Source organism: Dermacentor silvarum, chromosome 1 (genome assembly GCF_013339745.2).
Source record: "Dermacentor silvarum isolate Dsil-2018 chromosome 1, BIME_Dsil_1.4, whole genome shotgun sequence".
Taxonomy (NCBI): Eukaryota; Metazoa; Arthropoda; class Arachnida; order Ixodida; family Ixodidae; genus Dermacentor; species Dermacentor silvarum.
In genome coordinates, this window is record NC_051154.1 from 374098120 (window position 1) to 374386111 (window position 287992).

Here is a 287992-nt window from a genome sequence, read left to right on the forward strand (position 1 = left end):
GCTGCGTTTCACTTCTGCACGAGGTACGATTGCTCGCGCGAGCTGTGCCCTCAGTTCTTTGTTTTCACATTCTACTCGCCGCGTGTGTGCTTGCTGCTGTTTCATTTGTTGCTGCAATAGTTGGATTTGCCGTTGGAGTTCTTGTAGCTGTTCTTGGTATGCTTGGAGCTGCGTGTGTTGTGCACTATCATTTGTCTCCACTCGCGGTGGTGCATTCGCTTGTTGTGTGTGAGTGGGTGCGGCGATGCTATATTGGGAAGCCTCGCTGCCTACCTGACTTGAGGCGCTGTTGCTTCGCTCGCCGGCAGCCGCGGCCGGGGGTCGTGGTCTTTCCCCGTCCTTGATCTTGAACAGCATTTCGACCTCGACCTTGATCGCCATCTCTCAGAGGTGGGCAGCATTCCTGGTTCTGGACCGGGATCGCGAACGGCTCCTCCCTGCTCTGGGGCCTGGCAGCAACCGTCGTGGGCACTCCCTCACAGCGCTCGCGCCTGCACACAGCTGGCATTTGGGCGCGCAAGTGGGGCCGGACGGTGAGTTCTGCGCTCCGCATTCTCGGCAAGCTGCTTGGTCCGGGTTGGGGCAGACGTCCGTGCGGTGCCCCAGCTGTCCGCAGATTCTGCAGACCTGAACGGAGTGTTGATAGGGGTCCTCCATAAATGCGAACGTACAAGGGTACTTCTTTTCCCGCGAAGATGATCGCTGATGTGGACTTGTCCGTTGTTCTTGCATAGATGTATGTGGGGCCATCAGCGCTTAATACGTGCATTAGGTTCTCTTCCGATATTCCGGGGGGCACATCGTGGATTACTCTTTTAGCAGAATTGGATGGTGCCGTTAAGTATTCGGTAACCTCGTATGTTCCGGCTCCTAATTGCAGAGAAGTTATTTTCTTGAGCTGCATTGCGAAGTCTTCGTTTGACGTGCTCGCTGTAAGAATGTTTTGTGGCCAGTACGTGCACACTATGATCGAGTCGATGAATTCTTCTTGGTTTAGTTCGCAAGCTGCAAGCCCCAGTGCGATTTGTGCGATGGTCCACTTCGACCCGTTTAGTCCATCTCGAGGGTGGTAGACCATTTTAAAGTCGTTCCCCGGCCGTGGCGGAGGTGGGTACACGCGGCGTGCTGCGTTTTGAGGTTTGAAAGGAGGGGCTGATGTACTGGAATTTTCAGCGGCCGTGCGGCGCTTGCGGCGTTGTACCGTGAGCCAGTCGTTCGGGCCGTCGGTCTCGGACGACGAGAGCTCTTGCGGGTTCTCGCACTCCACGTTGCTTGCTCTGCAGGTAACAAAAGAAGGGTTTCCAAGATTCTTCCGCGCTAGGGTGGGCTTTGTCGGGCAGCCCGGCCTCTTGGGACGCTAGCTCTAAACACGGCTGGGTTTGGCGCAGGCGTTAACGCTCGTTAGGGTTAGTCTGGCGGCCACCAGTTCGTAACTTTCGATGAGAATAACTCCGCATAGAAATCGCAGTTTCGCCTACAGGCGAAGCATCAATTGCGATAGCAAATTAGTAGAGAACTATAAGGAGTAAGGATAGTAGTTTTATCCGCTGTATAAACTTGGACGCATTCGCTTACTAACTGAATTAACAAGCATGGTGTCAGCGCGCACAAGCAAACATGAATAGATAACAGTCGATGACCGCACACAACAGCTGTCAAAGCTCACGCCAGCAGCAGCGAGCGAAGCTTCGTGCGGTCTATCGCTTCAACGAAAACTGAGCGGCGAAAGCACAGCGCATACAAAGGTAGGAGCCATGTTGCAGATCGCTTTCAAGATACGGTGCGCGCGACAGCCCGGAGCCGCGCAAAGTACAACTAGGCAGTTGCTCGTAGAGCAGACAAGGTAAATATACCTGGTAGCGAAGCTTCCATACAAGCCCATGCGTTCAAAACATGGCGGCTTATCGGTGGTTCACGGGGCTTAGCGCGATCTGTGTGATGAGAGAACGCTTCCGGCGGAAGAAAAAATAATTTGACGTCATATCCGTTAAAGACAGAAGTGACGTCATTTTGTTCTCATGGGCGCGAAATTTGTTTTTGGAGGCCTGCCATTAGACCGGTATGTTCAAATACCCCGCCATTCGACTTGATGGGCGTTCCAAACTTTCTGTGCGGAAAGCTATGCATGAAAAGGTCAGCCGTACGGGTGTCGAAATCGCATCGCTGCACAGAAGATACTTTCTTTGGAGGCCGACGAATGCTTTGGGCTTAGATTGCGTAGAGTGTTCGTCCTTTCGTCGGACGTCAAGCCCGTCGGTCAGCGCTGTCGCACGAATACAACTAAAGTAAACAAGTGTCTCACGGTCGCAACTCACTACTTTTGACTGCCCAGGTTAAGAAACAATAAAACTACCGGCGTAACCTAATTCAGACAAACGTCGACATGCAACAACACAACATGTGAGGGGGGCGTATTGTAACAGGTGAAGTTTACGAGCGCGCCTTTCCAGGCACTCCAAGAGCTGCATTGCATTGCAAGTGATAGCGGCGTCAACGCCCGCCGCTATCGATGGGCGCCCTCACGGTGGGAGCTGAAAAAATGTATTTATTGATAATGAACAAGTAAAATAGAGTTGTATCTTCTTTTCTCGCCATGCATATACAAAATGGATTAGAAATTTTATTTGCCTTGAATAAATCTAACTGCGTCTCGCTTTCATAAAAAAAAAAACTTTTTTTTTCTTTCCCAGTGTTTATTCCCTCCAAACATAGTCGCGCTTCAAACGCTGCTCCCATAACCACCCTTGCTGATGTCGGTGAGAATTGGTTCTGAACCGCTTTTCGCCCGAAGCTTCGTGACCACTGTGGATCGGCCTTGGAGCAGAAGCCGCACCCCCTCCCTCCCACGCTGTCTTCCCGTTTTCCTCCTTTCGCCTGCGAGATTCCAGTTTCCCTTGCGTCCGATCGCAATATGCGCATTTGGTGCCGCAGCACAACGTCCTCCCCCCCCCCCCCCCAAGCCAACGATAGGGTGCGACTGTTTTCACAACAAATCCGTGCAGGGGCGGGGCCGCGCCTCGGTGACGTATCACCGTTTTCTTTTTTTTCCTGTCTGTTTGGCGGCGCGGTAGGTGTGCGGCGCCTCAGTTCAGATCAACTTATTCCACGTGAGCGAGAAGTTGGCGCGCGTATCATATTCGCGGTGTGCGTTGGTTTGTTTCGCTTGTGAAAACGCGGAATGAAACGATGAGCGAGCCTCCTGATCGACAGAATTTAATCGAAAAGTACCTATCATACTACGTGAGCGAGAAGTTGGCGCGCGAATCATATTCGCGGGGTGCGTTGTTTTGTTTCGCTTCTGAAAGCGCGGAATGCAACAATGAGCGTGCCTCCTGACTGACAGAAGGTGATCGAAAAGTACTTCCAAGGGTTACATGACCATGAAGATGGCTACTCCCCTGGCTACCTGAAGTCAGACGATGAGCTTAAGCTTTTTGATAGGTCCTTGGCTGCCGTCAAGGAGAGGTATGCTGTGCGGACATCAAGAGACCTGAACAAGCCGTCTAAATGTAAGGATGTATCGACTGCTTCGTAATGTTTTGCTCTGCGCGTAGATTTATCATTGAAAACGCAGTAGTAGTTTTAACCAGGGACTCAACCCGGCAGAAGACTTGTTTTCAGTTGCGGTTAGTGCGCAACACTAGACAATTGATTTATCTCGATTCGCGTTTTGGAAGATCGGGTTATCATTGTTCTAGTTACCGCCACATGACCCAACCCTCAGAAATTTTGATAAACGTAAAAATAACTGAGCGGGTATTTTTCGGTTTCAGTCATGATTAGAACCGCACATGCAAGCTAATTGTGACTTTAAAAATTGAGAAAGTCTGCCCCTGTGCTCTTTACATAAATGCTTCAGAGCTGCGCTTTATATACTCTATAGATACTGTAGGCTGGCCACAATCAGCATAACTTTGAAAGCCAGCTGAACAGGGTGCGAGTTCATGTGTATCAATCAAATGTCTGTTCCATTGAGAGGTTATATATCTGTTATAATTATCATTTCAGAATACATATGGCAGAAGAACAATGCACAAGACAACACAATCAAGTTGCCCGTGAGAAGCGGCTTTTTGTCACTATTACATGCAGCAAAATAAGACTTCATAAAGCATGACTATGGCTTGGGTGTCTCTTTGTGCATTGTAGAAGTAGTTGAGGTCGGCGAATCTAAATGTTTTCAAATATGAATTCAATAAAATAATATGCATAAAATATTCAATAGTCTTACGACGACACACATACCTGAAGTAGCAAAATTTATTTCCATAAAATAAGGTACCACACCTTAATTAACTAGTGCAAAAAGAGAGCTAAATATTGGGGACAAAGGATAAGTTTTAAATGCAAGACTACTAATTGTTATGTAAAAAATCGACATAATATTCTATCAACAACTTTAGAGCTTGGCTGCAAACAAGCTTTCCAAGAAAGAATGGCTGCTGAATGGCTAGTTTTCAATAACGTGCTATATATTGTTCCGAAGGAAACATCGAAGTTGTGGACAAAAAACAAGAAAAGCTGATGAGGGACCTACGTGTCGTAGACATATGTAAACTACTCGTGGCAAGGAAAACAGCACAGACTTGTCGCATAAAAGATCAGTCTGCTAGAGCAAGAAATGTGTGGTCACCTTTCGCGCCAAAAAAGCCCATAGGAAAACTTTGTTGCCAATATGACTGAAAGATACTTTCAACAACATGCTTGCCTTTGGGGGCGACATACACTTTTTCATATGCAAGTACCTCTCGCGTATTCATTGTTAAAGAAGTTCATATAATACAATGACACGAGAGCCTCCTCGGATCAGGAAGAAATAATAGTTGTGTGGTCATATATACATAATAGTTAGAATGACAAGGTATCGTTTTCCACATTGCGCAAGCACTCATGAAAGACAAGAATGCTAGAAACAGCATAACGCTTCTGCACAACCATAACTGATTATGTCAATGAGATTTCCATTTCATGTGGCAAAGTATTTCACAAGGTGGACAGGATGTGACATCTGTGATTCAGAGATACGTCGTATTGTACAACTGATCATTTTGGGAATAAAGAAATAACAAGCATTGATTCCCAGTATGTAACCATGCCACTTCTATCTTAAAAAGGACTATCACTTATACGTCAAGCTTGCACCGGGCACACTTGCACTGAGCATCATGTTCATGTGACCATACATGTGCACCATACATGTGCACCATAGAAGTGGTGGCATGGAGCAGAGATAGAACACCCGGCCTCTAATCTGAAGGTCGTAAGTTCGAATCCTCCTCCAGTTCACTACATTTTCAGGCATGGAGTGGCACCTGGCACCGGCAAAAAATATCGCCGAGAGATAGTGGGGTTATACTAGTCCAGCTACGTGCAACCAAATTAGGAAGGCCCACTAAGCTTCAACAAAGTCACCTCCTCACCAGAACAGGAATTGGCCTCCCTGGTGCAGTATTTGGCTACTGCCTCCCTCATGATTCCTACAATTAATACATGGCCCTCTGTCCCCAGCAACTGCGGAGCACCTGACCAAGGTGGCGGAAAGACCTGCGACGCGGCAGAGTGTGCTAAGAATCTCTGGGTCCGTACAGGCCGCCACTGAAAACTGAGCCTGACAACATTCAACACGCGCACCCTATCGAGTGAGGCTAGCTTATCAGGGCTATTTGAAGGATTATCAGGTGTTGGCCTGGAAAATTATTGGCCTTAGTGAGGTTAAAAGAACTGTTGAGGCTTATACAGTGCTGACTAACAGCCACGTCTTCTTCTACAGAGGTCTTCCAGATAAGACAGAATGCTGAGTAGGAATTCTATAGTCCATAAGGACATAGCGGGCAACGTTCATGAATTCTACAGCATTAATGAGCAGTCGTCGTAATAAAGCTGAATGGGAGGTATGGAAGGAAGGCAGTATAAGCCTACGCCCTACCCTCCAGTCACGACGATGAAAAAATAGAACAGTTTTATGAAGATGTTGAATTAGCAATGAGAAAGGTGGAAACAATGTATACTGTAGTCATGGGCGACTTCAATGCAAAAGTGGGGAAAAACAGGCTGGTGTGCAAGCAATTCGCAACTACAGTATCGGTTCTAGGAACACTAGAGGAGAGATGTTGGTAGTATTTGCGGAAAGGAATAGGCTCCGAATAATGAATATATTTTTCAGGAAGCGCAGCAACAGGAAGTGGAGCTGTAAAAGTTCTAATGGAGAAACAAGGATTGAAATAGATTTCATACTCTCTGCCGATCCCAGCTTAGTGCAGGATGTAAAAGCTTTAGGTAGGGTAAAGTGCAGTGGCCATAGGTGTTAGTCAGGTCTAGGATTTCTCTCAATTTGAAGAGAGAATAAATAAAATTTACGGCTCGAGAGCAGTCTTTAACAGTAATTGTTTTGTTTTGGCTGTCATGACACGAGTTCAACGAGCATGTGAAATACACGAGTACATGATCAGAAATGCTAGGTTCAATGGAGACAGCAAAATTTTCAATGGATCGACTTACAAAAACAAGATCAGGAACCGTTTCCGATGTGCCGTAAATGCGTGTCGGATGTTTGACAACCTGTTGCAAGTTACGACAAAGCATAATATTGCGTAGGTAGTTCACGTGCAAGTTAGAGTCAGTGAAGGAAGATACATTCTCCCAATCAATGTGTGGGAGATTAAAATCGCCTATGAGCAGCACATTATCACTTGTAAACGATGCGATATGTTCCCAGAGATCGCAAAGGAATTGCGCAGGTGAGTCAGGGGCTCGATAAACGGCAAACAATAAAAATGTCTTACCCCAGCAAGAAATTTTCAATGTAACAGCTTCTAGGTTACTGGCTTCTAGGTTACTGGCAAGAGAACAGCACGTATATTTTTTAAATCAAAATTGCTACCCCACCTCCCCTCGATGACCTATCACGACCATAGGCCTGATAAGACGGGGGAAAAACAACTGTGTCATCAATAACGTCATGCAGCCACGTTTCGGTTAACACAACCACATGGGGATTGTAACTCAAGATAACCGATTCAAGTTTCTCCGATTTGTTAACAATGCTGCGAGCATTAATGTTTAGAATCCGTAGTTCTTTAGCTGCAACCGTAGTGCGTCAGTCATTCATTGAAGTACCTTGATTACCTCTAATTTGCGTTCTCGAGTTTTCTTATTCATCCCAAACGAAGAACTTATCCACTCGCAGTTTGCCATTTATTAAGCTGACTTTCTTTCCTTGCTCCTTCTCAGCTTTTGCGCTGTTCCATAGAAGCCTTCGCTTATTCAGAATACTTCGTGAATAGTCATTCTGGAGTGTTATTCTGGTGCCTTTTAATTTGTAAGCGTTTTTGAACACAACTTTCTTTTCATTAAAATCCTGGAAATAAACTATGACCGGTCTTTCTTTTCCCGGCCTTCCAAGGCGATGGATTCTACCAACGGATTTGCACTGAATCCCAAGCTTTGCAACAAAAGTTTCGTCGAGAACTTTATTCTTTAGGACCGATTCTGTCTCCTTCGGATCTTCAGGAATACCAAAGACCACCATGTTTGAGTGCCTACTCCTATCTTCTAGGTCAGCTAATTTTGCTTCCAAAGATTTTACTGTTCGTTCAAGGTCGTCGACACGCGAACCTTTTTTTTTCCAACTCTGCAAACCTAGTTCCAAGATCAGCCACGAGTTTTTCCATGTTAGTCTGTTGTTTCCTTAGCGCTGTTACATCCGTTACCAGTTTATTTTGGCCTGCCAATAGCTGTTGAGCATGGATTCAATGGAAGAGTTACTGTCGTCAGAGGGGCCGGGATTTAACTCAACGTCCCCGCACAGCATGAGCAAGCCCACACAACAAACATTTTTGACAACAGAGATGCACTGTTGGGGGCACGGCAAGAACACAAGACCACGATAATCGCTCTTAATAGTGCTATAATAACTACTAACCTGCATGAAGCAGAAGAATGGCTTATAAATCCACATGCTTGTTGATGGTCCGCCGTGCCCACTGAAAGTGCGCGGCTGGGGTCAATGCTTTTTGAGGTAGCGCGCCGACGTCACGTGACGACCAGGTGACTCCTCTGATGGAGTATCTTGAAGCAGCAAAGGGGCGTCGTCATGAAGGCAGTGATGCGGCACCATCGGCACCGGCGAAACACTTGTGATCCGGGGGAACATTTGACAGCTCGAGAGAGAGAGAGAAACAACTTTATTTAAATTAAGACCGTGCTTGGTCACTGTGGGTTTGACAGCTCGACAGATACGGCTGGTGCGGCCCCGCGCTGGCAACTGCATGTAGTTGCAGAATTGATGCCGCCAGACCAATATTGTACACCTGCATGAAGCAGAAGAATGGCTTATAAATCCACATGCTTGTTGATGGTCCGCCGTGCCCACTTATGCTCCATCGCGTGCACACGCTCGCACACAGCGTTTCAGAGACCGCATCCGCACAGCCCCCCTGTGACAACGCTAAAAGGCACCCAACGCTTTTCTTTTGGAGCAAGGCAACACCTATTTAGATGCACTGGGGAGCGAGGCGAGTTTGCTAGGGAGACCGCGCATGCGCAGACTCTGGCACTACTTTTTCACCGGCACGCTCCGCCGGCGAAAGGCCACCGGTCTGGCATTCCGAGTTACTTTGTGGGCACATATATTCATAGAGTGAATGCACGCATATATCAATGCCGTGCGCTTTAAGCGTTCGCGTTGGCGTTCTAGCTCCAATTAACTTCGTGTATATATCATAGAATTTCTATGCGGAGGGTATATATATATATATATATATATATATATATATATATATATATATTTATATATATTCACTCTATGAAAGGTCGTCTGTTACGCTCAAGCGGTGTAGGCGGCGCCACGGTCGAGAAAGGAGCGCGAAACAGAAACGAGGAGGAGGGAAGGCAGAGGAGGAGAGTGTCGCTACTTTCTATATAGAGGGGCTTTAGGCCAGCCGAGCTAAGGCGCAAAATGGCGCGCACGAAAAAGTAAAACACAAGCAAAACGCAAGATCCGCTCGTTTCCAAGGGCAACGGCAGGGAGACTAATTACCGTGCAGGAAAACGGGCGCAAGACCGTCTGCCTCGGAGGGGACTCGCGAGGGGCGAGGAAGAGGCGAGGAGGTAGCGCGCCGGCGGCAGAGTACAAAGAGTGGCGGTACTTTAAAGGGAAACTAAAGAGAAACCGGAAGTTGAGCTTAAATGGTAGATTATCCTTTCACGACCACTGTCATACCGTTCTTACTGCAAACAAAGCTTTAATTAGCGAGAAAAAAAAGAGAAAAACTGAAGGATAGGTGCTGACGCCCCTTCGTATTTCCCGCACTACAGGTTTGTGAAGTCAAAGATCACAAACGCAGACCGGTCGCGATTGGTCGAGAGCGATTTATCGCTGTTAATAAAACCCAAAATTAAATACACCTTAAACCTACATAAACCGCTATTGCCAACTTTTTAAACCGTTTCAAGCCATGAAGTACAAGTCTAGCGCAAAATTAAATAAATAAGAAAAAATGACATGGCGCTACATCCGGTCGAGATAGTTTCGTAGTTTCCTCCATGCATCATCGCGCGCGCCTGTTCCGCTCTACAGTGTTGCAGTGTTTGGTTGCGTGTTGCGTAGCTCGAAAAACGTTGACTTCGCGGGAAACAGCCAGAAAATGCCTCGTGTGTGTAGTATTGAGGGCTGTATAAACGGCCCAAGGGCGCTTGCTCAGGGACAGCGGCAGTGTTGACCCGATTGTGTCCTTTCATGTGGTGCCGCGCGATGAGACCCGGCGTTCGCAATGGCTCAGTGCTCTGCCGATGATAAAAGGACAAAAGAGTCAGAGAAACCGATGGTGTGCTCTCTGCATTTCTCGCCCTCGGATTATGCATATAATCCTGCCCTCGCAAAGTATATTGGCGTGCCCCAGAGGCCAGTCCTTTCTCGAGCAGCTGTTCCCTCAATGCGGCCTTCATCAAAACCCCTAAGCAGCAAACTGGCGGCTAGGTGAGTGCTGAATGTCATCAAATAAAGCCACGAAAAAACCATACCGAGTACGCGCACAACTTTCTACGCTTGTTCTGTCGGGAACATCGTCGCCTCGCGGACCGGACGCCTCGCCCCGTCGACGAAAACGAGGCTCTGCTTTCCACCGGCACGGCCCGTGGCTGACCGCCATCGCACGCGGAAACACCTACCGCTCGAGCACAGAGGATAATTTCGCGCTCCGTTTCACTGAATATCGCTGAAATGCAGTCCTGCTTCCCTGGCGAGCTCTTTGTTGCAAGGTTCAGCGGCAGCAACGGTATCCATCGCGGCGAACGCAAACGCAGCGGCCATGCAGCCATGATGCAGCAGCGCCTCGGCCGTTTAAGCAAGCGGTGAAAAGCGGAGAGCAATGAAATCTGTGACGAGACTGCTTCAGCGCCAAATCTGGGCTGAGAGAAATTGAGGAAGAGATATTTGGGTCTTTGCTTACGAATTTCTACGCTAATAATACATATTTTTGCACCCAACAAAAACTGCATGTATTCCTGAAGGTCCGTCCCTCTTTTATTCCCGCTGAACTTCCTGTTTCTCTTTAGTGTCCCTTTAAAATTATCAAGGGGCTTTACGGCGACCGCGACGAGCCGAGTTGCTGGGGAACCGAGGTATAGTGAACCAGAATGTCTTCGAGTGGCGCGACCGCCTCCGCTGGAGAGGGCCTCGAGGGGAAGAAAGACGCGGCGGCGTTGTAGTCGGCCGCACTTGAAAGCGCGTCAGTTTCGGGCCGTCGCGCTGTTAGGACAACCACTTCGTCCGGCGTTTTCGGCGGGTGAAGTTGCGCTTGTGCGTGTCGTAGTTGTGGAATCGTCTGGTATATAGAGACATAGCCGCAATACTTCACATTTCGCCGTGGTATTCGTTGCAGTTTACCTGGCTTATTATCGACACTGTTTTTTATACGAACTTGCAAAGCGTAAAATGAGTATTTCCGAACGCTTACCGCACTTTTCGAGAGCGGCTGAGCTGGATAGCCAACTGCAATATGGAGGGTGTCCGAACTATCATGCACCAAGATTTAAACATATGCGGATGCCATGTAGCGGGACAGAACCAATGTAATGTTGTTTGCCGTCGCCAGGAGATACCCAGATTATTTTTAGGGGCGAAGCTCCTTAGGGTGTGGGTCTGTCCCTCCTCTGTACTATGTAGTAGTAGTAGGTAGCCACGTGTACTTTTATGGAAAAAAATTGCGAAAGTTGTGTCCTAACGCGTTTGTGCTAGCGCGTTACGGCCCGTGTAAGAAGCTGGTGTAAGGCGCTGTGGCCTCTCCGCCTTACCCCTGTATTCATAAACTCTCCTCGACTTGAACTTGACTTGCCACCGCCTTGGTGGCTGCATTTTTCGTGGTCAACCAGTAGCTCATAATCAGGCTAATTCGCATTGAAAACTCTGTAATAATAATAATAATACAATTACAACGCGTCAAGACGGGACGTGCGCGGGAACGAGGTGTATTCTTTTTTACGTGGTGTAACCGCGGAGATAATTGTCATTTGATCTCCATGTGTCCCGTCTAATTGGATGGCCGTTTCATGAGTTCCGCAAACATGTTTGTTCGTTTTGAAGGTCCATTTCGTTTACGCCATTAATTTAGTTAAGTTGATGTTAGAGATAAGCCTAGCAATGAGCTTGATTTTTTTTCTTGTGATTCCTTCCGCGCGAATTTACCCTACCCTTTTTACGGCCTATGATCCCGGCGGAGCTCCGCTCCGACTACTAAGCGCTAAAAGGAACGACATGTGAAGGGAATTGTTAAATTATTCCGTCCCAATACCGAAAAAGTAGCGGTTGCATACACCGGGTGAAAGAATGTTCACATAGCAAAGTGATGTCATCGAATGCAGAGCCGGCCACAAGCTATTTCAGAGTATGCAGCTCACAAACAGGTTACATTCTCTATTGGTTTTGCCGACAAACCCTATAATTGTGCTTAGCTATGGGTTAGTCCAGGGCAGATACATCGGTTGTGAAGTAATTATGTGTTTATTCTGTGCTCCAGAAAATTTCGGTAGGGGGTCAAAAAGTATTTATGAAATAGCATGTGAACATTTATGTACTGGTTATACTATAGTGCTACTAACTCTTCTGATTTAGAGAATATGTGTCAACTGTGTCTTCTCTGCACAGACGAAAACCTCAAAATTAGCAGGAGATGGAGAAATCTGAGAGACACTTTTGCAAAAAAGCTGAGAGACTCAAGAAAGAAGAGTGGTGCGGCCGCTGGAGAGCCCACGTCCACATGGAAGCATTTTGACGATAAGCTTTTTCTGCGAGACATTCTGGAGCCCCGACCGTATGTAAACAAATATTTACTGAAAGCATTATCTTTAATGCATTATGGTTCTAAACAAGACAGGGGGTCACATGAACATAAATTGAAGCAGTGAACAGTAGGCATACCTGCAGTTTCAAAATCAATGAAGTTTATTTTCATTCTGTAAAAGATACAGGAAGACATGACATGAAAATACGGACATGAAAAAGGAAAGGAACAAACAAGGGCAGGAAGGCAGCAGTGCGCATTTTTCTTTGCCCTGAGCACACTTTTTTTGCGATACATGCAAATTTATTTAGTTATTCACGTCTCGGCAGACCACATTATGAGCAGCAAGCTCAGCTACCCCTGTATTGAGAAATGCATCTTTAAGCACATGCTTGACTTGATCTAAATGACACCTGGCATGAACGTGCCCAAGACGCTCATTGCATTTTCTTTGGAAAGTTCACAACAGCTATCATTTAGAGCAAGTCGACCATGGTATTCAAGTTAAGTTGCATTTGTGAATATGAGGGTATAAAGCAATAGTGTTTTGAGATCAGTGGCATTGCCTTTGCCAATTTAGGCTGCTTCAGGAAGTTTTCAAGAAAAACTTGCTTGGTGAAAGCAAGTCCTCTGCATCATCATCTGCCTATTTTTATGCCCACTGCAGGACGAAGGCCTCTCCCAGCGATCTTCAATTGTCAGTCTTGCACTAGATAATTCCAACTTGCACCTGCTAGCTGAGAGCTAGCAGGTGCAAGTTGGAATCCATATAGCAGTGCAATGGCCTGCCCAGCTAAATTCTTTCTCCTAATGTCAACTAGAATATCGGCTATCCTTGTTTGCTCTCTGATCAAAGCACTCTCTTAAAGTTACATATAACGTTTTTCATTCCATGGAACTTTGCACAGTCAACTTGTTCTCGAGCTTCTTTTGTTAACCTCAACATTTCTACCCCATGTGTTAGCACCAGTAGAATGCAATGATTGTACACTTTTCTTTTTTAACAACAGCGGTAATCTCTACCATATGTACTCAAGCACGTTTATTATTCTGTAAATTTCATTTTCATGATTAGAGTCCCCTGTGAGTAACACTTTCTCGGTTTAATGTCCTCAATCATTTGTTGCAATTCATCTACAGTGTTGCTGAACAGGACAGTGTCATCTACAAACCAAAAGTTGTCAAGAGTTTCGCCACTGATCCTCACTCATAAGCCCTCCCAGTCTAATAGCTTGAATATTTCCTCTACGCCTGCAGTGAATGTCATTGGATTGTCTCCTTGCTTGACCCTTATCGGTAATTTTCCAGTTTTGTTGTGCAGGAACAAGGTAGCTATAGAATCTTTAGATATATTCAAAGATATTGTTACGGAAGGATAGGAGGAAAGAAAAGAAGAAGAAGATCGAGAGACACTGGCTGCTTCGTGTTGTTGCTGGTCAGCTATCTTGACCGCACTAACTCTACTTGTGTATATATTGTAAATACATCCAGCCTATACTCCCAACATCCCCGTAACATATTGGTGGAGCTGCTGGGTACCAAGGCTGGAAACGGAGCTCCGCAGTGGACGTCGCATCACCGTCCATACTTTGACTGACGGTGAGCACGCGGGTTCAACGTCGTTGCCGCCTTCAACGTCAACGTCACCGTCGCCAGCTGCGTCGTCGTCCCCATCGGTTGTGGTTGTACAAGCCAAGGATCCCGGAACTTTCTGTGGGACCGATGGCGCCGACGTTGAAGAGTGGCTGGCTATGTACGAACGCGTGAGTGGAGTCAACAGATGGGATCCTACGCTTATGCTAGCTAACGTGTTGTTGTACCTAAGAGTCACGGCAAAGGTGTGGTACGAAAACCACGAAGAGGAGCTGACCAGCTGGCACCAATGCAAAGAGAAGTTAAAAGAGTTGTTTGGCCAACCAGCCGGCCGTAAAATTGCCGCAAAGCAGGAACTCGCCTCCCGTGCCCAAACCCCCACAGAGTCCTATGTTTCGTATATCCAGGACGTGCTGGCGCTTTGTCGTAAAGCCGATCACGCCATGACTGAAGCTGAGAAGGTCGGGCACGTGCTGAAGGGAATCGCTGACGACGCCTTGAATCTGCTCATGTGCAAAGGCTGTTCTTCAGTTGGTGCTATCATAAAAGAGTGCCGACAATCGAGCAGGCCAAAAGCCGCCGCGTCCTGCAACCATTCGCCAGACTTCCAAATACTGCCGCAACGTCGACGTGTGAAGATCATCCCACACAGCAGCATGCGTCTCCATCAGAGGACGTGGTGCGAATCGTCCGACGTGAACTGGAAGCGATGGCGCCCGCAGCTTTCTGTTCGCGTCGCCTTGACGCTACCCCTCTTTCAGTTCCCCTCGTTCAAGCCATCGTTCGTCAGGAACTTCAAAGCATGGGTTTACATTCTGTCTGTGCTGTCACCAACCCCAGAGCCAACGAACGCCCTTCTACTCTGTATGATCCACCGCGACGCTTCCCTCCGCGTTATCGCAACCCGACTGAGTGGAGAACTGCGGACGACCAGCCGATATGTTTCACCTGTCGCCGTATTGGTCATGTCGCCCGATACTGTCGCAACTCGTGGCCCTCAACACCTCGCACGCCGACCAACCTGAACCATTTTTATGGAAATTCTCGCCGTGTTTCGCCCTTCGCCGAGTCTAACAGTGCCGACAACTCTGCCAGGAACACGTGGTACAATCGCTCACCATCGCCTCGCGGACACCAGTCTCGTTCACCACAAACACGTCGGCCATCTTCCCGTTCGCCTTTCGTCCCCTGTGGCTTTCGACCGCGTTCTTTCGGAAAACTAAGCACTGCAGCCCTCGGAGGTGGTGCTGCATTGACAACTACTGCAGCAAATCCTCTGTCTGTGCCCACAAAAAGAAGTATAATTGACGTTAAAGTAGACGGCGTACCTGTCAAAGCACTCGTCGACACTGGAGCCCACATATCTGTCATGAGTGCTAGCCTACGTAGACGTTTAAAGAAGGTCCTCACCCCAGCAACTGCACAAGTGCTTCGTGTAGCCGACGGTGGCGTGCTGGTTGTTCTCGTAATGTGTACTGTGCGTTTAAGTATAGCCGGCCGCCCTACTTCTGTTCTCTTTGCTGTCATCGACAACTGCCCTCACGACGTTATCCTTGGGTTGGACTATTTATCCAACCATTATGCTCTCATCGACTGCGCAACCGGCGTCCTTCAGTTGGAACTGCCTCAACTCGCCGATGCTCCAAGCACCGCGCCACCGCGCCTGTGCTCGCTTCAAGATGTGCGTCTGTCACCCGAGGCAGTCACTTACGTCGCTTTGACCGCACAGCCACAGGTTCCTGACGGTGACTATGTGCTTCGCCCCATCGTCGACGTGCTTTTGAACCGAAACGTTGCTGTTCCGCATACGCTGATCACGGTTACGAATAATGACGTCGTTCTCCCGCTTCTGAACTTCAGCCTGTGCCCTCAAGTGCTTCCGGCCGGCATGTTCTTGGCCAGCATTTCTAGTACGTCCAAATTTGACATTGAAAGTATGGATGCCGAGAGTGGATTATTAGCACCAATTGCAGATCACAGCTCTGGTTCTTTCACGGATGACTTCGCCAAAATGATTGCACCTGACCTCACATCTGCTCAGGCTAAGGACCTCCGTCTCCTGCTAGAATCGTACAGTGACATATTTGATTTCGGCGACCGCCCTTTCGGCCAAACATCTGTTGTTCACCACCGTATAAACACTGGAGACATGAATCCTATTCGTCGGCGTCCCTATCGCGTATCACATGCTGAACGTAGAGTAATCCAATCAGAAGTGGACAAAATGCTCCGGAAAGGGGTCATCGAGCCATCAGCCAGTCCTTGGGCTTCGCCAGTCGTCCTTGTAAAGAAAAAGGATGGTACCTGGCGTTTTTGCGTCGACTATCGCCATTTAAACAAGATCACGCGAAAAGACGTCTACCCATTACCACGCATCGATGACGCCTTGGACTGCTTACACGGAGCTACATACTTCTCGTCCATTGATCTTCGATCCGGCTACTGGCAGATTTCTGTTGATGAAGTTGGCCGGGAGAAGACTGCCTTCATAACACCTGATGGTTTATATCAGTTCAAAGTAATGCCCTTTGGCCTATGCAATGCTCCTGCGAGATTTGAACGAATGATGGACTCTCTTCTGCGAGGCTACAAATGGACCACCTGTCTTTGTTATCTTGACGACGTTATTGTTTTTTCTCCCACGTTCGGCAGCCACCTTACGCGACTCGTTGCAATTCTTGCGGTCTTCCGAAAAGCCGGCCTTCAGCTGAACTCAACGAAACGTCAATTCGGGCGCCGTCAGATTACCGTGTTGGGACATCTCGTTAACGCAACTGGTGTGCAACCAGATCCGGATAAAGTTCGCGCCGTTCGCAGTTTCCCTGTGCCTCGTTCTGCTTCTGACGTGCGCTGCTTCGTCGGCCAGTGTTCTTACTTTCGGCGTTTCGTCAAAAACTTCGCCGATGTTGCTCGCCCTTTGACAGATCTTCTCAAGAAGAATACGCCTTTCTCATGGGGCCCGGAGCAGGCTCACGCGTTCGCCGCTCTCATCGGTTTTCTGACCACCCCTCCCATACTTGCCCACTTTGATCCATCTGCACCGACCGAAGTCCACACTGACGCCAGCGGCCACGACATCGGTGCTGTTCTCGCCCAGCAGCAGAATGGTACTGAGTGCGTGATAGCTTACGCCAGCCGCCTGCTGTCACCATCTGAGAGGAATTACTCCATCACCGAGCGTGAGTGCTTGGCTTTAGTGTGGGCTGTCGCCAAGTTCCGGCCATATTTGTACGGCCGCACGTTTTCGGTCATTACAGACCATCATGCCCTCTGCTGGCTGTCTCCCCTCCGGGACCCGACAGGACGACTTGGTCGCTGGGCTTTGCGGCCCCAGGAATTTTCTTTTATTGTCATCTACAAGTCTGGACGTCTGCACAAGGACGCTGACTGCCTCTCTCGTCATCCCGTGGATCCTCCTGATCCTGTTGCACATGATCCGGAGACCTGCGTGTTGGCTTTCACTAACATGTGCGACATGCGCGCTGAACAACATCGCGACGAGTCCTTGCAGGCCATCATCGCCGGAGTGCAATCTGGCAGCACCGACGGCCCGTGCCGCATGTTCGTGCTGCACGACGGCATCCTCTACCGCCGCAATATCAACCCTGAGGGCCCTGAGTTTCTCCTTGTCCTTCCTCGTCATCTACGATCCGTCGTTCTCGAGCAACTTCACGATGCACCAACGGCGGGACACCTTGGAGTTTTGCGCACATACGACCGCGTACGACGCCGGTTCTTCTGGCTGGGACTCTACTGCTCTGTGCGTCGTTATGTCGCAACTTGCGAATTGTGTCAGCGCCGGAAAAAACCTCCCCTGCCACCTGTCGGACGACTCCATCCAATTGAAGTTCCCACTGAGCCTTTCTATCGCGTAGGCCTTGACCTGCTTGGTCCTTTTCCGACGACGACTCGAGGGAATAAGTGGATCGCCGTTGCTACCGATTACGCGACACGCTACGCGATAACCAAGGCGTTGCCGACTAGTTGCGCAACTGACGTCGCAGATTTTCTCCTCCATGACGTCATCCTCCACCACGGTGCACCTCGACAGTTACTAACCGACCGCGGCCGCTCGTTCTTGTCCCGAGTTGTTGACGACCTCCTCCACTCTTGTGCCACAGAGCATAAGCTGTCCACCGCCTACCACCCACAAACGAACGGTCTTACGGAACGTCTCAACCGAACACTAAAGAGATGATGTCGATGTACGTCTCCAATGATCACCGCGACTGGGACGCCACGCTGGCCTACGTGACATTCGCGTATAACTCGTCCAGACATGACACCGCAGGATATTCACCCTTTTATCTTTTGTATGGTCGCGACCCCACATTGCCATTTGACACCATCCTACCTTCTGTGCCACGTGTTACAACTGAGTACGCTCGTGAAGTCATCGATCGCGCTCACATGGCGCGTCAAGTCGCCCGACCTAGTCTATTGGCATCGCAGGATCTACAAAAAGAGCGGTACGATCGCCGCCATCGCGACGTTAAGTTCGCCCCAGGTGCTTGGGTGCTCCTCTGGTCACCATGTCGTCATGTCGGTCTCTCCCACAAGCTTCTCTCTGGCTACACAGGGCCTTATGAAGTCCTACGTCAGGTTAACGACGTCAATTATGAGATCTCGCCGTTACAGTTTGATACGTCCTCAAGTCCGACGCCAGTTGACATCGTGCACGTTTCGCGGTTGAAGCCACAGTTCGCTCGCAGTTCTTCGCCTGACATGCGCCCAGACAGCGCTTCAGCACCCGGGGGTCCTGTTACGAAAGGATAGGAGGAAAGAAAAGAAGAAGATCGAGAGACACTGGCTGCTTCGTGTTGTTGCTGGTCAGCTATCTTGACCGCACTAACTCTACTTATGTATATATTGTAAATTCATCCAGCCTATACTTCCCAACATCCCCGTAACAATATTCATGTATGCCTCCTGTGCTCCTTGATTACGCAATGCTTCCATATAGTGCCTTACATTGCCACAAAATGGCAGTACAGGTACCATCACAATTTCGTCATTGATTGCATCTTTATAAGTTCAACAGAATTGGCAGGTATGTGTAGGGAAACAAGTGAGTCAACATTTCGACAGTTGGGCTTGTCTACATCATGGCAGCAAGTTGAGCTATAGCCCTGGTGAAGACAAGTCCGCTTGTCAAAAAGGCATTATGTATCAAACACTTGTGGAGTATAAGCAAAATTTCCAAACCAACAAAGTGAAATTTAAAGTGTGTTCTTTTGCAGAACGACAACGAACATGGACATCTTTGGGGATGATTCCGCGGAAGAAATCGTGAGCCAATATTCCGAGAGTCCATCGGAAATACTTCTGCTCATGGTTCAAGGACATCACACAGACACGACACACACAAACATTATTAGTTCTCTCCCTTCTACCTCTAGTGGTCTTTCAGGCTCCGTATATCATTCTTCCTCTCCACGATCTTTTCCACCTTTGCCTTCTCCACGAAATGTCTCTACTGCCTTTTCACTCAACACAGCCACCTCTTCCCTCGAAAAGACACCAAAGACAAAACGCAAGGAAGACAGCACAGACAGACTTCTCGAAAACATTAACAATGAGCTACACGTACCTATGTCGAACAATGAACACTTTTTATTGTCACTGAAGGATCAGTTGGATAAGGTGCCAGAGAACCTTTTAGGATTATGCAAAAACCACATACCGGACATTTTGAACCATTACGAAGCTGGAATTGTACCCACGAGCTTGGTGCCATTAAAGCCACCTCAAGGCGAGGAGATTATCTAGGCGGCAAATGTTGTGTTCATTTATTGTTGCTTGTTGCCTGTGTTATTTATTTGGTCTATTTAAATAAAGGCTCCCTGTATTATGCATCAACCTGCATTTGTATGTGAAGTAAAGAAAAATGTCGCAGTTTCGCCCGAAAGGCGAAGCATCAATTGCGATAGCAAATTAGTAGAGAGCTATTCGGAGTAGGGATAGTAGTTTTATCGGCTGCAAAAACTTGGACACATTCGCTTACTAACTGAATTAACAAGCGTGGTGTCAGCGCGCACAAGCAAACATGAGTAGATCACACTCAATGACCGCCGACGACTGTCAAAACGCTGGCAGCAAGGGAAGGTTCGTGCGGTCTATCGCTTCAACGGAAACTGAGCGGCGAATGCACAGCGCGTACAAAGGTCAGAGCCGTGTGGAGATTGCTTTTAAGAGACGGTGCGGGCGACCGCCACAGTCGGGCAAAGTACAAGTTCGGGCAAGAGGCGGCTTGCGTGGCCGGCCACTTCACGCGAGCGGAGACATGGGCGCAACCATCACCATCGCGTTTTTTTCGGAGGCGTCCGCGCTGCCACTGACCCCACGGCACAGCACATCAGCACAGGTACGACGTCTTCCTGTTCACTGGAATCAAAATCTGTGGCTGTTGCCTGAATGCGAAACCAATTTACACAGTGCCAGTGAAGTGCGTGCGAACTGCGTAGATTCCTAGAGTTTTCGCTGAAAACGATAATCTCCGGGATTGTGACTTGCGGGTCGCGTTCAGCCAGGCATGCCGATGTGAACATCGGTCGCTTTTTGGTCGCGAATCGCAAGTGGTCGCGCGACCTCAAGTCGCCGGTGTGATTGAGCCTTTAGTGTACCGTCGCTCACAATCCTGACTGAACAGGAGTGTTCACACATAGAAATCTGATTTTGATTGCATGTGTCCATGACAGGGAAAAAAGTGGTTTTGCGGTCTCTTGTGCTGGTGCATGCACTTGGTACGAACCTTGCGGATTTCCGTACATAATAAAGTCAGTTGATAGTTCAGCATCGTCCTGTGCACTTCTTGTTTCTGTGCATGAGTCTAATTCACTGTTTAATTCTCTGTTCAATATGTACCCACTCGCCCAGCACTTAGCCTTGTATAAAGATTGTAAAGTGAAAAGGACAACTAGCTCACATAATAAAAGGTGTGCTGAGCACTTCGGCAAAAGCACAGCTAGCTTGCACTATTTTGAGGCATATGACCATGAGGTCGAACTGTCTTTTTCTTAAATGCAACTAGAGCTTGAACATTGGAAGCTGTTGCCTGTAACAAATTTAACAGGTATACCAACTGGCATGTACATCAGCTGCAGTCTGCTCCAATGTGCTCTGCATGTGACTCGGACAGCCAGTCGTGCCGTTGATACGCCCACTCGGAAAGAAAGGGCTATATCCTGCATGACGTCACCAGATGAAAGGTATCTGCAACCGGGGTGAGAATGGCAGGTTTGAAAGCTTGTTGCAGATGTAAAGGGGGTTTATTTGGGTCGTAGAGCGGCAGCGAGAAACGCAGCACCAGCAGGTAGGGCGTAGCCAGAGAGCGAACTGGGTACGAGCCGCACAATGGCAACGGGGCTGTTCAGCGTGCCGATCTTCTTCGTCACAATCACCCCCCGGTATGGAAGAGTAGCCATCCTGGCGACCTAGGGAGAGTGCAGTGGATCGTAGTACGGCTTGAGCCGGTCAATGTGTACAGTCTCTCGCCCGCGACGACGGAGATCGGAAGATGGCGACACGGGTTCAACCACGTAATTAACGGGTGATGTTTGCGCAACCACGCGGTAGGGCCCGTGGTACTTGGGAAGGAGCTTCGACGAAAGACCAGGAGCAGCAATAGGCGGGATCCAAACCCACACGAGGGAGTCGATGGCGAAAGGGTGAGGAGGTGGTTTGAGGTCATGACGCTGTTTTTGGCGACACTGTTGAGCAGACGTCAACGAACGGCCAAGTTGTCGGCATTTCTCGGCGTGCTGAGTGACCGTAGCAACAGGTGAGCAATCGGCAGGGTCCGGCCGGTACGGGAGAACCGTATCAATGGTGCTGGAGGGCTGGCGGCCGTAAAGCAGAAAGAATGGTGAGAACCCGGTAGTGGCTTGGGAGGCAGTGTTATATGCGTATGTGACAAAGGGAAGTACAGCATCCCAGTTGGAATGGTCTGACGCCACATACATTGATAGCATGTCACCAAGAGTTCTGTTGAATCGTTCAGTTAAGCCATTCGTCCGTGGGTGATAAGCGGTAGTTGTGTGGTGAACAATTTGGCATTCCGATAGGAGTGACTGCAACACGCCCGAGAGGAAAACGCGACCCCGACAGCTCAAAAGTTCACGAGGTACGCCATGGCGGAGAACAAAGTTGTGTAGAATGAACGAGGCGACGTCTTTTGCTGATGCGGCAGGTAAGGCGGCGGTTTCAGCATATCGTGTCAAATGATCTACGGCGACGACAATCCATCGGTTTCCAGCGCCAGTAGATGGAAGAGGCCCGTATAAATCAATTCCGACACGGTCAAATGGGTGAGCTGGGCAGGGAAGTGGCTGGAGAGGTGCGAGACACACTTGCGTCGCTGGCAGGCAATGCAGGAGCGCACGTATTTGCGGATGAAGGTGTACATGCCGCGCCAATAGTAGCGTAGGCGAAGCCGTGTGTAGGTCTTCGACACTCCGCCGTGACCACACTGGGGGTCGGAGTGAAAAGCGGCGCATAAATCGTTTCGAAGGTGGCGGGGCACGACTAAGAGCCATGTGCGGCCGTCATTGTGGTAGTTGCGGCGGTATAAAAGTCCGTTGCGGATGGCGAAATGCTGAGCCTGTCGGCGTAACGCTCGAGTTGGCGAAGCCGCCGGAGGTTTGGACAAAATGTCGAATATCGTGACGATCCATGGGTCTTTTCGTTGCTCCGAGGCCATGTCCATGATGTCAAGTGGGAAGATATCATGACTGTCGGTAGGAGTACTGGCGTCTGAAGTAACTGGGAAGCGCGAGAGGGCATCGGCGTCAGAGTATCTCCGTCCAGAGCGATAGACGACACGGATATCGTATTCCTGGAGGCGGAGGGCCCAATGAGCGAGGCGACCCGACGGGTCTTTGAGGTTAGATAACCAGCAAAGAGCGTGATGATCCGTCACCACGTCAAAGGGTCGACCGTAGAGATATGGGCGAAATTTTTGAAGTGCCCATACGATGGCCAAGTACTCTTTTTCGGTGACTGTGTAATTGACGTCAGGTTTTGTAAGGGCACGACTGGCATAAGCGACCACGTATTCGGCATTAGTGTTCTTAAGTTGTGCGAGCACGGCACCAAGGCCTACACCACTGGCGTTAGTGTGAAGTTCTGTAGGTACGCTTGGGTCAAAATGGCGCAAGATTGGCGGAGACGTAAGTAGGCTGCGAAGAGTGGTAAACGCTTCCTCAGAGGCTTCCGACCAATTAGAAAGTGCATTGACGCCTTGGAGAAGTTGGTTGAGGGGTGCAATCACAGTAGCGAAATTGCGAACGAATCGTCGAAAATAGGAGCATAGTCCAATGAAGCTGCGTAGTGTTTTCAAGTTAGTGGGCTTCGGGAATTCGGATACGGCACGAAGTTTAGCAAGGTCGGGAAGAATGCCTTCTTTGGAGACAACGTGGCCTAGTATAGTCAGTTTTCTAGCTGCAAATAGGCACTTCTTCAAGTTAAGCTGGAGACCAGCATTCCGGAGACAGGTCAAAACTTGATGTAAACGGCGAAGATGGGTCGGAAAATCTGGAGAAAACACGACAACGTCATCGAGGTAGCAGAGACAAGTATGCCACTTCAGGCCGCGCAGGATGCCGTCCATCATTCGTTCAAAGGTGGCGGGTGCGTTGCAGAGACCAAACGGCATGACAGTGAATTGGTACAAGCCATCTGGTGTTACAAACGCGGTTTTTGGACAGTCAGCGTCAGCCATGGGCACCTGCCAGTAGCCAGAGCGGAGATCTGAGGAAAAGAAGTCCGCTCCTTGTAAACAGTCAAGTGCGTCGTCTATACGTGGCAACGAGTATACATCCTTTCGAGTAATCTTGTTAAGCCTTCGATAATCAACGCAAAATTGTATGGTGCCATCTTTTTTCTTAACTAGGACGACTAGTGATGCCCAGGGACTACTAGAAGGCTGGATGACACGGCGTTTGAGCATATCGTTCACCTGGTCATCGATAAAGCGTCTTTCGCTCGCCGATACTCGGTAGGGACGCTGCCTAATGGGTGCATGGCTTCCGGTGTCGATAGTGTGCGAAACAGTCGTTGTGCGGCGGGTGGCTGCGCGTTGTTTGCGTAGTTCATCGAAGCTTTGGCAGAGACTGACGAGTTCTGACACTGCTGCTGGGTTTTTCGCCAGCAGCATCTGGAAGGCGTCGTCTTCAATGCCCTTTAAGATGTGCCTGATCTTCTCGGCATCAGCCATTGCGGCGTCAACGCGGTTACAGAGGTCGACAACATCTTCTATGTAACTGGTAAATGTCTCCCCGCTCTGTTGTGCACGACCACGCAGACGTTGCTCGGCGCGAAGCTTGCGAACGGCGGGGCGCCCGAATACCTCCGTTACGCTAGCTTTGAAGGCCGCCCACGTCGTGAGATCACGTTCGTGGTTTCGGAGCCACACGCTGGCGACACCGCTCAAGTAAAACGATACGTATTTCCGCTTTTGGGTGTCGTCCCAGTGGTTGTGGGTGCTCACCCGGTCGTATTCAGCGAGCCAGTCTTCTACGTCATGATCTTCTGTACCACTGAAGATGGGTGGGTCGCGTTGACGTAACGGGCCAGGGCAGACCAAGGTAGGCACCGAGGCAGCGGGTTGTGGTGGTCCTTCTTCCGGCATAATGAAGACAGGCTGTAGTGTCCGCGGTTGCGAAGTTCCAGATTTCCGGTCGTACCCCAGCACCTCCACCACTTGTAATGGGGGTTTATTTGGGTCGTAGAGCGGCAGCGAGAAACGCAGCACCAGCATGTAGGGCGTAGCCAGAGACCGAACTGGGTACGAGCCACACGATGGCAACGGGGCTGTTCAGCGTGCCGATCTTCTTCCTCACACAGACAATTTCAAAATTGTTCGTTACTGATTAAGAACAACATATACAATAAGCCTTTTAAAAATGCTCATAATTCTTGACCAGTGGTATCCTGGCTCCTTTTCAATATAACAGTCTCTTTAATAACAGCTTGACATGTGCACATATTGCAGTGTTGTACTGAATGCGAGCCAGCTCCTGTTGGTAGAGGCCACTCGTGCTCTTTCAGGTGCTCATGCATACAGTGGCCAGTTTGTTCCATGGATGCCTTGTGACCTGTGAAGGGAATTTTATAAACTACAAAAACAGTACACTTTACAAACTTGCAATGTTTCTTTTCGCAATCTGGTCTCTCTTAATCCTTTGTGATACACGGCTGCAGAACCTTGACACCTAAAATCTAGAAGAGACTCTAATGACACCATGCAAGCATTCCAGAAATTATGGCTTTATGTCAGTTTCTGTCTTCATTCCCAGTCAGTGCCCATCTTGCCCCCGTTAGTTTGTGCTGCACATAGAGCAATAACAATGAACATACACCAACTAGCCCAATTAATCACTCTGATGCTTCATACAATTGTGTCGCGCAACCAAAGAGATGACATGCATGCGCGCCTGTCCTTACTGCTTCTGTCATGTTCTGCACAACACAGAATTTTTCTTATTAGTACATTTTGTATGATTTGCACTCAATCTGTCCATGATAATTCCTCTCGGCAGGCTCCTTCCCCAGACCTCCTTGATGACATATTGTCAGACTCCTATCGTCAGACTCCTATGGAGTCTGACGAAACCTAAGGAGCATGCCGAGAGGAATTAGGAGTCTGACGAAACGTAAGGAGTATGCCGTACAAAACATATCTATTACGTCAGACTCCCTAGGTGTCTGACGAAATAGATATGTTCGTTGAGAGTAGTGCCTTGTCCTGTCTCCTATCACTGTCATCCTGTTTGCAGTACAATTTATTACTCATAGCCACCAACTAACCGTCAACATATTCTGTTTTTATTTTTGTTTCATTGTATTACATGCAAATAGAGGCCCTAATAATTAAACTGAATCAACACTGCAGTGGTCAAAAGTGACATAAAACTTCGAGCATACAATGCAACACCTTACACAAACGTGGTATACATTACCTTAGTGTCATGGCCAGTCGCTCAGCAGGGCATATCTGCTCTCTGATGACATGCTTTCTCTCAAGGTCTTCGCGCAAGAGGCTTAGAAGGAAGTGAAATTGATGTGGCGTCTTACGGCAGCACTTTTTAAAGTACTCTACGTCTCCCTTACGCATTCTTTGCATCTGAGGAAGAGATGCGCATTAATTTCGTTTCTCTTTAGAGATTGCAGCAAGTTGTCTTAACAAACAGCACACCATTTCAAGTGATGGCTTTAGCTAGGGAGGTGCAGTGCAACTACATGGAAATGTAAATACGTTTTTTTATACATACACAGCACGGAACTTTACGAGGTCTGTTGCACGAAATAAAAAATTTTGTAAATGTTGGAATCAGGTTTTTTACTTAGGTCATCAATTTATTTAACAAATATTCCAAAAAATTGCAAAGAAGCACTACAGTACCAAGATTTGAACTTTAACTTAGTAGCAAATAAAGATATAAAAGTATTAAATACATGTGAAGAGAAACCTTAAATGCGCAAAGGTGATGTATTAAACACCACTCTCAAATTTACCAGTAATTTATAGGCCTTTTGAAAAACCTTCATAAGCATTGAAAGAGCCTTGCGTAAACTGTACACAGCTTACAGAGCTCCGACATCCGTTTTCGGTGCAGCGTTACGGATTCGTAAACTTCGTGTTTAACTGTTTTTAGACATGCCAATTTGTGGTAATTTTTCTTAGTATGAGGCCCTACATCAAAATTGTGCTTTCCGTAACTTCATCTTCAAACGCAACTTCAGTCGAATCGGTCCAACGGTTGTTTGACGACAGCATTTCTGCATGTTAAATGTATCTTGGTACGGAAATCCAAGTTGGTGCAGTGCTAGCATCCTTAATGTCAAGGTAACATCCTGGATTGTAAAATTACACTTGTCAGGCATGCAGCAATGATGGCACTTAACTATTCCATCAGTATCGCGTTGCCTAAATTATTCATTATCTCTAACTGTAATGCCGAAAAATTGCGGTTGCCTAATCCTGCTTTTACGATTATAGTAACTGAAGAGAACGCTACTCACCGTCGTAAAATACTCGCTTTCGGTGTGCCGTTCTCTCCATGACGGTCGCACCCACCACTTCCGCTTCTCTCTCCGTTTCTTCTGAATCAGGAGAACCTTCATTTTAAGTAGGAGCTGTCTTCTGCGGCGGTCGAGGTGCAGCATTGCGGGAATACGCATAGCACGCTGAACACACGACCAACACAACTTGCCAAACTAGGCCAATTCTAGCCACCCTAGTTGGGGGTACTGTAAACTTGGAATATAAGGTGGAGGCGGGCGGGTGAAGGGTACGTATTTGTTTGTAGCAGACGGAGGGTGGTAGCCTGCGCCCGGCTGAACTTGGGGTGAGGTGGGGGGAAGGTTCGGCGACTAAGGTAAAATGCCTTAACGAGATCGTTATAAGTAGTCAGATTGTCCCTGGTGTCCAACTCGTCTCCAGTGTCTCCGGCGCGGTTGACTAGGCCTCGTGCAATGGAGTGGGTGACCTCGTTGAGGTTGGGGAGGTGTGGGTGGACAGGGCCCGCGTGGGCCGGGATCTATGTCAGGGAGATCATGCTTTCTTTAGAGTGTGGTGCCTGGCGTAGGATACGAAGAGCTTGAGGAGAAATACGGCCTTAACTGAAGTTGCTGAAGTTAGCGAGAGTCACACACGATGGTGTGACAGGTGGGATCTATAGTGGTCAGGGCGATGGCCACTTTTTCAGTCGTTTCGGCAGTGGGGGTAGTGACGCTGGAGACGTGGTGTAGGACTCCATCGCGTGTGGCGACGGCCACAAATCGTGTGCCATGGGAATATTGGGCTGCATCAACAAATGTAACAGCAGGCTCATGAGCAAGGGCTTTTATGATAGCTCCGGCCCGAGCTTTACGCCGGGCCCTGTCATATTCAGGATGCCTATTTCTAGGGATAGGGTCTGTGTGGATCCAGCTACGGATGTCAGTCGGAATCGATTGTTTGGGGCCCTGTTGCATACGGTAAGTGAAGCCAAGCGTAGATAGAGAGCGTTGTTGTGCTTCAATGAGTTCGGCAAGGGTGTTGTGAACTCCTAGTTCGTTGAAGAGTTCAGTACTGGTGTAATGCGGGAGGCCAAGTGCTTGCTTGTAGACCCCTCGTATGAGGGTGTCGAGCTTATTTTGCTCAGCCCGGTACCAGTTGAGGTACACAGCAACGTAAATAATGTGGCATATGATAAATGACTGCACGAGGCGGAGAAGACTTTCTTCTTTGAGTCCCCCTCGTCGGTTGGAGATGCGTTTAAAAAGGCGTAGGGTGTTTTGAGATTGGGCGCAGATCTTGTTGAGAGCCAAGGCATTGGAGCCGTTGGTAGAGATGGTGAGACCGAGGACCCGGATACTAGGGACATGTGGTATAAGACTGCCATCTTGAAGGCGTAGGGTGATAGAGTCACAGGGTCGGTGATCAGATTGGTGTTTGGGAGGGCGTCCCCGCTGAATGGGCTTGTAGAGAAGAAGCTCCGATTTAGCCGGCGAACAGTGCAGTCCGGTTCCTTGGTGATAGGCTTCAACCGTGTCAATCGCCGTTTGGAGGGCTGACTCCACTTGACCATCAGTGCCTCGGTACGCTCAGATGGTGATGTCATCGGCGTAGATGGTATGGTTGATATTGTCGACACGTTGTAGATGCTGGGCAAGGCCAATTATGACTAAGATAAAAAGCATGGGAGAGATCACTGAACGTTGCGGGGTGCCTTTGCTGCCAATGCGAAGCTGGTCTGATCGTAAATCCCCGGCCGAGAGGGTGGCCGTGCGATTGCAGAGGAAGTCACGGATGTAATTGCAGGATCGCTCTCCCAGGTGGAGGTGGGAGACCTGGTCAAGGATAGCTTCACGGGAAATGCTGTCAAAGGCTTGAGTGAGGTCGAGTCCGAGGATGGCTTTCGTGTTACGGGAACTGTCGTTTAGTACTTGATGTTTGAGCTGCAACATAGCGTCTTGAGTAGAAAGGTGAGGGGGAAATCCAATGATGGTGTGGGGATAGATAGAGTTGGCTTCGAGGTGTGTGTTGATGCGTGCTAAGAAGGTGTGTTCCATCACTTTGCTTACGCATGAAGTGAGGGAGATGGGCCTTAGGTTGTTGAGGCTAGATGGTTTGCCAGGCCTTGGGATTAGGATAACGTTGGCAGTCTTCCAGACAGCTGGGATGGCGCCATTGCGCCAGCAGTCGTTGATGTAGTCAGTTAGATGGGACACGGATTCGTCATCCAGATTGCGAAGGGTTTTGTTAGTGACACAGTCTGGGCCTGGAGCAGAACGACGGTTAAGCTTGCGAAGAGCAGCATGTATTTCAGATACGCTGAAATCGGCGTCTAGTGTAGGGTAGGGATTACTGATGTAATTTCTGTGTGGACTTACTTGTCCCCTGGAGATATATCTGGTGCAGAGGTAGTCAAGCACTCGTTGTGGACCTTGCTTAAGGCTCTCCGTATCAAGGAGTTTCTGCGGACGATCCTGTTGGGCAGTGCGGGTGTTAGTATTGCCAAGCAGGTGTCTGAGGAGTTTCCACGGAGATGGGCGATGAAGTTGTCCATCCACCGTGTTACACAGCTCAGTCCACTGTTGCCGGCTGAGGGTTTGAAAATGCTCCTCGATGGCTGTATTGAGTTTAGAGATCTTACTTCTGAGGGCACGGTTTAGGCGCTGCCCCTTCCATCGAGCTAGGATGGAGGCCTTAGCCTCCAGAAGATGGGCGAGGCGGCTATCCATGCGTTCAACTGGGCCTTCTGTAGTTACCACCCAAGTAGCCGTTTGAACGTCAGTGCGTAACGCTTGCATTCAGGTGTTGATGTCGGCAATGCCTTTTGCTGAGGCAGCACCAATGCGTATCTTACGAAAAGAATCCCAGTCGGTAATGCCGAATTCTTTAGTGGGGGCAGGGGTGGCAGCGAGTTGGGGTAAAGATATAGCAAGGATATAATGGCCACTGCCCAGGTCTTGCTGTATATTGGTCCATTGTGCATGGTTGATATGTATTGGATGAAGGTGAGGTCGGAGGTAGAGTCCCGGGTTGAGGAGGTACCTAGGCGTGTGGGAAAGGAGGGATCCATGATAAGGGTGAGGCCTAAGTCGTGGTAATCTTGCAAGAGAGTTCGAGCTGCAGCTTCCGTGCAAACGTAACCCCAGCCTGCATGGGCAAGGTTGAAATCGCCGCTGATGAGGAGGGGGTGCGTTCTAGCTACGTGAAGAGCCTTCTTAAAGATGGTGAGGAAGCGACACTTTGCTTTGTCCTTGGGGCTATTGTAAAAGTTCAGAAGGAAGGTGCATTCTTTCCGTTTACGATTGGGAATTAATTCGAGGAACAGGTGTTCGATATGAAGACTATGCAGATCATGTTGAATAACAGGGATACGACTCCGTACTAGGGTGGAGACCCGGCGAAGAAGGTGGGTGGTATGGAAGGTTTGATAACCAGGGAGCGTACGTGGTGGGAGCGTTATTGGTTTCTTGAAGTAGGATAGCATCCGGGCGGCGGGTATGTTGGCCTAGGTATTGATTAAGTACCGGCTGTTTCTGGTGAAAGCCTCGGCCGTTCCCGCTGCCAAATGAGGGTGTCTCGATTAGTGTGAGCCATCTTGAGAGATGGTGGATGTCGCCATAGGCGTCCCGGAAGGGTCGCAGACGGGGGCGGATTGGCTAGGAGGCGCGAGAATATGATGAGAATTGAGGCTAGGCGGCGCGTGCCCGATTTAAAGGGTTCAGCCTGATCCATCCATCCATCCGTAAAAGAGTGGAGCAGACGGCGTACTGCGTAGCGCTGCGCGCGCCCGACGAATCTCGCTCGTGCTACTTTGTGCGCACCAGTTCCGAGTATTAAGTGGTTTTTTTTTTCTTTTTTTTCTGAGCTGCTGCACTAACATATGGCACACTCTAATCATGCAGCTTGTTCTTCTCGGATGCCCGTGAAAGCATGCGCGTCGAGAGGGGACGGAGTGAGACGTGGCGCGCACCAACGAGAAACGATTTGATGACGCGGTTCGACACGGCACAAGAGCACCTGATTTAGAAGGAAAAGAAGACGACGACGTTTCAACGCAAACGTGGTTTCCTTGGGTTCCTTGGAAATTGCTCGACAGCAACGAAAATCTCGCCCTTATCCGGATACGAAGCTTCTCGGAAGCCTATGGGGATCTGCGGACTCTGGTGAGGATTCTCCTTTGCCTTGTCCTACTGATCATGCTGGTCTAATAGGCTCAAAACACGCACGGCTGGCGCTTAGGCCTAGCGCGGCCGCGCCGCTGCGCTCACCAGACGAAGAAGTGTTTGTGCCAGATGTGAGCTTCTCATCTGTACCTTCCACTGGACTGCTGCGCGTGACAACATCTGTGCCAACTGTGCAGCAGCAGTGTGCAACCGATAGCTCGAAGACACAAGATGCAACACCGAAGGACATTCCACTTCGTGATGTGAATGTGAACCTATCCGCAATCGTGCCGACGGACACTGGTGACCCTATGGACGTGCAGCCCTCTGGCGGTTCAACGAATGCAGCCAAGCGAGGTCCCCCAGTCAACGTGCTTCAACAAGACGCCATCGCATCGGAGCAACCGGCAAAAAAGGTAAGGGCCACCCCAGACAATTCCTCCACGCCCTCCCCTACGCACGCTCCCTCTCAGTCTTACCCTACGCCTACCCCTTCTGAATCCTATCGAGTTCATATACGTCCCCTTTCATGCTACGACATAACTTCAGTAGCCACAAAATATGTCCAAAGGGTCATCGACCAACTGGATACAAAGGGTTCGCAGCATATAAATCTACCAACTCGATCACTGTGCACTTGGCATCTCTCAGTGATGTGCAGAAAATGTGCACTTTAACATCTATCCCACTGTCAGGAGATCAGCACCAACCTGTGCAGTGCTACTTTGCATCAGGCCCTAATATACAGAGGTGAGTTGTTTATGGCATTGACCCGGAAGACACCCCTGAGATAATATGTCATGAATTGACGTCCACGACACACAGGGTGCTCGCAGCTAGATTCATGGGCAAAAGCCGTACTTGCTTAGTGACGGTACAGGGCCCCCAATGTATTCCAGAACGGTTTCACTACTATGGTTGTATATTGCGACCTAAACCCTACCTCCCTCGGGCAATATTCTGCTACCGCTGCTTTAAACGTGAACACATGCAGGCATTTTGCCCACAGCGTACTATTGACCCCGAAAAGCTCACACCAGAAGGCCAACCACGATATCGATGTGGCTTATGTAAATCTGATGAGCACGATATGACAAGCACAAGTTGTCCGACTAAACAGAAGGCCACAGCACGGATACGAAAGGCTATACGAAAAACGAGTATAGTAACAACTCACAATCGTTATGAGGTTCTTGCAGAAGAGCCAGAGATGCTCATGGCAGTAGAAGCAGAAGCCCCAGAAACACAACTGTATTCTTGTGCTCTTAAACGTGGCAAGCGGTCGCAGACAAAGAAACAGAAATTACCGGAACCTCTGCATCAGTCGGATGATGACCATGATGACATTGACGCTCGGATAGACGCACTGGCCAGAGAGATTGAGCGACTACGCAAACACAAAGAATTGGTAATTCTGCGGCGTCAGAAAACAGGACCAACACGTAACGCATCAACCAGCGCGAATGCCACTGTTACGCCTGGATCCCGTCCGGCACAACAGGTCAACCAAGCTGTTTGGACGGCATCAACCAGTGCGAATGCCACTGTCAAGCCTGGATCCCGTCCGGCACAACAGGTCAACCAAGCTGTTTGGACAGCAGTTTTAGATCAACTTGCTCAACTAACGTTGCTCATTCAGGATTGCCTGCATCATGGCTAATTCTCTGCAGCAGCTGTCACAGGATGGAATTCTACAGTGGAATTGTCGGGGCCTAAGCTCCAAGTTAGGAGAAATTAAAACCAAGCTTCAATATAGTAAGCTACATGTATGGGCACTGCTTATTCAAGAGCATAATAAGCTGTGCTCCCTGTCCAATTTTAATGGGTATCATAACCCATCCATTAGAGATAGACGTGCTACTACAATGGCTTCAGCTCCCGGAAAAGCTGCAGTGTATGTATCATCGCATATTGCTCACGTAGTGATTGATCTGGAGCCATGGTGCAGTGTTAATCAAGAAGTTGTCGGTGTCCTGGCACGACCAGTGAAGACTCCTGTCATTCTAGTGTCATTCTACGCCAGACCACAGCGCACACGTTTGAACTTGGGGTGGATAGCCCATCTACGGTCTACGTACCCGGGAATTCCTATTCTCGTGGGTGGAGACTTTAATGCTCCACATGCAGAATGGGGGTACAAGTACAACTCCCGAAGAGGATGTCAAGTTAAAAACGTCATGAGCGATGCCACTTTTACACTGTTGAACCGTCCCGCTGTGCCTACCTGTGCTGTACCCGCAGTATCTAGAACACACGCTCCAGACCTCACGTGGTGGTTGGGCCCAGGAATGCCGCAGTGGCGGGTGGAACCAGATACCTGGGGCAGTGATCATATGCCAATAATGATTGGTTTGCGTAGAACGTGCATAAAGAAGATTCGACGACGAGTAACAGTCCCGCATTGGGATAAGTTTCGGGAATCTTCGATTGATAAAGTACCCTCAGAGCCCTCGGAAATTCTTCCTGCTTTGCAACAACTGCTCCGGAGTAACACCACTGTAACCACAGTTGACGAGGAACAACCTCAACCGGACCTCGCTCTTTTGCAACTTTGGGCAAAGCGACGTCAGGCAGAAGTGTATGCGTCGAGGAATCCCGATGTACCAGGTAGCCGTGCACGTGCTAACCATATAGCGGCGAAGGCGCGTCGGCACGAAAAGCAGCTTTCTCGACGACGATGGTATGAGTGGTGCGAGAATCTTGGATCGGGCATTGGAAACAGAGCACTTTGGCGTACGTTTCGGTCAATGGAACGCGGTCATAAGCAACCTGACCCTGCAGCGAGCGTTAGGTTAGCGATGCAAAGTTCGCCACATGAATTTGCATAACACGCTGCTAGAGCGTTTTTCCCGAAGTACGATCACGCGTCAGCTATAAACTGCCCCGAAATCGATGAGTCTGATGAATCCGAAATATCCAGCCCTTTCATCATGGCCGAATAGCGGCGATTGAAACTTCGAAGAAACGAACATCTGGACCCGATCGTATTCCTTATGAGGTTTTCAAGAACATGGAAGGAGCAGCTCTCGACGCACTTCTTCAGGCTATTAATAAAGTATGGGAGACTGGAAACGTTCCACCTGACTGGAAGCATTCAATTGTTGTCCCGATTCCGAAACCAGGAAAGTCTCCAAATAACCTGCAGTCTTTACGCCCAATTTCACTAACCTCAACTGTCTGCAAGCTCGCTGAAAAGATGCTGGCCACACGTGTTTCCTGGTGGCTTGAACGCCATGACAAATATCATCCTGCTCAAATTGGCTTCCGTTCTTACTTGGAAACTGAAGACGGTCTTTCTATCCTATCAGACGATGTTTTACAGATTTCACCACACAGTCACGCTGTGCGCACGGTAGTAGCAACAGACATAACGAAAGCTTATGACAATATAGACCATGAAATCATTATTGCCAACCTCATCGACCTGGGACTTCCACCGCGGGTCATAAGATTTATCTACTCATTTCTTCATAAACGCACATTTGCGATTAGAGTAGATGGAAGGCAAGAAGGGTATTTCACATCGAACAGAGGAGTCCCACAAGGTTCGGTTTTAGCTCCTCTTCTCTTCAACGTTGCTCTAATGCCTCTAGCCTGGCAACTACACCAGATTCCAGACGTGAAGTTTTTAATCTATGCGGATGACGTCACTTTGTGGTCCGTGCATGAAGATGTATCTCGACAAGCTCAACAGCTTCAGGAAGCCCTTGATGTTCTGCACAACTACGCTCGGAAAGCAGGGTTGGACATTTCCGCCCAAAAATCAAGCAATGTTGTGGTGGCCAATAAGAAAGGACGCACAAGAATCACGCAGCACCCCTTTACATTTAAACTCGGCGCAGTGACAATCCCTGAGATTTCTGAGGTCCGCATACTGGGTCTCGATATTCACCAGTCCGGCAGTGGTGCACACTGGCTCCGTAAAATCCGACAGACTTCGACAAAAACCCTTCACCTTATTCGTCGCATTGCAGCAAAAGCAGCTGGAGCTCGTACTGACGTAGCTCGACGGCTGGTACGTGCAGTCTTGCAGCCAAGAATTTTATATCAAGCACAATTTCAAAGGCTAACTTTGGCACAGTTGGCACAGTTAGAGACGATTAATCGCGATGCTATGCGCACAATCACAGCACTACCACGCATCACTCCGATACCAACCTTACAGGAACATGCCCAGCTCAACACAATTGCACAGCTAATTTTGCAACGTGAAAAAGCACGTGAAATAAAAAAGCAACTTGTTCCGGCTGTCGCTGCGTTGCATGCTCATTTTCAACGCGGCTCTCGGATTGACCATCAGTCCTATCCAATGCCTCCCTGGGAATTCACCAGCATCACAACTAATAAGCCAACAAAGTTACGACGCAGCGATACAACAGGTATTATTGACGACCACAATATCATCGATGCGTCATGCGCTAACACCTGCAAAGTCTATACGGATGCTGCTATTCTCCCAGACGGCGGGAGGACATCATTCCTTAGTACTACGCATAATTTGATCAGCGGCCACCAGCGCTATTTATCTACGGAATCCAGCGCTCTAGTAATGGAACTTCAAGCCATCCACGACGCAGTGCAAGATGCGACATCTAAGCTGCCTACCATCAAACAACTAGATATCTTCACTGATTCTTTAGCGGCTATTCAGGAACTGAAGAAGGTTGACAAGGCGATGGAAATCTGCGAGACAATACACACTATGAGTAGAAGAACAGCTACTTGCGTGAAGGTACACTGGATTCAAGGCCATGCAGCGAACCCTCACAACATTGCTGCTGACCAGCAGGCACATTGCCCTCCTAATCCAGACCTTCCGTCTATTCCCCTCCCACCTCAACCCCTTAACTCGCTCCGAGCCCGTAAAAATTTTCTCCGGCAGGACACACGCGCTCTTATCCCCCCGTGTGTCTGCTCCCTCCCCCTTCACCTTACTAGGGCGGAGGAAGTTGTGCTTAGGAGGCTTCGGGCCGGGGTGGCCCTTACACCGGCTGTGATCTCAAGGTGGAACTGGTCGCATTTACCACTGGGTGCTACGTGTCCGTACTGCTCCGTCCCTGTGATGGAAGCAGATACATACCACCTAATATGGACATGTACTGGTTTACAATCGGAACGCTCGCGTCTCCTACTGCAAGCCGGCCTCCGCTACAGTGTGACAACCAGCTATGACCGCTGGATACATGATAACAGATTCCACAAAACACTGCTTCAATTCATACACAACACAGGCCTCACAGCACACATATAATACACATATACACGTCAAGAATTATGCCTTAACGGCAAGTCTTTATCGCAATAAAAAAAAAAAAACCTGATTTAGAAGCGAAAGTATATCAGAGAGCTACACATTCATTCAGATCGTGTTAGGCTCCTCCTTTCAGGTGCAGAAATGTCAGGACACGCATCTTTCTTTACATTCCGCAATGTAAACACTTAGCCAAGGGTTGAATGCACCACCTTTTTTTTTTCTTTGCGGAAACATGTTCCGCTGAAAAGAACTTATCAATAGTGGAAATGAAAGCATATATTATAGCTTATGCATTATAGTTACAGCTACAGAGAAATTAACCAAACTTTTATGTCAGGAAAAAGCTTTATTCCAGACTCTCTATTCAGAACGTTTCGAGATAGCAACTTAGCATTAATTTTAATTCCAATGTACTTTAGTGTCATGCCGTTTCCCTCATGACAATTATGAATCGCTGCAACTAATTCAAACCATGCTTTTAATGTTTATTCCCATGGTGAAATGCTTGCCTGCTCCTTTGCAGAAACATGTATTTAGACCCGTTGCATGCCACTGGTCTCAAATTTGTGTGTACATTTTCTCTGCACACAGGAAAAATGAATTTAAAAAAATCCAGAGCCCTTCCACTATTGTGATGATGGAAGCCAGCGAAGCTGTGACTAAGGTGGGTCTGCTGTAGTGAATATTGCTATAGTGAATTTATATATTATCATTATTTATTAACTTGCTACGGGGAAAAGACGTAAGCAATATATTTACAGGATATTTACAATAACTGTAGCGTCTGACAAGATGATAGTTGTTGGTGTCGCCTAGCTCGCGAAATTAAGAGCATCGTCTTCTTTGGAGTAATCGTACACGTCTTCATCAGTCAGTCACAATATTGAGCGTCTTCGGCATGTTCGTCAAAGAGCAAGGACACCGGTGTCTTGTTTTCGCCCGGCGCGATGGCCAAGTAGTGCGTTTGCTGCGTCAAGTCCGCCCGCGACGCCGACGAGATTTCTCCCGCTCCTCTCGACGGCTCATGCCCACATATCCAACGCAGGTATGAGCCAGACGTGATTTCTTTCTTAGCTTCCTTCTTTCTTTCGTGCTCTTTCTTTCTTTCTTTATTGTCCCTGGCTCACACCCGCATATCCAATGCGGGTATGCGCCACACGTGATTTTATTATCGTTAATCATATTCATGACGTAACTGACGAGCATGTGATGTTATTGATGTCATGACCTATGAGTCATTTTACTCATCCGTTTTGACACCTGTGAGAGCAGTATTCCGGGCAAGTTGGTAATCCATTACTCAAGTATTACTTGAGTAATGGATGTAATGTAATGGAGTAATGGAATACAAGTATTACTTGTATCCATTACTCAATAATACTTGAGTAATTGACACCTGTGTTAAGGCACAATTGGGAGGAAACCGCCACGCACATGGAGCCGAAATGCTGATGATGCTAGTTTTCTTTTCTTCTTTTTTTTTTTTGTTTTTACACGCGGACACTGGGGTAACTAGCCCTTAATAGCTTCGCTGTAAAACACATGCATGCAGGAACAAGTTTATTTGAACTTTGCAGAACTTTCCAAGAGAAGTTTACTTTATTCTCTTGGAGTTGCCTGTTAGATCTCGGTATTGCGCGAGCCCACTTTTGAAACACGTCTTTGCACGCCGGTGCCGGGAACAATGACACTTTTTCGGCGGATGACCGGTACTCAGAATTGCACTCAGGAACGAAGCACCAGCGTTCAGTTTTCTTCTTCGTTTTAGAGTGTTACTACAGCTCACAAATGCATGACCCACGTAAAATAAAAATCCCGTAACCGATAAAAAACGACGCAGCAGCAACCCCGTGATGCCACCGCGTTATCCTACGGGGAATCTGCGACGGCCGTGGCGGCACAGCCCCGATGGATGGATGGATGGATGGATGAGGCTGAACCCTTTAAACCGGGCGGTGGCATACGCCACCTAGCCATGACTATTAACATATTTTGTACATTGTGGTGGGTGAAATTTCACCCCTGCCTTGATTTTATCCACCAATCAGATAACCTCTGTTTGGTTATTTCTACCCGCTTAAAGTCTATTTTGCCTTCACTGTCCCTAAACCCCAATGCTTTGAAAAAATCAGCCCCGTTGCCTTGCACTGTAGGGTTAAGCCCTTTACAGAAAAGTATGAGGTGTTCAGCGGTTTCCTCTTCTTCTCCACACGCACAGCACAACGTGTCTATACCTTGGCACTTGACTCGGTACATCTTAGTCCGCAATACTCCCGTCCTGGCTTCAAACAACAAAGAGCTTTCCCTAGAATTATCGTAGATATTTTCTTTGGCAATTTCTTGCTTGAAAGTTCGGTATGTTCTCAGTGCTGATTTCGTCTGCATCCCTGTTTTCCACAGACCCCTCTCTGTTTCCTTAACCTTTTTCTTAACCGCTGTTTCCTGGTTTGCACCCCTCCTGCAGTCCAAATATTTGATTGACAGTTTTCTGGTCAGCTTCCTCCATTTTCTATCAACATTCCTCATGTACAAATAACTGAAAACTTTCCTTGCGCACCGCTTTTCTGCCATTTCTCTCAATCGCTCCTCAAATTCTATCTTGCTGCTGGCTTCCCTGCCCTCGAATGACGTCCATCCCATGTCACCCTGTACCCCCTGATTTGGTGTATTTCCGTGTGCTCCCAGAGCCAGTCTACCTACCCCTCGCTGCTTAACTTCCAACCTTGCTCGAACCTCTGATCTCATGCACAGGACCTCATTGCCGAAAGTCAAACTAGGGACCATCACCCCTTTCCAAATCCCTCTCACCACTTTGTACCTATTGTAATTCCACAGTGCCCTATTTTTCATCACAGCTGCATTTCTGCTACCTTTAGCCGTCACATATTTTTCATGTTCCGTTAGGTACTCAGCCCCATTGTTTATCCACACTCCAAGATATTTGTACTTATCCACCACCTCCAGCGTAACTTCCTGTATCCTATGCTCGCTGCCCTGATTATCATTAAAAGTCATGACTGCCGATTTTTCTTTACTAAACTTCAAACCTAAGCTATCTCCCTCTTTACCACAGATGTCCATTAATCTCTGCAAGTCTTCCTTGCTGTCAGCAATAAGTACAATGTCATCCGCATACATCAGTCCTGGTAATGACTGTTTAATCCATTCTCCTTGCTTGAAATAGGAAAGGTTGAAAGGTTGATTGGAAAGGTTGATTTTTTCTCTAATCCTTGTAAATATAGCAAGAACAACAGAGGTGACAGAGGGCACCCCTGCCTAAGCCCCTGCTGTATCTCTATAGGCCCAGATACCTTGTTTTCCCATTTTATACGCACCTTGTTACTTTTATAGATATCTTTTAAAAGATTTCTTACTCCATCTTCCACCTCTAGAGTGCCCAGTATGTCCCACAAATCCTTTTGGATTACACTGTCATAGGCTCCCTTGATATCCAGAAATGCAAGCCATAGGGGCCTGTGTTCCTTTTCTGCAATTTCAATACACTGTGTCAATGAGAACAGATTATCTTCTAACCTTCTTTGTTTTCGGAACCCATTTTGTAGTTCCCCCAGCACCTCCTCGCTCTCCACCCATGCCTGCAGTCTGTCCTTTATAATCTGCATCACCACCCTGTAAACCACTGACGTCACTGTTATGGGACGGTAGTTGTTTATGTCGGCTTTGTCCCCCTTTCCCTTATATATCATGCTCATCCTGCTCAGTCTCCACCCGTCGGGGGCTTTACCGTCCATTATCATTTTGCTCACTGCCTCTCTTAATGCTATCTTAGATTTTGGGCGCAATGTCTTTATCAACATAATTGGGATGCCATCAGGACCTGTCGACGTGCTACTAGGAACCCTCTTCTCTGCACTTTCCCACTCGCTTTGTGCCAGTGGAGCCACTGCACTGACTAGTCCATCCTCACCTGATTGAGCACATGCTATGTTTCGTTCTTTAAATTTTTCTGTCATCATTGTTCTTATATGTTCCATTGCCTCATCTCCCTCTAGTCGAACACCTTGAGCTGTAACTATAAACCTCTGCTCTAGGCTAGTCTTATTACTCAAGGAGTTGAGATGTTTCCAAAATTTCTTCGCTGCTTTTCTATCCTTTTTGTTTACTTCTGACAACCATTGGCTCCCCTTTCTTCTGATCTTCTCATTGATCAAATTGGATGCTTCCCTTCTACAATTTAAGAAGTTATTCCATTTTCTGCCTACATCAGCTTCTGGTTCACCCCTCTGCTTTGAATATCTGTGTTCCCTGGATGCTTCCTGACGTTTCTCTATGGCCTTCTTAACCTCCTCATCCCACCAGCTCTTGGGTTTACGTCTTCTGTTCCCTTTTGTCCTGACTCGTACATTAGTAAGCTCTAGCTCAAATAGTCCTGTTAAATTTGCATACGTCCCTTCTGTTTTTGTATCCTCTGAAATTACTTCCTCAATTTGCTGGGTTGCTATTTCAAGCTGCTTTTCCGAGTAAAATATCCCACCTGGTTGTTCATCTTGCCTCCTACCTACTTTCATTTCCCTTCTAAAACTCACCTTAATACGTTTGTGATCACTACCTAGACTTCTGGAGCCATATTCATCTATGCTCATTACATTTAGCCTATCGTGCATCCTAAATGACATTAGTGCATAATATATCGTCGACTGCAGGCTCCCTACCTCCCATGTTATGTGCCCTTCACACTTCTCAGTACTGTTGCATACAACTAAGTCATGCATTTCACACATATCCAGCATCATGTTGCCTGTTGAGTCTGTGTACCTGTCCATGTCTTCTATGTGTGCGTTCATATCTCCTAGTATAATAATCTCGCACCCTTCTCCTAGCTCATTAATGTCACTTGATATGCATTCCAGCATTTTTTTTTTGTTTTCCTCTTTGGCATTTGCTCCTGTCGACAGGTATACAAAGCCAAGGAGTGTCTGCTCTCCTGCAACTTTCCCTTTTAGCCATAAATGCTCCTTGCATTCCTGTTTGACCCTTTGCCAGTTCATACTTTTATGAATGAATGCACCAATTCCACCCCCTTTTCTGCTGCCCTCTGTTCTATTGCAATATTCCCATGCATAGTCAGGATTACAGGGAAGTTGCTCCATGTCCCTAAGATGTGTCTCCACAAACCCGTATACCATCAGCTTTTCTTGCCTTAGTTGCTCGTCTATCTCCTCCCACTTCAGCCTATTCCTGCCACCTTGCATGTTAATGTACCCTATGTCAGAATGACCTTGCCCCTGGTGCTTACGTCTATTTCTTCTACCGATTCTACGTTTCTTGAATCTTGGAGCCTCTCTGGGTCCGTCTTCGTCTACACTGGTGGTCTTAGGGCTCTGGGTCCCCCCCCCCAAAAAAAAAGCCGTAGCTTGGCGCCTTATCCTACTACCTACGCTCCCACCCGTGGCACCACTGTAGTGAATGCCATCCTGTGTAAAAGGGTGGAAGCCAGACTCGTACACTTCCCGGTTTACCTCCATTATGCCGTACCCATGTGGTCTGCTCAGACCCCTAATGACCCGGTTAGCCTCAAGCACCCTCCATTCCATCCCGCTAGCCTCGCCCCGGACATGTGGGATTGTGCATATGGTTACATGCACATTCGCAGAGGTTTCTCTGAGTTTACGCAACCCAACCTCTAACTGTCCGTTTAGGTTCTGGCTCCTTCCCTTCAGCACATCGTTGAGACCAGCATGGATAACGACCAGATGTTCATGCTCGAGGTTGTCCGATACCACCTTCTGAGCTTTTGCCATTGCGTCAACCATGCACTTCCCTGACTGGGCCTCCACCCTCACCCGCCCGTCTGCCTTCACTGTTGTAAGGACGCCCTCCTTAACCCTAGCTACGTTGGAGTCCCCCACCACTAGGACCCTTCGCTCTACACGTTTGCCTCCCGCCTGCGATTGTCGTCCTCCAGTTCGCGCTAGCTGGTTCTCCACCCGCCGTGCGCCACTGACACGTGACGATGTGCTCCCCGCCGTTCGTCCCTTCCCACCCGAAGCCTGCCGCACTACCTCGCTGTAGAGTTGTGGAACCGCCATGTTGCCGCCGGCTCTCGCCTGCTGTTCAACGGCCCCTAGGCGTCCCTCCCTGCTCTCATGGCATGCCTCTGCCTGAGTCTCCGCGCTGTCCCCGCCGCCTGAGCTGACCCGGGATTACGCACCGCCTGTACCATTAGCGCCTCCACCCGCTCTTCCAGCACGGCCCGCTTTTCCCGTTCTTCTTGTAGCTCGCCAGCTATTCGCTTTACCAGGACGGCCTCGGTCCCCTCCCTGTGAAGCAACTCGCCGATCCGAGTTTCGAGCTCAATTCGCCGCTCTCGCTCCACCTTCAGCTCCCCTTTGAGCTCTTCCACACTGGCTGCCCATTCCCCTTCCATCCGCCGCACAGCTCCCTTAAATCCTTCACACGACCTGCACGCGAAGCTAGCCTCCTCAGCGTCGGCTAAACTGGCGAAGTGCGTCTCGTCCAAATAACATCAACGTTTGCACTCCTCGCACTGCACCAGCTCGTCATCACCCCTGTCCTTCCTAGCCTGCCGCACCATTGTCCACCCGTCCACCTAACGAGAAAGCCCAATAAAATACCTGAACAAAGCCCCACGGTAAGCCGTACGGCAAACTCGCTGTCCGGCTACCTCCGCTAGCTTCCTTAACGCGGTTTAAAACTGCCGCTTTACACTGCTTTCACCATGCAACACGTGCGCCACAACCCGCTTCCAAAAAAAAAAAAAGATTAAACTATTCGCTACCTACTAACGTCCTACCAAACTAACCAAGAAACTAAAAAAGCATGAAAAATAATATATATAGATAGCTCGGGTACCCTAACACTTCTATCAACCAAATAAGAATAAACAAAAATTGAACTTATTCACTGCTCCTGCTACGCTGAGCTCCACTCGGCCACGACCGTCCTGTTCGGCTTCACTCGAGAGAGTCGAGTGAAGTCACGCCGCCTGCAGCAGCGCCCCTAGCGGCAGCGGCGCACCGAGGGACGCGCGAGACTAAATACCGACCACAACATCGCCCAAAGTTAGCGGTATAGAAAACATTATGCTGGCAACTCTGGGCTGCTCCCCAAAACTAGCTCTTTCATGTACCCAGAATGGAGGCCGAAATTTCCTAGTCAAGTCGACCAGTTGAACAGGCGAAGTGAAACTCGCTGTGCATTTTTTTTCGCTGCTGTCCATATGATTAACGATGGACCCGCCAATGCGCATTGTTCTGTTTATAATATATTCTGTGTTTGTTTGTTTTAGCCAGGATTGGCGTTATTTCGCGAGCGCTCACATGAATTCACCCGTAGATTGTTAAGACTGTCAACAACTTCATCTTCAGCGATGCCTTATGTCGTGTGTGGCATGTGCGATCATTTCGATGAATCGTCTTGGTGGCGACGATTGTTGACCCTTTTTGTGTATGTAAGTGGTCGATTGTGCGTAATAAGGAATCGGTTAGTCGCATTAACCTGTATGTGTGTTTATTTGACCAGAAATTTAGTTCGCTCCGCCGTAATGTTTCAGGCTCTTTCTATGTTCTCAAATTGCGCAATCTGTTCACATCTGTGCGCCCACTAACCTCATGATTCCAAAAAGTCACGTTAGAAACATGATCTTTCCGTTTTCTTGAACCAGTAAGCTGTTGCCGGTTAGAGCTACGGGAAGTCCGCGTGGCAGGTCGAAAAAGTAAGGCGACTGTTGCAATGCACCTGTAGATCGTGAGCGCGTTTGTCAACGCAGATTATAGGCTGACTTTATTTGAACTTGTAAATCGATAAGTCGCGCAGTGTGTGCTGCTATGAGATTCAGAATATGCAAAGGCACAAACGGAACCGAGATCGAGTTTTCTCAGACGTGCAAATGTTTTACAATAATCGGTTCAGGTCAGCCTGCTAGCTGGAACCATGCAGTGCTGATGACATGCTGATTGCAAAATAAACTGCACCACCATAAGCTTAGCAACTTCCTTGCGGAATAGATAGCATTACATTTGCTAAATGTTTTGAGCATCGACAAGAGCGAACGACCTACAGAACGCTGATTTACGCACAGCAAGATATGTCAAGGACGGGTGGGCTGGACCAGGGAAGCTAAGAAACCGCCACAACAAACAGGTGGGAGGGCAGGTAGGTGAATGGCTTTGAAGTCCACGCAGAAACAAATATAGGAATGCTAGGCGCCGCCACGCCATTCAAAAATCAGGTGAATGTTGAAGAGTGCGACCGTGACTAACGTAACAGAAAATAATTTTAAGAATGGGGGGGGACCGTATAAAAGGCGTCAAGAACGATTCGAGAGAGCGTCTCGTCACTGCCCGATCGCTCAGCACCAGACGGCCGTGGCCAGTCGCCTAGCTGAGGCTCACCTACCCTGTCGTTACACGTGCTAACTTAGATTTCTCATAAATAAATGCAACATAGTTTCATTTCTCTTCAGAATAAGCTGCAAGTGTAAACCTTGCGCCCACGTTCATCTCCTGCGTGCACACACGTTGAAATCTGGCGTACGCACGTACGAGGAGGGGGAGGCGATAAGAAGGCGAGCGCGCATGCAGTCGCGTGACTTCACTAGGGACATCTCCGACTCGCAAATCTAGGCAACCGCTCAAGACGAGATCTGACAACACTGGTGTGTTCTGGTGGGGATTTAGTTGGTCCCCCGAGGGGACCCTGTCTGGCAAGGGAAACGCGCCGCACTTTTCACACCTCCCAATTCTAGCCACCCTAGCCAAACTACAGTGCCTAGTACATACTGGCTAGTGTGCCGAGGGCGGACTTGGAGAAGGCCCCGACGCTAATGATTTGCGGCGGCGCCCGCTTGGCTGCGCTGCTGTGCGAGTGGGTGCATCTGCGTTCAATCCGCGCGCTCCCCAAGCGCTGCGAGGCTTTCAGTAAGCCGAGCAGCGCGAAGGAAACTTTTACTTTTTCCTTACATTTGGAGCGTTCTTTACAAAACGCTTTATTCGATAAGAACTACGTGATTTCCTTCACAGTGCACGCATTTTGCAATACCAAATTAAACATTAAAAATAAACTATGGGGTTTTACGTGCCAAAACCACAATCTGATAATGAGGCACGCCGTAGTGGGGGACTCCGGAAATTTGGACCACCTGGGGTTCTTTAGCGTGCACCTAAATCTAAGTACACGGGTGTTTTCGCATTTCGCCCCCATCGAAATGCGGTTTCAATACCAAATATAGATCACTTTGTGACGCTCCCGCCCGCAAGAAACTCAACTTGTCAGTAACCACCCAACCGATTATTTTTATTTACTTTGCTTTTGAGAGCAAGAAATATCGCAGAAAGTCCAAGAACCGCTACCACATAGCCTTCATTCGACCAGACTTGAAGTGAAAACAAAGAATGACAACAATGCCAAGCAATAACCTAACACTAAAGCAACGTCTGACATTCTGAAGAGCCTTGTTACGCTGGCAATCAGAAGTTGAAATCGAAAAAAAATATGGCAGTGAAATTTAAAGCGACACCCTCGATTTGTATTAAATAAACATTGATATTTGAAAATGCCTCTAAAGGGCTGTCTTTGTTGAAGACAAATAATGAACAACTTAATGAAAATTCTACTTATTACAGCAATAAAAAAAACTACACAGAACTTATATTAGCTTTTCAAAAACTGTTATAATGACATAGCTTAATGTAATAATAATGCCGTTTCAAATTTTAGGGCACCTGTTGTGCTTACAATGAACGCACAACATTAGAAACTAACATTTTCTTATATCTGCTACTTTAAATTGTTTCTCATGAAGGGCTTAACTCCCAATACTACAACCACAATTTATCATACCTCAACCGATCGCAAGAGCTCCCTCATAATTCAACTAACCCACTTACAAGATAGCTCAGTGAGATGTTAAGAACTGAAGCACTGTATTCAACGCAGCACGTAAAGGCTGGTATGCCCAAAGCATGCAACCGGTTTCTCATTTTGCATCCTAAATAAACAAGCTACTTCTAACAAAGCTGTATTTTACACCACTGCTTAGGGGCTCTATACCAAAGAGTCGGGCCAGTGGTAAGTGTATGAATTAGATATAGGGATATGTGGAAACTATAAAAATTATTAAAAATATGAAAACAAGAATCAGGGCAAGTTTGCATTTACTGCAGACATCAAACATAAATTACTTTATTTGCAGAACATTGAACACAATAATACAACAAATCAGGTACTACAGAAAGGGGTCAAACCAGAATTATACACACTTCGCGCTACTGGCAGCGGCGCAACTTAAGGCATTTTTGTCGCTGCCTTTGACCTTTTCTTTCCTTGTTCAGGCCCTTAACAAAAAATCTGAACCTTAACAAGACATAGAATTTGACCACTTCGGACAAATTTTCTTTTTCATGGCTAGAGCAGCCAAGCTGCGGCAGTGAGATCGAGAAAACTCTCTTCATGCAGAATGTTCTTGCTAAAGAAGACGGTGAATTCGTCCTTGATTAGCTTAACTGCAGTGGAGAGGGCGGAACTAGGATAAACAGGCCCCCCATTGTCAAAATGAGCGGTAAAGTGAGAGCTCTCATCCATGTTTGCATCATTTGGTGTCACACAAAGGCAAGATGCGCACTGTGGGCATGCATTTTTTGCGATTGTTTTTCTCGCCACATAGCCGGCAGCATAGTAGAGCAAGGCAGCGTTACTTTTCCTTTCTACGTACCCGGCATGCTCAATGGCCTCCTCAACTTCATCAACCTTTCCATGGTCAAATAACTCATCAATAATGTTCAAAAGTGGTAGTGCCCCGATGCTAGGCCGTGATGTAGGTGCTTCGCTCAACAGTGCTTTGATAACATCCGGTGAGCAGTTTGTTCCTCTCGGTGGCTTTGCCAGGTTATAAAACGACATTAAGTTAACAGTTACCAGAAACTGTGACACGGTAGGGTGGTCATTACAACCGGATGACTGCCTTATAATGCCGAAAACATTTTCCAATTCGTCTTGACTTAACGCGACGTGAAGAGGTAATTGTACCCTACAGTGGAGCTAAGATAAGATAGCAAGTCTAACGTACTTCTGATCGTAATCCTTAGCCGACAAGCCATGTTGTCAGTGAGAAATCCGCCCCCAGCTGGTTCCGCGTGCCGCTCGCATGCGCTTAGGTAATCTAAGAAATCTGCTAGGAACATTTCGTCTGCATTAGACTTCAGAGCCTTTTGGCTCGTCCTTGAGGTCATTGTGCGGATAAGCCGGTTCATTCGCTTGATGAATTCCTCTGTTGGTTGCACATTTGTGTACATGGAATGTATACGTTTCCTGTGCACATAGAGTCCTTTGATCACCTGATCACCAAAAAGTTGGAACGCTAAATCTACTCTCATTTTATCAAAAGAATTCGGCTTCAGATGTGCAGTCGTTATGTTGGGCATAGCTTTCAGTGTAACATTGTCACGGTCCGACTCCCAGGCTGTCTCGATAATACCACTGTGAACGTGGCCAGACGGGGTCAGGTAACCCTTGGACACAAATCCATTCCGCACATTTTTCAAAAGGTGTGGAAAGTCTGAGCCGAAGAAAAGTTGTATTTTAGGGTCCACAGGGTGCTTCGTACTGCTTCTCAGATGATAATCAGACCCTGTTAAAAACATATTTTGTACATTAGTTAAGTATGAAATGATGCGAGAACGGAAGTTTTTAAAAGCCAGCAACACATACTTAAAGTTATGTAGGTGAAGCCTAGATAGTGTCTGAGTGTAATAGAGTAGCACATTTTTTATATTTACAACTGCGACAGGATATCAAGCTTTAAGCTTTCGAATATATTAGTAGGAAAACAGAAAATACCCACTTTAGTATGATGAATATCCATTGCCGCCTACATTTTAAGAAGTTCCAATTATACAATAAATGAAGAGAACTTGTTAGACAACTATATGTGGAAATTTCAAGCAACTAAAATTTTGCTTTTAGGATGTTCATTATGCCTACACACAGGCTGACAGTATTAGTAAATGAGCAAAATTAATAATTTGCTCACCATGTATGCCAAAGATCCGCCACATGCTTCTGTACCATCTTGCGCCGTCACAAGTCACGGAGTCGACATACAAGCCTGCTTGTTCAGCCAGGACGGTGCATTCGACTATAATTTTTGCCAGCGTGGCTGCTTTTACATTGCCTTTCGAGGCAAAAATGCCAAGTATTTGTGTCCAGCTCCCTGAAAAATGGACGGGACCAATGATAGTGTGAGATAACCATGTTGTTGATGCCATGAGTTTGACAGCAGACTCTGCTAAAACAACTTACCGGTGTAGGGTTGAAACAGCACAACCATCCCGTGGTCTGCAAGCACACCCTTGTGGTCACTGGCCGTGTGATCCCCAAGATCCACGAAGCCTTCAATGTTACCTGAATTGTTATAAAAAGCATCATTACACATCATGCGGAACGTAAGCTGTCATAATGCATCAAATAAAATGCAGTCTTACTTGATCTGAATTGTAGAAATAATGTAAGGCTACAAGAATGACTTGTTGAATCACATTGAGATGTTCCGAGAGTTTAATCTCGTCCACAAGCAGGCCCCCATGGCGGCTGAAGGTGTCCATGCTTTTGGTATTTTCGCTTAAAGCCGCAACAACCTTGGTGTTCAGACCAAAACCACCCTTGAATCGTTGCAGATACTTCTGCAAGCAACTTCGCCCAGGCAGAATCATAATGCTTTGCTTCCGAAGGTGCTCGTAGAGCTTTGGGCTCCGCATTCTCATTAGCAAACATTCGACAATCCACTCATCATCATAAGTCATGCCTGTAACATAATAGCCACCGGAACACGCGCTGATGTGTTATCACTAACAGATTGCATATGCGGCGTGTTACGTCATCACTAGGTTGCTATAAAAGAGTGCGTAGGAAATAAAGGGCAGTGTTTTTCCACCTTATCAAGCCTGCTGTTTCGCTTCGGCTGCTCCCCGCGAGTTGGCTATGACAGTGGCGACGAGGATGAAAGTGTGATCTGCTGGTGCTGCCTGGAAATTACCCTGTTGAGGCTGTGTTCTCTACCGTATATCAGTTGAGAATGCCTGGAGTCGGCAAGCTTGAGCCGTTCGACGTGGGAACAACCAGCTGGGATGAGTATCAAGAGCGGGTAGAACAATTTTTCATAGCCAACGACGTTGAAGATGGAAAAAAAGCGAGCAGTACTTCTCACCTGTTTGGGACCTGCCACGTATTCATTACTGCGGAACCTGCTGTCACCGTCGAAGCCGTCAGAAACAAGCCTGTCAACGATCCTTGACGAACTGAAGAAGCATTTTTCGCCGAGACCATCGGAAGTGATTGCAACGTTCAAGTTTAATTCAAGAATACGTCATTCTGGTGAAACGGCTGCGGATTTTTTCGCTAGCCTGAACAAACTTGCTGACGATTGTGCTTTCGGCACGTTCCGAGACAGAATGCTTCGTGACCGCATTGTGGCAGGGATCAACGACGAGACAACGCAGCGACGACTGTTGGAGTCACCAGATTTGAACCTTGATACCGCAAAGAAGACAGTTATCGCGATGGAAGCGGCGAACAACGATTGTCGCGCGCTGTCAACGGCCATGCCAATGACTGTTGCGCCGACGAATGCCGTGTCACGTGATACAGGAAAGCAGAAGCATAAACCTGTTTCATGTTTCCACTGCGGAGGCGAGCATCTGGCGACGCAATGTCGACATGCAAGTAGCGTCTGTCACAAGTGTCGAAGCAAGGGGCACCTGGCGCGAGTATGCAAGGGCAAGGCAGTTACAGTTACGAGAGCAAGCGGTTCAGCGTTTTTGTCCCGGAAGCATCAGTCAATCCATACCGTAGACGACGAAGAAAGCCGCTCTGAGACACCGGCACCGCAAGTCTACTAATTGTGGCAATTGCGCGCACCGGCTCACGACGGTAGCCCGTACCGGGTTGAGGTCTCCGTGAATGGAACTTCCCTCATTATGGAACTCGACACAGGAGCAAGTGTGTCTGTCGTGTCGGAAGAGACCTTTCACCGCACATTTCCGTCATGTCGCCTGGAACCGTCAAGCGTCATGCTGAAAGGTTACACCGGTGAGCTGTCCCCGGTGCAAGGCGTGTTCACCGACTTAAGTGTGCGATCAGCCTGCCTGCCACTGTACGACTAGGAAACCATGAGTGCCGGGACGTGTTGTACGTCGTCCCAGGACACTGCCCGTTCCTGATGGGACGTGGCTGGATGAAAGGCCTCGTAATTGAACTGCGCAATGTGATGGACGTTAAGGCTATCGCGTCGGTTGAGGGACTCGTCGCTGAGTATGCGAGCGTTTTCGACGACGCCTTGGGAACATTCAAGGGAGTGTCCGCGAAAATAACAATCGAAGACAACGTGAAGCCGAGGTTCTTCAAGGCTCGTCCTGTTCCGTTCGCAATGATCGACCGCGTCAACGAGGAACTGATGCGCATGGAACGAGTTGGAGTGCTGCGTAGAGCACTGCACGGGCCGATTTTTGCGGCCCGGGCCCGGCCCGGGCCCGTTTTTACATTGGGCGGCCCGCCCGAGCCCGATCAAAACTTTTATGGCGAGACCCGGGCCCGGCCCGGGCCCGGAAATAATCTACGTTACCCGCCCGGCCCGGCCCGCCACCCCTTTACCTTAAGCCCGAGCCCGGCCCGAGCCCGACCCGAGCCCGACTCGAAACCGGCCCGAAGCCGGCCCGAACCCGGCCCGAGACCGAAAAATACATGTTTTTCAGAGTTGAGAAGCCCGAGAATAACTCGCAGAAAGCCCGAGCCCGGCCCGGGCCCGCGTCAAAAAACCCGAGCCCGGCCCGGGGCAAAAAGCACACGCCGTGCCCGAGCCCGGCCCGAGCCCGTGAAAAAACTCCTCTACCCGGCCCGGCCCGTGGGCCGGGCCGGGCCCGGGCTTGCGGGTAAGCCCGAGCCCGTGCAGTGCTCTAGTGCTGCGTCCAGTTAAGACTTCGGAATGGGCTGCGCCTATCGTGCCTATCTTGAAGCGAAGTGGCCAGATTTGGATATGTGGCGACTTCAAGGTCACTGTTAATCTCGTGACAGTGCCTGAAAAGTACCCGATACCACGCGTTGAAGACCTGTTTAGCCGTCTTAGCGGTGGCGAGAAGTTCAGCAAGTTGGACTTGAAGGATGCGTATTTGCAAGTTCAACTGGACGAGGCATCCCGCAAGCTGGTGACAACACACCAAAAGGACTATACCAATACACGCGTTTGCCTTTTGGCGTCACATCTGCTCCTTCAATTTTCCAGCGGGAGATGGAAAACCTGCTACAAGGGCTCAGACACGTTGTGGTGTATTTCGACGACGTTCTTGTGACTGGACGCGACGACCAGGACCATCTAACAAACGTGGGCCTAGTCCTAAGCCGACTGAAGCAAGCTGGGCTTAAATTGAAGCTTGATAAGTGTATCTTCCTGGAACGGCAAGTTCAATACCTGGGTCACGTTGTGACGGCTGCGGGGTTTCAACCCAACCCTGAAAAGGTAGAGGCTGTGCTGAAGGCCCCTAGACCCAAAGCTGTCAAGGCATTACAGAGTTACCTAGGCCTAGTCAACTTTTACCGCAGGTTTCTGCCGGGGCTGTCTAGTGTGTTGCATCCCTTGAACGAGCTGCTTGTGGCCAAGGTGCCTTGGAAGTGGCGTGAGGACCACGAACGTGCTTTCCAAAAGAGCAAGGAGCTACTTGTTTCAGCAGCAGTGCTGGCGCATTATGACCCCAAGAAGCCCGTGGTTCTCGTATGCGATGCGTCACCGTACGGCGTTGGCGCCGTTCTGGCCCATAGGGAAGACTCGGGGGCTGAACGACCAATCGCATTTGCATCACGAAGTCTCGCGCCAGCCGAGCGTAACTACAGTCATCTGGACAAGGAGGCTCTTGCGCTCATGTTTGGCGTAACCAAGTTCCGACAATACCTCTGGGGACGCGAGTTCGAGGCTATTACGGACCATATACCATTACTGGGCTTGCTGGCTCCGGACAAGCGCGTGCCTGAGATGTGTTCACCGCGTATCATGCGTTGGGCGCTGATGCTTGGAGCATATAACTACAAGCTCATGTACCGGCCGGGAGCAAGCATTGTCAACGCGGATGGTTTGAGTCGCCTACCACTACCAGTGTACGCTCAACCTGTGGAGAGGTCAGCGGAAGTTTTCATGCTGGAGGCTGCTTATCCTCGGGTACTGCGGTCGACTGTAGTCGCGGAAGCTACGTCCAAGGACTCAACCTTAGCGAAGCTACGAGATGCCTTATGGTCTGGAGCTGAGCTACGTGACCCCGAGTTCAGGTTCTACGCAGATCGAAAACTTCAGATGAGCGTGCAAGAAAACTATACTTCTCGGGTCGCGGGTGATCATCCCAAGTGCATTGCAGCAAGAAGTGTTGCGACTCCTTCATGAGGGGCACCCTGGAATGACCAAGATGAAGGCTATCGCCAGGAGTCACGTCTGGTGGTCCTCGTTGGACGAGGACATTACTGCTGCAGTTCACCAGTGTCAGGTCTGCCAAGAACACCAGAGGGTTGCGCGGCCAGTAGCGATGATGCCATGGCCGTTTCCGGACAGACCATGGTCTCGCCTTCATATTGACTTCGCTGGACCTTTGAAGAACCGCTACTTGCTGGTCGTTATCGATGCATTTTCAAAGTGGATAGAGGCCATGCCTATATCTACACCATCGGCAGAGGCAACTATCTCGTGCCTGAGGGTTATGTTTGCCACTCACGGATTGCCAGATGTAGTGGTGTCTGACAACGGACCAGCATTCGTGAGTGAGGAATTCAGAAGCTTCCTGCATCGAAATGGCATCAAACAAGTACTGACACCTCCATACCATCCAGCGTCAAACGGGGCTGCAGAACGGGCAGTTCAGTGCATCAAGTCAAAGCTAAAGAAATCGACTGAATGGAGTTTTACATGCCAACTTGCTCGTGTTCTTTTCAATTACAGGATTACTCCCCACGAAACTACCGGGTACTCGCCAGCGGAGCTGATCATGGGCCGTAAGTTAAAGACTGCTCTAACGTTGCTGCATCCAGACATGAGAGCTAATGTCTTGCTGAAGCAGCTCAAGCAGAAGATTGTCCATGATGGTGGAGCTCGAACCACGCCGCCCGCAAGACTCGGAGACTACATCTACGCACGGAATTTCCGTTCGGGTCCAACCTGGATGCCAGCAAGAGTGACTGACAGAGCCACCGATAACGTCGCTGAAGTCGTTTTGTCAGACGGTAGGTGTTGGCGGCGCCATCAAGAACACCTGCAACCGAACTTCGCCCCATTTAGTGCGCCTCCTTGGACTGCCGCCTGCGCGACAGACTTCTTCACCGCCGCCAGGGTTACCGCCTGTGCAACAAGCTTCGTCAACCACGGAGTACGTGCCGGAACGGGCGGGTGTGCAACCGGCTGTGCAACTAGTTCCGCTACCCAGCAAGTGTGAGTCCGAGCAACCGAATCCCGTTGCTGAGCCGTGTCTTGAAACATGCAGCGAAAGTGGAACAGTAACACGCGATCTGGTTGTCTACTACCCATGACAGTACGCCAATGCTGCGAAGAAGCACGAGGGCAAAAAAAAAAAACAGTTGTGCGTTTCTGACCACGAAGGAGACGCTAAACTTTCGTTGTTTTTCTGCTTTTGTTTGTTGGTGGGGAGGAGTGTAACATAATAACCACCGGAACACGCGCTGATGTGTTATCACTAACAGACTGCATATGCGGCGCGTGTTACGTCATCACTAGGTTGCTATAAAAGATGAGTGCGTAGGAAATAAAGGGCAGTGTTTTTCCACGGTATCAAGCTTGCTGTTTCGCTTCGGCTGCTCCCCGCGAGTTGGCTATGACAATGCCTTTAAGAAATTTTCGTATTGCAGCCAGGAAACAAGTTCTCACAGCTAGCTGCTGCTTCTTCGGGAGTGACTGTATTTTTGCCTCAAGAGCTTCTTCGCTCAATGCATTGTTTTGCTCCTTCATTTCAGTCACCTGCTGCTGAACATTAGCCAGGCTTTTCTTCGTCCTTCTCAAAGCACGAGAAATATTCTTGCACTTTTTTTTGTCATTGCAAGGATCACTTGTCGTTTTTCTTCTGTACATGCTGTTCTGCGAGAGCTTTCGTAAATATTTGCAGTGGAAGCATGAGTTTCCTTAGACATCGGTGGTCAGCAAGCATTTCTCTGCAAAGTACATACTTCTGTATGAAGTGTGCTTGCCTGCAACAGGTATCATGCCACATCCATTACAAAGGTCAGGCAGAGAAACTTCTTTGATCAATGCCTCTGCCTAATGGCGGGCTGTGAACACACGCTTTTCCTTTTCCCTTCCTCGGAAGTGAATTGTGGCAATTACAGAACCGTGCTCACGCAACGGTTTCCCAAGAGGAGTCGCCATTCTTTCTATGAATAGCTTAGAGAAGTCACCGGCTTCAGTCTCGCAACAGGCATAACTTAAAGTGTCATTTGATGCAGCAGGCAACTTTATCCATGTCACCGGAATCAGAACTCCATCGAACGGGTGCTGAACATCGCTTGGGCACGGCGACTGCGGTATGACTTCACCGTCACACATTGATCTTGTAGCAAGGCATGGCTGCTCGGAATCAGAACGCTTCTGGAGTTCCTCCGATGCACCTCCACGTGCGACGCAATGAGAGTCAACCCGCGTGTCGTCATCGTCGACTGCAGAGCACAACTCGGGATCCGCCAGCTCGACATTTCTCTTGCGTTGTTTAGGCGCCGGTCCTTGGTCGCAAAGATTTCGCACCTTCCTTTTCAACGTCTTCTTAGGCAAAGATGCGTTGGGTAATATTCGAATACTGTAGGAACAGTATCGGGCTTCAGACGTGGCTTCTCTCGGGCGAGTTCGTTCACGACACCGTTCGCCGTAATCTGAAAAGATCGTTCGATGCAGTCCTTCTCAAAATGTCTTTCGCACACGATAGCCTTCGGCGTCAGCCTTCTGTCTGCCCTCTTGATCCTACTTTCCCATTCAGCAAGCTGTGCTGTGTCCGCCAGTGCGGTGAACAAAGACACCTTTTCTTCGTTCGAGCGATAACCGCTTCGGCACAACGGCACAAAACACGTCCTTTCTTTGCCTTGCCGCTTAGCCTTTAACACCTCGGGATGTTGCTGCTCACATTTAACATCTTCTAAATTTACAATCCAAGAGACGATGCCTGTCAAACATTGATTTCACACGTATGACATTACCTAAGCAATCGGGCGAGGCTTCGGCAGCAATGGGGCGACAGGTGCTTGGCGTCTTCCATGCACCCACACGGCACGCAGCGTCCCTTACTGCCCCTGCGCGCAGTCATCGCGGGCGGGGCCACCCTCTCCCGTACGGAATGCGCGCGCTCCGCACACTAGCCAGTATATTCTAGGCACTATAGCTACAGTGTACTAAAAGTATTGGGTAGTGGCAGTAGCGCACCCAGGATCTCTGCCAGGGGGGGTGACAGTTTGCCCATACCATCTAAACAGCACTAATTTCGATTTCTTCACGTGAAATTGTCAATAAAATGCTCTTTTTGCGAGTGTGCAGACGATTGCGCGTCTTGCATCTTAGTTGCAGTACTCAAATGCGTAAGGAAAGAAAAGGGGTTAAACAAAAACGGGGGGTTAAGTCGGCCTCAGGGGGGGGTTCCAACCCCCGAATCCCCCCCCGTCGGTGCGCCACTGGGTAGTGGGTTCAGGAGAGGGCGCGCGCCATACGTTGGAGTGAAGCGGCGAGTGTTGACAGGTCCCGGATGTATGCGGTGGCGCTGCGGTAGCGTAGGCTGTAAGGTCGGCACTCCCAGCATGGCGGCAGTGTGTTGCTTTTGCTTTGTTTGCGTCGCTGTGCTGTGCTGCTGTGCTCTCTGACCTCGCTTGCCGAAAGAAGCATCCCCTGTAAAAGGGGTACGACAGATGCAATGCCTGGCCGCAGACGTCAACGTCATTGCTTCGCTCCCGGGTCCAAGACTGGATACCAATGGACGAAAGGCGAGCAGCCGTCACTGTTCGCGGTTCCGAAGGATGAAAATCTACGAAAACAATGAGAACGGAACCTACACCGAAAGGACAAAGCATTAGACGAAACCTGCTCAGTCTGTGAGTTGCATTTCGAACCGTCATGTATTACAAGAGACTTTGTGCACATCATAAATGGCGAAGAGGTCCGTATCCCTCGAGGAAAGCCGGAATTGCTGCCCAACGCAGTGCCAACTTTGCTTCCGAACACGCTGAGCTATCTATCCAAGAAAAAGCCGCTTCAGAGGCCCCCGAGGAAAAGAAAAAGCGCAAGTATTTGCCCCGTTGAAGAGAAACGACCTTTAAGTTGCGATTTTGCGTGTGACCAGGAAGCGAGCGTGTCGACGGCCACGCCAGACTCTCGAGCAGACAGCGAAACGTCTGTACAGGACGATTTTGCGAAGCTGGATGTTCCTTCGGTATACTGGAGCTGCCACCGCATGCCTGATCACAATGGGACCGTTTATTGCAAGTTAAAAATAGGAGAAAATCGAAATGTAGAGTCGGAGAGGGTGGTGGTGCTTTCGCAGGACGACGGGCCTGGTGTCGCATATAGCGCGCACCTATGCGGCCACTTGGTCGAAGCAGGACGCATCGCCAGCTGTGAAGAAGGAAACCTACTACTTGAAAAGCTGGACTCATATCGCCTCTGCAGAGGTGCATTGCAAACTAGTGTGATACCAAAAAACAGCCTGACAAAAGGACTCGAAGCTCAGGTGACAGTCCACGAGGGCACATACTTTAGTAAACGGTGTGCCGGAAAGGAGCCATCAGTTGGTATGTATCTTTCCTACACTATATTATTATTATTATGGCAGTGTTGCTTCGAAATTAGGCACAGTGCTATGCATGTATAATTCTTTAGGAACGCCAACGCTGTGGTCAATTCTTCTTGCTCTATTTTACTATACTTTGCAGGACAAGCATGCCTGTGCTGCCGTTACCTCAGAAAGGTCCTTCTGACACGTTGCTCATGGCTGAGACGATCAGCTGGCAAGAAACCGCTGCATACAGCACAGAAGCTGCGTTATGCACGACAAAGAAACCGGAGGATGTCATCACGAGTGAGTAATCTGAACGATCAGCTGAGCAAGATGCAAAAGGAAAATGCCCTTAAGCCAGAGGAAGTACTTGTGGCAGAGATTTCAGCCCTTGACCCTAAACAACAAGAATGTGTACGGCAATGTTTCTCAGCAGCAAAAAAGAAGAGCAGCAAGGGAAACGTATACAGCAAGACTTGGATACTAGAGTGTATCTTCATGAAAATGAAGAGTGCGAAATTATACGAACATCTCCGAAAGCATAATATTATATCCCTGCCAAGCAAGAGTACCCTGAAGCGCTATTTGAGAACGTACAAAGGCACATTTGGGTTCAGCCACAAGGTGCTCAACCAACTAAAGCAAAAACACAGCACATGAGTAGCTTCGAGCTACATGGTGGCCTTTTGGTTGATGAAATTAAATTGTCCGAGCACCTACATGTTACAGCTTCTGGCCGTATTGAGGGATTCGTTGACATGGGCCCTTTTACAGCTGACGGACAGGACGTTCCTTGTGACCATGGGATGGTCATAATGTTTGTGCCGTTTGCTGGCAAATGGACGCATGTAATTGGTGCTTTTGCCACTAGTGGCAATGCCAAGGCTGAAGTGGTTGCTAAAATACTCATAGAAACCACAATACTTGCCGAAACCAGTGGCCTTGTGGTTGATTTCATTACGTGTGACGGCGCATCATGGAATCGCCGCATGTGGAACATATTGGGAGTCGGTGTCAAGAATGGGAAGATTACGTGCAGCCGACAACACCCTGTTGATCCGTCTAGGCAGCTGTATTTCTTATCAGACTTCCCCCATTGAAGTGTCTAAGAAATTCTCTTCTGAAAGGTCCACTGAACACTCCAGGTGGCATGGTAAGTGTCCAACCGTGACAAAGTGCACTTGTGGCATAAACCTTAAAAAGGCTATAGTGTACTCTGACATTTTTCGCAGCCCAAGTTTTCCTTGTAATAGACTAATCAATATGTTTTGCACTATTGTAACATTTGAGGTTTCTATCGAACCTGTGAGACGGGCCTTCAAGCTCGACTCAAGCCATCTTACTCTGAAGGCAATGCCTGGCCTGACATATGCGGACTTGCAACCAAACGTGTTTGAGGAAATGAGGGTGACACTCGCATTCCAACTCTTTGGGAACCGTGTCATCAATGGCCTACACTTCTACAAGGAGAAGTTGGAATCGTCATGGGGCGACATTGATCCAACAATTGCGTTCTTCAGGTACGCAAAAGGTTAAAAAAATGTCACAGTTTCGCCCTAAGGGCGAAGCAATGAATGCGATAGCAACACAGCAATGTCATACGAAGTAAGGTGAGCGGCTTTGTTAGCAATATGAATTGTAGTGAACGTGACCTTAGTAAGTAAGCAGGTGTGCTGCGGCATCGGTAGAGCGACATGAAGAGAGACTCGATGACCACGACAAGGCGCGTGTAGCACGAAGTATAGTCTTACGAGATAAACACACATGAAATATCAGTTTGCACACAGTTCACTCGACGACCACGAGAACCGGCTTGTGATCGCTAAAGTAGGTCGGAAATGTCACGCAGTGCACTCGGGATGGGATGCCCTTTCCGAACACAAGATCTAAACAGGTGTTGTTGCGCGTAGTAGGCTGTGTGACGTCCGACAAGAGGCGAAGTCCAAGTTCGGCATCAAGGAACGCGAGAAGCCACTCGTTTTCACGGCGAAGCACATTGACGTTGAAGTCTCCAGTGATGATGACCGGTGCATTCTCAAGGCACACCGCACAGAAGTTACGGAGAAAGAAGTCGGTGACGTCGGACCGCGAGGTTCCTGGTGATAGGTAGCAAGCTGCGACGATGAAGCCCTGTGATGTTTGAATGGCACACGCATCGCCACAACTCATCTGGGGCAGCGTGTTGAGTTGGTAGGGAACGTTTCGCGGTGAAAGCGTGGTTCCTCCGAAGTGCTCGTACACGGCAACTCCAGCAGCTCGGCGCTCGTGTCGCTTTGCGAGGGTAACGCACTTGTAACCGGGCAATTCGACGGCACTGTCCGTCCACGTTTCCGACAAGCACAGTACTGGTACCTCGCGAACGACATGGTCGTGCGACACATCGAAGGCGTGTGCAGGCAAGGAGCGCACGTTGATGTTGCATATCGCTAATCTATGCGGTGAGTGGAGGACGGCAAAGCACTCGGCGGCGATCGTGTTGAGCTTATGGTTTTGTAAGCGACGAAATTCGTCCGACAAGGCCCGATCCGGGTTTTCTCTGCAGTGATAGAAGGTGAAGTCATCCTCTGCGTTGGTCAAGTAGAGTCCGTGCAGAGTGGTGGCTCGACTCAACGCAACGTAAACTAGTTTCTGGGGATGGCGCTTGTGGTAATCGTACACCACCTCGCTGTACGTTCCGCCCTGCGACTTATGTATCGTGACAGCGCTCGCTTGCATCACGGGGAACTGCTTGCGACGACAGGACACACCCGTTCTTCTGTCCAAAGTCACAGTGGCGGTGCGCAGCTCTATCGGGACGGAATCGACAGGTACGACAGAACCAGCAACTTGACGAATCGGGTTGGCCTTCAGGCGAGCAATGTTGCCAGTTGCTCGGCAGTGAAAGTGGAGCCAAACACGTTTTGCGTGGCCCATTTCGTCGAACTGCACGTGGTTGAGGTGACCCACCGCCCCATTAACCAAGCCGTCGGACACGTCAATGTTTAGGGTAAGCATGTAGGGCTTTCCTAAGCATAGCACGAGTTTTCGAGGGAGGTTACCAACCTCAGCTGTGGTAAGTGAGTGTAGCCGACGCTTTGCGCTCTCACACTCAGCATCGGTGCGGTAGCCGATGATGGAGTCGTCGGCATTAGCCTCGTGAATATCGTGAACGTCTTGGACGGCGTCGTGCGTGTTGTACGCCTCGGCATCCTTGTTGGAGTAGAATAGCCGGACGGCGTGAGGACAGCGGGAGTTTGCGTCCTGTTTGGAAACGAAGCGGGCCTGAAACATGTCGATTTCTTCCTTCTCGAGTGCATGACCATCACCGATCTTTGAGAGTGCGGCGGAGAATATGGCGTCGCTCTGCCGGACGACTTGCACAAGCGGGAAGTAGGAGAGGTGATGCCAAGTGACGTGGGTGTTGAAGATGTTGTTGCGTGTTTTGCTGCGTTTGTACACCTCGCTGGAGCGTACAGGGGGCAGCTGGCGCAAGTCACCGCACATTATGAAGTCCAAACCGCCGAAAGGGTCGTTGTAGTTGCCAGTGATCTGTCGCAGGCGGTCGTCGACACGTGCGAGAGTGTCGCTGCTCATCATGCTGCATTCGTCCACAATGACGCACTTGACGTTTGTGAACGCTGTACGGAAGGAGTTGAGGTCTCCGTCGCGCAAGCCCCCGTCGGCACGCATACTGAGCTTGAAGGCGGCGTGTACAGTGAGCCCACCGATGGCGACCGCTGCCTTGCCTGTTGTGGCGCACGCGACGTACGCGTTGTGCGTGCAAGTGGAGGCGGTGTTAGTGTAGCGGTTGTAGGCATCCATAATTAGGCGTAGAACGAAGGTCTTGCCGCAACCGGCAACACCAGTCAAGAAGATTCTTAGTGGGTCAGAAGTCGGTGTGGTTAGGCGGTGGATCACCTCGCGAACAACTTCTAACTGTTCCTTGTTGGCGAGACGCATCATTTCCCTGTAGGCGTCCCCGGTCATGACATCCTGACGCGTGCAGACGGCGGCGCAACGACCTTTTGGCGCTACGGAGTTAGCATCAGGTGGTCCGAGCAAATCTTCGTCGTCGTTTTGGTCGACCAAAGGAACGTGGTGTGGGTCAGTGGCAGTGTGTAGTTCGCTACTACGGGCGTCGTCGGTTCACATTTGGAGGCATATGTGGCGCAGCTGGTGAATGTCGAACTTACTGTCGTACTCAGATCTTTTGAGCAGCAAGGCGTCCATGTTCTCAGCGTACATGTGCTCAAAAGCATTGCCATCCAAAATGTCTACTTCCCGGCGGAAAGGAAGGAACAGTGTGACTGCTTCCCGCATGTAGTTGAGTGATTCGTCGATGGAGTAGCAGCGGTAACGAATGACGGCTGGGTCGCGGCGCTTTTGGTAGGTGTGCAAGTTGTAATGCGCCACAAAGTCTGCCAAGCACACGTCTTGCAAAATGTCTGGGTGGTCTTCATATCTGCGCAACACCCCAAATTTCCATACATCCGTTGACGCGGCGTCGAGACCGGCTGCTTCCATCTGCGCGCGCGTTTTGCGAACGCGCGTGCGCTCTTCCGGTAGGCATGTGGCAATGTAGGTGATTCGTCTACTGGACTCGGACATCTCCTGTCGGAGGAGTGTCCACGCAGCTTCCTGAGCACTCATCTCAACAGCCTTGAGCATCTTAACGCCGAGTAACCGAAGAGCCTGGCCATAAGGAATGTTTGGAGTGTCTGCCAAAATGTCCGACACGGCTTTGTGCAGGTTTGAAACCCCGCGATTGGACTTATTTACGTATTCCACTACATAAGCAGCACACGAGTAGGCGTCAAGGATGATCTGAAGGTCCATGTTTGAGTCGAGCATGGAGGCGACCCACGGATTGAATACGTTGATCCACTTTTGCTGCACTGTTCGCTGTATAAACAAGGTCGGGCGCGTCACGCCAGCGCGGAGCACGGAGACGTATTCTTCCTCGGTAGTGACTGCATGGTGCTCGAGGAATTGGCCGATGCTGTCGTAGTGCGTGCTTTCAAGAGCGGCGTGCATCTGCAAGAAGCGTTCCTTGAGTGCGACGCGCCGCGTGGCTTCGGCATCGTCTTGTGTGGGCGGATAGGGAAGTAGCACCATGGTGTTGTCAGTGGGCCAGAAAGGAGCGCCAAAACGGCAACGAGAGTTTCCGCGCTTGTAGCAGGTGTGTGTGTGTTGGTGCACTTGAGTGCGCAGGCGGGGCAACACAGAGGTATCGAGGGACACGAGGTGCGTTGCGAGGCGGATCGTTTCTGGCATGTCGGAGGAGACGGTTTCGCACGGTGCGTTGTCCAACCAAAGTAAGATGTGAGCGTGCGGACTACCTCGGTGCTGGAATTCAATGCGCTTGAAGTAGTCCACGACGCGGTAAGGTTTGAAAGGCGAGTGAGTGCGGCTACACAGGACATTTAGAATGACGCTCACGAGCTTGTTAAAGTAAATGGCGCACACCACGGGGTCACTGTTGACGAGCTGAGCACGGTATATGGATGTCATTTCCGACACGTGCACTTCTAAGGTGGGATCTTGCTGGCGCAACCGCTCAAGCAGAGCGAGTAATCGAGGCCAATGCATCTCTGAGGCTGACAGGGTGAGGAACGCAGTCGGCTTGCCAAGCTGGCGTATCATAGCGAAGACATCTTTCTTTCGCTGCTGCCAGTAGTGGACCGTGTTGGGAACGCCCTTCATAAAGGCCATGTCTTGGTCAATGGTATCCTGTATGAAGTGTTCGTCTTCAAGCATTTGGCGTGTAATTTTGTCGGTGTCGTCGTTGACGCGAAATGTGACGGCCAGGCCGCGACTGACTCTAAATCGGAGCACTTTCATTGCCATGAACAGGATGTGGTGAGGCGAAACACCGCGACGGTCTTTGCGACGTATCTCACTGGTGGCATATGTAAAGGGCGTGGGATGAGCTTCTGCCTTTACGCGCCGGGGCTCCCCAAGGTATATCTGAGGGAAGGACAACTCTTCTGCTCTTTCATCGTACAGTATGCTCAGTGGTTGTCTGTGTTCACCAGGAGCTATGGCCAGGTAGCGCTCTTCGTCCCACACCACGGACTGTTCGAATGCGTTAAGCGCCACGCATGCATCCACTGGATTGTGCACGTCGGGACACTGGGGTATAGTTTCGACGGAATCTTCGAGCAGTTGAAATGCGTCGTCGTCGGGAAGAGCGTCTAAAGAGGAGGCGTCAAGAGTAATAGCAAAGTACCTGTACAACGTACTCCGACACAAGACGTCAAGCCAAGGTTTCAAGTGAGATTTTTTCACCACGCCAGAGAGGTATGATGTCTTGTTGAGAATCCTGCGTTTAATGTGGACATTGATGGCATGGTCTTCGTGAATGTTTCGCGGCAACGATTTAACCATGGTGTCCACTTCAACAGGTACGTTAACGACGGGCCCCACAATGCCATACTGTCCTCCGCCGTTCATGAGGCGACGAATTTGCATGAATGGTAGACGGGGTGCAATCAAACGCTCACTCACCAAGTTCAGTGGAGGTAGCCCAGCGGGAATGACCGGGTAAACGTAACCGTTACTTCGAGAGAGGGCCGGTATGGTACTCCTTTGCAGTGCGCCGCGGCATGTTGAGCACAACACAAAGGAATGCACGTCTTCGTCTGGAAACTCGGCTGCGAGCAGGGGCACGTGATGAACTCGGACAGGCGAGAGGTCAGCTTTAAACCAAAGCCGATCGCAAACATCACACGCATATCCGAATGGATTATTGAAGAACTGTCTTTCAAAATGCGCGGTAGCCGCCGCCAAATGTGTCTGTGGGCAGGAGGTGGTCACTTGTGGCAAGCGACGCTGTCGCCTAGTGTCGGCTTCGTGTTCTCTCACCGCTGCATCGTCACGGCGGGCACGATGCGAGGCCGCTTCCTGCTGCCGTACTGCAGGGTCTTGCCGGCGTTGTCGGTTCGAGTCGGCTTCGTGTTCCCGCACTGCGGCATCCTCACGGCGGGCACGATGCGCGTCCGCTTCGTGTTCCAGAACTGCAGGGTCTTGTCGGCGTTGCCGCCTCGCGTCGGCTTCACGTTCCCGCACTGCGACATCCTCACGGCGGGCACGATGCGCATCCGCTTCGTGTTCCAGAACTGCAGGGTCTTGTCGGTATTGCCGCCTCGCGTCGGCCTCACGTTCCCTCACTGCGGCATCCTCACGGCGGGCACGATGCGCGTCCGCTTCGTGTTCCAGAACTGCAGGGTCTTGTCGGCGTTGCCGCTTCGCGTCGGCTTCACGTTCCCGCACTGCGACATCCTCACGGCGGGCACGATGCGCATCCGCTTCGTGTTCCAGAACTGCAGGGTCTTGTCGGCGTTGCCGTCTCGCGTCGGCCTCACGTTCCCTCACTGCGGCATCCTCACGGCGGGCTCGATGCGCATCCGCTTCGTGTTCCAGAACTGCAGGGTCTTGTCGGCGTTGCCGCCTCGCGTAGGCCTCACGTTCCCTCACTGCGGCATCCTCACGGCGGGCACGATGCGCGTCCGCTTCGTGTTCCAGAACTGCAGGGTCTTGTCGGCGTTGCCGCCTCGCGTCGGCCTCACGTTCCCTCACTGCGGCATCCTCACGGCGGGCACGATGCGCATCCGCTTCGTGTTCCAGAACTGCAGGGTCTTGTCGGCGTTGCCGCCTCGCGTCGGCCTCACGTTCCCGCACTGCGGCATCCTCACGGCGAGCACGATGCGCATCCGCTTCGTGTTCCAGAACTGCTCGGTCTTGTCGGCGTTGCCGCCTCGCGTCGGCTTCACGTTCCCGCACTGCGGCATCCTCACGGCGGGCACGATGCGCGTCCGCTTCGTGCTCCCGAACTGCATGGTCCTGCCGACGTTGTCGCCTCGCCTCGGCCTCATGTTCCCGCAGGGTCGCGTCTTGGCGCCTCCGGCGCTGAGCTGCAGCGTGCGCCGCACGCGCAGCAGCACGTTGTTCCTGCGTCTGGGCACGTACGCGAGCCCGCCTTGCTTCAGCGCGAGAAGAGTTCCGTTGGAGCTGTTCGGCCGCTGTTCTGACGATACGCGGAGGCATGATAGTGCGAAGCAGCACGTGAAGGACGCGCTGCTACGCTGCAGAAACACCGGCCACCCGGCAGCTAGCGATGGGGCTAGTACGAGTGGAGAAACGCTGGCGCAGGCGGGCAGGGTCTGCATAGAGGACCTTCACTCCGCGCCGGTGACGAGCATGCGGTGGCGCTGCAACGAAATGCAGCAGCACCAGCAACGCACAGAACTGTTGTCGACGCCGTCGGCATTTTGCCCGCGTTCGCACTGAACGCGCGCGGCGTTTTTATATAAATACGCATTTAGTGCGGCAGCTAAACGTCGCCTCCCCTCTCTCTCTCTCCCTCCCGTCCCCCCACAGCCTTTTGCACGACGGAAAAAGTCGCGTTTGCTCTCTATATATGGAAAGGAGGAAAGAGACGCTTAATTCTGCAGCCTTTCAGGGAGCACGGCGCAGAACGCACGTTTGCTCTTCGACGTGCGTTCGCTCCCTGTGAAATCGCGCGTCCCTCGCGCCCTTTCACGCGCATATACAGCGTCCGGAGCGCGGCGACGATTTCATCGTTGTTGACGTCATACGGAACCTCACGGCGACGGCGACGGCGACGGCGACGCCGACGGCGACGGCGACGCCGACGGCAGAAATCTGCTTTGGAGTGTCCATATAATTGCTATCGCAATAAAAATATTCCGCCTCCATTCCACCCTGTGAAACTGGATGTACTATAGCGAAGCTGTTAAACAAGCGCCAGCACCACAACTGACGTTAGGCAACCAACACCACAACTGCTGGTGTAATACTTTTATTACAATCTGTACGGCGTAGTTGGTTGCCGTGGGTCGTTACAGCACGTTTGTCTTTGTTTCTTTGTGTAATGTCTACATTAAAATCACCAACTATAGTATTTCATGATGATAAATGCATACAAGTACTTCCACTCCTGCCCCTTTTGCTTCTTTGATGCTGAATTGCAACGACATAACCTGGTCCTATGTGTGCAATAACGTTCATTTTTGCTGTTTCAGAACTGTCAACTGCCTCATTAGGACAATGACGTCCCGCTTCACAGCACAAGCATTGCGTCCAGGCTCCCGCAGTGTGCAGAGAATTAAGGACTTCCTTCAGCATCTGTCGCACTGGGAGAAGCATGCACATGGAGCAGGGGGATGCTTGAGTGTGTCAACGGCAGACGGTCTCAGGGTCACACTTACTGCCACCCTTGCTCTATTGGACCACCTCGGCACACAAGGCTTCAAGTATTTAATGACGTCTCGCTTAAGCCAGGATCCTTTAGAGAACTTTTTCGGCATTGTAAGACAATCCTGTGGATCAAACAACCACCCGACGCCCACTCAGTTTTTGATTGTTGTGAATTGTCTCTCATTTTACAATTTGGCCAACTCAATAAGCTCAGGCAACGCTGACACTAAAGAGGCAGTCAGTTCCTTGCTCAATGCTTGTGATGCTCACACTGCAGAAACTGACATTGATAAACTCATCGAGTCAGGTAAACTGTCATTGGCAGAACGCAAGCTACATCGTATTTCTTTTGAACAGAGTGGCTACATCATAGAAAAGAGTGATGACCGGCTCATCCACTACATGGCAGGTTATGTAGCACGCAAATTTATTGCTCGCAATGACTGTGTAGAATGCAAAAACTTGCTTCTACAAGGACCCAATGAGATAGCCGAAGACGATATGTTCACTGCTATTTGTGACAAAGGAGGGTTGCTTTACCCGTCACGTGTGCTTTTCTTAACAGTAAGAAAGTTGGAGAATATGTTCACTACTTTCTTCAGCCAGGAAAAGCGGTGTAGCAACAGCACAGTAGATGTCATGCTGTTGGGCAACTATCAGATTTCATATGGTGTAGGTTGCAGCGAGCACTCGCAAGTGCTTACTACCAGCATTGTGAAATTTTATGTCCTGACAAGGCTTCACTATTATGTCAAAGGATTTAATGACTCACGGGAAGCGCATAGGAAAAAGAACTTTCATGCAAAGATGAGTAAGTGCTCAATGCTGTAGCAACAGAATAGAATGATGTACATTTCAGAATGGGTAACATCTTTATAGCTTCAAATAAAGAATTGTTGTGTTCTCGAAAGTTTTCTTTTTTTTGCATTCAGCCATGTTTAGAAAGCATGCAGACGCCCATTTTTTTTCCACGCCAGCGCTTTGGCTTCTTCTGAGGGCAGAGAAATTTGTTAAAGCGTTAACAGCTCAATGCATCAAGGGAGCTCAATATAAATATATGACGGCACGAGAACCGGGAGGCAACTATAAGGTCGCATCGCCAGGCCTTTGCGAACCTTGAAGAATCGTTAGTTACAAGGAATGATAAAAATGGTTTATTCAGAAAGAGGAACATAACGATGTAGCTTAACCTAATACTTCTCCGGTGGTTTCTAACAAATCCTGACCACACCTTTCGACAAAATTACAGAACATGGTTGAAGCTTTAAAATTGTCACGTTTTCGATAACCAGTTATCAGTAACGGAACGATATAAAAACAAAGCTGAAATAGGATCGTTTCTGTTTGTTCGTGGTACGCCCCAGTAATAAATTACATGTACCGACGCCGCGAGTCCATGCTGGGCCGCTTTCGAAAATCAACTGTTTCATGTTGGCCGCTTGGCAGTCTCAGCGTTTCCTGCATTAGATGGTGGTCGTTCAAAAGCAAGTAAGCCCGGCAATTCCTGTGGGCGGCGGCAATTACTTACGAGACATGCACTGAGATACAGAGCGACGATTCCAGGCCGCGATGCAACGCGTACCGCGAGTTTCATACAGCCCATGCTCTGCTGGCGCCACCTCGCGCCGTCAATGTAAGAAGCCTTCCTTGCGGGCGCTCCCTGAACCCACTACCCCATACTTCTAATACACTGTACTATAGCTAGGTTCTAGTACACTGTACTACAGTGTACTAGAAGGGGGCAGTGGGCTTACTCAGCCGCTCCTCTGACGCAGTCAGCGTCGCATCCAAGAGGTGGCGCCACTGGCAACTTCAATGGAAGCCTTGCTTGCAGAAGCTTTGATTTTCCTTGCGTTTCTGGCGGTTCAGTTCGAAGCAGTTCACACTCTTATTTGTTTTTAGTTTTGGCGTACTTGACAGTCTTTACATATCTTTAGCAAGCACTATATTTGTTTAGGCCACATGATATTTGCCATATTAGAACCTTGTGGAAAAGGAAGACGGCAACTCTTGGGCAATTTTCTGCCTATCCTAACTCTTAGACCTTTTGTGCAAAGAGCTCGTCGCTGATGGATGTTGCTTATGCGGAAGGCGCCTTCGAATTTTTCGAATTATCAGGCAATCGTAAAAAAAATTTGAAAACGGTTTCATGCCGTGTCGACCTAATGTAAAATTTTGTCAGACAGAAAACAGTGCGTGCATACTTCCCAGCTGGGCTAAAAAAAAAATCTGGCATGCTAACCAGGTTTGTGCCTTTGCTTAGCCAAAATGAATATGTATATATGGCTTAAATATTTCATTGTTCCACTTTAGTTGTTCCATGCTTCACAGTAGCCTTCTGCGTTTATTATTAACCATCATTACGCCGGCACACATTTGTTAAATCAAACAGGTTTGTTTTTTCCATAAAGAAATGGAGGGAGGCCTGAACAAAAAGTGAAAACTAATTCACGTGACAAAGGCTCCGGCCTATGCTCATTTACAGTTATATAAGGGTAAGCAAAATGAAGTTAACAGGGCTGTTGCTGACACAATACTTTTATTTGCAAGAAGTACAGCAAGCCATTTTTTCATGCACTTCAACTCAAGTGCAATGGTTCAACTTCAGTTGCTTGGCCCTCTGCCGCTTTCCTGCCTTGTCACAGGTAATTCGTTTCACATAAGAATGCAGACGTGTGACAATGTAAAAACTAATTATTTTAGCTGTGAGGCTAAGAGCGTGCACATTGCAGCCAACTTCTAGGGAAAGCTTACTCTTAACAACTTCCAGCATATCCATAACGCTGTCAGAGTGTAGCTCACTCTGAGAGAAGCCTTCTGTGAAAAGATCCTCTAGAATTTTCACAAAGCCGTACAGCTGACTGGAGGGATAATGGAGAGGCCTCCTTGGTCACAGAAGTTTGTTAGCCGGGCAAGTTGAAAACTTTCGCCTGGTGGCGTCATAGTGAGCAGCTTTCTGCATTCTTGGCATTTTGTGCTGGAAAGGACAATACACTTCCGCGCAACATAGCCCGCAATGTGGTAAGTGAGCCTCGAGTCGCTTCTGGCCACGTGCTGGTTATGGTCGTTTGAAACCCGCAGGCCCGTGCAATGCTGGGGTACCACGTTTGTGTGGCCTCTGTGGCAGTAGCGCCAGCAGCAGTTTGACTGCACTCATTTCTGTGACCTGATGCTTCGAGAGAGTCAACTTCCAGTAAGGAGGCCAGTGTACCTTCTTCGCAGTTTCCTTCACTAACTGACCTAACTAGACCATAAAAAGAAAAACAATTCACAGTGATCAGGAACTACGTTGGAGTTGAGCACAAAACGTGGCTCGTAATGGAGCTCGCATACTGCGCTCGTGTCGTCCAGGGGAGGTTCTATGGAGATTCTTTTCCCGCTCTTTCCGCCTATTTTTATTCTTCGGGACGCCAAACAAGGACAATTTCGGCCCATCCTTCACATAAACATAGCCTGTTTGGCACCCAGGCGCGTAACAGTGGTTTTGTCGATGCCGCGGCATGGCTCAGTTACTGCAAGGCATACTAATCTCGTGCAGGTTATGTGCGAAAAAAACACTGAAGGAAAAAAAACCACGCGACTACGTCCACAGAAAAAAACAACGCAGCTGAGCAACTCCAACTAATATGATCGGGCACTTGGCGGGCACTAGGCAGCTGCGCCACAGAACACCCATACGGCTGCGCCGTCGCACCCACGTTCCATTGAAACCGACGCCAGCGCCGCCGCTCGGGCTATTGGAGAAGCTCATATTTGTGACATTCGTGGAGCCACCGCATCGCATAGCCTCCGCCAGAGAGTAAGCCCACTGCCCCCTTCTAGTACACTGTAACTGTACTATAGCCAAACAACAGGGTTTCCGCGCGCTGCGAGTAGACCACAGTTGCCCGCACTTTTATGTGAATTCGTCCAACTTTAGGACATAGTTATGTTGGACTCACAAACTATTCTTTATTGTGGATAACCATGGCAAAACGGATCATCGTTCACAAAAAGAAGCCATCCATATTGTTTTCAACTAGCAAAACAACCGTGTATCAGTCTTTTTTTTTTTTTTGACGTCAATACGATGAGCACCAAAACTGGTCAAGCAACCATGAAAGAGTAACAATGTGGGCGGAGCATCAGCGAATCACGCGCCGCACGCTCGTTCGTACCATGTGTCCCGAATCGTCGTATGCGGCAAGTCGTACTGCTGCGCGTCGTACGACGGATCGCGTGCAAAATCGCATCATGTGTCTCGCGCTTTAGCATCAATGCGCGCGCTTGTTTATTCGGCTTTTTGAAGCGTGGTATGGGTATTTAACCCTTGTGAAACTGTCATGACGAAAGTACGCTTCCGATAGAACGTCGTGACTTTCTTTTTTTGAGGACGCTTCGATAAATACAAGCGCAAGCGCTCCGAAAAATGAGTGCCAAGCAGAGGCTGAGCTGTTTGCCTCTACGTCGCCATTTGGGTTGTCGTAACGCGGAGGTGTATTGGGCGCATATAAGCTGCGTAAAGTATAAACGAGAATTTGGTTCATAATCCTGGCTCTTAAAAGGCTCAGAGACGGTAACCGAGAAGAAATGTGATAGTTTACTTAAAGCGAATTAGCCAAATTGAGTGGGCCAAAAGCCTTTGTACGAATGCCACTGTGCAAAATTCGTGCCGTGTTTGCGAAACAGCCAACATAGAACTTTACACACGCACCTGTGTTCCGTCACTATGAAACGACTTGAAATTGCATTCCATCACCTCTTGGAGTACCCTAAGTCTCTAAAAAAAAAGGGCTGATTGCTTACACGGAAACTTCTAAGACTATGGCACTTGATGATTAACTTAGACTTCAAGATGTCAAGTTTATCAGAATTGAGGGAGATTATCAGAAGCACGTGCCTTGTACTTTATGAGCATGCGCGAATAATACATGCCAGATATGTAACTTCGCCTCCATGCGTATGGCTTTTTACTTCACGACGGCTGCCAAGATATCATGAGCGGTTGTTAATTGACTTATATTTATACTTTCGCTTAAACAACTCAAGTTCATATGCCTATATATATGCAGGAAAGAAGATAATTGTTTGGTTTAATTCAACAAATGAATACTTATTCACGCTTTTTCGCACGATGAAAATCGCTGCCAGTATTTCCTATCTGACGGCACTGAAAAACAGAATGATCTCGGCGGCACCGAAGGTTGCGGACCGGACCGATGGGTGGTTAGAAAAAAAGTACCACCTTAACTACAAAGTATTTCTCCTTGGCGCGCACACACAGACACGCGCACACACGTACTCACATACATGCACACGCGTACATACACACATGCATACACGCACACACACATATATATACACGCACGCATACACCGTTACAGAATGGGAGTTACAGCTATTAACTCATAAATTACATACATTTGAAAACAAATGCACGCGCGAGAACACAAAAAAAACTTTGTCACTGCACGAAGAGTCAACAAAAAAGTTAAGCGACTCACTTGAAAAAAAAAAACTAAACAAACTATATGCACAGTTATAGGTGCTCTGTATTGACTGAACAAAGAGTCCGGCTGTGCAAAGAGCATTAAAATTGCCACGCAACTTCAGCTACGAATAAAAGGAAAGCTGTAAGATTCACCTCGCAAAGAACGACGTGCTTAGAAGGCGCAAAATCCTTCCTTCCGATGTTATGGCCACGGAACCAGCCAACGACATTCCGAATTCCGATCTCCTCGGGAAATAGAAAATAATGCTAGCCCTTTCTCTGACCTGCTGCTGCATTGAAACACGCTGCAGCAAGGCATTTCCACAGAGAACGAAGCTCAGATCCTTACGGAAAGACGGGAAAACATGTAAACGCACGTTCGGAGCGGCAGGGCGACCACCACTTGGACAGCGCATGGCGGGCGGGAGAAACTGAAGGCGCGCGAAAGCAAGTTTCGCGCCGTTTTCGTGACGTCAGGGTCACCTGACGGCAGTGGCGCACCGACGGGAGGGAGGGGGGCGGTTTCGGGGGTTGTAACCCCCCCCCCCCTGAGGCCGACCTAACCCCCCCCCCCCTTTTGTTTAACCCCTTTTCTTTCCTTGCGCATTTGAGTACTGCAACTAAGATGCAAGACGCGCAATCGTCTGCACACTCGCAAAAAGCGCATTTTTTGACAATTTCTAGTGAAGAAATTGAAAATAGTGCTGTTTAGATGGTATTGGCAAACTATCACCCCCCCCCCCCCCCCCCGGCAGAGATCCTGGGTGCGCTCCTGCCTGACGGGGTAGTATCGCGCGTCGTAGCCAGTCAGCGTGGCGGATGCGCTGCCTCCGCGAAAGAGGGGGAGAAAAAGAGGAGGTTAACCGCGCCGGCGAGGGTGTTGCGGCGTAGGTCACAGCGTGTTGCTACTTCTAACATCAAGGGGCTTTACGGCAACCGCGACGCAAGTTTATTAACTCCATGGAGGAAGGAAAAAAAACTAGGAGGGAGCGTCACGTGACAATCTTGAAGCCTAGTCCACGGTGTAAGAATAGGTTAGGTGAGGGAACGGCGCGGAGGCGGCGCTTCGTGGGGAGAGGCGAATGAAGTTCTGGTTAGGAGACCGCTCGAGAGGTGGCGCTCGTGACTAACGCCCGCTAAAGTCCCTTGATGTAGGAAAGTACCGCCACTCTTTGTACTTTGCCGCCGGCGCGCGACCTCCTCGCCTCCTCCTCGCCCCTCGCGAGTCCCCTCCGCGACAGACGGCCTTGGGCGCGTTTTCCTGCACGATGATTGGTCTCCCTGCCGTTGCGCTTGGAAACGAGCGGAGCTTGCGTTTTGCTTGTGTTTTGCTTTTTCGCTCGCGACATTTTGCGCCTCAGCTCGGCTGGCTCGGCGTATAGAGAACGTCGCGCGCTAACATTGCACGCTGTTTCGAGCACTGTCTGCTGGCGCTATGCCGTGCTGCTGCGCATATAACTGCAGCAAGAAGCGTGATGATGGCTATGCAGTTTTTACGATACCGCAAGGAAAGCGTGATGGCTTGCGCAAGAAGCAGTGGCTGCATAACATTGGCCGGAAGAACCTTGTCCCAACAAGGAACAGTGTTGTTTGCGAGGTAAAGCGCCTTTCTTATTGCTCGTATCAAAGCATCCCCTAATGCTGCATTTTTTCAATTCTTCGCGTTTCAATTCAATTCAATTCAAACGCGTTTCAACTCGCGTTTTTGCTGCGGCATAAAAATACGTTGCAAGTATTTGTGCAACAAGTACGTTGCATAAAAATGGGGTTCTCAGAATGCTGAATATTCTGCTGGGACTCCATCACCTCGCACGTCGTCAACTCTTATTCAATCGGAAATGCAGCACTATAGATTCTGCTTTCCACTGAACAGACATACCCGAAGATACAGCCTCTCGATCGCACTTTTCGTGATTGTTAGGATCCGTTGCCTGTTTTACTGAAAATCGATATAGCAGCTTGTAGAGGAGCTATTTACAGCTTACTTCGATGTGTGTGTCAGACACAAATACAATGAATGCAGGGCCCCCCAAAAATGGTGGCAAGTATACCCGTGGTATTGCAGGTGATGAGCGCAAGCTAGTCCACATTTTAAGGCGACACCCTTAGTTGGATATGTTTCAAGGTGAGCGTTTGAGGTACAGAAAGTAACGTGACCTAATGAAGGCCAGAAGCGAGTCAAATCATGTCCAGCCGTGTTATAATAAATTATTAATGATTAGCAAAGTAAATTCATGACTGATTAACGATTGTATTAAGGTGTTTAAAGTTGATTAAGGGGGATTAAGGTTAAATAAGGAGGGCTAGGGTCGATTAAAGAGGATTAAGCTGGATTAGGGTGGTTTAGGGTGGATCAAGATATAATAAGGAGGATTAGGGTGGATTAACGTTGAATAATGTGGATTAAGGACGATTAGGGTGCATTGAGGTGGATTAAGTTCTATCAAGGTGTATTAAGGAGGGCTAGAGTGGGTTAAGGTCGAATAAGGTGCGTGAAGGTGGATTAGTGTGGATTGAGGTGAATTACAGTAGATTTTACAAGACTCGCATTCGAGTCTCTTAGGCGATAGCTAAGGACACCTGGTGATCTTTTTCAGTTCTTCAATTTGCTTTGAACTGGGCTGCCATGCATGCGTGAGTGGGTGACGATTATTATGTGGTTGTCTCACGGATACAGGCAATGTGCAGGTCAACTTTCGGCCGCACTGATACTGCTTTATCATGTATTAAACGGTGTAGGTTTGTGCCATGGCGTAATGTTACTACTGTTGTTTTCTTGGGCATGTCTTTTTCTCAGCTGCCATCCGTACTGCATGGCATATTTGTACACTAGCATTGTTTCTCATTCTGAATATTATATGATACTCTTCTACGTTATCTGTATCTTGTCAAATAACGTTTTTTGTGCATGCACGAAAATAAAGCATCTTACTGACCATTCTTTTTGTTTTTTTGTGTGATAAATGTTTTTCTGATGTCTAATCAAAATCACAATTTTAACTATCCTACTACATAATTTAACGGTATGTTGGTGTGAACTATCAAAATACCTTTTCCAGAGGCGTATATATTGCCTAAAAATACAGAATGCCTTCTCCCATATGTATACCGAGTATTTTTTAAGCTTCATTGACACCGACGCCTAAAGAATAATCTGTAAATACCTTTCCTCAGCTTCTGTTATTGTGGGTGATGAGTGGCTGCCGGCACCGCTTCATCGCACTGAAATTGTGCAATCGTCCTATTCAATGCAGAAACCACAGCGCAAAAGCTACTTTGACATTGAGACGAACACATGGACGAACGATGCTCTCGCCAGTAATTCATTATAAGAAGGCACACTGAATATAATACCTGCGGTGCACATGCGTGCACATACAAGAAAAAACTGCCAAACATAGAGCGATCTGCCACAAGCAACACTAGATCAGATGCAAAAAGTAAAGCAGCGTATCATCTGGCAGAAAAAATAACTGGAGTATAGAACTCGCCTCAAAGCTCCTTTTACATCAGTGTATGTCATTCATACGGCTTTGAGATGAAACCAACCTCATCATAAACGTTGCCTTCAGCATTCTCCATGCTGTTATCACCATTTTTCAAAATATTCTACGCCACTGGGGCGCGCAACTGGCCCAAAATAATGCGCCTCCATCGAATTCTGCAGCCCGTCCGCGGGAGCCAGGCGCAATAGCGTGCCGTGCGCAGCGCGCGCAGCCGGCGGGCGAGGAGAATTGAGGAGGAAAGCGCGCGCGCGGAGGAGAGTGTCGCTACTTTCAAGATCAAGGGGCTTTAACGCCCGCTAAAGCCCCTTGATGTTAGAAAGTAGCGACACTCTCCCCCGCGCGCGCGCTTTCCTCCTCAATTCTCCTCGGATTTCTCCCCCTTACCGGGCCGGCGCGGCGCTGAACCCTCCAGTGGCTCGCTGCAGCCGCATTAGAATCAATGCACGCGCTTGTTTATTCGGCCCTTTGAAGCGTTGTATGGGAATTTATCCCTTGTGAAACTGTCATGACGAAAGTAGGCTTCCGATAGAACGTCGTGCCATTTTTTTAGGACGCTTCGATAAATACAAGCGGAAGCGCTCCGAAAAAATGAGTACCAAGCAGTGGCTGAGCTGTTTACCGCTACGTCGCCACTTGGGTTGTCCGTAACGCGGAGGTGTATTGGGTGCATACAATATAAGCAGCGTAGAGTATAAACGAGAATTTGGTTCACAATCTTCGCTCTTAAAAGGCTCAGAGAAGGTGACCAAGAAGAAATGTGATAGTTTACTTAAAGTGAATTCGCCAAAGTGAGTGGGCCAAAAGCCTTTGTACCAATGCCACTGTGCGAAATACGTGCTGTGTTTGCGAAACAGCCAACATAGAACTTTACACACTAGACTATATTCCGTCACTATGAAACGACGAGAAATTACATTCCATCACCTCTGGGAGTAACCTAAGTCTCTCTCTCTCTAAAAAAAAAGGCTGATTGCTTACACGGAAACTGCTAAGACTGGCACTTGATAATTAACTTACAGACTTCAAGATGTCAAGTTTATCAGAATTGAGGGAGATTATCAGAAGCGCGTGGCTTGTACTTAATGAGCATGCGCGAATAATACATAATACCACTTATCTACCTATATATTGCGGTTCATGCCTTCGCAACATAAAGTACATAAAAAAATGCTCGCAGTATTGAAACTTTGCAAAGATACAATAAGCACGCAATAAGAGTAAAATAGTTCCTTGGCTTCACAAGTATCAGGCGCAAGGATCACACGCACACACACACGCGCGCGCGCACACACACATACATGCACACGCACACACGCACGCACATACACAAACACGCACACACTCACGCACACAACTACAAAATATGAGTTACAGGCATTAACTCACAAATTACATACATTTGAAAACTAACTCACGCGCGAAAACACAAAAAGCTTTGTCACGGGTCGAAGAGTCAACGAAAATTTCAGCCGACTCACTTTAAAAAAAAAGTAAAAGCACAGTTATCGGTGCTCTGTATTAAACTGAACGAAGAGTCCGGCTATGCGAAGAGCATTAAAATCTTCATGCAACTTCATCCACAAATATGAGGAAAGCTGCAACATTCACCTCGCAAAGAACGGCGTGCTTGGAAGGGGCGAAATCCCTTCTCCCGATGTTATGAAGCCACTGCTTCCGACTCACGACATTCCGTTCACCTGGGGGGATATAAAATAAGGCTTGCCCTTTCTCTGGCCTGCTGCTGCATTGAAACGCGCAGCAGTAAGGCATTTTCACGGAGAACGAATCTCACATTCCTACGAAAGGATGGAAAAACTTGGGAAACACACGTTCGGAGCGGCAGGGCGACCACCACGCGAGCGGGAGAAACTAAAGGCGCGCGAAAGCAAGTTTCGCGCCGTTTTCGTGACGTCAGGGTCACCTGACGGGGTAGTGTCGAGCGCCGCAGCCATTCAGCGTGGCGGATGCGCTGCCTCCGCGAAAGAGGGGGAGAAAAAGAGGAGGTTGACCGCGCCGGCGAGGGTGTTGCGGCGTAGATCAAAGCGTGTCGCTACTTTCTAACATCAAGGGGTTGTAATGCCCGCTCCATTCGAGCCCACCCTTGCCGCTGCGCCTGCTTTTCCGATCGCGCACACGTGCTTGCCTTTATTCTATGTGTTTGCGCTTCGATGTTTTTCGTTGTTCCACCTACTGGTGTGCTTCGCGATGGGAAAGTGCTTTGTACCGTACTGCAACACGGGTTATAAGTCGTGTAAAGAGAAGTTATCACTTTTTACGCCGCCGCACGACCAGGCCAGGCTTGACGCATGGAGACGGGCGATCCCTCGCAAAGACCGCGTTCTCCAACGGACAGACCGTGTTTGTGAAAAACATTTCGCTCCGCACTTTATATTAAAAACGTGGTCCGCAGCTATTGATGGCCGCGTTCTGATGTCGGACAACAGGAGAGCGGGACTTGCCAAAGATGCTCTGCCAACTATCTTCGAAGGAGCGCCGAGTTATTTATCAAAGAAGGTCAAGAGTCCTCGCAAGCAAACAAAGCGGCAGGCATGCCGTGCAGCTTCCTCCGCGTGTGCACGCGGGACCAGCAGTGGAGGTACCGGGCTTCAAACCCTGCCAGAAACAGCTACAGCTCAGAATGCAGACGGCGAAGTCAACGAGTGCAGTGATGTTTTCGAGGCAAGTGACCCCTGCAGTTCGTCACCATTCGAGGAAATATTCTACACAGCTTCAACTCTGTGCCTTCCGACACCATCCTGGGCGGTACATCGCATCGATGCGGAAGGGTTCCGTGACCTCGTGTTCCACGACGCCTCTCTGCTGCGTACAAGTGACGGTGCATGTGTGTTTTTTAATAGAAAATCTGTGCATCTGAAAAGTGACATGGCTGTGCAAGTCTACATATTCGGCAAGCCGGTTGAATGCAGTGCTGTAGGCATAAATAATTTTGCTGTGTCGACAACCCAAGTTGAGGATGTTCTAAAAACCGTTGACAGCTTACACATTTGTAGTGGTGGACCTAGTCTGAAGGACTTTCCTTATGTAGCCCCTGAATGTGCTTTTGTTGACTGCCAGAGTAAATGGAGGCATAAAAGATGTCCACTGCTGTTACCTGGGGGAGATATATGTCGTGCATGCAGTAGTCTCTCTGATACTCTCAGAATCCATGCCGACCGGCAAGCTGCTCGAGCAAGACAGCGGCAACCGCTGAAGCGCATCAGGCTGTCTGTGTCACCGGCCAAAAAACAGAAGGTTGACGCCTTGCGTCGTGCAAGGGCTGTCTTGCAAAAGTCACAGGCACGGCTACTGAAGCGCAATAAGCTGATAACGAAACAGCTTGAAGACAGCAAAGATGAAATTATGAAATTGCAAGAGGAGGATGTCAAAACCAAACTGGAAAGTCTTAACATCCCACCGATGCAGCTCCTTCTTGTGCAGGAATGTATATCCGCAGCTAAATGCACAACAAAGAATAATAGGCGCTATACAGATGACTGGCTACTCCTATGCCTCTTGCTAAACATCAGGAGCTCCACTACTTACTCATTCTTGCGAAGTAATAACATATTGCCCTTGCCATGCACATCCACCATAAGAAAGTACATTAACATGGTCGGGCTTAAATGTGGTTTTGATGAGAATTTTTTTAAAGCTCTCAAGATTAAACTTGCAAAGAAGACGCCCTTTCAGCGCAGAGGGATGCTGATTCTAGATGAAATACAGGTCAGGAAAGAGATGGCTGTTAACTCGAAGACCATGACATATGCTGGTCTTGTTGACTATGGAGACCAAGGTGGGCAAAGCAATGAGCTGGCAGACCATGGCCTAGTGTTTGCCTTTGCACCTTTTGCTGACAGTTATTTCATGGTTTCGTCGCCAAGAACAGTAATTTTGTAGAGAATATTCAGCTCGTAGTAACTCGGCTTGTGAGTGCAAAGTTCAAACATCATGTTGCAAAGTTCAAACACTCCCCATGTTGAGGCTAAATATCATTTTTTTTTCAGAAGATATGGTTGACATATTTTAAACAACAGGTAAATGATAGTTGAGATGAAATAACACAGTTTTACTTTAAATTACAGGAGTGAACATCATTTTCATTCATTTATTAGTAGTACCCTGAAGGCCTGGAGGCATTACAGAGGGGGAATTACATTACATTATGTATGTGTTACGGCTATCTCTGATATTTTTGTGTTAAACATGCACTGCAAAGTTACTACAGCTCCATTTCCCCCGAGATTCAATTAGCTGTATGGGTATTTTACAACCACACTTAGATCAAAGATAGTTTTCTACACAAGGGGATGCGGTGTGTAGGGAAAGCATGCACAGATCATGCGAGGTCTTTTGCATGACTCTGAAAAGGTTGTGTAAATGCATTCCACAGCAAATGTTATTGTTGGACCTTAAAAATATCTGGTGGGTTATTCTTTAACTGCAGACGCTTGCAAAGGACGATGCCACAGCAATGAGTCAACCTTAAAGTGAAGCAGCTACATCCACGGGAACATAACAGCATCAAGTTGAGCCAGTAAGTTGATGCACAGCTGTATGCAGCCATAATGCATGTTTCCAGTTTGATCATACCTTTTTCATGACTGTGGTAGATGTCCCCCACCATTCCTGAAGTGAAATATGCTTTTTTTATATTCAGGCAAGTCTCTCTCAAGCCACAATAGATATGGACATCTCTGAGGGCTTGTCTGATTGATGTGCTAGCAGAGGGTACTGCTACATCTGCTAGCGCGTCCTTGACTGATTCAGACATCGCTGATGAGCCTTCCGAAATCCAACATGTCCTGGCATGTTTGATTGTCGTAATGATCACAGAGCTTGCTTAAGACATTTTCTCACATGTGTGCGTTGGTTCATTCATGTTCTGATCTGCTTTGCAAAAATCTGGTGTTTCCCTTTAATATATATTTTGGATTTCACCTTTAAAGCAATTATTTAAGTTTCAAAAATGCATATGAGACTGTCATATAGCTTTCTGTAAGATGTTTTCGACAGATTTAAAAGATCTATTAGTAATGCTCAGAATGAAGAGAAAGATAGAACTGTTCAACCTATGATTGGCTACATTACAGCCCATTTTTCACACAGGTGACAAGCATACTTCGTTCAAATTTCGTTGTTAACACTGGCAAAAGCAAGTGCTAATGAATGAAAGCCATATATGCTACATCATAACCTCATTTTAGTCAATCTAAGATAAGTGCAAGATAAGGAAAATAAACCAAACTGCAGCAAAGCAGTGTTATGTAAGATGAAAAACCACTTTTTTTCAGTAAAGTTGGAATAAGCAAAACACACTCCTTCTCTGAATTATACTTCAGCCATGTCCTCTCATTACACACATAATTAACACCCTTGCTAGGCTCCATTATTTACAACAGTAATAAAATTTATAACATGCCAACAGTGCTGGTAAGCTTTATCAAAATTTTTGGGACAGTAGATAAAAAATACAGTATATAGTCACAGCCACTGATCTCCCTAACAACGTCCTGCTTGCTGGTCATTATTGTGCTTAAATTTTAAATGAAGCCAATGGTGTCGCTATTAGTCCCGGGTTTTAGCTTCAACTGTGCATCTGGTGTTTCATTTGCACGGTCAGCAATTTCAAGTTATGTTGCAGTAAGCAGTCCCTCCTCGTTGCACTTGGTGTATTTTGTCCAGTCTCTCAGTCCCAGGCCTTCCAGGACTCTCAAAGGTGAAGCTTCTGCAGCACTGCCTACACACAACCCAGCGACACCTCGAACAGCAAGGCATACTATGGTAAGGATAATACTCGACCACTACAATTTTTACATACTTGTTTCCTTAGGTAGCTGCAAGTGGAGTGGCATATATTTTCATGGCAACTGTTTAATAGCTCAAGCATAATAAATGTCACTCAGTGAACTGCACTTGGACACTAACATTTATGATCATGGCAACCATCTAATTAAATACTGAAACATTCATATTCGTCCGCAGTGGTATGAGTTTCCTCAGGGTTTGCATTAAACACCAATTATTGGCCAATAATCCTTTTTCAATTTTTCTTTTCCATTCCAATGACACAATAACTAGAAGACCAACAGGTTTTTCACAATTTTCTATGCTCTTTATATGTTCGATCGGTCACAATGAGCCGTGATTTAAGAGCTCAGTATATTTTGCCCACTCAAACTAAAAGGCTTCTGTAAAACATCTCTCATTGAACTATGCTACACTGGCCTCTTCTGTGTTAGTTGTTTTGTACTTCTACCTTTCCTGCCTGGGCCCAGATGCGCCTGCAGTATTTAGCAAATAAATAAACAAATAAAATAAGTGGCACTAGCAAGCTCGTGTGGATGTCAGTTTTATGCCCTCACAGTTTTTAAGTTCACAAAAGTGTAAACGGAAACCGTCGTGAGCAATGTAATGACCTAAAATTAAGCATTATATTCTTCATAGCTTGCACAAGAGTGTATGCCACAATAATTAAGTACTTTGTTCTGCGTACGTGCTTTGTGTCATGTTGGTCGCTCATGCACCTGTTACAGTGCGTGATATTTTGCAGCCACAGCCAGCAGAAGACGCACCTGAAAAGGCCTTTCTGAGGCATGAAGTATGGCGTTACACAATTACAAACTGCGACCAAGAAGATGAAGACTCTACGGCAATCCCATCAACAGCTTTCTCAAAAGGTTGCTCATCTCGAAAATGTCATAGAAGATTTATCTGACAATCGCATTCTAGGAAATGAGGATGTCGCCATATTGCAGAGTCTTGGTGGGGCAAAAAAATACTTGCTCATGCGTCAACTGCCACATTAGTCTGGTGCCAGCAATGTCACCCGCTTACTCGCCAGAGCTCAGGCCATTTGCACTGACTTGGCATTTTTATTCCCCTAGAGCATACAGATATGTACGAGCTGTTTTCAACACATGCCTCCCGCATCCAAAGACACTGTGTAAATGATATAAATCGATTGATAGGGCTGCTGACTTTTCAAAAGAGGCAATGACTGCATTGGCTATCAAGGCAAATCACGGCTCTCCACATTATGCAATCTGGTTGTGGATGAGATGGCCATTTAAAGTAGTGTGGGATGGGAAAATCTTCCATGGATATGTTGACATGGGCATTGATGTCAATGATGACAGCTTTCCAGTTGCGTAAGATGCATTCGTTTTAATGCTTGTTGGAATCAATGGCAGATGGAAGCTGCCGATTGGCTACTTTCTAGTGCATGGCCTTGGTGGTGAGCAGAGGCGCAATTTGGTGCTGCTAGCTTCACTCACAAAAAGGTGCACACATTGTGAGTTTGACCTGCGATGGTGCTGCAGCGAATTTGTCATTGCTGCACAGCCTTGGCTGCAAGATGGACCTGACTGAGCTGGATGCTTCTTTTTCACATCCAGTGACAAAAAAAAGCTTTTCTTTGCCATGTTGGATCCCTGTCACATGTTGAAACTACTGCGGCACACCCTGTTTGATAAAAAGGCTATTGTGATACGAACAAACAGTTCATATTGTTGAAACACATTGATGAGCTGCATGAAATCCAGTACACAGAGGGCCTACATTTGGCAAACAAACTTAGACAAGCACATATTACCTGGAAAAACCAGCCCATGAAGGTCTCATTGTTGGCTCAAACGTTTAGTCAATCGGTAGCAGATGCTCTTAGTGACTGCAGAGCTCAAAAAAATTCAAAATTTTCAAATTCCTTGCCAACAGAAGAGTTTATCAGACATGTCAACAACGCATTTGACATTTTAAATTCAAGACATCCAAGGCAAGAAGAATAGAAAGGACCACTGTGTCCTGAAAATGTGGCTCCTGTCACTGCGTATGTCAAATAACTTATGGCCTACTTTTGCTAACTTAGGGAGTCTGCAGCTGGTAAACTAATGACAGGGACCAACCAAAAGACAGGCTTCATTCGCTTTGTGGTGTGCTTAGACAACCGTCTATACAACCACTTGGTTACAGAAAATGGCCTATTGGCATATCTTCCGACTTCCAAGCTCAGTTAGGACCACCTTGAGTTACTTTCTTGCTGCAATAAAATCATTTGGGGGCTGCAATGACAACCCAACAGCAAAGCAGTTTGCAGAAGCATTGAAGCGTCTGATAGTTCGTAATGAGGTCAAGGACATTGATGGCGGAAATTGCTTTCTATTGGAACGCATCGAAATTCTCTTTGTACGCTCCTCTGAAAAAACCATACTCCATCGATGTAATTAACCTCACTGCCCCTCAGAGAAGCCCTGGAGCCAGTGAACCACTCACAGAAGCAATTTTACAGGATCATGGTTACTCTGCTGACCCAGGCAGGGTGTCTGAGCTTGAGTGCCTGCGGCTCGCAGTACTGGAAGAATTGCTACACAAGTTTTCTCGTGGGTGAATTATGTTCATGATGGCCCACACAATTAATTCCTTTATCCATCAACTTCAGCTGTCCCACCAGGTTTTATGTTAAGGTATTTGTTTTTTGAGTTACTTTGTAAAGTGCATATATTGTTCAAGAGCATTGTATGCAGATGTCAAACTTTTATAGAGGGAAAATGTGATACCTTATTGTAAATTCTGCAAGTACATGTTTGTTGTCTTGCTGAATGCTGTAGCTTGAATCGCCTACATGCAAATTATGCTTAAACAATTGTTCTGTTCAGCCCAAGCTAAACAGTGTGGACAATGATGGTAGGTTAGCTGGCCTACCTTTCACTAGAGCAAACTGTGTGATGACATGGACATGCTCTGAATGCTCTCAATGGATTATGTGTGAGCTAGGTATACGCTTGAGGATGACAATGTTTTTTTTAATGCTTATCCTGTATGTCTTTTACCTGACCTTTGTGGAAATTTGCCACTGCCACCTGGAATACCGTTGGTGTTACTATTTAAATAATTTAATGTGCTCACTCTGTTCACTTGCTTTACAATAGCCCTTTATGATGCCAGATTCACTGTAACCACAAACATTTGGTGTATACCACTCAATGAGTGTTTTAAATACCGTGAAATATTCATTCATTTGAGGTTCACAATGTAATAGAGCCATCGCGTCCTAATTTTGCGGTGTGTTAGCTCAGCTTCGACGGTGCTAAGTTTTTTGTAGGTATGTGATACAACATAAGCTTTGTTGTACATTTTACTTGCAGCAAAATGCATTGTATTTTAATGTTGACATACTTTGTGGGTCTGACCTCACATCAATTGTTTCAACTTTGACTTTGTGAACTACCATTCTTTTTTTAATTTCTGCATATGTATTGCTTACTTTTCTGACAAGCACAATCACCGAAGCCTTTCACCGATAATTGTGAGTACAGCGCAGATATAAATATTATACAATTATAGCCCTGTATTGAAGGCGTTGCATACAAGGCATTGTAAGCAAAACTGCAGCTACATTGAAGGACAGCTGATCCCATTGAGCAGTTTTATTAAAGGTATGAATACCACGTGTGATATAGTTTACTTTGTATAACATTATTATACAAATGCCCTGTGGCATACAAGTATGCTAATACTGATACCGAAGAGCAGTGGCACAATAAGTTTTCCGACTTGCTGTTTATAATTTTCTTTTGTGTATTATCTTTGCAATGTACTTCATTTAAATTATAAATGTGGCTTCCTTCTGTATTTGTGTGAGATCTTCTGGCTTCTATAGGTGCAATAAACACTGAATAAAGAATGAAACAATTACTGCTGTCATAAAAATGTGCTTTCCATAGTACAAGTAAACCAGCAACACAATGGATCCACAAGTGCAAATGAATGCTGCCATTTTTACCTTGCCGCTATGTATTAAGTTTTCATGCCGTTTCACACTAGCAGAGGAAGAAGCGTCCCCCTGGCAGTGTTTGATTCTAGGACTTAATTATGCTGTGGGGCTATACTCGCATTCGGAAACAGCTGAATAAACTCTAGATAATGCACAAATTGCGTCCATTTGCTTTATTATATAACGAAAATGGATCCCCGAGGCACGTCCCAACAGTGTCGTCGCACCACACAATCTTGCAAAATAGTACACGTAAATCTGAATAAACGGCGATCACTTCGGCATTTAGAATGCAAGCTAATGCTATTTATTTCTCTCAAAATGAAACACGCCCACCAGAGCCTTTTATTAAGCGAAAATGCGACAAAAAAGTGTCCTTCAAAACATCTCATTTCTTCCTAGGTGCAAGACAGCGTGACAAAAATTGTTTCTCTCAAAATAAAACACGCACGCCAGCCTTTTATTAAGCGAAAATGCGACAAAAAAAAAGTGTCCCTCAAAACATCGCGTTTCTTTCTAGGTGCAAGACAGCTGGACGAAAAATTAGCAAGATAATACGCACCACAGCTTAAGGTGCACAACAGCTGATTTGAGGAAACTTGCAGTACGTAGGAAAAATAGACCACACTCGGGCGTCTGGACGGGTGTCGAGCCGCGAGTGCTGGCCACTCCTCTAACCGCGGTGGTAAGCGCAAGTGACGCCTTGAAAATTTTCTGTCTTCATAAGTCAGACACCCCAGTCTTGGTCCACGTTTCAAGGCATCGCATTTGAAGCGAAGAACGACGCGCGCAGTAGCAGAAAACCACCACCCGCATACGGGCCTCCAAGCCTGTGACGACAGGCGCCACTAAAAGTTACCACGTACCAAACAATCACGAATGTTCCGGCAACCTTGTGGGCCTATTCCGCCCCAGAAGGCACCGCGCACAGGGCCCCTGAGAGAGGGAGGGGTGGCTTCAGAGGAGGTTGGCTTGCCGAGGCTAGTGGAATCACGTGATGCTCCCTCCTAGTATTTTTTACCTCCACGATTAACTCTATGCCGCGACGAGCCGAGTTGCTGGAGAATCGAGGGCCGCGGTGTGATGTTACAGCGGGGCCACGGCTCAGAGTGCAGCGACGGTGAAAAGGCGAAAACCTGCCGTAATATAGCTATCGCTACAAAAGTCATTCGCACTGCCAGTCTGCGCGTGGCCGCAACGTAGCAGCGTGCTGCGTAGCCATACCGCGACAAGCCCTTTCAGCGCCGCAACAATTTTTAGCACTCTTGGCTCCTCCGCTGTGCAGCTTCCAGCGCACTGGCAGAAACGAAAATAGAAAGCCGCGTATTGGTGCGAAAACTCCCTATAGTTGTAGGATTAGAAAATATTTACGGCACGAGATTCCCAGAGTCAACGTCCTATAATAGTGAAGCCATTCTATGCTTAGTTTGAAACGTTTCAGGGTCCCTTTAAATTTCGTGCGCCGCAAAGCACTCGCGTGAACGCACGTACACATTTGTCGCGCCACCTTTCTTGCGTCAGCCGTGCGTGTAACGCTACGGTTATTGCTGAAGTATATGAACCGATGAAGCCCGAGAACACGTCTTGACTTCGTCGTTTTGCCTACCGCTTTCTTGAAAGTGAGGTGACCGTTATAAATGTAATCAAAAAGATTGCGGCAAAGACTGCGAAAGGCGGAGGTAGCGATACGCATACGCTTTACCCGAAAATGTTCCACACATCGCACGAATCTTTGCACGTAAACATTTTATTGTTTATGTACAAAGACAAAGCAAGAAAAAAGAAAACGATGTCTCCAATACAGCCTTCATTTCCGTGCAGGAACGGGAGATAAACAAAAGTAAAAATGAGTTACTCTCCGTTTTTTTTTCTAGACAGCAATAATGGAGCTGGCTGTGGCTAGCCAAAAATAGCACGATGTTTCTCTTTTCTCCCCAGCCCAGCTACCGTCTCCCCATACCCTTCTTGCTTCAATGGGAATGCCTGATAAATGTCATTTTCTCGACGGACCGTTATTTTTCTGTGCAGAAGAGCACGACATGACACACGGTGCTTCGGCCTTCCACAGGGCGAATGAAAGATGACAAGTTGGATAACCTGCGAGGGTAGTGAAAACTGACGAAAGAAGTCCCTCCTCAGTCGCTCTCCGGTAGCGGCGGGGCGTCAGTTGGCAGCGGCGGCGGCAGCGGCGGGGCATCGCCCTTCTTGCGCGACGGCGGGCTGTTCGCCCGCGCCGGGGACCGCGAGTTGCCGTCGTCCGACCAGTTGCGGATGATGGCCGCCTTGTTGATGCGCTGTGTACTGGTGCTGGCTCCGCCTTCGGCCGCCGCCAGTTCATCCTTCTCTTGGTCCCGCTGCGCCGCCGCCTCCCGCAGCTTCTTCAACTCCTCGGCGTCGGGCGCGCGACTCACGATGGGGTTGCGGCGCTTCCACGGCGGGCAGAAGGATCGATCCTGCGCACGGTGTAAGAATAAGCATGACAGGTGCTGACACTCTCACCACAACACGCACAAAAGCGCCGCCCGCTCGCCTCCAGATTATGTTCCGTGCGCAGGATCGATCCAGAAGGATCGATCCTACGCACGGTGTAAGAATAAGCATGACAGGTGCTGACACTCTCACCACAACACGCACAAAAGCGCCGCCCGCTCGCCTCCAGATTATGTTCGGCTCAGTTACAGCTCAGTCGGCGCCGTCGTATAGACCGTTTCTGCATGGGCGCCGCCATTGCCTAGGTAGTGGCGCCATCTATAGGCAGTGGGCATGCTGGCTTGGGCGAACGCCCGTGTTGTATGCTGTGGTATACGCTCGGCCGCAGTTTCTGGTGGATTTAGTCACTCTCCCGCGGTCTATTTAGCATGCAATGGCGTCTTCTATGTGGGGAACGGTCCTGTAAGGCATAGTGAAGGAATTTAAGTCTCAAATAATTAGGCGGCTGGAGTTTCTGCTGGCGTTAGGGCGGACGGAGACACCCAGCACGAGGTGTGCGCGTTTGAGTTTACAATCAGCCTCGAATATCAGTTAAGTGTTTCTGAAAATTAGATTCACAAATGTTACCTTACTGCAGCATTCTCAACACTGTAATTATAAGCTCTGGTTTAGCTGCAACGAGTAGTCACGAAACATTTGACGATCCTAATAACGCTGGTACGGTTCTGCTGGCGAATAAGTAGTGCTGTTTACTTTGATAAGCGTTCAAGTTGTTATCTGTAGATACATCGGGCGACTGCCTTGTTTGTTGGGCAAGGTTTCCGCCCACAAATAATATGGTTTGGTTAATAATAACCGCTTACCGTACAGTGTGAATCACTCTTTTCGAGTGGTCAAACGACCAGCTGCAGACAGCGCGAGCGTACTAAATGCTGTGTTATAGATCTGTTGGTTCTATATAGCGTATGGTGCAAGCATGCGGCACGACCATGAGAAGTCTTATTGCGTCGTTATCCCATGTTCTGTTTTATTTTACCGCAGAAGGAGGACATATGAACTTTTTTTTTTCAGTCTCAAAAGTTCAGTCATCTATGACGCATTCACCGATCTTACGGAAATTGTGTCCTTGCAAATAGCTGTTGGATTCTCTTTATGCGATCCCCTTTGTATATTGTGCCTTAGAGGGCAAAAAAGGCAATGCCGATCGAAGCAGGAAGCTTGTGTGTATCGTGTTGGTTTGCTAATCGCAGTGCTCGCTGTGTTGGGCAAAGCCTTCGGCCTCTTGCAGGAGGCTAACGTACACACAGTGATTTGAAGTCAACTAGACTTAAAATGCGTGAGAACATTGCCGGCAGCTGATGCAAATGTTTTACAACAAGTCTTCGTCGAGTGAAAACTGATACATCCAACATAGTTCACAACACATACACACCCTGCGGCTGATGACGCGCGTCACATTTTTGCACACCCAAGAGAAATTTCCAGATACTGTAGCTACTGCTGCACCTAAAGGCTACAGAGTGGTTGTTCGACGACCTCGCAAGAACTGACATCCCGTAAATTGCACTCAGAACTAGCTAAAACACCTCCAAATCGTTCCGCAGCGAGCGACCGGCAACACATTCAAGCCGCGCCGCGCCGGCTCGCACAAGCCAGTGAGGAGGAAAGGCTCGTCGCGCCCTTTCCTCCTCGCCCAATGAAAAGGTCTATTCAAGCCGCGCCGCGCCGGCCCGCACCAGCCAGAGAGGAGGAAAGGCTTGTCAACGAGCCTTTCCTCCTCTCTGGCTTGTGCGAGCCGGTCTATATACCTTTTCATCGGTCGAGGAGGAAAGGGCGCGCGACGAGCCTTTCCTCCTCTCTGGCTTGTGCGAGCCGGCGCGGCGCGCCTTGAATGTGTTGCCGGTCGCTCGCTGCGGAACGATTTGGAGGTGTTTTAGCCAGTTCTGAGAGCAATTTACGGGATGTCAGTTCTTACGAGGTCGTCGAACAATCACTGTGTAGCCTTTAGGTGCAGAAGTAGCTACAGTATCTGGAAATTTCTCTTGGATGTGCAAAAATGCGACGCGCATCATCAGCCGCGGTGTGTGTATGTGTTGTGAACTATGTTGGATGTATCGGTTTTCACTCGACGAAGACGTGTTATAAAACATTTGCATCAGCCACCGACAACGTTCTCACAAATATTAAGTCTAGTAGACTTCAAATCACTGTCTACGTTAGCCTCCTGCAAGAGGCCGAAGGCTTTGCTTAACAAAGCGATCACTGCGGTTGGCAAACCAACATGATACACGCGAGCTTCGTGCTTCGATCGGCATTGCCTTTTTGCCCTGTAAGGCACAATGGACAAAGGGGATCGCATAAAGAGAATCCAACAGCTATTTGTAAGGACACAATTGCCGTAAGATGGGTGAATGCGTCGTTGACACGGTGTATGATGACTCAACTTACAAGACTGAAAAAAAAAAAAGAGTTCACATGTCCTCCTTTTGCGGCAAAATAAAACAGAACATGGGATAACGACGCAATAAGACTTCGCATGGTCGTGCCGCATGCTTGGACCACTTGGACCATGCGCTATATACAACAAAAAGATCTATAACACAGCATTTAGTACTGCCTCGGACGCCCCCGAAGTCTGCAGCTGGTCGTTCGACCACTCGACAAGTGTGATTCACACTGTACGGTAAGCGGTTATTAGTAAACAAACTATTTTATTTGTGGGCGGCATCCTTGCCCAACAAACAAGGCAGTCGCCCAATGCATCTACAGATAACTTGAACGCTTGTAAAGTAAACAGCACAACTTATTCGCCAGCAGAATGGTACCCACATTGTTAGGATCGTAAATGTTTCGTAACTACTCGTTGCAGCTAAACTAGAGCTTAGAATTACAGTGCTGAGAATGCTGCAGTAAGGTAAGATTTGTGAAACTAATTTTCAGAAATAGCTACCTGATATTCGAGGCTGATTGTAAGCTCAAACAAACGCACACACCTCGCGCTGGGTGTCTCCGTCCGCCCTAACGCCAGCAGAAACTCCAGCCGCTTAATTACTTCAAACTTAAATTCCTTCACTAGGCCTCACAGGACCGTTCCCCACATAGAAGACACCATTGCATGCTAAATAGACTGCGGGAGAGTGAATAAATCCACCAGAAACTGCCACCGAGCGTATACCACAGCATACAACATGAGCGTTCGCCCAAGCCAGCATGCCAACTGCCCATAGATGACGACACTGCCTACGCAATGGCGGCGCCCATGAAAAAACGGTCTATAGGGCGCTGCGGAATGCGGTCCCAGCCTCGGCGGCAAGGCGCGTGCTGCCGCTGCTTCGTCTTCCTGCTTGCATGTGCGGCCGCGCTGTTTTGAAGGCACGCTGTTTGTTCGTGTGCATTTCACAAGCTTGTGCTTGGGTATTGTCGCCACAAGCCCTCGACAAAGGTGGCAGCGGCCTTCTGAGGGGCGTTTGAAATGGCTAGAAAGTGCTTCGTTGCGAATTGCAATTCTGGATACCGGACTTGTGCGGAGCGTGTGCCTTTATTCAAAGCGCCGTCCGACAGCGGTCGTCTAGAGCAGTGGTGCCTTGCAAATCTGAGGGCAGACCGAACTCTAATGCCTACCGACCACGTCTGCGCCAATCATTTTTCAGAGGATCTGATATCGACGGCATATTACGCGGAGCTCGATAAAAAGGTTCTCACCTTATTTCCGAACTGTCCAAAGAAACTCACACGGTAAAATAAACCTCGAAAGCCACTGCGAAAGAGAACATCCTGTGTGCCACAGCAGTTTGTGCAAATTTTGCTGCATGTACAAGATATATATTGGGTGGCTTAACTATCATGCACCAAGATTTAAAAATGTGCAAATGTCACGTAGCTGTACAGAACCAAGGTAATGTTGTCTGCCGTGGCTTGCGGATACTCAGATTATTTTTTTGCATTCCACGTAATTACATAATTATTTTCATAACTGATTAATCAACTTTTCGAATGCTATAATTGTATAAAATGTGTGAACGAGGGAATTGTACAGCAACATGGAAAACTCCCGATACAGCTTTCTGTTGCTCAATACGTGATACGAGCGTGAAAGAAACCCGCGAATGCACGCAAAATTGCCGCGCGATTGGCTGCTCGAGGCACTTTGCGTGTATTCGTGGGCTTTTTTCATGCTCAGAAAAACACTTCTACGTAGCGCGTAATGAGCAATAGAAAGCTGTGTCGGGAGTCTTTCATGTTGGTCTACAATTTTCTCATTGACACTTGTAATCTAATTATAATATTTTAGAAGTTGATTAATTGATTAAGACTACTTATGTAATTAGGCGGAATGTAAAAAAATTATCTGATTATCTCTAAGGGACGGCAACATTACTATGGTTCTGTCCAGCTACGTGACATTTGCAATTTTTAAATCTTTGTGCACCCTGTATAAAACTGCTGTTTTCTGTGCATATGTGTGCCTGATTTTCAAATTTGTTCCATCCTGGCTACTGAATTTTCTTTTTTTACAAAGCGTGTGTGGTGTATAGTAGACACTTGCATGTTTTTATTCAACATTTTTTTTCCATTGTGGGAGTGTATGAGAGCATAAGCTTCTATTAAAATTATGGAGCTGCTTAACGCACAATCTTTTTTCGTATTGTGCCTTTGCAAAAAAAAATGTATATGGAATTATTGTGTATATGGAATTATATGGAATTATTGTGTAAGTGTATTTGTGGACAGGCTGTAGCATGCATTGTCAAACACGCTTACATTGGCATATTCTCATATGCAATTTAAGAAAAAAGAAAGTCCCCTCCTTTCTTTAAATCTTGCAAGAGCCACTCAGTCCTCAATGAACGAAACCAACTGAGTAATATACATGGTCTATGTTAAGTGGAATTGAAATAAAAAAGGCATTTGCTCAGGTTTTCATCAGTAAATTGTATTAGTGATGCTGTAATCCAAGTTGAGACGCCTGCCTTCGTCTCGCCTAATAAATTCCGATTTGAAAGAGTTTTTACATAGCTGATGTGCATTCTCATCTTAAGTTCTGGCCATGAACTGCCACTTTGTGCTAGCGAGTTGCATATCGCAAGCTTGCGCCATTTCATTTCTTAAGTTATATCACGGCCAGACTGAATTCGCGCAACGGCACTTGAACGGTTTTCTGAGTGTGAATGGAAGTAGCGATAAGCATGAAATTCAACATTTTCCGGTGCAGTCACTATTTTCTTCTGATCGAGGGGTAGCACGTGGGTTAACACTGTTTATTTTTTTATGCTTGGGTGAACGGCTAGACCGGACGAAACAAATTGTGCGCGCAAGCGTAACTTGAGTGGGCTTTGAGTGCTGCCCGATCGATCCGTGTTCAAGTCATTCACGCTCTGCACAAGGAACCTCCATGTTAGCGAAGCATTAAGCCTGGTATACTTATCCTTTAATCTGAAATAACGGATTTCCTTCGAGATTTGAGTTTTACTCACTCCGCTATGAACGAAAATTAAGGGGAAGCGGAGCAATGTCAAAGCGCCGGCACCGCTAAGCTGGGACCGCTGACCGCGGCGCCATCTATCTCGCAGCAGAGCTACTCGCTGCGCCCGCGCGCTGCCGAACATAATGTGGACGCTCGCGCGCGCGCAATGTCAACACCTAAATGTTCTTACACCGTGATCCTGCGGCGTCTCGGAGTCGGAGCGCCGGTCGCGGCTGTAGCTGCTGCGCTGGTAGCTGCCGCCTCCGCTGTTGTAGTAGGAGCGCGGCGATGTCCGGTTGTTGTAGTAGGGCCGGAACGGACGGCGCCCTCCGCGGCCGCCCCGGAAGTACCGGGTGTTCTGGTAGCCGCCGTGGTAGTTGTTGTAGCGGCGGTTGTAGAAGTTGCCCTTGTAGTATCCACCCCGGTTGTTGTTGTAGCAGTAGTAGGGCCGGTAACCTCCGCGCCGCATGGGCGAGTGGTGCCGGTGCGAGCCGTCCGTGTCCGAGCTGTAACTGCGGCTGCGGCGGCGGCGGCCGTCGCGCGAGTCCTCCGACGAGTACCGGCGGTGGCGCGAGTCGTCGCGCGAGCTGTCCGAGCTCCGGCTGCCGCGGCTGCTACGGCGGCGGCCCCGGGACGCCACACTCGATCGATCCGTCGAGTAGTCGTCCGAGTGGTCGGCGCTGCGCCGGCTGCTGCGGCGCCTCCGCACGGGCGACTTGGACCAGCCCGAGGAAGAGTAGCTGTCAGAGTCGGCGCGCGAGCGGCGGCGCAGCTTGTGCTTGCGGTGGCCCTCGTCGTCGTCGTCCTTGGGGCTGCTCTCACGGCTACTCGAGCGGTCCTTCTTGCGCTTGGCCGGCTCCGAGTCCGAGTGGATGGAGCCTTCCTCGTGGCTGGATGCCGCTGCCTTGTCATCGGTGCCCCGCGACGGCTGCTGCTGCGGCGCGTCCTCACGGTGCTCGATCGAGCTCACCGAACCTTCCTCGTGGCTGTCGCCCGCGTGCGTCAGCGGCTTCTTCACAGCCTTCCACTTAAACTCGATGCCCTTGCGCTGAGCTGCCGGCTGCGGCTCTGTGCTTTTCACCGCAGAAACGATGCGTGGCGCCGACTGCGCCGGCTCGGCCGACGGGGCTCTCGCCGACTCAGATGAGCGGTCCTTACGCTCGTAGTATGCCGTGCTCGCAGCGGCCGACTTGGCGTCGACGTTGAACAGGCGCAGTGCCTGTATCTTCTGGTTGGACTTCATCAGGAAGGTCACATTGGGCGACAGCTCGTCGTGGTCATCGACGCGGCTCCCCTTCATTATCTCCACCTCGTCTTCGTCCTCGTAGAGGTGCGCCAGTTTCTTCGACAACAGCGACAGGGAGCTGCGTTGCCTGCACATAAAAGACTCAATTGAAAGACTTGAAACATTACGGAATGGCGGAGCGCAAACAGCGGAGTTTCAGACCAAATCCAATACGAATCCAACAGAGCACCAGACCAAACAATAATGAACTGCCGTTATCACCAAGATTGATTTTCAAATCCTATAGTATCTTCGTTGTACGGTAGCAACTAGGGGTGTGCGAACAGCAAATACAGAAGATTTCAAATGAATGAGGATATCAAATTCACATATCAGAAAATTTAACTCAAGGTTAATGCCTACAAATTTTGTTGCACATGCTTGGAAGTCTGCTGTCATGCTGTGACAAGAATATTGCAATCACTAGCTTGGACATCTAGACGTGCAGTTTGGACTACTCTTAGTAAAAAAAAAAACGCCACTCCTACTAGGATGGGGTTTGGTGACCACAAAAGGATGCAAAAACGAAAGACAGCCTGACCAGAAGGCACGTGCTGCCATGAACTCACATCTCAAGGCGAAATTATAGTCCCTTCATAGCTTTTTCTGGTCACGAAACTCCCGCCTCAGTTTGATTTCGAGCGAGCGCCTGCCGCTAGAGGTGCCATAGTAAAAGAAAGGCCACCTAGCCGAGCTGGTATTTTTTTTCTTTCTCTGGTCGCGTTGCGGCCGAAAGCCCAGCTTCTTTTCGATTTTAGTTACATTCTATTTTGTCGTAGCAGTTACAGTATCCAAACTTGACCATCTGCGAGTGTTTTCTAGTCGAAATCAAGGCGCGTACAAAAAGTAAGCAATCTAAAAGTCAGCTGGTGGCTCCGTGTGTCAGCAGACGACGCACATAGAATTCTTCTGAGAAATCTGTTGTTAGGTGGCCCAACCGGTTTCGATTAAAAACTTTTAAGCGACTTTTATGTGCTGTACAAAGAATAAGACATGATCGGCGTGGCGTTGCCAGTAAACGACAACCTGAGCTTAAGGTCGTGTGCTGTTACTCGAGCCATTCAGGCAATTGTGACAGATTCTAATCGCACGTAACATAAAATGTTCTAGGACGTCATAATTAGATTGCAACAGGTACATCGGCAGATCGTAGCCGTGAATGAAACGCTTGCTTGAAGGAAAGTATTGTCATTTTCATGTATTGCAAGCTCTGCTAGTTTTCGTGCGTATTATTCCAAATGTGCGACGAAGTTTTCAAACGAGATTTTCATTGTCAATATACCCTTATACAAACCCCAAACGGATTAACATGCCCGACTGACTCAGCACTGCGCTTATTCATTTCTAACTCGCACGAGCAGAGTGACGAGGATTGACGGTCCGTTGCACTCAGTACCATACCTCCTTGGCGAACTGCGACGCATAATAGTATTTGAATCGCGAGCTTTCTTTGAAGCAAATATAACCGTTCTAGCTCGCAAAAACGCTAATGAGAAATAACATTTAATTTTCGCTTTCACTTCAGGACCTCAATAAAGTTTACTATCTACCTACCAACCTACTCAGCACTGCTATAGTGTAGAGCTCGAAAACGATCTGAAAGTTGTATTAACACAGAAAACTGACATGTTTTTTTCCCATTGCATTAAGTTCTCAATGTCCCATTTATCAAGGCTGGAAGCCTACTTTGCTTCAGAAAACAAAATTACTTCTGTGGCATGGCCCTTTTGTAGGCCGCACAGCGCTGAGGTAGCAACCTTAAGCAAATGTTAGAATTATCAATAGCTGTTGCTATCAGCATGCGAAATGCATAGGCAAGAACTAAGAGGTTATGCGAATAATTTGCCGTCTATATATAAATATCAACACATGCACACACAGTGCAATCATAGTTACAGGACAAATATTTTGTTGTTTAAACCAGAACAAAGTTTTTATATGTGCTTATGTTCTCATGGAGGTAGTAATAGGCACCGATTTTATTTGCAATATATACACACACACACAGGCCGCCAATACACACACACACAGGCCGCCGAAAACACGAGGCATGGCAGTAGGCCTGACGCGCGGCGTGTCCCTCGGCAACGATACGGCGTCACCGTTTATCGTGAAATCGTCCGTATGGATAATGTCCGAAGTTCTTCCAATTCTCAAAGTGCTCACGAACACTCGGCATGCAAAATAGCGATACCTCTTCGGTAGTGCCTTTGTAGCCGGAACGGCACCCCGGCACACAACACCTTAACGGCATCATCAAGCGAACGTTGCGCTTCAATTGTAGAATACCAGAGTTTGGATCTTTCCTAAAAATCAATCACAAGTATAAAGTAGGCGTCCAAACTTTCAGCCCACGCCGGCCGCATCTGCAGTCTCTCCGGGTTTAGCACGAAGAAAGGTGGCCTCTCAGCTGCGGTGGCGCCGCAGCGCGGCTGCTTCATGCAACATATCAAGCATCCATAGAGTGACGGCGGAGTTTCATGACCAGAAAAAGTATTGAGGGACTATGGCGAAATTAATCTATAACCCGCACCCAGACTATATGGTCAAATTTATTGATTTTTTATGCTGGTTATATGTGCAAGAATACGGTACTAATTGCAACGCTAACCAACGCTAAGCGAAACCAAGCGGCGGAGTCCGCATCACCGTAGACATCAGCGGAAATCGTACGTGAATGACAGCAATGATGAAACGATTCGTGCCTATTTGCACCTTTATTGCGTTTACCACCGCGCATAACAACGTGTTGGCCGCCATATTTCATGGTCGCCATCCATGATCGCGTCGATAGCTGCCGCTGTTTCTTCCGCAGCGGTTGCGGAAAAAAGTAGTTTTTTTTACTCAATATGCACGTCGGCCGCGTGCCTAAAAAGCTGCATAGTGGCCATTCATAATTGCACAGATAGCGACCACGATTTCATCTGCAGTTGTTACAGTGAATTGTAGTTTCGTTCTTGGTGCATGCGTCGGCCGCGTGCCTTAAGTACCGCAAAGTCGCCATTCATAATCGCGTCGATAGCGGCCGCGGTTGCGACAAACAGTTGTTTCGGTTTGACTCGGTGCAAAGCTGTCGAGGATGAAGAGCACCGGTGACATCGCGATGGACGTGCGATCTGTTGGCGGTCAGCTTACTGGCGAAAAAATAATCGGGATGTGCACGCGGTAGCGCAAAGCGTGTCGCAAATGATGGCGCGCCCGCGGCCATGCTGCGAAGAAAGTCGCTAGGCCTTGATCGCCGCTGCTAGAGCCAACTGTCACAAGATGACGAGAATTGCATTTTTCACACTATTTTCGTGCAAAATAGCAAAAGGATTTGGTCATACATTACACTAATAAAATCGTGCTGACGTAGTAAGCATTTGCTTACTGTTTCCTGGATACCCTTATAATTCGGCATTTGGTTAATTAGGACATTTTTTTCGGTCCCCTCAAACTCGAATTAACTAGGTTTTACTGTAATAGGTATGTGATATAGACTATTCGAACTATTCGGTACGAAATTATTCGACCAAATCACTATTCGCTTCGAACCTTAAATTCACTATTTGCCCATCCCTACATTTGATACATCGAATGCAGTGGTGAATGGGAGTTCAATTTATGCAGTACATTACCATACTATTGCATGGGATTTCCCAGGGATTTTACAACTGTTCCAATATAGACAATAATTCAATATGGTAAGAGGGAAATACAAAAAACCAGAATATAGGTTGTGTTTCCCAGAAATTTAACAAGACTTTAAGTGCTCCTCATCTTATATAGTGGTGTGACATTTCAGTAGTTGCATAGCCACTATGGGTGTAACTACTGTACCAGGGTACAAAATTAGCATGTCTCTGCTTGACTTGAGTGCTGCATTTGAAAACGATGCGATAGAATACACGAAAGCAAACAGGAGCATGGCGGCACTGCCCCATCTGGTTTTTGCAAACAGAAAGTGAAACAATACAACTGTAAGCTTTCTTGAAAACTTGGTTTTGATACCGTTACGCTGTTCATACTGAATTGGAAAACAATGAGGCAGAATTGCTGCTTCAGTGTTTTGAAAGTGAGCATTGTGCAAGAGTTGTTACGATAACAGCCGAGTTAATTCATTGCTAAGGTGGTTCAGTCTCTTCACAAAAGAAAAAGGCATGATTTTTTGCCGCAGGCATAGCATCTGCAAAAGCAGATGAGCTTTTAGAGATTTGTAACAAGAGTGCAATGAAAGAACAACTATCTGCTGGGCAAATCGGTGTTAAAGGAAGGGAGGAGGGGTGGAAAGAGGATTCTAATGCACAAGCTATCTGGCAAGACAGTGCACATTATGTTCACGTAACTGGCAGTTCAACTGTTGAATTGTTTATTTAAATGTTTTGAATATTTGCACACTGCTATACACAAGCTTCAAATTTAAGTTATATTTATATATTTCAAGCCACTAAGTGTAGTTCTCTAGAGTACTCAAATTTATCACCATAAAGCCAGCACATAATTTAACACTTTATTTTATCATAGAAGAGCAAAGAAGCTGCAATACACTAGATTTCCGTTAATTCGATCCCAATCGGAGCTTATAGTACATTCGTATAGGACATACGACATTATTTCGATCCTGAAATTAGCCTTTGCAAGATAATTCAAACTTGACTGGTCATCAAACAAGCGCTCGGCCCCAATGGTGAATGCAGTGGTGATGGCAATGGCAGCGGCAGCAGTCGCAGCGACGCTTAGGCTACAGCATCATCTCCTATCCAAGATGCCTATTTCTGGCCTGCCTAAGCTCACAATGAATTATTACAATAATTACCCGATTCCACTGGCTGCTTTTGTTCTTTTCCCATGAAAATTCCTTACAAAATTGCTTGGGAATGTAGTCTAATATAAACTATAGTAGGGTACAACTTAAGAAGGCAGGAGAGGCCCCACCCTGGTGACCGAAGCATAGCAGCCTCTGTGACTAAAGAAATAGTCCCGCTGACATGACACGGCCCAGTTGGAAGCGCAGGCTACCATGTTCTCAGTCAGCGGGGTCAGCAGCCGTCTGGCTCGTGACGTCAGTCTAGAGTGTACCAACTTCTAAAGTTGTACCAAAACCGAAACCCCGCTTGCAACAGCCTACAGTCAGAACCAGTCTAGTCAGCGTCATCGCCATTGCCCATCACAAGATGGCGACCATGGATGGCAACAGAGCAAGTTCATGCATAATGTGACGGCGACGATGCTCCGCTTTCAGTCTGATTACGAAAGCACAATCAAACAAGTTATTCTACATGTTAAGCTAGCAGTAACAAGTCACATCAAGTGTTCTCATGCATTGCAGGACAAAGCACAGTCAACAACCGCTTTTTCAGACATGCCCAATAATTTGTACGCCTTTGTGACACCGCCACGTAATCCATAGAGCCAATGTACGAGGCCGTCTGGAACTTCAGGTGTTAAAAACCTTTGCCGTCAGATTTTCTTAACTTTCTGGTTTGACTGCAGGTCCAAAACCACATTAACCGAAGCAACCACCACAGCCATTTTGATTATCTTGCAGACTCAAATCAGCACTCACATGTCAATTCGCTGCGAACTGTAGACACTGCAGCAATGCTAGGCCTAGTTGCTTTGATGTTCACTTCCAAGCTTCCTGCTGTTCGGTTCCGTGTTTTTCATTGAAAGGATTTGCTACAGTCAGCAATGGTGGTGACTCAGGTTTGACATCCTTGCTGATGCACAGCAAGCATGGAAAGGGTCATAGGTGCTTAGACATACTCGCTAAAGGGCTGCAGAAAAAAAGAGTACCTCTTCCTCTCTACAATCACCTTTCTCTCTGAAGGGTCACGCGCTGCATAATGCCGGTTCCCAAAAGTCAGCTTTGTCCCAATACAGCAGTATTACAAGATCAAATATACCAAGCGTGGAAAGGGGGCCACTGTCACGGGACACACTATCTATTCCTACAGTACAATTTACTACCAAGCTAGTCTGTGTGACAGCAGAACAAATGCATTGATCGCATTTCAAAGGAGAGGCAGACTCTCAAAATGGCCAGAAAATTTGCTAAGGGCGTTGCAAGTGAAAATGAGCACAGTAGAACTAACGCAGCAGCCTTTGTCGCCTCAGCAGGGGGTGAAGAAAGCACCACAGCAGGCTCGTCCTTCCAGTAGCATTCTGAAGCTGTGCCACCAGGAGCAGTGCTGCCAATGGCGGCTCGAGCAACTTCTTTAGGGGGAGGGCTGGTGTTGGCACGGTGGCCATCGTGTGACTTTCGCTTTTTCTTGGAGCCACGGTGCCGCTCAGCTTTGCTTTCCTGCAATGACACAGCACCCGAATTCAAGGTATTAAATTCATTTCAACTACTGCACATACCTTTACTGCAATATTTGGTCAAGAACAAAACTGATGCTTTTCAAGTGCAAGTAACAAAGACTGGTGATACAGTCGAAACCCACGGTAATGAAATCCCGATGCAACGAAATTCTCGCCACAACAAAATATTTCCGGATCCCCGGTAAACACCCATAAGAGTCAATGCATTTCCTATCTCACGACAACGAAACATTTTCTACAGCAATCCCTCATTAACGAAATTTTCTGAAACGACAGTCCACAAATAATCTACTCACGTAACACTAATTGTGTCCAGAAACTGCTCAAAAGCATTCGTTGTGCGCTTAAATTGCATGAACTACCGCCACAGTAAACTTGCGTGGCCGCCACCATTACTGCTTGCAATAAAAAAGAGCCTCGCGACACCTGGTGACTGCGCAGTGTCCAGGCCAAAAATGCAATTACTGTAGAACCCAGCTGTTACGTCGTTTTCGGCCGATCCCGGTATAGCTCCCATAGAACTCAATCCATTGGTAATCGCGCTGTTGTGTCGCAACTGTGGGACTGTTCCCACATCATGCGTTGCGAACTGATACCCCACGCCGGACCGAGCGGCCATTTTGACTTTTCATGTCGCTTGGCTTGGTGGCTTGACAATGGGATTAGCCGCCCAAAGTGCCGGGGGCGACACCAATGACGTATTTTTGGTTTCTGCCAGAAAAGCATGGCCTTCAAGATCCATATTTGCTATCCCAAGATGGTGTCTAACGCGTTGTGGCCCTAAAATTGGTTTTGGGGCATAGATGTTCCGTATAAAGTCCAAGGGCAATAACGCTGTCGCGTTGCGCTTATGTGCAAGTGAAAGCGTGCGAGGGGAGCCAACCACCGTGGCTAAATCTCGTGTGTGCAAGAAAACGGGGAGGAAGCGAGCCTATTTCGGCTGCGCTTGAAGCATCATCGAGGGAGCGAGGGGGGAGGGGAGGAGTAGCGGGTGACCATAGAGAAAGAAATTCAAGAGGGGACACTCAGCAAAAACTGGCAACAGGAAACACGTCACCATACTTCACGCTATAGTATTGATGCCGAACGTTAGCTGCCCCGAGCATCGAAAAAAACAAAATGTAACTAAGTTAACAGACATCGATTTATTTTTTAATTTCCTTGCTGTGAAAACAAACATTTTGTGTATAAATAAACTTATACCTTGCGATTATTTTTTTGCCTTACCTAGCGAAAGGCGAGTGACGCGCCATATGCATGCGTCATCTGCCAGACACTCCCCTAAAGCGAGCGATGGCAGCTGCGTGCGCGTGAGCGCTCGCCCGCGGCGACCAGGGTTGCCAGGTTTGGCAATTTCTCACCAAATTGGCTACTTTTAGAAGCTCCTGGCGACCAAAAATCATGCTTGGCGACTTGGCTACTTTCTGGCTATTTTTGGCGGTGGTAATTGGTATATGTGGAGTCTGAAACACACTCCCCCCGACGGCCCCTTCCAAATGACGGCTCCAAATGCCAGATTTTGAAGACCATGCTTTTTTATCTTGCACTCTCAGGAAGCAAATTCAGGAGCTGAAAATGCTTCATAGCCGCCATTTGGTCAGTGGGCCTCCTCGACTTGTCTTGGGCTATTTAAGACTGCTGAGATCCTTCATATGCAACGGTTGTTGCTGAAATGAACGCCTCGGGCAGTCCGGGACTGTCATGGATGGATAATTGAACAGGACCAAGCATCTTCCTCTAAATAACAGGAATTAACCAATTTTAAAGGCAATGCTTTTCCACCCTTCATAGGATAAAAGCAATAGGTGATGTGCTAATATCACCTGCAGCGACGGTGACCTCGAGAACCTCAAAGACCATGATTGTTGGCACCAGAAACGACTACAACAACCGAAAACACGTCATGGCAACCAAAACATTACAGGTCCCAATGTCTATGTGACTATGCGACTGTGTACCAGGGAGAGTAGAACGTGTGTGACATCATACAGTTCGCATAAGAACCGTTTTGTCATAGTGGTGCAAGAATGTCGTAGAGTCATAGTGGTGCAAGAATGGCGTGCAGCAAAGCAAGTTTATTGTACTGAAACTGGTGACACCGCTTCGGCTATGAGAAAGCACGCAATTGTGCGGCAGAAATTATAGAATGTTAGCTGGCGATAATGGTGAATTATGATAAAATAATGTGTGATAACATTTGTTTTGTTTAGTTATTTTTGTTTGCCATCAGTGCTGCAGGAAACTACAGGTCTTTCTCGAATTTTTCTTCTTTATTTTCACGTCAAAAATGCCAATTGTTGGTTTGCTGCACTGTGAATACTTTTTTGGCTACTAATTAAAGCTTTTGCCGCAGTTGGCAACTTTTTTGGCTACTTTTCGTAATTTCTCAGCTACTTTTTCTCTCGAAGACCTGGCAACCCTGGTGGCGACCAGTCTGTCTACCTTTCTTTAAATGCAGCCTGGTTTCTTGGGCTCCCGGTGTATTCTTGCATTCCTTCTGCACTGGGACAAGACACCACTGCACTATTGGACAACGGCAAGGTGGGAAATTGTTTCACAGTCTACGACGCAATTAGGCTTACGGCACGGGACCGAGACTTCGCAAAAAACAGCTCGGCCGTCCTGGCGCAGTTAGCTTGAGTTAATGAATCATGCTGGGTCATGTTCGCCACGCTTCCTAGGAGATTATTGTAACTTATTTTGGTTTTGAGGCACACTGGCCACACAGGGCACTGTGATGCAGTTTGCGAGAACCAACTCGGCTGTGGTGCGTAGTCTAGTGCATCTCGCTAGAAGTTTGTGCCACTTTCTCAAAAAAGGAACGAAAAGTAATTTCGTTCCTTTTTGGGATACTTTTGAGGCACGCTGGCCGCACAGCACGCTGTGCAATAAGCAGCTCGGCCATGGTGACAAAATTAGTCTGGTGTGTAATGAATCTTAGAGGGACAAGTTTGTGACGTTTTTTGTGGCCCTGCAACAACATATACCTTCTTTCAGTACTCACACCTGTCGAAAACGCGATGGACAATTGCCAAGAGTGAAAACATGGGAGTGTGTTGCTGACGCCGTCAGACAGCGCAAGAGACAACGCCGAGCAACATATGAGAAAGTTGTAATTCAAAAATTCCACCGTCTAAAGAACTGAAAACAGGCTTTGCACCCAGCTTGAGTGCGAGTAGGACGCATTCTGCAAACGTCTAGCATGGTCCGGCTGGGAGCCTCTGTTGCATCCGTCTCTGTGTATGTAGCGTACCGAAACGTCGCCCGAGGCCAATTTTGGAAACGCGAAGTCGCCCGTGTATTTGTGCTGCTAAAGTGCAGGAAATATTGCCTGAAAATGGGAGAATGCTTGGAAATTAGATGTTTTCATATTTTATGGTATTCTTTGGGATGAGTCGGGTACTTTCTACGCCATGTATGTAAAAGTGAATTGCTTTTGTTTGTAATGCCGCCCATTCACCACTTTTGCATGTTTTGCCTCTAAACGCAGTATTCCTATGTCTAAATACCAAAATGACACATGCTTGTAAGTGTAACATACTTGTAATTTACTGTTTTTCAGCTGATGCCGTCTGGTGGAGCTTCATATGGGAACTACTGCTTACCTGGGGTCACAACGTTGGATGAACGCACAAAAAGCACGGAACGAGCTTTTTATGTAGAGCATGGGTTCTCAATGTGGTTTCCGCAGGCCCCTGCTCGGGGTTCCGCGAGCCACTGATAAATTTTCCGTGGTCCCGCGCTCACCAAGTGGCTAAAACGGCGAAAACGAGGTGCGCTCGATCCACAGAACCTCCTTTACTCATGCCCGAGTGTCAAAAAGCACATCACAGCACGTAACGGCAACGCGCGAACTGCGCAATAAAATCGCAAGCAGCTTGTAGCCACCCAACCTCTCAAAACGGGCAGCGCGCCTAAGCTTTCGCACTCACAACCCGGGGGCCGTAATTTACCAACATGCGCATTTCTCCCATTTGTAGATAGCGTAGGTGCCGATTGCATGCGCACTGACGTATTCGTTGGACGAATAAAAAAATTAACAAAAAAATGCGCGGAGCATCGCAAATAAGCACTGCAGAAGAGCAAGAATGGCGCTAGCCTCCGACCGAAACGAAGCGGCGCAGTCCGAATCGCCATGGTCCTCAGCGGTAATCGTGCGCGGCACGTGATTGACAGCAACGCCGGAGCGTTTCGTGCCTTATTGTGCCCTTAAAAGACTATTCTTGCATTTATCGCTGCGCGTAACACCGCGTTGGTGGCATGCCGCGTGCCTTCATAAGTGCGTAGTTGCCATCCATGATCGCGTCGATAACCACAGCAGTTTCGTCCGCAGCGGTTGCGGCAAACAGTAGTTTCGTTTTCACTCGGTGTGCGCGTCGGCTGCACCTTCACAACTGCGTAGTCGCCAACCATGGTAACGTCGATAGCGAGCGCGGCTTCGTCCGCACTTCTTGCAGTGAACGGTAGTTTCGTTTTGACTTGGTGCGTACGTCGGCCGCCTGCCTTCTGAACACCGCAAGGTCGCCGTCCATGATCGCGTCAATAGCGGCCCCGGTTTCGTCCGCAGCGGTTGCGGCAAGCTGTAGTTTTGCTTTGACTCAGTGCAAAGCTGTCGAAGATTAAGAGCCCCGGCTACATCCCGATGGACGGACAATTTGTTGGCGAGCAGTTGACTGGCGAAAAAATAAACGGGATGTATGCGCGCGAGGCCTTCGCCGCTGCTAGCGCTAATCAGTCATGAGATGAGAGTTGCAGCTTCCGCACTGGTCTTGTGCAAATATAAACAGGATTTGCTGTTATATTTGCGTGTTGACGTAGTTAAACATCTGTTTATTGTTTTCTTGATACCCTCAATAATTCGACATTCGGTTAATTAGGACATTTTAATTCGGTTATTTCGGGGGGGAGGGGGTTCCTTGGCGCTTCATGGAGCTTAGCAGGGTTCCCTGGAACGAACATGCTTGAGAACCCCTGATATAGAGCAAAATAAATATTTCCTCATTTCACAAGGGGTCTCACATCTACTTTGTGAAACTGCACGTTGCACAGATTCAATGGGACTTGACAAGATTGTTCGCAATCATTTTTACTAAATAATAAACTGATGCCGCACGAAGACTGGGCGCAGTCGAGCAAACAAAAAAAAGGGGGGGCGCAGCCGGCGCGCCAGCTAGCGTTTAAAATGCACGCGCCCAAAACCGAAAACGCCAGTGATTGAAGCTGACCGCTTGGCGCGCTGCAGTAAATTTGGCCGCTGGGCTTTGTGGGAGTGTCTCCTCTTGTTGAATTCCTTTCTCTATGGGGTGGCGTTGTACTGTGGCCGCTCTTGAATCAACTGCGCAACAGTGCAATCCGTATCTTGAAAGCGATCTGCGTGTTGGGGGCAGAGTCTAGGCAGTGTAGGTGCGTCGGCGGCTCATAGCTTTGTGCGTGCTGTGTGTTCTCGGCGCTCAGTTTGTGTTGAAGTGATAGACAACAGCACGAAGGTCACTTTGCTCACTGTTGGAGTGGCGCTTCCCCACGCCAGCGTTTGATAGCGCGTGCCCATGCTCATTGAGTGTGATGTGTTCATGTTTGCCTGTAGGCGCTGAGACCATGCTTGTTAATATAGTTATTAAGCAAATGTTTACAAGTTTACACGGGCGACAAAACTACTATCCTTACTTTGTATAGCCATCGACTAATTTGCTATCGCAATCGATGCCTTCGACGTAATTCGTTCGTTTTTCAGTGAAGTGAGCACGATGACGTTGTGGCAATTGACCACTTTTTGCAGTGCGAATCAAGAGCAGTAAAATTGCTGGAAGGCTCGGCAAATTAAGCTGACTGACTATTGGAAATAAAATCTTTTTTTCCAAGCCCATTGCATCCTTTCTGCCTCATTTTCGCGCTAACGAAATTCCTGCAAAAGCGCAATTTTTTGCTTTCCCCAGAGATTTCGTTAGTGCGGGTTTCGACTGTATGGCCACCATCAGAACTGCATTGGCATGAACACAACAAGTATTTAGGCTGGAAGCAAGTGGGACACGAGGTCAACCTAAGGGTAAAGGTAAATAATAGGGAAAAGCCAAGTAAAATAAAATCAATGACCAGAGCTTGGAAATGGGATACAAAACGATCTCAACACAATGTTACAAGATGATCTCGAGCAAGACCAGTACACAGGTTGTACACAAGAAGAAGAGCCCCAACACAAACCTTGCGGTCCTTGCGAGATCTTCTTGAGCGGTGGTGCCTGCAACTGTGACGTTTGTAACCGCTGGATGAGGAACGTCCTGATGAGGAAGTTGATGACCAGGACGATGAAGAGGAACTACGATGGCGGCGCCGTTTCTTGTGCCTGCATGAGAAAATAGACTTATGCCTAAAATGGAAGCATTTCCATAAAATTAACACTTTTTGAACACAGAAGCAGCCAGAAAAAAAGGAGGTGCACCAGAATGGTACTTTCAAGACATTCAGAGCTCGTCTTCTATATGAAAGATGAGCTGAGCTCATCAAGCAAGTACTTGTAGAAAACAAATTATGAACAAAACTCCTCCGGCACTGTTGTATTTTTCCTGCAGCCCTGAGAATGATTTCAGCTCCTCCATTACTGCAGTAAAACCTCGCTTATTCGACCCTCGTTTATTCGGAAAATCGGATAATTCGCACTTGTCCTCTGGATCTGGCCGGCATATGCATTATTCAATGCACTCACTCTTTCGGAGGTATTTGGCCGCACATCGGTTAATTCGGACAACTTTCGGAGCTCGGTGAGCGAGGAACGCCGCAAATGTGCGCAGCAAAAGTGCAAGAACAGTGCTAGCATTTTTGTAATGAAGCAGCGGAGTCTGGATTGCCATAGTCATCGGAAATCGCCGGAATGCCTCATGCCTATCTGTGATTTTAAAGCCTTTATTCTTGCATTTACCGCCGTGCATAACATTGCATTGGCCGCGGGCTTTCATAATTGCATAGTCGTCATTCATGATCGCGTCGACAGGGGCCGCGGTTTCTTCCGCAGCGATTGCGGCAAACAGCAGTTTCGTTTTGACTCGGTATGCGCATTGGCCGCGTGCCTAAAAAACTGCATGGTAGCCATCCATGATCGAATCAATAGGGACCACAGTTTTTGTCTGCAGTTGTTGCAGCGAACGGTAGTTTTGTTCTGAATCAGTGCGTGCGTCGGCCGCGTGCCTTGAGCACCACTAAGTCGCCGTTCATAATCGCATCGATAGTGGCAAACAGTTGTTTCGTTTTGACTCTGTGCAAAGCTGTCGAGGATCAAGAGCACCGGTTACATCAAGATGGACGGCCGATCTGTTGGCGATAAGCTCACTGGGGAAAACATGATCGGGATGTGCGCGTGGTAGTGCAAAGCGTGTCGCAAATAAAGGCGCGCACCACGGCCGTGCTGCGAAGGAAGTCACGAGGCCTCGATCGCCACTGCGAAAGCCAATGGGTCACAAGATAACTTCAGCTTCCACTCTGCTTTTGTGCAAAATAGCAATAGGATTTGCTCATTCGTTCACTAAATAAAAGAGTGTTGACATGTTGACATAGAAAGTATTTGCTAGTTTTCTGGATATCCTGATAATTCGTCATTCGGTTAATTTGGACATTTCTTGCGGTCCCATGAAATCCAAATTAACGAGGTTTTACTATGTGCTAATTCTAAACTACACCAGTTGGCACAAGAAAGCTGCTGAAAAGTAAGGTTGCAAGCATATTTTTGCTTTGTTGTGTGGTCAGCCATCCATTTCAAAACAACATCTCCTGTGGAATGAGTGAACGCTTCGAGTCATGTTGAACAGAATGGAAAGCATAGCGATTTGGAGAGCTCAGTTTATCTGAGAATTATATTGCGATACAGTGTGTTGAGCCAAAACTTGTATATGAAAGCCAAAATGTGCAGTGTAAAATTTTCTTTTTCTGATAAATTTTACTTTTAGAAAGTTTTCACTTGGTTTCGCTTTTTACGATCAACAGGATCATTTGCACATTTAAAAAAATTGGGTCTTTTTGCAGGTTGTCTTTTGGTCTCCTTTTGTAACCGTTTGGTGCAGTATGGCTAACGCTTGCTACGCAGAAATAATTAACGTGCTGTGCAAGATGTACAAGAAAAGTAAGAGAGGACAGGACAGAGCACAGAGTCCTGTCCTCTTTTTCTTTCCTGGTGCATATTACGCAGTACATTATTAATTCAAATATGAACCAACTAGTACACCAGAAAGTATTATTGCTATGCATTTCTGCAGCATAGCATAGTAGTTGAAAGAGCACTCACTTTTTCTCCACTTCATCCTTGAGCAGAAGGTGCAGCTTCTCCCGAGTGTCCTTTGTGGGCTTACTAATCTCCCCTTGAAGTTCAGCAAGCAGCGACGCCTGGCTTGACAGTGACCGGGTGTCTTGGGGCACTAAAAGCTCCTGTGCAGACAAGGAGCATGCCATTTCTAAACACTGTAGTGCAGTCTGAAGGCTGCAGTACTCAATCCACTCAGCCTTGCCTACAGCAAAATGCACATACTAAATGCTAATACAGTAGATCAGAGATCTAGCGAACTCAAAAAGGATTGCAATAAAGTTCGATATATGAATAATTCAAAATATAAAATATGCCTACCTGACACTTATCTGAGATCTCCGTACGTCTGGGGCAATTTCCAGAGACAGTGATAAGCGGGAACATACCGATTTGCTTCTCCAAGGCCACCTTGAACGCACAAAAGTTTACGAAACTTTTTTCACATGAACATTGCAAATCGGTCACGCAGAATGGTCTCCGCAACACTAAGCCTAAAAGCTCGCGTTGCCTGGACACGCGACCATGGTGCACTGCACGCGCATCGACATGCTTGTAGTGCATTTTTATTCAAGATAAGGTAGAAATGCACACACCGTAGAAGCAAACTAGCCACTACAGATACGCGCTGTGCTGCCATATGCTCACTCGTACTGTCAATAGTGCGTGAACGTGCCGGTCGCGTGGTCATTACAATACGCCATATTGACCACACTTTCTGTGAAATGCGGAGGTGGCGTGCAGTGGTTTTGTTAATTTTAAACTGCAATAGAAAGATCCGTCCAAGTAGAGGTTGGGGTCAGATTCATTTTTGGCAGCTCGCAGAATCCTTAAATGGTGTGTGCGGAAAGCCTTTATCTACAAGAAGACAAATCCAGCGGCCCAGCATCTCAGTTCAGCCTCCCATGCCCAGAGCCACCGAGACTAAACATCAGATGTTATCCACACTTTTTTGTGGAATGCATAACAAACCAGGAGGCCTTTTGTGTTCTTGAAGCACAATGGCGATCTGCTCTTGCTGATAATGAACGACTGCAGTTTGCACAAGCCATTCATATATGCCCAGCAAGCAAAACAGAGCACCCTGCCCATCGGATTCAACCTCAGTTTGACAATATCTGCCAAAACAGTGCCGTTTCAAATTTATTTGCATTAAATATTTCTGACAACGCAAGTGTTCGCATCTCTGTTAGGAGGAGTGCACTTGCAGGGACGCAGCATGGTGCAGCAAACAATATGTAGAATGTGGCGGTGAATGGGAGTTCAATGCACGCATAGTACATCACTATACTTCAGCATGGGATTTACAAGGGAATTTTACAACTGTTAATACAGACAATAATGTGATATAACTGAGTTCGATATATCCAGGATTGACTGTAGTCTATACTGGTTTAGCAGTTCTCTTTAGTGTCCGTCTAAATCTTAATCGGCAGTCTAATGCAAGTGTGAGCAAGTTTCCTGCTGTAGACATTGTTGATGACCTTGAGAGAATGTGAATACGTACAGCCTCCTTGCGTTCCTTGACTTCCATGGCGCTGAGGGCTTGCCTGGCACCTGTGTTGCTCAGGTTCACTTTCAATGCCTTCTTGTATGTCTTGACTGCTCCTTCCAAGTCAGCCCTCGCCTCGTAGCTGCACACACCAGGAGTCCGTCTTTAGCAAGCATGCAGCAGCAGTGGGTCTCCCCACATACCCAATCTGCCAAAGCTTACCATTTTTTGATTGACTGATTGTTTGACTGACTCATGTTTAACAACTCATGTAAAACTACGCACAGGCTGTGACAAGTATTGGAGAGGGGGCACCCTATATCTAATTTTGGATCACAAATAATGTGCACCTAATGCTCAGCACACAGGTGGATCACTATTTTTACATTCCACCTCCATCAGAATGTTGCAGCGGCAGCAGCGAAGCCAAAGTGCGACCTCAAGTTTGGCAGCAAAATGCCATAGCCACTAAGAGTGGAGGGGCCACACATAAACCTTTTCTGCTTGGTAGAATTGCAACATTTTGAAACAGGGAATGGACAAATTCAAAGAAAACTTCTGAAGTGAATTAAGCGAGAACTGTGTTAAGTTTATCAAGCATAACTATTACATCCAATGAAGTATTATATGCCAGCAGTACAAACTGCATACCATAGCTGGAATGCTACCAGTGAGTGACGAAAGCACAATGGTAGTTACAAATAAATGGTAAAGATACAGGGGAAGCAATTAACACTAGCCTAGTAGCACACAAGCCAATTAATTGGGGCAATAAATTGCACGTTGTGCCACTACTTACATTACTTGCAGTGCTTTTTAGGTGGGAGTTTTAGGCGGCAAGTTCCGGAATGAAGGCGCCATTATTTTGATTGGAATGTATTGTTTAAGAGGCACGTTTACATCTGCATACATTCCTTTTATTGCTTGAGTTTTGAGGTTTCGGAATCTACAAATCTACTTTTGTAACATTCCATCGCTTGGTGATCCTTAGAATTACATGTTGCAGGCATTGAAAGGTTAAAGCTATGTTGTTTCTCTGAACACCTTTGCTGTTATTTATAAACGTGTAGCCCTTTCATCCATGTGCATTATTTATGCATCATTTCCCGCATGTTACACATCTCAAAGTTAACAAACTCGATGAGAAGAATGAACGGCGCACTTCTGTCGTCTGTGCTGACCGTCCGCCATTATTAGCTACCTCATTTATATCGCGCTGTTGGTTTGCCGTTCGCTTCGCCGCCTGCGCGCCGCACGCTTATATTTGTAGGATCTGTGCATGGGCAAGAATTTGAAGCCCCAAACTGTGCCATTCGTACATGGATGGGCTTATGAGGCCAACGCGGGCTCTCAAAAAAAAAGCGTGAATTCGATTTATACGACAGTATAATGTGTGAGTATTAGTTTTTCCCTGTTTTCCCTCTTTTGCGCATTCATGTTCAGCGCGGAATGATGAGCGTGCTACAATCTTTGCACAGCCTCGGGATTCTTCCATCGACGTTCTTGTGCATGATCATTTGTAGAAGGCATGCTGCCCATCGCTATACTTTTAACTATAAAGAAAACCCCGCACAAAATGCGTCCATGCTGTTGTGACTTCAGCCACCTAGGTGCTGCCAACCACCGCGAACGTGGATAAGATTATAATTACCTGAGGGTGCCTGCGATCTACGTCACTCTGCAAGAAACTAATTAAGGTCTACAGATCGCTGTAGTTAGAAGCGCCTGCTGGAATATCTTATTGACGGCATCATCATGAGCCTGTACTTGGCAAAATCAATGAAGGCAAGTTACTTCCCATGTGGCAGTGAAAGCTTTCTCATGTCATTATGCTTTGAATTGCTCCGTTAACAGACGACCTGCTTCTCACACAAGTTCATCCTTGTGTGCACGGTTTTTCTCTCTCTGTGTGTGTGTGTGTGTGTGTGAAACAAATGCTGGTGAATCACAAATTAGGTCTTCACTGCTTTCCGTGAGTTTTGGTTTCCTAGTTGGCAAGTACTCCCTCACAGTGAAGGGCATATCTTCTTTCGTGAAACACAAGCAGCCCAAGCATGCGGCTATCTTCCGTGCTTACTGTGTGTTTGGGCTACCCATGTTAGAAAGTTAGGGCAATAAGTGCAGCTGCTGGACACGAGCCAGTTGATCCAAATGAGCTTTGGCCTAACATCTTAATATGTTTAGACGAGATGACCAGAGGCAGTGCATGGGCCCAGGGAAAGGAAAACGAAATGACAAACAATATGTCATCTTGGCTTTTTATTTTAATGCGCTAGCAATACTAGTGCCAAAGTGGAAAAAAGTGTGCGTGTATGTGTATGCAATTTTCTCGCATTTGCCAATAAATTGCTACCTAACTTTTTTTGTCTAATCCTTGCGTTGCTCCCTATCATGAATCCATTTCCCCCTCCGGAAAGGAGGCATCCATGTTCTGGAAATGATTTTGATTTATCCTGTTTTTAGGGCTCGCCACAGACACTGACCTTTGTCCGATAGGAGTCTGTGTGCGTGCATTATCACTTTTGATAAATGGTGAAAACCTGGTTGCGCGTAATTGCTTTTTTCGCAGCGTAACTCTGTGCGGCAACCGACAATTGCACCGGTTGGCATGGTCGCAACATGACCAGTACCATCAGATCAACAATGCAGCATCGGACAGCTCACTGTAGCAGTGCTAGCAGGCAGGTACCTAGCAATGGCAGACACGTTTGCTGAACGAACCAGAAATGACGCACATGTCAATTATGTAGTTTATTGGCGTATACTGCAGTCCTTTTATACAGCTATAGCAAGACTGGGAACAATTAATTAGCATACAGGCAAGTTAACATGAACAATAGAAGAAAAAAATACAAGTAAAGCAGTCTACATAGTCAAAAAGTACTCTTTTACGGCGCCTAATAACTCATTATTTCACAAGGATTGATTAGTACAGGATAATTCCGGTGTTGTATTGGACATGGAAAAAAGGTACTTGAACGTTTTATGAGCAAAAATCGGTATCTTCTAAGCATGGAAATTATGAGTAGAATTTTCTTTAGCAAGTGTAATATGATTACAGTCGCAAGAGCCTGAGACAGCATTGAAGTGCAGAAACTGTAGAGATTCACTATGATAATGCAGCAGGAGTGTTTCGAGGTTCAGTGGCTGTGACACTAATTATGGCAGATGAAGCGAATGGATTTTCTTGCCATGATTCAAGTAAACTTATTTCACACTGTTTGTAAGGGTACCAAACGATGGAGGTGTATTCAAGAACATGGAAATTTAATTTGTAATGGAAGAACAGCTTAGTATGATGTGGGGATTTAGTTAAAAGTGCGGCGCAAGAAATCTAGTTTTTAAAGTGTTTTCTTCTTTACATGTACAGTGTGGTTAGACTGAGAATAATTTTTTCAGAAATAACTTCAAATACTTATATTGAAACACTCGTGCTGGTTTAATGACATTGAAAGAAAAACAAGAAATGAACGAGTGACGTCTGTTAGTAAATGACAGAACTGTTTTACTGCAATTAATAATAACAGAGCAACATAACCGGGTGATGTGACATCACTTATGACCTGCAGTGGTTCTCTTCTAATATTAACAAATAAATTAGGCCTACCTAATACTACTAATCTTTATTTTTTGCGCAAGGGCTCTCGATACTCCCAAACGTTCCACTCAAGTATGAGAACCTGTGCTATATCCAGGGGCGTGCCTTCACTAAACATGGTAAGTGACAACATAGTGAAAGAAACGATTATTAATGTCCACTCAATTCTAGCAATGCTGTGCACACATGTTGAGGCTTGATGTCTGATATTATGATGCAGAGCATGAGGTTATAGTACTCGAGCTTGGCAATAGGGGCATATTTCGATACGAGTAGAATGAAAATTCACTTTTGAATAGTGTTTATCTGCAGATCAAGAGCATAAAGCTTTATAATGCCTTCTCTTAGACCTGTTAGGGTTAGGGATGGTACAACTGTGTCATGTTTAAGCATAGGTAACATTACTGCAAAATATATTGCAGAAGTCTATGGTGTAGCCAATTTTCTAGCTACAACCTTCTCTGAATTTCATTCTTTATGCTTCACCACAGTCCGTTTTGTGGCCAGTAATGAGGTTGACGCAGTCCCGTCACAAGTAAATGTCATTTATAAGGAGGTTTTTATACATCTTGATTGCATCAAGTATTTTATAAGTTTTCTGTATTCGCAGTCATAAGTTGAAAGACTACTTGCCTCGTTAATTCCAACACAGACAGTATAATCAGTTGATAAAAATTAAACATTTGCTAAATCAGTAACAGCAAATAACATGATATTTTAGCAAATGTGAGGAAGTAAAATGGGCCCAAGGAAGGTGACATGCTCAGTCAGTAATGGCACTGAAGTACTCTATAATTAAATTATAGCTGAAAGCCATACCCTCATAATATATAGTGTACTGTTGCTTTGTTTTGCGACTTGTACTTTTTATTTTCTTTGGTAACATAAGCAGGTATTGCAGCTATTTACAGCATCTTTTATTGCGTAATTTAAATTTTGCTGTCAATAATTCAGCAACAAAATTTGATGTTGCAGTGGTATTTTATTGTGCGCCTGGGTAGAGACAATATTCTGCTGAAAAAAGAAACATTCCAATTTAGAGTTGTAATAGCCACTACTAATACATTAGGCACATAGACACTCCAAGTTTATCAGTATAACAATTAAATGTTTTTTTGTAACTTACTATGCAGGCACATACCTGCATGCAAGGGAGAAGGCGCGTGAGAGTAAGGACACAGATTCTGTGCACTCTACAGTTGTGGAAATGGCCAGAGGGAAACGCCGCCACCCAAACAGCCATCAAAATGAAACTCCGGAGTGCTAAAATTCCAGGTAGCAGCTATTTCATATTATTACTGTTTTATGAAATTTCAAGCGTGGGCACATGTGACATAAGTAATGAATCTCACAATGTGAAATTAGAGTATTGGATCATATAGACATTTGAAAAAAATTAGCACTGGGTCTGTTTAATTTAACATGTTTATAACTTATAGCCTGAAATACTCTTTTTTCATCCAGCCAAGTAATTTCAGCAACAGTGCATGCTAGAAATTCTGTGCAGCTCAAAGCAGTTTCCTTGTTTGTCAACTACCAGTATGTCAAGACTCTGCATTAGATGGCTCATTTATCTCTTGCAATTTTTTCCCTAGATTAGTACCGCACATTCATGTGCAGTAGTGAATCTTTAAAAGTTCGTTACACCATTGTAGTTTTTTAAAATTCTATAAAACCCTATTTCTTGCTACAAGCTTTAATAGTAAGATGATGTAATTTGTTAACAAGTGCTTGAAAGTGTTATTGCGGGCAGGGTTTCAAACAGGCAACTCATAGGTGTCTAACACTTTAATGTTACTGTAACTGCTTGAAACAGCTTTGCTGCAAATGGTTGCGATTCCTCAAGGTTGCACTTGTCGACTGTTATTTTTTTGGAATGGCAAAATATTTGCCCAGTCTGAAATATGCAGCATTTCTTGACATTGCCAAGTGCTCAATATGTTTATAGATGGACTGGTGGTGCAGGTATATGCTCAAGCCTTCACCATTTCTGAATTAGCAATGACGTCTGCGTAGTGACTAGAGCTTTCAATTTCCCATAGGAAATAAAATTGGGGTGGTGTAACAATGCTATGTCAGTGCAGCTGGGCCTTTGCAGTGCTGCATTTACCTAATCCATGGTGCAATTCAAGAAAGACATTGCATATTTCAGACTGAACAAATATTTTGCGATTCCTTAAAAAATGACAGCAGACGAGTGCAATCCTGAGGAATCACAACTATTTGCAACAAAGCTGTTTCAGGCAGTTATAGTAACATTAAAATGTTACACGCCTATGAATTGCCTGTTTACCTGAAATACATTCTGTATTCCTTTCTTTGACTGCTAAGTGGTAACTATGCAACTTTTGAGCAAGCTGCTGTCATCTACCAATCACCTACTACTCATGACAACAGCCTCCTGAAAACTTGCAAAATAAGTGACACTTCCACTGGTTGGTGATTTGTACATGTAACACCTTCAGTAAGATTTAAAATATCTCTTCAAGGAAAACAAAGTACAGAATTTCACTTGTGACCTGTCAATGTTAGAACCAGGTTAATAAAAGTGTAATGCATGAAAATTGCACACTGGAACTAGTATATTATTGCAGTGTTTATTGCCAAGTCATATTGAAAAACCAAAACGTTCAGTAAGAGAAGTTTGCTACAATTAACATGCACTTTCCACATGCCTACTGTTTTTATATTAAGGGGACCTGCTGAAGGAGCTAGCCCAGCAGCCTGTTTTCATAAACAAGGAGCCCACAAGAATTTTAGTGCCTTCAGTACGCCAAAAAGCCAAGGTGAAATTTGAAATGGAGAGAGGAGGGAATATGTTAGGCATCGTGGAGAGGCAGACGCATCATACCTGAGAAAACGCTTGGAGAACATTGGAAGTCAAGACTTATTTGCTTTGCATACTCTTTGACTACCACTGTGTGCACCTAGATCTGCTTGTGCGAGGAAGGGGGTGGTGGTGTATTTTTTGTTCATTTGATGTTCAAGTCATCATCTGCATTCACCGAAGACTACAGTGCATGAAACTCAAGTGAGCAGAGCTTCAACTTCTGTGTACCGTGTCTCAAGTGACTGAAAAAACTAACATTGTCGGCTTTTTCTAAGTGTGCTTCCACATTAAAAAAATGAGACTGAGGACCACTGTAAAGGCCGGAGTACATGGAGCGAATAACCGGCGTCTGAGCGACGAACTTCGTCGGGCGGCGAACGTCCGACGGCCGGCGTCAAGAAATTTGCCGTCCGCAGCCGATCTGCCTGTCCAGACATTTTTCGTCGGGCGAACGCCGCCGCCGGAAGCGTCTAGCGCGCAGCGGTGGACGACAGCCAATCGGGAGGCACTAGTTCTGGTCGCAATGCATGCTGGTGTTTCGCGCGCGCGCGCCTTTTCGTGTCATCTGCAATCGCGTTGGCGTTGCCGTGTCTGCATGTCTCTGCACCGATTGAATAGTTCCCAGTATGATCTCTCGGGAATCGCATTGTATTTGTACACCCCATATCCGCTGATCTGCGGGGAAACAGACAAGCAGTGCAAGCTCTCTAGAACAACCTTCAACAGAAATCTTCTGATCTCAGAGGCTGCATGCTGTCATCATGCATATCTCCCGACTTCCCCGATAGATGGCGCTGGCATCGGATATTTCTTTCGTTAGGCTTGAGCCGTTCGAAACAAGAAGCGATCTCGAAAACTACTCAAGGTTATCCATAATACTCTGTCGTCGAAGCGCCCTGAGACTAAGCGAAAGCCGTTTACGCAGTCATTTGCTACCAACGAAGTGAATTCTACAAGGACAACGCCAAATTCAGTTCGAAGCGGGCGGCCGGGACCACCGCCAACACGGCGGCCAACGCGCGGCAGCGTTCACCGGATGTATCGCGCCACAGCGAACATCCTGCGTCGTGTCGCCGCGTCGTTACTTGACGCGTGAAGTTCGTCGAGAAAGTTCGCTCCCTGTATCCCGGGCTTAAAGCTGAGAAAACTGTCGTGTGTTAATTGCAGTGAATGGTGTTGACCATTTGTGAGCCTGGACACCTCTCAGGACTAGTGAAGGCACGAGTACTAGACTTTTTTTTTTCTTTTTGGTGAAGGTGCATCTAGAAACAATGAAAACTGTTAACATAATATCATTTTTTTAAACTGCACGATCAGGGAAGTTCACTTGTCATGCCTAGCCTTTTTGTTGTAGAACATGCAATTCTGTTTTTAGTTGTAAATAAGCTTTAATTGTTGCAGTTATTGTTTCAGCAATGTGCTGAACTGGTGTAGTTGGTGCGTCTTTGTAAGGGAATTGAACAGTGCTATCGAAGAGACGAGGTTCGCCTGTCTCAACTTCGTGCGGTCTGCAGCTAGGTCCAATTCTGTTCCGAGTTATTTCCGTGTAATTACTCGTCCAATGTTGTACAAGTTTCCACTTGTGTTTCCCCACTAAAGTGAAAGCGACTTCTGATGTTTTTCACACGAGACTTATAGTGCAATTTATTATTTTGCATAACTTATTGATGTGTTCATTGCTTATTGGTGACATTTAGTTTTATTGCTTGTATATGGCTGCTTCTTGCCCACATTTAGTTTGTGGGGCTTTTCTTGCACACATGAGTACCTAATTTCAAACTGTTCTATGCAAGATTATTATTGTGATTGTGTTCAAAATGTCAACTTATTCCTACAATCAACATGTATGTAGTCTTTCTTTAGGGAATCTATATTTACGCATTTTAATTTGCTTTTGAAGCGTTTCATACTGTTTGTTGTGAACTATTTGTGCATTTTGATTTAGTGGTGAGCACTTTGATTTTATACTGTTCAGTAAATTGCAGATGGTTTGCAAGTGCCTTATCAAAAACGGCTGTTTATGCTGATTGTCTGGCTTACTGTGCGTTCAACCAGCATGCAATATCCACCAGGTCACGTGGATTTGTGATTAACTTTAGTAGGCTGTGAACTTCACATGCAATATCTGCCAACAATTCCACATCACTACTGTTCTTGTCTTGTGGTCGTCCTTCTTATAATAAAAATCTTGTTGCTGTATGTGTTTCATGCATTGCACAAGAGCAAACCTGCCGACCACTGGCTGGCGAAACGTTACAGGGAAGAGGGTAAGGAACGAAAAGGGGGGGGGGGAGGGAAACAAAAGAGCAAATGGCTATCAAAATCCACATTGTCAAATGATTCAATCCATATTTTAAAAAGCTTAAAATGGTCTTACAAAATCCCCCTACAAGAGAGGATTTTTCTAACCTACTTTAAGCAGGATTCTAGAACTTTTTGACATAGTCATATCCGCCGGACATTAGCAACGATATACGACTATTTATCACCTTCTAAACGGACTGCATGGATTTTTTTGTGTACCTTTCAGATGCTCATTTCGTCTTGTCGAATCGGTATGGAAGCAGATTTCTATCGCTTTTGTGCTAGCTGGGTAGTGAAAATCGTGTCTCAGATGAAGATGCGCACCGCCGCTGCGCTGCGAAGGATGTCGGGAGGCCTTTGCTGCTGCTAGCTCTAATCAGTCATGAGATGACAAGAATTCCAGCTTCCACACGCTCTTGTGCAAAATAGAAACAAGATTTGCTGATTCATTGAGGAAATAAAAGCTTGTTGACGTAGTAAGCATTCACTTACTGTTTTCTTGATACCCTGAATAATTTGACATTCGGTTAATTAGGACATTTTAATTCGATTCATATGAGGGGGGAGGGGTTTCTTGGCGCTTCATAGAGCTTAGCAGGGTTCCCTGGAACGAATATGCTTGAGAACCTCTGCCCTAAACAACTCCACCATTGTAAAGCGTCAGGGCACTAGTTGCAATAGCAACCGCCAATTGGAAGGTACCTCTCAGCGTGCTGGTGTACTGAGCCAATAGGAGGGCCACGTGCATCGCGAGCTTCGTCAGACCGGTCCCCGATTGTTTTACATTTGCGCTTTTTTTATGTGGCCATCGTCAGTGAGGATGTAAGGAAAAGGCAGAACTTTGAGCTTTCGAACGATACCAAGATGGCGGTGCTCAGCGGTGGGAAATACGAGAGAAAGCTCCGTGAACTCCACTATGTGTGCACGATTTTGAGCTCCTTTCTTGCTGTCCGCGCTGACAAAATATTTTTTTTCAGACACTTGAGGTGCGTTTTTGGGCAAATCGTTTTCATACGAATTAGATTAGGCATTATAGATACCGAAACAAGTACCCAAAAATTTATTCTTTTCGCTATTTTCATTTTTTAAGACACGTGTCCCCCTTAAGATTCTGCATGTTCAGAAATAGTCACCATACAGTAATAAATCTGTTATAAAGTGAAAGGTGTGTTGCCAAGTAATGCAGACTAATTTTAGCTGCACATGAATTTCATTTTTCACACTATATTTTTACTGATGGAACCTTGGAAAGGCTGAGCTAACAATGAACATACCATGTTTAATCAATTCTGAAACACTTTATTCCCCAGAAAAATGTACAAATAGGACATGCACATTAGATATGAGTTTGAAACCAAAACTACAATAGTGACAAGCTATCATCATTAGCATTAAACATTTCTGCAGTACAATCCAATCCACACATTGATGTAGCTGTGGGAACTGCTGTAGCATTCTGCCTGCTATGTCAAGCTGCCATGGTCTACAAGCCATTTGAGAAATACCGTACCTCAAATTCCATTGAAGGTGACATTTTTTTAGCTGTTGGTAGTCATAAGGTGGCCTCTGACTGCGATGAAGAGTGATGTCCATTTCCACAATAGACTGGATATAATAAATTCTTCATGTCCAACTGAGAATGAATCACCATCACTCTCACCGTGAAGAATAAAAGGCATTGCATTTATAATTTCTCGAGGTATGAAAATCAGGTGCCCAATACAATTAAGTAAATATGCTAAGAATACTATGGTAAGAATGAGACCAACTGAGGCTGATTAGTACAGTACCTATGTCATGGCACATTTGGCTTAAAAAATAGTTAGGTGCCATTTATGATAATGTGAAGGGAATATTTTTCAGCGTATCAGCAGTCAATTGAGAGGTGAACCTAACCAATATCACAACCAAACATAACTTCAAAGGACACAAATACTTCAAAATGGGTAAGAAAACCTGTACTCACTAGTGTCCGAGGGCAAACAGGGTCTCGGACATGTACTTGCGGGCATTGGGATGGTTTGGATTCAAAGTCAAAGCCTGCTCGAAGTCTTCCAGGGCACATCGCAACTTGCTGTTATTCGCAAACCTGGGGAACCAAACAACCCGACAAAAACTATGCATCAGTGTGGAGCACAGCACAACAGCCTCTCCATGACCATACTTGAATGAGATGTGCTTTTCATTTACATTTTTCTAAACTCATGGTTCAGTATCCACATGCAAAAATATTTCCATCAGTAATTCATAACATCTAAAACAGTGCTTGGTCATTAGTTAGATTCCCAGCACTTTATTGAAGGTTTCGGAGCAGAAACTTTCAGTAGCATCATAGTTTTGAATCGCACACAGAGCCATCACACAGGCCCCCTGATCGCGATGAAACCTGATATGGATTAAAGTTTTCGGTCGCGATCAAAGGTGGTTATGAGATCTATTCCCTGAAGCTGAAAGCCACAAAAGTTGGGCACCTTCTGCATAATGAATAGACTATGAGACCTGTTCTTAGCAGTAAAGAGTAAAACCCGGCAAACTGTCAATCTCCTTTCAGCAATGACAAAAGAGACTGATTTGGCTTACAACCAGCCATTCAGAGACAGTGCATTCAGTGGTTACAGACTGGTAACAATGGCAGACATGACAAAAATGGAAACAGAAATATAAACTAGTCGCTGACAAATTTTTCAGAGACCAAAAATTCGAACTTCTTGGATATTCTGAACTTCATAAATGCACCGTCAGCGTTCCCATAGAGCTAATGCATTTTCCCAACTAATTTTTCAGACGAAATTAGGCCCCAAAGTTCTATTTTCCGGACTAAATCGCTCTTTGCAAGGCACGCTACCCGATCTTGGAAGCCGCCATGTTGGATTTTCAGTTAGCTTGGCCAGGCTTGGCTTCCAGTGGCCCACTCTATAGCCTCCAAGATTGAGACTGCTGTGGTTGCTTAGTGGCTATGGTGTTGGCCTTTGCTAAGCACGAGGTCTCGAGATCAAATCCCGGCCACGGCGGCCGCATTTCGATGGGGGCGAAATGCAAAAACACCTGTGTACTTTGATTTAGGTGCACATTAAGGAACCCCAGGTGGTCTAAATTATTCGGGAGTCTCCCACTACGGCGTGCCTCATAATCAGATCGTGGTTTTGGGACGTAACACCCCATAATTTAAAAAAAATTAGATTGGGAGGCACCCACTATACATAAATAGAGTGCGCGCCACTCTCCCATCTTGGAGGCCATACCCCCTTTTCCTTAGCTGACAAAATGCTCCAAGGAACGGCACTTTTTTTTCTTTCTTTTCTCAGTCAGCGCTATTGTCATAATCATTTTGCAAGTTTCGGTTGCTATTTTGCACATAGTGTGTGTGCCTCGGCACCTTGGAGATGTCGCATCTTTGTGTGTTTGTGCGGCTTCATATTTGTGACGGGCGCCACGTCTGTGCCTTCGCAAGAGCCAAGTGGTGCAAAGTAATGGGGCTCGCTTCTTCGATCTTCATGGCAATCTCTGTTAACAGTGACGCTCTAGTCAACCGAGTTTTTCGGACAATTTATCGGATCCCGCGAGGTCCGGAAAATCGGTCGGCAACTGTGTATAAAACTTAATTTACAGCTTCATCGCTGTTGAGCAGCATTTTGTTGGTGTTGATGAACCATATTACATGATCCACCTCTCCATTAATTGCATTTAACCTCAACATTTATTAAACGACTTTGCAACTTTTGTGGTGACCCACAGCCCGAGTAAACAATGCCAATTTTTTTCAGCTATATTCACTTCTGTTTGTTGCTTTCGCAATGAAAGTGTCATGTCATTGCCATAAGCAAGCTAGGAAAAGAAAATCGAAAACTAAGAGCTGAGCACAGCCACGGACAGCAAACTAAACAAGAATGTGTTCCATCGCCACCTTGCAATGGTCGTGATACAGTCGAACCTGTTTATAACGAACTTTATAGTTAAAAATGAAAAGTGGTCGTTACATCAGTAGTTCGTTATAATGGACTCACCCTTAAAAATGCTCCAAAATTAACCGCACTGAAGCTGGCATCAGCAGTTACATTTCGGCAGCACTATGGCCCGAAAACCAGATTTTCAGTATCATTTTTGTTCCCAGTGTGTTCCCGCACCTAGCTACAAACTTCCACTAGAAACACCCATCAAAAAGAACGTGATGCGGCGTCGTGTAGCTCTTTAAAAACGGTGCCTGGTTCCGATCACCTGTCATTTTGAACCTGCAAGTTCAGCGTCCATTTTTTATTCAAGAGCTTATGATATATTGTAATACCAGCGAGACATGACTGCATTCTGCACACGTGAGCAAAGCGTTTTAGTCAGCCGGAAGGGTAAACTCCGGAAACTACTGTGGCATGCCACCATTCTTCGAATGTCTCGGACATTGTGTCTCGGCATTACAATTTCGCATCAGCCACACAAAAGCCGTAAAATTACGTCATCTATGTCGGTTTGGGCGAGGAAAAAAAAGAAACATGGCCAAAAGGTAAAACGTAACTGCAAATCGTTATCAGCAATCAGCAACGCGTAAACAAGGCGCCGCCGAACTGTGATTTCCTGCTAACGGCGTAGTAACCACCGATGCTTTGCAACATTGCATGGCGGAAGCGCATGCTGCAGCGTTTTCATTGAGGAGGGTCACGTAGGGCTGCGTCGACAGGAACACATGAGCGGCCGTTGTTTCCATGGTAGAAAGACGTAGATGGTCATTCCAAATTATTGAAATAGGCATAATGCACATGATGCCGCACGGACAACTATGCAAAAACGAGAGTGACACTGTCTTGGCATCCGATATTGCACCCTGCACCAGCAATGCCCCGCGTCATGCTGTTTATGCTGTATGCAGCGTGCTTCCGCCCTGAAGGCATGCCTTGAAAACACGTGACCTTCTTCACAGCTTCCAAAATCTGCGTGAAGTGGTCACTCACTCATTTCGAAGGTCGCATCATCGTCGCAGTTGGACTGGAGCAGTTTGGTGGCGCTTCCGTGCTTTGGCACTTCGCGTCTGCCCTCTTTTTAGCATAACCATGTTCAAAGTCTTTGTCGTAGCAGTACGTTGATTAAAAACACATTCGTCATATCTGGAAGCAGTTTTCATAGGGAGGGTAAAAAAAAAGCTGTCAGCCCTTCCGCTGAAGCGAAAATGGAAGACCAGCGAAGCTGTACTATGGTGGGAATTATGTATTTCCAATTATGACCATTAAGATGCGATGGTGTAATTGGTTATTTGAGCTATTAAAGAATGAGAAATATATATGATCCGGTGGTTTTCATTTATTCAGTGACCACAGGGACCATGGCCTTATGATCGCTACGGTACACTGCCATAGGGTCTATGGCAAAGGTTCGCACATTCTTCATAAACACGTCACGAATGCCGCACGCGTTCGCTGTGAATGCGGGCAAAACGCCTCTGCCTGTCGACAACAGTTGTGCGCGTTGTTTGTGTGACCGCACACAACCGCTCTCAAAACGCTGGCTACGTGACAGAACGGCTAAATGCCATTGTCGACACTGGTAGGGGAGAGGCTGGCAGGGCTGGGCGCATGCGCCGCAGTGGGATAACGGGAACGCACACGCACAGTCTAGGGTGCCTCAATGCCCTCCTCGCCCACCGCTCCCCTTCCACTGGGAAGTCGCGTTTGCTCTCCGCCGTGCGTTCGCTCCCCGTGAAAGTGCGCGAGGGATGCGCGCTTTCACTCCCACATAAGTCGCGTTTGCTCTCCACTGTGCGTTCACTCCCTGTGAAAGGGCACGTCCCTCGCCCTCGCACGCTTTCACTCGCAAATACAGCATACGGCCAATGAGAGTTTTTTTTCTATTGCTGGACACAACCATTGAAGAGTGAGCCCTTAACAGCTTCGCTGTAAAATCGATATTGCACTGAAATGTGGTCATTATAACCAATTTCTCTCTATCTTTCTTTCTCTTTTTTTCGTTCTCTTTCTCTCTTTTTTGTCCCTGGTATGTGCCATTGAGCTTGGACCCTTTCTGCACTATCACCAGGATTGGCCCACTTTTCAGCGTGACACCACCACCACCATCGCTGCCGACACTTGTGAACATTTGAAGCTTCGCTTAAAAAGTGTGTTCATTACGCGAGTGTATACGGCAATTCACATTAGCAGAGTAGGTGAGGGCAGCGGTGCAATCGGAGATGGTTGTTGGGAGTGCGCATTCAGTGTCGCCCTGCACGGGTTGACCTAGGCCACACCCAGCGAAATTGAATGCGCGCTCCGAACAACGACCTTGATCGCACCCCAGCAGTGCACTGCACGCAACTTTTTCTGCCAAACGTGGAAAGTACACATGCACTTCGCGAGTGGTTCCCTTTCATTTTTGTTTTTTTCTGACAATGTGACACGACGTTCCGGTGCTAGTTGAAACATGCAGCGACTGTTTGACAACCTTTTGGTATTTTGACGGTAGCCTCCAGTTTCGAATACTATTACGATTTCGGATCTTACAGACTTCGGATAAAACGGCCATTTTTTGTCGAATTATTAAGGTCCGTTGTAACGACAGTCGAATGTCTGTGTGTGTTCACGTGTCCATGCGCGCGCAGCGAAAATCGGCCCTTTCATTGCAACGCGGTGCCTGTTGCCGCATGGAACCGAACCCTTGCTAGTTTTGTGCATTGTGTTGCCTACAAAGTTCACGCCGTCAGTGCCGGGTTGCTTGCTGTACTGTACAAGCGAGTTTCCCGTGGAGTATTCGTACCTGCTCCGCTCCTTACAGTGTGCACGGATACAGCAAGGATCTTGAGTCAACGCGGGAATAGCGACGTGCTTTCATTACTGCAAACAATGGGCACTTCGTGTCTCCACGAGATTTTACTGTATATAAAACACGCCGCACTGCAACCAGCAGCAAAAATATTCTTCAGTGCCCACCACCAAGCACTGGGCATGTGTTTGGATCTCGTCTGCGCAACTGGATCGGACTGGATTGGATGACGATGTCCAAGCTGCAAGTTGCCAACGCGGCTTTTGTTTCCCGCTACAACTAGCATAACCGAGAAATTTCGCGGCTGGTCGGACATTTTGGCGCAGCGTAGCGCAATTTCAACACATATCACGGTTTTGGCACAGCTCAGCGCAAAAATCTGAAATTCTATCAAAATGGTGCAATTGGCGCAGCTGTTGCACCCCTGAAGGTGCACGTTTGAATCGGGTAAATGCATTAATCGCAAATGTGGCTGCTGATGAGCAGCCACTGGGCATGAGCAGCCAGTGTGATGAATACTCACAGAGCACCCCGTGCCACCAGGGCATCCACGTTCTTGGGGTCAATCTGGAGGGCCTTGTTGAGGCAGGCAAACGCCTCACTGTGGTTGCCAGCCTTGAAGTGCCTCACTCCATCTTTCAGGCTGCAGTTGGCAGAAGTGCATCACTCCATCTTTCAGTTGGCCGAAGGCAAGCACGTGCAACAATGAGCAAGCAAAGACCCAGGAAAACAGACGGCAGTAGCAACATTGCAACAATGACCACCCCCCTGGTTAAAGAGACTGCAGATGCAGGAGTGATGGAGAACTGCCACACATTTTCTGAAGCTAGTTAACTTAGCTAGTGGACTTGCAATTCGCACATACAACATTTGAACACCTACATGCAAACTATTGCTTTCTTACTACTATCTTTTGCTTCTTGCTGCCATTGCTCTAAAGCATTTTTTCACAAAGTGCATGAACCATATTGCTCACAGGTATGTATTTGCTTTTACTAAGACCCTTTCTTTCACTGCATTCACATATTTCCTTATGGCATATGTGTCCTTATCATGTTCATTATTTGTTTTTGCTAACTGTATACGGGTGAATACACTGATCTGTTTGTGTACGCACCACAAGAAGTCTATTATTAGTGTGCTTACTGCAGGATCATTTCCTGTACTTAATGTGGTGTGCTACGTTATCCCATATGTACGTAACATTACACTTCAAAAAACAGCATTCCACAAATACCTGGTCCTATCTCAAGAGTGATGGGCTTTACTTGCTTTAATTCAAATATTGACAAGCCTCCTCTCATTTTGTGCTGCAAACTCTCTCCCAATAGTTTTTCTTAATTCTTTGTGCATTCCAGAACTTGTACAGCTCAGCCAAGTGAGCCACGTCAATTTTCGCTTAAGCTGCCTCCAAATTCAACTGAAAAATTTTAAATTGCCTGTGGGGATGGCGATATGCCAGCAAGCCTCTTTGAACAGATTATTAATCATGAACATTTCAACTACTGTGCAAATAACAATAGCAATCACTGTTGTATCAGTTTGAGAGGAATTTTAGCAATGATCTTCTATTTCAGAAGCTTTAAGTGCTCCTGCAAAAAAAAAATTTTATGCCTTAAAATGTGGGTTACAGAGGTACTAAAGTTTTCAGGGAGGTAAGCACTTTCAAAACAAAAAAGCACTTGACAATAATTTTTCAATTTAGGAAATTTTGCATACACTAGTGACTGTCGAAATTATAGAAAGTGTAGAAGTGTGCACAAAACACAAAACATGTAATATGCAAACGCTCGAGTCAACACAGGTTAACCATAGTGTTATGGCATTAGTAAACCTTCTTTGAGAGCTTAGACTGGCTATCCTGTTGGAACTTGCATTTACCATGATTATCCTCCCAGAATAAACGAAGAGATGCACAGAGATTTATGGGTGCGCAAAAATTAGCCTGTCCTAGTTTCCTTATCAGTTCGCCACTCTACTTACGAGTTACGACAATACTTATAATTCTTGTAGCCCATCCCCTGTGGTTTTAGAATAGCACTGAGCCGCTGCAGACATGGTGCTTGATTGATTGCAAAGTGAGAGGAGGAGGAACAGGCTGATAAGGAAGCCGATGGGAGAAAACCCAGCCAGTCACCCAAGCATCAACCACGGGGAACCAGTAGCACAGACGCACACAAATCTGGTGCAGAGACTAAGCAGTGGCCAAAGGTAACAGTGCCAAGGCATTACCTGGCCAGAATATTGCCGGGCATGAGGGCCCTACCAGCAAAGAGAGTGAAACTTACAAGCTGTTTACGTCACATCTATGGAGGTTAAAATGAAATGAAAAATTAATGCTTGTAGGCTTGAGACATATTCCATTAGCAACAAGAAAAAAGCCCCACCATCACTTGAATCCTTATAAAGCTCTGCAGTGAAGCCCACACATAACTTTAATATGACAACTGCTTGAGCGGTTCGTAAAATCGAACAACAGATATGTACATGTGCAAATTGGTAATGCCAAGCACATGGCCATCCAATAAATTATTTTGAATCATACAAGAATCAGTCCCTGCCCTGGATAACTAGCATACATCCACAAAATGCATGCACATGCCCCATGCACGCACATGCCAAGTCTTAACCGTCAAGTTTCTTTCTGTAAAGATTAATATTACTGTTCAGAAGGAATGATTTGCCCAGGGGGAGATTCTTGCATCACAGTGGAAGCTTTGTTCCTCCTCCTCGTCCCATAAATGCAAGGTCGCTGCTCAGAAGACAACTATAAGCAATGGCACAGCCAATGTGTTTCTCAGAGCCCTACGAATTGCTCGCATTTAGAAAAATGACTTTTGCCCACACCCTGCATCAGCACACCATAGTGAAAAGCGTAATGCTCTACGTCACACGATGTATGTTTTTATGAGAACACAGGCACTTCACGTGACTTCACAGTGCTCAACAAGTGTGTCTTAGGTCAATATGTTGAGTTGTGCTATGGTAACTCGAGCTTTCACAGTTGGTCTATGCACTAGTAATGCTCAATAGCATCCTAAATGCAAGTCACTCAACCTAAGAGACTATTGTTTGTTCAGATAGAAACACTGGTGTGCGTGTTTATGGGTGCACATTTTTGCTACGAAGTGCTCTTGAAAAAGCAGATCCTGTGAGTCAAGATACTAAATGTTAAGGAGAAAATTAGGACACAGCAGTGGGACTGTAGGTTCCCTAACAACTTAAACATCAGATTGCCAAGTGTGCAAGAACCTCAAACAAATAGTCGAGGCTGCCCAGGATTTTGTTTAGAAATTCTGTAGCCTGTTAGAACCACATGTGCCAACATCTTGCATTGTTGCTATACGTACCTTTCGTTTTGTTCCAGTTTCTCCTTTCGTTTTTTGCAGAGTAATGCCAGCAAGTTAGGCAGATAAATGTCAAAGAAGATGGACACTAAACTACACGAGAAGTGTATGTGTTACTCTTAGGAATGAGGACTACAGAAGCACAGGTCACTCTGTGCCAATGATGTAGGCATGCATTATATCGCTGCAGAATCACTACAGGGGCTGTGTTCTTGAAGTTTATCACTTTTGGGGATAATTTCATTTTTGCATGACATGGCATCTGGCCTAACATCTCACTGAAGTGGCAGGCATTCTGCCCGCTGGCTTGGCCAATGCACTTGTGCTGATCTACCTAAAGTATTGCTCCAGAATAATTGATGGAAGCCAAGCTGACACCTTGTAGAATTTTAAAATTAAAACTTGATATGCTGTGCTAGACACATAAAGACATCAGTATTTCCAACAGCTAGTGATGATCAAGCCAATTGCAGGAGTGACAACACAATTACAGCTCAACAGTATAAAGAATAAATTAAGAAAATTAAATATGTGGTGATGTGTTTGCTGAACCAAACTGTACAGGCTGTTCCACACTTAGGGGAAATCTCGGTGCGCGTGGCATTGTGATGCAGCCAGCGCTGCAACTATGCACCATCAGCAGCTGGCGCGTGTGCAGATGATTCAGGAGTGTAGTTTTGAACCGCATCGTCTGCTACGGCCACTCTTGCTTGCTGCATTGCTGGCCAGTGCGCGGATATCATTGTTAGTGCAGGAACTGGGCCGATAATCTGCACTAAACATTGTGCGACGCCAACCTCTCAGCCTTTATTTGTGATAATGGGGTGCTACAAGCAGAATTTGACAGTATACCTTGTTCGCTCTCTCGAAACGCCGTGGTGCTTCGTGCGTTCATGAATATTTCTTCACTGTGTGTGCACCGCAGTACGCTGGGACGAGGAAGACACGACAATTAGCACGCAATGTGCGTTGTCTTTGACTTTAAATAAAAAAAGCACTCAACAGTAAGAGTTGTGCTGCTGCGCTGGCTTAACACAATAAAACAAATGGGAACAAATTCAGGAATGTTTTAGGTGAGGACAAAGCCTGAACGTGTCTCTTTACGACGACATTTCACAACCACAAGACTCGCTAGCCAGCTCCGAAATGTGCCCGTGACGCATCCAACTTAGTACCTTGTCATGTCACCAGCGGCAGCGATGAAGGCGTTCATTCTGGACGGCAGTGAGGCGTACAGTGATTCGATGAGCGATGTATTCACTCTCAGGGCGTCCCGCTCGCTGAAGATGGCGGACCACAACCGATCCTCGGACAGCCCGTGTATAGGATGGCACGCCAGCGACATTTTCATAAAGCCCCAGAGATTTTCGATTAAATTCAGGTTCGGGGATTGAGGCGGCCATTCCATGACAGTCACACCGTGCTCTTCAAGAAGTTCTCTCACTACACGAGCAGTGTGGATTGGTGACCTGTCGTGTTGGAAGGTGTAGTCGCCTTCCGGGAATGGGCCGTCAAGAATGTACAAAATCAGTACGTTTATAATCGCCCCATACCTCTCAGCGGTGAACTTGCCTTGAAGGCAGATGAGTGGGCCCAGACCATCTTTGCTAATGCATGCCCACACACTCACACCAGCGCGCCTGCTGGCGGTGACTCGCTGCACGTACCGCGGCATGTAGCTGGGACAAAGAAACAAGCATATGCTGAGTTTCGATATTTTACATTAGGTAATGATATTTTCTAAAAAAAAAAACACCAGGCCTGCGCGAGACACTCAGCACAGTCAGCGAAAGCTGGAGGAGTGCCCTTTCTAGACCCTGTTACAAACTCTCTTTGGACAGCTACCAATACAGTTGCTAAGTGCCCACTACGTCAAAAATCATAACATTTCGAAGTGAAGATGTACCCGCTATGATATTGTCACTACGCGTCTGGAAGGCAATATGTGCGCTTTGCTGATACTGCGGCTTACAAAGAAGAATTATGGCTGAGCTTTTTTAATGCTTGGGAAGCTTTAAACCCACGTTCCAAACTTAAAACTCCACTATTGACCGGAATAAGTTCTCTCATCTTGGTGGAGTGACTGAATTTATTAAGCAAATAGGTTAGCCTAATATAGTAGCATTATTTCATTCTTAAGTGAAGAAATACTTCAAAAGTTAATTATTGGTCTCCCCAAAGCATAAAAACTTAGGCTGAACCCGCGCGTGAGGTAAGCCAATCTAAATATTACGAACTAATATTTTAATAGTATGGATGAACAACGTACAACTGATTCTGCAGAATAAGTTACCGTGTTCCTGCAGGGCGCCAAACTTGTTCTCGCTGGTCGCCAGTGGTAGTGAAGGTGCACTCATAGCTGAATACAGCGTTCTGCCATTGCTCCACCATCCAGCTTTCGTGTAGTTGCGCGAAATCGAGCCGCTTTGCTTTGTTTGTGGCCCTAAGCAAAGATTTTTGGGCAGCGGCTCTACTCCTTAGGCCGGCTTCATTGAGTCGCCGCCTCAAAGTAGACCTTGAAGCCCTCAGCTGCAGGCTTTGTCTAAGTTCTTGAAGCGACGCGCGGTGGGCAACCACAGTAGCCGCAACAATCGACAAATCTTAATTATCCTTTGTGGCTCTTGGCGGACTTCCGCGTGGCGCATCCTTGACTTGACCTTCTTTCTTGTAAGCCTGTAGAATCCTGTTGACCGCTTTGACGGACCTTCCTGCCATCTCTGCTATGCTTTTTTGAGTGTAGTTTTTACAACACAGTTCAATAATCTTAAGTCGCTTTTTCTGGTATACGGGACATGGTAAACCAGGCAAACAACACAGTATTGCTCTCTTCAGACAAGAAAAAAATGGAAAAACGTACGGCAGACGAGCCCCAGTTTTATTCAGCTCAATCTGGATCTTGTGATGCCACGCCCCCATCGTCAACGAATGGGACATGCTGCGGCAGAACACATCGCTGACACCATGCATTCACTGCCATCTAGAATGAGCGCTATCATCGCTACCGCTAGGGAGATGAACTTAGAAGCGTCACGAGTGCATTTCGGCGCCGGGAGCGAGTCCTTTCTGTTGTAATAAAATATCGTTGAGAATAAGCACGTTCAGGTGGTTGTTCTAACCTAAATCATTCCTGAATTCATTCCCATTCGTAACCCACTCAGCTGCTCGGCAGTCACCACTGAGTGTTTTGTTTTATTTAAAGTCAAATAAAGACCACGCACGGTGCATGCTCATTATCGTGTCTTCCTCATCCAAGCTTACTGCGGCGCGCACACACTGAAGAAACATTCGTGAACGCACACAGTACCACGATGTTTCGATAGAGCAAACAAGGTATGTTGTCAAATACTGTTTCTAGTGCCCCATTATCACGAATAAAGACTGAGAGGTTGGTGTTGCACAACGTTTAGTGCAGACAAGCGTTGAAAGTTGGAAAATTGGGTACGGGAACATCTGAAAAAACTGCGCAGCAAGACGGGACACGAAGAAAGAAAGCACGTGCGAGTTTGTCGTTCCTTGTTTCTTGGTGTCCCATCTTGCGGCGCAGATTTTTCTGAAAATGATTAGTGCAGAGTATCGGCCCAGTTCCCGCATTAACAATGATATCCGTGCGCTGGCCGACAATGCGGCACGCGCGCTGCCGTAGCAGATGACGCGGTTCAACTCTACACCCTTGAAGCGTCTGTGCACGTGCGAGCTGCTATGCTGCCCGCGCGTGATTGCAGCGATAGTCGCATCGCGATGCCAGGCGCTCCGAGATTTCCCCTAAGTATGAAACAGCCTGTACGTTGTGTCATACCACTGTCTCGTACTAAGGTCCTGAGAAGTGTTGTGATGTTACTGCTACTATTATATGTGGGCTTTTGCTACAGTCTGCGGAAAAAATTACCAATTAAACAAGGCATACACGCACCTCTTGTAGGCCCCTGTGGATGACTGGGCCTTCCGCAGAGCAGTTGCATAGTCTTCTTTGGGGTATTCTTTCCTGCAACAGCACCAGAAATGTATGCTTTAGGAACAGCCAACCAAGGTTATGCTAGAAAAATGGAGCATCTGAAAGTTACAGGCTCCACAAAGAGTACAGAATGCGTTTTTACAGCAACATTCCAATGCCTAAGTCGAGGTATTACCAAACCTGGTCAAAAGAAACAATACTATCCTATACCAATGCTAATTCAAGAATATTACATGAGTAACAAATTTAGCACCTCTTGTAGGCCCCTGTAGTAACAAATTTAGTAGTAACAAATTTAGCAGCAATGGTGGCAACACGTTGTCATTCTGTGTTCAAGCAAAGCACACACAATTCTTGTTGCAATGACGAGCAGCGTCCACTTATACAGAAGCGTGAAGATGCTAGCAATGGCAATTATTACAGGTGTATTCCAGTATCTCTTCTATTTAAAAAAAAATTTTTAAACAAGTAATACAGTTCAAGAGGCTGTTTTATGACATTCCCAAAAGTTGCCTTCACCGGTACTGCTGATGTCCTCCAGTGTTTGCCTACACAAATTCTACTGCCCTCGCACAGCTCATGGAGTGTGCCATTTAGTAATTAAGCCCTGCAAACATTTCATTGCTTCATAACCTATGCTTTCTTTTGATAATAACCGATTATGTACGTGACCAGAAAATTTCAGGGTGCATCATACAGTGAAAGCTCGATATAATGAAGTCGGTAATACAATATCGGCAATTAGCTTTGTTATATATCAATATTACATTATTTTGAAATTCCACCTTTTATGCAAATATGTAGTTGCCAAAGGCTTTTTCTTGCACAGAAGGGGCTGCAAAAAATTTTCCGAATGATTGGCCAAATGAAAAAAGCAAATTTGAATCAAGCAAAAAAAATCATTTTGTTGAATTTTATAGTTGGCGACAAAAGAAGTGGTTTCATGCAGTGTTGACGCTATCTTCACATAGGTGGTACGAAACAATGCCAGCCACGCTTTCACGTCCACTCTGCCACCACGGCTGATAGTGTCGAGCACAGTGGGTCAACCCTATCATAAATAGCACTGGTAGCAGGGAGCGAATGCTTCATTTGCCTCTCGCTTCAATGTGCCAGTGAAACCAAACACGAGGAAATACAGCGCACATGATGCCACGCCATCTTGGCATGCCCAGTCATTGCACATGTGGCAGATTAGTTCTAAAACAAGACGCGCAGGCTGCGAATGTGCTCAGCCACGCGCAGCCATGGTCACGTTAGAAAAAGGAGATGCGCACCAAACCTGCCCCCCACTTCCTCACCCCTCCCCTCCCACGCATTTTATTGTGTTACCATGAGCTCACTTCCCCCTGCTTGCATGGGAAGATGGCATTCACCAAGCCACCATCCTTCTTGGCTCACCCTCACACACTTTCTCTTGCACCCAAACAAGCAGCCACTTGAAATTCAACCATGTGACCATCAGCATCCACGGAAGTTTCCTTTTATTGCCTCAATATTCCTTTGCGGCGGCAGTGAAATTTAGTTATGTGTATGAACACGCTTTGCTATACTGAGGTTCTAAATACATGATGTTCTATGGACAATAACTTATAAGGTTAATACTTCATTATATAGATAATTTCATTATATTGTCACGAGCGGCGATCCTGTGGTGTGCACATGCTCTCCTGAACGATTGCTGCAGCGTTGTGCGCCTTACCCTGTAAATATATCCATTGTATATATATTCTCCCCATAACATCTTTGGTGGAGATGCGGGGTACGCTCGCTACAACACCGGGAACTGGATCTTCACAGCGGACGGCGCGTTGCTGCCACCACAATGACTAACCAAGCGACCCAGTGTGAGCAAGACCTGTCACCGGTCATTCTCTTGCACCCTCGTGATCCCGGGACATTCAACGGCACAAGCGGCGTGGACGTCAATGCATGGCTGGCAATGTATGAGCGCGTCAGCCGCACTAACAAGTGGGACCCGACCATAATGCTGGCAAATCTCATCTTCTATTTGCGGGGCACTGCGCTACTCTGGTTCAAGACGCATGAGGCAGATCTGATGAGTTGGGACGTCTGTAAGCAGAAATTACGCGATCTATTTGGGAGACCTATCGCACGACAACTAACGGCCAAGCAGGGGCTCGCAATTCGTGCTCTGGGGCGCGATCTTGTTCGCGTTCCAAAATGGAACGGAGGCGGTCCGTTCCATCGAGCCGCACACGATTGGTCAATTTGAACCGTGACAATCAAATTGACCAATCGTGTGCGGCTCTATGGAACAGACTGCCTCCGTTCCATTTTGGAACGCGTACAAGATCGCACCCCAGACGTCCACGGGGCCGTACATCTCGTATACTCAGGACCTGTTGTCTCTGTGCAACAAGGTCGACAAGGACATGCCTGAAGTGGAGAAAGTGGGCCATGTACTGAAAAGCATAGCCGATGACGCATTCAATCTGCTACTGTGTAAGAACTGCTCAACGGTGGAGTCAGTCATCGCTGAATGTCGTCGTTTTGAGCTGGCCAAAAGTCAACGTATCACTCACCGCTTCGACCGACTTCCCAATACGGCTGCCACGTCCTCCTGCGAAGGTTTAGCCATGCTTCGGCAAGCGCAAGCTCCTGAAAACGTCACCAGGATCGTCCGTCGAGAACTCGAGGCCATGGCACCCGTTACCCCTCATGACGGAATGCAAAGCAACAACCTGGCTCTGATTTCGCTAATTCAGGCCGTTGTTCACCAAGAGGTCACAAATATGGGCATTTTACCCACCTTTGATAACGGTCATGCTGCTACCAACCCGGTCGCCCCTGTCGTCGCCCCTGTCGTCGCTGCTGCAAGACCGAACACGACCTTCAGGCCACGTGATCAAAATCCAGCCGATTGGCGCACGCATGATGACCGGCCCATCTGCTTCACGTGCTCTAGGATTGGACACATCGCCCACCATTGCCGCAGCCGCTGGCCCACGTCCTATCGACTAAACACTTACAATCGCCTGGACCGTGCACCATATGCCCCATCGTTCCATCCTGAGGCCTCAAGTGCCGAACGTCCTCCTAGGGAAAACCGGATCAGCCGCTCACCATCGCCCCAGCGCCGTCAGTCCCGCTCACCCCAACCTCGCCGCTCTCGGTCTCCCTTTGGCTGCCTCTCGGAAAACTAGCAAGTGCAGCCCCCGAAGGTGACGCTGCAGTTACGACCCGGCCTGAAAATCCTCTGATTGTCCCTTATACCCGATGCAACCTTCTTGAAGTTCTGGTTGATGGTGTGGCAGTTACCGCTCTTGTTGATACCAGCGCACAAATTTCTGTAATGAGCTCGAGCCTCCGGCGCCGCCTCCAGAAAGTCCTGACGCCCGCGACTTCACCTACCGTCCGAGTAGCAGACGGAAGTACACCTGCCGTACTTGGAATGTGCACTGCACGCATCACTATTTCTGGTCGCCACACATCTGTTCTTTTTGCTGTTCTAGAACAGTGCCCCCATGACCTCATCTTGGGAATCGACTTTCTGTCCACACACGCTGCCCTTATCGACTGCTCCGCGGGCCTTCTCCAGCTAGAACTTCCTTCGTGACCCGACAACGTCGATGCCGGCCCACCCCGCCTACGCTCCGTCGAGTTTCTTCAACTACCTCCGCAAGCCGCAATATACGTCCAGCTTTCAGCCTTTCCGCCCCTACCCGACAGCGACTAGGTTGCCTGCCCTATTCCTGAGGTCGCCATGACACGCAACGTCACGCTCCCCTATACGGTGGTGACAGTTACAAACAATGGCACCGCCTTTCCCATCCTCAATTTTGGCTACTCGACGCAAGTTCTTCCTTGCGGCACATCACTCGCTCATCTGACCCCATTGGCCAGCCACACGGTTTCTGCCCTGACCACAGAACCTCCACCGGATTTTTCACCGCCGTCATCGCAGTCAGGTTCGTCCTGCGACCACTTCGCCCGCATGATATCAGGAGACCTCGCTCCGGCACAGTCCGCTGCCCTTCGCCACGTGCTGGTTTCCTACCAGGATATCTTTGACTTTGGCGACCGTCCTTTGGGCCAGACTTCCGTCGTCACCCATCGCATTCATACTGGCGATGCGAGTCCTATTCACCGACGGCCTTACCGTGTGTCAGCTCCGGAGCGTGCTGTCATCCAACAGGAAGTGGAGAAAATGCTGGGCAAAGGCATAATTGAACCCTCATGCAGTCCTTGGGCCTCTCCTGTCGTACTTGTGAAAAAGAAGGACAATAGCTGGAGATTCTGTGTAGACTACCGCCACCTCAACCAGATTACCAAGAAGGATGTGTATCCTCTCCTGCATATTGATGACGCACTGGAGTGCTTGCACGGCGCCAGATATTTCTCTTCCATCGACCTGCGCTCAGGATACTGGCAAATCGCTGTGGACGACCAAGACCACGAGAAGACCGCCTTTGTGACTCCTGATGGCCTCTATCAATTTAAAGTGATGCCTTTTGGCCTATGCAACGCCCCTGCTACTTTCGAGCGCATGATGGACTCTCTTCTTTGAGGCATCAAGTGGTCCATATGCCTTTGCTACCTGGACGATGTTATCGTTTCTTCGACTACGTTTGAAAACCATCTCACTCGCCTGTCCACCGTCCTTGATGTTTTTCGCCGTGCTCGTCTTCAGCTTAACTCGTTGAAATGTCGCTTTGGGCACCGTCAAATCTGCGTACTCGGCCACCTTGTTGACACTGCAGGTGTGCAGCAAGACCCTGACAAAGTCCACACGGTTAGTCAGTTCCCTACTCCACGGTTGGCCAAGGATGTCCGCAGTTTTCTTGGCCTGTGCTCGTACTTCCATCGTTTTGTCCAGAACTTAGCGGAAGTGGCCCGCCCTCTAACTGGCCTACTCAAGAAGGACGTCGTTTTCACTTGGGGTCATGACCAAGCGGATGCCTTTTCATCGCTCGTTGCCATCCTAATGAACCCACCTGTCCTAGCACATTTCGACCCGTCAGCCAGCACGGACGTTCGTACCGAGGCCAGTGGCCACGGTATAGGCGCCATCTTTGCACAACAGCAGCACGGCCTCCACTGCGTGGTCGCCTATGCAAGCCGCCTTCTGTCGCCTTCGGAGCAAAATTACTCCATCACAGAAAGCGAGTGCTTAGCACTCGTCTGGGCCATCGCAAAATTCTGTTCGTACCTGTATGGCAGGCACTTTTCTGTTATTACAGACCACCATGCGCTTTGCTGGTTTTCCTCGCTCAAAGATCCCACTGGTCACCTTGGCCATTGGGCACTCCGCTTGCAAGAGTACTCATTTTCTGTTTTCTACACATCTGGACGGCTTCACCAAGACGCTGACTGCTTGTCACGATACCCGGTCGATCCCCCTGATACACTAGAAGATGAACCTGACACCTTTGTTCTGGCCATTACAGACTTCGTCCACATAGCTGACGAACAGCACCGCGACTTATCTTTGCGGCCTATTATAGACAGTGTCAACTCACCACACCCTGACCCTTCCCTACGGATGTTTGTGCTCCACAATGACACCTTACACCGCTACAATGCCCGGCCTGACGGCGCTGAGCTCTTGCTTGTTGTTCCCATGCATCTTCACTCTACTGTTTTGCGCCAGCTTCACGATGCACCGACGGCCGGACACCTAGGCATGTCACGCACGTATCAATATGAAATGTTTAACTGTATTGCAAGCAGATAGTCAGGAAGAAGCAGTCAAATTGAGATTACAGCCACGAATGCTCTCGCACCTCATTCAGCGACGTCAGCATTCCTGGCTAAAAATCGCACCCACTCTCCAAGACTCGAGAGTCAAAACACATTACTTAGCCTTGTTGTCTGAGGGTACTGCAGTTAGTCAGAAAACGGCTCCTTCTTATGTATGCAATAGTCACCAGTAACACTTGCCCAAAAATATTCATGCCTACAAAGAGTTCAACATCACCACAAACATTGCATGTCTGAAATTTTATGTCAGTAGGCGTCAGTAATGGGTGAGACAGCCTCCTGTGGCTAAACAGCATTGCTGAAGCACCACTCACATATGCAAAGCCTTGGTAAGAGATGCCTGCCTCCAAGACGGGATGCCCAATGCTGAACAGAGATGGCTAGCAGTGGTTGGGTTGTTGAAACCGATGGTTCTCTCAAGGACTTCCTGATATGAGCAGCCATGAGTGCTTATCAGCCGCCTGCATGCAAGAAAATAAAGTGCATCACAAAGTCTACATGCAGACACCTCAAAGTGATTGTTGCTGCTAACAGGAGAACAGCTGGCCAAAATGCTGCTCAAACTCACTTGTGGTGGGAAGGGATCTCTTCCTCGGTAACCAAGCCCTGGAAAATGTTAAGGGAGAACTTAGAAATAAAAGAATACACAAGAATTTTGTTCAATAACTCTGTAAACAATTAGAATGCGAAAGCCTTAAAAAAGCTTTTCCACATCGAGCCATTACACCAAGTTTCACTACTACATGATTCTTTCTTCAAATGTTTCAAGCCAAGATCTGCTAGCTCAACAGCTCCTTAAAATCTCAGATTACTAGCCACTAACCAGCCATTCAGAAACTAGTGGTTATATGTGTGGCTGATGACTAAATTGGTATGTAGTAAAGAGGAATGACCGGCGCTGCAGCCACATCGCCAGTCGTCTGGGAGGCGCGAGCTCGAGATTGCCTGAGCTGCTCTGGTTGAGACACGCTGCCTGCTGTTCTCTTGTCCTGTATTCATATTAGATTCTGGTGGAGGTGCTGCGGCTTTCCCCAACCTGGAATTACGCACCTGAACTCTGCCGTCCGTCATGCCCGACGACCCCCAGCCCGACATACCCATTGGTTACTCCAGCCATCGTATGTGCCGGTGCCCAGCGTCAGCGGGATCCTGACATCTTCAGCGGCACCGATGAGAAAGCCATTGAAGATTGGCTGGAATCGTATGAACGCGCCAGCAACACCAACAAATAAGATGATTCCTTCAAGCAAGCCAACGTGATATTCTATTTATTGGGCGTCGCCAAGCTCTGGTTCAAAAACCAGGAAGCCGATCTCCGCACGTGGGCTAGCTTCAAAACCAGCATCACATACGTTTTCAGCCGCCCTGGCGTGCGCAAACTTTGCGCGGAACAACGCCTACGAAGCCGATCCCAGCAAACTGGTGAAACGTTCACCAGCTACCATAGAGGACATCGTCGACCTCTGCCGGCGTGTCAACCCGGCGATGGCGGAGGCGGACAAGGAACGCCACATCATGAAGGGCATTTCCGACGATGCCTTTCATATGCTGCTGTCCAAAAACCCAGGCACTGTTTCTCAGGTCATTGAGCTTTGCCAGAGTTTCGACGAGCTCTGCAGACAGCGTCTTCTCACGCGGCGCCCACCTGTGTCCGACGAAACCCTCGCGAGCATGACTGCGGCTCCTGAGATGGACTCCCTGCTTGGCCAGATAAAGGAGTTTGTCCGTGCTGAGGTCGCTCGTCAGCTTTCGCTGCTGTCCTCAACCACACCACCACCCTCGCCTTTGCCGGCCAATCTTTGCCAGGTCATCCACGAGCAAGTTTGCGCCGCTCTCCCTTCTGCCCGTGAGACTCCGCCGGTGCCGACTCCCGTTGCTTTTTCCGAGGTGACTGCACCTCTCAGCTACGCAGAGGCTCTCGCGCGGCCACCACCTCAGGCCTTTGTGCCATGCCCATCAGCCGTGCCACTGCGTCCAGCTCCTCAGTTCGTTCAGCCGCGGTACCCACACAGCAGTGGACAATGGCGCACTCCTGACAACTGGCCAGTATGCTTTGCGTGTGGTCTCCCTGGCCATATTGCACAATTTTGCCGTCGCCATGCACCATCCTACCGCCGCAGCTTCGACACCGAACCATACGTTTCCCCATACCCGTCCATCCTCCGCGTCTCAGAACCCTGGCCCGATGTCTTCCTACTCCGACCACCGCCCTCTTGTTGACGCCATTTGCCAGCGCCTCGACGCCACTTACTTTCGCCGATGCGTCGTCGTCCTTCTATGCCTGAACGGGAAAACTAATCGCCGCAGTTCCAGAGGCAAGAACTGAGTCACCCACGAACAGACCAAGGCCTCTCCCTTCTCCGACTAATGTTCTTGATGTGCATGTGGACGGCGTCACTGCACTTGCTCTCGTTGACACTGGTGCCACAGTTTTAGTTATTAGTGCCCATCTTTGCCATTCGCTCAGAAAGGTTACGACGCCCCTGACAAATGTATCACTTCGTACTGCAAGCGCCGACCGCATCACACCTGCAGCTGCGTGTACTGCTCACGTTTTGATCAACGGCCTCCTCTACATCATCGAATTTTTGGTGCTGTGTTCTTGTTCGCATGATCTTATTTTGGGCTGGGACTTCCTTTCCACTAATAAGGCCGTCATCGACTGTTCTCGTGCTGCAGTGGAATTTCAAACGCTGTGTCATGCCCCACTCCTTGACGCTCGTGAACCTGAAGATAAAGTATTTGTTGCTGAAGACGTTACAATTCCACCGCGCTCATCTGCCCTTGCCACGGTGTCATGCAACATTGTTGATGGTGCCAGTGCCCTTTTTACGCCATCTGCAATTTTCGCTTGTCGCAAATGTTCCCTGCTGCCTTTCGCTCTTTTGGACATTCATGCCGGTGTCAGCAGACTGCTCGTCGCCACCCGATTGTCCTGTCCTCTCACTTTGCTTCGTAGGGAGTGCGTTGGCCACGTCCAGTGTGTCGACCCTGCTGCCATTATTGACATGCCAACTGGTTCCATCACCACTCATGAGGTCGCCGGAGTGACCTGTAACCCCGCGCAGGAGCCAACTTCGCCCGATGTTTTACATGGCTTCATCGCCGACACGTTGACTGCTTCCCAACGCAACTAGCTTCTACGCCTTCTCGACAAGTTCCGTTCATCTTTCGACTGCCAGCATGTTCCCTTGGGCCGCACGTCAACTGTTTGTCATCGCATCGACACGGGTACCAGTGCGCCACTACGACAAAGACCATACCGTGTATCCGCGACAGAGCGCTGTGTTATCGATGATCAAGTAGCTGACATGCTCACGCGCGGCGTCATTCAGCCTTCGGATAGCCCCTGGGCATCTCCCGTTGTTCTTGTTAAGAAGAAGGATGGATCGATGCGATTCTGTCGATTACCGTCGTCTTAACAAAATAACTCGTAAAGATGTTTACCCTCTTCCAAGAATTGATGACCCCCTTGACTGTCTCCAAGGTGCGGAGTTCTTCTCTTCCATCGACTTACGAGGCAGCTATTGACAAGTCCCTATGGCACCCGAAGACCAACCTAAAACGGCCTTTGTAACACCAGATGGCCTATATGAATTTCTTGTTATGCCTTTCAGGCTTTGCAACGGCCCCGCAACATTTGAACATATGAGGGACAACCTTTTGCATGGTCTCAAGTGGAAAACGTGCCTGTGGTTATTTTTTCGCCCGATTTTCCCACCCATCTCTGTAGGCTGGAGGAAGTGTTACAGTGCCTAACTTCCGCCGGCCTTCAGCTCAACCTGAAGAAATGCCACTTAGGCGCAAGTCAGCTCACCATCCTTGGCCATGTAGTGTTTAAAGACGGTATTCTTCCTGGCACCATCAAGCTCCATGCAGTTGCTGATTTTCCAAAACCTTCCTCCGTAAGAGAACTTCGCAGCTTCTTTGGCCTGTGTTCTTACTTTCGCCGCTTCATTCGGAATTTTGCATCCATCACTGCTCCCTTGAATAACCTTCTACGGAGCAACTTGAACGATTACGCCTGGTCACCCGCTTGTGACGATGCCTTCCAAGATTTGCGTCATCTACTGACCTCGTCACCTATACTGCGTCACTTCGACCCGACAGCTTCGACCGAAGTACACACCGACACCAGCGGTGTCGGACTCGGCGCTGTGCTCGTGCAGCGCAAATCTGGATTCGACGAGTACGTCATTGCATACGCAAGCCGCACCCTCACCAAAGCCGAGAAGAATTATGACCTTTACGGAGAAGGAATGTTTGGCCATAATCTGGGCACTTGGTAAATTTCGACCCTACCTATAGGCCGCCCCTTCGACGTGATTACAGATCACCATGCACTTTGCTGGCTGTCCACGTTGAAGGACCCCTCTGGTCGATTAGCTCGCTGGGCTTTGCAGTTGCAAGATTTCGACGTGCGCATTGTCTACAGGTCTGGCCGCCGCCACACTGATGCCGACGCGCTTTCCTGTTCACCCGTGTCAACCGAAAGCGATGCCTGCCTCTCTGCCATTGACGAAGTGCTTTTATTCCCAGCAGGCTGCGACATGGCTTCGGAGCAACGCAAGGATGCCTGGATTAGAGCTCTTATCCGCTTCCTTTCAAACCCTTCGATTGTTCCTCCACCTTCTCGAGCTTTGCGCCGTCAAGCATCTCACTTCGAAATTCGGGATGGACTTCTCTATCGCCAGAATTATGTCTCTGACGTCCGCAAGTGGTTGCTGGTCATACCTTGACATCTTCGTGGTGCAACATGTTCTGCCTTCCATACAGACCCGCAGTGTACACATGCGGGTGTCTTCAAGACGTACACCCGGCTTTGCTCCAGGTTTTATTGGTGTGGCATGTACACCTTTATGTGCAAGTACATTCGGTCGTGCCCTCAGTGCCAACGCCGCAACATTCCTGCTCAGCATGTCTCTGGTCCACTCCAGCGAATCCCGTGTCCGGCCAGGCCCTTCGATCGCATTGGCATTGACCTGTATGGACCCCTGCCGAGCACGGCTTCCGGAAACTGCTGGATAGTCGTCGCCATCGACCATTTGACGAGATACGCAGAAACAGCCGCTCTGCCTGCAGCCACCGCTCGTGAAATAGCATCCTTCCTGCTGAAAAACTTTATTCTCTGTCACGGTGCACCTCGCGAACTTTTGAGTGATAGAGGACGTGTCTTCCTTTCTGAAGTCATGAACGTGCTCCTTGCTGAATGTCGCATCATTCATCGCACCACCACCACCTACCATCCTCAAACTAATGGTCTGATGGAAAGATTTAACCGCACACTTGGCGACATGCTCTGATTGGCGACACTGATTAGGACCTCATTTTGCCATTCATCACGTTCGCCTAGAACACTGCACCACAGGCGACCACAAACTTCTCCCCATTCTTCCTCTTGTATGGCCATGAACCTTCGACTACCCTCGACACCATTCTTCCATACAGACCCGACTCCTCCGAATGTACGCCCATCTCTGCAGCTGCCCGCCGTGCCGAGGAATGCCATCAGCTCGCCCATTCCTTTACAGCCATCGACCAAAGGCAACAAAAATATCGACGTGACGATGATCACCCGCATTGTCACTTTCTTCCGGACTCCCTTGTGTGGCTTTTGGTTCCTGCCATTCCTGCTGGACTCTCATCCAAGCTTGTTTCCAAATATCAAGGACCCTACCGTGTTGTTGTACAGACATCGCCTGTGAACTATATATATTGTAGAGCCTGTCATGCCACCTACGGACCAACGCTGTCGTGGGCGTGAAATTGTCCACATACAACGCCTGAAGCCGTACTACGACCCAATGATTCTGTGTTCACCATGAGTCGCCAGGATGGCTCCTTTTTGGATGGGAGGCGATTGTAGTGAAGAGGAATGACCAGCGCTGCAGCCACATAGCCAGTCGTCCGGGAGGCGTGAGCTCGAGATTGCCTGAGCTGCTCTGGTTGAGACACGCTGCCTGCTGTTCTCTTGTCCTGTATTCATATTAGAATTACTTTATTAAAGAAATGAAGGAGGAAGAAAAGGTGATTAACTGTATTAGCTAGTTGTCAATAAAGGTGCTTAACAGCCATCTCACTACTGAATGTGAAACAAAAAGAGGAAGCAAGAATCAGCACCAGAACTTGAAGAGTGGAATAGTGGCATGCCAAAGACTACAGACGTAAAGCTCTACAAGCTCTAGAAGCCTCACTTGTGAGCAACAAAACAGCAACTATCAACAGCCCCAATACTATCCGCCGATTTGTCCAGATCCATCTACATACTGACAAACAGATGGATCACTATTTTTATAGCAAACAGGCTTTTTACATGTTGTGTCATGTCCAATTTCTTTGAGAGAAGCATAATCTAGTTTATACACAGACCACACAACATAAATGTGTTACACAGAAGTGTTCTTACCAGCTTCAAGTGTCGCTGGTGTGCTGGAAGTTTATCTGGCTCCATGCACAGAATGATGCGCTCAGGATCAGAAGAGCAGGTGGTCACAACAGCTAAAAGCAAAGGAGTCGAGCCAAGATTGGTCAGTGCAAGTTCATTTCCAAAAGCACACCAGTGCGGTGCTCTAGCAACATGCCTCACCTCTAACAAGGTCCTTGACTTGAAGCACATCATATGGGCTCACATGAGCTGAGAATGTGGGCACCCGATTCCAAGGGCAGAAAGCCTAGGAGAACAAAAGGGGAACGATACCCATTAGACAACTAAACTCCGACAAAAGCTGGCTGTATGTAATTCCTGCTGAAAGCTCAAGGGCAGTAGCTCATTTTTATTCACTTTTTTTTCCGGGCACTAGAACACTTTAGAAGATGCACTAAACACTGTAAGAGTGAGAAGTCTGCATAAATTTGAATAGGCTTTTATCTTTTTTTTAAAGCTATGGCAGTACTTATACCAAAGCAAGCAATTTAAATAAAGCAGCAACTGCTCCTGGAGATAGGGCACATTAAAGCCCAATTACAGTTCTCCGTGCACTTGTGTGCGACATACTTGAAACAGCTGCTGGCTGTGCACAAATGGCACAGCCGTGCACCTGACACACAAAGTAGGGAAAAAAATAATAGATGCAAATCAAGCAGGAGTCCCTCGGCAAGGAAGACCCTCGGCAAGGATCTTCTCCTGCCCTCAGGTGCACATTTTCATGGGCAAGGGGAGAGGCACTGAAGGGCTAGTACACTTTTCCCAAGCTCTTAGGGCATGTGTCTTGCAGAAAGAGGAGGAGGAAGATGCTCGCCAGAAGCAGAGACACATTAGAGTTGTTGGGCTGTAGATGTGGCGTAACATGACAGTCCTTCCACTTTTCTCTCTCACACTCTCTTTAACCAACACAAGACCTCAAAGGAAGAGCATTCTGTTTTTTTCACTCGCTCACATAGCCAGTCTTGCTGCTGTGCCCTAGAAACAGCGTCAAGAGGACACACACTGGAGACAACGGAAACAATCATCAACAAGCGGGCATAGAGCGCTGGGTGGGGGGGTACACGCACACACTGCACAGAAACTTTGACAAACACCCTGGAAGTACATATGTGCGCTTTATTTTTGTTTTCTTTCGCATTGCCATCTCAGTTTTTTGTCTCACGAGGAAGAATACCAGAATGGGCCCTTTTTACAGGCATTCAAATCTCGTGACATCTACCACTCTCTTGGTGTGTTACCTATGATGAAAGTCTTCCCCTCCCTAGATGAGAAAAGCAGAATTATTAATAAAGGGAAGACTGCAGAAAGAAATGAAATGGAAAACCAGGACACCGAATGAAAATATGCTAACAGTTGCAGTGCTGTAACATTTAAGCTAGCACTAAGCACTGATGTGATCAAGTGTGGTAGCTCGGACTGGAGTCAACATTCTGACAAGGAGGCTCGCCTCACGTCCTCTTGCCGTAATGGTGGCTCCAACTCTAGACTCTCCCTTGTTCAACCACTGTTAATCAGGTCAAGTTTCCATATTCTTGTGAACACTAGGCTCTCTGGTATGCGAAAGAAAATAGTTTGGCACAGAGCTCATGAACAGCAAAGCGCAAGTGCACAATGTGCGTTATGTCAGCCAATAACCCCTGGTGCTATCAGCTGTAGTACAAAATTGTACTGCCAGTAAGCAGCGCACTTTCTTTTTGTTGGCCTGTGCCCACCTTAGGAAGCACATGAATAGCAGCTTTTGCTCACAGTGCTATACTGGATGGCAGAGCACTCATAAGCTGTCTGGACTTTTTACATGTATTGCAGTGATGCTACTGGCCCACTCCATTTCGGAGCAACTTTTGAAGCAGCCCAAAATATGTTTCAGAGCAGTAAAATGGACTTTCGGAGCAGGTTTATGAAAGCGATAGCAAACTAAAGCAGTAAGTGGTCACTGGTTCATAAATCCAATCGAAACACTAAAAAACATTTATGCTGTGCAATCGCCACGCCAATAAAAGTGGGGGCAATAAATTGAATAGCGGATATTTGTTCATGGCTGCGATGTCCATGCCGATGTGTGCGTTATGTTAAAAAAATCGAGCGCGACACCATACAGCGTCTGAAACTTCTGTCACTGTTTTATATTGGTCATACAGGAGTGGGAAGTCTGGCTTGGCACCAGCGCGATCGCTCGCTACCGCCTGAAAAGCAAGGCTGTCCCGTCGCCTAAGCAACCCGCACGCATCAGGATGGAAGGTATTGAATATAGACAGCAATCCACAGAAGAAACAGCAGTACGATCCCTTGACTCGGTCCATCGCGAAGCTAATGCAGCCGCTAGTCCACGCAATGCCACCTTTAGATGGTGCGGTAAAACAGCGCTTGAAAGCATCGTTCCATTTTCAAAAACCCAAGCAACCCTTTCGGCGCAGAGTGGGCGCAGATTTCTCATATTTTGCTCAAATGTAGCAGGATGTAGCAGAGTTAGTCAATCGGCGCAGTTCAGCGCAACTGGCACATCGATAGCATCACTGGTACTGGTTAGTTCAAGTGCCCTGATATCACGCCAGTGAGTGCAAAAGCTGCCATTTATGTCAACAACCAGCACCAGGCGTTTGTAGCACACATTCATACGGCTGGCTATGCAGTGGTGCTATTGGCCATGCACTTGCACACTGGTATTAATAGAGCTCTGCACATGTGTTCGCCATAAAGCAGGGGTTCTCAAACTTTCTGGCCTTGTGGAACCCCACCAGCCTTCCCAGAGCTATGTGAAACCCCTCTCCCTCTTTTAACCAATGCTTTTATAGACGAATTTGCTGTAATTGCACAATGAATTAACCAAATGGCTACACACAGTATACAGTTAACTTACGTTAATGTGACCCTATGGGACCAACAAAGTTTGTCATTATCGGGCGAGTCGAGTTAAAGAAGAGACCAAAAAAAACATCACACACCGCTCATCAATTTCCAACTCAAGCATGTTCCCGAATCGAACGCAACCCAATCTTTCAGCAAGAAAAAGATAACATGCCTCCCATTATAAGAAAAAGAGTAAACCAGCTAACTTTATCTTCACAGAATTGAAAATTGTTTACTTAATGTTCACCGTCACTACTCTAAGACATCGCTTTATCACCATCTATGAAGAGGCACAACATGTACTCTGTGTGGTCCATAGCGTGTTTGATATTCTGCATTTATCAAACGACTCCGCAACAAATGAAAACAGGATGGTGGTCCTCACAGACCAAGACTAACCGCTTTACTAGTTTGTCCTACGACGCATGCAGTTCTCTGAAGCACCAAGCACATGTGACGTGACTTGTTGCCATTAGCTTAACAAGTAAAATAACTTGTCAGTTGAATGTGCTTTCAAAATCAGACTGAAAGTGGTATGTCATCGTCATCATGCTATGCGAGAAGTCATACTGTAGGCATGCATGGTCAACATGTAGCCATGGCAATGGAACTGACTAGGCTTGCTCTGACAGTGGGCTGTTGCAAATGAAGTTTTGGTTTTGGTCTCATACAAGATTGCACCACCCAAATTTTCTTGGGGGAAAAAGGCGTGCGTTATAAACACTAATAATTCACTGTCAGTTACCATTTTCACTTTAAATTGTTCCTGGGGCAGGCCGAAAATGGGTGTTTTCAACAGGAGATGATGGAAAAAGTTGAACACATTTACGGTATATTAAGTGCCACAAATACGGAACAGACTCTGCCGCTGCGGTCACCATTGGGGTAGGGCACGTGTGTGAGAGCTTTGGTCAGGACCAAATTAACCGGAGTCGAATTACCTGAAATCTACTGTATGTAGAAAAGCGAACAAGAAGTGCATAAATTACTGGATCATTCAACCAGAGTAATCAGTGTGTGGTGCTAAACCACTTATTATAATCAGCCCCAGGATGCCGAAAAAGCCCCTCCATAGATGTTTCTGCTTTTAGGTTGCCTATTATGCATTTGAGCCTACATTACATCATACTTGCACTCGGGAACTGCATTAAGGGAGGACCCTGCACTTCAAAAAAAATCTTTTTTACTTCTACATTTGGTTTGAGGTTTCATTATTTCCCTATCAACTTCAATTCATCTATTCAAGCAACAGATCAAACAAAGAACTGCTGTTTCCTTGAATAATTATCAAAGCGATGTGTCATTGAAAGTGTGACGTCACAGCGTGATGTACAGGTGCCCCAGAAAGTAAACGAAGTGCGCGAGCGGTGGCTGAACTGCATCTCCATGCGCTAGCAGTGGCAACGCGCGCAAAAGTAATCTGTGGTAGCCGTGCGATGCATATTTCACCATTGCCTCATCGACGGCTCAGGCGAGGAAGAACTTATTCTTATGCGCGCCACTAGGTGAGCTCTTTATGCTTGTAACAATCATTTATCGGCGGCAAGTAGCAATTGCCAGAAGCATTTGCTTCCTGCACGTGTGCTGAGTGTCTTTGCCAAGCTTTGTTTTTATAGGAAGAAAAGATTGCCTTGTCGATTTTTTTGTAGACATCTATTTTTGTACTCCTCGAATAAAAAGTACTAATTGGTCGTATGCGGTGGTAGTTTATTGGGCTTAGAAATCGCCGAACTGCAGCACAACCACCAAGTTTGTTCCTGGCGGCAGGGTAACAATGGCGATCGTCACGTGCCTCGAGAAACAAAGCTTGGCCAGTGGCGATAGTCACGTGTGCAGGAAGCAAGAAATTCTGAGAAGAGCTGCTTCATTGATAAATGGTTGCTGCCAGTGCAAAAAGCTCCCCTAGCGTCGACCATTAGAACCAGAGCACTTTTGCCGGAGCCGTCGATGAGGCAGTGGCCAAATGTGTATCTAACGTCACCACAGATTATTTTTGCGCAGGTTCTCTATCACGTGCTGCCGACGCTAGCGTACACAGATGCAGTTCAGCCACCGCTCATGTGCCATTTACCTTCTGGGGCACCTGTACGCAGCGCACTTGTGATATAGACATCACTCTCTGAATGGAAGCATGGCACTCGCGAGGAGAAGGGCAAACGGCATTTGGTTTGAAATTTCAGCTTTTTCTGCGGCACGTAGCGATGTAATACTTAGCAGACACGATCGTTAGTGCGCACTGTATGTAATGCGCTTGTCAGCCAAAAATGGCCAGACCTGGTGAGGGGCCCTTTACAAAATTCACATTTTTTCACTACTTACTTGGAGATGAAATATTTTGCAAAACTATATATGGTGCAATAAAGATTGACATACAAAAATGATGCAGAACCAACAAAAAGAGTGTAGAACAGCAAAAACAGTGTTCCAAGCCAATTTTATATCAAGTGTGAGCATGGTGAACTTTTAAAGTAAGAACCCATAGAACCCATCCCACTTGCAGAACCTAAAATGCCGTTCCTAGAAACACAGTTTGAGAACCCCTGCCATAAAGTGTCTATGCAACTGGGACTGAGCTAAATTGAAAGAGTGCATAGCTCAAGCATGGAAATTAAGCCCTGCTGTTCAATATTGTGTAATGCGATGTGCAAAATTAACTTAATGTCACCTGCTATTTAAGAATACTTATTGGTCGCTATCTGCCAGTGAACACACGCAACAGGCTAAGACTGAATGCAACAGAACAAGAACAAAGAAGCAATTCAATCCTTCCGAATGTGCACAAATAGCTTAATGGTTTCGTTCGCACACTTATTTCAATCTTGCTTCCTTGAGTTTTATAACTCTCATAAGTTGACAATGTTCTTTGGGAGGGAGGGGAAGCATCTAGCAGCGCATGCAACAGCATCCGGCCAATGACATCTGGACCAAGTTAATTTATTGCCAGGATGTCTTCCAATCATCCACTGCATGCATGCACTTTTGTAAATGTTTCCTGATCCCTCTGTTTCTTGCTATAGCACTTGTAGTGAACTTGAAGATATTATTATATGTATATAAAATTTGATACAAGTCACTTTAGCCCTTGTGTGCTAGTGCCTTTCTTGTACCAATATTCTCTAACTACATTACATTCAATGGTGCAAAAGAGAGCAATTTTGCATATTCTGCCTTTTGGGTATCACTCTAAGGAGGACTTTTGAGTGTATGGTGCGTGACGATTATTCAAGCAAATTTAGTGCGCTGAAGGAAAGTGGCGATTAGGAATGTATTTTACTTGGCAAAGACTAACAGCGGTGAAGTGAAGTTTATTTTCCCTTTCGTACAAAGGAGGGAGCCGGGGATAAAGGCTGGAATGCCTGACGAAGGCCTCAGCTCCCCTGTACAGTCTGACATCAGAATACACAAACACAAAACTGAAAATATAATAGAAATGCAAAATAACCTGCACTTGCAAGTGTCACATGATGAAGTTAATTAAACATACAACAGTAAACATGGTGTTATACAAAAGATCAGAATCAATAAGATAATTCTTTGTTTCCTTTTTAAACACTTTGAATGAAACATCAAAATCAACATTTGTCGACACTTTATTATTAGCCGCAGTTACTTGATAACATAATTTTTGTTTGCCATAGATGCGTCTTGGGGACCCGGTGGATTTGTTTTCGAAAGTAGTATGCTTCATTAGACAAAGTATTGTTATGGGTGTGTAATTTGTTGGATTTAATATACTGCAGCAAACGGAAAAGGTAGACTTGGCTCGCTTTAAGCAAACAACAGCGACGCGGAAAAATCTTTTGGTCCGCCATAGCAACCACGAATGCACCGCAACGTTCTCCTTTGAAGTACTAGTAGTTTCTGATAGATAGTGGTCGTAGTTGTTCCCCATACTAGAATACAATAGGTTAACTTAGAATATACAAGCGCATAATACATTTGCAATCTCAACCACATGGGTACCAGATTAGCTACTTTGTAAAGACTGCCAACACTTTTACTTACTTCAGATGCTAATTTTGATACATGTGTGTTCCAGGAAAGGTTCTGGTGGAAGCAGACACCGAGAAATTTTATACAATCAACCTCCTGTATTATTGCACGTTCAAATTGAATGTTGACCTTATAGAAATTAGCAGTATTAATTGGCCTTGTACAAAAAGAGGAATAAACGCGGGCAGGCGAGCACTGCAAATAGAAGAAGTTGGAACAATGAGCTCTCTGTCTGGTTTCTTCGTGTCTCATTAGTTTTCCTACATTTTCGTGCCAAAAACCTCCATGTGGCCTCGTTACCTTCATCGCACGTCTTCAAGGACCTTCTACACTACCGCTTCGCACTGCGGGTGGCGAGGACTGACTAGATAACGCATCGTTCGTGATCGGCGTGGAGACCAGACATCTATCAAAAGCTAGTCCGATGGATCGCCTAAGACCAAGCGATCGGCTTGACGAGCACAGAATACGAAGATTCTGCAGGAAGCTCGGTTGCTGCTTACAGATGCTACCGTGGACAAGCCCAAGCTTTCAGGTATTTTTGACCATCTGTCTGCTAGCAACAACGAACTCTCGAAAGTTAACGATGCACTCGAAGAGCACATTGCCGACGATGAGCTCGAAGCAGAATACGTAACTGCTGCAGAATATAACGATCAAGCTATCAGCATGCTTGCCGAGATTCGTTGCAAGATCGACGCTTTGGAACGCGCGGACAGTACAGCGAAGACTGCTTCTCAGAATCCAAGCCCGACAGTTCTTCACACTATGCCCAGAATTGGCCCGAGGCTACCGAATCTTGGTATGCCAACATTTCAAAGGCGACATTCACAAATGGGCAGCTTTCTGGGAGCAGTTCGAGCAGACTGTTCATCTCAACAATGCTATATCGACCACGACCAAGTTTTTCTATTTACGGCATTATCTTGTCTGGGAAGCAGCAGCGGCCATTGCCGGTTTACTGACTTCTGAAGCTTGCTACGCAGATGCCATAGAACTTCTCAAAGATCGTAAAAGGATAGTGCAGCACCAACTGACAGCGCTTCACCATCTACCTCATGTAAAGTCCGGAAGCGACGTACGCGGCCTCAGGCAGCTGTATGATTCCGCGCAACTGCATATCCGCTGTCTGACTGCACTAAACGTACCCACTGTCAGTTTCTCTGCAATGCTGATTGATAATTTACAGAAGGCATTGCTATACGAGATTGTTCTTGCATATACGCGAGGAAAGCGGAGTCGGACTAAGACAACCTGAGTCTGATACGAACGTCTCAGAGCCAGCACTAGCAGCTGCAACATCGGAAGCGGAGTTAAAAGAGCTGCTCATGTTCACACGTGTTGAGGTAGAAAGCAGAGAGCAGTGCAACACATCGCTGCAACAATTTGTCGATAACTGTGCTGAGAGAACTCGAGGCAGCAGCACCGCTTCCATACTGCACAGTACATCATACAGCTGGAATGAGTGCTTCTTATGTCGATCTAAGAAGCATGGTACACACGCCTGCGATGCCAACCTATCTCTTGTTTCCAAAAAAGAGAAGCTCGCTAAGGATAACCGCTGTTATAGGTGCACATCACGAGGTCACCAGGCACGGTGCTACACCAGGCACCAGGCTACAGGCACCAGGCTACAGAAAGAAAGACACTCCAGTGGAAACTTTGCAAACAGCGGTGGCTTCGGGCAGCACAGCAGGGATTGTCTCATCGCAATCAGTAATGCTTTGCGACAGAGATTCCACAAATGCTTGCGCAAAGACGGACAAAGAAGTGTACCTGCAGACTTTTCGCACTTTTGTCATTAAAAATAACAGGTCCAGATACATCAGAGGGATTCTAGATGGAGGCAGTCAGAGATCATTCATCACAGAAGATCTCACCGTGAAACTACAACTGCAGATACTGGGAGAAACCCGAATTGCATTCAACACATTTGGCAATGCATCCCCAAGTTCTGCTGAAATACGCAAGGTTGTTGAAGTACCACTGCGTAGTCAACACTGCTCCAACATCCATATTGTTCAAGCAATTATAGTTACAATTATCTGTCACGATATTGCTGCGCCGACAGCTGATAACTTCATTCAGAAGCTACGATGTGAGGGCAAATTTCTTGTTGATGACAAGAATTTTCTTGAAGCGGAGACTGAGAACGACCTCAACTTGTTGATTGGAGCTGACCATCTTTAGGAAATTATAACGGGAGACGTTGCAAGGAGCATAGAAATTCCAGGACTGGTCACAATCAACACAGCATTCGGATGGACACTGCAAGGACCGAGTCGACAAAAAGCCTTCTTGACTGCGACGCCAACGTTGTGGTCTGTGTTCTGCGAGTGGAAACTATTACTGACGATGACACAACCTCGCAGATTCTACAGTCGTTCTGGCAGCTCGAAGCAATGGCCACACAGATTCTGTCGAACCTCCCTATACTGAGTCCATTGCACGCTTCCGAGAAACAGTTCGCAAGAAAAATGGTAGATACACCGTGGCGCTGCCTTGGAAAGAAGAGCAGAAACAGCTACTTGGAAGCAACCGTGATACCCGGCTCACACGTCTACAAAAACTGGTAAAGAGGCTATCGATGGATGAAGGATGATTGGAGCGATACGACGCAGTCATCCGACAATACCTGGAGCTAGGACACGCTGAACTGGCACCTAAGAATGTTCCTGTTGATCGGGCCACCTATTATATGCCACATCAGGAAGTTATACGAGAGGAATCGCTGACCACCAACTCCGGGTCGTGTTTGACGCATCGTCAGACGCTCAAGGCTTTCCATCACTCAATGACTGCCTGGATAAAGGGGTGAACCTCAATCCAGAGTTAATACAAGTGCTACTTCGCTTTCGGTGGTTTCCGGTCGCCATCAACTCGGATATCGAGAAGGCATTTTTGCAAATTGAGATACAGGAGACCGACCGAGATGCATTCTGGTTTCTCTGGTTTGATGCCATTCCCGTCAGCCAGAACAATAACATTGTCGAATGGCGCATGACCCGGGTACCATTTTGATCAACATCAAGCCCTTTCTTGCTCATGGCCACTATTCATCACCACTTGGACAACGCTTGTGAGGACAAAGCACTTGCTTCTATTTTGAAGAAGTCCTTTTATGTAGACGATTTACTGGTGGGTGCGGAAGCAATCGAAGATAGTCTGAGCATCTATGATCGATCGAAGGCAATTATGCGAGATGCAGGCATGAATCTCAGAAAATGGACGGCCAATAACCAGCAACAACAGAATATAAGCTTTGTATGTAACTTCATCAGTATCATGTTGCTTTACATATAGTGGGCCTGCAAAGTCTAATCCCACAACTTCAAAGAGCCGTGATGTGAGAAGGCTGTCTTGAGTCATTGGAGCATAAGATTCCGCGCTGCGTGAGAGAGGGGCTATATGGAGCGGTCGAGAAGGCAGAGCTGCACATATTCGTCGACGCCAGCCTGAAGGCTTATGAAGCATGTGCCTATTTGAGAACAGTTGATGACGGCGGAAATACAGCTACATCACTAATAGTAGCGAAGTCTCGAGTAGCACCTACCAAGATTTTAACACTGCCGAAGCTCGAGCTTATGGCTGCGGTAGTAGGTGCAAGACTATTAAAATACATCCGCTCATCGTGAGATTCAACTTATTTTCCCTGCGTCATGTGGACAGACTCAACGATCACACTGAGCTGGATCCGGGGTGACTGTAACAAGTTGGGTCAGTTTGCAAAGCACAGAGTGAATGAAATCGCAGCAATTGCTGACCCACTGCTATGGAATTACTGCCGAGGAGAAGACAACCCGTTAGATTTATTGACTAGGGGCGTATCTTTAAAGGCTCTACATACATGTCGCAACTGGTGGAGGGGACCTGAATGGCTATCCCAGCCAAGATCAACCTGGCCTACAGACTCGGACATGAGCACAATGATCTACGGGGAGTCAGAGTGTGATACGCATCATGTACTTCTTCAAGCACCGAGAATAGTGGACACTCCGATTGACTTAAGGAAGTTTGGCAACCTACAGAAGCTCCTTTGCGTGACCGCCTGGGTATTTCGATTTGTGCACCGATGTCGTCATATCAAACGTCGCCCGGTGGAACTCTTTCGACAGAGGAGCTAAACAAGGCAGAAATGTTCTGGATCTGTCGTGTCCAGCTCGAAGTATTCACGAATGACATTGAACACCTTCGGCTTAGAGACACTGTCAAGAAACACTCCGTATTGCGCGATCTCCACCCTTACCTGGATCACAGCGGGCAGCTTCGACTTGGTGGCCGACTTGAAAGAATGAACGCTACATATGACGAAAAGCACCCAGTTATTCTACCGCAAAGGCATCCCTTCACGGCCTTAGTTGTTACTGAGGCTCACTGCAGAGGGTGGCATGATGGGGTGGCAAGCACTATGATGCAGATTCGACAGCGTTACTGGGTTATACATGCTCGACAAGAAGTTAAACGGATCATCAATGCTTGCTTTCTCTGCAGAAAATACAGTGTCAAACCTGCGAAGGTGCAATATGCTCCAATGACTGAAGACAGGCTTCTCACATCACGGCCGTTTGAAGTTGTGGGATTAGACTTTGCAGGCCCACTATATGTAAAGCAACGTGATACTGATGAAGTTACATACAAAGCTTATATTCTGTTGTTCACATGTGCGACCACGAGAGCTGTACACCTTGAATTAATGAGTGGAATCTCTACAAGCTTCTTGCTAGCGTTCTGTAGGTTTTTGGCTCGTAGAGGAGTGCCCGCTACACTGTACTCCGATAATGCTCTCGCATTTAGGAGAGCGTCGCGAGACTTATGGAACATTTGGAACACCATGAAGAGCTTTCCATTTGCATCTTTGCTCTTGACGCATCACATAGAATGGAAATTTATTATGCCAGGTGCGCCTTGGTGGGGCGGCTGGTGGGAGAGACTTATCCGATCAGTCAAGTCATCTTTACGCAAAGTGCTGGGAAAGAGCAAGCTCAACAGCGAACAAACTCGGACTGTACTGCTGGAGGTAGAAGCAGTCATCAATTCAAGACCCCTAACCTATACGTATACGGACGCTAGAGAGCCTTCTCCACTATGTCCTGCTCATTTTCTGGTCAGGAGCTCATTTCTTGCCTCTCCAGAGCGAATCAACAGTGGTGACGAAGCTCGAAGTGCACAGGCTACGTGACGTGACCTCAGCAAGAAGTTGCAATACCGCCAGAAGCTCGTGGACCACCAGAAAGAATACCTCCTCGAGCTGCGGACACTTCACCTCTACCCCTCGCATCCTAATAGCAGTCTACAAGTAGATGATGTCGTACTCATCGAGGAGCCTAACATCTCTAGAGGTATTTGGCCACTGGGACGAGTCGTGGACGTCTTCCCTGGTCAAGATGGAATCATTCAAGCCTGCCGTGTGAAAGCTCAAGATGGCAAGTTTATAAAAAGGCCAGTGCAGAAATTGTACAAGCTTGAATTGGACAACGCTACTGGGGGGCAGGAGTATGTAGAAAAACAGTAATAAACGCAGGCAGGCGAGCACTGCGAAGAGAAGAAGAAGTTGGAACGATGAGCTCTCTGTCTGGTTTCTTCGCGTCTCATTAGTTTTCCTACAGGCCTAAAAATAATATAGCTGGTTTTGAATAAATTTAAGGAAAACATGTTGCATTGTAGCCAGGATTGTAAGTTACCTAAATACCTGTTTACCATAGCCTCAGCTTGGACAAGAGATTTGGCTGTAAAGAATATGTCCGTGTCATCAGCATACATAATCATTTCATGAGAACCTGGTAGTTTGGTAATGTCATTGATATTGTTACGTAAAACGACAGAAGGCGGGGCTATTTACACTGTATGTACAGTATGTAAGAGACACAGTAGCCAAGATGGTATCAGAGAGAACCGTCTTCGTCGTCTGCCCCAGGCTGAATGTCTCTCTCGTAGCAATATATATTAAAAACAATAGTGGTCCCAATATAGAGCCCTGAGAGACTCCGCAAGTGACAGTCAGTCGGTTAGATGAAACGTCATTCACCTGTACGTATTGTATCCTATGATGTAAATAATTCTGCACTAAGATAAGTGTAATACCACGTACACCATGGTAATTTAACTTATGTAAGAGAATACCGTGCTGTACCCAGTTGAACGCCTCTCGAAAACCCAAGAATAGACCAAGTGTTTAGTGCTTGTGCTCTATATTTTGAAGTATTTTATCCTTAATAATGAGTAGTGCTTGCTCTGTGGATTTTTTCTTCAAAAAACCGTACTGGGAAACAGATATCAGGTTGTCTAGTAAAAAAACATTCAAGCCTGCAATTGATGACTCCTTCAAATACTTTAGAAAACACTGGTAACACAGAGATTGGTCGGTAGTTTGACATTTCCATTTGATTACCACCTTTGTAATTGGACAAACTTTGGCTATTTTTAGGTCATCGGGAAACATGCCAGTAGTCAACATTAGATTAGCAAGATAAGATAATACGTGCGATATTAGAGGCGCTACGTGCTTGATGGGAACAGACCTTATACATGACCTGCAGATAAATTATTTTTTAACTTGTTGATTAAAGACACTATTTCCTGAGAGGAAGTGGGTGAAAAAAGCTGAGTTTGATAAAGAAGCAATAGTGTTATTAAATGCATTGTCAGCTTCAAGTGCATCACTGAGTGGTTTACCAACATTGACAAAGTACTTATTAAAAGCACAGGCTAAATCAAAACCCGATAACTTTCCATCCGGCGTACTGATCTCGTTCAGCACATTATAATTACCTTTTCCTTTTGTTAGATAAGTTACTTCTTTTCATACTTTACCACTGTCGTTTTGGATTCTTATGAAGCGCTCAATAAAATTATTTGTTTTTGCTGTCTTGTTCAGTTGTTCAGTTGAACAATTCCTTGTTCAGTTGATTTCGATACTTTTTATACTCCCTTAGAAGGTTGGGATCCCGACTCTGAATAAAAAGGTGGCACGTACATCTTGTTCTTTGTGCGAATTTGTGCGTGCAAGTCTTTGTTTATCCACGGCTTCCTGAACTTCTTCCTGTTTTTTTTTTCTGATTAGTGGGAAAGCATTATTATAGGTGTCTAAAACTTTCTAATAAATTCTGAGTACGTCTTATTTACGTCACCAATATTGTATATGTTATCCCAATTTATATTCCGAACAAGGTATTGAAATCTGTTCAGATTTTTATCATTTATTTCCCGTGTTATGTATCTATCAAATGTAACCTTGGGTTTGTGCACTCTGCTGATAAAGCAAACATTTGAATATGATCACTAATGTCCAAACTCAGTAAGCCACATTTAATATTACATGGCGCAATGCTTGTAACACAAACATCTAAAGGGGTGACTGTATCAAAAGTAATTCTAGTAGGCAAAGTAATGTGATTGGAAGATGCAAAAGATGAAATAACAGTGTTGAAATCTCTAGTGCTCTGATCGTCATGCAATAGATTTATATTAACATCACCCATAAGTACAAATGGAAGAGCGGTAGAATTCAAGTTGTCAAGCAATTTTTCAAGAAAATCGAGAAAGGGTTGCTTATTTCCAGTCGGTGGCCTATAAATTGCAACAACAATTATATTGGGCAGTGATACACTTAAACATTCAACAATGGGACTCATTATTGAGCAGTTGTCAAGAACAGAATGCGGGTAGCAGCTTTTACCATATACAGCAAGGCCTCCACCTCTTCCACTGGGACGTAGGAGACTGTTAGATGCGTAGTTATTGAAATGAAGATGATCATATGTGAGCAACCAAGTTTCAGTAAATAGTAAAGCATCAAATTTTGTTGTTAATGAGGTAAAATAGTGATTGAGGCGGTCGCCTTTGTTTATGATGCTTCTAATGTTAAAGTGGAGAACAGACAGTTCCTGCTGCCAGTTACAGAATTTAGCATTAAAAGACTCAGGGTTGTATAGAAAACAAGTCGGTACTTGAAATGTAGCCATGATCGCTTAAGCGAAAATGATGCAACCATTCTGATATCAACTAGGTGATGGCCATCATACCATCCTTCTATCTCCTGTAGCAAAGAAAAGTTTACCCAAACTGCCCATAGGAGCAATCAGGAAGGACGGCATTCAGCAGTATTACTTACAACAACCAAAATAATTTCGTCGCAAACGTTGTATGAAAAGCACAAGCATATCACTTAGTAGGCTGGCTGATTGAGTTACTTCGTGATTCAGCTTTATAAGCAAACAGTGCAAAGTACGACAAGCCCAGACAACACTCGACGTCCTCAGGACGTCCTCAAGTGGTACAAACGTCCTCGCAGTTTTTACGACGTCCTCGGTACGTCCTCAGGACGACATTCACTGGTTCATCCTGCAAACATCTTCTGCAGGACTTTTTAAGGATGTCTGATTGTCCAAAGAACGTCCACTGCAGGACCTTTTGAGGACATTTAGTATTATGTTAGAAGAGACCATGAAATTGAAATTTTTACGATTATTTCGGTTGATGAACGAAAAATTAGGGGCTATACTTCATGTGAGGTCGTTATTACGACCATCGAGCTCGATTTTTATATATATTTTTTCTTTTTTAAGTGGACTTAAACTCTGATCAACTGGTCTTGATGCCTTACAATTGTGTTTGATGGAACCATTTTTTTTTGCAACTTGCATTGCTTTGAGTACCCGCGAGCGATAACAGTTGTGGGAGAGTCAACCAGCGAGGTATCCCACGATGTCAGCGACCAAGCCACCCCATTTACTTTCCTTGGGGCCACATTGGCACTTTTGATTTGAAAAGTCAAGCCAAGCCAGTCCCAGCCAAGCGCAGCATTGAAGAAAAACAAGGCAGCGGACAGCGGTAAGTCTCCTGTTTTTCGGGGTGGCAGAAAGCGGAACGTAGATTTGTGCAGGGAAGAAATGGACGCATTAGCACATGTTTTCACTTAGCGAACAGCGTGGACAGGACCTTCATTAATTACATTGTGAATCAGACGGCTTCGCGCGACTTTGCCGCGGAGCTCTTTGTGTCGGATGGAACGGGTGCTGCAAATCGCGATGTCGCTTTGCCCGTAGAACAAAATATCACCAAAGCTATTGCCATAGGTTTGTGACATTTTGTGCTTGGTCGCGATAGTGGACAGTTTCAAAGTGATGATTTCAGCGTTTCTGGCGGTCGCTTCTCCATGGTTCAACGGCGCTGTAACGTCCCTCTCAGCCTCTCCGCTACCACAACTGCCTTTCCACACTACTTTTACCGACAAGAGCATTGTTGCAAACACCCAAGCAGTCTGAGATTTTAGCACTGGCCGGCGGCAAATATCGCGCTATCTCGGCCTCAAAGGTAGATGTTGTACTTTTTTTTTTCTAAATCTTGTCACGGCTAAGGAAGTGAAAAAGTATTATTTGTTATGGAAGAAACGATTTTCCGAGTGGATTGATTATGCCATAAACAGCAACATTCAATCAGCGGAGGTTGCTTTGGTGCTTCGTACAATAATTTTGTGCTGCAGTGCTTCCCAGTATGTGGCATAAACTGTTTTGTTTGTTATTTCTCTGTGTCTGAACGTAAGTTGTTTATTGACAATGTACTGTTTATCATTTCTTTCAGTGTCTCCTATGGGCTCTCGCTGTTCTCTGTTTTCGGACGAAGACATTTCAAGCGGTGAAGTCTCCTGGCTTTATCATGCTACTTTCAACATTGACATGCGCCGTTATTAAGCGAAATTAATAAAATAGGTTTGTGTGCATCGCTATGGGTCTACGTTTTCATTTCGTGTGGCCATATACCGAGGCCTGTGCAACAGGGCTGAAAAGTACGCTCTGTCAAGCAGTAAGTGCATATTGCAGTTTTAAGCCTGAATTTCTCACTTAGTGGACGAAAAACAGTGAACTTCAGTGAACAAAATAAAAGAATATTTACTGGGCGCAGCGAATGCCTAGGTCTTCAAAATATCCTGAACGCGTACTGAAAAGATCCTCGAAGGCTTCCTGAGGACGTCCCGAGTACGTGCCGAGGCCGGACATGTGGACTTGATCGGGATGTTTTGAGGCTCATGCGGGGACGTCCTGAGGACAACCTAACGTACTCAGTTGTACGTACTGAGGACGTCCTGAGGATGTCATTGTGTTGTCTGGGAGGACATAAATAAGTTCATGAAAGTGGCTTGTTGGGCTAGTTGGTACATGGTTATACTAAGAGAATGCCAGTAAACTCGAAAGAAAAATCTTGAATTTTTTCCTTTTTCGAGTTTGCTGGCATTCTCCTAGTACAGTAAAAGCTCGTTAATTCGGATTTCACGGGACCGAAAAAAATGTCCGAATTAAACGAATGTCGAATTATCGAGGGTATCAAGAAAACAATAAACAAATGCTTACTACGTCAACACGCTCTTATTTGCGGTATTAATCAGCAAATTGTTTCGATTTTGCATAAACGCAATGCAGAAGCTGCAATTCTCGTCATCCCGCGACTGATTAGAGCTCGCAGCGGCGAAGGTCTCGCGACTTCCTTCACATCGCGGCCCCGGCGCGCGTCTTCATCTGAGACGCGCTTTTCACTAGCGCTCGCACATACCGTTTATTTTTTCGCCAATGTCGCCGGGTCGCCGCCCATCGCGATGTAGACGGTGCGCCTCTTCCTCTTCGCAACAGCAATCTCTCTCTCTCTCTTCATCCTCGACAGCTTTGCACTGAGTAAAAATGAAACTATTGCTAGCCGCAACCGCGGCCGCTTTCAACGCGATGATGCACGGCGACCTTGCGGTTCTGGAGACGCGCGCCCGACGCACGCAGAGTCAAACCGAAACTACCGTTTGCTGCAACTGCGAACGAAACCGCTGTCGATATCGACGCGATCATGCATGGCGACTACCGAGTTATGAAGGCACGCGGCCGACGTGCGTACCGAGTCAAAACGAAACTAATGTTTGCCGCAACCTCGGCGGACGGAATCGCGGCCGCTGTCGAGACGATCATGGATCTTGACTACGCAGTAATGAAGGCACGCGGACAACGCGGTGCTATGTGCGGCGGTAAACGCAAGCTTGAAAGGCACAAATAGGCACGAAGCCTTCCGGCGTTGTTGTCATTCCAGTACGATTTTTAGTTATGACTACAGCCATCCGAACTCCGTCGCTTCGTTTCGGTGGACGCTAACGTTGTTTTGGCGCGGTCCATTCATGTTTCGGAGGGTGGCGTGGCTTACAGAGCTATGGGCGCGGACCATTCGTGTTCGGAGGGGCGGAAGGGCAACGGGACAGAGGCGCGCGAGGCTGGCGACGCGGTTAAGGATGGAAAACAACGCGCAGCGGCGTGGAATGGCTAAAATTTCTTGTCTTTTTTTTTTCTTTTCAAGGAGTTAGTATTCGATTCCCTGACGGCACGGACACTGAGTGAAAATGAAACTACTTTTTGCCGCAACCGCTGTGGATGAAACCGCGGCCGCTAGCTATCAACGCGATCACGGATGGCGACTACGCAGTTCTGAAGGCACGTGGCCAACGCGGTGCTATGCGTGCCGGTAAACGCAAGAATAAAAGCTTTAAAGGCTCAAATAGGTACGAAGCGTACTGGCGTAGCTGTCATTCCCGTACGATTCCCACTGATGGCTACAGCGATCCGAACTACGTCGCTTCGTTTCGGTGGACGCTAACGCCGTTATGGTAGAGTACACTCTCGTTATGGCTCGTTTGCGTCGCACATTTGCGGCGCTCCGCGCTCACCGAGCACCGAGAGTTGTCCGAATTAACCGATGTGCGGCCAAATACGTCCGAATTAACGAGATTTTCATTGCATTAAATAATGCAAACGCCTGCCGGGACCAAAGGACGTGTCCGAATTAACCGATTTTCCGAATTAACGCGGGTCAAATTAACGAGCTTTTACTGTATAACGTAACAAGACAAGGATGAGCACTGATCTTTGTCTCGTTTATGTGCTTGTTGGTTTTGTGGTGTTTGCCTACTGAAACATGACATTCAGATAAAATTGCAAGTACTTCGTTGAGCTGAGAAATAGTTGTCTCAGATATCAAAGTGCATAAAAGTTCAGCGTGGCACTTGCAATCAGTTGCATACAATGAAAGTTCACTGTATCAGGTATTTTTAAAGTTTCATATTTCCAAATTATTTTGCATGAAACTGCTCTCCTATGTCACAGACAGCAAATGAGCAATCAGAATTCTTTCAAGTCACCCTGGCTTTGCACATTCCTGTTTAAATAATTTGTAGGGGGTGTACTTCAGAAAAATTAGCAAATTCCAACCAGCTGAATAATTGGAAAATTATCAGCAGTATCTGCCCGAAGCTCAAACAGCACAACCCCAACTTAATCACTTTACAGAAAGCTTTTAGTTCTTGCATCAGACACCATACATGTGCCCATTAGATAAACCTAAGGCCATAAAACTTTTCGAGTTATCTTCCCAAGAAGCTGTACACTGGACCACCTGAGCGCTGTGTTTTTAGGAAGCACAACTCGGCATTTATTATATTGAATAGATGCTCCTTGCTCAACCAGAAAAGGTGCATTAGGATGCACTTCTGCATTACAAAATGGAAGCTCAGTGTCCCTTTGTTCATTGCTGCACTGTTGGTTTTCTGCTTGTATTGTTTGCAATGAGATGAATAGGCACCACATGCCCCGACAGCTGCTCCTTTGCATTTAAAGCAGCTTGACAAATTCAATGTCGGGCATGCATGACTGATGCGAGCGTATCGAGGCAACAGAAAATTTGCTGTTCTGCTAACATGCCCTGTCTACTGTGATGATGGGTTCAAAATAAAAATAATCCAGCTGGTAGAAAGTGATCCCCACTTATTTTCCAAAATGAGAAAAAATTGGAACACACTCTTTGTAGTTTTCGACTTTTTCGTGCACAAGTGGCATAAGCAGAAAAAGTTTGAGAAAGTCGACGATTGCACAGTAACGAAGTCAGTTTGCTATTTTTCTGACAGCGTGAATTAGATGCATCTTATAGTCATGAGTGCCGTACAAAAAAACAACAAAAAAACAGAAAGGCTGCTGTCTTAGGTGTCTAAATGATTGTGAATACAAACAATTAAGTGTCAAGAGCTACTACTGTGACAGAACACCCATTAACCACACTCTACGTCCCTCTTTTTTTCACTTGGGAGTGCAAAAATCCGATTTGTGGACTGCAGGAATTCTCAAGTATATGTTAAAATGGAACAATGCTAAAGACTAAAGGCGTGGACTACAATGCAACAAAAAGATAATGGACAGAAATGAAATGAACACAGAGCACATATTGCTTGTTTTCTTTGTTGCACTGCAGTTTATGAATGAGTTAATCCTGGTTTAATGGCACAAAAGCGACTAAGGCCATTCTGCGCCTGTCACAAGACAATAAAAAAACCAATGTTAGGGCAGTAAAAGCTGTGTTACTTCATAGTTTAAGTAAATAACCAGTTTCATCTAAAAAGTTGAACAACTCGGTGAATGGCACTGGCGGGTTGTCTCCTAATAGTAAGGTGGGGTGTAAAGGTATATGCAAGTTATCTAGATTGTGTAAAAGTTTCAATTTCTGTGTTTCGGTATGTGGACATGTCATATTAATGTGCATTACTGCAAGTGGTTCATGTCACTTCTCGCAAGTTGGGCGGTTTTCTTTTCGAAGTAGAAAATTGTGTGTTAGATGTGTGTGCCCAATATGAAGTCGACATAAGATTACCTCATAGAACCGCTCTTGGTGACTGCATGATTTCCACTCGCCAAGCAGTGGTTTGGTCACATGTAACTTGTTATTTATGCACGAGTTCCATTCGTGTTGCCATTTTGATGCAAGGGCCTCACGAATCACTTGAATACTGTCTTTGTATGGAACTTTTGTGCGAGTTATGTTTTTGTGTGCTGCCATGGATGCACATCTATCTGCTGCTTCATTCTCTGGTATCCCAACATGGCTTGGGACCCAGCAGAATCGTATGGTTCTTCTGTATTTGTTATAAAGGACCATGTGTAAGATGTCGCCAAGTAGGGGTTCGCAGGCGGAGTTGAAATTTACAGCTCTCAGTGCAATTAACGAATCGGTATAAATTGTAGCATTTTTCAGCTTCTCGGTAATAATTTGTTTTACTGTCATCCATATTGCATAAACTTCGGTGGTAAAAATTGAAGCAGAATGGTGTATCTGAATACTAGTTTCCCAATTTTTCATTGCGATTCCCACGCCCGCATGTTTTTGTGTTTTAGAGCCATGAGTGTAAAATTCCGTGCAATTTTTTAATTTTTCTTCGATAGTTCGGAACTCTTGTATTATGTGTTCTTGTGGGGTGCCTTTTTTCTTTAGATGTGTTAGTGTCCAATCACATAACTGTGTAAAATCGCACCACGGGGGCAATCTTTGTGGCCTTTCAGCAGCTTGCAGTACCTCTTGAGGAATATCATAAGTCTTGCAGTATTCCTCGTGCCGTAAAAGAAGTGGCCGAATCATGTTCGGCTTATTAGTGTAATGTAAGCGTGAGTTGCATTGTGCGACGATATTGTAGCATATGTGCTGCGGTGATGAGTGAATTTTTAGTATGTAAGAAAAAGTAAGTAACGCTCTGCGCTGCTGTAAGGAAGGCTCATTATAGTCAGTGTATAAACTTGGGACAGGTGATGTCCTGTAAGCAACATTTGCTAGGTGCTGTCCAAGGTTATGTACTGGATCAAGTCGTCGAATGTAAGAATGTCTGGCTGAGCCATAAACTATGCAGCCGTAGTCTAGAAGGCTACGCACAACAGACCGGTAAATACGTAAAAGACACGTTCGGTCAGAACCCCAATGCTTATGGGACAACACTTTGAGGATATTCAACACTTTATTTGTCTTAATCTTTAGTGTGTTTATGTGGGTCAGGAAGTTCAGTTTGGTGTCAAAGGTTACTCCTAAAAATTTATAATGTTGTTTGACCAGTAGTGTGGAGTCATTTAACTTCAGGACTGGGTCGCTGTATAGCCCACGTTTCTGAGAAAATAAAACAGTAACTGTTTTCTCGGTGGAGGAGCAGAAGCCATTCTTGTTAGCCCATTGTGCCAGTTTATTGTGATCTGAAGCTGCCTCTCACCGGTTGACAAATTTGAGGCACGGCAAGTCACTTGCAGGTCATCGACGTATATAGAGTGCATAACAGATGACGGTATAACCTTATTAACCGAGTTTATTTTTACAATGAAAAGTGTTGTGCTGATAACACAGCTGTGCAGAACACCATTTTCCTGTGCAAATGTACGAGAAAGTACTGTGCCGAGACACCTGAAATGTTCTATTAGACATGAAATCAGCTAGGCAGTTAAGCATTTTACCACGGATGCTGAGGTCAGCTAGGTCTCTTAAAATTCCCTATCTCCACGTGGTGTCATAGGCTTTTTCTACATCAAAGAAAACTGCCAATGTTGCTTGTGTAAAAATGCATATCGAATTTCATGCTCCAGTCGGACAAGATGGTCAGTGGTTGAACAACCCTTTTTATAACTGCACTGGTGAGGGTCTGTTAAGTTTCTCGATTCCAAAATGAACAAGAGCATTATAAAATGCTTTCATATGATTTTGCCAGACAGCTAGTCAGGGCAATGGGTCTGTAGCTGCTTGCAGATGTTGGGGATTTACCAGCTTTGAGAAATGGGACTACTATTGCTTTTTTTTCCACTCTTCTGGCATTATCCCAGATTAAATTGAAAAATTCAAGGAGAGCCTCTGCAGATGCTTGGGATAGATGTGCCAGCATGGAGTAGTGAATACGGTTGTGACCTACCGCTGTTTTTTTTGCCAGCTGAAAGGACTGTTTAAATCCTGCTGTGTAAGGGGGCCATAGTAAAATTCATTTGTCGCACCAGTAGTGGGCAGCTTCTGTTTTTCAGCAGACTGTTTGTACTTTAAAAATTCCTTTGAATAATTACCTGAGCTGGAAACATTGTGGAAGCGTTCACCAAGTATGTCAGCTTGTTCTTGTAGCGTTGTTTGTGTACCTGGACTTGTAAGGAGCGGTATTGTATAAGACGAGTAATTTCCCCTAAACTTCACCTTTTCCCACATAAGTTTAGAGGTGACTGAGCTGTTTATCGAAGATATGTATTACATCCATGATAATTTTTCCGCCTGCCTTCGTATAAATCGTGTTTTGGATTTGGCCTGTTTGAAATGTAGGAGGTTTGTATAGGTTGGGTATCTTCGCAAGAATCACCTGTTGGGACTCGGGGTAGCATTTGGGCCAGTGATCCTTCAGCCAAAGGGATGAGTATGTCCGGGAGTAAGAGCAATAGAAAAAAGGATTTATTCTACATATTTACAGTGGCTCCAAATGTGGAAGCCCACTCCATGGGAGAGCACTTTGAAAGTCTCAGCTCACTACATGTCTGAGCACATATCAGCACACATCAGGACACTCCACTGCACCAAAGGTGTCTCCTTATAAAACATTAGTCTTCCCTAGTTGACCCGACTGGGGAATCAGATGACCTTGATGCGGCCAATCAGAGGGGTCGTATTCTTCACAGAACTCCGCCTCTATTGTTGCACCTTTGAAGCAAGGACGAGGCAATCTGGAAACAGGGGATTCACACTCCTACTAAAGTCGTCTCCTTGGTTTCTATTTCTCAATAACATTCGTCTTGCCAGGGTCGGGAGAGTGACCTTCGCGCTGGCCACTGCTTCCAAGAAGGGTGGCGATTGTGGTCGCTTCGTGAGCTTCTTTGTCATCGCGTCTCAGCCGGTGTCGCGCCCTGTCGCCAGGTAGGTAGGCAGCCGCTGATGAAGGGGTTGGCATCGGGGGAAAAAAACAAACGATGTCAATGCCAATTTGGGGCGCTTGTCTGCCTGTCAACGTCGGCGTCGGGCACTGTCGCCGTCTGGGTGATGCTGATGAAAAGGCCCGCCTCGATGGGAAAATCAAAGAATGCACTCGGCCAATTCGGGACGCAACAGACTCCTCCCCCGCTGGAAGATTCGACCTAAAGGTCAGGTTGCCCGAAGCGTCGGTGGTCAGTCGTGAACTCGGGGTTTGTTCTTGAAATGATGACTGATGACACACTCGAGCTTGAGGTCCCAGTATTAACCTCGTTGTGGCCTTCTCTGAGAATGCACAAGCAAACACATGAACGCAGGGACAGGAAAGTGCCATGCTCGTACCGAGAGCCATCGGGTCTAGCGAACAAATCAATGCACCTGCCCTTATCTAATAATAGCACCAAGGCAGCCATCAAATCACTAAACCTTCATTGAAGCCCTCAATTTTGAGATTAGACCAGGATTCCCAACTTTCTCCCAACATCCGATACGGAAGTCATTTCCAGTGACAAAGTACACCACGGTCGCAAGCACCCGAAATATTTAAATCCACGAGGCCTCACTTAACCCAATAATTTAGACCCAAAATTTTGTGCCGCCAAAACGAGCTCTCATGTACCCCCGAGTTGAACAAAACCAGATCGTCGTGCTGCAGAGGGCAAAGGTGGAACTTGAAAATACTCTAAATAAATGATAAATGAAATATACGCAGCACAAACACCATGAACAGTCTTACATCCGCTAGTATCCACTGAGAGCCACATTTCCATCATGGATGTACTATCAGAGTCACTAACTTTGCGGACAAAACTCGCATGTAATGCACGCGACTCACGCACTAACAATTTCTTTCTCCTGTCCACAAAGGACACGCACTGAAGAAACAACAACAAAAACCACTACAGGCTTCAAACAAATAGCCTCGATCTGACACTGCAAGCGTATCTCACATACAAAAATAAGGAAGACCATCTGCTTAAAAAAAGAACGACTCGTCGAAAAAAAAGTTTCAAAAATTGAAACGCACGCGAACCATCTCTTTCAGAATATCGATGAGCTTCTAAAACAAACAATTTAAACAAAGCTCGAAACGTGTATCTCGAAATGATCTCTAGTCTCGGCGATCACAAAACATTTAACCAAACCCTAAAAATAAAGAAACAAACAAAATGATGTTTCCACAAAACCTGCGTCGCTTTTCATTCAAAGTAGCCTATGGTGGCGTCATATCTTTAGGCTGTACTCGAGGTGGGCGCACTCTAAGAGCCTGTCTTGTTAACGAGAGAATACAAAGGGTACTTAGGTCATTACCCATGATGGCAACCGCCAACACTTTACAAACGGGCAACATGCCTTCTACGCGTCGCACTGCGATTTCAATGCCGCACATGACCAATTCACGTCGCCTTACCAGCTCGCTCTCCAGTGTCATGCCTAACACACTTAAAGAAAAAACCGAACGAGGGGAAACATAACTGCCCCCTTCGCGCCACTTTCGCTTTTGTGCACTTTCGTGCCGAACAGCCCTTTCTCTTCCTCCTTCAGCGGTTCGGACGCGCTCTGTCTGGAAACATTCCAAGAAACAAATGTACCGTTCGAACTTTTTGACAGTGCTCCCCACTAGCCCTTTTATTCAGCCGCATCGCCTTCTCTGCCGCATTCCTGACTGTGCAACGCTGCTTCATCCTGGCACATTTTCTCGTGCTCATTTTGGAGCCTTACTCTCGCATCTCGTGCTGACCAGCACTTTCTATCTCAACCGCACAGTCTGAATGAATTGCAGGTAAATCATTCTTTTCAATGCTACCTCGACTGGCGGAGAGCTTCAAACACTTAGGGACAATGCAGCTATTTTCATTTGCGCAATGTAGCTCGTATACCTGGGAGCTGTCCACAACTGCACTGCCCTGCCTACATTGCGCTTTAGAGCACTTTTCTGACCGATTGAGATCTGCACTGGTGCTCTCTTCCGACGAATTAGTGTCACTTTGGACTTCTGCAAGAGCCACCTTCGCGATGTACTCCCTGGATAACTATGCCAAATCGTCCACAGCTGGCCTAACTGCTTCTCTAGTATTCCATTGATACAGTATCTCGTCACACTCAATCCGGTCCCCATCAACGGACTTCTCAACTACGCCACGGTCTATGGATCTGGCATCACCTGTGAACCTACATTTAGGCTCACAAAGATCAACCTCTGTTTCTGCCAACGGTAGAACCGTGCTTGGTAATGATTTGCACCTTCTGTGCGCTACTTCTACAGGTGCTTGATATACCTGCTGCTCCACTTTAAAGTCCTGTTATAATCTTTCAATCTCTTGATTAAGAGCATCTATCTCTTTCCATACCTGCCTACTTTCTTTCTCTGCAATTTTGTTTCGTTCCTGCTTAATTCGTTCATACTCCTGCCTTTCTTGGTCTTCATGATCCTCCTTTTCTTGTTTTTTTTCAGAATTAAGTTGCCGAAGTATTCAAAGTATTTCTGATCACAGTTGCATTCTAAAATGGCTCTATTTCGGCTTCTAAAGTGTCATCCACTATCTCTATGTCAAGCTCTTCACACAACTGCAACAGGTTAGCTTTCGTCAAACTTATGAGCTCCAAGTCACTACGCTACGCTCAGCTATTCACAATACTTGCTGCAAATCCCGCAAAAATTGCAATGCAAGTAAAAAAACTACCAGTGGTTCAATTCCGTTTTCCCAAGAGAATTTGAAGCCTGGAAAATATAGCAGAAAGCAAACGCCTATACACAGAAGTAGCACCAAGTTCCCAAGTTTTCCTCCACCGCATCGAATCAATTCCAAGAAGTAAACCCTGGGTCGCCTGTAATTGATACGAATTATGGTAGTTCTCCACTTCCCGATTACTCTTACATAGGTACAAGGTCTGGCTTTAATAGCTAGTTCAGATTAATGCTGAAAGCTGCTTTCCGCTGAGATGTGCAACAACCACAGTATCAAAATGGGCAGTTGTACACATTCCATCAGTTTTTAGAAAGTCTAGGCTAAAAGATCCGATGACTCAAGCGCAAAGCCAGGCACACACCCTGTACCGTGCAGTCATGATGCACTGCGTTCATACAGCCGCTTGTGAACCAGTTGGCGATTGGCGTTGGCTGCAGGCTCCATCTTGTCGCTGTCATCTAGTCGCCCGTGAATCAGTTGCCAGCGACTGGCGTTGCTGCAGGTTGCATCTTGCTGCTGTCATCCACTTGCTCGAGAACCAGATGCTGTTGACTGACGTTGGTTGCAGGGTCCATCTCACTGCGGCCATCCAGTTTGTTGGGACTCGGGGTAGCGTTTGGGCCGGTGATCCTTCAGCCAAAGGGATGAGTATGTCGGGGAGTAAGAGCGATAGAAAAACGGATTTATTCGACATACTTACAGTGGCTCCAAACATGGAAGCTCTCTCCATGGGAGAGAACTTTGAAAGTCTCAGCTCACTACATGTCTGAGCACATATCAGAACATGGCAGGACCACACCACGGCACCCAAGGTGTCTCCTTATAAAACATTAGTCTTCCCTAGTTGACCCGACTGGGGAATCAGATGACCTTGATGCGGCCAATCAGAGGGGTCGTATTCTTCACAGAACTCCACCTCTAATGTTGCACCTTTGAAGCAAGGACGAGGCAATCTGGAAACAGGGGATTAACACTCCTACGAAAGTAGTGTCCTTGGTTTCTACCTCTCAGTTACGTTCGTCTTACCAGGGTCGGGGAGTGACTTTCGCGCTGGCCCCCTCTTCCACGAAGGGTGGCAGTTGTGGTCGCTTCGCGAGTTTCTTTGTCACTACGTCTCAGCCGGTGTCGCGCCGCGTTGCCAAGTAGGCAGCCGCTGATGAAGGGGTTGGCATCGGGGGAAACAAACGATGCGCCCTGCCGATTTGGGGCGCTTGTTTGCCCATCAACGTCAGTGTTGGGCACTGTCGCCGTCTGGGCGACGCTGATAAAAGGGCCTGCCTCGATGGGAAACAATCAAAGAATGCGCCCGGCCGATTCGGGATGCAAAACGCCAGGCCCGATTTTGTTGTTTTTTGGCTTCTTTGCACTCTGGTGTGCACCAGGGATTAAGTGTTTAGCGTACAAGGCTGGATGTATGGGGCATGGTGCTTTCTGCCGCTGAAATTAAAGCCGCAGTGAACCTTTCATTGATTTCGTTAACGCTTAGCTCACTTGAAAACACTTGTTCGAGCTTTGCATTTTCCGTAAAGAGTGTACAGTCAGCAAGGTGTATTTTCCAGCGACGCGGTTTACAACTTATAATGGGTGTTGATGATGCGAGTCTGATGATAGCAGGGAAATGGTCGCTGCCATATGAGGCATCCAGCACTTCCCATTTAAAATCGGTAGAACAGACAGTGAGCAAAAGGCTAAATCGAGGCAGCTAAAACTGCGGGAGCTTGGTGAAAAATATGTTGGTGCACCTGTGTTCAAAAGACAAATGTTATTAGTTAAAATCTTCGATAAGTTGCCCTCTTTGATCATTTTTATAGCTGCCCCAAAGAGTGCAATGAGCATTAAAATCTCTTACAAAAACAAAAGGCTCCGGCAACTGGTCTGTTAAATTTTCCAGGTCTCGGGCAGTGAAATGGGTATGGGGTGGAATGTACAGTGAACATATGGTGACAGTTTTATATAATAAAACGGTGACGGCTACAGCCTCGTGCGGGGTATATAGTAAAACATTCCATGTGGGGATGCCGCCTTGCACAACAATAGCGACTCCCCCAGAAAGACGGCTGGAGTGTTCGCGATCCTTTTGTATGACCGTAAAACCTTTAAGGAAATGTGTATATTTAGGGCATACATTTGTTTCCTGTAAGCAAAATGCTACAGGTGAGAGGTTTAGTAATTCTTTAATGTCACCTAAATTGTTGATCAGGCCTCTATAATTCCAATGTATGATAAAAGCCATAGTGATGGTATTGAGAATGTTAATTCATATATATGGATTCAAAAGTTGTAGGTGACGTGTGAAGAGGGATGTGCTATTTGCAAGAGCGGTAACCATTCAGGTTACCAGTCCCTGTCTTGGCGCAGTTGCGATAAGTTTCTCCTTCTTGGCGCGCTCCAAGGAGCATGAATCTTTTGGCGTCGATGACGCCGGGGTTTTTGGGTCATCCTCCATTGCCTTCTCAGAGGCGCTGGACGATCGAGAGCCAGGCACCGAAACGTGCGTCTCGGGCCGTGAAGTTCGGTTGAACTTTGGACCCTGCGACACTGTGGTCTGCCGGCCTGTCCTCGATGATGATGGCGCCGCACTGGTTGCAGCCATCAAGGGGGCGGATGGAGTTTCTACGAGAACACTGTGCTCGGGCCCTGTAGACTCCTGAAACCAGTATGGCGCTGCCCCCTGCCACGCCGCACTGGCACATCTAACTTGAGGTAAGTGCCCTAGCCTTTTCCTCACTTCATAGAGAGATTTTTTTCTTTTACGGTGATTGCGATGATTTTTTTTTCCAGCAAGGGCAGCTCCGTGAGTAGGCTGGATGATCTCCCTTGCAAGTGACACAAAGTGCTGGAGCATTGCAATTGTCAGAGGGGTGGTCATTGGCACAACACTTCACATGTTTCTTTGCCTCTGCATGATTGTTGCATGTCCGAACCTCTGGCATTTGAAGCACTGCCTCGGGTTTGGTATGTATGGTCGGACGTTGATTTTCAAGTATCCTGCGTCGAGTGAAGTGGGCACAGTACTGGTTCCAAATGTTAGTATTACGTCTTTCGTGGGGATCTGTTGGTCGTTTTACCGAAGTGTAATTCGTAGTACCTTGATTACATTTTGCTCTTGGAAGCCTTCAAGGAGCTCTTCGTCACTGAGATTCAGGAAATCTTGTTCCGATATTACTCCTCTGCGTGTATTTAGGGAGCGATGTGGAGAGATTGATACATTGATGTCACCAATACTGGCGAGTTGTGCGAGCTTTTCAACTTGATCTTTTTTTGTCAGTTCAAGGAAGAGGTCTCCGCTAGCCATCTTTGTGGCTTTGTAGTTAGGTACGATCGTGTTTATGAGGCATTTTGATACAAGGAAGGGCGAGAGTTTTCTTACGCTCGTGTTGCCTTCACTATGAAGGACATGGTACTTGGGGAAGGTGTCTAGGTCGGTTTGGAGGGTAAATTGAAAGATTGCATCGGTGGTACCTCTTTTCAGAATCCGATCTGGAAGTCGGGGGAATGCTTCTGACACAATATGGTTTCAAAATTCGGCGGCGGTGGTAGCCACCCACCACCGAGCATAACAAGGGGACGCTACAGGTTACGAGAAACCTGCAGATGCCAGCTATGCACCGCCACTATAACCTAATGTACATACCCAAGACTGGATACATTACACACAATTAACCCTTGCCGCCCGGAAATTCGGAAATAACAAGAAGTGAAAAGAAGACAGGAAAGATGAAAAGGCAGGAGGAAAAGACGAAGGTTGGAGAGAGAGACAGGAAACAGCAACTACTGATTTCCCCCAGGTGGCTTAGTCCGGGGGTGCCGTCTACGACTCTACGTGAAGCCAAGGTCAAAGGGGTGTGTTGCTTCTGCCGAGGGGCTGTAAAGGTCCAAACACCCGGCATTGGCTCAACCCCCAAGATCTCCTTTTCCCCGGACATGGCTAAGCCGCGCACGGTTAGATGCGGGAGGGTTCAACACTTGTGTGCTCGGGTACGTGGTGTCGCAACACACCTGACGCCTGCAGACGCAGACACTCCTGCGGGGAGAGTTGATGAATGAACCAGCCTGATTTTCAGTTTTTCTGTTGGCCTACAACTGCTTCATTTCTCTGATGGGCAAACATATTGACACTTCAATGCATTTACGTATGTTGTTCGGTTCCCGTTCTCTGGCGCTTTATTTTGCGTGCCGCGGAGGATTTGGTGAGGAGAGACGAAGACGACGAAGACGTGCTGCTCGATCGGAGCTGTTCTGCTGTGCTGCCGGCTGTTGCTCGTCCTGTTAGTACGGTGACAAATTGGTGGAGGTTCTGGGTACCGTCCTATGCACTAATTTAACGGAATAGTAAAAACCAGTCAAAAGACGAAGGACAGATAAGAGACGTGGCACACACGACGGCTGGACTAACAACTGTGCTTTATTTAAAAACCCCGTCTCTCAGGAAAACTCGGCGAGCATGCTAGCTCAAAAGCCGATACCCACACACAAACAAAGGTGATTGCAAAACGCCACGTAGCTAACGCCAGTGCGATAGGAAACTAAGTTCCTTCAGCATCAGTGACAGAGAGGTAGAACTGGTGCAATTATCGCCTTGCAAATTGATATGGTAAGCTTCGAGAATTTCACACTCCGCCTTGCCCTTGCCCCTACCAAGGATTTTAACATTGGAAAAAAGCGCGACGCAGCCGCATTCCTAACAATGGCGAGGCAGATTTGCTCCATCAGAGGTGTTCCAAGAATTGTAGTGTTCTCGCAGCCTCTCATTAATACACCGGCCTGTTTGACCGATGTAAACTTTTTCACAAATCAGCGGAAGCTCATACACCACACGTGTAGCACAAGGAATGTAGCCGTTGTCATGACACACGGGGGGTCTATTCCTGCCGTGCGCCACACGTGAGAAAAGGCCTGAAAGTTTGCAGGGAGCAGAAAAACAATGTTAACGCACTGCCTCGCAGCAACTCTCTTGACATTGTGGGAGACCCTATGTACATAGGGCATCATTTCAAGTCTATTCCGTTCAGCCGCCATTGAGTCAGCCCTTTTTCGCTCTCGCCTCTTAATCTTTTGCAGCAACGTTTCTGCCACTGCCTTCAAAAGTGCTTTTGGGAAACCAGCGGCCACCAAACGATCAAACTGGTTGTCAAAACTTGATTTTATGCTGTGGTGGCAACTCTTTTTCAGGGCATTTCGAAAACAATTCATAGAAATCCCTGTCTTAATGACTTTTGAGCATGCAGACGCGTACGGTAACGCCTTTTTACTCCTCGGCAAGAAGCACCAGCACACATGGCCATCGTCAAGGAAAGTTAGTTCAATTTCCAAAAATCTAATCGAGTGGTTAGTAGGCAGTTCATGTGTAAAGCAAAGTGCACTCGAACAAGCCTTAAAAACCGTTAAGACCTGGTCAACTACGACAGCCAAGGAGTCATTTGGTGGAGGCAACGGAAGCCGGAAGGTTCGCCACGTCCGGAGAGGCACAAAACCTGAAGCCAGTCATGCCTCCAAGAACACCGACGTCTGGCAGGCCAAGCAACTGAGGTGTATTGGAATCAGGTGCGCCGGCACTTGCCAAAGAAGGAACGTCCTATGGTCCACAGAGGCTCTGTTACCTATCTGGAAGGAGCATTGGTTCCTGAGGATAGTCATGAGCTTCTTCAGAATGGCCCCAAATACAGTTTGGAGCCTTGTGTCAGCGGCTATGAACTTCTTGCCAGTGTACGCCGCGTAGCAGAGAAAGCTGACAAAGATGAGAAGCAACGGTGTCTGTCTGAAGGGATCGACGCTCTACGCAAGGTAGATGGCAATCAACAAAAGCGCAGTAACCGTGTCCTTCACCGTGTTGTGGACCACTTCATCGATAACCACTTGACTCTACTTGAAGCGGACAAAGAGGGAGGGTTTGTGGTCCTTCCCACAAGCACCTTCAGCGAGAAAGCATTAACTGCAGTGGCCAAGAACTTCCAGCCTACACAACGGAAGCCCTCAAATCTGAAGTCTTCAGCTGTTAGTTTCCTAAAGGCCAATAATTTGTTAATCCTGTCTCAAAAGGTGAAGAAATGCAAAGGAAATCATCTCCAAGTGTTCTTCACTGCAAAAACCCACAAGGTTCAGTGCCCGTTAAGGGCTATCGTTACAGAGGCAGGCACGTGGCAGAAGGTGGTGGGTCAGTTTTTGCAGCTTCACTTGGATTCCCTTTCCGTTCCGGACCCTTACAGTATAGTGAATGCTTCGGCAGTAGTTGAAGTGCTCAGCAATGGCATTCCTGGTGCCAACAGTGCCTTTTCTGTGGACATAGAGGACTTGTTTTATAGCATACCTCATGGTGAACTGTTTGCCGCGGTGCGTGAACTGATTGATCAGAATGGCCTAGTCACCTTCCAAAATGCTTGCGGAGTCTCTGTTGATGCGTTCTTGGAACTGTTAACAGTATACCTTTCCTCCACCGTAGTAGTTTTCAAGGACTCCCTCTTCATACAGAAGAAAGGAATCTGTATAGGGGCTAGTGTTGCACCAGTCCTATGCCAGATATTTTTAGCAAAGTTTGACAACATACTTCAAGGCTCTCTTCTTGATAAACGTGTGTGCCAAGTTTTCAGATATGTTGACGATTTCTTGATTATTTTAAATCTTTCACCGAATGACTCCTTGCCTGTCGTAGTTGACCAGGTCTTAACGGTTTTTAAGGCTTGTTCGAGTGCACTTTGCTTTACACATGAACTGCCTACTAACCACTTGATTAGATTTTTAGAAATTCAACTAACTTTTCTTGATGATGGCCATGTGTGCTGGTGCTTCTTGCCGAGGAGTAAAAAGGCGTTGTTACCGTACGCGTCCACACACTCCAAAGTCATTAAGAGAGGGATTGCTATGAATTGTTTTCGAAATGCCCTGAAAAAGAGTTGCCACCACAGCATAAAATCAAGTTTTGACAACCAGTTCGATCGTTTGGTGGCCGCTGGTTTCCCAAAAGCGCTTTTGAAGGCAGTAGCAGAAACGTTGCTGCAAAAGATTAAGAGGCGAGAGCGAAAAAGGGCTGACCCAACGGCGGCTGAACGGAATAGACTTGAAGTGATGCCCTATGTACATAGGGTCTCCCACAACGTCAAGAGAGTTGCTGCGAGGCAGTGCGTTAACGTTGTTTTTCTGCTCCCTGCAAACTTTCAGGCCTTTGCTCACGTGTGGCGCACGGCAGGAATAGACCCCCCCCCCCGCGTGTCATGACAACGGTTACATTCCTTGTGCTACACGTGTGGTGTATGAGCTTCCGCTGATTTGTGAAAAAGTTTACATCGGTCAAACAGGCCGGTGTATTAATGAGAGGCTGCGAGAACACTACAATTTTTGGAACACCTCTGATGGAGCAAATCTGCCTCGCCATTGTCGGGAATGCGGCTGCGTCCCGCTTTTTTCCAATGTTAAAATCCTTGGTAGGGGCAAGGGCAAGACGGAGCGTCAAATTCTCGAAGCTTACCATATCAATTTGCAAGGTGATAATTGCACCAGTTCTACCTCTCTCTCACTGATGCAGAAGGAACTTAGTTTCCTATCGCACTGGCGTTAGCTACGTGGCGTTTTGCAATCACCTTTGTTTGTAAGTGGGTGTCGGCTTTTGAGCTGCGCATGCTCACCGGGTTTTCCTGAGATGGGGTTTTTCAATAAAGCACAGTTGTTAGTCCAGTCGTCGTGTGTGCCACGTCTCTTCTCTGTCCTTCGTCTTTTCACTGGTTTTTACTATTCAGTATGTACCAACTGACCCAGGCTGCTACTCTACTACTAATTTAACCTCCCGACGCTTCGAGTCCCTACCACCATTTCAACGATTTGGAGGAAAACCGGGCACTTTGCCACAGCCACCGCTTGCACGGACTACTTCCTGAATATGGCCCATTGAGCTAAGTAAGAATGTCCACCATAGGGCAAGTGCAAGTCAGACTCAAGAATGCAACATAGTTCAATCCACTTCTAGTCCGAGTGTCGTCTATGCAGCACGCGTTCTGAAGTCATTTCATGGCGACGTGTTCGAGGACGTGGAGGATTGGTTTGAACACTTCGACCGAGGTGCTGCAGTCAACTGCGCTACGTATACTTTGCCCTCGAAGACTACGCTCGCACGTGGTTTGAGAATCATGAAGGCTCCATCACTAGCTGGCAAGAATTTCGACGACAGCTTCGCGAGACATACAGCAGCCCCAAAAGGAAAGAAAAGGCCGAACAGGCTCAGCAGAGTCGGTTTCAGAAGCCAAATGAAAGCGTGGACATGTTTGTCGAGGAGATGTCGCACTTGTTCCGACGTTCTGATCCAGGTATGGCCGAGACAAAGAAAGTTTGTCTCTTAACGCGAGGGGTAAGAGAACAACTCTTCACTGGACTCAAGCGCAACCCTCCAGCTACCATTGCTGAGTTCATAGGTGAAGCAACAACAATGGAACAAGCGCTATAGCAACGCTCCCTACAGTACGACCGCCAAAGCGCCGTTGCCGCTGTGTCACGTTTCACCTGCGGACATGATTTAGCAGCCCTCCCAGAGCTTGTGCGAAGCGTTGTGCGTGAAGAGCTTGAGGAAGTTCGCAAAGCTTCTTGTCAGCCGACTGTTACTGCACTTGGTGACATCATTCATGACGAAATCAGGACCATGATCCAACCATTGGTGCCAACGCGAGAGGAAGCCCCAGTCCTGACTTATCCCGAAGCCTTACGGAGTCCTCAACCATCTAAAGGATGACGTTTGCCTCCCCCTGTTTCAGCTCTACCACATCAATTTCCTGATGCAAATGTAAACTCGTATGAGGATGTAGGCCCGCGAGATATCACGTGGAAATCAAACGTGTGGCGCAACATGGATAATCAGCCACTTTGCTACCACTGCGGCGAAGCGGACAATCTGTATTGTCAGTGCCCTTATCGAAGGATGGGCCTTCAGGGATTTCACCCTAAAGCACGTCGACCAAGTAATAGTGAGTGCCCACGCGAGATAGAGCAGTTCCTGGCCTCTCAGCAGCCATGTTCTCCCGCACAAAGACACCAATCACGTTCACCATCTCCTCGGGGTATCATGTCGCCTAGCCGTTACTCCAGGTTCCCTGATGTTCGCAACAGGTCCCCAAGTCCATGCCCACGTCAGGAAAACTGAGGACAGCGACCTACGGGGGTAGGGCCACTGCGGATCGTCCTGACAAACACCTTCTGACACGACAAGTTCACGACGATGATTTATCGGCTCCGCCATTATCTGATAACGAAACAGGACTTTCTGCTGATATTACCGTAACCGTCGACAATTACCAGGTCACCCCTCTCGTGGATACCGGCGCCGACTACTCCATTATGAGTGGTGAATTAGTGGTTACGCTCCGAAAGGTGACGACACCATGGAATGGTCCCCAACTCCGCACTGCGGGTGGTCATCTCTAGACACCGGTTGAGAGGTGCACTGCCCGAGTGCATATCTGCGGCTCTGCCTTCATCGGATCTTTTGTCATGCTGTGAGAATGCTCCAGGCAGCTCTTAGGAATGGACTTTCTTAGAGAATACAGGGCCATTATAAATCTTCGAGAGCTGCTGGTATCATTTTCATGTAACGCAAGCTCGCACGAATGCAAATTGCACAAGATAGCATTGTGTGTCTCTGATTCCATCACCGTACCACCTCGTTCCAGTGTACTAGTTACCGCAGTGAGCGACATGGACCGAACTGCCCTTGGAGTTGTTGAAACCAATGTGTCCATCCTCTTCTCTCATCAAGTATGCGTCACCCGCGGCCTCCTCGAACTGACCAAACGGCCTACTGAAATCGTAATTACGAACTTTAGTCGCGAATAATAGCACTTCACAAAGTGCGCTGTTGTCGCTTACATCGAAGAAATCAGAAACGCGAGAACCAGCCTATCACTCACAGAACTTTCGTCCATCCCACACGATGACAAGCAGTCTACAATTCAACTCGATGTGAATTCCAAACTATCGGCTGAACAGCAAGACAGTCTTTGCTCTCTTTTGCTTTCCTTTAGCAACTGCTTTGCCACAACATCAAGAATCAAGCAGACACGTTGCGAAGGACAGAATTATAACTGAACCCGCCGAAAGACCCATCCGACAGCATGCTTATCATGTGTCTCGAAGAGAACAAGACGTCATTCGAAAACAAGTCAAACAAATGCTTGCTGACGACATCATTCAGCCATCTACAAGCCCATGGGCGCCACCAGTGGTGCTAGTTAAAAAGACGGCACCCTGCGTTTCCCCCCCTCTGCATTGATTATCGCAAACTCAACGTCACAAAGAAAGACGTCTATCCGCTTCCTTGCAACGACAAATCGCTGGACTGACAGACACTCCAGATATTTTTCATCCATGAATCTGCATAGTGGTTATTGGCAAATCGAGGTCAATGACCATGATCGGGAAAAGACCACATTTATTACTCCTGACGAACTCTTTTAATTCAAGGTTCTTCCTTTTGGCCTGTGTTCACCTCCTGCCACTTTTCAAAGAATGATGGACAGTTTTGTCCGGTCTTAAGTGGCAAACGTGTCTCGTTTATTTGGACGACGTCGTCATTTTTTCGGAGACTTGAGTAGCATCTTCAGTGTCTTCGTGCAGTGCTTGATGCGCTCCGAAGTGCAGGCCTGTCACTCAAGCCTGAAAAATGCCACTTCAGTTACGAGGAGCTGAAATTCCTTGGTCATGTCATCAGCGGCGATGGAATTCGCCCAGATCCTGAAAAAACGCGAGCTGCTGCTGCCTTCCCAACGCCTACAAACAAGCGCAAGGTTCGCCATTTTTTAGGACTTTGTGCGTATTATCGTTGCTTTGTACCCAACTTTTCGAAAACAGCTGAGCCATTGCACTTTCTCACAAGAGACAATGTCGCTTTCGTTTGGAACCCCGAGCAACATCTTGCTTTTTGTGACCTACAACGACTTCAGACTCCTCCAATCCTAGGTCACTCCGATGAAGATGCCGACACTGAAGTATACACGGACGCAAGCAATGTCGGTCTCAGCGCTGTCCTTGTGCAGTGGCAAGAAGGTAATGAAATAGTGATCGCCTACGCTAGTCGTACCTTGTCATCGGCCGAATGGAACTACTCGACTACAGAAAAAGAATGTCTCGCTGTCATGTGGGCGATATCCAAGTTCCAACCATATTTGTACGGGAGACCTTTCAAAGAAGTCAGTGACCACCATTCGTTGTGTTGGCTTGCCGGTCTCCAAGACCCCTCAGGCCGCCTTGCTCGATGGAGTCTTTGCCTTCAAGAGTTCGACGTTACAGTTGTCTACAAGTCGGGACGCAAGCACACAGATGCAGATTGTCTGTCTCGCACTCCTGTAGAAACGACTCCACCTGAACTGATGAAGACAGTTTTCTCTGTGCCGTCACAGCGTCTGACTTGGCTCAGCAACACTGTGATGACCTGGAGCTTCGCCCGCTCATCGACTACCTTGAGGGCCAACTTACACAGTCACCATGGGCATTCCGCTGCATAATTTCGTTTTTTTCTCCGCAACAACGTCTTGTACAAGCAAAGCTTGGACTCCAGCTCTCAAACCGATCTTCTGGTGGTGCCATCTGTGATGCGAGAAGAGATCCTGCATGCTTGTCACGATGAACCGTCTTCTGGCCATTTGGGTTTCACGCGCACACTCGCACGTATCCGCCACAAGTACTACTGGCCCAAACTGCCTCGTATCGTCAAGCACTACGTGAAGACTTGCCGAGACTGCTAGCCGGCGCAAGACACCACCAATAAAACCAGCTGGCTTGTTACAACCTGTCGAACCACTTCGGGCACCCTTTCAACAAGTCGGAATAGACTTGCTTGGACCATTTCCTAAATCTTTGGCAGGCAACCGATGAATAATAGTTGCGACAGATTATCTCACTCGTTACTGTGAAACAAGACCACTTCAACGAGCTACTGCTAACGACGTTGCCAACTTCATTCATGCTATCATCCTCCGCCATGGCGCACCAGCAGTGGTGATACCGACAGAGGGACTGCTTTCACAGCCCAACTCCTGGAAGAAGTGATGACCCTCAGCGGCACTGTTCATCGTCAGGTGACTGCTTATCATCCACAGACGAACAGCCTAACCGAACGGCTCAACAAGACCATCACTAACATGCTTTCAATGTATGTTGACGTGGATCACAAGAACTGGGACAGCGTTCTTCCTTTCGTAACCTTCACCTATAATACCGCCGTTCAAGAAACCACAGGATTTACTCCTTTCCGTTTGCTTCACGGCCACGAGGTTACCACAATGTTAGATGCAATCTTCTGCCCGACACCTTCGAATCTACCACAGTGAATGCTGCCCAATTTGCCCAGTGTGCCGAGGAAGCTCGTCAGCTACCTTGCCTGCACATTCTGCTCTCAGCAACACTACGATGCTCACAGGTACAACCTCTGCCACAGAGAAGTTACCTACCACCCCAGAGGCAAAGTATAAATCTGGAGTCCCGTCAACGCGGGAGGTTGGAGAAACTTCGCCATCATTATTTCGGGCCTTACTGGGTTCTTCAAAACCTCAATGACGTCAACTACAAGGTTGTTCCAGAGAGCACCACGCGATACTCCCGCCGTACACAACCCGACATCGTCCACGTGGCTAGGATGAAGCCATATTACGCACGCTGATCGCCTACCGTCCCTAGTTCGAAAGCATCGAGCCGATGCTTTTGAAGGGGGGGAATAATGACACGTCAATTCACTGCATTTACGTGTGTTTGGTTCCCGTTTGCTGGCGCTTTATTTTGCGCACTGTGGAGGATTCTGTGAGGAGAGATGAAGACAACGACGAAAACGTGCTGCTCGATCAGAGCTGTTCTGCTGTGTTCCTGGCTGTTGCTTGTCCTGTTATTACAGTGACAATATGACACAAAGAGAACTTCCAAATGCATGTGGAATAAAATGGGCACACTGCAGTCAATGTAGGGCTATATAAATGAGCACGTGAACTGCACATGGTCAAGAGTTTAGTATTGATGGGCGTGATTTGTTTCTCAGCAAAGCCATGGAGTGGTAAACATAAACATGGTGACCTTCCGGTTTTGTTATTGGGTAGGCTTTAATGATTTATGAAGTCAATGGGTTACCGTTATTTTTACACTACAGCACACATCAAATTCTGAGTGGTAGCTATATCGCTTGCAGTGAATATCTGTCAGTTGACTGTAGTGTGCCAGTTTTGTTTCATTCGTCTCACAACTTTCATCTGTGCATCATGCATTCAACCATCAGACGAATAAAGCAGCTGCGAGTAAACACAGCACTTTGTCTCTTTGTGTGGCTTTTCAACAACTTGGCCTTGTATTCCTACATAGAATTCAGCTCAAAGCTCTTAAGTTTGCCGAGTAGAGCATAGCATCACACTTCCACAAGGAACATCCCACGCTGCAGTAACGCTCCAAAGCAACCTCAATGAGGAGGAGGTGTTGCTTACCTTCACACCAGTGCATTTAGGCAGATGCTGAGAGTAGCTGGTTAAAGAAGTTTTCACTCAAGAATGAAACGCAGTGGAACGAATTGAAAAGCAGTGACCACTTCAGCCAAGATGGGTTAGGAAAGAGTGTTGAGTTGAACATTCTAGAATACAGGAGTGAGTCTTTAGTGCTGTCCCGTTTTAAGATGTACAATCAACTAGCAAGTGTCTTTTGCATGTGTGGTCAGTTTCATTCAAGCTGTTTCTAGAGAAAGAAAATGCACCTTCACGTGGACAGTACCCCAGAGTAAGCAAGAGGACCTCGAAAGAGTTCCAACTTAATCAAACTCACCTTAATGGCAAGGTCGTGAATCTCACGGCGCAGACCCCCGTCCATGCAGACCAGGGTGACAAAGAGGCCAGTCTTCTGCTTGTTGCTCACTTGGCCAATCACTATGTCGCCCTTGTTCAGGCACTGCAAACAAGCAGTCACCAGGCCACAAAATTTCATGGGGATGCAGGGACTGCTCTTCTGGAACACTTACGCCCTTGACTTAAGCAAATGGCTCAGATGTACAAGTATGTTGCATTTTTATCACTTATAGTAAGTAGCATGAGGTCCATTCCATGTTAGTATTCCATACAAATAAATATCATGCCAAGGTTTTCATATAATGTTCTCAACTTCACATTCAATAATATAAGAATTTCAAGTGCACTGAAACAAAAATTCAACAAATGAATATTACTTTCACACAAACTAATACAACAAATTAATAAAAATCGGGTATTGTTGGCCAATCAATAAATTTTATGCCGAAAGCCTACATAACAGTGATGCTACTGCGGACTTATGATTTGGAGCAATTTTTTGAGCATCAGAAATTTCATTTTGGAGCACTTTGGAGCAGGCAATTTGGCATTTTGGAGCAGCTTGGAGCAGCTGATTTTTCACATCCTGAAGTATTTCGAAAAAGCCAGTTGCAATTTACATTCAATTGCCTGAATAATTCTTATGTTCTCACGAGAAGCTTCGTAAACATTTCCATCTATTGCAAATCTCGTGGAGAAAAAAATGCACTTATGTGCATGCGACACACACACAGACACAAATTGATATCATTTCGTATATTGCTAGTTTTCCCAGATGTCATCGGTAATATCCAGAATCAGAAATGATGGACACATTGGCGGCACGCAGTTATTATAACCACGTCATGTTGCGCTTCAAACAAGCTTTAACTACTAGCTGCGTTTCCGGAGTTGATAACGTCCGCCGATGAATCGCCAATTAACCTTGAAGCCGCGAGCCTCGGCAGAAACCGCACTTTGCCATCGAGCCGCCTTGCAAGGCAGACGCCGCGTCGGCGCCGTGCGTGGCACTGCTAAAGTCACTGGAACCTGGAACTTTGAAAGTACCGCAACCGCCGGAGCGAGCGCAGGCAACACTGCGTGGAAAAGACAAGCAGCTCTTCCTCGGGTTTTCTAGGCTTGCTACAGTGAAGAACAGCACGATGGCAGCAGTGCGCCCTGTGAAATCCACAAACAAAACCGCATTTCGTTTAGCTACATACGATGTAAATTACAAGTACAGTAGCCGACGGATTTTTCGGACTCCAAAAATTCGGACTTATTGGATATTCCGGACTTCATAGATGTACCGGCAGGATTCCCATAGAGCTAATGCATTTTCGCGAGCGATTTTTCGGACAAATCTATGAGCCAATGTTCGATTTTCCGGACTAAATCGCTCGCTCCGAGCCACGCTACCCAATCTTGGAGGCCGCCATGTTGGATTTTCCGCTGACTTGGCTTCCAGTGCCCCCCTGTATAGCCTTCAAGATCAGTATACGCACGCTATCCCCTCGTCTCCGAGGCCATGCCCGCTCTTGCTTGGCCGACAAAACGTTCTAAAAAGCTGCACTTGCTTTTCTTTTTTTTCCCCCTTTTTTTCAGTCAGTATGCTGTGTGCGGGTGAAAGCTTGCGAGGGTCAGCCAGCAACCGCAATTTATTCCCACGCACGCGAGAGAGGAAGGCGGCCGGAGGCGCGGGGAGAAGGCGGCGGAGACGGTGGGGAGTTGCATTATGCTCTTGCGGCTGCCGACGGAGCTGCCGCGCAGGCACCGTATCTTGAAAGCGATCTGCTATGTGGCCGAAGTGTGCGCCCACGATCTGCGATGGGTACAAAGGGCGTGCGCCGAGTGCCACTAGCTTCGTATGCGCCGTTTTTTTTTTCTTTTTTTCGACGTTCGTGTTGAAGCGAGAGAATAGACAGCGCGAAGGTCAATATGTCCGCGGTCATCAAGCGAGATGTGTTCATGTAACCTGTGCGCGCGTGACACCGTGCTTATTTAGTTAGTAAGCGCATATTTACAACTTTATACGGCCGATAAAACTAACATCCTTACTTCGTATCGCTGTCTATTAATTGGCTATCGCAATCGATGCTCCGCCTTTTGGGCGAAAGTGCGACATTTTTCTTAAGCCGCTCTAAACCTCATAATTTTTTTCTCTTGGGGGGGGGGGCGAGTTTTTCGGACTGTTCTCGGTTTTTCGGACTGCTCAATTTTTCAGTCCCCGCGAAGTCCGGAAAATCGGTCGGCTACTGCACTCATTCAACTGTGCGCCACCCGTTCTAAATGCAAAGCGATCCCGATGCTCGTGTATGGTATGAAGAACTTTATTTGGGTCCTGAGGAATCAGTGTCGTGTGTCACACAAGATTTTTTTTTTCGGATGACTAGGTATCAAGCACTACCACAAAATCGTTTATACGCGTGGATACGTGGAACGTGGCTACTGATTTAACCGTGCACGAAATGTTTCATACAGATCTATTTCTACGAAAATAAACGGTCCATGACTGCACTACAAGAAAAGGCATGCTAAAACAGAATTAACCAGGTCATGTTCGTGTTGTTTTAAACAACACACGAGAAAATCTATATTTTAATTTTCAACATTGACAGGTCAATCGATCTTTATTGCAGTGGTTTTCTCACTACACTTTGTTATTTTAGACACAGCCGCCCGTATTCCGTCGCTCTTCGAGCCACATTTTGCTCGGTTCTGCATATTTCTGAGCATCTCCTCGCTTTGTTTACTCAAGGCAAACCGCAGTCTTCAAAGCAAATGCGCGAAGAAGTTTTCCCATCATATTATGGCATTTACGGAGTTCGATGAAATACCGCAAGGAGCTTCTCAGCTTTGCGATATCAACAAGTTCACCAAGTGGGAGTGAACTTGTCGCTCTTTATCCGGTGCAGCCAGAGATAGCACGGCGCTTGCTGTCGCTCTTTCCGCTTAACTGGTATCGCGAAAAGCGCTTTCCCAGACTCCCGGCGGTTGCTGCACCCGAACGTGCAGCACCCGGGCATTTCCTTTCGTTTTGTTTTGTCTACGAAAGTTACATATACACTAAATTATGCAAAATCTGACCTCGTTGATGACTCGTACGCGCGGCGTGCGCGAGCGATCTTTCTGCTTATCTCCTCCGGCGTGGCTTAGATCCGCCATCTATAGTGGAAAGTGATCACCTGACGGCAATTGACCAATCGGCGGCGCGGCGGCTAATTAGAGAAAAGGGCTGCGGTACTTTCCAGGTTCCAGTGACCTTAATTGGGACGTACGCGCTAGAGCTTTCTCGTCTCCTGTTTGCAGCTAAGTTGCAACTAAGGCTCGCCCTATCGTCATGTTGAACGTTTTAATTCCCCGGTGGTGCAATTGGCAATAGACGTCGTCAAATCCGAGACTGTTTGGCGCAGTTAGGCGCAATTTTCGTCGATTGTATCAGGATGGCGCAGTAAATCCCAATTGGCGCATTTTGGCGCAGTTGGCACAGGAGTGGAATCACTGACATAAGAAAGATTGCTGAAGCAACACGCCAAGCTTATGAACTCTATACATGCAACATTTCACAACTATAAACTTGAAATTAGCAGATGCAAGTACCACATCACTAACATATAAAACTAATACACAAAGGCTGCTAGGAATTGCTACAGCTCTAGCATCTACGTATCCATATTTCAGTTGATTGCAGCTTTTTCATTTGCAGTGCCAGAAGTTTACTATAGCACAAGTGCTGTTAGCTGTCAGGCAGGACAACCACCAATCAATAAGAAGCAACAGCACCACATTAAATCTTTTTGTCCCTCTGCTGTAAGGGAGTTCGTGCAGTTAAATTCCGCCATTGTCTGTGCTGTGCACCACGAATGGAGAAAATGGCACAAATTTTCCTGTCAGTCAAAATATCTAGTCTTATCATCTTGAGACAAGTACTTGTTGAACCATGTTGGTACTTTCATTTCTGGCAATGTCAACATAGCTGAAACTACATTCTCAACCTTCACTTCTTTGCTGCTGTACCAAGTTCAGTGTACCCCCAAAAGTCCAACGATCTGCTTGCCTCGTGAACATCTGGCAAACAAATTTAAAGAGACACTAAAGAGAAAAACTAAATCAGTTTAAACTGATACAACACTATTTTTATAAATTGTGTGGAAATTAGTTGGTGATGATTATAAGAACTGAAAAGTTTTTTTTAAATTTCATGCCGTAGCCCCAGCGTACGTCTGTGACGACTCTGATCTAAAGTTCTTTTTTTGCCATTGTGGCTAAGTAAAACTTCTTGAACCTTGCTGAAATCAGTCATTGGCTCTATTAGAATTCAATGCAGTCACTGCCAAAATCCTTGACGTCACAGCGAGCTGGTACCAGAACTTCGAGGAGGCACCATGTTAGTTTTTTTTAAGCTTACCGAGTCTCTTCTCATACCCCTCCAACCACGTGCCCCCGCCGCTTTTGATAATATAGCGTAAACTTCTGATGTGCGCTGGTGTTCCCCACTTTGTCGCTCACACTAGTTCCAATTCCGTAATTCCGCCCCCGAGGTTTCCGTTTCCGGTAGTTCCACTTCCAGGATTTTCGGTTCTCGAATTTTCACTTGTTGAATGATCGCACCTCTACGCAGCAGTAGCAGATGGCAGTGACGTCCGATCCGCTCGAAATCGTAGGCTGGGACTAAGCAACTTCCTTTGATGACAAAAGATGAGAGGATGAGTGAGGGAGAAATGCAGAGGAGGAGGGTAGGTTGGCGGTACTTAACCCGGTTGGCAGAAAAGTGTAAGGAGGAGCTTTAGGTAAGAATGGCTTTTTTTTTATTTGTAGACAGGTAATTTACTAATACAGTTGAAGTTATTTTTCTCTTTTAGTGTTTCTTTAAAGTAGACAATATTTCTTCCTATTCCAACTGAAATGAGGCCACTAAGGCCAGGAATCAATTTTACAAGCCTATGCTAAGCAGAACAGTATAGTCACTAAGACACCACACAACGGGCGTTCAATTATAATAGGCTGAAAGGGTACACTTAAATTTGTCAAAAACATCCTTTCAGTCACTTGAGTCAACTCCTAACAGTGTTCTACACTTCTGTCAAAAGTGCCCACGAACCAAACTGCACTTCGATCCAATGACCCATTTGCTTTTGAGAAATAGCAGTCAAGGTAAGTTAAAGTGCAAACAAAAACGATACAAGCAATGGGTTACAAAGCTGGAACTGCATAATGTCTCATCTAACACTAATGTTCAGCTACTGTTTATGACGTCCCACCTGCACCAGGCTTCCCTGTAACATCCCACCAATATAATCGGCCAATAAGTGCCATACCCAAGAATTTCTCACCACCAAATTCTCAGCTGCCTTCGACTCGGTTTTCCTTTCCCTGGGCACCAATTTTGATAAACTGCTATCTATTCTGTTCACTACAAAGCTATCTGCTATATGCTGCACCATTCGTTACGCAATGCAGCAAATATACACTCCTACAAAAGCTCTGCCAGTGTGTAGACATCTGGCACACAGCAGAAGCTTTCCCTGGGCACCAATTTTGATAAACTGCTATCTATTCTGTTCACTACAAAGCTATCTGCTATATGCTGCACCATTCGTTACGCAATGCAGCAAATATACACTCCTACAAAAGCTCTGCCAGTGTGTAGACATCTGGCACACAGCAGAAGTGCACCTCTCCTTGCTTTTTTTTTTTAAAGTGAATCCTTTCTTTGTGAACCTCACCGGGTTTCGTGACCGTGGGATCTGTAGCGTGGCTGTTCCCTTGCCGAATAGGCCAGCCTATCACAGCGGAGCACATGCACCACTGGTTTCCTTGCAGCACCACCAGCAACGCTCAAGTGTTGATAGATGCGTACACCACTGTGGCCCTTCATTTCCCTCTCCCCCTCTCCTGTGGGCTGTGTACGCTTGCTTTCATGTTTATTTATTTATTTTTATCTTTTTGATTCTTGTCGCGGCTCAGGCGTGCAGTTGGCATGCCTGCCCATTGCAAAAAGGTTCAGCTGCATTGCATCATCATCATCACGGCTGAACAGCAATGAGGAAGTAAACACTTCTTGCGAATAAAATGGATTCGAATTGCATAATGTACGTATACGCATGCTGCCTCTGAAACCATGATGCGTACACGGCAACCGACATGCTCACTCGTAGTCAGCAACTCCGCTTAACAAAAGGCTCAGTATAATTTGTATCCAACTCGTTGGATCTGCTTTTTTTTTAATTCGAAGAGGCCAAACGTAAGTGCACTATCGTAGACAACTTTCTTGTCGAGAAGCCTGTTAACACCTGCTATCCCTCATGACAACAACCAAGAGAAAAGTTATACAAGATGGCAAGGGTTCACAGAAAATCAGGCATTGCAGAGAAGTTGACGAGGGAATAAGCAGGGCTTATATATGTGAAAATCACTTTTTGCCTCTATTTTTATGGTTTCTGGTGCATTTTGTTGCATCACATGACACACAGCCTATTAGACTTGAGGCATCTCTTGGTCATAAAGCTCTCTCATAAACTTAATGCCATTAACAGTGGTAGTCTTTATGTGTACCTATTCCAAAACACTTAAGTTTACAGCATAAACTATTTTAGTAATTTCAAACATTTTTAATAATAATTTAATCATAACACAAGCTGAAAATGATAATGTTAATTTGCAGAAAATAAGATTCATACTTAATGGAAAGCTTAAATTTTTTGTTTACACATGTAAGCAGCAGTCACAGATATCTTGCTACTAATATAAAACAAAAGCATCGCCGGGCGATGCCGTTGTGCTACTGTAAGCCCACCCACGCATTATAACTTTTTTGTTCCGATTGCGCCGTCGTGCAAACAGTGATCAACGCATGCATTAGGTCCACGTGGCTCTCGAAATGAACCACTAGCTCACGCTGTTAAACTCAATGGTCACAAGTAAGAGCGCGGAGCGTTCCAACGCATTTGAAGTGTTATCCTCACTAGCCACCTACACATGCTCTGGCACGGCCACGCTGGAACGCAAGCACTGTTCTCACGTTCCTGCGTGGCCATGGCTCGGGAAAACAATAGTAGTTTAAGCGTCGTCTGGTTTGTCTGCTTTTTTTGTACCATTTCTTTGAGAAGAAGTAGATTTTCCACGGCAGTGTCAGCCCATTTGTGTTTCCATCACTGTAATGACAGTTATCAACACAGAAGTAATGTGCAGTGTTCATTTTTGGCACTGGCAAAGCTGCAGCCAATGCAAACAAGACCTTCCATGTACAGCTTGAACCTGATCTTGCAGGGGAGCAGGGGAACTGCACACCTGCAGGAAACAGGATACTGCCACCAAAGGAGAAATGGGGCATTGGTGACAAGGAAAAATTTTACCTTACAGCGTGTGGTACAACAATGGCACTGCCACAAGGGGCGAATGAAAAAAATAGTCATGAATGTTGTTGGCATAGTCATGAATGTTGTTGCAGCTGACTGCAACACTGTGTGGGTTTACGTCATACCTTCGTAATATCACGCAAAAACTGCATAGTTGCACATTTGGTCACTGAAACTATTTTTGCTGTCCACCAGGGATGAAAATTTTGCATTTCTCAATGAAGAGGCATTTCTGTGATGAGCTTAAGCGGTGGATACACAACAGTGTGCACTGTGGGAAGTGGCTCTCTGTTAACATGCTAACATCGTAGCGACTGCTTCACACACTTTTGACGGTAGATGATCACAACTTGCCTTAATTTTATTCCATTGAGTTCAATTTGTCCCCTATTCAATAAATTGTTGCCGACTGTGCTTCTCCTGGTACTCACCATAACCAATTCCTTGTTTGACCTTAGCCTTGCTATACCTATGCGCATGCCATTTGTGTTTCTGACGCTCACTTTTTCTATCTTGTTTCAAAAATTTCTCCAATGCTTTTCAAGAAAAAAAAAGAATAAAAGCAGTCCTGAAAGTGTTTGAGCCAAATGAAATGCAAACAATTCAGTGAACCTTCTGACACGTGCCCACAAGGTAATGAGGCGAGCATAGACGATCATAGAATTGGCAGAACTGTGTAAGGCACAACAGCTGTGCGCTAGTTCAATGGTGCATGCATGCATATAAATCTGTTTCTTTTATGGGACCGCGAATCCAGACAGCACAAACAATCCAACATTCTTCATTGTTCACCTGACGTATCGACTGAAGAGGGTGCTCTAGAAACCGGTATCGCGTCAGCGCACACTTTCTTGTCGACAATGTGCAGCAAGCACTTTTCCTTCAGGATACTGTGCTGCTGCCTCTCGCATCCTTCTTGCATATTGAAAACCTGGCCGCATGACCGCAGGTTTACCCCCTTTGTCGACATTTGAGGCCCAGAACTCTTCATTGCATTCGTGCCAAAATCCTGCTTTTCTTATTGGCAGTGTACGACATCGAACATGGGCTGCAGCGGGCTAACGCACAAAAATGTATGTGTCCACTGGTAGCACTGCCCCCAAGCAGTGCTACCCCCGTACCCCCGTAGGCACCGCACACTCCCTATGCTCTATTTCAGTAGTTCCTTACAGTGATGTGGAAGCTGCAGGATTTCTTAGCTAATTGGAGGGACGGAAGACCTTCAAGATGTGTTGATCTGCACCAGGTCATCTACATGCCATCCTGTCAAGCCATGCTCACCAAATCAGGAGGTGCGTCAATGCAACAAATGTATTGATGCTCTATAACACAAGCGTTTACATGAATGCAACAGTGGGACATCTCATTAATTTTCCGAATATATACCTGTAGCCTCCTTAGTCAACAGCAGGTGCAAATGTCCCTCTAAGTATTTACACCTATGCCATATCCTCTGCTCAGCATCCAATTCAATTGATCAACACCCTGCAATATCTATCATTGTTTGCTATAATGATGCAGCACTAAGACACCCGAGACGTGTTGCCTGTCATCTAGGTGCACGAAAGCTCGCTTATGGTTAGCATTTTCCAGTTCTGAATGGCCATTGGTGCTTTTGGGAGCATATCCGCATGACTACAAGCATGAATGGCTTGCATGCACTGTGGTCTTTGTACATGCACAACAGAAGGTGAATATGTCTGTCCCATCTGCCTGACAGCTGGCAATTTTCACAGCTCGGTAGCAACCTTTGAACTTGAAAGTATGCATGCAAATGATGACTTTAATGCCAGGCAATGTTTCGCTTTTGTTTTGCATGTCACAAAAGCTCTAGGTGCATGCACACACGATGCATCTGGAGTATGTTAAATCGAAACTGTAGAACAAAACTATTTAGCATCACAGAAAAAAAATGCATGGTGTTCAATAAAACAAAGATAAGAAAAAAATGTTATATGGCATATGTTACTAAATTAGGATTCACAATATGGCTATTCAAATGTGTTAGCACTGAACAATGTTGGGAACGTTCAGTGTTAGCACTGAACATTCCAACTGTTGGGAAACTAACACAAATGTGTTAGTTTCCCAACAGTTGGAATGCTTCACAGAATTCACCAATGCTCGACTGTGTGAGAAATTTTTAAATGTTTCATAAGCATTCCTTATTTTTTCCGGACACGAGACATTTCTAGCTTTAATATCAACACCTCCTTTTGTGTAATTAAGCATTGTGCACGAGTCTGAAATACGTCCAAGTCCAGTCACATGTCAAAGAATTACAAAAGTCGGCCCGATGTAACCTAAACCTCACTTTCCCATTTTGTCATCGTTCTGGAAAGCAATGCACATGCATTCTGCATATTGTTTTTTAACACACCAATGCAGGGAAAAGATTCCTCATGCAAAAAGCACTGGCTTTCCTAATATTTCAGCCTTCCTAATGGCCAAGGCTTTAGGCCATTCAGATAATGACAGCAACAATTAAAGAAGCCCAAAACCAATTTTTATGATACCTTAATTTTATTTTGTTTCCAACAAAATCTTAGCATCTCACATTTACAACCCTGCAGTGGCTATGTAGAAAATGCCATAGAAATCACCATGCCTTTCTTTTTTAAGTTCATGCATTCCTATGCAAGAATCGGTGATAATCGGGTAAAATAATAGCCAAGTGGGATAGGAGAGAAGCTGACATGCGCAGCCCAAGCTGTAGGAAGTTAATTACATTTATCAATGCAATTCTCATGTGGTTATGCTTTCACACCTCTTGAATAACTTATAAAATGACATATACACAAATAAAAATATGGCACTTGTCCCCAAACAAAGATCACCTTACGCACCTTTCCTTTAAGGCTGTGTGCCTAATATTTCGAGGTAACAAACAGCATGCACATATCAGTGCGACATAACGTTCGTGACAGGAAAGTATTGCGCACAGAGCGCTAAATAAAGTGCACAAAAGATTGATGACAATTATTCCCCGAAGACATTATCAGCTGTAAACAGTTCATGGTATTTTGTACTTCAAAGGAAGACTGCAAAACACTGGGGACTCAAGATAGCAAGCACACAAGGGTACTTATGTGCCCCACCACGCAATGAAGGACATCAATGTTCTGCTGTTCCACTCTGAAAAAGGCCCCGTTGCTCTTTAAATGCCATCTTTATGTTGAATTGAGTTTGAAAAAAAAGTGTGAATGCATATAAAGTACAGTTGAACCTCAATATGATCATGGATATAACAAATTATCAGACATAATAAAGCACATCTAAAATGGTTCTTACCGATATAAGCGAGTAATGAATATATGCTAATAACGAAAGTATTTTGATGCCGGATGGAATTTTTTTTACATAAAGAGTTTCAATTGTATAATGAACATGAGTTGGAGGATGTCATGAAAACTTAAAATTACAACTTGACATTAAACTGCTACCATCGTGACGCTCTAACAATTAGGCCACAATCGCACTAATACAGTGGAATCTTGTTGATGCGATTCTGTGTAACACGTTTTTCAGGATAATTTTTTTTCCCGAACACTAGCACACAGGAGAATGTATTTTCATACGGTTGATATGATCGCGTTTTCACCTGAAATTGGATAATACGACCGCAAATTGATATTTCTGAAGCTCATAACTTTGTATTTAAGTGTTCTAGATTAAATTACATTCTGACGATCCACGAATGTGATAAGGGCCAGCCACACTAGCAGAAAAACGTGCGTTGGCTGTCGCAAAATGCCCACGCCACAAAAGCTGCCGCAAAGCAGGTTTTTTGTGCCGCAGGAGGGATCGGTCCTGGATCAACTTAAAGTGCGGCGCGGCGCGGCGGAAAATAAGCTGCGAGCAAAGGAGACCACCTAGAGCTGCCCCTTCACTGACGTACACGCAGGAAACTGGTGTCATGCGGACCCTCCCGACTGCTATTTTCGTACTCACATTTGGTGTCAGCCGAACAGCCTGTTTCATAGTATCGTCTGCTCGCGTCAGCGTCTGAGGCGACAGCTGTGGCGACCGGTGCCCAACTGCTGGCGATGCACTTGCAGCGTTAGACACTCTTCGGGGCTTCCTCACAAATGCTCATTTGAGTGAGGAAACGGTAGCTTCTTTTTTTTTAACTTCCAAAAGAACTTGTTTACGGACGTTAAAAAAAAAATTCAGCGAAAACTGAATAGCTATTTTAAAGTTGCTGAATAAAAGTGTGTTGGCTGCAGTTCGTGTGATGCTGAGTGATGCTGCTCTGTGTAACGTGTATGCTATGCGGGGCAGTACCACTCAATGCCACAGGAAGCTTTGCTAGCGAATTTGACACCAAGTAAGCCTGTTTTCACACATTTCGGAGCTCGCTTTGGATAGTACGATTTTTGGATGATTTTTCCGGTTCGCACGACGATCCTATCGAGATTCCACTGTACTATCATGCCAACGCCAACTAGCTCTAAAGCAGATGGGAAGGAGCTGTGCTTGCAACGTGGATGATGTGGTTTGGGTGAGGGGCTACGGTGTGACCTTGCACTGACATCGCAACAACTTGCACAGGTTTCAGCACTCTTTATGCATTTCAACAAAGATTTGCTGTATGAGTATTTCAATAGGTGCATTGAATTTGCCGCATTTTTTTTCTATCTGGCATTAGCCAATTCTGCCCCATGCCTGCCAATTTCCTAGTCACATCGCACCAACTAGTCCTCTACCGTCCTTGACTGCAATGCCCTTCCCTTGATAAACATTCAGTTATTATTCTCATCGACGTTACCCAATCTACACATTACATAATCTGCCCAATTGCTAATCTTAACTAATATCGGCAACTTTCATTACACAGTAAGTGGTTTGCAGCTTGGTTTCAACTCTGAATTTGTTTTTTCGTTCTACCGAATGCTGTTAGGGCAAGTTCAAGGTAATAGGGAGGTCAAATTTGCAGCTAAAGTATACAGTAGAACAGTCAAGTTTGCATGCAAATGCACAGTACAAGACTGATCTCAAGATATGGCCCCAAAAGTACACCTCCGCTCTGCCTTGAGTTAACTAAGGCTGAATGAAACTCTTTTCTTGCAGCAAACTGTTGAAAATAGACTTGCTGAGGCCATCATCCAAGCAATACAGTGAATCTTAACTGCTTTCTTTTCCTTTCTTATACCCATGAATTCTTCAGAATAAAGAAAAAATTTATCACGTACCTTCATAAGAAGATTTATCTGATCCAATAATACTGTACAAGTTTTCAAAGAACAATTTGGCAGACTCATGTCCCTTTTTATTCCAAGGCTCAATTTTGATTCTTTTCTCCAGATATTGTCAGCGACTCTTTCATCAAGGGAGTGATTTATTGGCAGATTGGCGGTGCCAGGGTACTCATGAAATTTTTGAGGGGTGGACATCTTGAAAAACAAGATGAAGGGGGGAGGGTTTCACATTAAAAATATGTTTCTTCCCCCTTTTTTTCCCTTTTCTTTCAATGCAACTTACGGTCGTTTTGAATAGTATATTCAACAATATTGTATTTTTGAGCCATTTACAGATCAACATTTAATTCTGTAACCACAGTTCTTAGTTTAGGCCCCTGTTGCTAACTTTACCTGGTTTTATTGCTACGGTCAAATAGCTATTTCTTAACGTCAGGTCCTTCACGTTCTTTAAGGACAAGGCAGCTCAGCGACTGTTTTTTCGGGTGGTTTAATAGGTGCATTTTGATAAGCTTCAGCACAGAGAATCCTCTTACAATACAAAGTAGCTTCGCTGCCGGAAACAAAATAATTAAAGAAAAAGAAATGCAAACGGGTTCCCTTATCTTGCACAAATCATTTCCCAGTCACTATTCTGAAGCAGCAAGGGCACTTAAAAAAGGAGGCCAGTCATGCATACCTTGAAGCGCACTATAATTGCCAAATGTTGTCAGGACAAATAAATGTGCAGCTCATGCACGATTGAAATCTGTGGCAGCCAACAGGAGAGCACCCTGCTCACTACATGATGGCAGTAACGAATCACAAGCAGGATTTTTATTTTTTTTGTTCACGTACATTTTTCACAAAGTAATTGCCCTCCAGCCATCTGAAGCTCTGATTTCACATCTTTACTACAGTGCCCAGAGAGCTGTGCTGCGTCAACAGAAAGCCCTGCAATTTGCGGTGGAACTGCCCATCTCGAAAAACGATTTTATACCAACAGCACACCTAGAAAAGTGCAATTTTCTCAACTTCAGCTGCTCCATCATCACAGTTTACAAGCCAATGATAAAAAAATGAGGCAGCTAACAAGGCTAAAATAAGACTCCTCATGACTTTTGCATATGAAAACAAGCATGGCTGTTTTTCAATGCATGTAAAATGTTACTTCATATTTGTGCATGAGGCGCGGCCAAAAAATTTGGACCCAAATTAAGGGCAGATAAATTTGCTCCTTACATGAGAATACGTAAGAAGTATCTTACTGGCATGTCTTTCAAAATTGAAAAAAAAGCCTATGGCATGAAAGCATGGGAAAATTTATATTGTGAGAAAATATGCAATCCAGACAAAGCATTTAAGTGTTCACTGTCCGCTCATAAACCAAGACATGAAAGAGGTTCTGCTGGACTTACCAACTAAGAATCTACAAATAGTAGCTTATTTTATGCCTATTGCACAAGAAAAGCCTCCCTCACCAGCAATCGCCATATATCTCTGCTTTGCCTCAGCTAGTCTTATCACTGCACCTAACCCACCATGACTGCATTTTCCCTTCCTTTGGTGCCAGTTGTTACTCTTTTAGTCCAGCAGTTACGTGCTCTGCAGATTACATGACGAGCCACAACACACCATCCCTTTAATCTCAACTAAAGTATCAGCAACACTTAATTGCTCTTTGACTCATATCTTTCTGTTTCTTAATGTTACACCCATTGCATTTCTTTCCATTGCTTGTCCAATGCCTCCTCTAACAACATGCCTAGAGTGTGAGCCACAAATGCTCTGCCATTTCCTCTTCTCATTTTGTGCTGGTGTGCTACAGTGGCCAGTGCCTCTCACAATGGCCGATTCTAAACAGCCGCCCCGATGCATGGCATGCCAGTGCCTTTAGCGCCTTTAAGTGCAGCTGATATGCAAATACATTGACGAAGAAATTGAGCTCCATTATGTATTTCTAGGTTGCATAAATCCTACTGAGTGGATCAACTCTGTGTATGCTGTAAAATCTTGCACATCTAATGTAAAAAATCTTCCAAGAATGCCACTTCATAGATCCGTGCTCACTTGACTGTCCTCATTGAAAGGAAGACACAACACATTACCACCTGGTACTGCAGTAGACAGTATGAATACAAAACATTCCAGCATTGCTCTTGATCAGTACCTTGAAAAAATGTTTCTTCCGTTCACTGGCAGGCACACTCATGAAGCTCTCCAAAGGAGGCATGACAGCACAAAGCTCTGAAAAGTAAAAGAGAATGGAACCGGGTCAGTGCTTGTATCAGTTGAGCCAAACAAAGAACTATGCAGAACACAAGTTAAAACAAAATAAAAAAGGAGGAAGAAGAAGCTCGAAAAAATATGCAGTGACAATCACCTTCATTTTCGCCATCTGTTGTGGAGCATACGGGCGCAGAGTCCCAGTTCTTGTACAGCATGCCCGCCTTGTGTGCCAGAAAACGGATGAACTTTGACCGTTTCACTGGATCCTGAAGCCTGAGTCAAGTACAACAAAATAAATCAATAACAGCTTGTCCCAACATAGATTATATTTTCATGTACTTCCGAGATGCAGCTGCTTATGCATATCTGTATCTAGGTTCATGTTATCAGATACCTTTGATACATAATGTACTGTAGGACAAGTTTCAAGATGCACTATTCACTTATAGCACCAGAACAGACTAACTACACAAGAAACAGTAACATGTTCCTTGGGCAGTTGTCTTTGTTCATTCCATGCTGCAAGTCAATGATGTATATCGCCTACAGAGCCAAATCCAGTGCCAACTGATCCATGTATTTTGCGGACATAGCAGCAAATATTCTTTCAGGTGCTGCAGGCCTGAATATTGGTACCACCTTTAAGTAAGCCCAGCAATTCAAGCACTTGGCCTTCTGTACGTGCATTCTGCACTGAGTTAACCCCTCAAAGCCCAAGCACCATGAAATATCAAGAAAAGTTGGAACAACTCGTTCACCTTTACTTTTGGCTGCGGAGAGTACATTCATACAAAAGCTATGTACAAGATAAATAATTATTACAGTAAGCATTTCATAAATGGTTACTATCCACAATTGAAACTTCACTCCAGCATAACAAAAAACGCTACTGTGGGATTTGTATGGTTTCCCGTGATTAAACAAGAATTTCGAAGTATCAAACTCTGCCCATGAAAAATAAGTACACTCTGGGTACAAAGCTATGCCAAATGCTCAATTTTTGCATGACATGAATCGCCATAGAAAATGCAAGACAAAAGACAAAGGGGACAAACAGATATGCACAATCCACTAAGGTTCATTGGAGGAAACAATTATATACAGAAACATAAAAAGGAACCAATACACATGTGAAAAACTGCAGCCATACAAGCAAGAACAAAAACATATTCGACAATAGAAATAAGGCAAAGTACTCTGGCTAGCCAGCCCTGCGCCACACTTTCTTGAGATTTATAAAGAGGTATAGGAGAGAAGGCGAAACAGGCACGATCAGTACACCTTCTGTTCCTTCCTGCCCCCCCCCCACCCTGATTTCGCTTTTCACACGTTTCCACATGTGCATTTCTGTTTTCTTTTTCCTGTGTATAAGTCTGCTACATTACAAACTTTAGTTGCAACGATGCACCCTTTCTCGCATTCAACCAGTGTTTCACTTACAGCGTAAGCTGTTATGGGCTCACTCCAATAGCCATTTCAGTTCGCGATGTTGTCCGCCGCTGATGCTGCCGCGTAGCCGCTATCGTCAAAAATGCAAAAAAAAGCACCCGGCCCCCACCGGGATCGAACCCAGGCCAGCTGCGCGAGCGTCGGATACTTTACCACTGAGCCACCCATGCGCTTGCTATCAGACTGCAGAAAAATGCCCTTAAACCTTTATTTACGAGTGTTGCCTGCAGGCAACATATCAGAAAAAAAATCTCACCCAGTTTCAGCATTAATTACGAAGTTCCTGGCTAAATATCATTCGGCCAACACCGAATGACGGGCAGCAAGCATCATATATTGGTTTAGAGCAGGAACACTGGATGAGGAAGAAGTTTGGCACGCGACTCACTGTCTTTTGAAAACGAGGTCAGAGGAGAAAAGCCGATGCAAGGAATCTAGCTGCAGTGGTGTCACACGTGATGTAAAGCAAATGAAATGCACACCAATAGTTCACGTATGATGAGAGCTGTCTGTACAAATTGAAAACAAAGACTTAGGTGCCTTGGGGCAGTTCCAATTTCCCGCCTGGGGTTTTTCCTCTATTACTGACAAAATTTGTACAAAATATTTTTTTCTTTTTGTTAATTATGCCTATTGATGTGTTTTGCACATCTAGATAGAAAATGATTATTTTTTCTGGCTATTTATATGTCTCGTCCTTAAAGGGTTAAACGTGCCCTATAGGAATGCATGCAAGCGCAGACGACCTGAGCCTCCGCCAGTATGGTGGCACTATCTAGTTAAGGCACCTGCAAACGCTGCGCATGCAGGTGCAGATGGCGAGATGCGATTCAGACGAGGTGCACAATCATCGCGATCCCGATGGTGAATTTGCGCCACGTATTCTGGGTACCTTCTGGTACACGTTATGGCATCACCTCGCAAAGTACGAACCACTGCTGAAGCGAATCGTAGAGCAACGTGCGCGGCTACAACCAGGCATCATCGAGCTCAGCAGACTGCTTTGCAGAGAACATTACAAGCCGCAGCTCGCCGTCGACCCCGGGCGGACAGTTCAGATCGTTCTCATCAAAATCGAAGACCCTGTTGTGCGTGGTGCCAAAATTGGAGCTATTCTTGTGCAGCTCAAACAGCTTACACTGTGACTGTGCTGCATGTGCCGCGCAGGCCTATGACTTTTTATGCACTAATTCACACCACACAAAGATGCAACTCATCATCATCATTTAATAACTCTTAAAGGCCTATTTAGGGGTAATAAATAAGGGGGGGGGGGCAAAAACAAATACAGAGCAGTCATGATATGAAAAGCTGTATGGACATTAAAAATTACATAAATAAAGCAATAGTAGTAAGACGTAGCACAGGTGTTAGCAAGGTGATTAGGTTTGATAATGGGCTGTTAGTAACTGCTTGAATTTTGAGCCATTGCGCTCAATAACAATTGATTGTGGCAGTTCTTTCTAGTGCTCTATTGTGATGGGCAGGAAAGATTTATGAAATGTGGTGGTAGTTTCATGAAGCCGTTGTACACTAAAGTTGTTGAAAAGATGGGAAGTGCGGTGAAGAGGGAGAACTCTATTACGCAGCTGGGGAAAATAGTAGTAGAGTGTGAAAAAGACAGTTGTGCAATTGTGCGGCGAGTTGACGAGGACTGGAGGTTCAGAGAAGATTTAATCCTACTGATACTTGTGTGCCAATCATATTGTGAAGCCATAAATCGCGCAGCCTGATTCTGTACAGATTCTAATGCGTTAATCAAGCAAGTCTGATGAGGGCTCCAAATTGGTGACGCATATTCGAGTTTAGTGCGGATGAATGTTTCATAGGCAAGTTTTCGAATAGAAGTGGGTGACATTGATAGGAACCTTTTTATTAAGCCGAGCGATCTTGAACAATCAGCTGTTAGTTGTGAGATGTGCTCGGACCAGGTGAGTTTGTTCGATATTGTGACCCCTAGATAGCAGTATGTATATGTGGATGAGACGCCCACTCAATACTGCAACTCGCCCACTTTCGATACTACAAAATTGTTTCTCCTAGCCCTGGTAGGAATGCACCAAACAGTCGGCAAACAGCAAGAGCAGACACGGTGATAGCCAGAGATGGAAGCTCACAGTGGATCCTTGGAATCACGTTGTTTGATGGCCTGCAGATCAGCGCGACTGATCCCCTGAAGGGCAAAGCCTACACTCTCGATGCCCTGCTCCTCCTTGAGGGCAGTCAGCAACTCCTGGCCATAGTTGAGCAGCGGCTGCTTCAACAGCTGAGGCTCCATCCTGGCCTCAGAGTCGTCGCCACAGGTATTCTGCTGCTGGAGAGGAAGATAAATCCGGGACCCAGTCTGAAAACCTGACCTTCCACCATTACCACCTTTCAGAGAGCTACATCCAACGTTTTTCCTTGTCCTCAAAATTAAGTGATGTTGCATGCAAAAACACTATTTGTGCATTTGTGCCAAGAAAAAGAGCACTGTCCCTTTCGTATCAGTGACACACTCAATATATTCTATGTGCGACATGAAAATAGCTATCTTCGAATGCCTGAGCCTTTTGCATTGTAATAATTGTGAAGTGCTGCGTAATGGGCAGGAAATATAAATGCAAACCTATGAACATTAAAAATCGAAAACTTGCAGACATGACACGAGGGAGGTGTGGGAGTAACAGACTTTTCAAAGCTTGTCCTCAGAATGCGCTTTTTCAGAGGTACATAGACACTTTATAAAATAGGTTTTACCTTTACACGCAGCACATAAGCAGCAACAAACAACGCACGGCAAATATTTACGACCAATAAATTAGCTTCAGAATCAGTGACTTTTTAAGCAACTTTGGTGTTGCTGATTTTACCTGCTTCAGCAACTTGTCTGCATTAATTTGCTTGGAGCAAGTATCACTCCGGAGTTATTTCACCATCATAAGACTTCCCTAATGAGCAAAAGCTTTTCACAAACAGAATTTACATTACGTAAAACTTAATGCAACATTCATAAAATTCTAGCCCAAATTTGTAAACTTTTAAGACAATTTCAGTAGATATCCAATTTAATCTTTTAGGCACTGGAACTTTGAAATTTGATGCTGTCTGCATGTCACCCCTTGCTACGAGTTAACTTCAATAGTCATGTCAGGTTTCAACAAGCTTCTTCTGAGCACTGAAAGCAAAATGTAAGCAAAGAAAACAGTGTTATGCTTTATTGAAACCAAGGTGAGTGCAGTGATGCTTCTACTAAGAGCAATTTTTACTTTGAAAAAATATAGTTGCAGGTCAAAGTCAGTGTCAGAGAGAGTTCATATTCTGAAGGGAGAATGCAGCAACATGGTGAAACGCAACCAAGACTTTGAAATGTGTGCCTAATAGGAGCGTTTCTCAAGCAGAGTTCATTTCCATTTATCAGAATTGATGCCTCTGAAAAGGAAAGACTTATTTAGTCACACTGCCTACTTTCAATTAAAAAAAATGGTACCATAACATTCAAATAACGTAACTTTTACATCCATGCAACAACACAGAAGGAAGAAAAGAATATGACAAAAAAAGTATTGATTCCACGAAACAGTCCTGCAGGGCTTAACGCTTAGCATAGCTTTTGTACTTTAGAAAAAACAACGAAAAAAAGAAACAGATAATGACAAGATAAACATAGCAATGTAAGCAGGATACCACAATGCAATTTTCCAAAAGAACACTAAGTAGTTAACACATCAAGCCAGTATGCTAAATATTGTCAATTTGGAAATAAACTGAGGCTGATGCCCCTACAGTGGTACAAGCAACAGTGGGAGCTCCATAGCCCACATTTTGCGCACCACCCTGGCACAATGGACAATACTATCCATCCATGTCAGCACCTGGCTGCGACAGCAGTTTTTTACCCACAAAAAAAGTGTCACAAAATAGCGAATGAGGCCGAGTGTTCTACGTAGAAACAGGAGCCAAAAGAAAAAAAAATCCCACCTCAGAGACATGTGGAAACTCCAAATCTAGGCCCCCCAACATCACAAGCCTGTCTGATCTGCACCACGAATGCAGAAGGTTCAGCACTACTCAGAACGGCACCCTCTTGAAGAGCAGTGAACTGCTCCTGACTAGCGCACAAGTGGCACTGCTGATGACTCCAAGAGATGAGCCAAGCATCTATTAAGCGGAGCCCAAATATGTTAAGAAACTTCACAAGGTTTCCAGAAATTAAAGGCCTACTAGCCTGCTACTGCGCTGCAGCTTTTCTGTCTTCGTGCGCTCTTTAAGTATAAAGGTCGAACAACGCCAGCTTTGCCTGATGTTCTCTGCACAAAAGCCACTTGCACATTGACACAATGCCTCAGCCATCAACACCGACTTCATTATGTCTCACACAAATGCATTGACGTGGCACGTCTACAGCAGTTACATGCACCCGTACCAACAATTTGTCTCGGTTTCCTTTTCATAGCCAGGAAATATACAGAAGAATTTTAAAGTGGGTACATCTGCCGCAAAATCATCTCAAATGTCTTTTTTACGATCAAATAGCTTCGAGGAAAATTAAGCTACGCCTACCACTATAAACCATGTTTGGATGCCGCAACATTCAAAATGGTGGGAAGAAAAGCAGGTACTCTCTCAAGATATACGGGCAAAGACTGCAGAAGGCAATTTTCCAAATGCAAAAAAAAAGGCTCATTGAAATCTAAACGCTAATGCAGAAAGATTGAGTCCAAAAGCAGCTGTGGGCACACATAACATCATGCAAGAAGAAATGCCTGCGAACTGTGCCTCAGGTGAACAGCATACCTGATATTTATATAAAGATGCTACTTTACAGGAACACCACTTCATTCTGCTTGTAGATCCCACCATTCTGCATTGCTGAGTTGACCTTGCTAAAATGTTCAGATACACACTGGTTTTGTAGATCCAGCATTTCACTTAGTGAAAGTTCTCTAACCGACAACCATGTTATAAAGCTCTCCTACTTGACATTTACTCCCATCTATATAGAATAATTCTCAGCCCTTCTAGACTACAGTGATTGCATTTACAAAAGCATACTGCAGTTAGCATAGGATAAATTTTGGCAATAGCAAAGCTTAACGAATGCTTAGCTGGAATTATTCATGATATGTTAATTACACTAACAGAATACCTAACACAGCTGTGTGATCATGAACCTCTATGAATTTCCTGCCATGCCACACATTCACTTTTTTGCCAGTGACCATTTTTTACCAGATTATACATGTACTATAAATAGTGGGCAGACTCGAACTGCAAGTTTGGAATCGATGACCGATGCGCTGCTATCAATGCAATTCAAGTGTTGCTTGACGCTGTAGGCACAAGTCCGCACAATGTAGAGTTAGCTTCTTAATCCCTTACTGCATCAATATTTCTTGGAGCTCCATTAAAGTTGCAAAATTTGATACACTCTTCATAGCTTCTATATTTAGGCCGGATCATTAATAAACCTTAGTTCTATGCAAACGTTCGCTGTGCAATGTCTTTAGGAACTTGATGCAAGCCAAAAGAAAACATTCCTCTTCCTCCGAGCTGTTTGTATCTACTGCTGTTAGCTCTTTGGAACATGGTAGGCACCATGCTATCTTCATTGCAAGAGCTGTCGAAAATTTCATTTTCTGGCCTGTTCATCACCAATAACGGTGTTAAGAAATCGTATAGATCAAAGGGAAATATTTTGCCACCAAATTCATTCTTTTGTGAGGAAACAAGTCTCTGCTCTCCTCCACAAAACAACCCACAACAGCATGCTGTATCACATTACACAGTAATCATTGTTTGCCTCACACTACCACTAGAATGGCATTTTTCATTAAAACCTAACAGTAGTCTAACAAACTGTAACTTGTACTTTGTGTGCCAATTCAGAGTAAAAATTTTGAAAATAACCTGTTTATTTACAAACTGTGTATGTTGTGTGATGAATTGCCATCATGCATTTCATTAAAAAAATTTTTTCAGTGCTAGAGCCACTATATTTCAATGTTTGAGAGGCTACATTCCAGATAAACATGTACGGTGTTTTCTTTTTGATTCATTTATCCCCGAAGCTATATGTATCATATATGATACACCATGCAGAAAGGGGTTAACTCGCACTTCTGGCAGTGTTTTTGGTTCTTGACCGTCACTACAATGTGACCACACTCAAAGCCACTGCCAAAGCTTTGATACACTGCCCAATACTTTTTAGCGACATATTAAATTCCCAGCTTACACTTGGGAACAGCCCAGCCATGCAAGATCCCACACTAGCTTTTGCTGAATGGCCATAAGTGTTAGTCGAAATGAGTAAAAAATGTTGAGTGAGAGTGAGGCAGATTAAATGATGACAATTCAGAATTTTATGTTGCTGAGGTATAGTACAAACACATGCTTACGTTCATGATCATGCATGTATGCATGCTTGTGTAATATTTTTGCAGGACTTTGTAATGATGGGCCAAAATCGTTCACAGCACTTGAAAAACAGCGACCAAGATGAATCCAGCTGTCTTATTCTGAACTGCAACGCCAGATAGGTAAATGCCCAGCTATGAAGAACATGAATCACTCACACTGAGTGTGCCACTGGTACACTGATCACACTAAGCTGAATATCTATACGCAAAGAATAACAAAATAGCCGTCATCTCGCCTGAAATGGACTGAGAGCCTACACAGCTATTTGTCCAAAAAACTTTCAGAATTACATGCTTCACAAATAGAGTTCACTGTTTTGAGTTTAAACCTGGGAAAATGAAATTAAAAAGTACACTTAATTCCATTTCTGGAATTTAGTTTTAACTGAAAAGCCTCTCTGAAAACAAATTTACCAGACAGCCAGGCCAGTATTGGGGCTGCAACTACGAGCCAACATGACCTGTGATGCAATGAGAGTGTGATATGGAGCAGCTTTCAATATATGGTTCTCCTTGCAACCTTTCAGTGCCCCTGACATACATGTACATTCTCCACTCACTCCCCTCAGATACCAAGAGTGCATTTTTCATTAACCATGTCATTTTCCCCCTTCTGCATAACCAAAATTAAACCGTTGTGCAGATTATAACATAAGAGAAAATACCCAACGCTGGGCATGCATCATCTCCAGAAAAACTCGGCACGGAAAGCGTTTAAGTTCAGTTCGGTTATTTGCTCAACTGGAAAAGCCTTGTGTCATCAGCCTAGTTATTTTTCTGTATTATTCATTACAGCTCCATACTCTAATGTTACGAATAGTCTCATTTTACATGCATTCAAATATTAAATGCCCTCTTATTTCCTGCATAGCTACATGATGTGGCACTGAGCCCTTGCTATACCAGTTCTCAAGAACTTATTCTGTGTATTGGATATAAGTACAATGTTGAAGAGCAGAGACTGCAGTTACACAGAATTTTCAGTGCCAACAAAATTAGTGAATCAGATATTCACTCAACAAAAGCTGGTAACCTCCACATTCACACAGACACACACAAACACATGCATGCACACACTAAGCCAAATTTTGGAAAATTAAAATCACTAGCACTCAAGCCTGCATTCAACCCTATTCCTATAGCTCCAAATGCAATGATTTAGAGGAAGTATTAGCTCTTATTAAAGCAACTAATCTGGTGTCAAGGATATTTAAGAAATAAGCTCGGTAAATACCATCGCGGCCGCTGATGGTATTTTAACCAAGGTGAAATCAAGCTTCCTGCATTGATGAACTAAGCAACCTCGCCTATGAAACTTCAAAACAGCTCTCTTCTTCTTTCTGGGGTTTTACGTGCCAAAACCAGTTCTGATTATGAGGCACACTGTAGTGGAGGGCTCCGGATTAATTTTGACCACCTGGGGTTCTTTAACGTGCACTACAAAAAACAGCTCTCTAGGCGAAAGTTTCATATTTTGTGTACTAAGCTTTCATTTCTGCAGTTTGAGATCAGCGTCCTTTGGAAAAGTGAGGCTGATAAGGTATGCAAGCATTGAGCCTACAGCATCTATTGCATCTTTCATAACTGTTGGCAAATATGAAAACAGCTCTCTGGGTGCAAGTTTCATATTTGCCAACAGTTATGAAAGATGCAATAGATGCTGTAGGCTCAATGCTTGCATACCTTATCAGCCTCACTTTTCCAAAGGATGCTGATCTCAAACTGCAGAAATGAAAGCTTAGTACACAATACATGTAAAACGCATCAAAAAGTGGATGCGAACAAGCTCCTAAAACAGATGCTCCAAAAATGGCCTGAATCTACCATCTGTTAGTTCCGACATAAATATGAGAGCATTGCCAACTAATTTTCGCATAAAACCCTGCAGACTAATTGGATAAGCATGTGCCTACAGCCAAAGACCTTGCCTAACAGGAACCATACAAAAAGACACTGTGCATTACAGTCTTCATTGAATCATGATTGTTGAAATGAACTTGCTAATCTGAGGACGTCTGAGGAACCAGAGCTGGCCAGGAGGAGCTACAGCAGTTTGAGTGTTCAACTGAGCTATGCCGACAAAGTCCTGTAGACAGGCCACAAAAATGGCACAGCATTTTGAACAATAAATATGTGCAGCTGTATTAACATTTGATTCAGCTCTGTGCGCCTGTTCTAGCATGCTGGTACTTAGATCAAGAGCTGGACATACGTGCCTAAAGATGAGCAATGTTTTTGCTGATGAGATATTGCAGCTTGTGCAACTAAAAAGTGTATCCTTTGTTAGCTAGGCTATGTCATGGCACTGCTGTTGGCATGGAAGTTTCAGTCTTGGTTGCCCATAATAACTTATGAAGTGCAATTATTTCACTCTAATTCAGATTTTTTTTAACGAGCTGTCAGAGGGAATTATTCTTGGTTGTGAATTATCTTTCATTTTAACTTCAGTGTTTCCTGTTTTCCAATTAAAGAAAGATTACCATATAGGGCATTAGCAAAAACTAACATTTAATTCAGAGACAACATGCAAGGGTCATGCAAGTCGTTCATCGGCACGAGCCTCAGGCTGGTATGGAAATGCAGAATGAAGGCACCCTAATGGGCAACAGTACACAGAAGGCAGCCCGATTCGGAACCTAATGCAAGCCAACGTACTACTCACAACTAGACAAACCTAAAATGGGAGAGCACAAACATCTGTACACACTAGCAAAATAGGGGGTCAGGTGTTAGCCTGGTGAACAAGTATCACTTCACTGCCAAAGTCTGCATCCAGACGATGCAAGCACCAGGTGTTGGAATGAAGTATGTCATACCGCCGAAACACCTTTGACTGGAGATAAAACAGCCAGACTCTTAGATCAAAATACTACGATTTTTTGCAATTCCCTTGTATTTTTCTGTTCTCTGCCTGTTATTGCAAGGGGACCACACTAGAATAGAATGAAGGTGTCATTTATTGCAACTACTCAAGGCCGTCACTGGCTTTCTCTTCTTTTGACTTATGCACACTACGTTCAGTTTATACACAGCAAGGGAGAAAAGAAAGCAAGCATCCACAAAAAACACGCACCTGACAAGTTTGTAGTCTGATGCCTTGTTTCTCAGACCCTGTTTTGAAGAAACAAGAACATCACACATGAAAATTATGTTTCGTCTTTCCGTATCAGCTGCCTGTCAAGAGGCAAATATTTATTACTGATATCAAGCGTTCTTGAATGTACGAAGTTTGACATGGTGATTGCATTCTCTTTTTGCCCACACATTGATTCTTCTGTGCTGCAAGTGAAAAAGGAAGCACAACCGTAATTGTAGCTCAAGAAAAGCTCAGCACAAGAACAGCCTAGCGCTGCTGTCAAACTGCTTCTCACAAGGACTCAAGCAAGCGTTTCACCACAAAGTTAAAGATGCCTGTTGTGGAGCATTGAGCCATAAATTTAAACACTGCTTCCTAGGAGAAACTGTCAAAATTTTTTTTCTGATTTAGCAGGGCTCTGCCCCCTCGACAGTTAAATGTAAGAATATATATCCCAACTTTTTTTTTTTGGGGGGGGAGGGAAGATTTCAGCAAAATGAAGAATCTTTATTTAAGAGCAATGTCGCAAAGGTACTATGCAGCAACCAAACCTACAGCTTGAGCAATCCAGTAATTTTGCATGACAGCAGCACACAATGGCAGTAGTGAATACGGCACAAGGTATGTTTTTTTTCTATTCCAATAAAAAGTTTCTTTACCGCCTATGTAGCAGCTCATCACTATTGACCACAACTTTTAAGTGAATACTACTCAATGTGGAATCGCTAAGCACTATTCACAACAGCAAACCGAAAGCTACTCTAATGCCTGTAGCTCATCCCAGATTTGATTTTATTTAAAATAAGGCATTTACATGGCTATGCCAGTTCACAGAGCAGCAGCACATGCCTTGCACCACCTTAATTCTGCTGGGTCATAAATCATTATAGCAATTTTCAACTACTCGAAAGTAGCAGACAAGGCCCAAAGCAGATCCATAAACATTTCACAAGAAGCAGAAGTGTTCACACCAATAAAATAGTCACTAAAAAGTGTTTCATAAAATTTTAATACAACCAAACAATCAGCCTGGCTTATCCAACCACTGCATTCTGATGACCGTATACAAGCTTTCTTTATTGTGTAGATACTGTAAACAACCAAATTCTCACAATTTTAATAAACTTTCTGTAGTCCTCAGAAACTGATCCCATGAACACCAACCATTTTATTTGGCACAGCACGTCTTTTCATTTGGCAAGATTCCGTGCCCACAAAATGCTGTATTTGTTCCTAACAAGCAGTAAATTGAAGATGTTAAGCTCAATGTTACTCGCCCCAAAGAAGCATGTTAATGAATTCAAAACAACTCAAAACAGATACCAAATTAGTGGCATAGCATTGTTAATCCTGTCCAAACAAACCAATACCTAAACAATATTGAAGTTACCAGGAAAAGCAACCTATCAACTATTATTAGCTGGTTTAAGTTTAGCACCCACATTGTTACAATATTTGTTAACAATCAATTACATATTTTACAGATTTAGGCTTGTGGTTCAGTGCTACGTGCAATCGTTGCTGCCATTTTTGTCAAGTAGTGTATCTAGCCTACAACATTTCCAGAAACTGTGCTAAGCAATGCAGCATGCAAGTCAGCTGGAATCTGCATAAATGAAACGTTCTGGGCAAAAGCGGTAATACATATTTGTCTGCTATGCTAGTTGTATGTTTATATATCGCTTGAGAATGCCACCCATATACCGAAAGTTTAGCTCTGAACTGCTTTTAGACTAGCTTCTTGGTCAGCAATGAGGTTGAACAAGGGCTGATCTCGGGCTGTTTCAACTTGCATCGTGTTAACAGTACTGTGGACTTTTAGGACAGTCATGCACTTACAATAATGCGGCTTCACCTAAATGACACTTTGGGTTAAAACAATATTGGTCCATTCGATGTGATGTCACTTTGTGCAGAGTCCAGTGCTAAAACCCCATCATCATGAACCTTATGTTTGCAACACGAAAGCAAGGTTGGCACTACTCAAAATAAATGGTGCATTTAGAAGCTTTGTGTTGTTAGCAAAGTCACAAATTAGACTGAACACAGTTCGAGGCACTACTGTGCCCTTATGGTTAAAGACACGATCAGGAGAAAACACCAGTTTAAACACTATACCAAAAACAGAGGCATCAACATACCTGGGATCTATTTTCCACTTAAAAGACCAATAAAGCTCATCATGCACCACACAGCGTGGTGTGCCTACCACCACTCGTTCAGTCACGTAACACCTAAGCGCTCATTAAGCGGCGACTCCATTTTTCTTTGGCTTTGGCAGTCAAACAAGGGACACCCACTTGCACAGTATTTGCCTACAATCATATTCGAAATATCGCTGAATCTGAAACAGGTCAAAATAACATTGCAGCAAACGAAGCATTCTCCCAAAACAGCGCAGCTCTGGTCTGAAGAAAATAGAAGCAGTAAGAATACATGCACACAGTCGCAAGTTGTCGAATGTACAACAGCCAATCAAACATGGTAAAGGCCGTTTCACATGGTGCGATTTACATCGCACCAGAAGTGCGATTTCTATTGCATGTGATGAAAATCGCAGTCGCAGGGCCAATTCTGAGATGTTCGGCTGCGACAACCGGTTGGTCGCAGCATCGCAACAATCGCTGCAATTTTCCGTCGAAATTGCGCCAAGAGCTATTTTGCGGTCTGTTTTGGAAAATGGCGGCGGTCGCTCAACGCAACGAATATAGATACTTTGTTGTCTATAAATATTGGCTCAACAAGCCTCAAACAGTGCAACTAATTGAGTGGAGCCTTGGATTATGCAATTGGTACGTAACATCAGCACCGACACACGAAGAGTGCAGATAAAAACTCGTAGGTCAGATTCGGTTCTGCAATTTCTTTGCGTTTGTTGACACGCTACGTTGCTAATCACGCGATGCTTTTTTTTAGGTTGGCTTCAGGTGCTCACAGTACGTACTTTTACGATTTTTCGTTATTCACACGCGCCACGAAATACTACGAGGTGTCCCTCATGGGAAGGCATGGCCTTTGGATGTCATCCCAATTTCCTGGTTCTAGAGACAACTCGCGATATACGAAAATGCCAGTTTTAGTACGGTATGGTTTTATGGACAGAACAATTTAAAGAATATGCAACTACGGACAAATGCTACAGTCAATAGGTCACACTATACGAGCGACCATTTAGTTGCAGTCCGTTGGTTGGGCTTTCAAGCGCATTTTCCCCAATTAATTCTCATTTCAAGGTTCTGTTACGCTGCGAGATGCGACTGCTTATCAAGCTCGCAAAGCGAACGTGCAAACTATATATCGTAATTAATGTTCTACAATAGCATATTTAATGCTTTGACTGGGAATAAACACTATTGTCAATTTCTTTTCGAAGCAATATTTACATAGTTGTTTTCTCATTTTTCTGATGTATCAATTTTCTCCTGCACAAAAACCAATAAAGCTTCAGTGTATTGCAGACTTTGTATCCTTACTGCATCTGTATTAACCCTCACATTTAAAGGCAATTGCATATTTCGCTTACTTCAGTGCATCGAATTACTTTTGTTTCTGTTGGTTGTAACATATCGCAGTACTCTAAGAAACTACTTCGCCATAAAGATCCTTGCTTTTTCTTGCTTCTCTATCTCTACTTCCTGTAAAACACATGCAATAATGTGAAAAGCAGGCAAACACCTTGTTTTTATAAGCAGTAGATAACTCATTAAACAAAAGCAGATCAAAATTGTGCAGTGAAGTCAGCCGGTTGCATTCCTTTCTGTGAATGATAGCATCTTTTCAAGTGTGGGTGGTTCTTGCATGTCCACAGCTCATAAGTGTGCAGACTCATCATGAGGCATAGGTATTGCCCATCAAGATGGAGGCAATGTTGCTAATGAGACTGCACTTACATGTATTATTGCATAAACTCGTAGAAACATCCCATCATTACTCAGTCGAGCTTGCTCAGAGTCATATTCATCAAAATTATACTCAGATGAGCTTGCTCCGACTTATATTCATCAAAATTCTACTCAGGCGAGCTTACACGGAGTCATATTCACCAAAAATCTACTTGCTCAGCTTGCTTTGACTCATATTCACCAAAATTATACCCAGATGAGCTTGCTCTGACATATTTATCAAAATTCTACTCAGGCGAGCTTGCACTGAGTCATACTCACCAACAATCTACTTAGCCAGGCTTTCTCCGACTCATATTCACCAAAATTATACTCAGATGAGCTTGCCCTGACTACCACATGACAATATTAACAAAAAGTTTACTCAACTGAGCTTGCTCTTACTCGTATCCACCAAAATTCTACTCAGCCAGGCTCACACGAACTCAGACTCATGGTTAGTTCGAAGTCTTGGTGAGCCGACATTTGAGTGAGTTCACTGTGCTATGTATCAGTTACATTAGGTGACATGTGCGGTGAATAAGCAAACATTGCATAAGAGTATGTGTTGCATCGGGTGAGATAAGGACAACTGTACACACTGTAGTTAGTTTTCAAGAGTTTAACTGACCGTTGCTGAAAGCTTCGCCTCATGTCGATTCAAGCAAGTGCATTGGATCTGCATCATATTTATTGCCAATCCTGCTGGCTGTCCTGGCCATTACTGGGTGGCCACATTTTGTACATTTCAACACAAATTTAAATAAATGACTGTGGTGCAATATATTTTAAAAAAAGATGCTTGCATCACTGCAAGTATTACACTCAGAACATGATACAAACACATGCACATAAGATGCACACAATATATAAATACATAAACAGATGGAATCAGCTAGCCACCACCTATTGAAAAAAGAAAAAGCACAGGCCAATGCTGCAATGGGACTACGTATAACCATTCCCCTTGCCAGGTACATGGGCTATAGGAGAAACACGTGCAACCTAGCAGTTACCTTGAGGTAGCAGCTATGGATGCTTTTGCATTCACAGCTGGCCAATCAACCACTCAAGTGTGTTCAGTGTGTACTTGTGCTTAGGCACACTTTTTGTTGTCTATATCTCAAAAATTTAATGTGGCTCCTCAATATTGAGAATGTTTGGATTCTGAGGCTTGCAAAGGTACATATTTTTATTCCATTCTCGTTCAAGGTGAAAGCTCATACAAAAGCTTGGAGATATTGTCAGTGCCCCTCACTTTCCCTTAGAAGATAAGTAGTCTGTTATTGAGATTATAGCAGCTTTTCAAGAGCAAGGGAATCAGCTTCTCGTTTTCAGCATTGGGTGAACGCAGGCAATTCAGGGAGGCATAAAGTTTTGCCAATACAATCGGTTCGGGAATACTAGATTAGATTGTACCTTACGCTTTCCTTGCACTTTATTTTGGTCAAATAATCTAACTTGAAATGGCTCCAGTTAGCATGCTCTAACATTGGTCTAATATAGGTTAAGTACACGACTAGCTTAACACACTGGGATGCTGGAAAGGAACCATAGTGCTTGCTCCAGTTGCATACGTTTTTCGTTATCTGCGGTTTTCAGCCTCACTTTTAAGATAATGTGCTCAAGCTGGTAGAAGAACACGTATGCTATTAGCTTATAGTTTCTATAGCTTCCTACTTTACACTTGCCGCTATGAATACAAAATTTTAGCATTCAATTATGTTATTAAACAAACAAACGTACTCCTAACAAGGTATTTTAATGTTAGCCGTGGGGCTACGCGGCTGCGCTACGTACTGCAGAATATTTACTTAAGCTTCTTGATACAGATTCACAGCACACTAACAGCGCGAGAAATAGGACGAGAAAATGAATGACACCCATGTCTGTCAGAATGATATGATACTACGTACACAAGTGACTGCAGCTCCTAAAAAAATGTGATGTCGGCTTTTACGCCTTTCGAAATATTTAGAGAGCACTTGTATGAATAATTACAGCACACGCGCCGAGCCGGACGAACCAGGCTGGCGCTAAGATTCTCCGACGGTACGAAGCGAAACCGATACGCGTCGCATAACACTCGGGCTGCTTTCTTGCGTGATGGGTGCTATGTGTACGTGTTGAAACTTTCACTGGATCTGAAACTGAGACGCGTCGCACAATGCTCGGGCGCTCTCTTGAGCTGCGCGTGCTGGCTGCGACGGGACGACGCGAAACAGAGACGCGTCGCATAACACTCTGGCCGCTTTCTTGTGCTGCGGGCGATGGCTGCAATGGGACAAAAGGTTTGGTGCGCCTCTGTTTGCGTAGATTATCTCCAAGGTTTTCGCTGGCCGCACTACAGGCGTTTCTCAAATGCGCGCGAAACCCCAGGAGCTCTTTTTCTCTCGCTAAGCGCACGGTTCTTGGCGCAATTGCGTCGCGCATAAATTTTTCTTTCAGTGCTTTCAGTCGTTACAGCTGCATAAATTTCTTAAATACAGTGATGCTACTGCGGGCTTCTGATATGGAGCAATTTCTGGAGCATCAGAAATTTCATGTTGGAGCACTTTGGAGCAGGCAATTTGGCATTTGGGAGCAGCTGATTTTTCACATCGTGATGCATTTCGAAAAAGCAAGTTGCAATTTACATTCAAAGACCTGAATAATTCGTACGTTCTTACGAGAAGCTTGGTAAACATTTCCATCCATTGCAAATCTCGTGAAGAAAAAATGCTCTTCTGTGCATGCGACACACACACACATTGATATCGTTTCATGTATTGCTAGTTTTCCCAGATGTCATTCGGTATATCCAGAAAAAGAAATGTACACATTGGCGGCATGCAGTTATTATAATCACATGTCATGCTGCGCTTCAAACAAGCTACAGTAGAACCCCGCAGTGGTCGCAGCCAGCGCGCGCAGCGTGAGAGAGCGCCCGAGGATTGTGCGACGCGTCTCAGTTTCAGATCCAGCGAAAGCTTCAGTACACGTAGCACCCATCGCGCAAGAAAGCGGACCGAGTGTTATGCGACGCGTCTCTGTTTCGCGTCGTCCCGTCGCAGCCCCGAGGATTGTGCGACGCGTCTGTTTCTGATCCAGCGAAAGCGTCAACACGTACACGTAGCACCCATCGTGCAAGAAAGCGACCTGAGTGCGACGCGTATCGGTGTCGCTTCGTACCATCGGAGAACTGGGCCCCCACTAAGCGCGCGGGTTATGGAGCGAAATTACGGTACTACCGGGAGCTGGCAAGTCTGTGCGCCTCGGAAACGGCGTCTATGCGATCGCTATATTTGACGAAGTTTTTCCCCGTCAAATGTGGCAGGCAGTCTGGCAACTAACTTCTACAACACCAGCCAGACCTTTGCCGCAGGTGGTGCCGACGCAGCGTCACACCCTTATACGCACACGGAGTTAAGAATGCTTTAACTTCGGCTAACCGACACAGCCAAAACCTGCAGCAACGTGAATAGATTGTAAACAAGTCTGCTCACTAGTACCCAAACGCAACCTAAAGGGCAAGAAAATGTTTTGGATTTAGACAGAAATTTAGGCTTAAGCAATGCTTCGTCTACGCAGTACCTTACCTAAGCCGGCGCTGAACAGCACGGTATGAATCCTCCGAAGAAAGGTGAAATACGACGCTGGCTCATTCCGCAAAGGCTTGGTTTATCGGCGACGTACCAACGTTTAACGTTGAAACAACTGCGGAACCCTAAAAGACCAACGCAACTCTTGCTGTACCGCAAGTTCACATTCACAAACATCAGCGTCGCGATGGCTTGTGGGAAGACCGGAAATGTTCCGTCATATTCGTCGTGTTTTCGAGACGCGAGACTAAATGGGCGCGTTGAGTCAGAGAAAGAAATCCAACCCAAGAGGGGATACTCCCATAGAGCCCAGCGGCCGAATTGACAGCAGCGCGCCAAGCGGTCGGTGTAAATCACTTCCTGTTTCGGTTTTCGGCGCGCTCATTTTGAACGCTAGTTAGCACGCCGGCTGCGCTTTTTTGTTTTTTGTTCTTGCCCGACCGTGCCGCATGGTCTTCGTGCGGAATCAGTTTATTGTTTGGTAAAAATGATTGCGAACGATCTTGTCAAGTCCCATCAAATCTGTGCCACGTGCAATTTCAGAAAGTAGACGCATGACTCCTTGTGAAATGAGGAAAGATTTTTGCTCTATATAAAAGCTCGTTCCACGCTTTTCGTGCGTTCATCCAACGTTGTGACCCCAGGTAAGCAGTAGTTGCTGTATGAAGCTCCACTGGCCGGCATCAACTGAAAAAAAGTAAATTACAAGCATGTTACATTTACAAGCACGAAACAGCATGTTACAAGCATCTGTCATTTGGTATTTAGATATAGGAATACTGCGTGTAGAGGCGAAACGTGCGAAAGCGGTGAATGGGCGGCATTACAAACAAAAGCAATTCGCTTTTACATATATGGCATAGAAAATACACGACTCATCCCAAACAATACCCTAAAATACGAAAACATCCGATTTCCAAGCATTCGCCCATTTCCGGGCATTATTTCCTGTACTTTAGCCGCACAAAGACACGGGCAACTTCGCGTTTGCAAAACTTGGCCTCGGGCGACGCGACGGTACGCTACACACACAGAGACGGACGCAACAGGCACTCAAGACAAATACGTGGGTGCAAATACTGTTTTCAGTCCTTTAGAAGACGGTATTTTCGAATTACAAGTTTCTGATATGTTCCTCGGCGTTATCTTTCGCGCGTTCTGCCTGCGCCAGCCAGACACTCCCATGTTATCACTCTTGGCAATCGCTCATCGTGTTTTCAAGAGACGTGAGTACCGAAAGAAGGTATATGTTGTTGCGGGGCCACAAAAAAACGTGACAAACTTGTCCCTCCAAGATTCATAACACATCAAACTAACTTTATCACCACGGCCGAGCTGCTTAACGTTAACTGCGTCACAGCGTGCTGTGCGGCCAGCGTGCCTCAAAAGTACCTCTGAAAGTAACGAAACTACTTTTCAGTAATTTCTGGTGCCAGAGAAAGCGGCACAAACTTCTCCTAGCAAGATGCACTAGACTACGCACAACAGCCCAGTTAGTTCTCGCTAACTGCGACACGACGCCCTGTACGGCCAGTGTGCCTCAAAAACCGAAATAAGTTACAATAATCCCCTAGGAAGCGTCGCAAACATGTCCCAGCACGATTCATTAACTCAAATTAATTGCACCAGGATGGCCGAGCTGTTTTTCGCTAACTACGTTTTAATTAAGTCTCGGTCCCGTGCAGTAAGCCTAATTGCGTCGTAGACTGTGAAACAAGATTTCTTAGCTTGCCATAGTCCAATAGTGCAGTGGTGTCTTTTCCCAGTGCAGAAGGAACGCAAGAATACGCCGAAAGCCCAATAAACCACGTTACATAAAAGAGAGAGAGAGAGAGACAGACGGGTCGCCGCGCGCGAGCGCTCAAACGCGCGCGCAGCCGTCCTCGCTGGCTTCGGGAGAGTCTGGCGGATGACGCATGCATCTGGCGCGTCATTGACCTGTGGCTAGGTAAGGCAAGGAAAATAAGTCGCGAAGCCTAAGTTCATTTATACGGAAAACGTTTTAGTTTTCGCGGCAAAGAGTTTAAAAGATAAATCAATGTCTGTTAACTTAATTTCACTTTCTTTTTTTTTCGATGCTCGCGGCAGCTAACGCACGTTCGGTGTCAAAAGTATAGCGTGACGTTTGGTGACGTGTTTCCTGTTGCCAGTTTTTGCCGAGTGTCCCCTCTTGTTGAATTTCTTTCTCTATGGTTAAGTTAAGGCACTCGAGCGCGCTCTAGCCAGCAGAGTGCGCTCTTTTAAACTTAACGGCTAAAATGCGACTTCCGGTGCGTAATTACGGAGCGCGCTTTACGCGGTCCACCCTGGAAACGATGCACGAGAGTGCGCGCCTGCCACGGCTTCCGGAAAAATGACGTTAAGCTCCGAAGGCGTCGCACTCGAACGCACTCGAGCGTGCTCCTTTGAGTTCGGAGCGCGCTAACTTAACAAGCCCAATACCGACCGCAATATTGCTAAGGTTAGCGGTATAGGAAACACCATGCTGGCCACCCTGGGCTGCTCACTAGAGTGTACTAGAATACGGTCGGTGTCTAGCCACCGTAACAGTGTACTAGAAGGGGGCAGTGGGCTTACTCGGCCGCTCCTCTGACGCAGTCAGCGTCGCATCCAAGAGGTGGCGCCACTGGCAACTTCAATGGAAGCTTTGCTTGCAGAAGCTTTGATTTTCCTTGCGTTTCTGTCGGTTCTGTTCGAAGCAGTTCACACTCTTATTTGTTTTTAATTTTGGCATACTTGACAGTCTTTACATATCTTTAGCAAGCACTATATTTGTTTAGGCCACATGATATTTGCCATAATAGTACCTTGTGGAAAAGGAAGACGGCCACTCTTGGGCAATTTGCTGCCTATCCTAACTCAGACCTTTTGTGCAAAGAGCTCGTCGCTGACGGATGCTTGCTTATGCGGAAGGGGCCTTCGAATTTTCCTAATTATCGGGCAATCGTAAAAAAAAAATTGAAAACGGTTTCATGCCGTGTCGACCTAATGTAAAATTTTGTCAGACAGAAAACAGTGCGTGCATACTTCCCAGCTGGGCTCAAAAAAAAAAAAAATCAGGCATGCTAACCAAATTTGTGCCTTTGCTTAGCCAAAATGAATATGTATATATGGCTTAAATATTTCCTTGTTCCGCTTTAGTTGTTCCATGCTTCACAGTAGCCTTCTGCGTTTATTATTAACCATCATTACGCCGGCACACATTTGTTAAATTAAATCAGGTTTGTTTTTTCCATAAATAAATGGAGGGAGGCCTGAACAAAAAGTGAAAACTAGTTCACTTGACAAAGGCTCCGGCCTATGCTTATGTACAGTTATATAAGGGTAAGCAAAATGAAGTTAACAGGGCTGTTGCGGACACAAAGCTTTTATTTGCAATAAGTACAGCAAGCCATTGTTTCATGCACTTCAACTCATGTGCAACGGCTCAACTTCTGCTGCTTGAGCCTCTGCCGCTTTCCTGCCTTGTCACAGTTAATTCCTTTCATATAAAAATGCAGACGTGTGACAATGTAAAAACTAATTATTTTAGCTGTGAGTCTAAGAGCGTGCGCATTGCACCCAACTTCGAGGAAAAGCTTACTCTTAACAACTGCCAGCATATCCATAACGCTGTCAGAGTGTAGCTCACTCTGAGAGAAGCATTCTGTGAAAAGATCCTCTAGAATTTTCACAAAGCCGTACAGCTGACTGTAGGGATAAAGGAGGCCTCCTCGGTCACAGAAGTTTGTTAGCCGGGCAAGTTGAAAACTTTCGCCTGGTGGCGTCATAGTGAGCAGCTTTATGCATTCTTGGCATTTTGTGCTGGAATTGACGATACACTTCCGCGCAACATAGTCCGCAATGTGGTAAGTGAGCCTCGAGTCGCTTCTGGCCACGTGCTGGTTATGGTCGTTTGAAACCCGCAGGCCCGAGCAATGCTGGGGTACCACGTTTTGTGTGGCCTCTGTGGCAGTAGCGCTAGCAGCAGTTTGACTGCCCTCATTTCTGTCACCTGATGCTTCGAGAGAGTCAAATTCCAGTTAGGAGGCCAGTGTACCTTCCTCGCAGTTTCCTTCGCTAACTGACCTAACTAGACCATAAAAAGAAAGACCATTCACAGTGATCAGGAACCGCGTTGGAGTTGAGCACAAAACGTGGCTCGAAATGGAGGTCGCATACTGCACTCGTGTCGTCCAGGGGAGGTTCTAAAAGAACCTCCACAGAATCTATGGAGGTTATTTTCCCACTCTTTCCGCCTATTTTTATCCTTCGGGACGCCAAACAAGGACAACTTCGGCCCATCCTTCACATAAACATAGCCTGTTTGGCACCCAGGCACGTTTTGTCGATGCCGCGGCATGGCTCAGTTACTGCAAGGCATACCAATCTCTCGCAGGCTATGTGCGAAAAAAAAAAACACTGAAGGAAAAAAAAACACGCGACGACGTCCACAGAAAAAACAACGCAGCTCAGCAACTCCAACTAATATGATCGGGCACTGGGCGGGCACTACGCAGCTGCGCCGTCGCACCCACGTTCCATTGAAACCGACGCCAGCGCCGCTGCTCGGGCTATTGGAGAAGCCCATATTTGCGACATTCGTGGAGCCGCCGCATCGCATAGCCTCCGCCAGAGAGTAAGCCCACTGCCCCCTTCTAGTACACTGTAATACGGTCGAGTGAGACGAACGGCTGGGGCGGCGCATGCTTTGCAGCACGGTGTAAGATATATACTCTTTAGGTGGGGACACTCGCGAGGCGCGATCGACCAGATAAAGTAGCAACAGCGCGCGTCAATCGGTCAGGTGCCGGCAGCGGATACCTATCGGCGGTACGAGGCAACTTCAAGACAGAAAAGGTTTTATCTACAGTTGCTATAGCAACCGGGCGATTCGCGGGAAATCCGAAATGGTTGCGCGACGCGTGAAAGTAGGTCACCGTGGTGAGGGGCGCGAGGGAAGAGGGCATCGCCTTGACGGAGCAGATACGGCGGGGCGATCTCTGGTTGCTTGTGTTATGCGCGCACTCCATGTCCGCGAATACTTTTGCCTGCATTCTAAATGCGCCTCGGTAAGGCCCACCGTGACAAGGCCAAATCAAAACGTGCCAAGTGGCGTTCAAACTCGTAAGGCAAGATTCACAGCACGGGACGGATCGCCGGTTTATACTTCGGACGAGCGTGACGTGGCTCATTGCAGCCGAATCACGTCGCACAAAAGGAAGCCGCTGACGAAATGCTCGCGGCATGATTTGTTGAAGCTATAGCCATGTCTCTGATTAAGTGGTCTAACCCGTCGTGTGAATCCGGATTTCCCGCGAAGCGCCGGTTGCTATAGCAACATTAGATAAAACCTTTTCTGTCTTGAAGTTGCCTCGTACCGCCGATAGGTATCCGCTGCCGGCACCTGACCGATCGGCGCGCGCCTTTGCTACTTTATCTGGTCGATCTCGCCTCGCAAGCAAGCCGAGAAGTGTCCCCACCTAAAGAGTATATATCTTACACCGTGCTTTGCAGTGAGGCGCCCGACATTGAAAAATACTGTGGCGACGCTGCGATCGAAGTGGATTGGGCCGCATCAAGGTCGCGCCGTTGGAAACTGCTGGCGATACTGCTCCGCAGGGTCATTCGTACTACTTCACGCGCTGGTATTTGCATTCAGACGGCTCAAATGGTGTTCATGATTGCATATTCCTTTCTTTCTCTTCTTGATTTTATTTTATTTTTAATGCCGCTCCGTTATTGCGGGTGCATTGCGGCCGCAGTTTCGGCTTTCATTCTACTAGGTTATTGTACGGTTCCCTTTTGAGAACAAATATTTTTCTCGTTCTTAACGCAGCATGTATCCCTCGTGTGTATTGTTGCGCATGTAGTTTTCCATCAGTTGGTCTTGCGAAACACAGACGAAGAAACATATGTAACCGTCATGCTTGCCGCTTCAAACAAGTAAAGCACTTCTGCCCCATCCGGCGCTTTGTACTCAGATTTACGGGAATCATTGTCATAGATAAAAAAAAAGAGTAAACATTCCATTCAAGTTTCCGCCTTCCTCGCGTAACAGAATGCGGAGTAATGGGTACGGGGTCATTTATTGCGTTCGGACTTCGAGCGCCAAAAACGGTTTTAGTTTGTCATTCTATATGCTAATCTTTGGACGCAAGCCGTACGTGGAAATTTTTTCCTAGTCGATAAATTAAAAAGCAAAAAAAAAAGAAAAAGCCTGCGCGGTAGCCTACGCAGTGGCTATATAGTGTATACGGTGCTGCGCTGCTAAACTGTAGCTCGCGGCTTCAATCCAGGTCGCGGAATTCGATGGGAACGAAATAGAAAAAGACTCGTGTACTCCTGTTTAGGTGCACGTTAAAAAGCACAGGTGCTGAAAACTAAACCGGGTGCCTCATATTCATATTGTGGTTTTGTCACGTAAAACCGAAAAATTAGTTTAAATAAAAAAAAGCAGGTGGCGGCGTTCTTCGGCTTTTTTCTAGGGGTGTAAACAAAATAAATTATTCTCGAGTCGGATTTCCTAGAAAAACATGTTACGCTTATCCAATATTTCATGCATAAATGTAATGCCGTTCCCAAATATATGACCGCTCAACTCAGCAGCTTGTATATTTTTAAACGGCTGCTTTAGGTTATCTGGTGCACTATCATAACGGCGATTATGAAGCAATTAAAGGAACGGCATGTCTCACATACACGGAGAGATATGCGCATATCTGTTGCGTTCGTTGAAGACGATAAGTGTGGTACCACATGGGACACCCAGTTTTAATGGGTGGCAAACATGGTGAGACTGTCAAACAGCTTTCCTTGTCTGAATCAAGCAGATTTACAGGCTGCTCCAAGGAGGAGGAGGAGGAGGAATAAACTTTTATTGTGGAACCAGTACTTTATGATGGCTGGGCTTAAGCCTCCCATGAGGGTACGTCGAGGGCTTGCCTCGCCGCCGCCTCACGGGCGTGCTGGGTCACCCCAAAACGGGGCGTTTATATTGAATGACAGCTAGGAACTTGCTAAGCAGGACTCAGTAACCCCCGTGCGTTAATTCTGTCAGGAACTGCGCCTCTGCGCAACAGCCACGACTCTCCGGCAGCACTATCATACGAAATAACAGTCCTCACTTGCATCGGGCACTCACCTTTGAGACTTCAATAGTGCTGTTATGCGTTGCATTCGAAGGGAAACGACTATTCGGCATTGTACAGCATATCAATAACACTTTTTATATATATATACAGGGTGTCCCCACCTAACTTTAGCCAAACTTTAAAAATATGCAAATGCCACCTAGCTCAACAGAACCACGGTAATGCTGTTTGCGGTCGCTTAGAGATACTCAGAATATTATTTTGCATTCCGCCTAATTCGATAATTAGTCTAAATAATTAATCAACTTCTAAAATATTAAAATTCGATTAAAAGTGTCAATGAGAAAACAGTAGAGCAACATGAAAAACTCCCGATACAGCTTTCTGTTGCTCAATACGTCGTACATAAAAGAGTTTTTCCGAGCGTGAAAGAAGCCTGCGAATACACGCAAAGTGCCTCGAGCGGCCAGTGAAAACACGCACGACAGAGCTTTCTGGGAAGCGCACCTAAGATAATAATGAAGCTGGCCGCAGGAGACACTTCTACACGGTTCAATACACTCTTTATGGAGAAAAATAATATCGGGAACAGTGATCCAAAATTACTTGTATTGTACTAGCAATAAAATTTACAGCCACTACAGAAGTTCAGCTAGCAGCGGCATTACTGGAAAGTGGTACAGATCATTGCACCATACAGTTATGCAGTATCTTGAAATTCACTACCCGCAACACTATGTAAACGACGCACATGTAAGCGCACATGCTTTTTAATTATATGCCTCCTCGAATTTGTTATGGCGCCTATTGAGGATGCACACGGCAAGCGCGCACTGCTGCGTTATAATGGAGTGCCCTTGTGCCACTTGTAAAAATCTCAGATCGAATGATTCAACATAATACAATTACGCGAAAGTTAACAACCTTTATAATCTAACGAAAAAAATAAGCAGAAGATACATAATTATTTGGTAAGAAAAAAATTACTAGAGCTTCTCAGGACCCTCATTAAAGTTCTTTGTCTGTCTGTCTGAGAGCGATCTCGTTGCAGTTGGCGTGAGCGGTGAAAAATTCAAATAAATATTGCGTGCTGTAAACATATATAATCGGGAATGGCCAGCGAATGCTGCATGAAAAGTAATATTGAAATGCCGTTCTGTTTGACAGGCCGATATTTACGGGTCTCTCAGAACTGCTAAACAATGTGGCTATGCCTACAGCTTTGAACGGACGTTAACCAATGTTTAGAGATGTACAGCCAATGACGGCACTCTAACGGCAAAGCAGGCCCTGGATAGCCAGCTGCGTCGCCCGGCCTAGCCATTAACGGGCATTCACCGGCAAGGCAGGGCCAGCACTGGATGTCTGTTACAGTGGCTTTGCCAGCACTGGCATTACGGAGGCAACGGCGGGCCTTCGCGGTCCAGCCAGTGCCGGCTGAAAACCATCACCGGCCCTAGTTGGCCCCATGTGCTGCCTGGGCAAGCGCAGAGGTTTGTTTCCATCGTACAAAGCTAGCGCCGAGTCCTCGCTCTGAAGCAGCTTGCATTTCTGAAAGCTGGTTTCGCATTCTTTTGTCCATTCCCACGGACAATCTTTTCAGAGGAGCTTGTAGAGCCGTTCTAAGGTCGTGGCTGTTGGGGAAAGGAATCTAGCGTAAAAATTCACCAACCCCAGGAAAGCCTTCAATTCGGAGATACAAGTCGGAGTTGGAGCCCTCAATATGGCTTTTACTTTATCTCTCGTAGGATGCATCCCAACCGCGTCAATTTCGTGACCAAGATAGCGGACGCCCCCCCCCCCCCCCCCCCCCCCCCCCGCGCCGGTTTAAAAAAAACTTGACATTTATCGGAGTTGGAACGTATCGCATGCTTCCGTAGTCTCTGCAACACTTGTTCGGTGCGTCTCAGGCACTCGTGTCCGGTCTTTCCTGCTATGAGAACATCTTCGAGATAGCACACTGTGCCCTCCAAGCCAGCCAATACTAGATCCATTACTGATTGGAAAATGGCAGGTGCGCTCGCGACAGCAAACGGTAAACGCGTGAAACGGAAAAGGCCAAGGTGTGCATTTATCGTTAGCAACTCTTGCGAAAGGTCATCCATTCGAAGTTGCAAGTACGCTTTCGATAAATCAAGCACACTGAAACAAGTGCGCCCTGCCAACGATGCAAACACATCTTCAGGCAATGGTAGCAGGTAGTGGGCAACCGTAATACAGGGGTTTAAAGACACGTGGTAGTCACCACAGAACCTGACGGCTTCTCCATCACTCTTCAGAACTGCTACGACAGGGGTTGCCCATTGGCTTTCACGCACCGGGTACAACACACCTGCCGATTCCAACTCCTTTAATTCTTTTCCAACTTTGTCTTTCAGGGCGTACGGCACTGGCCTGGCTTTACAGAATACAGTTGGCGCTCCCTGCTTCAAAACAATGGAGCCCACAAACCCCTTAATAGTTCCAATTGGTCGCGTGAACACATCCTTGTACTTGTCTAGCAGCCCCTCCTGTTTAGCGATTGTGTTCACTCGCAACACATGCGACCAGTTTAGGCGAATATGCTTCAGCCAGTCTCGGCCAAGCAATGCCCGTACCGTGCGCCCCTGTTCATTCGCAGCTATCACGAGTGGCAGTCTAAAAGAATTGCCTTCATGAGCTACATTTACAGTGACACTGCCCTTCAAGGGAACGCTTGAGCCATTGTATGTCCTTAAGCGAAACTGCACAGGCTGATAAGGCAGATCTCCAAAATATTTCACAAATTCACTTTCAGGCATAATAGATACCGCTGATCCCGAAACCATTTCCATGGGCCATTTACCTTCATATCAACTTTGTACGGCTGAACTCTTTCTCCTAACGCGTACGGAAGAGGACGTGTCCTAAGCTAGACACGTCCTCTTCCGCGGTGAAATTGCTCTGCCTTCTCTTACACATAATAGCTAAATGTCCCGTCTGGGAAGAACTATAGCACCTTGCCTTGATGTGCCGACGGTCCTGCTGGTGGTGGCGACTCCCACAACGAAAACATGACCGCATCCTGTCCTTGTCAGCGGACCCTTTCCTCGCAGCCGCTGGTCGATCGCGTTGTCGCGGCACTGTCGCCGCGTTGCCACTTGACGTTGTCCTCTTGTTCTCGGGTCACGTCTCGTCCCGATAGCACATCCCTCGCGTGGTCGTAGTCGTTGCACTGTCGCCTAGTCACTGCGCTGTCGCCGCGTTGCCACTTGACGTCGTCCTCTTGTTTTCGGGTTGCGCCTTGTCCTGGTAGCATCTCCGTGGCGTGGTTTTCCGCGGCTTCCATGGACGTGGCGATAACACACGCCTTGTCCCATGTTATGCCTTTGTCATCTTCAGCGGCTAAAAGCTTGCATCGAATCGCCTCGCTGCGCACACCCACGACAAGCTTGTCTCTGAGCGCCTCAGTTAAAAACGTTCCAAACGAGCAGTTCGTTGCCAAACGCTTCAATTCCACGATGAAGTCGTCAGCTGCCTCCCGGGATCCCTGTGTGCGTTTATGATAGTTGTAACGCTACGTGACTATCGACCGCTTTGGCGCGTAATGGTTCAGAAGCGCCTGTTTTATCTCTTGATACGTCTTCTTTTCAGGAGCCTCCGGAAACATCAAGTTCCGCAATGTGGCGTCCCCATTGTCACCCACTATCGTGATAAGAACGTCCGTCTTGCTTTGTTCGTGCAGTTTGTTCACTCTCGCAAAAGCCTCGAACAGAGCCGCTATTCTGGACATTCCGCCATTTTCTTCGAGGTGTGACGTAGGCGTGACGGTTACAAAATGGTGCCGATGGCCCCGTTTTGCTTTCGTAACGTGACGCAAATCTGACGTTTCGCCTATGAAACTGTAATGTAGGCATTGAACCTAGCGTGGTTGATAAAGCAAAACAGTTTTCCTCCCCAGTAAAAATAAAGCAGCTAGCTCAAAGCGTACGGTTATTCCATCAAAATCGTTTCTCGCTTCCGTCGTCTGCGTGCGCGCAGGCTGTCGTCTGCTTCATTAGCTAGGATGCGTGTCCTCGGGAAACTGAATGAGTCATCGTATATTGGCGCCCACGCGCTTGCTTTCTACCTTGAGACAACATACGCGACCTGCCAGTGATGATCAGCGCACGCTTTAGGCCGCGTTATCGCTATCTCGTGAACCGCAAGTGACTCAGCCCGACTCGTCTGGCTGAGAAGCGGCCGAATATCATCGATAGCGTTGCGCGCGCCACAGTTATCCGCTTGCGCAACGCAAGCGCCGGCACTGCCATCTCTTGGTTATGTCGCTGCTTACTCGCCCCGTCAGAGGAAACGTCAAGACGCCGCCTTGCTTTCATTTATTTTTATAAATTAAAAATTCGCCGTTGTCATAGCCTTTGATGACGCGAAAAGACATTAATATTGATTACAATGCAAACGCAGTAGCGAAAAGTGCAAAAAGTCGCAAGAAGTTTGCTAGTTTCAACAAATATTATTTCAAATAAACGTGTTTTTATTAGAAATGATGATTCAAAACACAAATGCCAACACCACTCGAGAGCGATGCAAATGCTATGAGCACGCGTTGTGAACAAAAAATTTTCATGGCCCCAAATGACAGGAAAAATGCGGCGACACGCATGCCTCACGACTGACACTGCATATGGCCGCTCATTACCATAATTCGCGCGGCTCGTCGCACCACAAATTATGGCGCAAAATCTCTGCAATGGCGGCCCAACGCACCGTCACGCAACGTCAAATTGACGTTTACGAAACAGCCCTTCCTGTGACGCTCCTCACGGGATATTCTTTCACCCAATGAACAAGCTGACATGCCAGCTGTCTTGGAACGCCACCACATATTCGCGAAATTGCAGATGCAATCCACGGGCTTCTGCGCGCTACCGTCCACTTTCTTTTTAAGTCGCAATATAGGTGCCAAGGACCACAAAAAAGTATTAGTCGATAAAACTTGCAGCTCCACGTCACGTTTCGTCATTCTGACGAAAACGCAAAATTGCATTTTCCAAAACTTCCGTTTCCCGGCACAAATTTCAAAACACGTGACCTCTAGACAGCCAATGAGACAGCCAAGATGGCGGATAATGGCGGCCGTGCAGCCGCCATGCGTGTCCAGAATAGAGCCTCAGCTAGAAGTAGATAGCCGTGTTACCTGTCATGGTATAGAATTCCGTCAGGCGCCCGACCAACGGTTGGTGGCTAGAGGACGGTGGCAGCTACGGCTACTACTTGCTGCTTGAATCATGGCCGGCGCATAAAGAAATTCAACAAGAGGGGACACTCGGCAAAAACTGGGAACAGGAAACACGTCACCATACGTCACGGTATAGTATTTATGCCGAACGTTAGCTGCCGCGAGCATCGAAAAAAAAAAGTGAAATTAAGTTAACAGACATTGATTTATCTTTTAAACTCTTTGCCGCGAAAACTAAAACGTTTTCCGTATATATGAACTTAGGCTTCGCGACTTCTTTTCCTTGCCTTACCTAGCCACAGGTCAATGACGCGCCAGATGCATGCGTCATCCGCCAGACACTCCCCCGAAGCCAGCGAGGACGGCTGCGCGCGCGTTTGAGCGCTCGCGCAAGGCGACCCGTCTGTCTTCTTCTTCTTTTTTAATGTAACCTGGTTAATTGGGCTCTCGGCGTATTCTTGCATTCCTTCTGCACTGCATGGGACAAGACACCACTGCACTATTGGACTACGGTAAGGTGAGAAATCTTGTTTCACAGTCAACGACGCAATTAGGCTTACGACACGGGACCGAGCTTAAGACGCAGTTAGCGAAAAACAGCTCGGCCATCCTGGCGTAGTTAATTTCAGTTAGTGAATCGTGCTGAGACATGTTTCCGACGCTTCCTAGGGGATTATGGTAACTTATTTCGGTTTTTGAGCCGCACAGGGCGCCGTGTCGCAGTTAGCGAGAACTAACTCGGCCGTGGTGCGTAGTCTAGTGCATCTTGCTAGGAGAAGTTTGGGCCGCTTTCTCTGACGCCAGACATTAGTGAAAAGTAATTTCGTTACTTTCTGGGGTACTTTTGAGGCACGCTGGCCGCACAGGGCGCTCTGACGCAGTTAGCGATAAGCAGCTCGGCCGTGGTGATAATGTTAGTTTGGCGTGTAATGAATCTTAGAGGGACAAGTCTGTGACGTTTTTTGTGGCTCCGCAACAACATATACCTTCTTTCGGTACTCACGCCTGTTGAAAACGCGATGGGCGATTGCCAAGAGTGATGACATGGGTGTGCTGCTGGCGCCGGCAGAACGCGCGAAAGATAACGGCCGGCGAACATATCAGAAACTTGTAATTCGAAAATTCCGTATTCTAAAGGACTGAAAAAGGGCATTGCACCCACGCATTTGTCTTGAGTGCCTGTTGCGTCCGTCTCTATGTATGTAGCGTACCGTCGCGTCGCCCGAGGCCAAGTTTTGGAAACGCAAAGTCGCCCGTGTATTTGTGCTGCCAAAGTGCAGGAAATAATGCCCGGAAATGGGGGAACGCTTGCAAATCAGATGTTTTCATATTTTATGGTATTGTTTGGGATGAGTCGGGTATTTTCTACGTCATGTATGTAAAAGCGAATTGCTTTTTTTTGTAATGCCGCCCATTCACCGCTTTCGCACGTTTCGCCTCTACACGCAGTATTCCTATCTCTAAATACCAAAATGACACATGCTTGTAACATGCTGTTACGTGCTTGTAAATGTAACATGCTTGTAATTTACTTTTTTTCCGCTGGCGCCGTCCGGTGGAGCTTCATACAGGAACTACTGCCTTACCTGCTGGGGTCGCAACGTTGGATGAACGCACAAAAAGCGCGGAACGAGCTTTTATATAGAGCAAAATAAATATTTCCTCATTGCACAAAAGGTCTTGCGTCTACTTTGTGAAATTGCACGTGGCACAGATTCGATGGGACTTTACGAGATCGTTCGCAATCATTTTTACTCAATAATAAACCGATTCTGCACGTGAGCAAAAAAAAGAGGGGGGGGGGGGGGGACCGGCGTGCTAGCTTGCGTTCAAAATACGCGCGCCCAAAACCAAAACCAGAAGTGATTGACGCCGACCGCTTGGCACGCTGCAGTCAATTCGGCCGCTGGGCCCTATGGGAGTGTCCCCTCTTGTTGAATTCCTTTCTCTATGAGCAGACGCTCAGCTTATTCGTGACCGCGCCGGACCTTCGGAGTCCTTCGGGTGACATTGTAAGCTGCACCACCTATTCGGATCTGTCAAACAGTGACAGTTATGATTCAGACGAATTAAATTGCCACGAATCGCCGTCCTCCACCACTAGAGCCAGCACCCATGCGCAACATATCGCGCGGCAACAGGCAGACCAAGGGTAGCCCTAACCACTGCTATACGTGCTGCTTGCTATTTTAGGTGTTTTACCCCTCTGAGAGAACCACTTCGCATGCTCACTGTAAGATGTGAGCACGACTTTCCGCATTTGTATCCCACAAGAGCGCCGCGGACAGTCCTAAGCACCGACCGGTGCGTTTGTTTACATCGGCAGGTACAGCGACTACTCGTACGTCGTTCGCTTGAAATAGCCGCTCGTCGGTGACATCAATTAATGTGAGAACATATCAAAACACACAGATTTTGTGCATGTAAGCACTGTTACATCACTCTGGGTCATGCTGATACGTGCGACCACACACCTTTGGGAACAGCGAGCGGGAGACTGTAGTAGGGAAGCGTTGTGCAGCCTGCTTATCATTCTTCGTACTCTCTTCATGCACACAGTTAGTGTTCCGTAAAGTAGACATAGATTAGGACATTGCGCGTATGATCGTTCATTTAGAGGATGCATAGTTTTCTCGCGGAAATGCCGATGTCATGGAGTATGACATCGTTGGCAGCTGAACGAGACGGTAATTGTTTACGCATGCTGTATCGAAGGGGCCTCCGCTTGCTGCCCATTTGGGATACGAGGCAAACAGTGCACCTCGTAAGCTAAATAATGAGTCAGCATAACAATAGCTAATAATATACCCATGGATGTGCGTAGTCACATTTCATTTAGGGAAGCGCCGGCGAGTGCGACTGGCGGCATTCGAGAACGGCAACGTATACGGATGTTGATTGCGCGTCGTGTTGTCGCTTCTAGATTTTGCGTGTGCACTGTACGAAGTGAGGAATGGTTTATTTCAAATCCGTATGGTCAAAACTGAACTACAGAAGCAGCTTTCCTCATTCTAATAGCTTAATTAGCTTCATATCAGTCGGTCTGGTCCGCCAGCAGCAGACGCACGAACTCGGCCACTGTGATAGGCTTAACCTCGGCTGAAGGCGATCGGCATCGGCTCAAAGTGCGTTTGCGGATGGCGAGGGCTGAAGCCCCACAACAGCCAACAACGCAACACCGCTTGCCACCCCGCATCACTTGCCCGCCTACAGGGAATGCAACTTCTCGCGACAGCAACATCTCACGCCAAGCACTCGCTCACGATCGTCGACTCCTGCACGCTCTCGTCGCTGTCGTCTGCATGATCCCGGCATGCTCTGCGTGGACCATTCCTGACGTCATACACCATGTGGCCTGTAACTGAGGAGGAGGTAAGGTAGGGTGCTCGAGGCAATAAATTGATTAATTTGTAAAAAATCTGTGCAACTCTCAAGCCTGCTTTTTATTGCGATAGCAATTATATGGACACTCCAAAGCTGATTTCTGCCGTCGGCGTCGCCGTCGTCGCCGCCGTCGCCGTGAGGTTCCGTATGACGTCAATGGAGATTAAATCGTCGCCGCGCCGCCGAACGCTGTATGTGCGAGTGAAAGGGCGCGAGGGACGCGCGCTTTCACGGGGAGTGAACCCACGGCGGAGAACAAACGCCCGTTCTGCGCCGTGCTCCCTTAAGGGCTGCAGAAGTAGGCGTCTCTTTCCTCCTTTACAATCACCATATATGTAGAGCAAACGCGCCTTCTTCCGACGCGCGAAAGGCCGTGGGGGGGGGGGGGGGAGGGAAGGGAGGCGACGTTTAGCTGCTGCAACAAGTGCCTATTTATATCAGAGGCTCCGGCAACAGTCACCAACGCCGCACGCATTTTGTGCGAACGCGGGCAAAACGCCGACGGCGTCGACAACAGTTCTGCGTGTTGCCGGTGCTGCTGCATGCCCAAGTTTATACAGCTGATAAAGCTACTATCATTACTCCGTATAGCTCTCTACAAATTTGCTATCTCAATTGATGCTTCGCCTTTCAGGTGACATGACGGAGGTATTCAGGGGAACAGACCCAGCGAATTTCATCGACATCCGTTGACATCGAAAAATCGCCGGAGTTGCCCTTTAAGACGCAGTTAGCGAAAAACAGCTCGGCCATCCTGTCGCAGTTAATTTGAGTTCATGAATCGTGCTGGGACATGTTTCCGACGCTTCCTAGGGGATTGTTGTAACTTATTTCGGTTTTTGAGGCACATTTGCCGCACAGGGCGCCGTGTCGCAGTTAGCGAGAACTAACTCGCCCGCGGTGCGTAGTCTAGTGCATCTTGCTAGGAGAAGTTTGTGCCGCTTTCTCGGACGCCAGACATTACGGAAAAGTAATTTCGTTACTTTCTGGGGTACTTTTGAGGCACGCTGGCCGCACAGCGCGCTGTGACGCAGTTAGCGATATGCAGCTCGGCCGTGGTGATAAAGTTAATTTGGCGTGTAATGCATCTTAGAGGGACAAGTTTGACGTTTTTTGTGGCCCCGCAACAATATATACCTTCTTTCGGTACTCACGCCTGTTGAAAACGCGACGGGCGATTGCGAAGAGCGATAACATATGGGAGTGTTGCTGGTGCCGGATGAGCGCGCAAAAGATAAAGCCGAGGAACATATCAGAAACTTGTCATTCGAAAATCTGACCGCTTGGCGCGCTGCAGTCAATTCGGCCACTGGGCTCTATGGGAGTGTCCCCTCTTGTTGAATTTCTTTCTCTATGGCCGGCGGTTCATCCCATCCTCGTCGCCATTATTAAAGAGACGACTGTTGCGCAAGAGGTTTATTGATGACGACGGGCCGGTATACATACACATAATATCATAAGACACGCTCCCCTGCTTGGGTAGGGTATTTATACTGTAATGGTGGCGCTGGAGTGCATACAAGCGTGGCCCCCTGCTTGCTACAAAATACAACAGAATGGGTTATTCGCATTAACCTATGTGTGTTTATTTGACAAGAAATTTAGTTCGCTCCGCGGTCAAGCTTCAGGCTCTTTCTGTGTTCTCAAATTGAGCAATCTGTTAACATCTGTGCACACACTAACCTCATGATTCCAAAAAGTCACGTTAGTAACTTGATCTTTCCGTTTTTCTGAACCAGTGAGCTATTGCCGGTTAGAGCTACGGGAAGTCCACGTGGCAGGTCGAAGAAATAAGGCGACTGTTGCAATGCACCTGTAGATCGTCAGCGCATTTGTGAACGCAGGTTATAGGCTGACTTTATTTGAACTTGTGAATCGACAAGTCGCGCAGTGTGTGCTGCTATGAGATGCAGAATATGCAAAGGCAAAAAACGGAACCGAGATCAAGTTATCTCAGACGTGCAAAATTTTTAGAATAATCGGTTCAGATAAGCCTGCTTAGATCATAGCTGGAACCATGCAGTGCTGATGACATGCTGGTTGCAAAATTAACTGCACCGCCATTAGTTTAGCAACTGCCTTGCGGAAAAGAAAGCATTTGATTTGCTAAATGTGTTGAGCATCGACAAGAAAGACCTACAGAACGCTGGTTTGCGCACAGCAAGATATGTGAAGGACGGGTGTGCGGGGCCAGGGAGCCAAGAAACCGCTACAACAAACAAGTGGGAGGGCAGGTAGGTGAATGGCCTCGAAGTCCACGCAGAAACAAATATGGGAATGCTAGGGGCCGCGATGCCGTTCAAGAATCCCGTGAATGTTGAAGCGTGCGACAGTGACTAACGTAACAGAAAATAATTTTAAGAATGGGAGAGGGGGGGGGGGCATATAAAAGGAGTCAAGAACGAGTCGGCGGATAATTATGGGCATAGAGAGAGCATCTCGTCACTGCCCGATCGCTCAACATCAGACATCAAAGTGCAGGAAATAATGCCCGGAAATGGGGGAACGCTTGGAAATCAGATGTTTTCATATATGGTTTGGGATGAGTCGGGTATTTTCTACGCCATGTATGCAAAAGCGAATTGCTTTTGTTTGTAATGCCGCCCATTCACCGCTCTCGCACGTTTCGCCTCTACACGCAGTATTCCTATGTCTAAATACCAAAATGACTCATGCTTGTAACATGCTGTTACGTGCTTGCAAATGTAACATGCTTGTAATTTACTTTTTTTTCAGCTGGTGCCGTCCGGTGGAGCTTCATACAGGAACTACTCCCTTACCTGCTAGCGTCACATCGTTGGATGAACGCACAAAAAGCGCGGAACGAGCTTTTATATAGAGCAAAATAAATATTTCCTCATTGCACAAAAGGTCTTGCGTCTACTTTGTGAAATTGCACGTGGCACAGATTCGATGGGACTTTACGAGATTGTTCGCCATCATTTTTTACTAAATAATAAACCGATTCTGCACGAAGAGCAAAAGAAAAAAAAAGGGGGGGAGGGGGGGGGCGTAGCCGGCGCGCTAGCTTGCGTTCATTATACGCGCGCCCAATACCGAAACCGGAAGTGGTGTAAGTGATTGACACCGAACGCTTGGCACGCTGCAGTCAACTCGGCCGCTGGGCCCTATGGGAGTGTCCCCTCTTGTTGAATTCGTTTCTCTATGCTCACAGTCACCTAGCTGAGGCTCACTTACCCAGTCGTAACACGTGCTAACTTAGATTTCTCATAAATAAATAAAAAGGCGAGTGCGGCACAAAGTCACGTGACATCACTAGGGACATCGCCTCGCCAATCTAGGGATCACTGGTGTGTTCTGGTGGGGATTTAGGGTGCGGCTGTTTTCACAACAAATCCGTGCAGGGGAGGGGCCTCACCTCGATGACGTTGCCTCGCCTCGATGACGTATCACCATTTTCTTTTTTCCCCCTGTATGTTTGGCGGCGCGGTCGGTGTGCGGCGCCTCAGTTCGGATCAGCTAGATCAAGGCCGCGATTTTGTAGCGATGACTTATGACTTATTTTGTACTAGTCTTATCATCCACCGCTCACGGCCGGCTGACCCCGTTGATAACGCGAGCAGACCGTCGCTCTGACCACTGACAAAGCGCGATAAGCGCGAAAAGGCATTATTACCGGAAAGGCATCGCTACAAAATACCGGCCCAGATCATTCCACGTGAGCGAGAAGTTGGCGCGCGTATCATATTCGCGGCGTGCGTTCTTTTGTTTCGCTTGTGAAATCGCGGAATGCAACGATGAGCGAGCCTCCTGACCGACAGAAAGTGCAAGGTAAATACGCCTGGTAGCGAAGCTTCTATACAAGCCCATACGTTCAAAACTTGGCGGCTTATCAGTGGTTCATGAGGCTTAGTGCCATCTGTGTGAGGAGAGAACACTTCCGGTGGAAGAAAAAATAATTTGACGTCATATCTCTTAAAAACAGAAGTGACGTCATTTTGTTCTCATAGGCGCGAAATTTGTTTTCGGAGGCCTGCCGTTAGAGCTGTATATTCAAATGCCCCGCCATTCGACTTGATGGGCGTTCCGAGCTTCCAGCGCGGAAAGCGATGCAGGAAAAGGTCAGCCGTACGGGTGTCGAAATCGCATCGCTGCACAGAACATACTTTCTTTGGAGGCCGATGAACGCTTTGGGCGTAGATTGCGTAGAGTGCTCGCCCTTTCGTCGGACGGCAAGCCCGTCAGCCACCGCTGTCGCACGAAAACAACTAAAGTAAAGAAGTATCTGACGGTCGCAACACACTACTTTTGACTGCGCAGGTTAGGAAACTATAAAACTACCCGCGTCACCTAATTCAGATAAACGTGAACATGCGAAACAACAAATGTGCGGGGGTGCGTATTACAACAGGTGAGCTTTACGAGCGCGCCTTTCCACGCTCTCCAAGTGCTGCATTAAATTGCAAGTGATAGCGGCGTCATAGAGAAAGGAATTCAACAAGAGCGGACACTCCCATAGAGCCCAGCGGCCGAATTGACGGCAGCGCGCCAAGCGGTCGGCATCAATTACTTCCCTTTTCGGTTTTGGGCGCGCGCAATTTGAACGCTATAGCTAGCACGCCGGCTGCGCTTTTTTTTTTGTCCGGCCGTGCACGGTCTTCGTGCGGAATCGGTTTATTATTTGGTAAAAATGATTGCGAACGATATTGTCGAGTTCCATTGAATCTATGCCACGTGCAATTTCACAAAGTAGACGCAAGACTCCTTGTGAAATGAGGAAATATTTATTTTGCTCTATACAAAAGCTCGTTCCGCGCTTTTTGTGCATTCATCCAACGTTGTGTCCCCAGGTGCGCAGTAGTTCTCCTATGAAGCTCCATCATACGGCATCAGCTGAAAAAAAAGTAAATTACAAGCATGTTACATTTACAAGCATGTAGCAGCATGTTACAAGCATGTGTCATTTGGTATATAGAGGCGAAACGTGCGAAAGCGGTGAATGGACGGCATTACAAACAAAAGCAATTCGCGTTTACATACATGGCGTAGAAAATACCCGACTCATCCCAAACAATACCATAAAATATGAAAACAGCTGATTTCCAAGCATTCCCCCATTTCCGGGCATTATATCCTGCACTTTATAGCAGCACCAATACACGGGCGACTTCGCGTTTCCAAAACTTGGCCTCGGCCGACGCGACGGTATAGCTACATACACAGAGACGGACGCAACAGAGGCTCCCAGCCGGACCAAGTTAGACGTTCGCAGAATGCCTTCTACTCGCACTCAAGGCAAATGCGTGGGTGCAAAGCCAGTTTACAGTCCTTTAGAAGTCGGAATTTTCGAATTAAAAGTTTCTGATATGTTCCTCACCGTTATCTTTCGCGCGTTCTGCCGGCGCCAGCAACAGACTCCCATGTTATCACTCTTGGCTATCGCCCATCGCGTTTTCGACAGGCGTGAGTACTGAAAAAAAGTTATATGTTGTTGCGGGGCCACAAAAAACGTCTCATACTTGTCCCATAGAGTAAGAAATTCAACAACAGGGGACACTCCCATAGAGCCCAGCGGCAGAATTGACTGCAGCGCCCCAAGCGGTCGGTGTAAATCACTTCCGGTTTCGGTTTTGGGCGCGCGCGTTTTGAACGCAAGCTAGCACGGCTGTCCCCCCCCCCCCCCTTTCCTTTCCTTCCTTTTGTTTTTTTTGCTCTTCGGGCGGAATCTGTTTATTATTTGGTAAAAATGATGGCGAACAATCTCGTAAAGTCCGATCGAATCTGTGCCACGTGCAATTTCACAAAGTAGACGCAAGACCTTTTGTGCAATGAGGAAATATTTATTTTGCTCTATATAAAAGCTCGTTCCACGCTTTTTGTGCGTTCATCCAACGTGGTGACCCCAGATAAGCAGTATTTTCCGTATGAAGCTCCACGGGACGGCACCAGCTGAAATAAAGTAAATTACAAGCATGTGTCATTTTGGTATTTAGACATAGGAATACTGCGTGTAGAGGCAAAACGTGCGAAAGCGGTGAACGGGTGGCATTACAAACAAAAGCAAATCGCTTTTACATACGTGGCGTAGAAAATACCCGACTCATCCCAAACAATACCATAAAATATGGAAAACATCTGATTTCCAAGCGTTCCCCCATTTCCGGGCATTATTTGCTGCACTTTGGCAGCACAAATACACGGGCGACTTCGCGTATACAAAACTTGGCCTCGGGCGACGCGACGGTACGCTACATACATAGAGACGGACGCAACAGGCACTCAAGACAAATGCGTGGGTGCAATGCCTTTTTTCAGTCCTTTAGAAGACGGAATTTTCGAATTACGAGTTTCTGATATGTTCGTCGGCGTTATCTTTCGCGCGTTCTGCCGGCGCCAGCAGCACACTCCCATGTTATCACTCTTGGCAGTCGCCCATCGCGTTTTCAACAGGCGTGAGTACCAAAAAAAGGTATATGTTGTTGCGGAGCCACAAAAAACGTCACAGACTTGTCCCTCTAAGATTCATTACACGCCAAACTAACTTTATCACCACGGCCGAGCTGCTTATCGATAACTGCGTCACAGCGCGCTGTGCGGCCAGCGTGCCTCAAAAACCGAAATAAGTTACCATAATCCCCTAGGAAGCGTCGGAAACATGTCCCAGCATGATTTATTAACTCAAAGTAACTGCGCCAGGACGGCCGAGCTGTTTTTCGCTAACTGCGTCTTAAGTCTCGGTCCCGTACCGTAAGCCTAATATGCGTCGTAGACTGTGAAACAAAATTTCTCACCTTGCCGTCGTCCAATAGTGCAGTGGTGTCTTGTCCCAGTGCAAAAGGAATGCGAGAATACGCTGGAAACCCACGAAACCAGGCTACTTTAAAAAAGGGGGGGCAGACGGGTCACCGCGGGCGAGCGCTCAAACGCGCGCGCGGCCGCACTCGCTGGCTTCGGGGGAGTGTCTGGCGGATGACGCATGTATCTGGCGCGTCATTGACCTGCGGCTAGGTAAGGCAAGGAACATAAGTCGCAAAGCTTAAGTTCAATTATACGCAAAACGTTTTAGTTTTGGCGGCAAAAAATTTAAAAAATAAATCAATGCCGGTTAACTTAAGTTCACTTTCTTTTTTCCGATGCTCGCGGCAGCTAACGTTCGGTGTCAAAAGTCTAGCGTGACGTATGGTGACGTGTTTCCTGTTGCCAGTTTTTGCCGAGTGTCCCCTCTTGTTGAATTCCTTTCTGAATTCTACGCCAAACTAACTTTATAACCACGGCCGAGCTGCTTATCGCTAACTGCGTGGCCAGTGTGCCTCCACAGGACCGAAATAAGTTACAATAATCCCCTAGGAAGCGTCGGAAACATGTCCCAGCACTATTCATTAAGTCAAATTAACTGCGCCAGGACGGCCGAGCTGTTTTTCGCTAAATGCGTAGCAAGTCTCGGTCCCGTGCCGTAAGCCTAATTGCGTCGTAGACTGTGAAACAAAATTTATTACCTTGCCGTAATCCAATAGTGCAGTGGTGTCTTGTCCCAGTGCAGAAGGAATGCAAGAATACGCCGGGAGCCCAATAAACCAGGATACATTACAAAAAAAAAAAAAAAAAAAAGGAGACGGACGGCTCGGCGCGGGCGAGCGCTCAAACGCGCGCGCAGCCGCCCTCGCTCGCTTCGGGGGAGTGTCTGGCGGATGACGCATGCATCTGGCGCATCATTGGCCTGTCGCTAGGTAAGTGTGATATGTGAAGTGCGCGAGTGCCGTGATCGTAGTGGGTAAGTGCCAGAAGTGAGCCACAAGCAAGGAAGCAAGCAAGCGACAGCCATCGTGGCAGATACGTGGAAGAAGAGGGGGGAAGAAGATGACCGGGGTGCGGGAGGTTCCAGGCCATCGTGGTATATTCTTAAATGAAATGGCTGACACACTTGCGCGGATATCTCTTGATGGACCAGTTATGTCTGTCATGCCTAGTTCGGCTTATGTAACTGCGGCTAGGTTTAGAAAATTGTCCCTATTACAAGAGTCTGCAAAACTGAAAATCCAAATGTCGGAATTTAATCATTTGTCCTTTTCGTGGGACAATAAATGGTGCCCCACACGTAAATTAGAGATCTCCATTACAAAATTACGGTGCCGAATCCCACCATTAAATTTTTACCTACACAGGTCCGGTCTGGCACCGTCCCCTCTGTGTCCTACCTGCCAGGAACCCGAAAACATTGACCACTTTCTATTATTTTGTCATGGCTTTAGGAATCAGAGGAAGAAATTCGAATTTTCATTCCGTAAATTGGGTATTTCTCGAACTACTCAAAATATCCTCTCCTTCGGGGCTTCTTCAATGGGCTTTAGCCAGAGGAACATCTGCGTGGCCCTCTGTGACTATATCTGTGACACAAAAAGACTACCCAGTTAATTCTCGAAATAAATAATTGGATAACTCATTAAATCGCTAATTGTTGTTTCGAAATTATTCTAATACCACCAAAATATTTGTGCTGTTTTTATACAATTACAATGATTTTAATTCTGTCTCTGCCCTGTAAATCTCTTTCCAAATTATCATAAACACTATACTTCACCCTGATTTACTTTTTCGTCTAGTTTTTTTTTAAACTTTTTTTCCATCTCCTCCTTCCGTTTAACGTTTGACCTTTAACCGCTTTATATAGGCGCCAAACCAAACCAAACCTTTAACCGCCGGCTTCTTGGCCAATCCCCCGTAGTGGGTAAGTGCCACGGATGAGGATCAAGCAAGCAAGCAAGCAAGTAGCGGCCGGTCGAGCTCCTGTCCTGGCCCAAGGCCACTCCAGGCTCCCACCTGGGGTCGTCACGACAACCAACTTCTTCCTGTTGCCTGCGGTTGGCGAACGTCGGAAGGGCGTCCGACCCAGGCGGCCCAGCGTCTCCAGCGCCTTGCCCGAGCTCCGGCTGGCGAACGCCGCAAGGGCGTCTAGCCGTTACCCGTCTCCACTATGCCTGTCTTCACAGCAGTGTTGATCATGGCTGCCTGATGATAAGGTGCCGACCGACATTGGAAGAAATGAAGCCCTTCTACCGGTCGCAGAGGTGAAGCCCTTGGACTTGATGTCCGGTGACACGACCTCTACCGTACTAAGGAGACCTATCCAGGTTCCCAACGTCACAGTGAAACTTGCGGAACTTCCTCCTGCATTATTGAATCCCTGGCGTTCGCCTGGGGGTGACCAGGATCGATTTTCTTCGACGGCTTCTAGTTTCATCACCGCTACTCCACTTAGAGCTCCGCCTCTGTCCCCGCTTCTAGTCCATCCCACAGCTCCAGTGCGAACCATGAAACTGTAGGCCCCTTCTGACTTTGATGATTTCTTTTTAGACTTAATCCTCTTTTGTTTTTGAGATTAGTTTGCTGAGTTTCGTTTTCTCTTTTCGTGGTATCTTCTTTAATGAATGGCTTGTTGTAGTAACGAACGGCTTCGTCATTTCATGGGCTGAGGCTGTGCCTCAGTAGCGAGTAATTTATTGAAAGAACCTCATCACAGTAAGACAAAAAAAATGAGTCGCAAAGTTTAAGTTCATTTATACGCAAAACGTTTTAGTTTTTGCGGCAAAGAATTTAAAAAATAAATCAATGTCCGTTTACTTAATTTCACTTTCTTTTTTTTATGCTCGCGGCAGCTAACGTTCGGCATCAATACTATAGCGTGACATATGGTGACGTGTTTCCTGTTGCCAGTTTTTGCCAAGTGTCCCCTCTTGTTGAACGCCCGCCGCTATCGATGGGCGCTCTCACGGTGGGCGCTGAAAAAAGGTATTTATTGATAATGATCAAGTAAAATAGATTTGTATCTTCTTTTCTCGCCATGCGTATATAAAATGAATTAAGAATTTTATTTTCATTGAATGAATTGAACTGGGTCTCGCTTTAATTAAAAACGCTTTTTTTCTTTCCCAGTGTTTATTCCCTCCAAACATAGTCGTGCTTCAATCGCTGCTCCCATAACCACCCTTGCTGATGTCGGTGACAATTGGTTCTGAACCGCTTTTCGCCCGAAGCTCCACGACCTATGTGGATCGACCTTGGAAAGTGATCGAAAAGTACCCCCAAGGGTTATATCATCATGAAGACGGCTACTTCCATGGCCACCTGAAGTCAGATGATGAGCTTAAGCTTTTTGAGAGGTCTTTGGCTGCCGTCAACGAGGGGTATATGCTGTGCGGACATCAAGAGACCTGAACAAGCCGTCTAAATGTAAGGATGTAACGACTGCTTCTTAATGTTTCGCTCTGCGCGTAGATTTATCTTTGAAAAACGCAGTAGAAATTTTAACCAGGGACTCAACCCGGCAGAACGACTTGTTTTCAGTTGCGGTTAGTGCGCAACACAATTGATTCATCATGATTCGCCTTTTTGAAGATCGGGTTATCATTGTTCTGGTTACCGGTTCCGAGTTTCCCTGACACCGATTTATTTCGGTTTGAGTGGAGTATTGTTCTGGTTACCGCGACATGACCCGATCCTCAGAAATTTTGATAAACGTAAAAATAACTGAACTGTTATTTTTCTGTTTCAGTCTGCCCCTGTGCTCTTACATAAATGCTTCGGAGCTGCGCTTGGGCGTTTGTTTTGTAAGCATCTGCGCATGTTTCTTTTTGAACATTGAAAAGCAATCGTGCGCAACACGAGACACGAATTGCGGTGGGGCTGTATTATCGTGGCTAGAAGGGCCACCATAGCTATACTCCATGTCGTGACACGGCCGTGTGTGCCATCCGTGGTCCTGCTACAAGGCATAGGCCAGATATTGAACTGTTCAATGTTAAAAAAATTAAATTTTCAATGAATTGAATTCAATTCAATCTTTAAAAAACATGCGCAGATGCTTACGAAACAAACGCCCAAGCGCAGCCCTGAAGCATTTCTGTAAAGACTTACAGGGACAGACTTTCTCATTTTAAAAGTCACAATTAGCTTACATGCTCGGTTATAATCATGACTGAAACCGAAAAATAAGTTCAGTTATTTTTACGTTGATCAAAATTTCTGAGGATCCGGTCACGTCGCGGTAACCAGAACAATACTCCACTCAAACCGAAATAAATCGGTGCCAGGGGAACTCGGAACCGGTAACCAGAACAATAATAACCCGATCTTCAAAAAGGCGAATCAAGATAAATAAATTGTGTTGCGCACTAACCGCAACTGAAAACAAGTCGTTCTGCCGAGTTGAGTCCCTGGTTAAAATTACTACTGCGTTTTTCAATGATAAATCTACGCAAAGAGCGAAACATTAAAAAGCAGTCGAAACATCCTTACATTTAGACGGCTTGTTCAGGTCTCTTGATGTCCGCACAGCATACCTCTCGTTGACGGCAGCTAAGGACCTCGCAAAAAGTTTAAGCTCATCGTCTGACTTCAGGTAGCCATGGGAGTAGCCGTCTTCATGGTGATGTAACCCTTGGAGGTACTTTTCAATCACCTTCTGTCGGTCAGGAGGCTCGCTCATCGTTGCATTACTTGCTTTCACAAGCGAAACAAAACAACGCATGCCACGAATATGATATGCGCGCCAAGTTCTCGCTCACGTGGAATGAGAGGTACTTTTCAATCACCTTCTGTCGATCAGGAGGCTCGCTCATCGTTGCATTCCGCGCTTTCCCAAGCGAAACAAAACAACGCACGCCGCGAATATGATACGCGCGCCAACTTCTCGCTCACATGGAATGAGCTGATCCGAACTGAGACGCCGCACACCGACCGCGCTGCCAAACTGAGAGGGGGAAAAATGGTGATACGTCATTGAGGCGAGGCCCCGCCCCTGCACGGATTTGTTGTGAAAACAGTCACACCCAGGGATTTAAGGTGCTATTCTCGACACGCAGGGCGGCTACCATAGAGTTTCTCACTATATTACCTTGAGGGAAAACTGGCGCTGCTGCGCTGTGGCATCCATGGGAATGCCGGTATATTGTGACTTCGGATTGGTATCGTTCTTGGAGAGCCAGAACGCCTTGAAGACGCCTGGCTAGCACCGTTCCGTCTGTCACAATGATTCATTTCCTGCAAAAATAGCACGTAAAAAAACTGCTTTACCTTTAGTATTAGACAAAAACATGTTTTGTTTAATTTTGAGGACTTACTATTGGATGCACAATTATATGAAACGTAAAAAGTATCAGCTGGCCGCTAAAGTTGGAGGGCAGACAACATTATCGCTCGCTCTGGAACAACTTGTCGTGTGTTCTTGCTTTTCTTCGCTTGAATCTGCATTGTAGGTCAGTAAACTTTATTGAGAGATGTAATATGGATGAATGAAAGCCTTTTATGTAGATTTTACTTTAAGAACGCAATATTTGTGTAGCCATATCCACGTTTTAGACGAAGCCTCGTTCAACACCAGCCAACACAAGCCTCGCAGGCACATATCCCGTCATTCCCATGGGGGCACGGCGCCCTTTAACATACTCGCATAGACGGTGGCGCCAGTTTATCCTCTAGGTGTTATTGTGAGAAACTCTATGGCAGCTGCACGGCCGCCATTATCCGCCATCTTGGCTGTCTCAATGGCTGTCCAGAGGTGACGTGTTTTGAAATTTGGGCCGGGAAACGGAAGTTTTGCAAAATACAATTTTGCGTTTTTATCAGAATGACGAAACGTGACGTGCATCTGCAAATTTAATCCACTAAGACATTTTTGTGGTCCTTGGCACCTATATTTCGACTTTAGCGCGTTAAAACGAAAGTGGACGGTAGCGTGCAGAAGCCCGTGCAATGCATCTGCAATTTCGCGAATATGTGGTGGCGTTCTAAGATAGCCGGCATGTCAGCTTGTTAATTGGCTGAAGGAATATCCCGTGAATAGCGTCACAGGAAGGGTTGTTTCGTAAAAGTCAATTTGACGCTGCCTGACGATGCGCTGGGCCGCCATTACAGAGATTATAAGCCATTATTTGTGGTGAGACGAGCCGCGCGAATTATGGTAATGAGCGGCCATATGCAGTGTCAGTCGTGAGGCATGCGTGTCGCCGCATTTTTCCTGTCATTTGGGGCCATGAAAATTTTTTGTTCACAACGCGTGCTCATAGCATTTGCATCGCTCTCGAGTGGTGTTGGCATTTGTGTTTTGAATCATCATTTCTAATAAAAACACGTTTATTTGAAATAATATTTGTTGAAACTAGCAAACTTCTTGCGACTTTTTGCACTTTTCGCTACTGCGTTTGCATTGTAATCAATATTAATGTCTTTTCGCGTCATCAAAGGCTATGACAACGGCGAATTTTTAATTTATAAAAATAAATGTACGCAAGGCGGCGTCTTGATGTTTCCTCTCGCGGTGCGAGTAAGCAGCGAAGTGAACAGGAGATGGCCGCGCCAGCGCTTGCGTCGCGCAAGCGGATACCTGTGGCGCGCAACGCTATCGATGATAATCGGCCGCTTTTCAGCCAGAGCCGCTAGTCAGGACATTCCGACATTTCCTTCGAGGCGTGACGTAAGCGCGACCCTTACAAAATGGCACTGATGGCGCCAATTTGCTTTCGTAACGTGACGCAAATTTGACTTTTCGCCTAAGAAACTGTAATGTAGGCACTGAACCTAGCGTTATTGATAAAGCAAAAAAGTTTTCCTCCCCAGTAAAAATAAAGTAGCTAGTTCAAAGCGTACGATTATTCCATCAAAATCGTTTCTCGCTTCCGTCGTCTGCATGTGCATAAGCTGCCGTCTGCTGCATTAGCTTGGGTGCGTGTCCTCGGGAAACGGAATGAGTCATCGTATATTGGTGCCCACGCGCGTGCTTTCTTCCTTGAGACAACATAAGCGACCTACCAGTGATGATGAGCGCACGCTCTAGGTCGCGTTATCGCTATCTCGTGAAACGCAAGTGACTCAGCCCGACTCGTCTGGCTGGGAAGCGGCCAAATATCATCGATAGCGTTGCGCGCGCCACAGGTATCCGCTTAGGCCTCATTCACACAGTCATCAAACGCTCCGTCACGTCACCGTCACGGCATCCGTTTTCGTCGGAGGAGAGGGTTTCCGAGAGGGTTTCCGTCACCGTGCTGGCGACGGAAACGTAGAGCACCGCTCTGCGTCGCCGGCGAGCCGTTTTTGAGGGGAAAACGACTCGGAAACCCTCTCCCCTGACGAAAACGGATGCCGTGACGGTGACGTGACAGAGCGTTTGACGGCTGTGTGAATGAGGCCTCACGCGACGCAAGCGCCGGCACTGCCATCTCTTGTTCACTTCGCTGCGTACTCGCACCGCGAGAGGAAACTTCAAGGCACCGCCTTGCGTACATTTCTTGTTATAAATTGAAAAGTCGCTTTTGTCATAGCCTTTCATGACGCGAAAAGTCATTAATACTGAGTACAATACAAACGCAGTAGTGAAAAGTGCAAAAAGTTGCGGAAAGTTTGTTAGTTTCAACCAATATTATTTCAAATAAACGTGTTTTTAACAAAAATGGTGGTTCAAAACACAAATGCCAACAGCACTCGAGAGCGATGCAAATGCTATGAGCACGCGTTGTGAACAAAAGATTTCCATGGCCCCAAATGACAGGAAAAATGCGGCGATACGCATGCCTCTCGACTGCTATTGCATATGGCTGCTCATTACCATAATTCGCGCGGCTCGTCGCACCACAAATTATGGCAGAAAATGTCTGCAATGGCGGCCCAGCACAACATCACGCAACGTCAAAAATTATGGGGTTTTACGTACCAGAACCGCGATCTGATTATGAGGCACGCCGTAGTGGGGGACTCAGGACATTTGGACCACCTGTGGTTCTTTAACGTGCACCTAAATCTAAGTACACGGGTGTTTTCGCATTTAGCCCCCATCGAAATGCGGCCGCTGTGGCCGGGATTCGTTCCCGCGACCTCGTGCTCAGCAGCCTAACACCATAGCCACTGAGCAATCACGCAACGTCAAATTAACGCATACAAAACGGCCCTTCCTGTGACGCTCTTCACGGGATATTCTTTCAGCCAATCAACAACTGACATGCCGGCTATCTTGGAACGCCACCACATATTCGCGAAATCGCAGATGCATTGCAGCTGCTTCTGCACGCTACCATCCATTCTCTTTTTAAAGCGCTCAAGTCGCAATATAGGTGCCAAGGAACACAAAAAAGTATTAGTCGATAAAATTTGCCGCACCACGTCACGTTTCATCATTCTGATGAAAACGCAAAATTGCATTTAGCAAAACTTCCGTTTGCCGGTCCAAATTTCAAAACACGGGACCTCTGGACAGCCAATTACATAGCCAAGATGGCGGATAATGGCGACCGTGCCGCCGCCATGCGTGTCCAGAATAGAGCCTCAGAAGAGTCGGGCTCAGTCACTCGCGTTTCATGAGATAGCGACAACGCGGCCTAGGGTGTGCGCTCATCATCACTGGTAGGTCGCGTATGTTGTCTCAAGCTAGAAAGCAAGTGCGTGGGCGCCAATATACGATGACTCATTCCGTTTCCTGAGGACACGCATCCTAGCTAATGAAGCCGACGACAGCTTGTGCGCATGGAGACGACGGAAGCGAGAAACGATTTTGATGGAATAATCGTACACTTTGAGCTAGCTGCTTTATTTTTACTGGGGAGGAAAACAGTTTTGCTTTATCAGGTACGTTAGGTTCAATGCCTACATTACAGTTTCTCAGGCGAAACATCAAATTTGCGTCACGTTACGCAAGCAAATCAGGGCCATTGGCGCCATTTTGTAAGCATCGCGCCTACGTTGGCGCGACGCTTACTTAAAATGGCGGAATGTCCAGAATAGCGGCTTTAGTCGCTCCCGTTTTCGAGTGGTCTCTCCTGTTACTCTCTCGATTTTCTCCGAGAGGCCGCTTGGCGGCTCCACCATATTTCCTTCCGTTTGCAGACAAAGTTCTCCGCCGCCCGCGCGCCGGGGCAGCGACTGTTTTCAACACAAATCCGTGCAGGGAGCCTTGCTTCGATGACGTATCACCATTTTCAAATTTTTTTCTTCCTCTCTGTTTGGCGGCGTTCGAACGAAGAACACGCTGGGCTGGTGGTGACTAGGCACAATTGTGGCTGCTGTTAAAGGATCGATGGTATTCCTAAATAAACGCATCACTGTTTTGATGATCCAGATATAATCTCACTATCAGGGAGGGAGCAGTCTACCTGACGGGAGCAGTATTGTTTTATTTGGGGTGTTGCTACGCTGCGCTCCCCAACACCCCAATGACCGCCGCTTTGCGTCGGCGGCCGGCACCACGGCTTCCGCCACGGCACCGGGGCACAACCAATCGCGCCGCCATACAGAGAAGAAAAAAAAGACGAAAATGGTGATACCAAGAAAGAGTAGAAAATAAACTTGTTGCCGAGGCAGGATTCGCACCCCCGGTCCCCAAGCGGGCGTCGTAACCACTAGGCCATACAGCTTTTTTTCTTCTTTTCTTTATTGCATAGGTATAACAGTCTGCCACATAGTGACAAATTCATATTTTTACAACTGTTTCATGTGTAACAAGCATTCCATACGGGGCACCCAATCGGGTACACACTTTTCACTTTTTCCGTTTTGAGAAATGAAATGAGAGACTCGCGAAAGTACTGTATTGCAGGGCGAGCATCGGCGTCTGCATGGCGCACAGCCATGCGTGACGTCCAAATCTATGCTGAGCCAGCAACATAGTAATATCATATGGAAAACCATGCTCGTTATCAACCATTAGGTACCTTATTCCCTGTGCATCCAAAGGGAAATCCTTCTTTAAGGTCCTTTGCAGGACATCCCAGAAGAACACACCATCCCAGCATTACAGGAACACGTGTTCAATCGTTTCAGGTTTGCGGCACAAGAAACAGTGGTCACCCCACGGAACGAAGAGTACCTTATCAGAAAGCCATGTCTTAATTGGCAAAACGCCTGCATTTGATTAAAGAAGAAATTTTTCACCCCAGGACGCACAGGCATAATTTTTACACGTTTCAGCACTTTCCGCCATCTTACTCCAGAGAAATGAGTCCGGTACAAAGGAATTGGGAGAACAATATCACATAAATCATTATACAATTTTTTACGGGAAACTGCGCTTAAATATTCAATCGAGAAACGGGCCTCCAGGAAGAGGCACAACTGAACAACCTCTTTAAGGTAACCCTGTAGTCGACCTTTCATTTTATTGGAAGAGATGACAAAGTTGGGCGAAGCACTGACCAGTCGTGCTTGGCAAACTGTGCGCAGGAAAGGATCCTGAACATCTGGAAGGTACAAAAAACGATTTACAAGCTGTCTCAGAAATAAATGTGATAAACTTAAGCCCCCATAACGAACACGCCGAAAAAGGTTCGTCCGACTTGTTCGTTCCAATGTCTATCCCCATATAAACACGGCAAAAACTCGATGAATCTTTGCACATTCGTTCGAGAACAGTAGAGCACTTACAACACATACCCAAATCTACTAATGAAAAACAAGTTGCAAACCGTAGCACGAGCAAAGATGGATAAATCTCTGCCCTTCCATTTCTCGGCTTTTTCTCGGATTTCTTCTGTCTGTCTCAGGCAATAGGGATCACTGTAGGTGTAATGTTCTAAGGGTACGCCTAAATACTTCACCGGGGTTGTTACCAACTGCACATTTAGTAAAAACTGTGGGGTGAGGTCCCAGTCGCCATGCCAAAAACCAAGACATTTTCCCCAATTGACTACACTACCGCTTACCTCACAATAGCGTATTACAAAGGTAATAACCTCCGCTATACTTTCGAGATTTGAACAAAAAACACCTATATCGTCTGCATAGGCCAGAACGCGTACTTCAGATGCATGTAGCCTGAAGCCACGAATTGTACTGCGGTTTCCTAAATAAAGCTTAGGCAAAGGCTTTTAATAAACATGCAAAAAAGGAGGGGGGAATAGGACATCCTTGGCGAACTGAGCGCCGCACTTGGATGAGATTTCCAACTTCTTTGGTAACAACGAGCCTAGTACTACAACCACTGTACGCCATACGAACAGCTTCTGTTATTACTGTACCAACATTTGCATGTTCTAAGACAGCTCAGTCATGTTCAGATAAGCAAGTCATGTGGCACGTGGTCAAAGGCCTTCTCAAAATCAATCTGAAGCATCGCGACTGCACCCTTCATGACGTCACAACACTCTAATACACACCTCGCTTTGTGAATGTTGGTAAAGATGCTTCTGCCCTTTATTCAACATGTTTGATGCGGGCCCACTATTTCTTTTATTACGCTTTGCAACCTTCTAGCCACTATTTTCATAAAATTTTGGAATCTACATTTGTCAGACTGATAGGACGATAGGCTGATACCTGCCGAAGTTTGATAGAATCGTTCGTTTTAAGAACAAAAATTGTATGGAAAGTGAGAAATGATGGAGGCAGAGATTTAAGCTCAAAGGCTTCATTGTATAAGCGCCCAAATATCGGAGATATTTCTTGCTTGAAGGTCTTATACAAAGCCGCACTTAGCCCGTCAGGGCCAGGAGACTTCCCGGGATTTAGGTCTTCGATTGCTTTCTCTACCTCTCCTACCGATAATGAAAGTTACAATCTATCCTTTGTTTGGTCATCTAATTGTGGCATGAAGGACAAAAATTCACTTTTAAAGTGGTCGCTATCTACCGTACCTAAAGAAAGCGGAGCACTATGATACCCATAAAAGGCTTTCTCAAGCTCGTCTTTCGCACTTGTGAAGGCGCCATTCTATGTTATTTCTGCACTTATATTACTTTGCGTGTAACTTTTTTCCGCAGGTTAACGAGCCAGCCGTGGGACATCTGGTAGGCACTATTACAGCAACGTCCTTGATGACGCCGACGTCATGCAAGGGCTTTCGAAAGCCTTCAATGCGATATAGACGACCTGAGATGTCGCAGTGCAGCATGACTGCACACTTCATAGCTTCACCTGATGAAACGTTGGGAAAAATAATCCTGTATTCCTTGGGCACGGAAAACGACGGGCTACCACGGTCGTTGACGACCGCTGTCGCAGCTCGCTCGGAGCCAACCATCCCGCGTCCGCACACGTCGGTGACCGGAAGCAGAATGAGGCCATGCAGCTACGCTTCTGGAGCATGCATTCATGCGAACTACATGATTGCGTTCGAGCGTCGTCGTTTTCGTCGAAAAAAAAAAGGAAATGGTGATACGTCATTGAGGCGAGGCCCCGCCCCTGCACGGATTGGTGTGGAAACAGTCGCACCCGCGCGCCGGCGGTACGGTGGCTCATAGAGTTTCTTACTAAGGCTAGATGGGTAGGTGTGCCGACCCACGGCCGGACTCGACTCTCCTTCACGCTCTGCGACTCTCCTCCGCGCGGAGGGTGGAGTCGAGTCCGGCCGTGGCCGAAACGAACACATTATAATTGGGTTTCTCCGCTCTTTCTGCGCATGCGCGAGGAGCAGTGGTTGCGAGAGAGAAATGTGGGGACTTTCGGTCGTTGAGATTTCTCTTCGCCTAGGTACTACGGGGAAGAATGTTAGCTCCGTTCGTCCCTAGATGAGCTGGCAGCGCAGAATCGACAGAATGCGTGGCCGGCAAGGCGAAGAAGCCGTGTCCGATGTGAGTTCCTTGCTATTTTGTTGCGACGGTAGCATGTTAAATTTATTATAGTCGCAGGGGCATAGGTTTGGAAGTGAGGTGTCTTCTCGGATGACTTTAGTGGCAGAGCATTACATCGTGCCGATGCATTGTTCATTTGTGTCGTTGAGCAAAGTCAACATACCGCACACTTGAGGAGATTCGCGGGAACGGAAACCATTTATGAATTCAACTGTTTGTATGTGAAAGTAAGAAAACTCAACGTCGCTATGCACTTTAATTGTCATAGACCATTGTGATGTACAGCTGTACAGCAACACTGACAAAGCATTACGCCACGCCGATGTTTACGAAAAGGCTTCGATCAATTGAAACACATATCGTATCCTGTATGTTCAAGTAAGAAAAGTGAACTTCGTCATGCAATATTTCATAGCCGTACATAGACCATTGTGAAAGCTGTACAGAAACACTGATCAACCACGTGGTACAGATTCGTAGTTATTCTGAGGAGTTTGTATATAATTAATTAAGGAACGCGTACTGTTCCTGATTCCCGTTACGATCTTGTATCCGGCCCGGGGTGCTAGGTGGGCGAAAAAAGTGCTCAAATCACCACAACCATGTCCGAAATATCTTTGAAGGCCTGCCAGCCCATTCATTAGGCGTCTCTGTGTTTGTACTGTGACAGGAGAGGTGACGGCGAGCGCCGCGAATATCACACCATATCCCCTGACATTGGCCCCTTTACACTCGGCATGCTTCACCGCAGTACATTGCGTATGGTTGACCGCGTAACACCCATGCATTGCGGCGAAGCTGATAGTAAGGAATCGGCATTGTGCAGCGCTCGAGCCTTAATTCTTGTCAGGTCAGTGACTGCGGATAGAAAACACATACACGTTCAAGAGCCTTTCCGCGATTTTTACACTTCTTTATTGAATGAAAAGGATAACGTACGCCTGTGTCAATGAGTTAAAAGACCGAAAAAGAGTCGGGGCACACTTGCAGTGTGTGAAAAATAGAGAACTTTATTTATGCAGATGTCCACGCTCCTGCAGTCCAGTGGTGACCTTGTGGAGTTGGATCCGGCCTCGTGGAAACACAGCCGGCTCATCAGTCACAAAGTAGGAGCTGAAAAGAACAGTCTAATGCTGATATTACACCTGATTGTATAGTGCTTAACCTGTGGTTAGACAGTGACAAAGGCATTGCACTAAAGATTGAGAGTATGTCTTAATACGCAGCGCTTATGTGGCGAATAGGAGAGCAGAAAGTCAGAACAATGTTTTGAAATGAGGTAGGACTGCCTTCATCTGTGTAGTGAAATCGTGTTTATTATTTGTGCAAAGTCAGTGCACCCACTTTTTTAAGTCTAACGGTTACTGCAGCTGACAACTTCTGTCGGCGCCGGTGCTTCTCAAGTGGAAACAATCTTTCATTTACCAAATAAAGTTCTCATTTTGTAGTTTTACAAGTTTTCCTCTGGTGGTTTAGTCTCTTCTGAATCTGGAAGATCTGACTGAATGCATGGGTATCAGAGTTTGTACTCCATCACAGTTAATGGTACATTTCACCTCGAGATAGCCGACACACTGTGAATTCAACTGTTTTTATGAAACACCTTGCTCTTGCTGCTCACAAGTCTAGAACAACTGCCAAGTGATTAAGTCGGCCACTTGTGGAGCATTTTTGACACATGCTGTACAGTGTCAAGGCCTGTGCAAACAGTTGCAGAAACCACAACCTATTGCCTGGCATGCATGATGCGTGAAGGTGTCTCCATCATTTTTTTCTCCGTGTTTTTTTTCATCCTTTGCCACAACACCAATCTTCATTTTGTTTTGTTTAGTTTTTTTTTGTTAGAGCCTGCCACTGCTATTTCCTGTGCTTCCGCCTTTGCTGTGGCAATCACTGGCATTAAGTCTATCTTGCCTAGGTGTAAAGCCCGATTACTTGGTAGGTGTGCCATAGACAATTTAATCGCAGGGTATTGAATCTCGAGCATATCATAATTAAGAGAATCAGCTGTTAGTTTTTCTTCTTTTTTTGTGGGAAGGCCTCTAACCCTTTGTGATGAAATTTCATTTAGGTGACATACAACTGATCATACTTCACAAGCTGATTCCAATGGCTACATTTTTTGTGCGTCGAAAGTTCACACAGTTGCCAAGTTCTATAGTGCACACATGCCTCAAAGACTTCACAGCTTGAGAGGTCTTGTCTCATACTATTGCCACTTAATTCGGCATTTTATGTCCATTGTTGATCTTGTTGACAGGATTGCTTCTTGGCAATACTGAAGTTATGACTTAGTACTCAGCATGAAAGAATACTTTAAAACCATTGTGCTGTACACTTGCCCATCATGCCACTGGGTCACTTTGATCTGACTTCTCTATAGGAAGTCAGATAAGGACATAACACAAGGACATAACATGCATGCCATGTAAAGTTGAAAGCTCAGTTAAATACTTGACCAAAAGAACTGTTTCCGTCTCCAACTTTTTTCCACACTTCTTAGTCTGTTTTAAGGCCTCATCAAATACTGTGGTTGCTAACATGTCCTATGGTGGAAAATGTTCGCTGTCAGATGACCTGAATTGTTATGTCAGACAGCGTAAGTGAAAGACGGCATAATAGCTTGAAACTGTGCTACAATGGCGTTGTCCTGACCTCTTGAGTTGCCAGGATGGCTTATTTTCCCGAAAACCATAGTAGTAGTCAGATGAATGGCAGAGTCAGAATGACATTTATGAAAGCTCCATTCAGATGCTGCAAGACATTTTCCCGAAGCATGGCCTGGCAGTGTTGGTCAGTTTTGGAAGCTCCGAGTTAGTTTAAAGCCATCTTTTCGTTGATTTTTCTTCATTGGTGTTTCTTGATTATGTAGATCGTGGCACAGGCTTTCTTAGGAGCCATTGCTTCAATAGGCGTTTCCTACAAGGAAATGCTGGTTGTCTCTACATCTGGATCGTACTCGGAAGAATCATTTTGTGATGTTTTTCGAGCTGGCCTACATGACACGTGATTCAGATGCTTGTAACTAAAAGGCAGTGTTTTTGGTACTTAGTGCAGAAATTTTGAAGTCATTTTTTCTATTAAAATTAGCTGGAAATCACTGTTCCTGGATTCCTGTCATTTGACAGGCGCTTCTGAGACATTTGACAGGAACTCCGGTTGTGTACTTGTGCTTGTATCTGCTATGGCATCAGACTAATCAGCTTGTTTGCTTTGCACAGCCAAACATCACCTCACAAAGCTTCACTTGAGTACTTAGCTCTCCTTGTGACTGCGCAAGTTCAGAGGTACGTACCGATGACATAAGGCTTGTTGATTGGGAGGACAGTACAGTAAGAGGCACATCTGTGGCAAACAGATTGAGCATACACATTGTGAATGTTAGCATTTATGCTGATGGACACATGAAGAATCTCATGAATATTATAAGCTTTTTGGAGTCGGCTCTCCTAGGCAACTTGATCTGTACATTGGTGTCATGTCTTAGGGCTCTCAACACTGCCAAGCGAGATGTTCAGGGGCTCGGTTCCGAGGTATGGAGGATCGAGCTGTTGGCTCGTCCTATATTGGACGAGCCAGGAGCCCTGGCTCCTGGTCCCTAGCAGGACACAACCACTGTGTTGTCCACTTTCTGTAGCCAACACAGCTTCCATTTAATCTAATGCAGTGCAGTTTGACGTGATGGGGACGCCATATTAGGTGAGAGTCATGCGTGACAAAGTGGTACCTGCATTGTGGTTCTCAATAGTTTGCTGAGTGCTTGAAGTCTGAATGCTTCGTCGAATTCGGAGTCCTCCCCTACTGCATCTTTCATAACCTGTGCAGTTTCGAATGTTAAACCTCGTAATTTAATTTTTGAAATAACGTCAGGCAGCCATGGGAGTGCGATATGGCATATTGTGTGAAAGACCGAATTGACACTGGCGATTGACAGAGGTCACATGATCTAATGCGACTGGCAGCCAAAGATTGACTCATAGTGACCAGTGGTCCCAGTGGCTAGTGCGACCTGTCCCTCACCGCACCAAAATATCACAATTCATGCCATTCACGTCTGCCCGCACATCAATTATATGTTCACACGATAAATCGTGTTTCTTTTTATCCCTTTATGGTCCACGATGTGTGACGGTTATGTCATTAGCTGTAACGTTAATACCTGTGGACATGGCAATGGCTGCAACAGTCACAGTCAAGTCCTCCCTGTGAGTCAGTGCAAGCTTTGGAAGCACACTGTTAATGGTTCTGCTGTATTGCTTTAGCTACATAACCCCCTTCCTAGCTTCTCTTTCAAATCTTTCTGCAATTTCTCATTCTCTCTATGACACTGTGCAATTTCAACTTTTGCAGCAGCTATTTCCTAAAAAAGAAAGCTTCAACATCTGCCTTGAATAGCGCGAATTGCTCATTCATGCAGCCGATTGCTTCCCCAATGCTACTGAGTTTATCATGTATTTCAGTACTTGAACCGACTTTGCCTTAGCGTTCCACTTCATGAACTACTGGGCGATTGTATTCTCAGGAAGGCACAGACGTGAATTGGCAAGCTACATGTTGTCCTGCTCAAACATGAGGCCCCTGCAATAGACGAGAAAACGATCACTAGAAGTCGCTACTGCGCCTCCTGACAGCACCCCCAATGTGGAAATGTCAAGCAGCGCGGTCGCGCCGTGGTGCAGTCTCCGCTTTGTTTACATTGTTTCGCCAGCACTTTCCTTCGCTGCTCGTGCTCACGGCACTCCGTTTTCGATGGCGGCAGATTGCGTGCTTGGTGAACAGCGATGCAAAGACTGCAATGCGGTTTCAAGAAGGTTGCCAACGCCGACAGCTTATTCGTGGCGGCAACCTCAGGAAAGGTCAGCGTCTGCTTCCACACGTGTATGGCGTTGAACAAATTGTGGGCGGTGATGTGATGGTGAAACCCAAGTGCGTGCCGCAGTTGTCCAGCAAGATATACGACATCGAGTTAGAGGTACACACCAAGTTCAGTAATTTAGTCACTTTTATTTCTCTATGGTGCAGTCACAAAGCGATCATGCCTGCTTGCAGAGATGTGCAGAGACCGTGACGATTGCGGTTGGTTTCGTTGGTCACTTGGCGCACACACACTGCTGCTCTCATTTTGGCTACCAGGGAGTGGCATCAGCACTGCCAGCACAGAAAGAACACATGCATTAGGCACCAATAATCTAATAATATAATTAAAGATGTAAGTAGTACATATGCGCACAATGCCTTATATCATGCTGTATAAATATTTAATGTATATCATGCCTTATTCAATGCAGATGTTAGAGTCATGGCAACTCATTGCGTTAGTGAGCAAGGTATCTTTTCACTGCTCACGAGAAATCGCTCATACAAACTGCTCCGCGAAATGAACCCAGATCATGGTAACCAGCGATTACCTTGGGACCAGCAGCACAAGCGCAAGAATTAGCGGTACATGCCTCATCAAAGCAAATCTACTTTCTCGTCGGGCGAATGCCCCGCCGCAGTTAAAGTAAGTTCACACCGATGGCCGGCTAGTACAAGAAACCAAGATGCTTGGCAGCAATAGTGAAGCACGAAGAATGTGTAACGTGGCAATTACTTTAAAGCATGCTTGGACATTGTGGAGCGCTTGGGTCGAAATGGCACAGGATTGGTGGAGACGTCAAGAGACGACACAGTGTTATGAATGCGGCATCGCAATCTGGTGACCAGGTCGAAAGGCTGTGGGCACCTAGAAGATGTCCAAGCTAGAAAGCATGGCCAAGCAACAAACATAATGCGCACGTATCGGGTAGCTGCTTTCCGATCTGCCGCTTACCGACACAAGCGACGACCGCAGCTTGCATTAAATATGGATTGCCAGCACACAAAAGACAAGTAGCGCGCGGCCCCTTTTGTTGCCTGCACAACTAGCAATTTAAGTTGCAGCGTTTGGAAAAGGGATATAATTCTCTTGAGCTCTTCCCTGCCGATCGCGAGTGAACGAACAGTAGAATCAATTAAATTCGGGCGTTTTACGTGCCAAAATTACGATATCTTTATGAAGCACGCGGTAATGGATGGTCTCAGGAATAATTTTGACCACCGGGGCTTCTTTAACGTGCACAAAAATCAAAGTACACGGTAACAAGTGTATTCTTGCATTTCGCCCCCATCGAAATGCGGCCACGGTGACCGGGAAACGAACTCGCGTCGTCGAGCTTAGCGGCGCAACACGTATGCATTTACCGCTAAGTTAACATGGCGGATGTCACTTTACGATTCAACTACACGACACGTCTAAACAAACGGTCATGCGCTAAATACAGGCATATTACAACTGCGTTTTTATCTAGCTGCCATGATATTGCACGCGAATGCGAAAGTACGTGACTTACTTGACTCGGCGCACTGCAGTTATCCACGCTTATCGGCTGTCTTTCTCGTACCACCTCCTCGTAATTATGTAGGACTTCACGGGCGCCTTTCGGCCCTTCGAGACTCTTGTGGCAATCATAGGCGCCAACTACGGGGGGCTCCGGGGCTCGAGCCCCCCTGGTGTTTTCCGGGGGGGGGGGGGGGGGCTGTGCCCTCCCTGGCGATGCCGAAGCCCCACTCCCACTCTTAAAATTTCATTACCAGAGTCCAAGGAATAAGGATTATAAACAGGGATAAGGTGCCTCAGAAAGGCTGGCCAACGTTTCGATAGGAGGACCTATCTTCGTCAAAGGCGGCCTCGTCATCCTCGGCGGGTTAGTTTTAAAGGGTTAGTGGAGTGACGTCACGTCGATGTCCGCTGTGGCTGGCTGTAAAGGGAGAGACTGAAAAGAAAATGAGCGCCTGCGCTTGACTGGCTAGGCGCGGTTTCTAAGACGAGGGGACAAGAGCGGGAGAGCGAGAAAGTGGCAAAAAAATTATAAAAAAGGAAAGAAAAAAAAAAGAAAAGCCATCAGAGGGGGTTGGGGGAGCGAAAGGCGAGTGAGCGTTTGGAGGAGTCGTGGTCGGCGTGCGTTTGGGGTCCCTGAAGAGCCGGTCAGTGTGCAGGTCACAATACGAGTTGAAAGCATGACTTGAGTAGCGTAGCATCAAGGCATCGGGTAATTTTGTGGTTGACAGGGAGCAGCTTGGTCCGTCACGGGACGTTAGCCTCACTAGTTCGCCCTAGGCGTCGTCGCGGCGGTATACAGAAATCTTTATTCCTCGTGTGCTACTCCATTAGTCAGCCTTCATTTTTGATTTTGGATTACCAGAGTCCTGTTACCCAAATCGCTTATGGTTTCTTTCGACTTGTCTCTACATTTTCCCTTGAAATGTTATTGTGGCAAAAAGCTACCTGCATCATTGTTGACCCGTGAGTGCGCGGCTTTTATTCATAGTTTCGCTTTATTTCTGAAAATCCTGACAATAGGAAACCAGCGCATTAGAAGCACCCACGGCGGCTCCCTCATCCGTATTTTTTCACTTCGACACGTTATCTTAATTTCCGGCGTGAGCACCGTGCATATACACATTATGTTTCAATGTGTACATAGGACAAAATTTATGATATTTTTAAAGAGAAAGAGGTAGCCAACTTACAATTATTTCTAATGATATGGGTAGCCTATGTCTAGAGGATGAATATGTTGCTGTATGTTCAACTCGCTACAAATTGCGTTGCGCGCTTTTTTGACACTGAAAAAGACCTGCAGACTTCAGTGACCCCTTCGGCAGAGTCTTTTATCAACGATGTGTGAAATGCACGTGAATGATATGTGTCTCATCATTCCTTCTCTTTCCAGTAGGTAATGCTAGCGACACAAGAAAAAAAAACATAATAATTTACAACATTTATTGGGGATGGAAACATCGCAACATGCATGCAGAGGTCATACATATATACGATTAACTTAGTAACCGAAGTGAGGGCAAGCCGGATTCACTCGAAATCAGAATCACTATAGCAGTCATGCGCAGCAGAGCTTTTACTGGGACTCAGAAAAAAAGAGGCTGCAGTTCTGCCGCAAAGGCGAAGTAGTATTAGGGATAGCGAAGCATAAGACAATTAGACGAAAAAGATTCTTCCTGTATAGATCCGTGTATGGGCCACACCCCCAATTTGAAAGCAAATAATTTTTTTTAAAAATCCAACCGAGAAGCAATCGCGTTCAGCGCTGATTTAGATCGCGCTCCACTGCGAATTTTCCCACGCAGCGTACTTTCACGCCTCAGAACTATATAAAAAAATTCGGTTGTAACTTAAGAAGACAGGAGAGGCACCCCGCCCTGATCACTGAAGTGCAGCAGCCAATTTCCACCGCGGCTAAGGAAATAGTCCCGCTGACGCGACTCGGCCCAGCTCGAAGCGCCGGCTGCCAAGTCCTCTGTCAGCGGGGTCACCGGCCATCCGGCTCATGACATCAGTATAGAATGCACGCCCATTGGTGGATGCTCGTGTGCATCCGGCTTTGAGGGGAAAATGCCGCTGCCTTCTGAACTGTTACACGGCTATAGATTTCGAGTGGAGGCGATCGCGGAGGTTTACGGCGGATTTCATACTCGTAGTTGGAAAAATTATTGCCCAGTCCCACGTAAGGCTCATCAAAATCGCGGCAAAAAATGCGGCTCTCACACGAGTCTGTACGTTGGTTATATCGCCTATATGAATTGTAGTAACATTTACTTAATAATTAACATAAGAAACATCGTGCAATGCACGGACCATGTAAACCTGTAAATGTCCCGCTGAATGACCACGAGCAGTCGCTTTCACAACGCTGGCATTATCAAGAACGCCGGCAGCGGGGGCGAATGGTTCGTACATCCATGAGATTCGCCGCGAATCCGAAAATTACATTCATCATCATCATATGCATATTTTTACATCCACTAAAGGACGGCCTCTGTCAGTGATCTCCAATTACCCCTGTCTCTTAATTTAGGCTATGTGATATGCAACGCTTGGGGCGCGGAAAAAACAGCCTAAGAAGGAAGACAGCGCACATGAAGTTAGCAGCCATCCCTGCTCGCCCTTGATCAGTGCGCCCCCCAATGATTACCAACAATTGGATACGGCACGCGGGCCACGTAAGCGTCAACCGCACACAGTAATTTTCAGCTGCGGCAGGGCTAGCTGAGAAGACGCATGCTCTCCTCCCCATGCGCGCATTTGATCACGTGACCTTCAACTAACCCGAATATTGAGCACGTGGGAAGATAATGTCTATCAAGCCGCCATCCTTTTCGGCTCAATGTTACGGGATTTTTCTCGCATCCGCAGTGCATGGGTCGCTCACTCATATGACTTTTGGACTTTATACGGAATATCACGGCGACGACGACAGCGAAAATTTGCCTGGAGTGTCGATATAATTGCTGTCGAAATAAAAGGAGAAATAGAAAACAGGCGTCGAACTCGCTTCTACCGCGGCGGCGGAAGTTGCAGTGTGCACCGGCTACAAACATAGCATGCGCACCAACGACAAAACCAACAGTGGGCACCTCGCTTATCGGTACTTCGGCAGAACCCGTCTGACGCTGAAAAGGAAGCGTATTTTTCACCGTATAAGCACCATAGGAAACATAACACTATGCGCGCGGGGAGACAGCGCACGCAAAGGCACGAGCCATCTCGGATGGTCCATGCTTGAACTCGGCGCAGATTAACTCCAAAATGAAGCGCGTGGTCCGCGTATGTATGGCAGAGGCAGGAAAAGTAGGAGTTGAGGACCCATGTGTTCTAGCCGCTAGGCGAAAGAAGACTCCACGCCGCTATCAAGAAGGTTCCCCAGCTCACGTGTTTCCATGAGCGAGTGACGTGTACCGCCCTGAGGTTCTATGAAGTACTTGACACAGAGCTGTCTTCATAAAACAACAGGTATCCACCTGATATGTGGCAGCATAAGTCCCACATTGAGCAGCTTGGCATAAGGAAGGAAGACGAAGCATATATAACATAGTTATACGGTGACGACCTTGAACCAGGACGCCTTATTTTGCACGGAGATATGCTGATTTACATTTTAAGCCAGCAAAGGTCGGCATCATTGTACACATTCGGGGACGTCGTGCACATGTTTGCGGAGGGCAAGGGCGAACACCTGCGAAACCTTTTGCCGGAATTCAATGGCCAAGGTAAAGAAATTGCGTTGGCCATACCGGGCTCGTCGACCACATGCGAGAGGTCCTTTTCTTGCCTTCGGCTACTGAAAAATACTTGCGGTCGACGACTGGACAAGCCCGTTTAAACCATCTGGCAATTTTGCACGCCCACAAAGAACTCTCCCGCAAAATCACTTTGAATAAGATTGCCGACGACTTCGTTTCCAGATCAAGTGCCGGAACGAACACTTTTTCAATGATGGTGAAATAATCGCATCAGACGACGAACTGATGTCTTTAATAGGCGAGAGAAAGGCACCAACTTACAAGTCAAATCAAACAACCTGACTTAGAAAACAACGTAAAAAGTTATACAAAGCAACGAAAATGGGGTCCATAAGAGCGCAAGCAGAGTGAGGGCATTTCGGTAAGAAAGGACGCGTGGTTGCGCTATTTGTACAACTCCCTTCTCTATCCTTAGTCTTTGTGTACATTTTCCTTATTAATTTTTATTCGTCATATGCTACATTTGCCGCTTAATAACACAATCCATGCTGTTCCTATATTCGCTATCGAGTGCTTTCGCGCTTCTGAGATATCGCTGTCTTATTTATTTACTTGTCAATATGTTTATTTATTTCGGCGCCTGATAATTTTTACTCTATAATCCTTTATTCTGCCTCCGGAAATTAAATGAAACCAGTGGCATAAGGCATGCTTTCACATGTAATGAAACTATGGCGTTATGGAATCACATTTTACTTATGCTAATAATTCTAGTCATAAGTTGTGTTCAGAAATTCTTATATGTCGTTCAATGTCTATATATGTTATGTTTTATCGTCTCAATAACTGACCTTTCATCAGAAAAAGATTTCTTGATTGTATCTGTTATATGAAAACTTTACAAGGCATTACATTGCTTTTTTATAGATGTCTATTTGTGTGACTTAATACGCACAAAAAACGTATATCTCCCTAACGTGTTTAACTGAATCCACTTGTCGCATGGCTCAACCAAGAGAAGCGAGTCTCTTGGCGGTGCGAGGGGACTCAGGCTGTAAAACTGAATTGTCTCCTACTCGGAGGTGGTCTTGCAAACTCATATAAGCCCGTCACTTCAATGAAGAATCTTTCGAGGTCACATTAGGTTTCCAGTGTAATTGTTATTAACAGTAATATATATATATATATATATATATATATATATATATTACGAGACAGCTGTTAAACGTCGACGGTTTATTATGCAGGCCGCGCACTGAAGAAAATAACGCTGGCCACGATGATGAATATATACAGATGATGAAGATGAAGGGGTACTATAATGCTCACACAATTACCCCCGCGCATTGAAGCGGCCTCCTGGCCGCTGGCTATGGCGGCGAGCGCCGTATGAAAGGCTTTAAACGTGAAACATGTACAATCTCGTGGTATGGAAGCGGCCGTCCAAAGGCGTAACAACGGGAGTGTCAGGATAGTTAAATGGCGAAGTCTGTTCCTGAACAGTGTAGGGCCCGACGAAACGGGACTGAAATTTCTCGCATAAGCCAGGAACACGAACTGGAGTCCACAGCAACACTTTGTCTCCAAGCTAGAAGGAAACGACACGGTGGGATGCATCCTAGCGAGTTTTGCGGTCTTGTTGACTGGCGTCGGTGTTGAGGCGGGCGTGTTGGCGACACTGGGCAATGCGCCTAACAAATTGCTCACAGATTGATGTGGACGAGGGCACGGGGACACCAAAGAAAGAGACGTCGAGTACAGTGATCGGTTGACGACCATACACAAGGAAAAAGGGCGAGTACCCCGTTGTGCGTTGGACGGCCGTGTTGTAAGCGATGGTGACGAATGGGAGAATAACATCCCAATTGGTGTGGTCAGGGTAATGTACATTGAAATCATGTCGGACAGCGTAAGATGAAAGCGCTCTGTGAGGCCATTAGTTTGAGGGTGATAGCTGGAAGTCGTTTTATGGATGGTATTGGACGCACGGAGAACATCGTCGAGAAGTTTAGACAGAATGGTCCGGCCGTGGTCACTCAAATGGATACGTGGGGCTCCGTGTCGTAAAAAGATGGCTTCCAAGAAATAGGATGCAACCTCCGCTGCGGAACCGGAAGGTAGTGTGGCTGTTTCAGCGTACCGTGTCAAGTGGCCTACAGCTGTGACAATCCATCGATTACCGCCACCCGATAAGGGTAGTGATCCATACAGGTCGATACCAACGACTGCGAAAGAAGCTTCAGGACACGGGTCAGGTTGTAGTAGTCCAGCCGGAGGTGAGGTCAGTCGTTTGCGGTGTTGGCAGATCGAACAGGAAGCCACGTATTTTGCTACGCTTGTTGCAAGTCCAGGCCAAGAGAAGGGGCTGCGAATTCGCTCATAGGTTTTATGGAAACCAAAGTGCCCGGAAGTGGGATCGTCGTGAAAGGTCTCCAGTATCTGGGCCCGAAGTGATCGGGGAACTACAGGAACCCAACGGTGTCCTTCGGGATGAAACACGTTCCGGTATAGCACCGAATTTTCGATCTTGAAGTTCTTCAACTGCCGACGGAATCGAGCATTAGGTGTGCGAGAGGATCCCCGAATACGTTCCATAACGGAGTGGCAGTAGGAGTCACTACGTTGGCGAGTTGCAAACGTATGAGAATGGCTGGGTGGGAGCCGGTCGAGAGCTGCGAGTGAAGGAAATGCAGGAGACACGTCCGGCGGGTTGCTCATGGAAGGTGGTAAGCAGGCAGTGTTTGAAGACAGTGGTAGAGGACAACGAGAGAGAGCATCGGCATCCTGGTGTTTCTTTCCAGACTTGTAGGTGACGTCGACGTCTTATTCTTGTAAACGAAGTATTCAACGGCCAAGACGTCCCGTTAGATTTTTTAGCGTCGCCAACCAGCACAATGCGTGGTGATAAGTAGCGACCATAAAGTGGCGGCCGTGCAGATAAGGCCGGCATTTTTGGACGGACCAAACAACGGCAAGACATTCTTGCTCGGTAATCGTATAATTTTTCTCTGCAGCTGTTAGCGTGCGACTTGCGTATGCGACCACACGTTCTTCGGAAGTTTGCTCACGTTGCAGAAGAACAGCGCCGATACCATGGCCGCTGGCGTCAGTATGTAGAAGAGTGGGTGCGGTGTTGTCGAAATAACAAAGCACAGGTTCGGACGTGAGGGCACGCTTGAGGGCGTCAAAAGCAGTTTGGCATTCCTCTAACCATACGTAGGGAGCTCCAGAAGGAAGTAGTTGATGTAGCGGCGCCGTAATGGCGGCAAAGTAACGTATGAAGCGCCGGAAATAGGAAGCTAGGCCAAGGACGCTACGCAAGTCTTTGGCGCGTTGAGGCCTGGGGAAGCGCCAAACAGCGGTAATCTTATCGGTTCAGGTCGAATGCCCTCCTTGCTGACAAGGTGTCCGAGTACTTTAATGGTTTTGCTGGCGAAGTGGCACTTTTTTGTATTGAGCTGAAGGCCAGCAGCAGAGAGGCATGTCAAGACTTCGTCGAGGCGCTGCAAGTGCTGATGGAAGGTCGACGAAAATATGACGATGTCGTCAAGGTAGCATAAGAAGTCTTCCACTTTATGCCCCGTAGTACAGTGTCAATCATCCGCTCAAATGTGGCGGGACCATTACACAGGCCGAAAGGCATTACGTTAAATTCGTAAAGTTCATCGGGTGTGGCAAAAGCAGTTTTTTCCTTGTCTGCTTCGTGCATGGGGATCTGCCAGTATCCGGAGCATAGATCAAGGCTGGTGAAATACTCCGCGCCTTGTAATGAATCTAACGCATCATCGATTCGGGGCAGTGGATATACATCTTTGCGGGTTATTTTGTTCAAGGAATGGTAGTCTACGCAAAATCGCACTGAGCCGTCTTACGCACCAAAACGACAGGTGACGACCAAGGGCTTGAGGAAGGGCGGATGATGCTTCGTTTCAGCATGTCGGCAACGTGGGTATCGATGATATGGCGTTCGGCGGAAGAAATGCGATATGGCCGCCGGCGCACGATGGAAGTTCCATCTGTGTGTATGCGATGAGCCGTTGCAGAAGTCTGACCCAGAAGAGGAGAGTGCACGTCGAAGGAGTTTTTATGCTTGGATAACAACGCCAGTAACTCCTCCTTCTGCTGTGGCGTTAGATCAGTGCTGATTGCACTAGCGAGAACAGAAGCAGGAACCGTATCTATAGCTGTGGGTGCTTGTGAAGCAGCAGTAGTCGAGGTAAGTACAGAGACAGGCTGCGTGTCCAAGAGGCAAATTGTAAATTATGGGGTTTTACGTGCCAAAACCAGTTCTGATCATGAGGCACGCCGTAGTAGGGGACTCCGGAAATTTGGACCACCTGGGGTTCTTTAACGTGCACCTAAATCTAAGTACACGGGTGTTTTCGCATTTCGCCCCCATCGAAATGTGGCCGCCGTGGCCGGGATTCGATCCCGCGACCTCGTGCTCAGCAGCCCAACACCATAGCCACTGAGCAACCACGGCGGGTCAAGAGGCAAATTACAACAGCGCCTTTAAGAAGAAGTACTGGCTCAGTGTTTGTGTTGAGTACAGCCAAAGTGGCCGTGCGTTGGTGAAGCGAACAAGGCTAGGTGCCAGAGCAATCCCTTTGGATAGGCTTCGAGCTGATGGTACAACTAAAACGTCACCGTCGGCGATGTCAGAGTTAACTACAAGAAGTTGTTCGCGGCCAGGAGGCACCATACAATTGTCAGCAGTTCGTAAGCGAAGCCGCGGTTCGGGCACGTCGTCAGAATTGTCGGTCTCGGTTAAGTTAACGAGGCGTTGACGGCACGAAATGAAAGCAGATACCGAAGAGAGAAAGTCCCACCCTAGTATAAGCATGTGAGCACAGGAAGTCAACACTGCGAACTGGATATGGTGGTGAATCCCGTCAATCGAAACTCGAACGGTGCATTGCGCCGATGGCCGAACCACAACATTATTTGCGCCACGTAGAATAGCTCCATTGTAAGGTGTAGTAAACTTGCGTAGACCAAAGCACAAGTCAGCGTGAATAATAGAAATAGCTGTGCCCGTATCAATCAATGCTGGAACTGGTACACCTTCTACACACACTAATAAAGTATTGGCCAGGCACATTGGAGGAATTGTAGTCTGTGCGGGCCATGTAGCTTTCCCTCCAAAAACTGCACCATCTAGTTTTCCGATCGGTAGACAGGAGTGCGCGAGGCAGGTAGCAGAGGTGATGTCGAGCATCGGAGAGGGGAAGGCGAGGGGAAGGCGAGCGGCGGCACCCTGGACGGTAGTTGCGAGGCGCTTCGGGATTTGGAGGCGGAGTAAGTGAGCGTGGGGAAAGCCGGCGCTGGTAGAGACTTGGAGGAAGGAACGGGTCTCTCTCGTAAACATCGTAACCATGGCGTTCGTCCTGTTGTCGTCTTCTACAAAAGCGCGCTATGTGCCCGCGAATACCGGAATAATAACAAATAGGGCGGGGCGTAGGCCGGGTAGGGTAAAATGCTGTGGCAGGTGCACGAGGTGCCAGAGTCGCCGGATAGTTGGGAGTAGCAGGAGCAGGAGACGTTGTCTGAACGAACGTTGGTTGTATAGCCGCCACCTGAGCATACGAGATCGACGGCGAAGGAGGGGCACATTCCACAGTGCAGGTCATGGAGGACAGCTCCTCTTTGATGATGCCGCGCAGGCCAGGAACCGAAGATTGCGGCTGAAGAACAGGAGCACTGAGCAGGCCATACACTTGGAGCTCTTCGCGTATGAGAGCCTGAATCAGGACACGCAGATATCCGAGGAAGGAGGCGTGTCACAGGCGACAGGTTGTAAACGGATGGCCTGCAGGGCGTCCAGATGCTAGGAAGTCGCGATAACATCGTTAACGGTATTGGGATTCTTGATGTCCAGTGCGTTGAACGCGACGATGGCAATGCCCTTGAGTATATGACGAGCACGATCTGATTCAGTCATGGCTGCGTCAACACAGCCACAAAGGGCGAGGACGTCCTCGATATAATAGGTGTATGTTTCCCCGGGAAGTTGCATGCGTGCATCAAGCTTTTTCTTAGCGACCTCAGAGCGGACGTTTGGGGCGCCGAATATTTGCCGAAGCTGGTGTCTGAATGCCGCCCAGTCAGGCAAGGAAGTCTCATGGTTAAGAAACCAAGTCCTGGAAACGTCAGTGAGGTAGAATGCGACGTTCCGAAGCTTGTGAAAATCATCCCACCGGTTAGACTCACTCACTCGGTCATAATCGTCCAGCCAGTCGTCAGCGTCTTCACTAGGAAGGCCAACGAACATGGTGGGATCGCGCTGCCACGTGCTGACGGTCTATGAAGGAACGGCTGGTGGGGCAGAGACGGTGACGCTGGGGGCTCCTGGTGGATCTTCTTGGGGCATGGTGGCGGAAAGGCGGAGCAAGCGGTCACCTGAACGAAGCTCCAGGGAAACTCGAAGTCGTAGAGGACCAAGGGATTGAGAGCAGCCTCCACCACTTTCGAGACAGCTGTCCAACCTCGACGGCTTATTATGCAGGCCGCGCGCTGAAGAGAATGACGCTGGCCATGATGATGAATATATACAGGTGGAGAAGATGAAGGGGTAATATAATGCTCACAATATATATACATATATACAGGGTGTCCCAGCTATCATGCAGCACGATTAAAAAAAGAGGAATGGCGTTACACGAAGCAAACCTAGTGCGTATTGTTTCCAGTACAGTGGAGTAGCCGCCAGTAATTTTTTCTTTACTGAGATTTAATTAGGTAATTGTAATTAATTATATAACTCGATAAGTAATGTCCTAATTATCAAAGTGTCAATGAGAAAGTTGTAGAGCGACATGAAAAACTCCCGATACAGCTATCTGTTGCTCAATACGCGCTACATAAATGTGTTTTTCCGAGTGTGAAAGACGCCCGCGAGTACACGCAGAATTGCGGCGCGACTGGCTGCTCGAGGCACTTTGCGTGTATTCACGGGATTCTTTCACGCTCGGAAAAATACATTTATCTAGCACGTATTGAGCAACAGAAAGCTGTATCGGGAGTTTTTCAGGTTGCTCTAGAACTTTCTCATTCACACTTTGATAATAGGACCGTACTTCTCGAGTTAGATAATTAATTACGACTACCTTATTAAATCTCAGTAACGAAAAAATTACTGGCGGCTACTCCACCATACTGGAAACAATATGCACTGAGTTTGCTTCGCGTAAAGCCGTTCCTCTTTTTTTAAATCGTGCTGCAGGATAGCTGGGGCATCCTGTATATATATATATATATATATATATATATATATATATATATATATATATATTGTGAGCGCTAACTGTGCAGTTCATCATCGTCTTCAAGTGTATATACCCATCCTCATAATCATCATCATTTTGTCGGGTTGGTGTTCGTGGGCTGTCTCGCGCTGTGTGACAATAGAAGAGCTCTGCCTTCGTCCTAAGAAGTGTCGATTTGCGAGCCGCAGCATCGAAGTATTAGGTCACGTGGTCAGCAAGCACGGCATTGATCCAGATCCCGACACGATCGCTGGTGTACAGCATTTCCCAACAGAAACCACACCTAAACCCTTCGCAGCTTTCTCGGATTAGCATCGTACTTCCGCCGCTTTGTCCGTGGCTTCGCGACTATCGCAGCTCCTCTTCATAAACTCCTGACCACGACCATACCCTTTACCTGGACGGATGAATGTGAAGCCGCCTTTCAGACCCTCAAGCGATGCCTCACATCAGGACCTGTGCTTCGTCACTTTGATCCCACAGCCTCTACTGTCCTCCACACTGACGCAAGTGGGCATGGAATAGGCGCTGTCCTGCTTCAGCGGAACCACGCGTCTGAAGAGCAAGTCGTGGCCTACGCTATTCGTACTCTTTCTCCTGCTGAGCGAAACTATACTATCACCGAACAAGAATGCCTCGCCATCGTATGGTCCATACAAAAGTTTCGCCCCTATTTATATGGCCGCCAATTCACAATTGTGACTGACCACCATGCTCTGTGTTGGTTGTACTCCCTGAAGAATCTGTCCGGACGCCTCGGCCGTTGGGTTCTGCGTTTGCAGGAGTACGAGTACACTGTCACATATAGGTCTGGCAGGCAACATCAAGATGCTGACGCTTTATCTCGTTGCCCGCTGTCACCAAATGCCCCTGTCTCACCTTCCCTCCGTTCGGCACCGCCCAGCCAACCGACCACAACCATGGCCCTGGTACGGTTCGTGACCTCGGTCGACATTCTGTCCTCAGAAGACCTCGCCTCCCTCCAACGTGCAGATACGTACTGCCGCACAATTATCGACCGGCTCACTGGCTTATCCCGTCCTCCCAACAGCCGCTTAAGACGACAACTGGCACGGTTCAAACATCATGATGGCTCATTATTTCGGCAAGTTTACCACCCTACCGGACACCGATGGGTCGCAGTCGTCCCTCGCTCACTGCGACTGCAAATTTTACAAGCTTTTCACGACGACGCAACGGCTGGCCACTTAGGATTTCATAAAACCTACGACCGCACTAAGACTCGCTGTTTCTGGCCTGGCCTGTCTACTAGTGTTGCCAAGTACGTCAGTTCGTGTGCGTCATGCCAACATCGAAAACGTTCGACCTCTCTTCCCGCCGGCCCTTTACAACCATTGCCGTGCCCGTCCGTTCCCTTTGAATTCGTGGGCATCGACTTATACGGACCCCTTCCTCTTACACCCGCGGGTCACTGCTGGATTATCACTGCCGTGGACCATCTCACTCGCTACGCTGAGACGGCAGCTCTTCCTTCTGGTGCAGCCTCTAAGGTCGCCGAGTTTGTCCTGCAAGCCATTATCTTGCGCCATGGTGCGCCTCGCGTTCTTCTAAGTGACCGTGGCAAGACATTTCTTTCCCATGTTCTTGCTGAAGTCCTGCAAGCCTAAAACACCATCCATAAGACCACCTCTGCGTACCATCCCCAGACCAATGGTCTTATATATACCGAGCGTTTCCATCGAACTCTGTTCGACATGATCTCCATGTACGTGAAACCCGACCACACAAACTGGGACACTATACTTCCTTTCGTCACGTTTGCATATAATACTACCGTTCAACGCACAACACACTACAGCCCCCTTTTCCTCGTGTACGGCCGTGCACCGTCTTTTGTTTTCGACACCACCTTTCTCTCTACGCCTTCTGTTCGATCCACATCTCTACCAGAGAAGTTCGCCGCCCGCGTCGCCCACTGCCGCGAAATTGTGCGCGCCCACACCGCGACTATTCAGGACAAGAGGAAAGTCCGTTGTGATGCGACCCGTCGTGTCATTTCGTTCCGACCAGGCGACGAAGTGCTCCTGTGGACACCTGTTCGAGTGCGAGGGCTCTGTGAAAAATTTCTTCACAGGTATCGCGGCCCATATACCGTGCTTGAAAGAACATCTGCCGTGAACTATCGCGCAGCTCCTGTTACCTCGGTTACTGACCGCCGTTGCCGCAGCACTGAAATTGTTCACGTCTCTCGCCTGAAGCCGTATCTTCGGCGTTCCGACCGTTTCTGACTCGCTGCCTTACTGGCCGCTTTCGTGAGGGGGGGAAGTTAGTGTGAGCGCTAACTGTGCAGTTCATCATCGTCTTCATGTGTATATACCCATCCTCATAATCATCATCATTTTGTCGGGTGGGTGTTCGTGGGCTGTCTTGCGCTGTGTGACAATAGAAGAGCTCTGCCTTCGTCCCGGGCGTCGTCTCACAATATATATATATATATATATATATATATATATACATACATGGGTGGGGTTCGAAAAGCTGATGAGGCCCCAGCCCCCCCCCCCTCCCCCTCGCACAAATGAAAACTTTCCGCCTATGGTGGCAATCAAGAACACAGCAGTATTGCGTGCCACCTTTCCTGGCTGGTGAGGTCGCGGTCGCCGTCGCGAAAAGACCGCGCGCGATCGCTCGCGCCGTAGAGAACACGGGAACGCGCTGGCCCAGCCACGACTTTCGACACTTCCATCCTTCCACCAGGGGAGCAATCGGCACTGTTGGCATGCCGGCAAACTTTAGGTTGCCTTGTCTATGGCTGAATGCTACGAAGTGTAGAACTGGTGAACCTGCACGAGCTTGTGCTTGCACATTTGGAGGTGCTTAGGTTTGGGTTGGTTTCAGCACTAACTAAACAAACCATGCACATTGCTCAGTGCTTGAATATATTTGTGAGCATTATCCAGATTCTGTAGTGACTTTCTGAATGTTTTTTCATGCAATACCCTGCCAGCCACAAATATGAGGCTGTGTGACAGAACTGTTTCCGGTCTGAACTTTTTTAATGAAGTAAAAGCTGTATTACATGCATCTAAGCGACACGAGTCACGGAAAAATTGTAAGAATTCCCACTCTACAGTCTGAGTCTTCGCAATGAATCGAGTGGTTTTCTCATAAACTGCCAAAAACTCAAATGTGTTGTAAGCGCCATGCGGTTCTTCAGATATTTTAATTCAAACTGATAATGGTGTGAAATATGGCCACAGATTATACGAAATCTGCCGTGGTTGCTCAGTGATTATTGTGCTGAGCTGCTGAGCACGAGGTCGCGGGATCGAATCCCGACCATGGTGGCTGCATTTCGATGGGGACGAAATACAGAGAACACCTGTGTACTTACATTTAGGTGCCCATTAAAGAACCCCCTGTGGTCCAAATTTATTTTTCAATACCGCTAGTCTCTTCCGAGACCATAGCAGGTGGGCGTACAGATTGTACATACAGGTGGAATAATACATCAGCACCACACGGCAAAACAGAAACAGGAATCCAATGCAATGACAGTCATCACAAAAGTATAAGATTAAAAGGTATCCAAATAAGTTTGCTGAATGATAATTAGGAAGGAACACCGAGCTGAAATTCTATCGACAACACATTTGTACCACACATAGCTTATACACACTTATAATAGAAATAATATTGAAAGCACACATTTTTATCCTCAGATAACACAAAGTAACCAAAAGCAACAGATAACAGAAATTATACATGAAATGGAATGGTACACAGGCAAATAACAGCAAACTTCAAAACACTCCGTAGTGAGCGCTTGGCCACTAATATGAATCTTCCAATGATGGTGAAATGCCTCTGGGGCTGAGAGCGCTACTGCATTACCAGATGATACTTGTTATTTTTTAGGCAAAGTCCGATAATGAGTTCGCATTAGTAACTAAGTGATCTAAACAATTCCAATCCCTGATAGCAAGTGGGAAAAAAGAATGCTTGAAAGTGTCATTGTGGTAAGACTACTGTCAGTGTGTGTGAACGTTTGTACCGGGTCACGCGGGATTCTGATGGATGAATGTACAATGATATGTCAATTTTGTAATAGTTGTGAAGTAGCTGAAAATAAATTTCAGGCGCGCTTGTTTTGCTCTAATCCCCTGTGTTTGGAGGCCAGAACTTGTTAACATATTTGTGGGAGAATCAGTGCGCTTATATTTGTCGCAGATGAATCTTGCAGCCTTTCTCTGTACATTTTCTAGTTTTTTGATGCTATTGACTGTACAAGGAAACCGTGCTGTGTTAGCGTATTCTAATACCGGTCTAACACGGGTAGTATAGGCTAGAAGCTTGGTAGATTGAGGACCAGTCGGAGGCATCTGCGAAGGTAAAACAGCTTGCGCAGAGCAACTGAAGTAATATTAGAAATATGTGCATCCCATTTTAGGTTTGACGCAATCGTGACACCTAAATAATTTTGTTCATTCACTTTTTGAAGCCTAGTGCCTTTAATGCTGTAATCATATTTCATAACTTCTTTCTTTAGGGTTATCATCATACATACTGTTTTTTGGGGGTTCATCGACATTTGCCACATGTCACACCAGTTGGAGAGATGGTTTAAGGAATCAGTTAGTGCAAGGTGATCTGAATGACTGTTAATCTTTTTGTAAATAATGCAGTCATCAGCGAAGAGCCTAATGTTGCAAGATATATTGTCTGTGATATCATTAATAAAAATAAGAAATAACAAAGGCCCCAGAATGGAGCCTTGTGGTACTCCGGGCGTGACAGGCAGGGTTTGTGTTGGTACTTGCTCAAACGGGACATATTGGGAATAGTCAGTTAAAAAGTCTTCAATAGAACGTGTTAATAATTCATCTCCAATGATATTTCGGAGCTTTGCAATTATTTGTTGTGACATACGCAATCAAAGGCCTTAGAAAAGTCTAGTAGTACGATATTTGTTTGCGCACAGTTGTTAATAGACAGTGCTAAATCATGAACAACCTCTGTTACAGTGGCGCACCGACCGGGGGGGGGGGGGGATTCGGGGGTTGTAACCCCCCCCCCCCTGAGGCCGAGTTAACCCACCCTTTTGTATAACCCCTAATCTTTCCTTGTGCCTTTGAGTATACTGCAACGAAGATGTAAGAGGCGTAATCGTCTGCGAGTACGCAAAAAGCGCATTTTTGACAATTTCCCGTGAAGAAATTGAAATTAGTGCTGTTTAGATGGTATTGGCACACTGTGCCCCCCCCCCCCCCCCCCCGGAAGAGATCCTGGGTGCGCTACTGCTCTGTTAGTTGCGTTATAGTTGATAATCTGCTACGGAACGCGTGCTGGCAAGATGCCAAATGCCGTTCGTCTCCAAGAAAACGGTTAAATGTTTTCAGATTATATATTCAAATATTTTGCACGACATGCTGGTTAACGATATTGGTCTGAAGTTTGAAGGGTCACCGTTATTCCTGCTTTGGGAATCGGTGTTATTTTAGCTTTTTTCCAATGGCCTGGAAGCTCTGATACGACGAGATTTTTTGCGGAAAACCAAACCAAGGTATTTGCTGCACCATTCTGCATATCGCTTAAGAAAGGGATTGGGGACGTCCTCTGGCCCCGAAGATTTTTTTGGGTGTAGTTCGAGCTAAAGACTAAATATTCCTTCGTCACTTATATCAATTGGGTTGATACCCATGATATCGGGGGGTAAATGATGCGGGATTTTTCCGTTATCTTTTGTGAAGACAGAGTGGAAAAAGTTGTATATATTCGACTTTGCCTTTTTCTGTTCTAATGTTAGTTCAGGACTGCCTGTTTTCCTAGGGCGGAAATGCTTCCAGAACCTCTGCGGGTTACCAGTAATGAATGACGGTAGCGTTACATTGAAGTAATCTTCTTTTCCTTGTTTTGTTTTGGTCTTGAAGTTTGAAATGGCTGTTTTTACTTTTGATACATTCGCACAGCAGCGCGTTTTCATTACCGCTTTCCTTAGTCGCTTAGCTTTTTTGTTTTGCGTGTAGAATTTCTCTTGGTATCCAAGGGTTATTTCTTTGGGGCCGTGTAAGCCGTAGTGGAATAAAGTAATTCATGCAGTGATAAACAATGTGCTTGAATCGTAGCCAGAGGTCATTTACAGTTGTGACAGGATCACAGTTTAATTCCATGAACTCATAAGATTCATGAGATAAATAAGTTAATACGCTGGCATCATCTGCGTGACTGAAGTTCGGAACATGTGTTACTATTGATTGAAAGTGTAAGCTATGATCGAGTGGTAACAGGCCGATGGGCACTCTGTGGTCCGAAATACCCTCTACAACATCAACTTGAGCGTTGATAAAGCTAAGGTGACTACTAATAAGTATTAGATCTAATATACTGGTGGCTGTTCCTTGAACACGCGTTGGGCATAAAACAACTTGATGGAGGTTGAAATTTAGCATTAAATCGAAGAAAGCCTCAGAACCTCTGGTGAAAATCATCCATTAATATAACTTATAAGCTACGGACACGTTGCGGAAGAAATTCGTGGGTGGGAACTATGCATTCGGGACGAGAGGATGGGCTACGATAAAAGCAACCCGCCACTATGCTTGTACCATTGCACATTATTTTGCAGAAAACTGATTCTGTGTCCGGGACATGAGGCAGCAGTGTATATGAAATGGAACGCCGAATTAACGCCACGCCTCCGCCACGAGATGATCTGTCTTTTCGGATGACAGAGTAGTTAGGGGGAGCGAATTCCTGGTCGAGTACAGTTGGTGAGAGCCCGGTTTCCATGACTGCCATAATGTCTGGTTCATAAAGTAGCAGGGGTCCCCCATTACGGCGTGCCTCATAATCAGATGGTGGTTTTGGTATGTAAAACCCCATTAATATATATATATATATATATATATATATATATATATATATATAGATTTATATTATATGAAAACCATTTTTGTGCTACTGCTACGCAAGGCACGTTATATGCATTAAGCAACAGGCTACAAAATTAGAGTGCAGGGGCCTAACCTCAGCGTGATGGGACCCATGGACATTTGTGGAATTTCAAGAGCCATATTTATCTGCATGACAAAATCAAATTATGTAATAAGCATGGCCAACACTCATGTTACTGAAAGTAGTTTTATTGTTTATTTTTCGCAGTGTTGGATACAACCACGCAACCTTGTTGTTGTTGCATAATAAACTCAATTCAATTCAAATTCTTGCAAAACATTGATTCCTGCCTGAATGACTGAATGAGGAAAGGTTGATGTACTTAATCCTTATGCAAGAGCATATGTATTAAAGGTTGCAGTCGTGCCTTACGTCAGGCTCACTCACAATTCGAAGAATTGCAACGAGGGCTGGTGTCAGGGTTGTAGCTTCAGCCCCGAGCAAGGCCTTGTCTATGTGCTTCCTGGTGACTGGCACGCTTGAGCGAAAAAGACTTGCAAAAAAGCACATAGAACAACGTTAACATTCTAGTTTTAGTCATAATTTACCAGTCACCTTTGTCTTGTGGTAAAGTATATATTCGATAGACCAAAATATGTTTTAATGAATCGCCAAGAGAGTAGAAAGGTTCAATTAAATTGCTTTCAGCAAGCAATTTGTCTGAACACATACGACAGCACAAACTAAAGTTCAATTTCATAGCACCAATTTCATCACTCCGAACTGCTAGCGCCAGCTGTCACGAGTGTTAATGAAAGTTATGACCATTGAAAACCACCATGACACTTGCGTCAGCACTCCTCCAATTAAAAAATGCGAGGTCTTATATGTCAGATTCATGACCTAATTATGAGGCATGTCATAGTGGAGGACTGTGGATTAATTTTGACAATTTGGGGTTCTTTACCATGCACACTCCTTCAATTTCACTAGAGACAAGCAGGAGCGATACCTTTGACCACTATGTCACTTTGATCAAGAAAATGACCTGTGCTATCCGATTGACAAGCACCCCTGTGTTTGTTGTGGATGACCGCACCTGTATTTTCTTTTTTTTATCCTTGAGATTTTATGAGCACCTTTTTTTGAGCCTGGTTATAAGTTTATATTCTTTTACTGCTATTGCTGCATTCCTTATTTGTTTTTACTTTTTATTATTAGTGATATTTTTTTAATGAGAGGGGGGATACTTGTCTATACCCGTGCATACTGTCAGGCTGTAAGCAAGCAATTGCTTCTTAAGTTGACAGTTAGCTTTACATAAGAATCTGTGTGTGCCTTTCTTATCTATGACCTGCTGCTATACTCAGTCACGTTGCCTTATTTCGGTTTGTAAATTTAGGCCGTACATTACAATTATCATGAAGCAGCTAGCTGAAACGTAACCTTTTTGACACACGCACAAAAAAAAAAACAAAGAAGGAAAACTGGCTATTGGTTACGGTTGTGATATCGGAACAAACTAACATTTTGTTTTTTAAAGCTAGTGATTCTTGCTCGTTGGGTTCAGAAATTTAGAGCTGCTCCCAGTAAAGTTTATATCTGAAAGGCACAACTAACTCAACAGCCGCAATTGCACATTGAAACATTACCTCGCTCCGGCCACTATTTTGTATTCACATATGTGTTAAGTGATTAACTGTTGTCATGTCAAACAAACATTAATGTTGCTGGAGAGAGAGAAAGAGCTAGAACAAACTTTATATTATTGCTCAGTGGATTAATAAGCAGGCAGGCTCAGTTCAGGCCACCTCTGTCAGCATACTTGTAGCTTGAGGCAACATATCGACAAGGGGACTTGTCTGTTTCAGGGGAGACGTGATCAAGACAAATTCTCTTGTTGAAACATTAACTGGCTCTAGTGACATTCTAGTTCGATCACAGTTATTCACTTCAAGCCTCCATCTTACTGTGAACTTCTCTCTTGCTTGTATGTGTTTATTTAATTTGTATGAATTCTGCGGACACATGCCTCTAGTAGGGAGGGATACAAATACATGCAACAAGCGTGACAGTGAAGGATAATACAGCAATGAAAAACAGGCAATTATTAATACAAGATTGTGACCTCATTACACGATTCCATTCTGTTATAGTATGGAGAAAGAAAATATGTGCTGGTTTATGCAAAGTACGGTGTTATAGCATCCTGCCCACGGCGACGGCTGGGTCTCGTCAATATGAACATGGGTCGAGCAATAAATTGAATTGGTATGAAGTATAACTTAAGGATCACCAGAACAGGAATTGGCCTCCCTGGTGCAGTATTCGGCCACTACCTCCCTCATGACTCCGACAATTAACCCATGGCCCTCAGTCGCCAGTGGCTGAGGAGCATCTGACCAAGGTGGCGGTCAGACCTGCTACGCGGCAGAGGGTGCTAAAAATCTCTGGGTCCGGACAGGCCGCCAATGAAAACTGAACCTGGTGTTAAAACGATCGAGACCAGTGACTGCTTCGAACATGAACGGTTTTATTGAAGAAGTGAAATAGCGTGCGTTCGCGCCAAGGAGCCGTTCTCTTGCTCTTCGTCTTCGAGTATCCTTATGATGATATTTTACAAGCTCCCGCCCGCCCAACTGGCACAGAGATAGGCTTTGGCGGGCTGTTTGAAACACTCTTCAAGAGGGTAGATGTTGTTCACGGATCTTCTGAGAAACTCTTTGTTGCCTGTCCGAAGTAAGCAAGCTCTTGTTACTCCGTCGCGTCCAGGGTAAGTTTTTTCAATTCGGCCCATTTTCCAAAATGTCCTTGGACCCCGGTCTTCAATTAAAACCACATCGACTTGGGACAATGGTTTCGCTTGTCGTGTCTTGGCTTTGACAATAGCTCCTATTTCCGTAAGATATTTGTGATGTCATCTTTTCCACCAAGCTTTCACTAGTTTGGATCTACTTCGCCATGCTTTTTCAATGTCTCCGTTGTATAGTCTTGTTTGTCCGTCTTGAAGCTGTTGGCGTCCGCCTATGATGTCTGCAGGAGTTATTGGCATGGGCTCATTAGGTTCACCATACACGTAATTAACGGTCGATTGTTGAGCGCTCCTTGAACGTCTGCTACAATTGTGCGTAGCTCCTCCACTGAAGTAGTTTTTCTTGAGATTATTTTTCGCATCGATGTCTTTAGGCTCCGTATGAAGCGTTCGTAGAAGCCTCCCCACCACGGGGCGCACTCGGCTATTGTTTTCCATTGTATTTGGCGTATATTGCAGTAATCATTCACCCGTTTGTGCCCAACAGCGTCAAGCTTTCCGTCAATTTCCTTCTCGGCCTTTGTAAAGGCCCTGGCGTTGTCCGAGTAGATTATGACAGGTATACCACGTCGTGCGGCGAATCGCCGGAAAGCTTGTAAAAAAACTGGATGTCGACATGTCGTTGGTCAACTCCAAGTGTAGTCCTCTCGTTACCGCGCAGGTGAAAATTACTACGTATTGTTTCACAATCTCGTCTTTGCTTTTCGCGTAAAGTGTTCCGGTAAAGTCAACTCCTGTGACTTGAAATGGCCCCGATTCGTTGACTCTGTCCGTAGGGAGTGGAGGCATAGTTTGAGTGGCTGGTCTTGTGTTATGCCTCTTGCATACTATGCATTCGTTTAAAACTCTTTTTACAGCTTGGCGACCTTGCAATATCCAAAACTTAGCCCGTAGTTGCGCTAGCGTGGCTTGAACTCCGCCGTGCAATATTATTTTATGAACGTGACGTATCAGTAGTTCCGTGAAATACTCGTCCTGTGGAAGTACGATGACGTGCCGGTTTGATTCTTGGCTGTAGTGCAAGCGTCCTTTCTGTCTTATGAGTCCTTTGTCGTCATAGTATACTTCTTGTCCATTCATATTAAAGGGTTTAGTGCTTGACTTAGCATCGCCACTTGTCTTCCTGAGTAGTACTTGTGTTTGTCGTATCCAATATGTCTCTGCAGTTATAATCTCTTTTCCTGTTAACGGCTCCTCGTGGTGTTCTTTTCTTGCGTTCTTTATGAATATGAATATCCATGCTTTTACTCTTAGAAGTCGCCCGTATGATGAATAATTTTTTATTTCCAAGATTGGTTCATTCTCTGTTGATGCTGTGCAGCTTTGACATTGGTCTTCGTGTTGATAGCCCATCTGTATATTCATGCGCATCACGCTTGCTCTTTCCGGCTCCACGGAGGTAACCCATTCGGGTCCATGCCACCACATTTTCGAGTTCATTAACATCTTTGCGCTGATACCCCGTGTGAGTAGATCTGCCGGATTGTCTTCACCTTGAATGAACGACCAGCTCGTTTGCCGTGTCTTCTCTCTTATTTCTGCGACTCTGTTGGTAACAAATGGATCCCTTTTGCTTGTTCCTTTGATCCAATGAAGTACAATCATTGAGTCGGTCCAGCAGGCAGCTTCTTGAATTCTTTCGGCGAAGTGACTTTTGATGTAGTCGCTTAGTCTTGATGCTCTCACCGCTGCCATTAGCTCAAGTCTTGCTAAACTTAGCTCTTTGATTGGAGCTACACGACTTTTTTCTGTCAGTAGCCTTGACTCTTTTGTTCCATCGTTGTACACTAGTACCAAGTATGCTGCAGCTCCGTATGCTGTTGGACTCGCGTCTGCAAACACATGCAGCTTGTATGCTTGTACTGCTTGATCCTTACTTGCATAGCATCGCTGAATTTCTAGAGCTCGCAGCTCCTCCGCTTCGGACATCAGGTCCCTCCACTTGTCGCATTCTTCTTTAGGGAGTGGGTCATCCCAAGTGACATCCGTTTTCCACAGTCGTTGAAAGCCTATTTTTCCGCGTATCGTAAAAGGTGACAGCAGACCAAGCGGATCAAATATTCTTGCTGCTGCTTGCAATACTGTCCTCTTGGTTAAGCACGTGGTTGCTGGTAAGGGCGCCCATTTGTCCACAGGGAAGGATATCTTGTCTTTCGAGTGCTTCCATATCATGCCAAGAAGCATTGTGTATCCTTTCGATCGAATCTCCATGTGAGCGTAGTCCTTTTTGTTTTCATCTATTATTTTGTTTAATCTCTCTTCATTCGATGTCCATTTTCTCAGGTTCATCGCCGCCTCTTTGAACACTTGTTTTGCCTCTTTGTACAGCCTGACAGCTCCGTCAAACTTTGCTGCTCCTGTGATTACATCATCCACGTAAATCGCTTTCTGTAGTTTTTCTGTTGTATCTGGAAATCGCTCAGCCACTTCTTTCAAATGGTGCTTGATTGTAGCTGCCAGAAGAAACGTGCTCGGTGTTGTATCAAAAGTTACTCTAGTCATGCGCCAGGTTTCTACTTCATTCAGCAGCCTACCGTCAGCGTCGTGCTTCCACCACAGAAATCTCATGGCATCTCTGTCCTCTTCATGGATTGAAATTTGTAGCAATGCCTTCTCCATGTCTCCTACTAGGGCCACCTTTTCATTTCGAAAGTTGATTAACAGCGAAAGCATGTCTTCGTTCAAATTAGGTCCTGCCTCCAGATTGTCGTTTAATGACATACCTTGCTGCGTGTGTGAAGAGGCGTCGAATACTACACGAACTTTAGTCGTCGCTTGGTCCTCTCGAATAACCGCATGATGTGGCATATAGTAACACAACGTAGTGAGTGGTTCTTCGGATTCCTGAACCTCTTCCGCGACTCCCAAGGTCATATATTCTGAGATAGCTTGATTGTAGCGACACAGCATTTCTTCGTTTTTCTTTAACCTTTTCGTCAGTTTGAGGAGTCTTTTCATTGCATTATCTTTGTTGATTTCCAAGTTGACGTTTTTTGTCCAGGGCAAGCTGACTTGATAACGACCGTTTATTTGTACTATCTTATTCTCGAATTCTTCTACAATTTCTGCTTGTGTAGTAGTGCAACTATGTTGTTTGATTCCCATTGATTCCAAGCTCCAAAACCTCTGTAGCTCTTGCTGTAGTTTTGTTTCCGCAGCTTCAACCTTCAGAACCTTGACTGCTTTATTTTGGGCTTGAGTTAATTGTGTTTTAGTTTGCTCCGATGGGCCTTGCAGTACCAAACCCATTATTGTCTCGACAGCCATCAATCTGCTTTCGATTTCTTGTGTTCTGCCAGTGACGAACTCCCAGTAATAATCTGAGCCGATGAGCAGCCCTATAGCATCTGTTGCAGTAGTCGCGGTTCTGTCATCTGCCACTTGTAGCTTTAGTTGAATCATTTTCTTGTTGAGTTTGTGATTTGGAGCAGGTAGATAACTATGTGAGATGACATCGACTTGTAGAGCTTCGATCACCGAGGCTGACTTGTTTTCTCGCGTCGCTATAGTTACTTGCACCACGTTCATTTGTTTGAATTTTTTGTCTCCCCCTCCGAACGAACTAATTGTCAGCCTTTCCTTTCGTATTATCTTCGCACCCATTTCTTTTGCTAAGCCAGCTTCAATAAATGTCCGCTGGCTTCCGCTGTCCAATAACAAACGGCAATGTCGGCCACCCTTTTCGCCATCTATCCAAGCTACAGCTGTCTGCAAAAGCACAAAGTTTTGCTTTAGATTCTCAGTTGCATGTAGAGTAGATGTCGTCGCTTCAGCTTGCTTTGTTGTGACCTGATCTGCCTTTTCTTGCCTCACTGTTCTACACACTGATGTAGCATGTCGTCCTTTGCATTGCTTGCATATCACTCTTGCTCTACAAATACGTGTGGTGTGTTTAGGCTGAGTGCATCTGAAACATGCTCTATTCTCGGTTAGAATGGCCTTTTTTTCTGTCATAGGAATGTTCCTACGACAGTGGTTGTTCTGCTTGCAGAACAGACAGCTTCTGTTTTCCGAGCTATAAAAGCTGGAAGTTGTTCTAAGCTGTCTGATGTTATCCCTTGTCTTCTCAGTTATCCTCTCCTGTTCACGCTGTGTTTCTTCCCGAAACGATATTTGCTCTCGCAGAAATGACATAAGCCTGTTAGGCTTTTCCTCGCATTATTTTCCTGTTGTGCTGATTTGTGCGCTAGCTTGCATGTTTGAGCTGTTTCTCATTGCTTCTTTTGACTTGAACTGCAGGGATAACTCCGGTGGAATTGCTCTTTTCAAAGCTGTCAATAACATCGGCGCGAAACTCTCGGTCTCCACCTTCAATGATTTGAGTGCTAATGTGTTGACCTGCACTCTGTTCCCTAGCTTGCGTAGTTCATCAATTTCTTGCGCCGATCTCACTTTCTCTAGGCTCAATAGCTCGGTCATATGCAGCTCCACTGATTGTTCACGATTTCCGAACGTTGTTTTCAGAATTTTTATCGCTTCATCATAATTTTCTTCTGCAGAGTACTGAAGCAGTATCTTCAGTTAAATTTTTCTCCATTTGTTCGTTGGCGTTCTTGAGGCTTTCGCTTATTCCCTTAATCTGAGCATGCGTTGAGATAAACTCTTCTCTGTTAGCTCCTTCATTAATTTGCTGTTCTGCTGAGTTGATGAGCTGCGTTATCTGGGAGCGATGCGCTTTCCTCTTCTACGTTACTACTTCTTTGCTCATTGCTAGGCGGTAAAATGACCTCTTACTTGTCAGTCAGCCATTCCGATGCTTTTGGTTTTCACTTCGGTCTCGTCGCTCGATCCAGGCTGATTTGCTGCTCCACCGCCGTTTTCTTCTCTTCTGGTTCTTTGCAGGTTCACCTTCTTGTGGGCGAGGAGGTAGTATCCTGGTTCACGGCACCATTGTTAAAACGATCGAGACCGGTGACTGCTTCGAACATGAACGGTTTTATTGAAGAAGTGAAGTAGCGCGCGTTCGCGCCAAGGAGCCGTTCTCTTGCTCTTCGTCTTGGAGTACTTTTATGATGATATTGTTACGCGAAGAACGAGTCAGTAAGACGGGCAACTATTTACAGGTTGTATTTACAACAGCGGTTGCAGCAGCGGATGCATCAAATGTCAAAGAGACCGGCTGAGATAACGGAGCATAGAAGTAGGGGGGAGGGGGGTGCATTGCGCGCCCGCACACAGGCACAGCCGTGCTGCCGGATCAGCCAGCTAAAACATAGCCTTCGCGATTTCTTTCTACTCGATCAGAGCACCTCTGAAGCGTGGGTTAGGGTGCCAGTTAGAGCCCAAACAAAACCAAGTCACAGAATTGTAGTAGCCCAAATATAGCCACATAGCCAAGTCGTCCAAGTCGACGCCAATATTTTTTTTCGATAGCCCAATTTTGCTATATATAGCCAAACCTGGCAACACTGGACTTGTATGATTAACTGCAGTTTACGTTTCCTTGTTTTCTTTTTCTCTATTTGTTTCTCTATCTCGCATTGTTTCGTCTACCACATTTGTGTTCTCTGTACATTTTGTCTCGCATATTGCTTTTTAAGTGCACCAGTACGAAGACCCTCTAGCTGTCCCTGGGCCCTATAAAAACATTTGATTGATCGGTTATTAATGTTATTGTAGTATGAAGTTGATGTTTAATTATGTACTAGTATAATATTTCAGTTCAGTAGCTTTTGTGCAATATCGTTATAGTGTGACAGTTTTTTAAAGCATCAATTAAGTGAAAAAAACGCTGTTCGCTTGATCATATCCATTGTGCCATTAATTTCTTCTGAGGTTTAATAACGGTTCGCTGCCATGTCCAGTATTGTGCAATAAAATAATATGGAACTGCAATTGTTACATGCCTCACAGAACAAATTGAATGTCTTTCTGAATCAAATCATCATTGTAGGCTGAAAACAATAAACAAGCTGGTATTTATTTCTTTTGTGTGTTGACTTGAAGTGTACAAATTTTGAAAATGACCTGTTTACATATATTTTTTACATATTATACAGATGAGCTGCCCCCATACATTTGAATAAGTGCTTCAATAGTAAGACTTGCCAAAGGGCAATGAGAGACACCTATTAGAACCCTCTGATTCTCTGTTTGTAGTATTTTACGCTATGTTTTTTCATTATTGTCGAGAAAGACAGACTTCACATGTTGAAACCAGTTAGAATAGAACATGGCCTTAACACAGTGAAAACATTTCTAGCAATAGACTCAATGCCGCTCAATGCGAAGGCCTCCCGATGCGGTGTTGGTGCTTCAAAGCAACCTAGAAAAATTAATGAAATGTTCCATGGGAAAGATTAGAGAGAAACAAGAATCTGGAGACAAGCTACGAAATTGGTAAATTTTAGCTGTTCTAAATGTCTCTTTGTGAGCGCCACAGGTGTTTCAATTCCTTTTTTTTGCTGATTTTCTCAGAACCCACTTTCGCGTTTCTTTCACGCACCAACAAGCAATCAGGCTGAATATATACGGTGATAATGTCAGCAAGCGTGCGATGAAATCGCTCTGTCAAACCGTTAGTTTGTGGATGGTAACTCGACGCTGTTTTGTGGGTGCTACCAGAGGCACGCAGGACTTCGTTTAAAAGTTGCGAAAGAAAGACCTTTCCACGGTCGCTTAGCAGTACCCGAGCAGCACCGTGGCGCAGAATTATAGCGTGAAGGACGAAGTCGGCTACCTGTGAAGCTGAACCAGTGATCACCGATGTTGTCTCAGCGTAGCGCGTCAGGTGGTTGACGGCGGTCACTATCCACCGATTGCCAGCTGCAGTAACAGGAAGGGGCCCGTAAAGGTTGATGCCAACAACCTCAAATGGTGTAGTGGGACACGGAATAGGCCGTAATTCGCCGGCAGGAGCAGAGGTTGGGCGTTTGCGACGCTGACATGGAGAACAGGAACCAACGTATCTCCCCACACTAGTAGAAAGGCCAGACCAATAGTAATGGCTTCGAATGCGATCGTAGGTCTTGTGGAAACCGAGATGGCCAGCAGTCATGTCATCGTGGAATGCTTCCAGGACATGGGCTCGAAGAAAGCGCGGTAGAACGGGCACGCAGCGTTGACCGTGAAGGTGGTAAATGCGCCGATACAGCACGCCATTGTCCAGCTTGAATTGAGCGAGTTGGCGTCGAAGCCGCGCGTTAGGTGGGCGAGAAGCACCAGAGAGGTGGTCTATCACACGCCGACAATATGGGTCAGCCCGTTGGCGAGATGCAAATGTTTGATCGTCGTCCTGACAACGGTGGTCTATTGAGGTAAGAGAGGAAACCGGCGTAGAAGTGACATCCGAAGAGGTGCTTTGCGACGCAGTTGCCGAGGTGTCGAGTGGGTGCGCAGGAAGCGGGCAACGAGAAAGAGCGTCAGCATCTTTGTGTTTTTTGCCTGACTTATGAATAATGTCAAAGTCATATTCTTGCAGGCGGAGAACCCAGCGACCCAGCCGTCCAGTCATGTTCTTGAGAGTGGAGAG

General features: G+C 46.6%; 1 protein-coding gene and 1 pseudogene across 1 annotated transcript; both read right to left on the minus strand.

The window, feature by feature from the left end:
* Nucleotides 1–46447: 46447 nt before the first annotated feature.
* LOC119445667 (uncharacterized) lies at nt 46448–55592 on the minus strand (annotated as a pseudogene).
* A 31156-nt stretch (nt 55593–86748) lies between these two features.
* LOC119437464 (serine/arginine repetitive matrix protein 2-like) lies at nt 86749–205699 on the minus strand. Its single transcript, XM_049660583.1, has 18 exons — nt 205393–205699; nt 203550–203746; nt 200138–200256; nt 199925–200001; nt 185221–185343; nt 145328–145412; nt 145148–145239; nt 139310–139347; nt 139056–139202; nt 132976–133047; nt 126242–126361; nt 120947–121069; nt 110264–110390; nt 108742–108881; nt 106671–106812; nt 100244–100452; nt 93075–94257; nt 86749–87443 (listed from the first exon to the last, which is right to left on the minus strand). Exons 1-18 carry the CDS (start codon nt 205432–205434, stop codon nt 87126–87128), a joined length of 3354 nt encoding a protein of 1117 aa, XP_049516540.1. The 5' UTR covers nt 205435–205699; the 3' UTR covers nt 86749–87125.
* Between the last annotated feature and the right edge of the window lie 82293 nt (nt 205700–287992).

Bases quoted from the DNA above. Each gene is read 5' to 3' on its own strand.
- LOC119437464 (XM_049660583.1), bottom strand. From the start codon at position 205,434: ATGTTGGGGGGCCTAGATTTGGAGTTTCCACATGTCTCTGAG. The intron at 200,002-200,137 runs GTGATTGTCACT...TTTACTTTTCAG, and splicing joins AACAGATGGCGAAAATGAAG to AGCTTTGTGCTGTCATGCCT. The intron at 139,203-139,309 runs GTGAGTTTGAGC...TCTTGCATGCAG, and splicing joins GAGATCCCTTCCCACCACAA to GCGGCTGATAAGCACTCATG.